This window comes from Ammodytes marinus, assembly GCF_949987685.1.
Source record: "Ammodytes marinus genome assembly, chromosome: 24".
Classification (NCBI taxonomy): Eukaryota; Metazoa; Chordata; class Actinopteri; order Uranoscopiformes; family Ammodytidae; genus Ammodytes; species Ammodytes marinus.
The window spans coordinates 6028704-6314903 of record NC_137228.1 but is presented as its reverse complement, the minus strand read 5'-3'; the positions used below and the strand labels follow the sequence as shown (position 1 = coordinate 6314903).

Sequence of the window (286200 nt, the reverse complement as noted above, 5' to 3'; positions counted from 1 at the left end):
ACTTGTGAATAAAAACTTCCCACACGAGGCGAAAAATTGTAGGTTAAAAATGGATTTTACTTGTTTGTTAATAATACAGTTGATTCTCCCATTGTCCTCCACATGAAATCTAAATCGCTTTGTCAGCACGAGGACTTAAGCTTCACCACACCCAACACATCTGTCGTTAAGATGCTCGCGCCACACATTAGCATGTTCAACACATGCAGATCCATGCTAATGTATGCTAATTGGACACTGATTATCATTACACCTAATGGTCTTCCAAGATACTGTCCCCCACTGCGGCAATCACTCAATTTTAAAGCTCTGTTAATGCAGAAGCAAAAGTCAGTTCAAACTGTAGATACACTTGAGGCGCTCCCTCCCCCCCACCCCCCACCAGTCATAATGGACTATTCCAGGTCTGTTGTCTTAGTCCAGTCCATTGGCCCAGTCTATGTCCTTGAAAGGGTCGTTGTTGGCTTTGCTGCCATCAGGGAACCAATCAGTAGTTGTTAACTCTGTCTTAATTGGTGTCATTGTGTCTGAAGTCCTTTGAACATAAGTAACTGACTGGCTGACGAGTGAAAATCTGAGTTATTTTACCACAGATGAAATGGTTTGAGCTTGAAAGCAATAGTTGAACATTTTGGTTGGATACGCTTATTGTCTTATTGTAAGATGAGTAAATCAAGACAACTCTAATGGCTACTTGTGCTGTTTGTTCATTATGTAGCTGGAGCTAGCATAGCATTTATACATATAAAACAAAGTCCACTGCATTTTTCTTAGTGTGGATCTTTAATGGTTCATGGTGTAGTAGGTTGGCACCAATTTATCCCTACTGCAATCATTTTGAGATATTAGATGACTTACGGTAAAAAAAAAAAAAAGTCCACATAGAGCAAACAAACCCCACTGGACTTCATTGTTTCACATGTTTTTTTAAACAAAAGCCTGATATTAAACATCAGTATAAAAAATATATATGGACGAAAACAAATACTGCTAAAAATAAATGTAGTTGGTTTAACACTGAAAGCCCTCTATGTGAAGGGAGGCGTAGGATGATTCCAAGAAACAAAGAGAAACTAATTCAGAAGAGAGAAGACAAGTAATGAGTTAAAAAAGGGGGAGAGTGGAGGAGTGAGAGGTAAAGGGTGGATGTGAGATCCTGCTGAGAAGCTTCTGCTGCCACGCTGGTTAACACCCGCCCACCTATCTAACATGATACATTACAGGCTTTCTACTATCTAGCAGAGGAAGTCACACTCATTTCACCTTCTTCAAGCTTTTTTTGTGATATTAAACCAAAAAAAAAACATTTCCTTGGTCAGTTATAACAATCCCATTTTTCATAATTTAAAAAAAATTCTATCCTATAATTGTCTTAGTTAATATAGGCCTCTAAAAACTGTTTACATACAAGGGACAAATCAATCATCAAAGCACAGAAATGTTGCACATTGTGACATAAAATGGGGAGGACAGACGTATTAAATAAAAAAAAATTGAAACAAATCGCAGTAATACCTTGTGTATGTGAGCTCCAATGACACTACCCCCATGTAAACCCTGTAACAAAGCTTCTCAAATCAAATCTTTTCTTTAGTCTTATCACAAAACCCTTGGATATAAATTCAATCAGTCCAGAATCAATTGAAAAATATATACTAGATGTTATATAGGGGGGAGCAGGGTCCATAAAGTCCCAGTGTGAATTGATGGTGGTAGCGGGCGCCATTATAACCTAACCTGAAGGCACAGAGAGCAGGTGGGCTCTTGTCCTTTTTCTATCTATTTTTTTTTTCTTTTTCTTGGGCACCAGTGATTTTGCCCACCAGCCAATGACATGTGAGGCCGCTTGTCTTCCCCAGCGAGAGACGCTCTGTTCCAGCAAGGCCATTCAAGGTCGACACCAGTTATGCAGACTACACACGTCTTGCACTTCTCCAAATGAATTGCATTATAATTATACTATAATTAAGCCTGGAACATTGGTTCACAATCTTTCCCACCCAATTAAATCACTTCAGTCCAGTCATGTCCAAACCTTTTTCAGTGGCCAAAAAAATTCACATTAAAGTAGCAATTTTTTTTGCCCGAGACAGAATAACTTATACACAAGCATTGGTTACTAACAACTCATACTAAGAGTGCCACTGTGCTTACTTTCTTGGTCATGATTACCTCTATTTGTTTTTTCCTTTAGTAAAGTTGGTGGTATCAATCACTCCCTCTCTTATAAGTGAAAGCTTCAGGATGCTTTAGCAACAGTTGTACAACATATTTATTCCACAGTCCTGCTTAAGATGCCCCATCTAAATATTAGAATTTAAAAGTGGAGTCCGTGATCCGGGAGAACGCTTGTTGTCAAATCCCTTTTTTGTCAGAATCAGTGGATATCGTCTCACGATCCACTACCTGTGTCATTAATCTGGTGTTAATACACAGCCTAAGCTCTGTAAACAAAGGGTATGCAAACAAAGGGGGCCAACCGTAGCTAGCAACATGCCTGTTCACAGAGCCTAGGCTGTGTATTAACACTACATGTTCTTTTAGTGGGCATACAGTATGGACAGGTAGCGGATCGTGAGGAGATATTCACAGATTTCACTGACGCCACCTTTTAAAGGCAGTTGCAGCCTTTGTTAAACTTCACTTTTGAGTTTGTTAATTGGGGGACACCTACCGAGTCTGAAAAAGGCAAAAGAAAAGCACTTACCCAGACAGAACAGAGGGGGGGGGGGGGGGGGAAGGGGAGGGGTTCAGCATGTGGTTTGATGTGCTGGCTATCCCATTCCCAGGAGAACAATGTCTGTATCATTAAGAGGACATCCTCCCCGCACCCTCACCCACAGAATGTAAATCAAGCCCCGGTCAACGGGAAAAATTTATATTCCAAAGTAATCCTTATCATTTATTTATGTGTGCTTTTCATGCGTGCAGGAGTGTGTGTGTCTCTTTAATGTTTTAAGTGTGTGTGTGTGTGTGTGTGTGTGTGTGTGTGTGTGTGTGTGTGTGTGTGTGTGCCAGGCGGACGTGTGTCGAGCAGATTGCGTATTGTCATGTTAATGCGGAGGTACAAATTAAACCCAGACCTCTCAGGGTTTATTGAATTTAATGGATTCTGCTCACAGCTATGTTGTTTGATTGTGTATTCTGTGTGGAGGGTTATTGGTGGCACATAAACATGCAGCCATACTTATTGGCTGAATTCTGATTAATCTGCTCTTTTATTGCATTTTATTTTATCATCAGTAGGAGTGTGTAGTGTGGTTTTAAATATGGTTTGGAGTGAAAATTGGAAAGAGCTAATTTTTTTGGAACCTGGCTGTCTTTCATCAACATCGCAGCAGGTGGTGTGTTTGTGTGTGTGTGCGTGCGTTGATGTGTGTGTGTGTATCTGTGCGTGTGTGTCTGTGTGTGTCTGTGCGCGCCAAAAATAAATGACTGGAAGAGCGTAGCGGTGCTGCGGCACTATCGACACTTTCCGGAGACTCCTTCCTATTTCTCTCTCTTAGCAGCACACACACACACACACACACACACACACACACACACACACACACACACACACACACACACACACACACACACACACACACACACACACACACACACACACACACACACACACACACACACACACACACACACACACACACACACACACACACACACACACACACACACACACACACACAGTCTCTCTCTCTCTCTGTCACATCACTTTTGCTTGCATTCCGTTATGCGCTCTCTCTCCTTTTCCCTCCATCTCTCCCTGTGCGTTTTCCAAGGAGACTGGTCTCCATGGGAACGCGGCACACAGGCATTTTTTCATGACTATGATATATGTGCTCCTCAGTGTGTGACGTGCACATCTCCTCATCGGCTAGATTACATCAACGTAGTGTTTCCTTTTATACTGATGTTATCAAAGCACTGTTGTTGTCTGTTTAAGCAATATAACAATAATAATAAGTGTATGTGTTAGAATGTCCCTCCAAAAATGGGTAAAACATAATAAGCCTATAAATGAAGATGTAATGAACCTTGCATTAGCTATATCATAGCTCATGACAAACTTCTATTAGGATAATATCAGAAATCAAGGAAAAAAATCCTTAAAACGTCTTGAAAATTCAATTCGTCATGTCGCGCTACAGATTTTACGAGCTTGTCACACAGCTGTGTGTGTGTGTGTGTGTGTGTGTGTGTGTGTGTGTGTGTGTGTGTGTGTGTGTGTGTGTGTGTGTGTGTGTGTGTGTGTGTGTGTGTGTGTGTGTGTGTGTGTGTGTGTGTGTGTTTATGTGTGTACTTGTCAGCCCACATGGATTTATGCTGCCTAACAGGGTGGAGCAAATCACCTCAGGGTTAGAGGAAGCCATAAGCAATCTAAGGCTTTCAGTCTGAGTGGTCTCTCGTGGCAGCTTGTCTGTGTAAAGGAGATTCTACGCCTTTGAAAAACCTGTCTGTGTGGAGGTGGAGAGACAGACAGACACAAAGTGGGGTTACTCCCACAGTCACAGGGGCAGTGTGTGTGTGTGTACTCACCGCTCTATGGATGAGAGGCGACACAAGGGAGTGTGAGGAAATGAAAATTTCATGGTTGGTTGATGGTTGCATTAGTGAGACAGGTGCTACACAAGTTGGCTTGTTTTTCGTGCATTTGTTGAAATTGATAGGATTTATTTCATTCCAAATGTCACTATAAATGTTTACGGATTTTTCTTCTTAGCTGGTGCTGCTACATGGTATTTTGTCAGCAGCACACATTGTATAAAGAAATACAGTGAACTACACAGGAATGCATTATATTCAAATTAAATGGTCTCCAAAAACTGATAAATAAAAATGAGCCTGGTTAAAGTAAGGCTTGCAAAGGACGATATAAGAAAAGGATATTTTTGGTTACTTGATACTTTCCAGACCAATTAAAAAGTGTTATTTTAAAATGAATGCATAGAAGTGGACGAAGCAGGCAGCTATATTAAAATAGCTTTGTTGATTCTAAACACATTTAAATCTATATTTTCCTCTCTGTCTCAGGGTTCATTTCCAGGGAACTTAAACTTGGTGCTGGTGTTGCGTCCCACTACTCTGCTCCAGCGCACTCTGTCAGACTTCCTGTTCAAGTTCAACAAGGATGAGTTCAAAATGAAGGTGTGTATAAGACGCGTATGTGTGTGTATGCGACTGTGTGTGTGCATGTGTCTGTCCCATATATACTGAATATACTGAATGAATATTTGCTGAGTCTGAGCTGTGTGTGTGTGTGTGTGTGTGTGTGTGTGTGTGTGTGTGTGTGTGTGTGTGTGTGTGTGTGTGTGTGTGTGTGTGTGTGTGTGTGTCATGTCAGGTGGTGATGCTGAGTTCGGTGACTGAGCTCCACGCCTATATTGACCCGGTACAACTGACCACGGAGCTGGGGGGCACGCAGGAGTACTGCCATGACAGCTGGATCTCACACCGCACGGTATGTACACACAGGCGCGCGCACACACACACACACACACACACACACACACACACACACACACACACACACACACACACACACACACACACACACACACACACACACTATATACTATACACTACACTATAATACATTTTAAAACTGGAAGATAGACAGACAGACGGATAGACAGATAAAAAGTAAAGTCAAATAAATCAAATCAAATGAGAGAATCAGATCAAATAGAATTGAATTAGTAGTGTGTGTGTTTACTGGCGTGTACATATTTCAGCATCATTTCACCTGTGTTCTATCCCCTTCTTGTATTGCCTGGTAACGTGTCTCTTTCTCTAGGCGATCGAAGCGTTTGCCCTCATGGTAAAGACCACGGCTCAGACCCTTCAGGCCTTTGGCACGGAGCTGGCAGAGACAGAGCTCCCCAACGACGCTGAGGCCACCACCAACCTGCTCCACACACACACTCTCAACAAGGACAGAATGAAGGTCAGATATGCTCTGCTTTCTTATTCCAATCTGTATAATATATCACCCCCTTTTTCATCACATAGGTATTTTGCGAAAAGGCAGGTTTATGGTTATTTGGGGGTGATCAGACTTTCCAGAGACTCACAGCTGCTTTTGTAGTGTGTGGTATGAAATAATGTCTTTGGGGCACCGGTAGAGCATGTACTATTTTATGAAAAGGTCCTTGTTCGCAGCAGACAGTGTTGGACTTTCAGCCCGGGCTGTTTATTACATGTCTTCACCCTCTCTCTACCCATTTCAACTCTCAGCTAAAATCTATCCGATAGGGGTGCGCTCGTGGCAGTAGACCACGGGTTTCGAATCTGGCCCGGGCCGTTCTCTGCATGTCATTCCCCTCTCTGCCCCATTTCAACTCTGACTTTCCAACCTCTCTTATAAAGCATAAAAATGCAGCAAAACATCTTTAAAAAATAAATAAAAAAATCTATCCAATAAAGGTGAAAACACCCCAAAAATGTATTTAAAAAACATAAATGATTGTGTGTTTTGATTTCCAGGAGGACCTGCAGGTGGCGCTGTCTCAAGGTGGACGTCTGCTGGAGTGCATCAACGAGCCTCTACAGACAGACCTGGAGTACAGCATGACCTATGATGAACTGGAGAACCTAGCTACTGTACAGAGGTAGATAAACAAGGCTGTATGAGTAAATTAGGAGGTTTTCACCTGAGTGCACACATCCAACTCTTCACACTCCCTTTCCCCTCAGACTCCTGGGTCAGCTGGACGAGACGGAGACGGCGTTTGACGACTTCTGGGAGCGCCACCGCACCAAGCTGGAGCAGTGTCTGCAGTACCGCCATTTTGAGCAGTGCTTCCGTGAAGTGGGTGGAGTTTCAGATATGAACAGCCATAGATGTTCCTCTAAATAGACTAGAAGTTACCTTATTGTATCATGGAAGTGTACAAAAGTAATACTAGTGTGTTCACAAGAACTTTTATTTTGGTAATTTGTTTTTTTCGTAAGCATTAAGTCTCCAATATTTCCACAGCATATATCATAGCTACTGTGTGTGCTTACCATCTTTACACAAATGATATAAATCTAGAAAATTACACATTACAATAAAACATTTTAAATTAAAGTTGCTCCCCCTTTGGACAAAAGCGGTGGTGTTTTTACTATGCCAGCTGTTGTTCCTAGGTGAGTGTATTCATGACAAAAAAGGCAATAAGAAAAATGATATAGAAATAGAATTATTTGCACTGATGGTCTTGTTTGCTGTTAAATGTCATTCATGATTATCAGAGGAAAAATTTGACTGTTTCAGAAATATTTAAAAGTCGCTCGTAGCACCTTTTTAATTATCAAATTAGACTAAATTAACCTTTTTGGACTGTTGAAAATGATGAACTGAATGTCAGGTAACGTGTTGACAATATAAGACAATGTGTGTCTTTAGGTGCGCGCCCATCTCGATGTGATATCAGAGCGGTTATCAGGTTTCTCTGAGGTCAGCGTCAGCCCCGCCCACGCCGAACACGTCCTCCGAGAGCTCAGCGGCCACGAGGACAAGGCCTGTGTAAGACACACACACACACACACACACACACACACACACACACACACACACACACACACACACACACACACACACACACACGCACACACACACAATCCTGATTCCCCCTGCAGCACACGTTTTACAGGAAAGCACATACTCAACACTTTCACCTTAATACATCCTTGAAGCAAGATGGCTGACCATACCATCAATCCCATACCTTATTCTATCCCTCACTCTTTGGTTATAAGTAATCATTGCCCCTTAGTTTAAACTTTAAATGTTGAAATACTGATGTCTTTAAACTCCAAAGAGGTTGACTCATTTGTACAAAGCAGGTGACCCACTCCAACAATAGAGGAGTATGAGAGAGGTTTGATTTCTTGTCAGCCTTTGATTGATGATGTGTCCACTGCATTTTGAGCTGACACAGCCAGTTTCCTAAAAGTGTATCCCATCATTACGAAGAGACATCCACCATTGTTTTTTCCTTCTCCTTCTATAGGATGTCCTGGACCGTGCCCTGTCCCTGGCAGGAGAAGGGGACCGGCTGATAGTGAGTTCCCACTATGCAGAGGACTCCATCAGGCCCAAATGTGGAGAGCTGAGGGCCGTGTGTGAGGAAATAGGCTCCTCACTCAGGACCAAGAAGAGCTTCCTACTGCGGGCCATGGAGCTGCACCATGCTCTGGAGAAGGTAGGGGATGGATGGATGGATGGGTGGATGGGTAGATGGATAGATAGGGACTTTGATTTAATTTATTGCAGCAACAAATAAAAAAAAAACAATGCCTTCATACCTTACTCATTAGTCTGTTAACCTGCCAAACACTACTTTTCGATTGTGTTAAACAACTATATTGTATTAACATTCAAGTCATTTCAATTGCAGACATTCTACATCACTGTCATTGTTTCTATTTTCAAAATGGTTTTTATTAATTCATTTATTTTGATTGTTTAGGGCTTTTTGTAAATAATTTAATGTTATTTATGTCTTTGTATCATTTATGTAATGTTTTAAATGATCTAGCTCTTGTTGTGGGACTGCTTTTACATTCCTTTTTAATGAGGGTCACTCCACAATGATCTCTCAAGTATAAATTAAGTTTGATTGATTGATTGATTGATTGATTGATTGATTGATCTGATTTGGGTCAACCCCTTCAGGCATCTCGGTGGTGTGAGGAGGGCATCTTCCTATTGGCCAGCCAGCCGGTGGACCGCTGTCAATCACAGGACGGAGCTGAGGCCGCACTGCAAGAACTAGAGCGCTACCTGGACACAGCCACACTACACACACTCACAGACCGCAGCGCCATCTGCTGCCAGTACGAGGCAGTGCTCACCACTCAACTCAGGGTCAGTCAGTGGCAAGGGGGATTTAACCCATTGATAGATATAGAGACTTCCTGACAATTTAATAAATTTTTCAAGGCAAAACACTGCATGTGAATAGGGTAACGTTTTTAACCTATAAATATCATCATGACACTTTGACTGTTGATTACTGACATTACAACAATTAGTGTTTGTGTTAAAAAATAATCTGAAATGTTTGACTAAATATGCAAATTTTGCCAATATCTAACTTATTATGCTGACATCTCTTTGAAAAGCAAACATCTAGATGTTGGATGAAGCCAGATGTATCCTTAATTCATTTTTACTACATATATTGGGTGTCCACAGTTTTTACAGAACAGATTTTGGATAAAAAAAAATGTGTTGGTAATTTATAAATGAAATAATATTATGTACAGGTCTTTAAAAATACATTTTCTGCATTTTTTTTTTAGGTCTAAAATGTCTCCTAAATATCTGTGCTTGTGTTGACTCTTCCTCAGGAGCAGGTAGACAGAGTGTTCCAGAAGCAGAGCTCGGTGCAGGAGATGTTTGAGAAGAGACGCGTCAGTCTGAAGAAACTAGCCGCCAAGCAGACCAGACCGGTCCAACCTGTAGCACCCAGACCTGAAGTCAAGTCTCCCCTCAACTCTCCCAGTAAGACACCACCAATACACAGATATGAGGAATTTTTATTTTTATTAACAATGTGTTTATTGAGTTTTATTTTACAAAGGAACTGATAAAAAAAGGTTTAAAAGGAAAGAAAATAATTACTTATAAATAGTAAAAGAAGTTTGTATATATATTTATAAATTCCCAATATTGATTTTATATTATATTATAACATTATTATATTATATTATAATATAATATTTATTATTTTGTGGTATACCTATACATACATAGCATCATTTATATATAGGCCTACACTGATTTAATAAAATTTAAAAATATGTATGGTTTGTTTGTGTTAAAACAGGATAAAGACATTGTTTTTCTCTCTGTGTCCTTTAGATATACTGAGAAAAGAGAGAAGATACTCAGCGGATAATGTCATCTGCAAAAAGGTAAATGCAAAATTACCGATTTCATATTATATTGTCAAATGCTGCACATATTCACAAAACCCAAAAATCATCACTTTCTTTAGTTTTTAATGTATCGATGATACTAATAAATACAAGGTAATTATTATAAAAGTTTTGTCAAAGCGAAGGGATCTGTATATAAAAAGGAAAATGAGTGTATTCATACTACAGTATGTATGAATATTAATGAGTGTGTGTGTGTGTGTGTGTGTGTGTGTGTGTGTGTGTGTGTCCAGGTGGAGTCTCCTGTACATAACTGTGTCACCAGACATGCGTCCCTGTCAGAGGAAGAGGAGAACCTGGCAGTACTGCGACGGTAAGGGCTCAAAGTCTTCACTAGCTTAATGGATATACTCAATCACCACTTGACACTACAGAGACTCAGTGTGTGTTTCGTTTCTCTGTGTTCCAGACACGTAATGAACGAACTGTTAGAGACGGAGCGAGCGTACGTGGAGGAGCTACTGTGTGTGCTCGAGGTGAGCCATTGTCACGTCTAAATATGGGACAAAAAATGAAGAATGGCAAATTAAAACCATTTAACAATCGCCTGGTTTGTGTTGTTAATTCAGAAAATGCACGTCTTCTCTACACCGTATACATATTTCTATATATGATCACGTTTGTTAAATTATTCTTACTATTGTTAATCTCCAGGGCTATGCGTCAGAGATGGACAACCCATCCATGGTTCCCCTCATCCCCAGTGCTCTGCTCTGCAAGAAAGATGTCCTCTTCGGCAACATGACGGAGATCTACCAGTTTCACAAGAGGTAAGAGAAGCTTCTATTCAACAGGGTTTGCTCAGCCTGGCAAGGATTGGCAATCAGACAATTTCATTTTTAGACTGTTGGTTATGTCTTTCAGTGTTTTCAAATGTGTTTTTCTGCATTAAAATGTCAAACGCAGATTATTGTGCTTTCCATAAGTGAATACACAAGTCTTATATTATACACAGACACATCAATTCCTCGATTACTTTTCATTAATGATGGTATTAAAGTCCTTCTATGTTTTAATGAAAGAAACTGTAGAGTCTCTGAATACAAAGAGTTCTGTCTCTTTTCACTGCTTTATGTTAGACTGGGTTGTCTTTTTAGGGAAATTATCTGTAAATGAAACCAGCTTGGGGTATTAAAAAAAATAAGTAAATAGAGAGCTGGGTAGTTTTTTAGCTCTAAGATGTGTTCTTCTTCCATATATATTTTTGGAAAGTTGAATGTTTTTTTTGATCAGTGTGATAATTCACTCACACACACATTTACATACATTGTCTGATATTATGCAAGATTGTTTTTTTTTACCAGCTCTTTACATGTTGCGTCGTTTGTCAACAGGACGTTTCTAAAGGAACTTGAAGCGTACACAGACTGCCCTGAGCTAGTGGGTCGCTGCTTTCTAGAGAGGGTAAGCTTTTATACTTCCTACATTACTTCTGGTCTGGACATACAGTAACTCGAAAAATTTTAATATCGTGCAAAAGTTAATTTATTTCAGTAATTCAACTTAAAAGGTGAAAATAATATATTATATAGACTCATAACATGCAAAGTGAGATATTTCAAGCCTTTATTTGTTATACTTTTGATTAATATGGTTTACAGCTTATGAAAACCCCAAATTCAAAATCTCAGAACATTTGAATATTTCATGAAATAAATAAAAAAGGGATTTTAAATACAGAAATGTCTGCCCTTTATAAAGTACAATAATGCATATGTACTCAGTACTGGGTTTGGGCCCGTTTTGCATGAATTCTTGCCTCAATTCCAATACATTTTCTATGATATTCTGATAATATGAGTATCACCTGTATGTATAATAAAAAAAACTCTAATATCTCACTCATCTGTTGTTTATTCAGATGAAGGACCTCCAGATCTACGAGGCTTACTGCCAGAACAAACCTCGCTCCGAGAGCCTATGGAGACAGTGCTCCGACTGTGCCTTCTTCCAGGTTAACCTCTCAGTCTCATCAACAGTCCCTTACTGTTTAACATGACTTATAATAGGACGACAAACTAACTCAAGTATCTTCATTTTTTTTTTGCTTGAACCAGGAGTGCCAGAAGAAGCTGGAACACAAACTGGGTCTGGACTCCTACCTCCTCAAGCCCGTCCAGAGAATCACCAAGTACCAACTTCTGCTTAAGGTCAGACACCGCACGCAAAAAAAAAATCAAAAGCACTGGTGAATTGTTTCCTTGTTGAGATTTTTGTCTATTTTGCTTCCATACCATGTCTTACTCATACTAGTATAAATCATAAGTCCGAAACGTACATTTATTTAGGTTTTTTTTAAAAAAGAGATGCAGATGTACCCATAATTAGTTGGATAATGCCAAATTTGCTAAAGTAATCAACTGGCAAACTTTCATGACGTTTATAAGTTAGGAATCTCACTCTTTTCACCTGTAGTCTCAGATACTTTGTCTAGTGTATATCCTGTGTGCTTTTCATTTCATACAGAGAAGACTCATGTGTTCTCCACTTGTTTTCTGCAGGAGTTGTTGAAGTACAGTAAGGGCTGTGACGGGTGTGAGGACCTACAGGAGGCGCTCTCATCCATCCTGGGCATCCTGAAAGCTGTCAACGACTCCATGCACCTCATCGCAATCACAGGATACGAGGTCAGAGAAATAGATCCGTTTCATTTTTACCTTTTAGAGAGACTCACTCTGGAAAAATAAAAACCATAGTCCTGTTTTTCAAGATCTCTGGTTAATTTCTTGAAAAAAAAATCGTCTCCAGAGGTCATCAATCATCCTTATATATTTGTTATTATTATTAGTATTATTTTCAATGTATCAGTGAATACAGTATGTGTTATACTGTATATGATTGTATGCACTGTATGTATGCATGGGATATGACACGGTGTAGCCTACTGTTCTAATGGTGATTGCTGATTAGTAAACTATCTCCCTTATTAAAAAAAAAGATGATGGACAAAAAGTAAAAAAATATATTCTCTCAGTAGAAGCTTTAGAGCATTGCATTGTATATATTGTGTGGGTGTGTGTGTGTGTGTAGGTGTCTTCTGTGTGTCTGTTTGTGTGTTTGTTATTTGTACCAATATTTTCAAACTTTCAAATTTGTAATGTATATTTTCTCCCTTCCTTAGGGTAACCTGTCTGAGCTGGGTCGGTTGATGATGCAGGGCTCGTTCAGTGTGTGGACGGAGCACAAGAAGGGCCACGCCAAGGTCAAGGACCTGGCGCGCTTCAAGCCCATGCAGAGGCACCTCTTCCTGCACCAGAAGGCTCTGCTCTTCTGCAAGCGCCGCGAGGAGAGCGGGGAGGGCTACGAGAAAGCTCCCTCATACAGCTTCAAGCACTCGCTAAGTGTAAGCTCAAAAGACCATTCAGATATTGATTGATTGATTACATTTATTTCAAACATATTAAAATACAAAACCAAATGAAAAGCACGAAAATACAAAAAATAAAAATAATAATAATAATATGTTCAAATTATTTCACAAATAGATGCACACAGTTGATATTTTTATTAAAGGTGCAGTTAGCGATTCTGGTGAACGCTCGTTGTCACTCAGTGAATATCTCACTCAAGATCCTGTCCATACTGTTTGTGCGCAGGGAAAAAAAATCTTGTGTTCATAATAAACAGCTTATGCTCTGTAAACGGGCATGTTACTAGCTACAATGGGCCCCTTTTGTTTACGTTGTTAACATAGCCTTTTGCAGAGTCTAGGGCTGTTTATTAACACTGGATTCTTTTTTAGCACACACACGGTACGGACAGGTAGTGGATCTTGAGGAGATATTCACAGATTTTGAGGAGAAGGGATTTTCACATCAAGTATTCTCCAGAATCACTGACTACACCTTTAAGGCCTGACTGTGTTTGAACATGTTTTTCTCTCTCTCATTCAGATGAGTGCGGTGGGCATCACGGAGAGCGCTAAAGGCGACAACAAGAAGTTTGAGATTTGGTGCAACTCCCGAGACGAGGTCTTTATAGTGCAGGTAAAGGTCACTCCAGCCAGGTCTCCATCTAGATGTGAAGGGAACCTTTGGATGGTTTGCAAAGAAAATCAAACCAAGTGGTTAAAGCTGATAGACTCCACTAGTTTGGTCGGAAGATGGCGCTATTGGGCAACGCACCGTAACATGGCTGTATGTGACAGGAATTAGTATCAGTTAGTATTGTCCATTTTTATGCTATCCGGAGACTAAGACATTATGTAGACATTATAATGCAATACAGCAAAGTTGAAACAGCTGTTCAGAGTGTCCAATGTTCACTCGACATAACCTCTATGACAAATTTGTTTTCAACTTCTGTTTTGAGCATTAAGGTTTTTTTCGCACAAGTCAAAAACCACCAGCAGCGAATTTAAAAACGTATTTTTTTTCAAATTAGAGGATTATAAAAAATGTATTCTGGCTTTTCCATCAATGCTATTGTCTCATTGTCTACATTCAGGCTCCAACCCCAGAGATCAAAACGTCCTGGGTGAACGAGATCCGCAAAGTTCTGACCCAGCAGCTCAAAGCCTGCAGAGGTACGCTGGTACACACACTCCTCTTTACTCTGGTCCGTTGCACTACATTCCTGCTTTTGACTATGGTTAACTTGTGTGTATGTTTTCAGATGCAATTCAGCAGAAGAGCTCCGACTCTATGTCCCCGAGTCCTACCAGCAACAACACCTCCATCTGCCTCAGGTTAGCGTCCAGACATTTGTTTATTTGTTTGTGTATTATTTATTTTATTTGATGTATTAAATAATTTTTATTTTTATTTTAAAGGTGCTACAGGGAACTTTAAAATGTTTCTGAAACAGTCAAATTTTTCCCTCTGATGATCAAAAATGACATGTAACAGCAAACGATCATCGCAAGAATGCCTTTGTCATGGGTAGGCTCACCCAGCCAGGAACAACAGCTGGCTGGCTGAAAGTTCCTCAGAGCACCTTTAAACTGTCCCTATCCCATATTTATTTATTTATTTATATTAATCAGGGAGGTCAAAACATCACATGGACAATGATTTGAAATACAGTTTCCAGACACTTACAACCCCAGATGTAACTTATTGTAATGCTACGTGTTTTCCTCCAGTCCATTTCGTAGCAACGGCCAGAAAAGCCAGAAGAAGGAGGAGAAGAAAGCCGAGTCCAGCACAATCTGTGAGGGCAACTCGTGTTCGTCGCCCAAACACAAAGGTGAATGTCTGATCAATGAGAATTTGTCAAGTGCATAGGGAGAATGTTTCAGGTGACTGTGGCTGGCCTGGGTGACTCAAACAGTTCAATATCCCTGGCCCCCACGCAGTGTCAACACTCACTGATCTGGAATCTGCTTTTCCTCATCACTTTCATCTTCATGGCTCCTCTTTCTCTATATTTAAATGGACTCTATCTATCTATCTATCTATCTATCTATCTATCTATCTATCTATCTATCTATCTATCTATCTATCTATCTATCTATCTATCTATCTATCTATCTATCTATCTATCTATCTATCTATCTATCTATCTATCTATCTATCTATCTATCTATCTATCTATCTATCTATCTATCTATCTATCTATCTATCTATCTATATTCCCTCCTTCTATTTCCCACATCAAACCATTGCTTCCAGATGAGCCGGTGACCAGTCCCACCACTGACAGGTCGTCGGTGGCTAAAAAGCGTTTTACTTTGCAGGGCTTCAGCAATCTCAAGAGTCCCAAAGGTAACGTTAGCACACCCGAGGAGGTTTTTGAAACTGGAATATTTAATCATTTGCAATTTTAAATGAGTAAAGTTACAAAGGGAAAGACCAGCAAGGAAATGACCATTAAAGGAACCCAGTGCCTGTTTGGGGCCAGTTTGCATAACATTAAAACAATACATAATACTAACTAACTCAACCTGCATTATAGCTTATTTAATTGAAGACACTCTGCCCCCTGGTGGTAATAGTGGAGCATCGCAATTGCTGTCGTTTTTTCTTCTTCCCTTAACCTTTTATAGCGTATCAACAGAAAAAAGTCTTATAAAGGCTTTGTCTGGTTACGCAGTACAAAACTAATATAGAAAATTGTAGATGGCGGTGTTATATCTAAGGCTGTACTCTTTCTTACTTCTCTCTCCTCCTCCTCCTTCTTCTTCTTCTTCTTCTTCTTCTTCTTCTATTTATTCTGTCTCTTCCGTGTTTGCCAGGCTCGCCCCTGAGCCCCGAGCACAGCAACAAGCGCCACTTGGTGAAGAGCGACCCCACACCGTTTGGGTTCAAAGGTATACTGTCCTTCCCCACTAATATAGTATAGTGGGCGGGGGCCGTCTAATTCCAGAGTTCACCATCAATCACCTTCCATCTCTCACCACTAGAGTGTGCTACGGTCTTGTGCGTTTTTCATTGTGTAGATTTTCACCTGTGTCACCAAACTGGATATGATGTCGTGCTAGACATTAATCCAGCACTAGGAGTATGTTTTCATCATACTACATCACCCTACGTTACTTAAATGGGTTGTGCTCTCACAGACCATCTGCAGGTCAATTACATAAAGAGCTTAAAAATGGTCACCAAATGTAAGATTGTTTTTTTATATTTGCTAATCCAGAAGTCAGAAAAGTCTCCTAAAGTAGTGTGTGTACTTTCTGAATCATGCAGATGCTCTGTGATGTAGGCTACATATGTTTTTATTTTTTTGTTCCACTGATCACTGCAGTTTCAAATGTGCATGACAACATTTTCCCTACAGGTCATAATCACATTTTCTCTTTTAAAGGAATAGTTCATCATTTTGGTAAATATTCTCTTACGTCTAGCTGAGAGTTGACTTAGCTTAGCATAAAGACTGGAAACGGAGGGGAACAGCTAGCCTAGCTTTCCCCTAAAGGTATAGATGGAAAGGCAGATTTTTGTTTCCCCGGTAGCCAATTTCTTTGGGGACGACAGACAGAAACACAAAAATGAATGCCGCAGTCTGATTCCTGCGCTCACATGGGGACAATTAACACATCTCTAACACCTGACACATGTCAATGTGTGAATGATGTGTTTACTAACTGAATTGTGTGATTGCTTTACTAACCATTTCAAAGTGAAGAATCCCAATGGCATCTACAGTTTAAGGATAAAAACCTGGTACAGCCTCTATGGACACCTCAATTTTCTAACCCAGCTAATCAGTCCTTTTTGCTGGCTGTTTGTCCCTCCCTCCCTCCCTCCCTCCCATCCAGAGCCCCATGTCGCTCTGAGCAGAGTCAAATGGATGAGTACCTCTAGTCTGCTACAGAGCAAGAGGCGAGGTACAGAGCCGCTCTGAGCATTTCACTTTGCTGTGGTGTGCGCTGGGCATTGTTAATATATTTCTTTTTTACAAGAGGTAAATGGTAGCATAAATATCCTTTTATATCCTTTCATTTGGCCTCGCATTGAGTCTTATTGTCTAATATGATCTACTATTGACATTGAGTATAGAAGAAAAAAATTATCGTAAAGTTATCTATTTTTATTTTTTCTTGTAAATTTAAGATTTTAAGGCTCAATTCTTGGCTAAATGTCAGTGGTCTTTTTTTGGGAAGGTACCAACTCTACCCCAAATCAGTCTTTCCCTCTATTTCTTCTTTTGCTTTTTTTTTTTTTTTTTTTTGGGGTGACCTGGAGAATAATGAGGAAAAAGCTCTGGCAGTTTTCTAATGGCGGATCCTGCGATTTGCTTTGGTTTGATTCCTTGATCTGTTTTTTTTTCTTCACTGGGATCTGTCTGTCTCCATTGATCTGGGCTGGGATTGTGACCTTGTGTGTGTGTGTGTGTGTGTGTGTGTGTGTGTGTGTGTGTGTGTGTGTGTGTGTGTGTGTGTGTGTGTGTGTGTGTGTGTGTGTGTGTGTTGCTTGGGATTCATGTGTGGCTTGGACTCTTTTTCCAAGTGGCATTTAGGGCCTCCTGCGACTACATCACATTCACCAACATATCACTTATTTGCACGCTGTATAATGACATCATCTAAAAACATCTTGGCACAACTATATCCTCTTTGTGAAGAAAGACTTTTTTCTTAGCCCCAATTAATGACCCAGGTAGCTTTTTAATGCCACGTGGACTGGGAGTGTGTGTGTGTGTGTGTGTGTGTGACACAGATTTAAGTACATTTCCTTGGGTCCCTTCCCATGTCTGTCCTCTCCTCTCACCCCCCTCTCTTGTGTCCTCCAGGCTTTAACAAGGCGTCTCTTTCGGTGGATGCGTCTGAGGAGAATGACGGTTACTCCAGCAGTGAGGATCCTATGAACTCTGACCCAGAGGACGAAGTGGGCAAGAAGCTGGTAAGACTAAGAGTTAACCATTCTTCCCTGTCTATTGTCCCCACTCAATTTTTAATTTTCTTGTGCCCAACTGTCAATGGCTGTATTCGAAAAGCCCTACTAACATCGCATTCATACTCATTTTGACCTCAATTTGAGTATGTTGAGGTTGTGTATGCGAGTTTGTGTAGGCGAGAAATGCCCCGGATGAGAACTTACTTCCAGGAAGATTTTGTGTATGGATCTATAGGTTACTTTTCCTACTCAACCGCCCCACAATGCATTGCGTCTTTTCAAACGACTCTGAAGTTTAAAAAAAAAATCCTTTATTGCTTCTGTATTCCTTCAGTGTAAACGGTCTGATGAACCTCGCATACACAATCGATCGATAAGAAGACAGTATGTAGTATTTACATGTTGAGTATGTAGGAGGGAGGATGTTAGTAGCCTGTTTCGAACACAGCCAATGAGTGAACTGTGGTGACCCTTCTTGACCTCTCCAGGCTCCAGGGAAATACACGGTGGTGGCAGACTGTGAGAAGGCGGGACCTCAGGAGCTGTCAGTCAAGAGCGGGGATGTGGTGCAGCTGATCAGAGAAGGGGAGGACGGACAGTGGTAATGATAAATGCTTATCTTTTTTTTTCTTTCATATTCTGTTCAATATTGTCCATGGAGGAAGCTTTCTTAATAGATAGTTACATTGTTGTCTGTTTGATCCACTGTAGGTTTGTGAAGAACCTCCGCAGCAGTAAGGAAGGCTGGGTGGCTGCAGCCAACCTCCTCAGCCTCATCACAGAGTCCAAGTCATCCCAGTCACTGTGCAGCTCAGGTATTCTTTCTCTTTACACATTTACACGTACTATATTGTGTTTATTGTCCAACACTTTTCACTGGTTCACTGATTTAAGAGCCAGTGAGAGTTTGATTTATTGACCCTTAAAACTAGTGAAAGCACATGTTTTAAAGATAGCTGACGCGCTGTGTGTGTGTGTGTGTGTGTGTGTGTGTGTGTGTGTGTGTGTGTGTGTGTGTCCTGTAGATGGCAGCGTCTCTGGGAACCTCAGCACTTCGTCCAGCTGCAGTGAGACTTACACCAGCTACTCCGACATCAAGCCCTGACCCACAGTAACACTCTCCATTGGCTCCCATCACATCTACATAGACAAGACAAAAAACTAACTCTATATTCCCAGGTGGAATGAAGCAGACTTGATCCAGACAGGAGGAGTTTATTTTCGTCCACCTCACAGTTGGTTTGAAATTCATCGACCAAGAAAAACCAAAGCTATCCTGTCCGTCTTTTTGCAAACGATCAAATGACTATTTCCCTCTTCGGCAGTATTATATTTTAATTTTTAAATGATTTCTGAGGTCATTCCAGTTGGATTGAAATATCGGCACAAAATGGTTCCTCGACAAAAAATGTTACTCTCATCACTTCTTGTCAGGCCGTCTTCTCAATAATTACCATCTCTGTTAATACAGAGGAATAGCTCAATGTATTCAGTCTAATAACCGACCTGTATTCAACCCTCCTGATTATGTAGCAATGGATTTTTTGGGAAGAGCATCTGCACTAAATGTGAGCTGGCAGCGGCTCAAAATCTCGAACCCCCCCCCCCCCCCCTCCACAACAGTCCACAACATAAAACCCATCTGCCGGTCCAGATAAGGCTGCGAGACTATTCCGACTTCACACGACGCGTGGGCTTCAGTGTCACACATTAATCGTACACTGTGAAAACTGTCGGCTGACTGCGATGAGGACAAATTGCTTTCAGGTCCAAAGTTCAGGGCATGTTACGGCGAGTCTCGTCACCTTTTTCTACTTGGGACAGGAAGTGTGTTGAGTCCCTGTCAAAGTCTGATTTTATTTTTATTTTTTTGCCTTAATTCAAGAATGCTGTTATGTTAAAGCTGGGGTGGAGGATTTGGGAAAAAATGGCAGTCGGGATAGAGATTTGAATCCAAATACCTCAACTGCATCACTTGTGGTCCCTCCCCTATGGTCCCTCCCTGACACGCTAGACACCAACAACGTCGTGCCAAGGTGAATGGACAGTCCCAACAGCCAATAAGAACAGAGAATCGGAGCCTCGGAGTTAACATGAGCTGTACACTTTGGGTATGTGATCAGAAATCACATACCCCAGCTTTAATAGAAGCTTCCCCTCAACATTGGTGTGAACTACAAATGAGACAATGGTATCACTTAAGTGAATGTCATCAACAGTGCTGCCTGCTGGTCAGACCATAGCTTGCACTTCTCCAACCACAACTAAGTAATAGTCACTTAATACAGAGAGCACCAGCTTGGAACAACTTCTCAACCTCTTTTTTCTTTCTTTCTTTTTTTCTTTCTTTAAAAGAGTGATTGTTTTAAGGCGCGTCGTGAACTGCTCTGGAATCAGCTCTCAGGAAGCTAAAGTAGTCTGTGTGCTGGGCAGCAGGGCGGGCAGGTGTGACTGCATACCTGTTCGTGTTGACTAGAAATGTCTTTTGTGTGTTTGCACTCTTGTGTGTGTGTGTGTGTGTGTGTGTGTGTGTGTGTGTGTGTGTGTGTGTGTGTGTGTGCGTGTGTGTGTGTCTGTGCGCTTCAGAAAAAATCCAGCAAAGTGATGTCACAAAACCCCTCAGACAGAAAGCAGTTGGATCAGTGTGATCCATTTTGGGATGTTTCATTCATATTACAGAACTGGTCAAAATGCATTGGGTTAAGATAAGGGAAAAAATGAAGATAAAAACATTAACCTGCAGGATTTAATGGCAGTCAGAAATGTATTGATAGAGTTTGACCTGAGAAGTCCCTATGTGTTCCCAGCCCCACTCAGGCATGCCACATATCTCCCTCATGTGTTCTGTGCCACCATAGCTATCTGTTTAACTTGACACCGCCATGTAGCTGAGTTATCATCATAATGATAAATAGAAAGAACTACTTTTGGTGTGAGGTGACACAGAAGGGCCGGTTGAGTAAGCCGAGCCCTAGTGTGGCCATGTTTAGTGCCCCGAGGTGGAAATAAGGATGTTTATATGATCGCACAACTCGCTGCTGCCACACACACACACCGCACACACAGACACACACACCGCACACACTCTCTCTTTAGGAACCTGTGCTACTCTTAGCACTCTTTCTGACACCTTTTTCTTACTTTTTTTGTATCCACAAACAATCTCTTATTTTGTTACATCTTTAAAGTTGAATGTGTGACTGTTATGAAACAGAAAAGTACCAAGTGCAACCTGCTATTACACTTAAACTAAAGCCCCATCTGTAGATCACTTAGAATGGGCGCTGTATTTGTCCACTATCTGTGTGTTTTTTCAATCGGGCCCTGACTATAAATTCCGCTAGTGATTATTTTTCTCCGGCTGCAGTTGTTTTTTTTTACAAGCATTTAATGAAAAATCTTAAATCACATAACCCCCTGTGTCCTCCCCCCCACCGAAAATCTGGTCTGATGTTACGTGTCGATTTGTGTCAGTTCTGCAAGATTTTTTTTGGGGGGGCGGGGGGGATGTTTGTTCCACTTATATGTACAGATATGTCACCTATGCCTCGAGAGCATGCGTGTTGTGAAAAGGATCAGATAATTTTTTAATTTTTTTCGTGAGTCCTTGTTCTCTATGTGAATTATCTTCGTGGCATGTTGTTCGCGGCCCCAATTTAAAAAGCTCAAAGTATTCAATTTTATTTATTTTTTACCAGGCACTGTTGTATTTCAGTGAGAGTTTATTTTCTGCCCTCCTATGAAAGCTGAGACTGGCACTAAAGTTGTCAGTGTTTTGTCGTCAGTATATCACACAATAAAAACGTATTGAATTATTGTTTCTCTTGACTCGGAAGCCGGAGAAGTGGGTTATTATATTTTAAATTTTTTTTTTGTTATTTTTATGCAGCACATTGCAGCAACCACTGTCTTTATTTTCCTATTGTATATCTACTGAGTATGGTGTTGATATAAAGAAATTATAATGAGACATATCGGTGTATATTTTGTAAATATGTAATTCTGACATATGTAAAATTAAAAAGCAGCTTTAATAAAGTCTGAGATGGTTTCCTCTATTGTGGGTTTTTTGTCTTGTATCTTACTTCATTTTAATTATTGTTATTTTTTAAAACCAGTTAAAATAATTGCCAATGTGCTCAATTATATATTTTGATCCGGAAGAGCAATTGTAACCATGTGTCCAATCATCTTTTTCCTTTTCCAGTTTAGAATGTCATGATGATTTGGCCCGGGGTCAGTTCCAGGCAGTACCTTTAACTATCCGACCTTCAGCCTCTTTACTCCTTTTATTTTTTCCTTCTCGGTGGAGACAGGTAGGCCTAAACACACAGGGTAAACACATATGCCAGTAAACAGTGTCAAAAGTACCTCAAATAGGCTACATATAGCCTAAGCCACGATACATTTAAATGCAGTGAATAAATTGTACTTAAGCACGCTTGAGTGTCAAATAATGTAGGAACACGCGATGGAAAAGGCCGACAGGGACTTGACGTCTCACGTGAGAAGCCGTGAACGAGATTCAGCCGCGGCTGGAAAGATACAGATGTGTCAAGTTGGCAGGAGACTACTGCTACCGGAAGTGACGCTCTTCACTTAAAAAAAAAAATGTGTCCATCCCTTTCACCGATAAATAATAATATTTATTTTTAAAGAAAGATTTACAATAAATGTAGGCCTATTTTTTAAGCTTCGTTGAAGTGGTTATGTATCCTATTGATGGATATTCCTACAGTATAATTTTGTTTTCATCACTCAGCCGGCTTCATTAGGAAAAAAAAACATGGTTGAACTCAGAAAATAAATGCTGTATTTTGATTAATAGTATCTATTTCTATCGAGTATAAATAAAGGTTAAATTAAATTAAATTAAAATGTCAGTTTACACTTCAACCCGACTTCAATATATTGAAACGGATACGTATCAGTAGGAGGTTTATCATGAAAATACACACCGGAAATACTTCAGTTCATACACGCTAGCCTGACATACAACTGGAAAGCGACCAGATGGAATTCTGTGCTACCTTCTTAACAGATTCCACACATTTAAAATCGTATCGCTCACATATTTAGCCGACTTTTCTTGCTAACCAACAGCCGTGGCGTTACCCGGGAGGCTGCACCGGGGACACAAGCTTTCGGGACGTTTAAGGATACCCCAACCAGACACATCTCCCCACTAAAGGTACCGTCTCGAGCCCATACTGTCGGACCAGCAATAGCCTGTAGTTATCCTAATGGGGAAATGTTATTGCCCTTGACAGCCAATATAACTCAAGTCTGTGTTGAAATGTTGAAACGTGTGTTATGGCGAGATATTAGACTTTCCTTATGTGCTTTTTTAGCTGTTGTTGTTGTAATGATGTGGACACAGTGATTAGCTTGGGGAATCTGTCAAACAAAAAGGGAGTTTAGCCTGAGGCGCGAGGGGTGTAGCCTGGTCAAATAACATTGTCTGGGACTGTTTATGAGGCCCTTGCGTGTTATTTACTGCCGTCTGCGTGACGTTAACTCTTATTTTTCTAAACACTGTCATTAGTGGGACCTTTAAGTTCCTCAACAGCACGAATACACTGTGTTTGTGTGTATTTTTTGTTAAGTTTTTTCTCCTTCCTTGCTGTGTTAAGCTACTTTAGACGAGCAGCATCAGGCTAACCAGAATGAAAACAATGAAGCTTCCTGTCATACATTTCAAAATAAAACCCGCCTAACGATGTACCTGTGCCTAAACTATTAGTTTATAACTGGCTTCTGTTGGAGTTTCTTGCCATCGGTTTTGATCATTGATAATCAAGACAGGAGCTACTGAGTACATTCCAGCGTCTGAGATGCGAATTGCTGCGTTGTGACGAGGCATATGAAGTCAATCAATTAAAATGTAGTATAGCTAGCCCAAATTCACAAGAACATGGCTCAAAGGTCTGGACAACAACATACCAATATCATTATAAACCTTATACAAACAATAGAAATTACTTTATATAAAGTGTTATTGAACATGAAAGTTGCAACCCTGTTGTCATTTTTTTTTCAAAGATATTTTTTGGGCATTTTTATGCTTTATTGATAGTGCAGAGAGACCCCCCTGTTGTCATTATTGATGCAAAACGGTGTATTAGTTTTGTGATGAGTAATGTGTCAGTGTTTGCAATGTAGGCCTAGATGCTACTAATACAGTCACTGTATTACAGTGTACCAATGCTAGGGGCATACTTCAATTGGTGATTCACATGACTGGATGTATACCTAGTTGTTTATAGACGTTTTTCTGTTAAGAAAGCATTAATTGGGAGGAAAATTGATATTTCAGAAGAGCTGAATCTAGTTCTACATCTATTTCTACCATTCTCAATAGCTGGGAAGTAGCCTAATGGCATTGGAACACAGCCTGATGGAGTGTTTGAGGGTTAAACAATCCTCCTTGCTCCTCCTCAACAACTTAAGATTCCACTTGTGTTACGGTGAACATTCCAGACAGCCCAAAAGAAGAAGAAGAAGAAGTGCTGTCAGATTAGACATGGCCGACCTTATTCAATACCTTTATGGCTTTAGTGCTGCAACACATTTTGCAACATTGAGTCATGGAATGTCGAGCATTTTCCCCTGTCATTTCCTATGTCGGATGCTCTAGCTGAAGAGTTCAGACTGGATAATGTGAACCTTGGTGGCACACATAGGCCTAGGTCAGTCCAGTGTGAAAGCTCCTTTTTAGCACCGGCCCACTATCCGTACTCACAACCACCGCTGTCAGAATGTCATGCAGGTGTGACGCATAATTGAGGAGGAATTGACTTTTGATTAGTCATCGAAGGCGCCCGTTATCTGACGCTGCAAAAAGGGGGCAGCCGTGTCATTGGATGAGATCATGGGAGATGATGAGTAATAGTAATATGAATATATAACCGTATTGGCCATTCATTCATATGTGGCAAGTTGATGTGATGCTACACTATTATTAGATTTTACATTCTGAGGGAAAGACTTGAAGCTGAAATAATAATGACATCATTCAGGTTCCGACGTGTGTGTGTGTGTGTGTGTGTGTGTGTGTGTGTGTGTGTGTGTGTTTGTGTGTGTGTTTGTTTGTGTGTGTGTGTGTGTGTGTGTGTGTGAGTGAGATTAATGCCCATTACATTAGGTCAACCTTAAGGAGGCTCCAAGTGAGAACCAAGGCTCCACACAGTAACCTAGATTATGCTTTCCTTGGACTTAAATACATTTTATTAATTGATGACAAATGGCCCCTTTGAATAATTGACAACAAGGCTGGGGCGACTGGGTGGAAATATAACACGTGTACGCGCTTTATTTTATTATCTTGACACAGTGCTGCTTCCCTGTATGATAAGACTTAAAGAGGAGAAGCACGGCTCCCCTATTTGAATCCCTACTTCCTCATTGGCTGCTTATCCTTCCACAAATATTGACACATTGTGTGACTGTGAAGTTATGCGGGCGTGACGCAATGTGTTGATAAAGTGAAACAACAGTTGCCTTGTTGTGTGTTTTTCTACTTTACCTTTAATTTGCATTTGCAACAAAGCGGAAAAAATTTCCGTAAGAAAACAACAGGAATGCCTCATAAGTAAGAGACTAAAGGGTCTGTCTTCAGTAGCTTGAAGTTCCACTTAAGGTGTGACACTGCAGGTGAATAGGGTAACATTTTTAACTTTGCCAGTGGATTACTTATATTAAAAACAATTCTTTTTTTGCTTTATAATTTTTTTCTGAATTTTTGGAAATATATTGATTTTTGCCAATATCGAACTAAATAGGTGTATATTTTTGCATGTCTTAAAAAAAAAAAATAATCTAGAAGTTGGATAAAGCCAGAGTTAAAATCTTTATTACATTTTTTATTGGTGTCCAAAGTTTGAACAGAACAGCGTTTTGGATACAGCCCCTTTTTATTTTATTTTTTATAAATCAACAAAATGCTATTGTGCAGGTCTTAAAAAATGCATTTGGAACATGTTTTTAAGATGAAAATGTATCTAATAAATCAGACAATGAAGCAACACATGACCAAATCCTTCTGTAATAACCTTCAGAGCTTGTGTACAAACAATTTTTTATTATTAAGTTCCCCCGGCTTAATGTTCCATGTGATTTCACTTTATTTGAACATGAATCAGCTCTCTGCCCTTGTTTGAGCAGACTCCATTGTCAATAGATATAATATAATAATTATATAATTGCAGCATTTTTAAGGACATGACCTGGGTGTCTTCTTACAACAGAGGCGAGGGGGAATAATCACGGACACCTTTTTTGTAAATCAAACTCTTTGTGCCGTAAAATGAAAAGGCGGAACACGAGTGTAGAGGGAAACAGCTGACATTTAGTCTTTGTCAGGCGAATACCCTGTGATTCCAATTAGGCAGTGTTTTTTTGTTGTTGTTGTTTTGGGCATTAAAAATGAGATATTAACCCTTTTTAATACTATGAAAATATCCTTCCTGAGATGTTTACTTGCTCTTTGCTGGAAGCAGGCCTCTTTATGACAACATTATGAAATGTCAAGTTGCTCATATTTGGGGCAGCACATTCACACAATTACATTTTTTCAAAGGGAGTAAAATCCAATGTAATAACTCCATTGTACAGCTCTGAGTTATGCCGTTTTCCTTTTAAGTATTGTCTGGGGAAATTAATCTCCTCACCAGACTGAAAGCCATTTTTACTGTCGCAGTTATTGTGAGGAACTATTTGCTCCCCTTCCCCCTACCATTCTCACCATACCTGTACCAAGATCAAAGTGTTAAGCTTGGGTTAGCCACAGACACAAACTACATTTGAAGCAAGTATTTGACCTTAGGAAGCTATTTTGGCCTGATGATGGCACTACATAGAAAAGTCAGGGGAAGTCTAACAATCATAGAAGGTAGATGACCTAATCATTGTAGATATAAAAGCAGAAGCACCTGTCCTAGCAGCTCTAGTGCCCCCTTGTGGACAATTTAGTGTATGACCTTATTATTTAGGCTTTTAGGAAGTGTGTGCTCAATGTGTGTGTAGAGTGAGAGCTTGTGTACAGCTGGAGTGTGTGGTTCAGTTAGGTGTGTGTGCAGGACTTAGTGACAAAGAGAGGCTGGAGAGAGAAGTGATGGAAAAAAATAAGTTTAGAAGGGGGGGGGGGGGGGGGGGCGTAAAGGCATTTTTTACATTCCCACATGAGGATTAGCAAGTCACAAGTTCTCTGCCCGCGTCCTGACCTGACCTGGCTGAGTTGGGTTATAAAGCCAACTGCTTCCTCCTCCTCATGTCATAATTAAAGTGGAACAAAGTTAGCGGCAAAAAATCAGTTGAAACCATTTTTAACTTTGAACTTTTAACCGAGTGATCGCAGAGTAGAACAGTTTGCAATACACTGCCTGATCCATATCCTGTGTTTTTATATGTCTTGTGACATTGTGTGTGTGTGTGTGTGTGTGTGTGTTTGTTTTCCCCAGGCCTCCCTTGTGTCGCCAACATGCCGCTGTTTGGTAAATCCCACAAGAATCCGGCGGAAATCGTCAGGACGCTGAAGGAATACATGGCAATACTGGTCAAACAGGATAAGAAGACGGACAAGGTAGAGGAGTGTGTGTGTGTGTGTGTGTGGAGGGGGGGGGGGGCTGGTATTACGCGTGTTGTGGGGACATTATATTTTTTGGGACTTACCTACCTTTTGGGGACAAAATGAAAGTCCCTATAATGTAATAATGACATTTTAGGGGGAAGGCTTGCTTTAAAGTAAGGGTAGGTTTAGTTTAGGGTTAGGGTAATGATAAGGCAAGCTGTGGTTATGGTTAGGGCAAGTCTCAAGGAAATTAATGTGTGTGTCTGTGTGTGTGTGTGTGTGTTAATTCCTTGGTGAAGAGGGGCTCAAGGCTGACAGCACTCTGTGAAAATAGAAGCATGGCTACATCATCTCCTGACACGTCTCTATCAAGACAGTTTAGTCACATAGACAGACACATACACAGACACACATAATTAGCCACATGAGTCAAGTTCAGGTTTAGCGTTTTAACCTGATGACTTGTGTATGTGGGCCACTGGGCTATGTATATGTGTGTGTTACATTATGTTTATTTGTGACAAAAGACTGTTAATGTGTTTGTTTCAGGTCCATATTTGCTTTTATTACACTGATCTGATTGGTCAACGACAGCATTATACTGTCCATTATTTTCTCTAAAGTGATTGCTGTAGTGTAAAGGATAACCCCCCTGTTGCTATGAGTAACAGATTTTTGTGTGTGATTTGTTTCCCATTGTCCCTGAAGGCATCTGAGGAGGTGTCCAAGTGTCTGGTGTCCATGAAGGAGATTCTGTATGGCAGTAATGATAAGGAGCCTCACACAGAGACGGTGGCCCAGCTGGCCCAGGAGCTCTACAACAGTGGGCTGCTGCTGTCGCTGGTAGAAAACCTGCAGGTCATAGAGTTTGAGGTAAAGGACATATATCTAAGTATGTGAGAGCCAGTGTTAATATTAGTGGCTTTTTTTTTAACATCTAGTGTCAGCCTAAATCTGAAAATGCTGATCTCAAAACAGTTTTGTGTCAGTTGTAGTTGCTGAAAAGTCATACCATAAATATTTAGTCCTTACATTTTTCCCCTAATTAAATTAAAGATTTTTTTTTTATTGCATCCACTTCATAATGGACGTTACATTCATTATATAATAGATCATTTTACACTTCCAATCTCTTCAGTTTCCTGCATATTGCACAGATTGTAAATGATGTTCTTCATATTGCACATTTCAATTTATTTACTTTTTTGGTTTTCCCCTTACCTTTTGCACTATTTAGAATTCATTTATTGTATATATTTATTATCTAATTGTATCCCTTTGTTCTTACTGCACTGTGGGTGTATGTCTGGCACATATTGAAGAAATCGACGATAAATCAACTTTGACTTTGATTGAATTCACATCATATTCATTGCAGCAAATGGAGAAATCTGACATTCTGTGTGTGTGTGTGTGTGTGTGTGTGTGTGTGTGTGTGTGTGTGTGTGTGTGTGTGTGTGTGTGTGTGTGTGTGTGTGTGTGTGTGTGTGTGTGTGTGTGTGTGTGTGTGTGTGTGTGTGTGTGTGTGTGTGTGTGTGTGTGTGTGTGTGTGTGTGTGTGTGTGTGTTTTCAGGGGAAGAAAGACGTGTGTCAGATCTTTAATAACATCCTGAGGAGGCAGATTGGGACCAGAAGCCCCACTGTGGAATACTTCTGCTCCCACCAAGAGGTCCTCTTCATTCTGCTGAAAGGGTGAGACACACGCACGCAGCCACGCACACACACACACACACACACACAAACACACACGGCCCTTACCCTAAACTTAACCTAAACCTAAGTCTACGCTTTCCTTAAAGCAAGTATTCCCCCTAAAATGAGGACTTCCATGTTGTCCCCTAAAGGATAGTACGTCCCCACAATATCACCGTGCTAACAGAAAAATGTCCCCACATAATGAGTAATACCAGCACACACACACACACACACACAGGCTGTATCTTGATTCAGGGTTTGCGGTCTACGTAGGCTGCATTTGAAGACCGATTGCGTCATAGCGGCGCGCAAAGGCTGTCCCGTTTGCAAGGCTCCTTGCAAGGCTCCTCATATCATGGACCTAAATGCAGCCTTCGTTTCACGGTTTTGAAGGCTGCATCAGATGTATCCTTCGCAGCCCAACATATCCCATGATTCATTGCGTTTTTTCAGAGATGGCATAAAATAAAATAAAAAATAACAAAACAGCAACGTGTTGCTCCATCTTCTTAACTTTTATCTTCCTTTCTTTTTTTCTTGTACTTTTTTTTCTTTTCGTCTGGTAGACAACTTCTTTTTATTTTTTCCTCCGTTGACAGGACTGTTTCCGTTGGCAGCAATCAGGGTTGCTAGGCAGCACAGGAGCGGCGAGTCGTCACGCAAGGCAACGGCTTGTTACGCAAACCGGAAATGCCTGTAAACGGAGACCTGCGGAGACTGTCCCATTTAACAAGGCTCGTCGGCCTTAAAATCGGCCTTCATAGGCTATAGCCTTCATAGACCGCGAGACTGCGTCCTACCAAGTGCGTGGTCTCTGTAATGGGATACAGCCACAGACACACACACACTGTACAGTCTAATGGCTGACACGAGTGCTTTTCTTTCTACTACTGTTTTGAAGGTACGAGACGCCCCAGGTGGCTCTGAACTGTGGCATCATGTTGAGGGAGTGCATCCGCCACGAGCCGCTGGCCAAGATAGTCCTGCTCTCTGAACAATTCCACAACTTCTTCAACTACGTGGAGATGTCCACCTTCGACATCGCCTCCGATGCCTTCGCCACCTTCAAGGTAACTGGGAAAAGACAGCGTTTTTTTTTTTGCCCTGTAAAATAAAGTCCAATTGTCAATTTTTTTTGTTAACCCGAAAGAGGCGTCACATATTTACAGTAATGATGAAATCGGGAAAAATATTCTAAGGTATATAGTGTAAGCACTTTTTGTTTTTTTGCTGTGTTGATGATGTAATAGACTTGATTTCATGTTAGATTTTTTTCGTCTTTATTCACAGGATCTTCTGACGAGACACAAAGTGCTTGTGGCTGAATTCCTCGAAAAGAACTATGATGCCGTGAGTAATACACACACATGCATTCAATACACACACACACACACGCACACACACACACACACACACACACACACACACACAGGAAGTAGGAAATAAAGTTTTGATTGGTATGCTCACAATTTCCAGGTAAAGTGGATGAGTGTGAAACCCGTTAGTATCACAGCTTGTCTTGGTACAAAGCTCTGCTCTACGCACAACACTTTTACCCTGGGCAGAGGGGTTCTTTCATTGGTGCCCCCCCCCCCCCCCTACATAACTGACCTTTCACCTGTATGTTGATGTAACACAGGAGCCAGAGCCCAAATACAGCACTTTGTTTTAATTTTGTAGGGGGGCCTCCCAAGTAATTTTTATTTTATTTTTTGAATGTGTTTAGTATGTCCATGATTTACTAAAAGCAAAAGGTCTTAGATTCAGGAATAGTGTTCATTTAAGCTTGGTGTCAGTTTTTTTTGTTTTTGAAAAACTGAATATAGTCTCCCAATTTACCCACTTCCTTTTTGTTATAAATTAGTTTTTTGATTTGTTTGAATGCCCAAATCCAGCTAGCTCTGATCATTTTGAGGTGGATGGACATAACAGCTAGACAGGCTAAACATCCCAGACTGCATATAATAATGTAGAATTACTTTGTGTTTTACTTCTGTATCGGCAGGTGTTTGCAGAGTACGAGAAGCTGCTGCATTCTGAGAACTACGTCACCAAGAGGCAGTCACTAAAGGTTGGAATTCCACTTATAAATATTGATATTGAAATTTGCTTTGTGAACCAACAAATGTTGCAAGAAAATGTATTCAAATCTACTTTTTGCCTTTTAAATAAAAATGACTTATAAGTAATCCCAGCTGGCAAAGAGAAAAACAACACTGTCCCCCCCTTACCCATCATTGCTAGACAGAACATTTGGTGTAACTTATTGTACCTTTTAAAAGACACTTACTGTACTCAAGAATCATGAATCAAATGGACTTCTCTAATGCATCATGTCTTTGTCCCGCCCCCCCCAGCTCCTAGGTGAGCTCCTATTGGACAGACACAACTTCACGGTGATGACGCGCTACATCAGCAAACCAGAGAACCTCAAGCTGATGATGAACCTGCTACGAGACAAGAGTCCCAACATCCAGTTTGAGGCCTTCCACGTCTTCAAGGTATGAAAACAAAACAGAAAAAAAAAATCTTTACATCATTATAACAACGTCTATAGGTCATAAAAGTTGAAAAAGCATAATAGGTGCTCTTTAAGCAACGTTATATGTATTTTTCTGCCTCCAGGTTTTTGTAGCGAACCCGAACAAGACGCAGCCCATCGTGGACATCCTGCTGAAGAACCAGACCAAGCTCATCGACTTCCTGAGCAACTTCCAGAAGGATCGCACGGACGACGAGCAGTTCAACGACGAAAAGACCTACCTAGTCAAACAGATCAGGGATCTGAAGAAACCCGCCTCGTAGACACAGGCTCCCACCTCCCCCATATATCCTACTTTACCCCTAACTTTTTATCCATAGGAAGACAATACAGTAGACTAAAAAAAAAACACACCATTAACAATTATGGTTAACAGAAAAAAAAAACAATCTCCGAGACGTTACTTGTCTGTTTACTCTATGTTGGTTCATTTCGAAATCGAGTGCAAGCGTAGTTCTCCGTCACTGATCTTTCTTTTGTACATTTTTTTCAAATTGTTTTTATTTTTTTCATATGTAAAAAGCGTGTAGTGCCACGACTCTGGTGTTTTTGGAGGCATCTGATTTGCTCTGTTTAAAGGAGAACCGGCGATAATTAAAAAAATAAAAACAAGCTTCAGCCAAAACGCTCTGACGAATTTGAGACTCGACCGTTGCAGGTGCTCTGTTAGTCGAGTTAATTTCTGACCGGTCAAAGGAAGAAGCTGCTAATCAAAAATAATAATACAAATAAGAATCCCAGCTTGTTTTTGGGCGGGTTGTGTCAAAATGGGCTTTGCCAGACAAACATACACTTTCCAGTGAGGAAAGAATGACCTGTCAAACACATCTTCAAGTCATTGCTAAAATGGCAATGCTAATCCTTGTAGCTGTGTGCTAGTCCTTTTACTTCTTCTGCTGTCAAAGCCAATGATTGCTCAAGTTTCCATTCTTTAAAACTAGAAAAAAAAGCATACGTAGCATCTTGGAGTTGCACTAAAATGGAACAAGTCTAGTCTTAATCGCTATTTATCGATGGCTAACGTTTAGGCTAATTGGTGATGCTAAACACAACATCTGATTTGGTAATTTCTGTCGTGAAATAAACTTTTTTTTTTAATAGCATTTTTATTTCATGAGACAATCTTGAATATAGGAATGTATTCCACCATATGTAAAGGACGGCTGAGTTTCAAAATCTCTCTGAGACAGTGTAACCTGCAAATGTTATGAAGAATAAAAAAATGTGTCCCTGGCTTTAGAAGCATCGACCAGTGCCGTTCTAAGGGAGCGTAAAAGCTTAAGTAAAAACTGAGAATAGAGGAGTAATGATAGAGCTGGTTTGAGTCAACATTGACCTAAAACAAATCAAAAATTAGAACTTGCAATCTTTGAAGAAATCTTTGAAATGAAGGGCCTTTTAAATGTAATGGTGACATTGGGCTGCTATCGGTACAGTTGGCTTCAATCACTTTTCTCACTGGTTCTCTCTGCCTCTGTATGATAAAAATAATATGATGATTCTTATGTTTTTTTTCTGAAGCTGATCACTGTTTTCCCACTGCTTGATGGTCATTTCTTTTTATATAAATATATACATAGTTTCATTTCTTGTCATGTATTGTGTATGGTTTGTACACCTGAGCTGAGTGCCATTGTGAGTGTGTTGAGAGTGTTTTGTTTAACTCCTCTTTTCTGTTCTGTTCTGTTCTGTAACAAACTGATTTGGTTGTGATGTAAAATTGAGGCGATTCAGAGGTGCCTTTTTGATTTTGTGGATTTTCCCTTCCATATTTTACTCCTCAACATTTTTTGTAACTTTCTTAGGGGAGCTTAATTGTTATTTTAAAGAAAATATGCTCCGGTTCGAACATATTTGTCCTGATTAAGCAATGAACCTCTTCACTCACAATATTTTCAGTTTCTCTGTCAGAGAAATATTTTCAACTCTTATTTTGTTGCCATATTGTGTGGATGAAGGGGGTTTGAATTTTGAGTTTGTCGCCAAAGTTTCGCTGGGCCACATTCTTATTTGGGAAAACATGACTTATAACAGGATTCAATGGTGAACTGTAACTGTGAAAAAAAAATAATCCACAAAGCAAAATATGTGCAAAATGATGCGCTTTTATTTTTTTTGGTGTTGGTTTTTATGATCCTGATTTCATTTTGCGGATCTGTTTTATGTTTTATGGATTCATGACCAATAAAAAGACAAGTCTGTTCCACTCTTAACGGTCTCAAGGCTTCTGTTAAGCTGTCACCATCAGACATTCTGTTTTTCTTTTCATCTGGCCCAAAAATAATGGGATTTTATGTGTAAAATCACAAAAATACCAGCTGTTTTTTGATGTTCTAAGCTGTGACAGTATTATACTATTTTCAGACTTGTCACTTAAACCTGCAGTGTTTTGCAAAATGTGTTCATACTTCTATATATGGTGTGTGTGTTTATTTGTGTCTCAGGTGTAGTGAATTAGTCTTGATTAGAAACCTGTATTTGTCCCTGCTCAATAAACTTCTAAATAAGATTTCTCAGAGATGTCCAGAAGATGGCGCCAGTACCTCCGTAGCCACTAAAATACTTTTTCTGTCCTAAAAAGAGTGGAACTATATATTAATAAAAGCCTCCCACCCCACTCACTTCAACCTATTTAATTAAGATACAATTTTAATTTATTTTTTATTAATTTCAACTTATTTTATATTCTTATTATTTTATGACAAGTTGGTTCTTAGTTCATTGTATTTATCGAGTATGTGAAGATACATAGCCTACCTACACTGTACAGTTTAATATAAATGCGTTTCTTTTCGTATTTGGAAAACTTTGTTTAAAAAAAAATTAAAAAGTGCAGAGCCTGTTTTATCCACAAAAGGAAATACGTCACAGTATTCGGATGAGGTGCGTGAGGCAGGTGGCTGTTTGAATTTTGTCCAGAAAGTTTGTGGAAAGAAACCACGGAATAACGTCGAGCTTTTTCTTTAAGTGTGTTAAAGAATTTTTAAATGTAGCAGTGGACGTGTGTTTAACGTGAGGGCAAACCGTTGAAAAGTTGATGATTTGGCGACGACCTGACCAACGGCTGATTGAATGCTGAACAGGTGAGGCCGTTTGAGCATTAAAGGCCTACTTCACCGGTTTGAATATGAAGGTGTATTGAATTCTGAGATCCTATGTAGTATAAATGTGCAAAACAAATTAAAATCGGTTCATCCTAGCCTGAGAAAAGGCAGAAAGAGTGTTTTTTTTAACCCTATATTTCTCTTTCTCGTGACATCACAGAAAGAGAAATATAGGGTTAAAAAAAACGTACTTTGTAAATATTACTGTGATGTCACAGTAAAAGACATCACAGTCTTCAATACACCTTCATATTCAAACCGGTGAAGTAGGCCTCTAACTTAAGTATTTATTTTGTCAATCACACACACTTACCTAACACACGTGCAAGGTGAGTCACACACATGGCAATCCAAATTACATTTAGCTCACCCCTCCTACACTTCCAACACATGTTGAGCTGTTGCTGCATTGATTCCTCCTGACAGAACCAACAACAACAAAGTAAACAGGAACTCCAGTCAGCCTCCCAATGTCGTGCTGCCACCCTGTGGCATTAATGGGTATAACACCCAGAAGCACAAGTTCATAGAAGACTGAATAAAAGTTGTTTAAAACCTTAAATAAATCAACAAGTGCTGGGTTACATGATATTACAATCACTGATTAAATGAATAGGTAAAAAACAAATTGTCATTCTAAACAAGATCCCAGACCTACCCTGCGTCCCAATCCCCATACTTGCCTACTATTTAGTATGCCAGAAAAAGATTTAGGATGTCTCAATACGCACTGAAAATACATAAATGCCCCACTAACTCCAATAGCATTTAAGTATTTGTCTTTATTCTTGACCATATCTAATTTTTTTCTCTCTCCTGTCTGTGGCCCTAAAACTATTCTATACTTTAGTATGTAGTGTAGTAAAAAGGAAGAGTATGTGATTTGGAACACAGGGCAAGTACTGAGTGGGTAAATGAACATACTTTTCAAAAGGTTGACATTTATGTATTACAATTCATTTGGAATATTCAAATATTTTGAGATGCTGCAATTCTTCAAGAGCTGTACTTTACCAAATTAAACAAAAAAGAGTGCCTGACATATCACTATATGTCTAATGAATATAGAATATATGGGAATTTCACATTTTGAGGGAAAAATTATAAATGAGATTGACAATAGTCATCACAAGCCAAACACAGAACATCTACCCACCCACTCACTCACTCACTCACTCACACACACACACACACACACGCACGCACGCACGCACGCACGCACGCACGCACGCACGCACGCACGCACGCACGCACGCACGCACGCACGCACGCACACACACACACACACAGTACAGCTTGAAGGTATGTGAACATTTTCAGCTTTTTTCCAGTTGTATTTAGTGTAACCAATCCATTATTAAACAATTCCAAATACTTTTTATTTCTCTGGAAATCAATTTTCTAGTCCAAAGAATAAATTAAACAACCTATTTGCCAAGTTTTCCATCCACCGTGAGGCAAATCATTTACAAATGGAGAGTTTAAATTAAGAGGGACTGAACATCTGCCTTGTAGACTATCTTCAAACATATCCACAACAGCCACCGAAAAGTGATTATTCAGAGAAAAGCCAACCCAAACCTTACATATGGACATTTGCAGCATCTGGGACAGATGTGTATGGTTCCACAATAGGAAGAAAACTCAGTCGACATGGGAGGGTTGCTGAAGAAGCCTCTGCTCTTAAAAAAACTACAAAACTTCCAGTCACAACTTTGCCAGAGAGCACCTGGAGATACCTCAAGTCTTGTGGAAGTCTATTTTGTTGACAGATTAATCCACAAATTAAACTGTTTGGTCATAACGTTAACATGGACAATATCAATCTGACCATTTTCGCATCATGTACAGTTGTGTTCAAAATAATAGCAATGTGTTTAAAAAATTTAGTAAAGATCAAACTCCTTATCATAGATTTTATTTCCAAACACGCAAATGCATTGGGGATACTGCACATTCTATTCCAAATCCAAATATGAAGAAACATTCGTCAAATGTTTCTTCATCTTTACAGAAAGTGAAGAAAAAGGAATATTAGACTGTTATGTTCAAAAAAATAGCAGTGGCTGCATTTTTCTTTACAACTCTCAGTTGATTTACTGTATCAACTGAAATGCATGAAGATTTCCTATGAATCACTCAACTAATATTTAGTTGTATAACCTCTGTTTCTGAGAACTGCTTCACATCTGTGTTGCATGGAGTCGACCAACTTATGGCACCTGTGAACAGGTGTTTCAGCCCAGGACGATTGGACTACATTCCACAATTCCTCTGCATTTCTTGGTTTTGCCTCAAAAGCAGCATTTTTGATGTCACCACATACGTTAAATACATCTATCTGTGTCTCTCAAGGCCCAACCATGCATACAATCTCCCATTTAAAACAAAGTAAAAAAAAATATATATATTAAAAAAATCTCCACTGATATACAGATTTCATATAAACAGGCGTATTGGGGGTGGGATATAAGTGGAGTAACTTTTTGTTTGTGTTCCTTCAGACTCTGACCTCAAAGAAAAGCCTACCTCACACTGCCCCCTGCAGGCTACTCTGACCCACTGCAGACAAACTGACTACTGTCAAATACCAATAGGAAAGTAAATCAGGCTGCATTTGTATTATTTTATTCCTAAAAAGTCCTGGAAAATAACAACGTAGATTGAAAGATCGTCTCAAGCATTGCAGTCTCAAGCATGCAAAATCTGGGATCAACAATATATATGTTTTAAAACTAGTACGATTTTCAGTAGACGTGTTTCCAAAACATGCCGAACATTAATGTTTTATCAATTTAAACAAGTATATCCTGAAACTCCAAAGCAAGTGAGCTGCCCTATCCAAACATTTTGGTTGCTCCCAACAAAGCTAACAAGTCATAAAATAGAATAGGCTACTGCAGATTCAGACCCTATTGTATAATAACATAATTCAAATAATCATAATGCAAGGTGTCATTTTAAATAGGCTAACCAATTTAATACTTTCATATAGCCTACATCTGTCAGAAGTTGATAACCCGTTAGGCTATCAGCCAGTCCTCTATTCGGAAAATAATTCTGCACAGCCGTCCATTTATCACACTTATAGGTCGCAGATGTCAAAAAGATTTCAATTTGGGCAATTTAGAGAAGACGTGTAGGATTTATTTTAATCTGTTATCGTGACTGAATGATCAACCCACTTTCATCAGAACGGCTCAAATTGTGTCTTCCACTGCCAGCGAGAGACCGAGGTTGTCCAGCAGGTGACAGCGTTCCCCTTTGAATTTCCCAAGGAGGCCGGTTCTTCTCCCTGTTTCTTTTTTAATTGAAGGACAGAAACGTGGTCACTGCTCAAATTCAACGTAGCTCTGTTTTATTGGGTTATAATAGGTTAATATGATTTCACTTGACATTTTTTGATTCGTTAAATTTAGACATGAAAACAGCAGGGAAGTTTGATTAGTCGGCTGCAGCCACTGTCAAATCAATATCCAGCCTCACCACACAGAAATCGATACTGTTGTAAAATAATAAATAAATGGTCTAAAGATGGAGCAGCTTGGTAAGTGATCAGTGATCCATGACTTGCATCTACCACTCTCTCTCTCTCTCACACTCACACACACACACACACGCACACACACACACACACACACACACACACACACACACACACACACACACACACACACACACACACACACACACACACACACACACACACACACACACACACACACACACACACACACACACACACACACACACACACACACACACACACACACACACACACACACAGGCAATCATGCCGAACTGAACCATGGTGAGTTCAGAATGACTCCAAAACTGGGTTAACATCTGCCCGCATACACTCTCCGAATGGTTTCAGCTCTCCCACGCACGCACGCACGCACGCACACACACAGACACAGACACAGACACAGACACACACACACACACACACACACACACACACCCACCGCCACCTATCCATGCACAGACAATTGGCGTGGTTCTTGGAGTGGAAGACATGTCACAGAGGGCATAGAGCACAGTGAGTTCAGAGCTCCAAGTAACAAGGCCCTGTGGGACATGGAGGGCCAATGTTAACCTGCCACAGTGAGTAATACTCTTCACCAGTGAGTGTGTGTGTGTGTGTGTGTGTGTGTGTGTGTGTGTGTGTGTGAGTGTGGGCAGAGAGAGAAACAAAACATCTGCACGTGTGCTCGTGGCCCGATCTGCTCCCACTGCAGCAAATGTCTTTGAACCCCCATCCCCCGTCACAAGCTTTAGTTCAGGGAGCTTATAACGCGGTCACACTATAATGAAGTGAAAATGATTTCATTTGTGTGTTTGTGTGTGTGTGTGTGTGTGTGTGTGTGGGGTGGGTGACGAAGCCTAGGAACTCTCCCTTCTCACTCACACACACACACACACACACACACACACACACACACACACACACACACACACACACACACACACACACACACACACACACACACACACACACACACACACACACACACACACACACAAACACCATATGGCAACATGTCGGGTCTGATGGAAACAGCTGGCGGATTCTTACGTTCTCACACGGCCACAGATGATTAGAATGTGGCTTCATGTTATAGCCATGATGGCAGCAAAACCAAGTGGCTGTAGTGAACATAAGGCTCCCTCTCTAGATCAGTACAAGGCATACAAGGACGTGGCACAGCATGATGCAGCTGCTCGACTCCATACCGGATTAACTGCAGTCTGACTCATCCACAATAACCCAGACAGTAATTGCAGTTACCGTCATTTTTGGGGGATTGACGCGGTGTGATACATGAACTGCACTGGATATAATGGACAATTCTTATGGCACAATATTGAACTTTTACTTAAAAGGTTACGTAAAGTGATAAAGGGTCAAGCTGTGCTTTTAAAAGGGGACAACGTGCCAGTCTATTTCTCAGCTCTGCATAGCCAACAAAGTCAATTTGCCAGGCCAAGAGATATGCGAGTTGTGAAGTGTGACATGGTCAACAAGAATCATGGTCTAAAACTTAATGTAAAGTGAATGGTCGTATATATATTTCTTACAGCGGGAATAAAATGATATCCACAAATTTGTCTGGATAATTGAAATAAGTCCTTCAAGCCACAGAATTTATATGGGAGTTTACAAATTATTCAATTATGCAGACTTTTACTGGCAATAGCTGCAAACAACTCTCAGCTAGAGTACTCATCAGTGACATTTATAGACTGGAGTGCTTGATTTGTAGTGAAGCCAAACATCCATTCAGAGATCACTTCTGCACATGCTCATTCCTGCATGTTATAAGCCACGGAATAAGAACTATTGCTGTTTTCTCACTCGGCTGATAGCGAAACGTGACCAACTTTCACATCATTAAAGAACAGTGTTTTGAAGATAATCAACACTGTCTGGCTGTATTTTTAAGATGCTCCCTCTATAGGCCTTTGTTTGTTCTTTTTCTCTCCAATTCTGTTTGCTTTGATCCCACTAATAAAAGTGAAGTTAATACACCATGGGAAGCATCAGAATGCTCTTGAGGCAGGAGGAACAAAAGAAAGAAAAAAAGAATAGTTTAAATGCCTCCAAGCACGCTGGTAGAAAAGGCCTCCTGTTTTTTTAGAGACATTAGATTTGACAGTTTAACTGATCAAACTTGCTTGTAGTTTCTCAACGCACTAACTCCCCGTGAAAAAAGGGGGGACTCCCTACATTTTCAGCTGTATTCTAGAAACACGTTGACAGTTTAAAGTGTTCACACTATATCTGAAGATTTAGTAGGCTTTGACCATGTAAAAAAAAAAAAGCAATACTTCAATATATTTGTAATTAGCTTGATACACTTTAAAGCAAATGCATGTCCTTCCTTTGGGAGTCCATCAGTGCCAGCTGTTTGTGTGATTGCATGCCAAAAGTGCACTAAGGTCAAACAACAATCAGGACATGGCTTTTTTTTTCTTTGTGTAAAGTGTTTCTCGATGCATCGACTCTCCTGATTTAGTCTTATTCTAAAATGAGGCCGGGCTGATTCAGTCTTTGAGTTGAATAAGGAGACGTATTGATTGTTGTTTCAAGGTTTTTACGGGAGACGGTAGAGTTATGGCGGCCGGGGCTCCACGCCAGGAATAAAGATCCGGCCATCGTCAGCAATCTGTGCCACTGCTCCATAAACAAAGTGAGAGCCGGGTGGTGTTTTCTGCAAACCAAATGCACTCTCCCCCCCCACACACACACACACACACACACACACACACACACACACACACACACACACACACACACACACACACACACACACACACACACACACACACACACACACACACACACACACACACACACACACACACACACACACACACACACACACACACACACACACACACACACACACACACACACACGACTGAGAAATCACGTTACCGTAAATGTGTTTTTTATTAATAATAACAGTATCTCTTTTTAATGAACATTGCAGATACATAATAGAAAATAAATCAGAAACAGGAGAGACGTCGTCTCAAGAGTCGTGAAAGTGCCTGGAATAAATCTGTGCTATATATTGTCATTGTTATTCATCATCATCATCATCATCATCATCATCATCATCATCATCATCATCATCATCATCATCATCATTATCCTCAAAGCAAAGTCGCCGGAAATGTTCTATTCATTCATGAAACAAAAATGTGTATCGCCCCATTCGGGGGAATGCAAACATTTGCCTCTCAAAGCAAGCCCAAAAGCACGAGCCCTGACGCCAAACTCCTGTCAAAATCTCATCGATTCTACTGCATTCACCTCAAAGTCAGGATTAGTATTTCTACTTTGAGAGGCATTTTGAGTATTGACCATTGGTTTCATGAACATGGCTCGATTGTCTTCATCTTAATCGCGTTATTGTCTTGGATTATATTTACACTATGCCATGTCACAGAGCACGATAAACCCCTCTGTTCAGACATGGTGCTCTTCCAACGTAATCCATAGGCTATTACTTTCCGAAAGGTCTGATTGAGACGGTTAAAAAACAGGCCTGGCTTTAATAATCTATTGGTTGATTGAAAGATCTCGCATGGAGAGGGCCGTTTACTCCGAAATGAACACCAGTTGAAACCTTAAACATTTTCCAAAAAATGCCAGGGCTGATCTGAAATATTCTGTAACAAGTCAAATCAAAAAGATTGCAAGAATGAAAATGTCGGAGGGGAAAAACATCCTTTCATTTATTGTTTACGCATTCCAACACTTTGCATATTTTACGGCACTAAATGAAACGCCGCAGGTATTTTAGTATGAGGTTAGTTTTGGCACAGCTGCAGGAGGAGTAAGCACCCAGGCCGCCTTCACTAGGTCTGAGCGGAGATGTGATAGCTCTAGTTTCACATGATTTGATGACATCGTACCGATAGCGGTGGAAGCTTCCCTCAAGAAAAAAAAGACTGGTTCCCTGTAGCTTGCTTTGGTCTAACTTTGCTCTAAGTAGCATATCTATTGTATAGTAACATATACAAATACTTTCTTATTTGGAAGGGTTTCATTCTAAAAGGCTATTTGTCAGAAATATAACTGATTACACCCTCAAAATTTTAACTTTTTTTAATACTAATAACTAAACATTAATTACATTTCAAGTTCATCATCAAGTCAGCGACTGTTTAGAGGGGGTTTAAATGTTCATTTAGGAATGAAACTCTTCAGAATGATGGTCGTGATATTCGTCGTTTCTCTTTGCCATGGGGCCGACTTGGAGGTGAGATTTGAGAGAGCGCTGTTTTATTTCCGTTGGCAAAGCGGGATGGAAAAGAAATAACAGAGCTGTCATTGAAGAGGAAATGAATGACGGAGATAATGGTTTAGCCCTGGACAGCCTTGATTGGTCAGACGGAGGAAAACCAGGTACAGTGAATGCGTTGTTGCGATGGCGTTAAATCAACCAATGTATAAAGAGCCTGCTGATGTTTTTGAAATGTCAAAACTTTTTTTTCAAACAATGAACAACACAAACTAACTTATTTTTTTCTCTCTCTTGCAAATATAAGGGTAAGACATTTAGTGAATGACCTATCGATTTTCGTGAGCTGTGCAGTTCCACATAACAAAACATTTTTATTTTTTTAAATATTATGTTTCCCCCAATTCCTTCTATCACAAACTTTATAGGTATAACTTCTCTAAGCAAATATCCCTTCGGTTACAAAAATAGACTTTTTCTTTTTCCATAAAATAATACACATCATTAATTTTTCGGTGATATATTCATCTGTTAAGGTAAATAGCAAGGCTGTTTTTTTTTAAGTAAATGTGAGAGAAACAGAGAGATGTGAAGCCTAGAACCATATTCTTTATATCCTCCTTCACAGATATGACTTATCTGAAAAGCATTGGCGTATGATCCTTTTGGGAAAGCCATCTTCCCCGGCTGTCTGGACTCCATATTTTGCATATTGTGGTTGGGTCCAGATGGTCAACCCTTTACAGTTTAGAGCTTTGGCTCCCCGGGAATCCAAACCAAATCGTTCTCATCTCCCGAAGGTGGAGACTTTCAACACCCCTGAAAAATCCCAAAAGCCTTTTAAACTACACCAGCCAACAAATCAAGAGAAAGGTATCAACGGTTAATCGAAACATCGTCACAGGCCATTGCTTCACTTTTTCACAAACTCTAACAAAATAAACTAAACTAAAAAAAGAAAAAGAGTCCAAACTGATGTTAAAAACATAAACAAGAAACAAGTCCCAAACACTGATGCTACAAAGAATTAGAAAAACTTATGTACAGGACCCTGTATTCTTCCACATTTCTGGGTAAATGATCATAGGTGTTGGCTTGTGTTAAGCGAGTGTGTATACAGGCATACAAAAAGTTCTCCTTGCTTCATTTTTTGTTCAGTTTCAATAAAAGCTCTTTTTGGACCAAAAAACTAAACAAAAATGTTTCACCAGCTCCATCCACTAATGTGTCTGGTGTGACCCCTCCCTCCCCCCCACATCTGCGGTGTGTCCTGGTGCAAATTCGAGCGGCAAATAGCTTAGTGGCATTCAGCTCCAACTGGATCTGGCTGCGGTGCATTCAAGGTCCAAGTGCCAGTGGTGAGTCCCTCCCTTTGACGGACATCATATAGATCTATTAGTCTAGTCAACGGTCTATCCCCATCCCGCCCGGCACCGTCTCTGTCACCAGATGACGCTGGATATACTGGTCTCCCTGGGCAACAGCGGCAGCATGGCGTTGTTGCCATGGGCCTCTTCCATGCTCTGTTGCCGAGGCGACTTGGACTGCGGCCGCTGTCCGTTGATGAGCGTTGTCATGGGGATGTTGCAGTAGGTGTGCTGGTTGCCCAGGGTGGCGAGCGGCGGGAGCGTGCCGCCGGGCGGGAGCTCGTAGTCATAGCTACGGTAATAGTGTTTCTGCCTCATCTGGGTGTGGCAGGAGTTGTGGAAGGTGGAGCGCAGGTCGGGGTGCGCCGTGGCCATGGCGGTGGAGGTGGCCGCCGCCATGGAGATGGCAGAGACGGTCTGCAGCTGGCTGAAGGGGCCCTGCTCGCTGACATCCAGCACCTGCTCGTGGGAGATGCTGAGGGGCTCCGTGTGCTTGAAGGGCATCTCGTAGAGCAGCTGCTTCCAGAACTTGGAGTTGAGCTTGTTGCTGGAGGGCCCGCGCCACTTGATGACCGTCAGCGTCTTGATGGTGTGTTTGAGGGCCTCCACCTCCTGGTAGTTCATGATGCCGCGCAGCTCAGCACACTCGATCAGAATGACCTTGATCTCGCCCGTCATCAGCATGTTGCGCAGCCGCGTCTCCAGCTCAAAGATACTCCAGCCCCTCCGCACCACGTAGCTGGGCGTCATCACGATGATGAGACGCTTGCTCTGGTCCACACAGCGCGCCACATCCTCGATGTACGCTGTATGGACGGACAGAGATAGAGGGTATATAGATAACATAAGCAAAACAAATGTCTATATTATAATATGTTCTGTCTGTATGACCTATTTGCTTCAATACTTGTGTACGCTTTTATTTATTTCCCAGATAACTTTAATTATGCATGAAAGTACAGGGAGCTAATGGGTGATGAAAGTATCAAAGAAAATACATCATAACAGCTTTTTGAAGAACTCTCTTGGCCTCATAGCGACTGCTTACCAAACTGCTTCCTTTCATCAAAGTTTCCAACAACCAAATCCAATTGGGTTCATACAAAGTCATGTGAATTAGATTTTTTCTTTTTTTAACTTGGCTGATTTAATATTGTATGAATTCTAAAATCTACAGTTTCTATATATTCAAGCACGATATCTGTGTGGATCTACTCTGATAACCTGAAGATAAAATAAGTGTGAGTTTGCGGTTATAACAGTTCTTGTCTATAACCAGTAGCTCAGCAGTGTGTACTTTTGTGATGAAGTGAGAGGGTGTGTGTGTGTGTTTGTGTGTGTGTGTGTGTGTGTGTGTGTGTGTGCAGCTGATACCTGCTTTAAACCTTTCTTGGCAGAGACAAAGACAGAGTGGCAACTAGACGGCATTTACCGGGCTTCACTTTCCAATCAAAGACCCTTTTGTCTGTGTATGTGTGTGTGTGTTTCTATATTCCTTCCTCCCTCTCTTTAAGTGAAGAGATTGCGAGATACTGAGTGTGTGTGTGTGTGTGTGTGTGTGTGTGTGTGTGTGAGAGAGCAAATAATATCTTGCTGGTATTCAAATGCCACATCTCCTGTCCATCCAGAATACACCTCGTCTTTTATGTCACGCTATGCCCGAGGCCACACAATGAGGGACCGGATAAACTTGGATTTAAAAGTTGCGTCCTCACTTCAACATGACAAGTCTAACTTTTTCCTGTTTGGTAATTGGTCCTGCTCATGCCATAATTGGCCACAATACCTGTAGGGTTTGAGCCTGTTAGGTCTAGGTCAAACCAATCAGGCAAAAAAATAAAGAATTCTTATGGTGAATAAAACAAACAGGAATGGATGAATGGATACCATACAATTAGTGAGTCGTAGTTTCATTTCACGTTCTGAATTGACAAAGCTGTAAGTGAATCTGAGTCTCTAGGGGTGCTGCCTTGGTAACACTTTATAGCTTTATAGATTAACATTCATTCCTTTCAGAGACCTCACAAGCGTCACACTCAAAGTTCAGAAATCAACGCTAAATTACATGAGGCAAAAAAATCACCGTTACCACGCTCTCAAAAATCTGTTCGGGTAAGAGCCCATTGGGACAACTAATCAAATCAAGTGAGATGAAAGTTTGAATTCCATGACATAGCTAAGTCATTTTCCTAAAGTGGACATTGATTGGTTTGTGGATGGCTGTGCGTCTGATGTTGGCATGCTGCCAGTTGGGTGGGTAGCCTTCATCAGTTTAAATCAATGAATGAACAGATTCATTTCATTGCCATTATAGAAATATTATTAGGGCATTACTACTAGCAGCACCAACTTCAAGCACGCTACTCAAGATTATCTTCAAATGCAACACATTTTTCCAGTTTTCTTTTTAACAACGTTGTCTGACCGTATTTACAATTCTGAATTAATAATATAATAATAATAGAAGTCATTTTAATTGATCGATTCATTTCATTTTGGTTAGGAGCCACAGAAAAGTCAGAAAATCCAGACCGAACGAGGTAGGTGTGAAAGCAGCCTAGGAAGGTCAGTGATGGCAAGGAAGTACCCTAAGGAAAGAAGTTGACTAAAGCTATTTGCTATATTACACAATGTTACTTTACTATTCAGCAATGTCATGTAATAGATATCAAACATACAAACAAAGAACAACGAAAAACATGAGCATAAAACCATTTTCAGGGAGCTTGTGATATCAAATTTAGTGGCTGGCACTATCAGTAAGCAGTTACATTTGAGTACGGACTCTTCTTAAACCACTGCATAACAGACTTCAACAATTTACTTTGTTTCCCCAACCCGACTCACAACTCATGCCTCTCTTATCCCGATTGTGTCTTGATAAGATTTTTTATAGGTTGTGCTTACACCGGATTCCAGAATTTTATGTCTCGGAGGAAAGTAGTTAAAGAAGGAAATGTCTGGTTCTCTGGGTCTATGTGTACCTATAAAGTTTAGACACAATAATACATTTGGAATAGATTTGGGTCTGGGAATAGTTTTGAAGCAGTAACCGCCATGCAGCTAATTCCGTGCACCAAAAAAACTTTACAAAAGGTTAATAAATATTTCATTAATGCAGTAATAGGACCCTTACAAAGTTGAACTTTTAAAAAAATTATACCAACATCATTTTCTGATTACTGATTAGATCAGACAATCTGCAGTTACAAATCTACATTAGTAGGAAAAAAAAGTACCTCTAAGTAGTCTTGTGTCATCCTGGAAATGATCATTGGTGAAACCTAAACATAGATATTTACATTCAAAAAGGTTGATCAAACGATTTGCAGAGAAGCATCTCAAAAAACAGTTGTGTCAATGTGGGGACGTGGCCCAGGCATAAACTGTGTTTCACCACTCTTTGTCCTCGATTGTGAGACAATAATGGCGCTGAGCAGTTTATTCCAGTTTAATATGGGACATGTAGCATAAAAAAGCAAAAAGCCTTTTTCTTTTGGTGGAAGGAGTTGTGCTTTTGCTGCCATATACCGTATCAGAATATACTGAATGTACACTTAATATAGAAGAACTATAAAGTGTTGAGATGTTACAAATAATCCAGCATACTGTGGGAGAAGGCAACCCCAAGCGGCCAAAGTGTGTCTATCTACAGCTGTGGATTACTATATCGACTGTTGTCCCAATGGGAACTAATGTTTATACATCCACACAATAAAGCCGTGAAGCTGTGCCACCAAGCCAGGAAACAGGGAGACAGATTTTTTGATTCTTCTCAATCCTTGCCTTTTTATGCCATCTTCCTCATATTACATCAGTGCGCATCGAGCACATAATTACAGCAGGGGATTCCATTTATAACCTTGGCAAAATGCCACTGGAGTGGAACATAATTAGTAATGGCGGCATGTGCGGGTAGACAGGCAGATGCAGGGATTCAAATGGAGGCTAATAACATAATGACATTATCAAACTCATCTGTGTGATGTGTTAATCAAAGATAAGCACAGGGCATGGTGAGACGCTCCATTAGAAATATACTGTGGCAAAACATGCATTAATAAACATGCATGAAGAGCTTTTTCAGTGTACGGCTGACATCAGAACGCAGCAGCATGCAAAGGCGCAGTGTGTATGGAGCTGGATCAGGACCATAGACTGTAATAATAGGGCTGGCCTCTTACCGCCAATTATGCTGCATATGTAATATAGGCTGTTAGTTCTCCCACAAGCTTTACATAGTCGGTTCTTTATGTGCTCAAGTGTTTAAAGTGCATTGTCGACACTAGCCAGAGTTTTTTTTTAAGCGAGGGAGTATAATTTATTGGTAGGCTACCGGCTGCAGGTAGTTAGCACAGTTAGAGGTAGAGCAGATATTACATTCTTTACTTCTGGGTTATTTCATTTAGAAGAATGCCTGCATGGTAACTTGTGGCCATAATTATCAAATACATGTGGTTTACAAGGTGTTCCGATATCCCTGCTAAAATGTAGTGCAGTAGCAGTATAACTTAGGATAAAGGAAAAACCTCCAGAGTACAGGACTTATTTATTTTCTACCTCAGGTAAGGCTGTTAGCAATTCAGTTATTTTCAATCACGTATGATTTATCGATTAATCTTTTCCAATTGTACAGCCTAAAAATGACAATTTCCACTTGGTGTTTTAGTGTACTTTAATGCGTTATCGGCCACAAATTCCTCAGATGAATGGAGCTTTCAGATACTGTGTCGTCCTCAAAAAACCCTACTGCAGGGGGAGACCATTAAATAACAAACTCAACTCGAGGGCTTCTTCAGAGGTGCTGCTAAGAACACCGAGATACTTCAAAGAGCCAAAAAGATTCTTATTATGACCTAAAGGTGAATAGTCACATGAATGGCAGGTTTTCTGGAAGTCGAAACATTGTTAGAATGTGCTGTGAGCATTGGTTTTTCAACTTTTTGTCAGACACACCCTCTCCATCAGACAAACTAGTCGAATTGCTAAACTCATCTTGTGGATGCTCGTGCAATATTTTTAATGTTTTTTGTTCCATTTATCCACTCCAAACGCTTTTCCAATAACCGTTCTTTACAATTAGCTATCTAATTAAAATATTTTCCCATTACTTTTAGGCTATATGCTAACATTTAAGTTAACAAGTGTTGTTCTCTGTTCTTCTCTGCTGCCTTGCTAACTAGTCTTCACACAATCTCAATCTGAACACATGGTGTTTAGGTGATACAGCTGCCTCAATATTTAGCTGTATTATTATTGAAATCAAATATGCATTCAATTTTCCCCCTTACAGAACTACACCCTGCAATACCAATGCCTGGTTGTCAATCTCTGTGAAAAGTCTGTGTTTGTAATGGAATATGGTTACCTTAGTCATTTAGTGCTATTTCTCACAAACATTAAACTGGAGAACCTCTAGATGCCACCTTTAAGCAAACTGATCCGCTTGAGTTCAACGCGGTGATTAGAAGAATGATGGTCTTACGTGTCTAGTTATGCCACAACACAAATGCATCACAGCAGAAACCACAAACAAGGCAACAGCACCACTGCACTGACGACAACGGGCAACACGAGCAACACCAAAGCGACAAGACATTGGAAACACAACGAGACAATCGCCGTGAGAGAGAGAGCTTACTTCCTGTGGGGATCAAGTCCCTGTCTGGAATGAAGAGTTTATACCCATAATGCTTCTCCAGCACGTCGGGGAGAATCTCCAGGGCAAAGCGCTCCTCCTCCCGGGTCTCCTGGCTCCACTGGTCTGGGTCCACTTTGGTGTAGGACAGGTACGCGTCATAGTCCTTGTTATCTGCAGGTAGAGGGGAGATGGGTCAAATATCATCTCCTGTTAAGCACCAGGCAATGTGTGTTAGCCATCTTTGTAGTCCTCATATCCTTCAAACCATTTATTTGACACTTTTTTTATTAGTTATAGCCGCCCTTTCTTAACACTGTCACAAAGTGTTACGACAGGAAGACAAGGCCTAAGCCCAGAAACGGTATAATATCATAAAAAATCAGAGGACATAAAACCACAGGTCAAACTTTTCTAAACGCTTAGCAAAATAAAAAAAGTTTTGAGAAGCGATTTAAAAAATAGTAATGAATTTAGTCTGGCATAGAGTTCCTAAGTGTCTGGGCTCTAACATAAAAAAACCAGACCCTTGAGTTTAGTTTGATAATCCTTTCTATCCAGCAGGTGCAGAGAGAAAGAGAGAGGGAAAATAAAACCTTCCTCTCAGCAAGTCTTGTTCCATTGAACACTTGCGTTACTTCATAAAAAGCTCCCAAAACCACTTTGCTTCAATTAAATACGTACATCTTTTATGATTTGAACATTACATTTCCTGCTATCGTCAGCAAAGTTCTGCACTGCTATACCCCCTGATACTCACAACCATGGTGTACAGAGAGCTATTCATTCACTGGGAGACTTCATTGAGACATGACGTCTCTATTACACTGACCTCTGGGCACCTCGGCCCATCTGAGTGCTTTTCATTACAGCACCACGAATAATGTTACCTTGATAGCTACTTTGCCCCACTGCAGGCAAAACAAATTAGACTCCAGCCTGAGCTAAATGCCCCATACTGCCTGCTGGGTAAGACACATGGCATGGCTGCTTCACCCACATGAAAGCTCTGATTGATGACAGATTTAAAAAGGACTGAGTGGAGAGGCGGAGAGTGGGGAGTGAGGGAAGACTTTAATATTTCTTCTGGAGCTTCGGCACTTCAGTGTAGTGACTCAAAGGGGATGGAAATGGAATACATTGAAGAGATATCACACATACTCTGACTACAACAGGAATGGAGGTTCAGAGAACTTTTGGTCCCCGGCAGTAATAGCCCCAACTCCAATATAGTGCTCGAAGCTGACTGACAACCAAGCCCTTTCACCAGTTCCAGTGAATTGTCCTTGACTGTCCAGGGTTAATACACAGCCTAGGCTCTGTAAAATAGTATGTAAAGAAAGGGTATGGTACAAAGGGTAGCTCAGTAGCTGTCAACATGCCCCTTTACAAAGCCTAGGCTGATGTGTATTGTTGACTCCACCTTTAAAGGGTCAATTTAATATGTTTCCACTTTTTCCCAGTTTGGTGTGGAAGTACTTGAATAAAAAGTTTGCCTCCATCCCAGATCGATCGATCGATCAATAGACATATCTATAGATATTTCACTCATCCCTGAAGATACATTTAATTGTTTCATTGGCAAATGATAACAAAGATCAAAAATCAATAGTTCGGAAAGAATAAGGATTAGAGGGTCGTTTTGGTCATCTTACCCTTTAAAATCATAACGCTTGAAATCTGCTAGTTATGACTACAGTTATTATGGTACAAATCAGATAGTGACCCACTGCAGGCAAAACCAATGAGACTCCAGCCAGGTCAAATGCTAAGCTAAACCATGGGAGAAGCAGGCAGCCGACGATGGGACGAGGAAGTTGGTTCAAGAGGAGGGGTATTGGGATCAATTCTCAGTTCCCTTTTCCCTTTTCTCTCTCTCTCTCTCTCTCTCTCTCTCTGGTATATGAGACTGTCAGAACAAGATCGACTCACTTCCCAGTGGGTATATCTCGATATCTGGCAAATGCTCACCACTCTTACATGACACCATGTAATGAATCCAACTCGTTTTTTTATAACGTGCAATTCACTTTACAACACCAGGGACATGTAAAAAATAATTGAAATGTAACCTCATAATCACTTACTATGGTTAACTCTGAGGCTTATACTCTACTTCACAGTGGAATAAATCTCCCTCTGTTTTTCTCTTGCAGCTTTTTAAGTGTACACTGTGTAGGCAGATCAAGGGCTATTTTAGAGGAGCTGTTTCACTCGTCTGCAGTGAGAGAGAGAGAGAGAGTTGGGGAGAGAAAGAAGGTAAATCTGGAAGGCGGAATGACCCTTCTATTGCACCTTGAGGAGTCACTCCCGGTGACTGGTATGTGTGTGTGTGTGTGTGTGTGTGTGTGTGTGTGTGTGTGTACAGTTAGATTGTAAACTCTTGAACCTGGAGTTGAGAGCGGCATGAAGAGAGTTGTAGGCGTAATCTCTGGGATATCTCTGGGCTCCATTACATTTAATGGGGAGTAGATTGGAACGTAACACCTATTATCTGTGACGCTACAAAAGCCCACATGAAGACGACTGCTAATTAGTAGCTGAGCCCTTTTTTAAATACATTTTCTTTATACACATATCATTTTGTTTTACATAATTTAATATAGCCAGAAGAATATTGCTTTGCCTCAGACGGTACAAAGTAGACAGCGCTTGGTGGGATGCACTGTTTCAATGTAGTTTTAAAAAAGGTTTCGTTTTCGGCTTTTTACTTTGCTTGCATACATATGGTTCTCTGTGCTTTGTGGTCATCATATTTAAAAATGTTCTCACATACACTTAGTGATAATGTGTACTAGTCAAAATAAACACTAAAATAAAATACACACAATACATCAGTATCACAAACTACAGCCCAAAAATAACCGTAATTCCTGGTCTGTATTTTCCTAACAAATTCCAAGATTTTTTTCTAGAAAGAACTACATGTCCTTTGGCACCAATTACTATTAGTGTAATTTTGTGTCTGACAAAATCACTGTCGACAATCAACACACCACTGGATGTGCTATTTCATCAGGTATACCTATACATTTTTCATCTGCAAACGGTATGCGTTACACTTGCTGTGCGATGGGAAAACTATTCATCCTCGGTATCACCAAACTACACTGCACACAGACGGAGCCTCATAATTCCACGCTGGCGCTGACAACACTGCCATTGGTATTTATGGCGTGAGTGTTGATGAGTTCCCTCCCTCCTCGACAAGCTTGCTCGGCTGTTGTCATCGTGAAGCCTATTATTGATTCCACTGACACCCACACAATGTGACAACTGAGTGGTCTTTAACTAAATTGCACTGCTGACAAATAGCTGACAGTCCCTCCTATTGTTACATAGAGCTTATACACTTTTACATCTGGCAGGAGAGGGAGGCAGGCGCTCAATTAGTTCTTCAAGTGGCCACAATGAAACACAAGCCCTCTCTTGGCAGTGTGTGCAGAAAAAAATCCGGGTGCATCTGAGACACTGACTTAAGGGCTTTATTAATGAAGAATGTGTGTGTGCGACTATGTCTAACATGCAGCTATACTCCCTCCCTGCCAGGCTACCATAGATGGGTCTGGCAAATGTTTTGTTGCCACTCAACTGGAAACCCTTTCCACTTTTGCTTGTATTAAAGCCTCTGTAAACCCAAATCCACACAATCTTTCTAACTAGTTTATTATGGGAGTTATTTGATAGTTAGCGTCTGAAAAAAGTTGGGCATATTTATCAATCGGAATGAAATATATTGTCATTTAAGTTTGATAAACTTCACAGAAATGAGGCGGTTTCTTATGACTAGAAGTAAGTATTTTGAACCAATCACGGCAGTTCTCTGCCCAAACGTTATATAAAAACAATGACTGTTGCCATGGAGTCCTGTCAAACGGACAGTAAACAAACTTATTTTTTTTTAAACTGGGTTTTATAATATTTAGGAACATTTATTTTCAATAAGATTTTTGTAAAAGCTTAGTATGACACCAAACGTTAATATAATTTATTGATAGTTACTATTTCATTTAAATGCCTTATCCTTCGCTAGCCACTGTTGTTAGAAGTCAGATATGACTTCTGAGGTGCAGGTGTGAGTGTGTGCGTGCCCACAGCCATGGCAGTGAAGTGATCTAATCGACTGTGGCGTAGAGGAAAGTATCAGCGGTCTCTCGAGAGCTCCGGAGGCAGCGTGCGGTGTCTTATTGAACCTGATCCCCTTTTACTGGTGAACAAATTGAAAAACTGTTTCTCTCTTCAAGCACTCACCCGGGTGACACAATTAAAGGAGACCATGTTGGTGGCAGTGTGGCATTCAGTTCAAGGCCCCAACCTGTTTTCATTCTTCTTCCCTTATTCTACACAACTGCCTCTGGGCCATCCATTAGGGCAAAGCGCCCCACACAGACAGAGGCAATGACTTCTGATTGAAATGTCAGATGTATCAGCCATCACAGTTTAGCAGAGCTGGAGGAGGATGAGGAGAGGAGCAGTTTACGGAATGTTTTTTTTTTTTTTTTTTTTTTTTTTTTTACCTTAAAAGGCTCAGAACTCTCTCTCGCTGTGTACAGTCCCCTCTCAGCCTCTCCAAACTAATCTCATTCCCCCTGAATTCACTGCTGCGCTGGTACTTGGGAGACTCATTACAGGGAAATCAAATTAAAACTTGCTCCGTGTCTCAGTTTGATGCATTCCCAAGCCAAGACTCATCCACCAGGCCCAATCAGAGGATCTTTTTTTTTCTTCTCTTACTTTGGCTGATGGGGCCTCAGAGTTATTGTTTTTGTCTGGCACAGGTACTGAGTTTTGATTTGCTTTATAGAGTGCTCAACAGATTATATTATCCTTGAACTATTGCACAGTTGTCATGCAGACACGTAGAGAACCGTCAACAATAGACACATACTGTATGTACACGTGCTGAATCACAAGGCCACCTCTACTAACTTAAAGTTGGAGTCAGCAACTTTGGAGAATGCTTGTTGTCAAAATCACTTTGTCAACATCAGTGAATATCTCCTCATGATCCACTACCTATCCATACTGTGTGTGTGCTGTAAAAATATACAGTGTTAAAACACAGCCTAGACTCTGTAAAGGGGCATGTTGCTAGCTATGGTAGGGTCCTTTTACATTTACATTTGCATGCCAGTTTACAGAGCCTAGGCTGTTTATTAACACCAGTTTTGTTTCCAGTTCCCACACTACGTTCATCCTGCCTCCTCATCCATTCACTGATGCCTGTAGCAAGATGCTCACAATAATTAAAACAGGTAGCTTGTTCGGGTGGAATACGCAGAGCCAAGGCATTTGCCAACTGGAAAGTCTATTTCACTTTGTACAAGAATGCAAACAGTGTGACAAAATGCGATCAACAGAGCGGCGCGTTTTCAGAAGAACAGTACAGCATTCACACATACGCATATTAGGGCTTGACAAAGACTGCCAGGTGGAATGTGTTCACATTGCTCTTTGCCTGGTTAACCTCTGGAATAATTCACAAGAGGAAAAAGTTACATTGAAACACAAAGTACTTCACCAGCAACTACTTTATTCACAGTTTTTAAGTGATCAGGGGGGGGGCGCATATTCTTATAAAGTTAAATTCGGAAACACTGCCTATAGGGGGTTCTGAAACACAGCCAGAGGTAACCTGAAATGTAGTCATGCATTGTGATTTCAGGAGACAGCAACCAGCATGAAATTTTTTTCTTTTTTACAGGGCTGGCTTTTGATTCGTTTTTAGAGGGATTCAAATATGACAAGAAAAGGAACCACATCAAAGATTGGCGAGGGGTTTTCCTGCTGGTTTAGGGGACAGTTTATAGAATATTTTGCATACACTTTGGAAATAGAGAAGCTGAGAAGACGCCTCTGATATTGACAACAGAATTTCTGAGTCAGGAACGATGGGATCCTATTTTCTGTGTCATTTGTACTGATAAAAACAGATGCATATTTATTTACATAAAATAATACCAGATGTGAGAAAATAGCCCAGGTGCTTTTTGAATAACTTTACATATGCATGAAGAGCAGAGCAGCACTGTTACGGCTCAGGTTTGGGATTTGATTCGGGCTGAGGAAAGAGAAGATGCATTCACAGCAGTGGAAGGCGCTTTCAGAAACCATCCTCTAAACAGCAAACACTGGGCCTGTCAAAGATTGTGTTGGGACTATTATATAGCGGCGTCAAGTGAAGTATGTCTTGCGCCTTATCTAATCTTACCTCCATCTATATCCTCGCTGCCAAAGTGGTTCCTGTAGCAGAGCATGAGCTGGATCCTGTAGCACTTGTATAGTGTCACAAGACAGATGAGCAGCAGCAGGATGGCTCCCAGACCTCCAGCCAGCTCCACCGTATACATCAGCTCCGCTAATATGGCAAAGAAAGAAAGAGGAGAGATTTGAATGACTTGTTGAGGAGAAACTAAGAAATCAAACTGAATCGTTAAAGCTATAGTGTGTAACTTGTATCCCCCCCATGAGGAATTCTGAGTAATAACAACAACAACAACACTGTTGGACCATCTACTCGAGGTAAGCCTTTGGTGATCGCGCATGGATCTTATTCCTTCTGCTGTACGTCCAGGTTATTTCTTAGCAGTAGCTGCGCCAATGTCAGGGGGGTGACACCGGTTTGTAAAAATTACGCACTCTAACTTTAAAGGGGCACAAGATGATTTACCCATCCCATAAAGTTAGCTTTTAGGATGTACAATTCTCCTGTCCCAAAAGCTCTAGGTGGAACTCTAAATGCCTGCCAGTCTTATGTCTCACCATTGATTGTAAGAGTAGATGTCCCTGGAATTTGCAAGATAGGTGCTTCTCATTTGCCTTAGTTTATGTCTCTCCACTTGTTGGGTGAGCCAGAGATTGATCAGTGCATTGGTTAACAATCAATTCCCTTTTTTTATTGGGAAAGTCTGGTATCAGCACAACCCTGTAGTTTTATCACGTCGTGACAGACCTCTCTCCAGTCATCCATTATCCATGTACACTGCAGAATGTCAGATGTTCATTATTCATGATGATCTATTTCTAGTTTTTTTGTTGTTGAGAATTTCAGAAAAGGCCAGCCCTTAAAAATCATTACATGTATTGGCACTTAAGTTTGGTTAAATAGTGTGAAAGATGGCCCTTTTCTAATGTCACATTTACCATCTGAATGTGCTTTTTCTAGTCTTAGTACAGACTTTTGATGTCTGGAGACTTTTTATTCTCTTCTCGGATTCTAAAGTTCTTGCGACTTATTTCTGTTGCTTCTACCTATATTCGAGTCGAACCTCAATCCACAGGGGCCGAAACATCAGAGTACACCTTGGGCAAAATCTAACCGCAGCATATAAATACGTGTGAAACAATTCATGATGGGTTAGAAAAGTTGCACTAGTTAAGGTTAAAACTTTGAAACAACTTTTACCTGCATATTTGTCTGTATAAGGCTCTTATCCTGCGGCTGTGTTCACTCAGTCTGTGTTTGTATAATGTTTCCACTGCTTTTCCTCTCCAATCTCCATCGTTTCATATTGCTTATATTTTCAGTGTGACTGGATTACATCCAGATGACACATAACTCTTAACTGGAATGAAAGCGCAACCACTTCTCTACCTGTCACTTACTGCTTCCCGACTTGATTGGGTAATAAAAAAAAATCACATTGGAGGCAACCGGTGCGACAATAGCATGTGACAGATCGGACCGGCACGCTTATGAAGACGGGTTACATGGGTGTGCAGTTGCAGAGGCGAGGAAAAGGCGCCTGGCTGTTAGCTGAAGCGCGTGTTTGTCGACAGATCGAAACGGTCCACTCTCCACGCCATCCGTCACCACTGTAGCTTGACGTTAACCCACGAAAAGCATCACTGCTAACCTCAACCAACTGCAGGACTTCACTCTTGATATTTCAGTTTTAACACAACGCATTTTTCTAAATTGTGTTACTTGTAGTGTTTTAGGAAAGGTCCAGAAAGGTCAGACATAGCCAGATGAGGCCGGGCTAGTGGAGTAGCCTAATTCAGGGGGATGAAAGGTGATATTTTACAATGGACTCCAAACATTACGCTACCACGGTCTAGTAACTTGCCTTGAAGAACCAAGACGTTTGCTTTGTCTTTTTTTTCTCTTCCCCCCCCAGTCGGATGTCACTCCATCTTTTGCAGTTCAACATTTCCTCTAGGCTGCACCTCAGAAAATCGGGATGGTCAGCCCTCATTGGCTGACAAATGGACAACAGTAAAAGGGTCACACACACACACACACACACACACACACACACACACACACACACACACGCAAACACGCACGCACACACACACACACACACGGAGAGACAGGACTCGCGTGCATCACCATCCATCACAGTTGCACGTTTAACCTCGGCGGAGTGTGCACTGCCCATTCCAGTGCGGTGGCCATCAGGCAGACAGCTCCCATGATGAGGGATGATGTTTCCGGAGGAGCCAACGAGCGTGGCCCGTGCCGCTTCATCGCGCCTGTCTGTGTGCACGACCTTCACTTCAGCCCAACTTACAAACGGACGGACAAGCACATCCGCAAACAAAAGGGCAAACAAACTCAGGGCACTGTGAACACAGGTTTACATACCTCTTCTCGTTTCTTGGACTACAGAATTCCAAAATGCAAAACCATTTCTGATAAGCTGTCCTTCTCTTTTGTAGCCATAAAAAAATGGAACAGTCTCCCAACAGAGCTAATAACCATTAATGATTTTCAAACTTTCTGGCGTCTGACAAAACATTGGCAACTCACACAGCAAACCGGCACACACTAATACAATGTTGTAGCTTGAGTTGGATAAGGATATTTTGGCAATCTTTTTTATGTTTGACCCTGTGTATATATATCATTGCATGTTGTAATCTTTTTAATGTTTAATCCTATGATTTTATATCATTGTAGCACATTGCTAAAACCTTGAACAATTAAATCTCTCCTTGCCTTAAACAAGGTTAATGTTGATTTTGTGCATTGTCACTGTTAAAAGTGACATTACATTAACTAGTTTACTTTTCTGAGAGAGGTGTTGCGCTCTGATAAGCACTGCGAGTAAGCTGGATCCTCCCCACCTCCGCTCGGCCCTCTTGCCTCAGTGAGCAGACTGCTTCTGTCCTTAGATAGCTGGACAGTATATTAAGAGCCAGCTGCTCCTCAATGCAGCAGCAGAGATTACAGCGGAGGAGGCCAATTCTTCTCCGGCCTGGCATCCATATTGTAGCGGCACTGCAGTGGGACGGATTAAGACAAATTAGCTCCCGACCCGACGACTCGAAAGGCTGGTTTTGATGGAGCCACGCGGCATCAGGGCAATTCATCACCCACTTTCTCGCTCTCTTTCTCTCTCTCTTTCTCTCTCTCTCTCTCTTTCTTCCATGTCAAGGGAGGAAAAAAATATAATATCCTAGCTGCTGCCGCTGTTTGAAAAAAAAAAAATAATAATCCAAGGATTTGTTTGCTACTGATATACAGGTTTTTTTTGCCATAAAGACCAGGAGAAGTTGTACAAAAAGTGGAAATAAGTATACGCACCTCCATGTGAACTTTACAAACAAGTGAAGACATATCCTGATGGATGCTGCCACTGAGACGAACAAACTCAGGTGTTGTGACGTTTTCAAAGCTTAAAAAGAATACTTGAGTGGCCCTCGCAATGCATCACACCACGGATGCAGCAAAATAAAAAAAAACACCGGTCCATTTCAAGTAGACGTGGAATCCTGCGAGGACTGAGCTAATCTTCTCCGGTTTATTCTGAGATTCCACTGTTGCTGCTCCATAAACCCTTTTAATATAGCAAATGGAGGGGAAAAACTGGGCTGCCATCAAAGCTGGATCCAAAGCTGCGAGCTTAAAAGAGAGTCAAAATATCTTACTATGTAAATGTATTCAACAACTGACAACTTTGAGGACGCAGAGACCCCCTTAGCATCCTCAAGAGATATCTCACTTATATAACCACACTGTAAAGAGTGCATCTCTGTTTGAATCATCACGGGACCAGATTACAAAAAATCTGAGGAAAATTTGAAAAGATAATTGAATGATGAGGAAATGTCTGAGTGTTAGGTCAGCGATCAAAGGAGGATTTGTGTGTGTGTGATGGAAGAGGTCAGTGCTAGACATTCAAACAGCCTATCTGGCATCATAACGGCGAAATACTGCCTACTCTTCTCCCCAAAAGCGCTTTTTCTTCCCTTTTTGAAAGCTGATTCTTCCCCAGGCTAAGGTGGATGAATAGGCCTCATGCACCATCTACAATTCTGTCCCATTTTTGTTTTAGTCCCCGAGGCAGGAGACAACTGGTCAATTTCCCAGAATCCCGTTTGGTTGTTCATCTTTGCACTCGGTTAAATTGCTACAAAAAGAGATTCACTCCATTGTCAGAGCGAAGGCCTGTGGTATTACATGGTGTTTTTCACCATTATTAAATACCAAGGCTTCTGTATCAACCATCTAGATTGATGGAATAACTGGATTTCTTTTTCATTGAACAATAGAAGTTATTGTGTGTGTGTGTGTGTGTGTGTGTGTGTGTGTGTGTGTGTGTGTGCTGGCCTCACCTTTCTTAATGAGCTGGATGTTGGCTTGTCGCCGCCCGTTGCCATTCTCCACGTAGCAAGAGTAGTTGCCCAGGTCGTTCTCTTCCAGGGAGTCGATGGTCAGAGAGATGGAAACTTCCTGCTCCCCTAGGTGTTCCCGGATTGTCCTACAGGGGACAGCAGAGAGCACAACAGAAAGGATGGATCGCAAATGAAACACTAGCACAGGCAGAGCTAGGGCTGAGGGCTGGATAGACAAGTTTTAATACGTCATGCAATTCATGACCTGTAACTTGTCTGAGGACCTGACACATTTTTGGTAAAATTGGTAACGAAAAGTTAGATCAAGGTGGTGGTGTCAGCAACTCTGCACAACATTCAGAAATCACTTTTTTTTTCAATATCAGGGAATATCTCACTGTCTGCTACCTGTCCATACTGTTTGTGCGCCTAAAGAAATGTTGTGTTAATACACAACCTAGGCTCTGTAAACTGGTATAAACAAAGGGGTTCCACTGTAGCTGGCATCATGCCCCTGTAGAGTTTGTCTATTGTACAAAAAGTCTAGTTGATGACATTTTTGAGGAAATTTAAGTTAACATGGGCAAAACCTGCACAACAGACAAAAGGTACACTCTAAATATTTTGGAAATTGTAAAGGTGTCACTCCTAACGAGGAAGCCAAAGCGAATCATGACGTTCCTCCCTCAGCATTATTCAGCTCATTGTTTTTGTTTTATGGTTCACAGGTTCTTACTGCTCTCATTAAATGTGTTCTCGGCTGCAGCAGGCAGCTGCTTCCAGTGAAAAAGCTCTGATAAACCCACAATATACTGTATGTTACTGTCCCAGATCCCAATAACAGACAGACACAGTTGGCAGCGAGCTAGTGAGTATATTGGAGCATTCTGCAGAGGACACAGATATCGTGTTGAGCAGTGGGTGGAGACCAAAACTAAATTGAGGACTAACAACTGTCGAGAAACATGTCTCAAAATGAATGTTCATTATGATCTGTGTCTGCTGGCTGTTTGCTAACACATTATCCATATTCCCTTCAAAAGGTGATTGTATATCAATGTTGTGTTCACAGCTTGCTGTGCTGCCCCCTATATGGCAACATATATATAATAAATACATTTTTGCAGCTGTAAACCAGTGGAACAAGCTGAAAACACAACATTGAATGACACTGAACAGAACAGCAGAGTCGAATGAAGTTGATTTATCACAACAAACAGAACATTTCACACAACATGTCATCATTTGATCCATTGTGAATATATGAATACTGAATGTTGTCAAAATGCAATTATTAAAATGAGAGAAACCAAAGACACCAGTGATAAATGTGGTTACCTGTTTGAACAGGATGCAGAGTATAGCTTTAGGAGAGGCAGTTTGCAAAGTAGATAAATCAAAGGCAGACATATTGTCTGATTCTTACTGTTCACTAGCTTTGCTCATATTCTCACAGAGGGTGAAATAGTTAAGCATAATCACCTGCTCCTTTCATTCCTTTAAAGAAATACATTCTGAAAGTGTTTGCCTGGTGTGACAAAGTAGATAATGTACTTTCAGTGCAATTTTTTTCCCTCAAAATAATGTGTCTATGCTGTTTGATTTAGACAGATAAAAGGCCTGGACTTCATCAATTAGGAAAGAACGTCTGATGTATAACTGTCTGTCTTAAAGCTTTTAAAAGTTTGTGAATCTTGGCCGGTAAAACAGAACCAACTTACAAGCTGTTTGGTCAAATTTGTACAGCAACCTGACTTCAAAACATTTGCCAAAACGGGAAGTCTGACCGCCACATTACTGACAGTGAGGGAAACTTCAAAGTAGCTTCTGACAGTCTGAAGTCGTAGAAAAATAAATAAATAGGGGGGCGCCCTTAGCTCAGTTGGTAAGGCGTCCCCCCCCATGGGCCTCGGCCAGCAGCGGACCCGGGTTCGATTCCAGCCCGCGGTCGTTCTCTGCATGTCACTCCCCTCTCTGCCCCATTTCAACTCTGTCTCTACACTATCAATAAAACATAACAAAAAAATGCCCATAAAATATCTTTAAAAAAAAATAAAAAATAAATAAGAAAAAAATCATCAGAGAACATGCAGACCTAAAGTGTTTTTTATTAAATCCGTAGTCCCAATGTATGCAGGTACAGTATGCTTTGTGACTACCAAATAACAGTGTCAGATCAAATTTTTTGAATCTGTGCAAAAACAAATTACCAACAACAACACAATATAGAAATACATACACTATGGAAAAGAATAACCACATGCAGTCAAAAAGTCATACATATAGTATTGACTCTTTCATAAAATATAGATTTCTCTTAAAAATAAAACTGTTATGCCTCAAGGAGATTTGAATTGTGTCTACAGTATGCATTGGAAAATCAATAAATCATGACCTTGGAATTATTAGATTCTATCAGGGGAGGTGGGGGGGGGGGGGGGGGGTTTAGCTCCTGTGCCAGTGTCATGGGGTAACACCAGTTTGTATACGCTGCCATACTGAGACGGAGAGATTTTTGGTGAGAGCCGAAAAAGGTACGCACTATATAGCTTTAATTACAAGATCAATAATCTGCTGATAACATTTCAGTAAATAATAATATTTATTAAGGACTCAGATGGTCCACTCACATCCAACATACACACACACACACATAGAACACATTAAAATACATTACTCAATAAAATACTGTACTAAAATAGGCGCAAGCTATCATGCCAATGCTTTTAAATGCAGGAGGTGACAGCCCATGACTGACAAGAGAGCAGCAACATATGAGTCATGGCAGATTTTGCCCATGAAAGATAGTCCTTTGTTGACCGGCTGAGGCTATTGGTTGTGACATGTTGGTAAGGGGATAATAGTGTGACTGTCATGATACACTGCAGCTCCACAGTATTTCACAACATTTTGCCATTACGGTGAGTGATAGGGGGAAAAAAACCCTCTTTCGATGTTTTTGCTGCATATAATTCAGTCTTTGTCCAGAAATCTTTTCACACTACATACAGCAGTCAGACAGTATGGCTATTGATACAGGTGTGCTTTAGCGAAGCTTTTTAAATTGGAGATATAACAGTAAAAGTTGGAAGCATCTGAACGCAACACTGAACAACATTCATTTTGCTGATTGAGGTTGAGATGTGGAACATGCTAACATGTTTTCAATGACAACGCTAAAATGATTGATGTGCAGCAGGTATCCATATTTAAAATGTTCACTATGTTCATTTATCCTGTTAGCATGATAATGTTAACTAATGACCACTGAATACAAAGTAGTGCTGAGGCTGACGGGATCAGTATTGGTTAAGTCACTTGAAGATGTAATCAATTACTTATGGAAAATGACTCAATGACTACTGTCATGGTCTGTCTTGTCCTGTCTTGTTTTTTGTGGTTTCCTGTTTTATTTTGGTTTGTCGTGTGGTGTCTTCTGAGTCTTGTTCTCCTGTGTTGCCCGTGTCTCTACGTCTCTGCCTTTTTGCCATTCCGGAGTTTTTGTATTGATGCCTGTTTCTGAGCAGAAATAAATGTTCTTTTGCTGTACGTCTGCATTTGGGTCCTGCTTGCCTGCCACACACCGTAACAACTACATACTATATTGACAAATGAAAGCACATTTTGGAGCTTGTCTGTTATCACCAATAATGTGTTTGTCCTGCTTATTTATAGTGTGATTAGCTTCAACTAGCTAAGATTCTTAAAAGAAAGAATCGATCATGGCTATCTAGGTGGGGAAATCATTTTATGCACGGAAGGAAATTATTCTAACATGAATATTTCTAAAGGATGTAGAAGCACAGCAGCCTTTTTCACGCTCCCCTAATGCTAGAAATCCAAGAAAAAATAACTGCGACAAATTTTCTGCCTCGCAAAATGCAGTCATTGAGGCTTAACTGACGGCTAAAAGAGCTGAACCTCTGTGGGTTGCTGTGCACTATCAGGGCCGATCATCTTGTTTTAAGGTTACACAAATTGCAGCTATTTCAAAAGCCCTGTTTAATTATACATGGGACTAATAGCACCAAAAAGGTACAAGTGCCACTTGAGCATTCATCCGTTGCCTGCTGTGGGGCATTTGAATATGAAGAACATGAATATGAAAATCTAATTCTTGCTGATCAATGAACAGAGTGAACAAAGCTGATATCGGAGTGCCGCGGAGATGAAGACAAACTACCATACAACCACCACTCCTGCGTTGGCAATAGCTCACCAGTACCTTTACAGAGTGCTGCTAATAACTGGTACCCCGCATAGAAAATCTCACACTTGCTGGGAGATTTCTTTTATTAACCATGCAGAATAAAGGTCAATTAGAAGTAATCATTGTGTAGATGTATGGACCACCTGCTTCATAAAAACTAATTATGAGTTTGTACTTTTTTTTTTAAAGGTACTCTGCAGGTAAGGTTACTTTCTGGGTTTAGGCATGTGTGAATATTTATGTGACAAGGAACGTAACCAAGCCTTTTTCTCTTTATTCCTGCGAGCTTTTCCAACACTCATCCTTCTCCATTGCGTGGCCAGTCAGGCAGAGACACGCCGCTCTACAAGGTTGAGGATATAGATCCACGCTGATGGCTTTTTAAAGAGGTGGCACTTATGTGTGACGCAACATAGACCGAGTTGAAACACTGTAGGTGTTGGCAAAGAATAAAAAAAAATCAATCTCTCTTTGCAAAAAAAAAAAGCCTCGTATCCGTCATATTTCTTAGTGAAAGTTTTGAAGCTGGAGAAAGTGTGTGTTCCTGGAAAAGAGCGTGAACACACCCCCACACACATCTGGCGGGGGGTGTGCAAAAAGGTCGAGAGCAGCGGTAAACGGTTGCCATGTAAGCTGGATGGAGATGTAAGTGTAAGTGCATGCTGTACACAGTGAAGAAGCCACACAATGACTCACTGAGTTGCTCGATTCAAACACAGTGTTTGAACTTGCAACCGCAGGACCATGTCTGGCCAAAATTGAAATGATAAATAGCTAATTATTACAGCTGAATAAAGTTTAATTACATACAGGTTTTCAAAGACTCAGGCCACGTGTCTCACTTTAAAAGTCCAGGCTGCCCTAAATTCAAAGTGTTCCCGGCTTTCCTGACACTTTTATCTTCTGACCTTTTAATTAAAGTTTCTGATACAGTAGGCTATATAGTGACATGTATATCTGTTACAGATGACCTGCTGGAAGCCAAGTCCTGAGGGGATCTATTAGCTATGGTGTGCTGAGAGGGCCACAGAAATGTTACCTCCAAACATTGGTAGTACTATACCAGCTTGTTAGCCTGGTCAAATTGATCTTTTTCAAGCCCTCGAAGTGCTGGACAAAGTTGGTTCGGAACAGCTATGCTAATGCTCTGTAGCACACTGAGCCTGAATCACAAGGAAATGGATAAATGGAATAATGGGTGTGCAGAGAATTCCTTGTGTTGCCCAAAGTAAAAATCAGATGGTAGGTGTAAGAAGTTAATAGGTACACTGGCAAAACAGTGGGGTAAGAGAGGCTAGGTAACTGTTTGTCAACTTGTACGACATTTTTATTTTTTATTTCAGTCTGTCTTTTAAAATATGGATGCAAGAGGCTATTCTAAATGTTTTGTTTTAAAAGAATAGTCCTGCACTTTTGGAAATATGCTTTTTCTATTCTTACCAATACCACATTGTGTTATTATTATTGGCTTATTTTAGGAAAACAGCTAGCCTGGCTATGTCTATTTGTTCAAAGGTTTTTTTTTTATTCATCAAAAAAAAATTTGCAAAGCAAATACAATACAATGATTGATTAATTTTTTTTCCCTTTTTTCCCCCTCCGAACACACCCCTCCCACATCTCACCCCCACTCACAACCAATCCTGCAGCACACAAAGAAGAAAAACAAAAAAACAAACAATACACAATGTTAGAAAATTACATAGACAAAATACACACTACAAAAAACAAAAATAAACAATCGATGAAAAAATTAAATAAATAAATAAATATAAAAAAAGAGGGGAGGGGGTAGCTACTCCTGTATTATTGTAGTTGGTTTATCAAAATAATTTATGAAGGTGCGCCAAATTTTGTCAAATTTAATCTCGGATCCCTGGGTAGTATAAAGTATTTTCTCTAAATTCATACATGACATAATGTCTTTAATCCAGTGTGAGTGGGAAGGAGGAGCAGGATCTTTCCACTTGAGTAATATAGCCCTACGAGCAAGTAGCGAGGTGAAGGCCAGTACCTTCAGCTTCACTTTAGGCAAGCCCGGATTTGGAGCAATGCCAAAAATTGCAGCAAAAGGATTCGGCTCTATTTGATACTGCAGTACTTCAGAAATTGTTTGAAAAACTGATGTCCAGAACTCAGTCAAGGTGGGACACAACCAGTGCATGTGAAAGAGTGATGCCGGTGCGTTCTTACAGCTATCACAGGTCGGGTCTACATCGGGGAACATACGAGCTAATTTAGTTTTAGACATGTGGATACGATGTACTACTTTAAATTGCACAAGAGCATGTCGGGCGCACATGGAGGTAGAATGTATCTGATCCAGGACTGAATCCCACATGTGATCTGTGAAGGCAGAATCAAGGTCCTGCTCCCACAGAGTTCTTATAGCTGCTAATGAGGGGCTATGCAACTTCGAAATAAGGTTGAAAAACACAGAAATTTAGCCTTTTAATGTGGGGTTTACAGAAAAAAACAAATCGACATGATTGGCTGGCGGTTTGTGAGGGAATTGGGGAATTAACTTCTGCGTAAAATTCCTGATTTGCAGATATCGGAAAAAATGAGTCTTTTCTATACCAAAATTTTTTGTCAATTGAGAAAAACTAACAAATAGATCATAGCCTGGCTATGTCTAAAGGCCACAAACCTGCTTTCAAGCACCTCTTAAGCTCACTAATTGAAACCTTTTGTGTCTGCCTTGTTTAATCCTTACAAAACCCATAGCGTAAAATGGAACATTACATGCGCACTTTGGACAAAGCTGTTTCCCCCTGTTTCAAGACTTTATTTTACACTAAGCTAACCAGCAACTGCCACCACATCTTCAAATCTAACTCTTCAAGAAATGTCTAACTTCAGTGATGTTATGCAGATTAACAGGCATTGTCACTTTGCTATCAGTATAGAAAAGCAAAAATCCCAAACATTTAGCAAAATATCATCCTCCACCCATGTAAAGAGTATCTCCATAGAACCCTCAAATCACTAATTCAAAAATGTTTGTATATTATTGTATGTCTATCATTGTTGCATCAATATCGGACTGTAAAAGGCCAAGAATAACTTGGTTTGGAAAAGGCAGTGGAAACAATGCTGGAGTCTGTGAATACCCTGATTTCCCATGAATATATCTGTTGTACAATCAATTACAGTTACAAAATGACATTTTTCACTTGAACTGCTGCTCAAAACGGTGCTGCGCACACACGCGCTAGGGACCCAGACTTGTTCATGTAAACTTCAGCAGGCCTTTATATGTCTCCAGTCAACCCTGTAACTTCACCTCTGAGATCCACAAAGTCTTGTTCTGCAGCCGACAACATTTTTATATCAACCCGGAATCTGAGTGGTGAAACATTGTGCCAAAAGCTCCATTTCATGTATTACAGGCAGCCCTTCAGGGAATACTCCGGTGTGATTAATTTCCATTTCAAAGCTAAAAGCTCATGGAATGATGTCAGGGAGTGGGTTTGAAGTGGTGCACATTCAAATGGGAACAACATATTAAATAAATAAACACACTCACACGCACACACACACACACACACACAGGGAGACAGTACCATGCCGTGGCACACAACAAAAAATATGCACTTGAAAAACCTGAATGTTGCACACTGAGAGCTGAGGGCACCCAGTATGCAAACAAGCCTTCTCTGCCTGTGCACACATAATCACACACACACACACACACACACACACACACACACACACACACACACACACACACACACACACACACACACACACACACACACACACACACACACACACAGACACACACACACACACACACACACACACACACACACACACACACACACACACACACACACACACACACACACGCACGCACGCTCTCTCTCACTCTTTCAAAGTAGCTCAGGGTCATGGTTTTGATCTCTTGGCTTGTTAGCTCATTTGACTATCACACGAGAGCAGAGTTTCCAACAGCATTTGAAGCACTCCTGCTTTATCCTTCCCTCTCATCTTTATAACACCACCTACCATGTCAGCATGCCGCCACCTGCCACCCAAGCCTAAATCCTGTAGGCTCTAATTGGCCCCCGTGTCCTTCACAACAAGAGAAGCTGGACTGAGCGCGCTATAGGGCTAATAGAGACATCTCCAAATGCCAGGTCACTGACTGGGCCGCTAACTCTCCTCCCAGCCTTGTCATACTGCTTACAGTTAACCTTTTCATTAGGCGGCATTTGTCGACAAGGGGGAGTTTCCATTTCTAGACATACTGTATGTGGGGTCCAGGAGTACAGTCACTGAGGCAGGACACAGACACACACACCGACACACCCACACACACACACACACACACACCGACACACCGACACACACACCGACACACACACACACACACACACACACACACACACACACACACACACACACACACACACACACACACTTTGATTTTCTAATCACAATAATTATTTTCATCAAAGCAATTCTATTTATGGCTAGATTTAGTTTTGTACAGCAATAGCTAGATTAATCAATTCATTCACATTCAGTAATTACCTTTAAAATAATTGTATTGTTCTGTCTTTCATCTCTGTGCTCAATGAAAAAGTGTAGGAATGCAATCAGGCATTACTGTTTTTCACCACTGATATCAGTACGCTCTCGCTCTTTACAGTAACTGTGATAGCAGAGCTGTTAGCAGAGCTGTTTTAAGTTACTGCTAATGCGGCCGAATATTTCCTAATGCTTCACATTAAAGCATCCAACTGGCAAAACGCTGGCTGGCTTTTATTGTGTAGCAAGTGAACATGCAAATGATTTGCACTTGAAACATACATTAGTTTCTGTTCTGATTTATTCCTGAGAAAGTAGCCGCCCAAGGAGTGTTTGCTGCACAAAAATCCATCTACTTGGAAATGTATTGTTTTTATCAACTACTCTTCTCTTCAAGGGTTGTTTCATTCAAATGACAAAACAACGCATTTAGCCGTAGTGGTTTCTAGTCATTAGCAACAATAAATTGCTTTTGAGACACCCTGTGCCTGTATCTCTGGATAATACACACACCTTACTGGGAATAGTTGGACCTACTTTACTTTCTAGCAAAACAATAGAGAAAGTCCTGATGAAAAGTGTTGTGAGTGATGTCTGTGAAAATCCACGGTAACCAGGATATTTTTCTCTGGGAAAAAAATGTTTGCTGTAAGAAAAAACAAGAAATTTCATACAATGCAGCTGTAATCTCAAAACCTGAACAAATACAACCCACAGTATTTGCATGGCTTGCTACCAATAAACAGATTGTGTGTCCTTAGTTAACACATTATTGAGGATCAAGAATTCCTGCTTCACTGCTTAAGCTCAATGAAATATCATTTGCGGCTCATATTTTTAGACATATGGGAACAACACTGTAACCACACCACTGCACAAATACTTGGCATTCAGTTACTCATTTTGAAGGATCACCTTTCCCAATTGGACGACTGTCAAGATGTATATTCTGTTGATTTGAATTCATTTTTGTTGCTATAATCAAATCCTCTTTTCGTCTCGAGTTTGCGTCCATCCAACTATATGCTCATTATAAGCCTTTCTGTGTGACTGAAAGTGAAATCTTGTGAATAAAAGTGCTTGTATCAGCTCATCAATTGGTTTGTATCAGCCCGATAGTTATATTCTGATATGAGCAGTAAAGGGATATGTTAAGAGATGGCACTGAACTATCTCATCATCTACTCTACAAGAGGGTCACCCCTCAATTGATCTTTCCAGGTTAAATAAAGGAAAATGGAAAATTAAAAAATAAATAAAAAGGACTCAATGACCACTAAGTTCAAAAGTGTTGTTTCATATGTAATTCTACTTGTTGGTGAGTTTGATAAGCTGGACATCCCCTGTTCTGTATACAGCCTGAAACCTAAAGAGAGCATTTTCATAATATAAGCCAACATCGTTTTTTTCCCCATATAACTTGAAGCAAAAGAAGCCCTTGTTTCCAGTGATGGGTGCAAGCCAAAAAGATTGAGGTCACCCAAACGGAAAAGGAAGCTAACACAGATATTCATTGGTATTGCCATCCGCTGTGCAGCCCCAACTCATATTTAAGTGCAAAGTAATCGCTAATCATTGATGGAGCAGTGCCTGACCTGTGCATATATATTGTACATGATAAAGAATGCATAGCTCTCTGCATTATTAAAACAGCCACATAAAGGATTCATGAATATCATTGAAATGATAGCTCGGTAGTGAAGAGTTCCTTTTATTGTTCCGTGTGCTGATGCGCGGTCACACAATTATGGTGACTGGGTTTAAATAGGTGTTTACCAGTTCAGCCCCAGGGTACTTTGCTGCTTTTGAAGAGATTAGAAGTATCTCATGAATTTGTTATGTGTTGTTCAAGCGCTGTTGTAATATTAAAAGAGTTGGAAAATACTTTTAATGATTTTTCTTTTTCTATTTTGTTAATTCATATGTAGATGATACATGTTTAGTGTCTTAAATCCTAATATCCATTCCTAATTAAAATTGTAATTAGGAATGGATATTAGGAATGACTGAGTAAAAGTCTGCTGAGTTAAAGTCTTACTTGATGTCAGTCTCCTGAACCTGCTCCTCATCCAGGTCTTCAATGAACTTCTCGCCCTTCATCCAGTAGATCAGTGGACTCACGTCTCCGCTGTATCCAAAGAAGGCTCTGCACGTCAGGTTGACAGGAGTCCCTGTTGGGAGACAAGAGCCAGGATGTGAGGCAAAAAAACTGACATTTCTATCACATTTTCTCTCTTGCGTTTGCGATTCCTTGAATATTACAATCCGTATCCATTGTTCAGTCGTGTGTGCTACAGGCGAAAAACTGAGCGTTAAATGACGCAATGTTGTGACATAATGGATAGGTGTGTAGCATCTCAATCTCTTTTACTCTAGAGTGATGTTGCGCCATTTATTCCCCCCCAAACTATTCCAGAAACGTGGAAAAGGCATTTATTTGACGACTGGTAGAAGTTGAATCTTACCTGGCCTGCACATGGCCAGCAGCTGAACACAAAAATAAGAAAATAAAAGAACATCTATACTTTTTCTCTGTGGCTAACTGGTCATATCTGCCACTAGATTAATGAGTCCTGAACCCCTTGAACAAAGATGCTCTTCCTACTGTTCTCTTCAGACACTTTAAGAACTCCATTAAAGCGTCCTTGTATCAAACAATTCATAAAAAAGTCTCCAAAGGTGTCATTTTAAACCATACCAGACCATTTCTATTCCCTGCTGGCCTTTTAAACTTTAAAACACTCTCTTGAAACCTATTTCAGGACAACTTCACAGCCCTACTGTAACTTCAAAAGCTCTTAGTGTTAGTTTTCAGCAGCTCCCTTCTCGGTCTGACCCAACTTTTTTTAATTTGAATCACTGTATACTGTAGGAAGTGCATCTGTTACATTTTAAACAGAAAAGTACAGCACGGCTATTAAGCACAGGGCTTTAATGAGTTCCAATAGGCTATGTAAAACAAAGCTCATACTGGTTCATTTGCACAGCACAATTATACTTGTATAACCTTGATCGTATTCCTGATGAGAGGATGCTGTTTGCCCTTGTGGGTGCATTGCGCTGGAATGGGATTGAGTCAACCTTCATTCCAAAAGACTACACAGATGCAACTTCTAACAACTAACTTCCAGTGATTAGAAAATAAAGGGTGTTCATGCACATCCAGCATAGGTCACTGCTATGGCACTGTGGCTTGATTGAATTAAAACGGATAAAAAAAAGGTGAGACCGGAGCAAAACATTACAGTCGCAAGCCGTAAAATCTAAAGAACCTGAAAGATGCCAGAATGCTCCTTCGCTGAGGGGGACGGCAGGAGTGATAAGAATTCTCTATGGGAACAGCACTGCCGTAGAACATACCACCTTTTTCCTTTACACATAGTTGTTTAATACAGTGCAGCTTACATCCACATACTTTGCTCTTAAGTATTGAGAATAAGGTAATTATGTGTGCTTACTTCTGCGACACTTGAAACACCTTTAATTTCCTAAAAATGGAAGCATTTCCAATGTATTTGTGTGGCTGTAATATCTGAAATTGAGGCAGTTGAAACACAACCACTAATGGACATTCCAGTTAGCGAATACACGAGTGGAAGTGGATTGAGAGACAGATAGTTAGCCGTCAAGACATCTGAGGTCATGTTTTTCTACTACTAGCAGGCGGTTTGAAGTACAGACGGGCTTCCTGGGATGATGAAGACCATGAGAACAGAGGGGCTCAGAAAGTGCACAGAGAGAATGCATATCAACAGACAAACCCTCCCGCCTTCACATCAGCGGGGGGTTCTTCTCTTAGCTCGCCTCCGTTTGAAACACACGTCCTGTGTGACTCGAGAAAGATAAACCCCCTTTTAAACCCGTTTTTCTCACTCTCTCACTCGGATTAGAGACCTCTCATTCTTATCACACACACATGCTTTAAGCCGACGGCACATCCATGAGTGTGTGGCCTGTGTGTGTGTGTGTGTGTGTGTGCCACGACCGGCTCCCAAGGGCGGGGGTGGGAAAAAAAAAGAACCACATCATTAAAGCCTGGGAATGACTCTGATGCATTAAAAAAAAAAACTGCCGATGATCAAGGAGGCTCCACCATTTGTGCGTCCGGCAAGGCAAAAAGGTGATTCAGCATCTCTTCATTAGCACTCCTTGCTCATTGGCCCCGTGGCCAGGACTCAGAAGTCTGTGAGATGGGGGGGAGATAACTGTGGCGTATAATTGGGTACTTGCTAGTTCAAAGATAATAGGGATTTTTTATTTTACCAAGGCCTGCTCTAATTTGGCCCCTCTAGTGCAGTCTGGCGCGCTCAGATGATAGTTAAAAGCGTTAACAGGGAAAATCTGGTTTGGAGATTTCAGAAAGAATTGCCCCAAGTTGGATGGCTGTTTTGCATTTTGTCCCGTGGCCCGACAAAGCTATTGTCCACAGCTGACTGAGAGACGAGGGCTGTGTGAGTGTGTGAGAGAGCTGAAGAGGGAATGTTTTCACACACACACACGCACGCACGCACACGCACACACACACACACACACACACACACACACACACACACGCTGCTACACTTCCCGGGTCCACCAGGGGTCTCTGTGGTGCCACAAAGCAAGGGGGCCAGTGTGAGGGAAGAGTACATTAAAAAACAACAACAAAAAAACCCACCATTTTGACAGGTGCAGACAACAGTAAAAGGCAACCGGGATCTTTTTTGTCTGGCACCTTTTGATGTCAAGAAGGCTTCACCCATGGATCCAAACAGCGTGTTGTGTTGTAGCATTGACAGCTCCACTGCTGTGCAGACAACAGTCTCCACGACTTTATTCCAAAAGGGCTCCTGACGCATATGGCTGCATGTTGTTCCCCTAATGCTAATTTTGGACCGGCTTTACTGTGAGCAGCTAAGCCGGGCCTGCATGGGGAAGCGGTTGTGTGTGCTCAAGTTTGGGGAGATGATGCACCACTAACAGCCATACAGGGATTTAAGTGCACAGATTCAAACATTTAAATCCCAACCTCTGGTCTTGGTCAGGGGGGTAAAGTGGGTCTTAATGCGATTGTCTCCTCTGTCTTATCTGCGTTTGCCTCTAGAGCATATCTCTCCTTGTGCACTGGCTCTGCAGGGCGGAGACGTCAGCAAAGATTCCCGTGGCTAAGCGGACGGACTGGAAACTATGACACCATGAAACACCACTGAGTATGGTGGCACGACTCTCGCATGTTAATCACAATTTTTTCCTCTCTCCATAAAAATGTATATCACAAATTCTCTCATAGAGTTTTTGTTCTTTCAACTAGAAACATTTACGGACACTAAGACACCATTAAAACATAGAAAGTAAAGTAGAATAGCTTTATAATACATAATACATAAAACCTAGCACCCAGTCCTTTTCATCCAACATCCAACCACTCTATTTAAAGCTTCTTGGTTAAAAACAGTATCAACATTTCGGGGCTTGAAGGAGTAACACTAGCAAGTCACAACATCTATCGAGTTGTTTGCGTGAGTGATACAGAGACCATGAAATTCTGCCTATTTGAATTTCAGCCTAGCATGAGTGCATACTGTATGTGTATGTCAGTGTGGACATGAGCGAGAAAACAAAAGACGGAGGAATCACACATATGGAATATAACGAATAATTCTTCATAGAAAAAATTTAAAGGCTTCCCACACAGAGCGAGTAGAGCATCCTATGGCCCTTGCTGAAGATTACATAGATTACAGAGATCAGTACATCGGCATGCAGTGAGCGCACCATCCATGTTGAGGTAATCTACCAGCGTTTCCCATTCAAATCCAAACAATCCAGCTCCAGTAGCAAAGCCTTTCTTTTTAGTTGCCTTGAACAGCCTTGAATAAATTAAGCACTGGAGCTAGCGGGAAAAATACTTCAGAGAGGGACAACACTAAGCTTTTCAAAGTTTTCTTTTTTGGAAAGGGCATTTGCAATCTCAACAGCAATGACAGAAACAGCTTCTTGTTTAATGTTTTTTGTAAGATGAAGAGATATTAAGGTGTTGGCATAATGACTAATCATAATTCATATGAGGGAATATATTTTTGAAAAATGGAGTTCTCTCAACATTAGAATTCAACTATCTTCTATGTGCCAAGGAACGGTGAAGCATTCATGGAGGCTCATGCACTGTATTTGTGGCGTTCATTTATTTTATTCCTGATTTAATCAAGGTGGATTGGAAAAGATACTTCTTTAGTTGTAAAGGGCCTAAGCCATTTTGGCATTAGTGGGAAACTGCTCTTTCCGTTTGTCCAGCCGAAACGACATTCACTTTACTCTGTAATGAGTCTTCCCTTTAATGGAACAGTCTGGGCTCGACATAAAAGGACTTGAAGATTGCCCTGCAGCTTGTGATCAGCGAGCGACATACCTGGACTGAGAAGAAGCCCAAGCATCAAATCAGTGGATAATACAGTATGATTGTCCATGGCGAAAGGGGCTTTCCCAGCAATTCCTGAACATTGTTACAATCTCAAAATGGGAGCGACTATTTATCTTTCATCCAGGCAGTGAAGGGTTAAGAACAGTGATGGAGCTCAGTAAAATAGCCATTCACATCACCGTTGCAAGATGTGTTTAATTGTCTCTTTATTCAGCATTCACTTCTGTTGTGTTTATTAAAGCCCAAACCTCTCAAGTCCCACATTTTAAAAGGCAGCCACTGACTGCTGTGTTCAGTATTCATTTAGCTACATCCCCTCGTGTATGGTCAATCTCACATTCTCCATACTTGCCATTGCACCTCATTATCGCTAAACTGGCAAACTCCTGCTGCCAATCCCTTTAATTAATGAAGGTAAAGCAGAGATCAAAGAGACACTATGCAATTTTTAAGATTTTTATAAACGTGTTAACATGGTAATCATAACAGCAGATGCTCAATGATGGTGTGAAATTACAATTTTCCCCGCTCTCTGTCACATTTGCCAAGGTAGTACTGCTGAATATTACAGAGTCAAAAATACAAGGACGGTTGGGCGCGCATATAACAAGTCCAATTCGAGCCGTGTGGAACAAAGCATGACATTTGCAAAGATCAACACCCACTCCTCGCGTCGATGTTCTCACAATACACTATTCTTTAAAACAAAAGCAGCAACTAGTATTACCACCACAATCCAGCGAAGAAACATAGCCAATGGTAAACCTTCTGTGTTGTGTCACAGTTGAATTCTCCACATGAAAAGCTAATTAGACATTAATGAAACACTTAAAGGGTACGTCACAAAACATTAGACAAATGCCACATTATTTGGAGGAAGCAAGGCTATAGCACAAGAAAGAAAAATCACCAGATGATAGCAATGGCGATGTCAAACTTTGACGCCCATTCTATTTCTGCTAGTGAGGCATTGTGAAATCTTCATCTGCTGTGGTTGTTGTTGTAGTTATGCATCAGTTATTTCTGTAATTTCCCAAACAATCATTCCCCGTCAGGTCCCATCCATTTGGTAACTAATCCAAATACACGTCCTCGGACACATATAAATGTTTCCTTTCCTTTTTCAAAGGGGGCCTGTCACTTCATACAATGGTGCAGCCAAAAGAGTCAGGTAGAGAAACTTTGTTGAAATTCCTTGTCTCCTTGCCTAACCTGATTCTTTATAGTCTGAAATGCTGATGCTGCTGTTGGATGGTAATTTAAAACCAGCTTCCCTGACAGTGAGAAAGGCAGGGATTGTATACAAACAGGACCTTAATGCTTACTGGGCTGTGGTGCATAACTATGCAGGCACAGAGGAAGGAAGGACTCCTGGCGGGCTAAGTGCCAAATGACAAAAAACATCTAGAGAATCCCTATGTGGCACCATGTAGTTAAGCTACTGACGGGGGGAACAAAAGAGCCGGGGAAAAAGGAAAATGTGGTAGGATAGCAAGTAAAACAGACAGATACACAACGGGAGAAAGACACAGACTGATGGCAGTAAATAGCAGGTTACTAGAGGCCTTGCTGGGTCACCTTTGAAGCATGCTCACACTCCCAACAGTCTCCTTTGCTGGCTGAAGCTCCCCGTGGTTAGGTGCTCAGCGTGGGTCTACTTTAGCAATGCTTTCAATGAATTATTCTCTTAACTATAGTTCAAGGGATCTCAAGCATTCTTTACAGCCACACAGCACACACAGCCTTCATGCACTTGCTAAACGACCGCAGACTATATCTACTATATCTACTATATCCCGGTCTTGTTTATTTGCTTGTTAATGACGAAACGTTGTGACTCATGGCAGTTGCATGGCTGACTTTCAGGAGCTGCTGAAACTATCAAATGCTATTTATATCCCCAGACTGGCTCTTTCGTGACAAATTACAGCAGAGTTGATTTGTGTTACTCACACGCCGAAACAGGTCAATGCTCTCCCACTGAAGGGAGTCACTTGATGCACATGAACCCAACAATCTCATTGTACATTTCAGATGCTGCAGAGGCAAACATTCTGAATATGAAGTTCCCCTTAAAAGGTGCAGTGTGTGGTATTGGTATATTTAGTGGCATCAAGTCGGGAAAGTTCTACATTGCAACAATCCATTGGTAACCCCTCACTTTCAAATAATTATAGAAGCTACAGTGGCCTTCAAGTCTTTCCACAAGTGATGATAAGATAAATTTATTTAGTTTATCCATTATTTATTATCCATTATTTAGACTATCCATTATCATCCCAGTCCTGTAAAATCTTTCGCAGCAAAAAAAAGTGGCTTTTAGCAAGGGGGCACACAGTTCAGGCTATACGTTGTACATCAATGTACCAATATGTCACTCTGGCCTTCATCCCTTAAGAGTGTATGTTCATGTGTTCAGACATTCGCCAACGCATCGATTGGCTGTTCCCTATTGCAGCAGAGTGGCCCTTGTCTCCTAAGCCATCGCTGGGAAGAATCTAGTCCCTAAATGGTCTAGTGGAGCAAACGCACCAGCCAAGATCAAGACAGCTTACTGTGCTCAGTGAGCGAAGGGGGGGAGAGAGAGAGAGCGCGAGAGAGAGAGAGAGAGAGGGAGAGAGAGAGAGAGAGAGCGCGAGAGAGAGAGAGAGAGAGAGAGAGAGAGAGAGAGAGAGAGAGAGCCAGGGAGCGCTGCCACATCCATACTCTCTCCCGGGGAGCCCATGTAATGAAAACAGGACACGGCAGAGCGGTTGGGACTGTAGGTGCTTTTGCTAGCGTTGTTGGATATTTTCAGCGTGTGTGTGTGTGTGTGTGTGTGTGTGTGTGTGTGTGTGTGTGTGTGTGTGTGTGTGTGTGTGTGTGTGTGCTGAATGAGCAAAGAAGTCAGTGGCAGTGACGTGAAGTGAATGAGTGGAACAGGTTTGAAAGAGCAGGAGGAAAAGCTGCTGTAACTTATCACCTCAAATCTAGCCGCAGAATGAGGGATGGAGAGCGAGAGAGAGAGGGAGGGAGGGGGCTGGTGTAAGTGCGTTTGGAAATCATTGCATCACATTTCTCCAGGGAAAGGACAGAAAAGTGGAGACACCGGCTACACATGGTGTGACTGTGGCCATTGAGTGGTGGCAATACTAGAATGTTCTTTCCAAAACACACGCGGAGATGAGATATCGATGACTTTCATGAGATTCTTTCACCTGTTCATGACACAAAGGAAAATATGTTTTCTCTTTAAATCCGTTGAAAGAAAGCTTGAGACTTTCTAAATTGTGCTACTATAGTATATACACATGGATTTGAGGTAATCAGTATGCAGCTTCAAATTCGCTTGTGATGTTTTCACGTCTGAAAATGTGTGTGAATTGAACTCGATAAAACTCACTCAAAGTCAAACGTATAGTGAGCTAAAGATCTAAATATAAGCGAATACGGAACTTTTTGCAAACGTAGACTATTTGAAGTATAAAGCGTAATTTACAGGTTAAGGATGCATAAGCTAATTGGCCCACTACATTGTCAAACAGTAATAACAGTGTATACGCACAGTCATAAGAACCCCACTGATCTGTGTCTATTCTCATTGTTCATGCTTCTTTACTATCTCTAGCCTTGCTATTCATATCGTCTCCTTTGTTCTCTCCCCCCACCTGTATTCTGTTTGTCTTGGGAGAGATGTGTGCCTAAACAGGTCTTGTATAATGAGCAGCAGATTTAGAAACAGGGACAGACAATAGGACTGTGTGACAGAGGGGCCAGAGGGAGAGAGAGAGAGAGAGAGAGAGAGAGAGAGAGAGAGAGAGAGAGAGAGAGAGAGAGAGAGGGAGAGAGAGACTCTGCAGGAAGGAGGGAGAGAAAGGTTACAGCTCAGGCATCATCTACACAGCGTCCTGCTGCTTCCTCGCTGTCCGTCATGTTCACAGGAAAACACAGTGTGAGATTTATGCCTTTCTGTGTGTGTGTGTGTGTGTGTGTGTGTGTTTCCATCTGAGCTACTATGTGGTGTTCTGCTAGATAGGCAGGATAATTGAGAGTGATTTGTATTTCCTATGCTTCTGTCCTTCCAATTTTGCATGAACATATAGCGGAAAAATAAAATCTAATGTTCTAAGAGGACATGGCTTTGAATTTTTGGGCCATTTTCTGGATACAAATGTCACCCTCCAACCTCTGGAAAAACAATGTAAAAAAAAAGCTGGATACATTACCATAATATTGACACAAGTGTCTTGGGACGGACAAAATGTCACCATGATAAGAAATATCTGCCGTGGAAAAAGGCGACGAGAATTCTCATTGGGGTTTGGTCGACATGACTGGTTGAATGGTGCATCGGCTAAGTAAAGGATTTTAATGTTGTAAGGTCAGGAGGGTCGCGTGGCAGTGATTGCCATCGGAATGAAATCAGAGTCTTGTGAGACGGCTACCTAGTGCAAACAACCTTTGAGGCTAACTCTCCGCTAGCCTGATATATGGGTAGATTTATATTTTACGCCAGTCATACAGAATAAACCCCCTCGGAGTCCATAGCTCACCCTCTGGTTATTCAGACATACATCTCAGCTTGGACTGTGGATAATCGAATTGATTTGCTCGCTCCCACACACGACTCCGTGGCTTGCTGCAGTATATTTTCCTTATTAAGCACTCTGGCGGTCTGGCCAAAACCCATACAAGGTTTACGCTGCAAGGAGTGGACTACATACACCGATAGTGGAGTTAAGCAATTACATGTAACATGAATTTATCCTATCATTTCTTGTAATCTTGTTTCATAAAACATTATGTGTGGAAATAAGGTTTGGCTTTTTTACTGAAGAGAGCAGTGCTGCACCGATCCCGCTGTGACTTCATTTAATTTAAAGTTCTACTTTATCAGGGCAAGCATCTCTGTAATCCAAGGCTGCTTTCCTCTCTGATCCTCTATGCCAGACTGAGAATACACAAGCCAGGCTGCTGGAGCTGCGAATCTGTGCTGTCCTGATGACTGTGTAAGTTTGTATGTTCATTACTGCCAAGCCGTTGCATTATCACCCCTACTCTTCTTTTCTAAAGGTGACATTTGTCTGACTGTCCTTCCCTTTACCATGCAGTGCTGCAGTTTGGGACCGATTCAGCTTTATAGTCCTTCTTTACTGTATAGGTGTGCGCTGAATTTAGAATTCAGATAAGAAATGGCACGTCTTGGAACTGCAGGGCACTTAAACCCGCTTGCCATCCATTTAATTAAAAACAATACAATAAATTACAAGCAATGCTATCAGGAGGTAAGGAAGGAGGGAGGGAGGGAGAAGAGGAAGTAACCGGAGGCAAAGTAAATTATGACCTTATGCCGGAAAACATTTGAAAGGGGGGGATATCATGGTGTGTGCATAAATTTATGAGCACAAGTGCTGACCTGTCAATCATGCGCTGTTCCCTAAACGCAACAGTGGGGGACTGAGAATCAGTATGCATTCATATTTCATGGTATATTTCAAGCTGTGAAGACCACAAGACTGCAAATTTGTGCATGTATGATGGATGAAAAAAGCTCTGGCGGAGTGGAATAATACAATACCCCAAACAACAAAAAACATTGATTTTTTTTTCTCTTCATTTCACAGAGTGACGGGCTCAATCTCATCACAATAAAAAGGACTTTATCACTGTTTGCAGCCGGCACATTTCACCACCTAAACAGACTGACAGACATCTGTTATAATCTGTAAAGCAGCAGGCACATTAGGAGCTTTTGGGCTTATTCGCTTCATCCACTGTTCCACTAGTAGCCTATCTACTAGGGCCCGACCGATATGGAATTTTGGGTACCGATGCCGATTATTTTCAGAGAAAAATTACGATAACGGTTAAATCGGCCGATTATTCTTTTTTTAAATCCCATAAATAGCCTATATAAATTTTACTTTTTTGAACCCTAAAATATATATAAATACTTGTTACTGTCGATGGTTGTACAGGAACTTTTTATTTATTTAAATTTGCATAATCTAAAAAAAAATAAAGTGTTACAAATATGTCTAAAGTGACATAGAGACATTGCATGAAATAGGCCACGCCCATCGTGGGGGAAAACATTGAACACCGTTACATTCACTTTGTATTGAAGGAGACCATGTCTTCTGCAAACAAACTTTATTAAAACGTATTCAAACATCAATTTAACAGAAACACTTTACTTTCTTTAAAGCCACGACTCTTGTCTGTCCATACGAGCTGTTTTTGTGAAAAATTATTGAGTAATTTTCAATATTGAGGTGTTTTTTCCCGTCTGACCTGGCGAGGATGGAGTATACGTGAGGGTAAGTCTACAGCAGAACGCTAACATTAGCCTAGCATACAGCATACATTAGTTAAAGGAGCTGTAAGCGGAATGGTTCTTTTAGCTAACTTCCTGTCAGTTACTGCAGTTAGCAGTCCCCTCGCTCGTCCCTACGTCACCACATTAATGCACTGCGGTCTTCGAGCAGCAAGTTATCTAGCATCATCTCAGATCCATAAGTGTGATAAAACATGATAAAAACCATCAAAACAGACATTGGGAAGGATTTTTACCTGCTCCGCCATTGTAGGCGCATAAACATTCACCCATGTATCGCTCTGGCGTGCACCGGCAGTGAGACCATGAGTGAGGCGGGTGCGGACAGGTGTCGGTTTGTAGCGTTCTCTCTTGTGATTGGATAAAATTTCGGGATACTACATAAAGTTTAATTGCTTATTACATGCAGAGCAGCTGACTAAGAGATTGGCTTTATGAAACACGCACATCGTGTAAGTGATTACTATATGAATAAAGAGCGATTTAACACTTATATTAATATAAATAAACCGCTTATTTGAAAATTACTCAATCATTTTTCACAAAAACAGCTCGTATAGACCGACAAGAGTCGTGGCTTTAAAGAAAGTAACGTGTATTTGTGAAAGGCATGTTTTATTGAGTTTTTATTAGTTTGTTTGCAGAATACGGGTGTCATTCAATATAAAGTGAATGGAGCGCTGTGAATTGTTTTCCCCCACGATGGGCGTGGCCTCCGATTATGACGCGTTCCGCACTGTCTCTATGACACATTTTTATACTCAGACATTAAGGATTTTATGTAACTGCACCCAACCCTCTGGACCTCCCTCCCTCCAAACATCAGCATCTCAGACTAAATAAACTCATTCAAAAGTCAACTCAAAACTCACCTCTTTAAGAAAGCATAATTGGACCTGACTCCACTCCAAACCTTATCTTTAATTTGTCTGTATTTTGTTTTATTTTTCTATAAGTATGTTTTTCTATATTTTTGATGTGAAGTGTCTTTGAATGATCTCCAATAAAGCACTATATAAATTATGTATAATAACTATAGTAATATCAACTACTATTAACAGACAAGAGTTGACCAATGACTTTGCTATTGGTGTCAGGGGGAACTGTCAAGTGTGAATTAATCCAATGTATTACAACACACCTGCTGCTGCTGTTAATAGGCTATAAGGCTACCTCCGGGGCAGCAATGCATCTCACTCAACATGATTGCTGAAAAATAATAATAATAAAAAAATCTGCAAAAAATCGGTGGCCATTGAGTTTTCGGAGATGTGCTATAATCGGCCGGTCGATATATCAGTCGGGCCCTACTATCTACTGTAGAGACTTTAAGCGGATGATTTCCAATAAAAAACAGATCAAATCTGCTCCGCTCAAGCCCACATTATCAGTTCAGAAGAGGGTTTGAGGAAAAAATAAATAGGTTGGAAATGTTTTGGAAGTATACCCACAGTTTTTTGCAAGTGTGACTGAATGCAAGAATTGTTCATAAACTAAAACAATTGTATAATATCTTCTGTGACTCTGGAGGCTCAGCCTGGTGTTTGAGACTGCATATTATTCACAAAAAGCCTGCAATCCAAGTTTAAAAGAAATGGGTGTCTACCTGGTTCTATCAAAAGATGTTCATATGTTGCAAGATGGGAATTGAAAGAAGGAAATATAATACTTAACTGAAATACCCCTTTAGCAAAACAAACTGGATATTCTCTTGACAATGTTTTCAAAAAAGTAGCACTGGGTATCATTGATGGTGCCAATGCAATTCCCCAAGTCCTAGTACAAAAACAATACTTTTTGGCTGCCTTCGTTCTAACTTTTCTTTTGTACCAAAACTGGTGAATATGTTATGTAAAGAGCTTTGGCAAAATACACCACAGTTGTGAAAATAAGTTTCATGATTCCCTGAAGTAAACAAACTTAATGCGCCAACCAAGCATTTCATGCCGACTGCTGCTGCTCGATGCTGCAGACACATTTAGCTCCACACGAATAATTATTGAGGTTCAATACTCCTAGGCCTAAAAATGAAGTGAAAAGCAAGTAGACATATGAGTCTGGGAATGACTGCGGGGTCAGTGTTCATGAGTATTATGTCAAAAGTGTGTGTTTGTGTGTGTGTGTGTGTGTGTGTTTGTTTATGGACTGGAAATGCTGAACCTGTGGGACAATGAGAGTGATGGAGTGTTTACATGATTACATTAGTCTGTTATTTGTCTCTCCTGCCATCCCCGTGCAACTTATGTGTGTGCGTCTGTGGGCATAGCACAGAAGGGTGGGGGCGTACATGAGCAGCATACTGATGAGTTCCCAGCATGCACCGTTCAAATTACGCAACTCCCTTTTTCCTTTTTCGCTGGCTTGTCTTTCCGTCAATCTTGCCTGTTGTCTTGCCCCTCTTCCCCCCCCCCACCACCCCTCTCGGCATGGAATCAACTCAGTCAATCCACAGAGTGATGCTTCTGACCGCCAGCTGCCACAGTCTTTGAATTCCTGATTACCTGAGAGCCTTGTCTTGTTTATGGGAGAGCTATCAGATGCACTTTTATTTAAGCTCCTATGTACTCTGCATATATTTGATACTCCAAGCCAGACAATTATATCTCCATGTAATTTTGCTTTATGTTTCCTAAAACTTACATTTTAATTAATCCACATACTAATTCATTTTGCATTGCTGAGCCCCTGCAGAAGTACATACTGTATACCCCTGCAAGCGGCTGCAGTGGTATATACTTGAGAACCGTGCCGCAAGTGCAACTGGCACACCTCACTCACATCACTTAGACAAATTGACTAGGGGGTAATATAAATCAAAGCTTTGAAAAAGGGGAGATAAAACACAACTAAAAAAAGTCTACAGAAATGCAACTGTAGCAGCTCTGTGAGGCTGTACTTTAGGCACAGCGGCGCTATAAGCTAAACGCTAATGTCAGCACACTCACATGCTCACAATGACAGCTGGTATTTGTAGAGTGTATGATGTTTGCCATATCAATCGTTTCAGTTCAGTTGATTCAATACGTTGCTTATTTGCATTAAACACAAAGGTATTATGATTTATAATTTGGGAACCAACAATGCAATACATTTTCTTCCGATCCATCTCGATCCGTCTGTGTTGAGGTATATCACTGGAATAACACAGACATTTCCCTGCTTGTGGCCCATAATGAGAAGTCACGGGAATAGTAAAAGGCACCAGACTTAATTCTCTGGACACCGAATATCTGTACAAAATGTCATGGCAATCTATTGAACAGTTTTGGGTATTTTTTTTTTAGACTGAGCCAAAGCTGTGGAACAACCGACCGATATTGCAGTCCTTACAGCCAGTCTACCGAATAAAAAAAAGTTTGTATTCTCTGAGTGAAAGGAGGGATATGACAAGAGAGAGTGAGGGGTGGAGGGAGAAAGAGTTGAAGCAATAGATCGATGGAGGTACAGAGATAGAGACGCAACCATAAAACACAGATTAGGCCTCCTAGTACAGAATCTCTAATATCAGCTGCACACAGAATGAAGGCCTTATAGTATTGGAATCCTAGTGAGTCTTTGCACTAGAAGCTGGGATATCTAGAGCTTAGTTTGGAATTGGTGCTAGTGGGCACAAAAGAGACGAGATGTGGTTCTGAATGCTGATTGCCTCGGAGCACGGCTGGACACCGAGGTCTAAGTCAAACACTTTCGGAGGTGAGGAAGTAGCAGGGACGGTTGACCCAAAGGTTACGGGAGTTGAGTGGAGACAGACATGAGGTGAAGTGTGAGCACATGAAGAAAAGTACAGCTCTTCTAAAGGTTGTAGCTGTGGGGGAGTCCATGAGTCATATCTCAGGGGTTGATTGCATTCAGGGCTTCGATTTATGATAATTGCATATCATCATTCAATCTGTTGATTGGATTATTGTTCCGTTGTTCACTTAAATGCTTTACCAACAGTTCAAAACTAAAAAAAAATATTCATGCAATAGTACAAGGAGAAAAGCACACACTCTAATTGACTCTAAACATGTAATTATCAAACTGTTGATTAATTTTCTATCGATGGACTAACTGATTATTCCACAAATAGTTTCCGCACTAATTGCAAGTAAAGTGTGCAATTGTCTTGTTCAAATTGGTATAACAAAGCAAATAATTAGAAACATTATTCAATATTAGACTACTATAGAATATTAACGCCCCAATGCTTAAAATGTAGTTTAGCACATTCTAAATTGATAATGATGATACAAACAAAAACACATCTGCAGTAATGGTTCTGGTACAACATCTATGTTACAATAATGATGCTGGAACGCACAATGCTACTAGTTAATAAATTGCATTTGAAAAGAAGAGGCAGCTGTGAAGACATGAAAAGGACAATGTACGAGCGTTGGAGTCGAGAGGCTAAACTAGCATGGTGAAGCCCTGAGCTTAATCTGAGGCTGGGTAGTGAGGCAGTAATGCCACAGCTCATGGGGAATTACTGGGGGAGATTTGGAGGAAATCTGCTGGCAGCAATTTCCCTGTTCTTTTATTAGCCAAGATGTGCAATTTGCTGCTGGCTGTTTTAATATGACAGGCCAGGGTACAGCTTGCTTGTGTTTTTTTTATAAACCCTCCCCCCCCCCCCCCCCACACACACACATACACACACACACACACACAAGCTTAGTGGTGATTCAAGGAGGAAAAGAAAAATGTGTCACAGTATGTTTGTTATGTAATACAATCTAGAACTGTACTTCCCCGTAAGGCAGTTGCTCATACGTTAGCCATCTTTAAAACAAGTACAACTGTTCAAGACAAGTTATTTCCTACATTACATTCAACTGACGATTTTATCTAAAGAGTTTGCATTTAACCATGAAGGTACGCCAAAATACAAATTGCCACATGCATGTGCTACCTGTAGGTGTGACATGTAAGCACAAGATTTTATTTGATTTTTTTATCTTTTTGTATAACCACATTGTATAACTTCTTACTCAGGCAGGGTGCATTTTTTAAACTTAGTTTTTGTATGGTAAAAGCACAGTCTCTCTGCTTTATTTCTGGGCCACACTGCTGCAACACAACACAACCAGTTTGTGTGTGTGTGTGTGTGTGTGTGTGTGTGTGTGTGTGTTCATTTGTGTGTGAAGTGACACTGTATCTGTACCAACCCATATCCCCCCTTGGGATACACACACATCAAAACATCCCCCAGCAACATGGTATACATGCACCACAGCACATATGGTCTATCTTCCTCTCACACTCACATACATACAGCCTCCATCCAGGCCCGCAGGCTCTCTGCTGTTTAGTATGGGAGGGATGAAGAGGTGACCCACGCTGAATAAGAATAGGAGAGTGCTGACATTCCAACTAATTGTAAAGCCTTATGGTCAAAATGGAGGTTAAAAAAAGCAGCAGATAGGCATTAAAGTAACCAAGTGTGATTGTTTTTCAAATAACATTTAGGACCCGCTGACTTGCTTGAACATTATGTGGCAGGGACAAAGTCAATATTTTCAGATAGAAAAAGCATGCTGGAGCTTAATTACAGCTTATTGTAACTTGCTGGGCCCTTGAAAAGAAGTTGTTTTTTTCCAATCAAAGCAAAGTAAATCAAACACTGTGCAGTGAATGATTAGCTACAGGCAAAAGATGTGAGACGCACAGAGAGGCTACGGAGTTCTGATTGCTGTTTCCGATGCTGAAGATAGGCAGCGATCCAAAACCTCCTCATGTCTCATTAGAACAGGAGATAAACAACAGGGTTTCATTTTCTCCAAAAGCCCCCCCCCAAAAAAACAACTATTGCTATTACAAAGGAAAGCACTGTATAGTAGTGTCGGCGAGGAGGGGAGAGACTCCACAAAAACTGCAGCAATAATGTGCAGGAGCTGTGCCAAGACCAGTGGGAGTGAAGGTGGGAGGAAGAGGAGCCGGAGCTTAGAGCATCGCTGCATTTCAATCAACAGCGGCTTTGGGTTTCTGATCCTGAGTTGGAGTCAGTATATGAGTAAGTGAAGATAGAAAAACACTGGGAAAAGTAATAGACTGTACACATGGCTGTTTTAGGTCGGATCATGTATTTGTATTGAGTATACAAAGATGTTCCAAAACGACAAACTTTTTATTAAAATAAATAGATGTCATCAGATTACAAAACTGTATTTTCGTTTACATTTGAGTTATAATCAGACCAAATCCTCTTGTTATGAATTAAACTTTCCAAATGTCAATATCATCACATCATTGCTGCAATATCATATTGCATTGAGAGAAGGCATAAAGATCCAGTTTCACACTGTGTTCAGGCACTAATTGAATTTTCTGAAAAATCTTTGGGGGAATAATGAGTGTCATTGCTGCTGCCACTCATATGTTTTAACTCGACTACATACATCTTGATTTATTGAAGCTATTTACTAGCCCAGGATGGCAGTGGATACTGGAGCCAAAATACTACTGTTGTTGAAGGCATGAGTGTGCAAGTCTGTGCAAGTGTGGCTCTGCGATAGAGTAAAACTGGCATGCCAAAAAAGCATAAGCAGCCCTCCCAGCATCAGGCCCACAGCAACAGTATACAGGCCTCATTCCAACAGCTCTGGACTGACTTCATACAAGGTCCCTTCCAACATCTCAGATGATGTGTGTGTGTGTGTGTGTGTGTGTGTGTGTGTGTGTGTGTGTGTGGTTGTATTCATATTTATGACTTTCTATCACTCTGCAGGGTGCTTTTTGGTGCAATAACACATCTTTGCCCATCCTTGACTATGGTGATACAATCTATAAAATGGCTTCAAAAACAGCGCTACACAAACTGGACGTTCTTCACCATTCAGCTATCCGCTTTGCCACCAATGATCCCTTTCATACACACCACTGTGAACTATTCAAACTGGTGGACTAGCCCTCCCTCCAAACCCGCCGACTCCGACATTGGCTCCAGTTTATTTACAAGACATTCCTGGGCAAGACCCCGTCTTACCTTTCCTCCCTTCTCCATCACTCCAGAAGCTCTTACCGCACAAGATCATCTAACCCACTCACAGGACTACCTTCAGCCCAAACTCCTTTCATTTTGAAGGCAGCTTTTGAATGGAACCACATCCAAGACACCCTCAAACTTACAGCCTTTACTTCACAGTCTGCCTTCAAGCAGAAACTTCACACTGTTTTAGTAGACCCCCCCTGCTCCTGTTGATTCCACCATTTCTCACTTGCATACACACTTCATACACAATATATTATTGACACATCTTAATTTTTCCACCCAGACACACGCATCTGCTCGCTTACACACACGCCTCTTGGACCAGATCAATATTGTAAATAAGAAACTGTTCTTAATGTTTTATCTGGAAAAATAAAGGTTAAATAAAAAAATAATAATTTGGCATTACAATAATCGGATAAGGAAATTGGAGTGAACCAATTAGGAGAGCAATGGGTGGTAAACTCAATCAAAGGCAACATGTTGGCCGTCTAAACCAATTTCAAGGCACACTGTAGCTGGAAACATAAGCCATTCTAAAATATATATTTTTTTTGTTTATTTTGTCCATAAACAGAAAATAAAACTGTTTTGATCATACTGGGGAAAGCACCCAACTGGATTCAAATGAGGAGCGGTTGGCAAGAGGATGCCTCCTGCTGTTAGGACTCTCTGCTATTTTGTGTAGATTTCATAAGGCGCAGACGTTTGCCGCTGTGAAAATAAGAGGAGACAAGCTCGACTCCAGTGGACCCAAATATACACAACTGTGTCTGTAATTCTCACTTTGACTCAATGTCTTTTTCGCATTGCATCTCTCCCTGTCTGTGGACAAGGTCAACTGTAAACTTATACTTTAGTTTTCAATACTAGGTGTCTAACTTGTGTATGTGTTTCAATAAGAGATTAATAAAATAAATTATAGTTTTTTTTTTTTGCATTTGAGTTTTTCCGCTTTCTCAGCCAAGCACATCCAGTTGCTCTCTCTTTCCCCTATGGGAGGTATTTTGCTATTCTGAGGTAAAGCCCCTGAGGGCCACTGCATATGGAAACTGCCAGTCTGGGACTTTTTGGTCAAAGTCTCAGAAAATGTGGTAGGGAGAAAAAGGAAGAGAAATACACAAAGGTGCCATACCTTGAGGGACATAACTAATGAAGCATGTAATGAATGAACCTCCTTCCTAAAACATCGGCAAGCACAGCTGGAGCATAATGGACTGCACATACAAAGTCACTTATCAGCCAGATTTTGTCTCGCTCACCTAGTTGTCGGCGTAAATACCAGAAGCAATTACTGCCCAACTCATTATAAATAAAAAACAAATAACTATTTGAAGATAACTATATGGGTTTAAACCCTTTTTTATTAAGATAAATTATATATTTTTTATATAGAACATTTCAAATTTTGCAGGAATGTTCTTAGTAACAGTGACTGAATCAAAATCCTTCTGATCTAGAACTGAAGCAGTTCGACTTGGGACCTAAATAGGTTTCCGAGACGGGTTGTTTTCCAGGGAGTCATTCTGTTTCAAATGATTTTACAACAAATATTAGGGATATGGTGAGAGAGGTGGCTAGCTAGCTGGCTAACCCTGACAACATCTCTAAGACAATACTAGGGTTATTTTCTTCTCAGTGTTCTTCCCAAGATGACAACACTGTATACTGTACGTAGGCATACTAGCATGCACTGTATGTATCTGAAAGGAATGTCTGCAGTCTGAAGTCCCAAAGCAAAGGAACCTGATAGATTTATCAGGGGTGAAATGGAGTGGCAGGTTAACTCCCTATTGGCCTGGTCCTGTTGTCCCGCTGCCCCCGTCCCGGCCCGTTCTGGCTAACCCGCCTGCCCCCCTATTGGCCCCTGTTACACCCCATCAGGCCAGGGAGTCCAGACCTCAACCCCCCTTGCCTGATTGATGTGTGTGTGTGTGTGTGTGTGTGTGTGTGTGTGTGTGTGTGTGTGTGTGTGTGTGTGACTGTGGACCTTGAGGGTGTGTTTCCGCCTCTATCAACACAGCCCCCGCTGAGGGTGACACCTGCGAGTAACAGTTTAATAGCTGAGTAATGTCTCTGGCCTCCCCCCCAGCTGTGCCGGGCTAGCCTGGTGGGGCATGAGGCAATTGAAAAAGCCTTTTCTCTCTCCAGTGTGTATACACACAGACATGTCAATACACACATGTGTACATACACTGTATATATTTTTATGAACGTATGGCAACACATTGATGTGAGCTGATAAAACAGTCAGGAGGCTGTAAAAGCTGGGCCACGAGTGCAAGCAGCCGAGCGACAAATGGGACCATACATCATATATCTTCATACTACACCTGCTCCTGATGCTAATGTGTTTCCTTCCATAGCAGGTATGTGTGTCTGCTGGGGGAATGATATCGTATACAGTACTGTGCATTCGCAGGCGGTGCAATCTCTGCAAACCAAACCGCTTTATTGTAGCGCGAACATCCTGTTTTTCTTCTTACAAATTGCATCCATACATTTAGCAGAATAGGAAAATGACAGAGAAATGCTCCTGCCTGCTGTGAATATTCATTCACCAATCGGAGGAAATATAACGATTCATAGAGATAGCTGATTATCAAACAAGCCTAAGTCAACTGTAAACACATTCAAGAGATGCTGGAGAGGGTCAATGTTTAAAAGTAGGAAATCAAAGAGTTTCAATTGGCCACAGAGAAACGGAAGGATGAGCAGAAGCAGGTTTGTTTCTGTTCAGTTTGTGTTTGTGTGCATGGCTGCATCTGTGTCTCTAACCACTTCCAATGTAGCCATATTCATAAGTAAGCATTTTATCTCCAGACCTGCACACGCAGCAGATATTTTATCGTTGAGTACACAAAGTTTAAACTACCCTTTTACGTTCGCATTTGAAAACTTTCACTGGGGACTTTTTCCACTGTGTCCTGACAGGGCAAAAACTAAAAACAGGTATCTAGAACACAAAACACTCCTTGGAGAAAAACAAGATTCGTGAAGATGTTACAAATAACTGAAGGCAAGTAATGAAAGCCATTACCAAGTTATGAAATATATATACAAGAACACCAGTAGCTGTAATAAGAAGAGGACATTTTAGAGACAGTTCTACATGCCTGAAATGAGAAATAAGTAGAAAAAAATAATGCCCATGTACTATTTCCCGAGAAACCTATTTATATATTCTTGAGGCGAAAATCTTGCTTTCACTGCCCAACACTTTCTCCTACTAAACAAAGACTGAGTTTCTTTAGGATTGTACAAGGCAAGCGATCAATTCCTATTGGGTTCTCAACTGTATTAAAGAGAGTCAGCGAGTCAGAAATATGGGTTGTATTATTCATTTTTTATCAACCCTCAACTTAACTCTCAAAATCCAATCATTTATTTATGCCTTAACAGAAACTTCTTGCTCGGGCTGACTATGAAAGATTCATACGATTACTGTAATGTCCTCTCCACTTACTTGGCTTCCCAGAAAGGGTGAAGGAGGGCCACAGCTCAAGATGCTGCTACCAAACGGATTTTAGTTTCTCAATTTTTTTTATGAAAGTGTATAAAAGTGTCTTGGAAGTATGATTGATTGATAGGACAGGAAATCTGAGCATATCACCACTATAAGGCACAGGTCGACTATACTCACAACAATTTGAATCAGCAAATACATTGGGACAATAATTCCTTATTGCAGGCTTTCACTGTATAAGTATCTAATGCATGTATGGCTTTGCTGTATTCTGTGCAGGTGATTGCAAGGCTTATCACACCAAACCCTTTTAGTACGATCCAAATGTACTCTCCTGTATTTGCCTGTTTGAGTAAGTTTGAGAGGAAGTCCACTGATTGTACACATCATAGTCTGTTTACCGGTTTTTTGAGCTGTACTACTGCATGCATATGTGAGAAGAAGCCGTATATGAAAACCTTTCCGATCAAAGTGTGGGCGGTGAAGATGCATTACGTCTGCGCCGGGTTTTGATAAGAGAGACGAATGCATGGAAATAAAAAAAAAGCATCTGTAGTTCTGGTGCATCAATTTTAATACTTTAAAAAAAAAAACTGTCAGAAGTGATTGAGCACTCTTTTAAGGCTGATGGGAAAGCAGCCATTGAAGAGGTGGATTACTATGGAGACGGAGTTGCAGATAAATAGGGTCCAGTTACATAATCTACTGATAATGCTCACATCATATCACATCATATTTTCTTATCCTGTCCTATGGTATCTCAGCAAAATGCCCGTTTACAGAGACTAGGCTGTGTATGAACACTGTTTTTGTTGTTGTTGCGCAAACACAGTAAGTACAGGTAGCAGATATGTAAGGAGATTTTGACTGATTTTGACATAAAGTGATTTTGACCACACCATCATTCTCCAGAACTGCACCTTTTCTAAATATTATTTTTTGGCATTTTCAAGCTTTATTAGAAAGTACAGAGTTGAAATGGGGAGACAGAGAGAGAGGGGGGATGACCTGCAGTACAGGTCCACTGGACGAATTTGAACCTGCGACCACTGCAACGAAGGCCGGAGCCAATATGGTACGCACTCTATCCACTACGCCACCGGAGCGCCCCAACTGACTGCACCTTTAACAAAAATACTTAACACTCTGTGGGGTGTGAGGAATGACATGAACAGCCTGACCTAATAGAGCATATCTCCTTGCCTAACACTATGACGTATGAGGATCTATCACTGGATTCCAAGCTTGGTGACGAGGATTCACTTGAATTAAAAATAACAAGAGTGTGACTCATCTTGACTGCACACAGGATAATGGTGCTCTCTGGAATGTTCCTGAATCATTTCCGCTTCCTCGTGCAGTCAAAACAGACATCGTCACGTAGGCCAAAAGGGACAGAATGTCCGGGTTCACCCATCCAACGGCCTAATCACTACTGACAGATGGATGGCAGGGTCACAGCAGATGCACCCACTTAGTACTGAAACCACCACCTCACCAATTGATCTTGATGTTCTTGTAATGTTAAAACCATACGAGGACTGGGATGAGAACGGCAGCAGTGAATAATGGCGGTGGGGGGGAGAGGAGGGGAGGGGAGAGCAGATAACGTTCTGACAGAGCAGACTAATTATCGAGGAGAGAATGACTAAACTGGAAGCTAAGATGAGGAATGAAATGGCTTTGATGGCAAATCACAAAATCTTGTGATTTGCAGTAAATGATAATTGCGGTCTGTAATTGTTTTTTCCAAGCTGCATGTTCCTTCCAAACAACCTCGGAGATAGAAAAATAAAAAAATAAATGTCAGGGAAAAAAGACAGACAGAGAACTTCTTTACATATGTGACTGTCAGGCTTAGGGAGCTGAGTGGCATTGTGCTTCCACCAGGGCCCAGTCAGTAAATCACAGTCTCTCTCTCTCTCTTTTTTTTTTTGGCCGTTCCTGCCTTCTGCTGAGGTCAGCGCAGAGTGCTCCAGACGTAACGCGGAGGCATCCATCACCGCTTTATACGTCTAAAGCCTCGGCCCCGCTTAATGCAGCACGAGATGGAGCAAGAAGACAATCCAATCAGCCAGCTGAGATCCAAGCCTGCCACATACATACCTGTGATTTCCCGCTATGTTCAGGAAAATGCAGAGGCTTGCAGAAAGGGGACTTTCGGAAAAAAAAAAAATATAAATATAAATACAGAGACGAAATACAGAGACGACAGAGACCGTAGCTGACTCGATACATTTTGGACAGATGCAGGTGAGTATGGGCAAGTATAAACATAAGGTTTTGTTGAGAGGGAAATAATTTCCCAGGGGATTGTTCTTCTTGAAGGGGCTGTGATTCCACATAAACACAAAATTGATGAGCGCTCTCATCATGTCATGGTAGAGAATTGTCCTCCTGGAGCAAGATAAATTTGGAGCCATTTTCGGGAAACAGCCTCTTGAGACTAATAAGAGGTTCTCAGAAAGAGAATGAATGTCCGCTTCATTGTTCCCCTCATTCTTCATCGCTTCAGATGTGTGTACAATGTCAAAACGGGGGGGGGGGGGGGGGGGGGGGGGGGGGGAGACAAGAGTCAGTGTAAACCGATTATACCTACGAGAGACAATGACCCACGGTAGAGCCGACATTACGCCCCAGTTCTGAAAAAGAACCTATTTACCTTAGCTTGGTTAGGCTGATCAAAGAAATAAAGACAAGGGTTGGGATGATAAACTGTTCCAGGATCTGCTGTTACAATATAGCACACCCAAACCTCTCCTATAAATGCTGCCTGTATTACCTGACCATTAAGTTGTTGCCAAGGTTTTATACATGCTATAAAGGTTGTTGCCAAGACAACCTTACAGAGGATGAGTAATGCCAGTGGCGCATCACGCCAGCAGGTGTTTCCATGGCTATCAAACTAATCATGTCTTCAAATTCAATGCAAATGAAATTGGTGTCCAGTCTGTGCAGTCTGTTAATGCAATAAAGTGCTGTAATATATGTTTATATTTATTTTTAAACCAGTCAAGTTTACATTTCGTAACCGAGTATCTATATCAATAATAAAAGGCTCAACGAATAAGACAATGGTAATCAAAAATCATTTTCCGAATATTTTTTATGTTCTTTATTCAAGGTGGACTGAGAGCACACACGCAGAGTTTGCCCGCATGCACTTGTTTGGATCCTGCCGCAAGGACGTATTAAGATTCAAATCAGGTCCGCCTCCCATCTTGATAAATGGAAAGAGTCTGCAAAAACTTCCCTAAATGGCCCTCTGGCATGGCTGGGGAATAAATTGAGCTAATCAAGGGTGGCCTCACAATCACTGCATCCACAAAGTAATCAAAGAGTTGAAAAAGGGAACACACTGTGCATGTCAATGGAGGAGTGTGAGTGGATGTGAGTCAGAGTCAGTTTCAAGATATCTCCTCATCTGGGCACTAAAAGCCACTTTGGAGCATTGTGGCCATAATTGGTGCTTTTCCTCCATTCATCGTACGTGTGTAGTCACGCCTAAGTAAAAAAGCCTTTCTGTCACAGCTGTATAGTTGCAGTCAGTACACGGGCAAGTGTCTACATTAATAACCACCTCATTCAGTTGACAAACTTCCAGGGCGACTTTGGAGAAATTTAGATGGATACAGCCAAAACAATGATGCATGGTAAACTAAATGTTGACTTTCAATAAAGAATGAGCTCTACTGCTCAAATGGTTTCTTTACGTCAGGATCCAAATCTCAGTGGACGGCCGCAAACAGATGAATGAAAGGGGTATGGCTGCAAAAACCGTTAGTTTAACCCTCTCCTATGGTTTTATTCTGTTCAAAATGAGGCCAAATGAGAATGTATTCCTCTGGGCCTTATGACCGTGGAAAAATCTTGGGATTTGGGCCCAACAGCGCACTTGCTTTCTCTATCTAATGGACATGCTTGCACTACCTCTAAAAGTGTTTCCTGCAGCCAATTTAGTGAGTGGCGAGGATATTCGCAGAGGTGGCAATCGTAGCAAACAAATAGTAAATGTGTGGTGTGTTTCTTTGACTGCTTCCCCCTGTGGAGATAGACTGAAGCGTGATGGATAACCACTCAGCCAAGCTGCTGTTCTTTTGCTACAAGCTTGGTCCAGTCCCAGGGGTTGTTGCTGCATAAAACTAGGCTGAAAAGGCAAATTCTACACACATTCAACTTGATCCTCTATGTCGTTTTACACTCAAAGCTCTGAATGGCACTTTTGCTCTGAATGCAGTGGACTTTATCTGCAGGCACATGCTAATCTATAACATTGTGTCAGCTTCTGCTGGTGTTAAAATGCCACATATTAACCTTTTATATTTGTCTATGCAAATATTTGTTAATTATGCTTATTTCCTTCGAATACGTTTTTATCCCCTAACAAGCACAACGAGCAACCGCCTAAAGCTTAAACGCTCAAATATTAAAACTGCAAACAGACATTGCACATAACCGGAGGCAAGTCCATCAGTATTCAAAGGTTAGGGCGCTCTTAGGTGCGAGCATATGCCAGCATTACAATTTTGCCCAGTCACTCCGACAAATGTTCAATGTTAAGCATCAACTAAATATGTAAGTCACCTTCTCAACTGTCATCAAAAAACAATCAGTTCCACCAATCCAACATGGCAGTGCACAGCTTGCCGCATAATGAAAAAGTGACATTGAAGTCCGATGGGGGAAAAGTCACTGAAAAGCTGAATGAAATCATATAGTGTATAAGAAGGACAAATGCAAATATGTCATTTGTAATGGAAAGTACATTTCACCTCCACAACCTCCACAGAGTCTGAGTTTCTCTCAGGGAACCACTGCAAATGTTTAACAGCTTAATCTTAACCATTCTTTGTCAAATACTTTTACAGTTTTTTTTCGATTGCTAGCCCACAGTGGGCACAACTGTAGCTCAATGTGCAAAACTCTAACTACAGTCTGCACTACCAACATTCACTGGAGCTGAACAGTTCACTTCACCTGCAAAACAGGCTCAGTGCAGCAAACACTATGAGCCAGCCTCATTGAGATAACACACACTGTCACTCAGAACATGCTCAGAGTACCAACACTAGCATCAAACCCCAATACACAAATTACAAACTTTTAATCTTTACAGTTTAAATAATTTGAGTTATTTCACACACATTACGTAATATTTTCTTTGATGAAAGGGTTAAATTCTTTCACATTAAATTGTTTATTTTATAACATACCAGTTTTTTTAGGAAAACAAAAAGAAATTAAAATCTGAATTTTGCTTCAATAGATACACATCTTGTATATTTTATTGAAAACATTTCCAAATGTAGAAGCTATTTATCTGTGTAAATATTCTATAATACAGAAATCCATTCCTGTAATGTTGTCATTTACTATAAGGATGCAACTCTAAGCTGTTTGTTTGCTGGAAACTCCGTATTACAGATGCAACTTTTTGCAGATTGGGTTGCACTCTCAACCCTGCCTCTCTCAATGAGAGACCATGATTCACAACAGGGTCTATCAGTGTAGCCCTTACTGTATTTCATCAGACATTACAGCTCTATGTCTTCTAGGTCTTCCTCCACACATCCACACTCTCACTGCCACTCTTCTACCTCCAACAACCTGTCTTCCTTGGTCCATTTCCAAAAAAATAATATTTTTGAGCTTTCCCTTTATACTGTATGTTCACTAACAAGTCTAAAACAAGACATCTTACTGTAGTGTTTCAGTTGAAATTGCAATCTGCAGTGTTTGAAATGCACTAGGCATTCATTCTGTTTTGAATGTGTGGTTTACAGTTGTGGCAGCAGTGTGTTAGCATTTGAAAAAAGTGCTGGAAATCCACAGTGTTGTGCAGGCTGTGGTTAAGCCATGAGATAGGCGTGTTGAGTTCTGAAAATTGTGTTTAAGCAATGAAAAACGAGATACAGTTTGGTCCGAATGAACCGCTGCTCTGCATACTGTTGTTAGAGTTTTGCACTTGTCGCTCCAGTTGTGCCCACTGTGGTTTAGCAATCGAAAAAAACTGTAAAATACCACTGGGAGACCGTGTAGCTTGTGATTCTGTGCTACCAAAGGGCGCAGATTGAACAAGTCAAGTTAACATCCTATGAAAGTCAAGGACACAAGTCTCTGCCGGTAGCACAAAAACCTGCCTTTCTCGTTGTCTCCTTGACTGGCCTAAGTGCTCAGTCAGTCTGTTGAAACAGATCCTGGAAAGCAGTGCATTGGTGTAATAGCTTGATGATGGGGACATTACTGAGGGGACAGAGAGAGAGAGGGCTTGTTCAAAAGGCAATGGTCCATAATCCCTGTGTTTGCAACAACAAGAGGCTATATCAAGAATACGTCAGGCCTGTAACAACTCACCCATCCCTCTCCCTCTTGTGAAGAGCTCTTGTAAGAGGGCCTGCTGAACCGAGGGGAGCCAAGCGAGGGACATACTCTTGCATTTGAAAAGGAATTGCAGAGATATCCTTCTGGATATCCACTGCTCTGAGGGAAACCAAGTCTATGCCGGGATTAAACCCGACGTACCTTCACAAATCTGCTTTGAAAGTAGCAAGGATTCAGATATAATCTTTTTTTTTCCAGGGGCGGTTTAGAGTGTGCATGTTCAGGATGTTATTTATTGCGTTTTGATATCAGGGTGCAATCATGGATGGTCAGTTAGTGACCAACCTCGGGAAATACAATTTCCTGTCTGTTTGCATGACTCAGATCAGGAAAATGAATGCAGCATTAGCGGTCTTTGATTTACAATGAAAACAGACAGAGACAGTCATCTGCATTGTGTGCAAACACACACACACACACCTGCGACTCACTGACCACTTTTTGATTATTCGCATCCCTCGCCTCTGCCCCCTTTTACAGACACTCGGTGGCGGTGCATCTTTATCTATGAGGACCCATGCCTCCCTCGCTAACACACACACACACACACACACACACACACACACACACACACACACACACACACACACACACACACACACACACACACACACACACACACACACACACACACACACACACACACACACACACACACACACACACACACACACCTCTCCTGTTAAGAAGGTGGGCCGGCTGTGAGTGAACAGGCCCGTCCCCTGCACGGCGCTGATAAAAGCCTTAATCTGGAGACTGATGCTCGGGAAGACGCTGATTAAATGGGGGCCGACGAGAAAGAGCCGGAGCCTTATCATGGCGTGAAAGCATCTCAACTCTGTGGGCTAATTGGCCGGGGAGCGAGTGGCCAGCTGCTGGGCCGAGATTGGGTCATCTGATGGCTCTCCAGTCCCTTCACACTGTTGCTGGCTGTAGGTTTTTACGCACTCTCTCCCTGGAGTACTTTGCTAGCCGTTTAATGAACTCAGCCCTGTGACCCACAGAGATCACTGTTGAACACGTGCTGATTGCGCTCCAGCAAAACCTCCTATCCCCACACTCAAAGCATGGGGATAGCATAGCAGTCTCCGAGCTAGAAACACTAGGTAAAAGGATTAATTGAGGTAAACAATGGGGGCCAGAGAATCACACGCGGGATCAGTGACACAAATGCCTTTGTTTACACAGCAACATTTCCTCATGACACCCCCTTGATATTTGCACAAAATTGCTGGATAATTTGCCCGCTAAAACGTTTCCAGACCTTTAGGCCCTCGTGACAGCGGGTTTAGACAAGAGGCTATGGCAAGAAATTAATTACTTTTTTTCTTTTTTTTCGTCTGTAAGCTGTGCTGTCTCCGGAGCAAGACCTCTATGCAGCAGCAACAACTCAGAACAAAGACAAATAATGCATCACAAATGTTCACCGTGATGCAGTATGAGAGAGATCAGAATGCAAGAATGTAACTCTTTGTTTTTATAAATACATGTTCTTAAAGATATATAATGTATTGTCCATTACATGTCTTTTCACATGTCTGTCACTTAATTTGTCATAGTTCAGTTTGGCTCCGGCGGATAGATTTGCACACAACTACTGTTTAAATAAAATGTAACCTGACTTGACTAATAGGCAATGTAAATGGGTATATATATATATATTGTAAATGGCCTCTTTCTTTATTCCTTAGACAATCTGTACATTTCACTGACTTATGGGAAGTACATTCATTACAGTCTCTGCAGCCATTGTTACTTTACATTGTTTTATTTCTGGCAGCCCATGTATAATTAGGCCTTTAAGAGGAGCGTTTTGGACATAAAATGCAAGAGCCTAAACCTCAAATGAGGCGAGGAGCTCTGTTCTACATGCTACCAAGCTGTCTGTTGGATGAGTCCTGGTCCCTTGTCATCACCCCTCTCCAAACTGCCTGCATTAGCATAAAACTCCTGACAGCGGGCAAGATTCAGCGGAAGTGCAAGTTATAAAGAGAAGGCTTAAAAAAAAATGAAAAGGAAGAGTACTTAACTAGGGAGGGGGGACTCATTTTCCCAACTCAGATCTGCATCACAAGCAGATCGAATGCAAAGCCCCTTTTAAACGTGCCATGTTCAAGCCCATTTCAATACTCTCTCTTCAGCAAATATAATACCTGTGGCATTATAACAAAGCTGCTTTCGCCGGATTTGTGCTCCAGCTTCCTTGATAAGATCAACAGGGCAAGGCAACACTTGAATACTGACAACGAAAAATTGGCTGCGAGTGCATTTCAAAAAGCCACATGAAAGTTCCGACCAGATACTCAGTTCCCCCGCTGTACACGCAATTTTACCACATAAAATCATTGCTAATGTCTTGAACGGAGAACCTATTACTAAGATTTTGTGTGAGGTGAATTACAAGCGTTTGTCAGCCGCTCAACAAACCAGTAAGTTGGGGGAATATGATGATAAATGTATGAGTTGACTTTATCAAGGCTCGTGACTGGCATATGAAAATCTCCAAGTTTCCAAGTTACTAAGTCAAATGTGCTGTATCCAGTAAGGGTTAGATCGCTGTATTACAGAGCCTTACAGTGATTGGAGTGTGTCAAGGATACCATTTTTTTTTAATGTATAACATTTGACCTGATGATGTATTTTTACTAGTTAGCCTACTAGTTTTATAGCATCTTTCATACGGACCCCGGCAATTCCCTGAAGTCCAAGTTGTGTAGTGCAAATCGGCAGGAAAATCCGCAAGCAGATATGAAAGATGAAACTGTGAAATGTTTGATTTAACAAGTACACTGCTCCATGTAGCCTCTCGCTACACCTGAGTGATAGCCGGGGAAAATAAATCATGAGAGACAGAGTTTTATATGTCCTTTCTGCATTTCACAGAGGCACTCAGTGTTCACAAGGTGGCTCTTCCTACTCATTCCTTCCCCATCCATCTTAGATAGAACAGTGTATTTCTACTCACTATGTCAGCCTGCAGACTTTCTTTTATGGCGAAGATAATTGAGTCTATAAAGAGGAATGCATCACCTGAAAAGCAGCGCAACAATTCATTATCCGCTATGTGCTTTTTCCATCCATTTCACACATACACATGTTTGTTTTTTACCCTAGAGTGTGTTGTTGAATCATGGCTACTGAAACACTTTATACTGCCGTGTTTTGATAATGACCCTGGGCTTCCTCTCTATATTACAGTTAGTGTAACAAACCTTCAATTATTTCAAATGAACATAATCAAAAATAACTCTGCTTTAATTAAAGAGAACCGATAATGTTGGATCTTTAAAGCCCCGGAGCGTAAATTAAGGTGACTGAGAAATGTCTCATTGAACTTGGGTGTTTAACGTTTACAGTTATTTTCTAGCCTGAGGTAACCCTGATCATTATACTGTGGAGGCTCACACTGTCTGCCAACGCAGGTGAAAAGTTTGCGGTTGGATTAAAACCGATTATCTTCTAAATGTCAACTGTCTAAGGATTTATGAGAAGAAACACTGACACCAAAACTGCCACCAAAGTAGAGACGGAATAACATGACTGGCTTTACCAAGTTTCAATGGGCCGCTACAAATACTGAGTGCCAAAAAAAGAGAGGGACTACTGGTGTTAAACTAAAGTACATCTCGCACCTGCAGCTAAAAGCAAGCAACTGCCGATATTTAAAAATGTTCGTTTTCTTAGGGAGCATTTATGTTTTGGTGTTGACACTGCAAAAAGCTACTAAATACACATTTTGATATACGTGTGTCTGTGAGTTTTTGATTACCCTCCAAGGTTGGATTTTGAAATGATCAAGGTAACCAAGGCTGGAGAATCTTAGCAGCACATGGATGCAGCACACCCGTAGACATGTCATGCTCACAAATTTGGCAGTATTGAAGAACAACATGTACCATTGATGTCCTGTGTGCATATGGGTGCCTACACATGTACCACTTGAAGGCTAAAGGTAGCTTGCTTGCAAAATCCGGCCAATCATGATCATCCAACAAGAGACATCCAGACATCCTTCAGGATACTGTTAGCTCAAATATTCACTGTATTTCTTCCCGGAAGAAAGAAAAGATGTCATACGAGAACCTAGCAACGTAACCAATCACACCGGCTGACTTTTAAAATATGACATTGGCAAGTTGGCCTGCTGATCCGCCATGACATTAAATGATAGTTTATGTAACAGAGAATGCATTGACCCTGGTCAAACGTGCATGTTTTGTGTTTTGTGAGACAAGGAAAGACAAGCGGCAAAACATTACAGGGGTGAGAGAGAGAGAGAGAGAGAGAGAGAGAGAGGGAGAGAGAGGTTTTTGCATGGTGTAAATCACTGGGCCTGAAGCCTGGTACCCGGCCTGCCATGCAGCTGTTTGGTATGCAGTGAGTAAAGCCTGTTCTCTATCGGAGCTGACATCCTGGGCAGAGGAATTATGATGAGAGATGATTGTATCATGACTGTAATTGTAAATGTAAATCCTGCAGCCGCACGGCCACCCTCTTTTTTTGTGCATAACGATGAGTTGCCCAAAACAAAATTTACATTCCACTTCATATCGTGCGGCGACTGCATTACTTTGACAAACAATAACCATTGACAAATGAACAACATAAAAGGAGATGATTAACTCCAGAAAAGCAATCTGGGCAGATCATTTACGCGGGGGGCTCACGTGCCGAAGCTTCCCAAGGCGCCACTTGCTTTTCTTTTTCTTCTGTGTTGGGCTTTAGCAGCAGAGATTTATATTGTGCGTGGTTAGTGTGCACACATTCACTTGTCTCTGTCGTTATAAGCACTTTGTGTTGCAGGGCTTATTAAAAAAAAAAGATTCTACTGTGGCTGGAAAACTTCAAAATAAAATAAAATGCAAAAAGCTTCACAATAAAATGCACTGCGCGTGCGATTGAAACAGCTGCCGATTCCTCTCATTAGCCCAAAAAACATCAAATATGTGCTACGGTAATTAGAGGAGTGTAATCACTGGTCTATGATGATTATAAACACACACATACACAGCCAGCAATATAAGGATTGGTCTATCGCCGCCTTCTATACATCCAACCCAGTCTCCAGAGGAAAACGTTCTCAGAATACTCTTCCGCAAACCCACGATTACGTAGGTCAAACAACGTTTCGACGTTCTGAATCAACGTCCCATTGTAAACAGTGGACACTGCGCCCGCACCACGTGACTTTCAAGTTTTCACTTTCAGCACAGAAGAAAGATGGCGGCAGGCCGTCTAAAAAGCTGAATTTTACGGCCGTTTTTGTATCTTAAGGTTTTTTGATAACACTTTTAGCGAGAAATGTGTACTTTATGTTCACAATCTTGATTCAGCGAATGCATATTAGCTTTAGTTTAGATGTTACGCGGATAGCTCGGTCCTGCCAGCAAAATGTTCTGAATCGACGTCATACAATGTTGTGAACCGACGTTTCACCGTAATGCCCACGCGTTGCCATGGTGACACAAATGTGTCATATATTAGCCTACGTAGGCTATCTGATACACACATAAAAGACGATTTTTTTTCATGCTTCCCAACCCATTTTTATTACCACAGCAGCATGGGGACGTAGCCTAGATAATACATTGTGATTTGGGTGTTAAATCTATCTAGGCTACTTTTTTAAATACTCATTTTACGACCTTTTCAAACCCGGAAGTACACAACGATATAGGCTTACTGACGCTCGGATGAGTTACTGTTTTGTTGTTGTTTTTAGATATTTGTATAGGCCTATGTAAAATATGTGCTTCTAATTATTTTTTACATTATATAATTATATGCTATCTCCTTAATGTGCCTTGATGAAAAACGAGGGGTTGTGATCGAGTTGTGTGACATTTTAATGACCAGATTACTTCTACTTTTGAATTTATTATTGATGCCTAACTTCTGCATTCTTGTTATTCTTGGGACTTTTTAATTTAATGTCTTGCAAAAAATAAAAACGCTCAGATGAAGCTTAATCACCTTAATAAAGTATTTCACTTATTTAAATGTGAAAGCCGAGGGCACGCGTTGCCATAACGACGCGGGTGCATGACGTCACCACAAGTAAGCGGCGGACAGGTTTGACAGTGACACAGCTGACACGAGACACTGGATTTCAACAAGACACCTTTGTTTGACACTATTCTTAATTTTTATTCATGTTCTTGCAAAGGAAATAGTCAAACCCGAAGCCTCCCAAGTTACAATCATTCACATATTAAACTTACCCATATACCTGATGGTCATAGCCTGGCGCCAGACTAAACAGCGCCTCCACGAGTGCCGCCGAGGTAATGACACCCAAGGTGTGAGGTGGACCTCAATGAGATTTGTTTTGACAATGAAATGTACATTTCTATTCATAAGTGACCATAAAATAATAAACAAGATGAATCGCTCATTTAATAAGATGCAATGTGCAGTAGACTAGATTTAACGAAGGATCCGTGGGGATGAGGAATGGATCAGGTTTATGCTTTCTGTTACTCTATTTCTTAACATATTGGTATATCAACTGTATGTTATGATATTGACTGACGCTAAAGGATGTAGGCCTACACTTGCAAACCTTCTGGAAAATAAGGTTGAGGTGGAATACACAATCTTCAGCAATACATTGGGTTTATGAGTAAAGATATCAAGAATTCTAGGATGAAAAAAAGATTCAATTCATTATTGGTACAATGATTTATTTAAATTAACTGGCAATGATTCATGAACAATGAAAAAAAATCTTTATTTTAGTCCCAGGACGGACCGTGGCTCCCAGGTTGGACTCCATTCTTTTTTGCTGTTGAACAGAGGAGAGAAATTATGGTATAGCAGTATTTACAGGTGGGATTCATCATGAAATTGCCATACATTAGATTCTTGATTTTGCCATTTACTTGTTCTCCTTATCCTGTAATTTATGTTTTCCTCTTTATAAAATAGCCTGTATGTTTTATAAAGAGGAAAACTACTCAAATGAAAAACATCTTATCAGTTTAAAATAAGCAGCTGGATTTTCTCTCAAAGGCTAACATATGGCGCTTTTACACTGCGTGGTATCAGCTCAACTTTGCTTTTTTGGTATCGCCTCGCTTTAGGTTCCAAGCGAGCTGAGCCGATGCTAAAGGTAACGTCCGCAGACTGCCGGTCACTGATTGGCCAGAGACTACCGGCTTCATTCAGTTGTATATTCTCCCAAACTCTCCGGGACTTTGAGTGTATTTTGTCTCGCGTGCAGCCTTCTCTGGCTATGTTTCATTTGATTTGCATCACAGATCCTAAAAAAACTTAATGAAATGTCCATATATTTGCTAAGCTCACCCAGTTGTGTTGGTTGTTGGGGATGTTGCTTTAAACATACTGTACACGACACGAGAGGTGAGACATGTAGGGCAGCTTGCAGCTATATACCCTAAAGTAGCCAGCTGGGACAGAAATGATAGCGACCGATTACATTACAAGACTCGGACTGCACTGATTACCTCAATAAAATATTCAGGTTGAGACATGGCTTGCATTTGCAAACACGTATCCTGAAACAAGCACTTAACAGTCAACTTTATGATGCCCGTGTTTACGTGCATACGGATGTACGTGACACATCCCTACAGCTGGCTGAGTGGCAGTCACATATCGGGACACCATTCTCCCTTTCAATGGCCCGTCGCAATATTCTTCTACTTCTTTTAGCAAACAGATACAAGGGGGGTATTTCTTAAACATTTTCCATCCGTATTGTTGGCGGTTGGTTCAGTTAATAGTGCAACAACTGCTTGTAATTTCTGCTTTGCTACTTGGCTCCGGAGTTGGCTTTCAGCCCCTTTGTATGACGACCCCGCCCACGTTCAGGAGGTACTATCTATTTGTAGTGGAAAATGACCCGTGCTGCTACCAAAACCAAGTTGAGCTGAGTCGAGCTACAGGTGCGGTGGAAAAGCGCGAATAGTGTACTGGAGGCAACAGAGACGAGACCATAAGTTAATTTTTCCCAAAAGAGGCAGTGAATATCATTCACTTGGTTAACCTGTTTATATATTTGGAGATCCAAATGTGTCATATTATTTACCCTTAAATGGGCTTGCTTGAGGCAGCTTAAATTATTAGCATTCTGTAAGAGAACCATTTTGTGAAGGAATAATAGATATTGCTATGAAAGTGGTAATGAATAATGCTTTCTTAGAATGGGATCTTGGTTATCATGTTTTTACAACAATCTATTAGGTATTTTTTTAAAGTTCAGAGCTCTCTAAACCTAGAAGTGGACAAGTTCTATTTAAAGGCACCAATAAAACAATAAAGTAGGAACCTTCTCAGCCCGAAGTACATTATTCCACCACCATTTTAATAATTGACATCCTAAGACATTTCTATTAAGAAACTATTGGAAAGAACATACCATGTCCCACATGGTTGCCACTCCACACGGACCTGGAATAAAAAAAGAAAGAAAAAAGGAAATTACTAATTTTGTTTTCAGAGTAAAAGAGATTCAGCCATTCTGTAGTGTGCTTAAACCTTAACCAGTTACAGCTCTGATCATTCCTCTCACACTGGAATGGCTACATACAGAACATAGCCACTTAGTTACATATTGGTGTATCAAAGGTGTATTGAAACCAGAGCTCTCAAATTACAAATAGCCTTTTTTACTGCTGTCAGACTACAGAGCAAGGTCATTAGTGAAATGTCTCAAAGTTTGACAAATCCATTCATAAAAAAAGGGCTCGGACATTACCTTTTCCTCCCCACTAAATATTATTTCATCAAAACAGGTCCAAAGACGCATCCTAAATTGTTTAGCTCATTAGTTATCAACAATTAAATGCCATGTTGTCACACCTAGAAACGAAAGACACCAACGCCAGAATCCTCTTAATCGATTTCAGCTCAGCATTTAATAAAATCATTCCACTACAGCTGGTGGAATTGCTGAGACTGCTTGAGGTGGACACTGGCACCTGCAACTGGGTCCTGGACTTCCTGACACAGCAGCAGACATTGTAAAGTTGGGCAGCCAAACATCACAAACAATAGCAGTAAGCACAGGATCACCCCAATGATGAAGTCTGAAGCCCCCTGTTCTTCAGCCTGCTCGCCCACAACTGCACAGCCAGATTCAGCACCAACCATGTCATCAAGTTTGCAGACAACACAATAGTGGTGGGTCTTGTCAGGCACAACCATGAGTCTGTATACAGGACAGAGGTGGAGCAGCTCACAAGGTTTTGCAGGTCCCACAACCTCAAACTCAATGTGGAGAAAACCAAAGAGATGGGGGCTCGACTTCAGGGGGCTGGAAAACCACATCATACACCGCTGAGCATATCCTGACCTACAGCCTTACTTCCTAAACAGGATAGTGAAGATGACCAGCAGGATTATTGGTGCCCTTCTCCCTTTGCTGATGGTGGCCAACCAGCAACGCTGCACCTGCAGAGCTACCGCCACCATTAAAGACCCTCACCACCCCTCTCATAGCCTGTTCTCCCTCCTGCCATCAGGGAGGAGATACAGGAGCATCCACTGCAGATCTAGCTGGGATGATGAACAGCTTCTTTCCACAGGCTGTAAGGATCCTTAATGCACTATGCCCCCCCCCCTATTTACATGGTTACAGTCTGACAGCCAGAAAACTGCTTTTTTTAACTCTGTATGCGCTGGTGAGAAACTGCGTTTTATTAAATTTTTGTATGAAAGTACGTCTGAAATGACAATAAATTAAATCTTAAATCTATCATGATTAAACAGACATTTCCGGCAGGGCATACATTTACTTACTCTCTTATTTTTCCTCTGCAAAATTTTTTTGAAGGGGAAAAGTCCTTCCTCTGCTCTCTTCTTGCAGCAGGGGCCATGGATGAGGCGGCAGAGGCGATGGCGGCGGGGGCTATGGCGGGGGGGGTTATGGCGGCGGGGGCAATGGCGGCGGGGGCTGTGGCGGCGGGGGGGGCTGTGGCGGGGGGGGCTGTGGCGGCGGGGGGGGCTGTGGCGGAGGCAGCGGGGGCGGCGGTGATGGCTGAGGTGCAGGAGCTGCCACCCTCCCTTGAGCAACTGGCAGAGCTGCCAACTTTGTGCTTTTTCACATAAACTGGGACAAAGAAAATAATAAAATATATTAAAACAAGTATCTTTGTGGTCTGTTTTAGAAACAAAAATATTTTTCAAATGTTGCATCAAAAGACAACGGTGCCCAATTGTGTGCCCTTATGAGAAGAATTTTCTAATAAAACACAAAACATCAAAAATATTCCTTGAACAAATACGTAATTACAAATTTCATACATCTGTAATAAAAGTATTAAACAGTAGCCCTTCATGTATTGGATAATTTTGGGCAAAACTTTGTTGTGTATCAGTAATAAATAAATAAAACTTTGAATAGTAGCAGAGTAATACTTACTTCTTAAAATGGTCTCAACGGCGTCTTTGAGACTGTGCTCAAGGGAGGGTGGCAGCTGAAAATCAAGGCTGTACTTAATGTCAGCCACCACCGTCGCCCCAACCTCCTTCTGTTACGGTTAAGTTCTGGACCCAAGAGCAGAGGCAGTTGTGGATATAATAAAAAAAGGTTTATTTCAACGAGGTGGGGAAGCAGGTGGTGAGTGGGGAAGCCCGGGCGGAGAAGCAGGTAGGTAAGCTGGAGGTTGTGGTCCGGGTAACACTGTAGTGCATGGTCCGAACTGGCAACGACAGCAGGGAAGCCAGAGGTGATATAGTCGCGATGATTGCTGATGCAGACCAGGTGTGCCACAGAACAGAGGGAGTGGGAGTGGCAAAAGGAGGAGGAGCGCACTGCAGCCAGCTGTGATCACCACACCTTCCCCAAAATGAGAATTGGGAGGTAGCCCAAGCCAGCTAAACGGTCCAACTGAAAAAACATTAAAAAAACTTTATTAAAATTAAAATCCATTATCTACTGAGTTTTGGTGAGCAAATAGTTAGCAATGACAGGCAGGCAGTTAGGACACAAATGCAGACAGTTTCAGGTAAAGGATAATTTATTCTCTTCAAAAATTACAAAAAATGCCATAAGGCAAAAAGGCAAGGAATACATAGACACAGGACTATATATACACTAGACAGGGTACGAAACGAGGTACTCAGTTATCATTAAAAGTCTCTTCATCGATAAAAATCAATTTGTGATAGTATATATGATACCTATTAGAGATCTTTTTATTAATATTCACTTCAGTAGGCCAAGTCGGTCAGGGTTATATCAGTTAATTTGTTTTTTTCATTAAAACCAACATAGAAAAAAACTAAATAAAAAAAACAGAGCTATATACAGTATAAACAATTTAAATATAAGTGAAGAGTAAAAAAAACATTTATTTGATGATTATGAGACCCGTGGTAGTCCGGGACCCAAGGCAATTGCCTACCTTTGCATAATGGCTAAGTTCACCTCTGCGCACGCACACACAGACACACAAACACACGCATACAAACGCCCCCCCCCCCCCCCACCCCACACACACACACACACACACACACACGCACGCACTTCTTATCGGAGGTAACTTTGGCACGGCACTGGAAGCTCGGCCACTAAATTGCAACATGTAGGCTATTTTTAAAAATCATCATTTAGGCCATTATTCTGATATTTGATATCCGGCTCATGAATTGTGATTAAAAATAGAGACAAAATATGTGTATCTTCCGTTCAATCCATATGAAAAATACATGTTTCAATTTAGTGGTCGAGGTCCCGGTGTCATGCGACAGTTACCTCCGATAAGAAGTGCGTGAGTGCGTGCGCGCAATCCTAGAGGCAAACTAAGACATTACGCAAAGGTAGACAATTGCCTTGGGTCTCATAATCATCTAATAAATGTTTGTTTTACTCTTCATTCATTAATCACCGATTACGTGCGGACGTCAGCATCGCACTGGGAACTGAAGGACACATCCTAAATTATTGATAATGTTATTGATACTCACATGATCAGCTGAGGCATGAGCCCCAGTGCAGACAGCTGCATATGAAAGCATATTTATTGGTCCACAAAAGAAAATTGCATCTATCGTCGTCTCTGTCTCCCTTTTTTCCTTTTTTTGTCTTAACTTCACTTGCTGAGTCAAAGTGGGGCACTTTAAAAAGCCCCTTTTGAGTGTTTGCGTGTGCATAGGCTACGTGTGTGTGTGTGTGTGTGTCTTGTCTAGGCTAGGCCTATATTATTTCCACGTTTATTAATTATCTGAATTGAGCTTTTGTAAAATAAGGCTGTTGATGGTAGCCTATGACAGACAGTGACATAGCAGCCTTTGGCAGCCAGACAAAATATGTTTCCCCTTTCTATAAAGATGCTAAATGTTTGGTGGTTTGTCCCGTTTTGATCTGGATCAACAGCTGTTTGTCTGTCACTGTTTAGATCATGCCTTGATCTAAACAGTGACAGACAAACAGCTGTTCACTCGTGGACCTAACCAATAAATATGCTTTCATATGCAGCTGTCTGCACTGGGGCTCATGCCTCAGCTGATCATGTGAGTATCAATAACATTGATAATGTTATTGATCAATAACATTATCAATAATGTAGGATGTGTCCCTCGGTGATTAATGAATGGAGAGTAAAACAAACATGTATTAGATGACCATGAGACCCAAGGCAATTGCCTACCTTGGCGTACTGGCTAAATTCGCCTCTGGGCGCGCGCGCATACACGCATACACACACACACACACACACACTCACTCACACACACACACACACACACACACACACACACACACACACACACACACACACACACACACACACACACACACACACTTTCGCACGACACCGGAGCCTCGACCACTAAATTGAAACATGTATTTTTCAAAATCAACATTTAGGACATTATTCTCACATTTGATAACCTGGTCATTAATTGAGATTAAAAATAGAGAAAAACGTGTTTTTAGTATAAATAATGTAGATGAGAGGATGAGTAGCCTATTTAAAAAAACAGTTAACTTTTCGTTTATCGTGTTTTGATTTCCAAACGGATATGGATTGAACGGAAGATACACGGATTATACACGGATTCATTAGGCCTATACATTTATGAAAGACAGAGAATATCATTACAATTTATTATCATTGCATTCTACTTACCATCTTGTGGGCCTGATCATGTTGTTTGCTCCCGTTGTTCCACTTCTTTTTTTTTTCCTTCCAGGCCTCCTTTTCCGCCTGGAACTTTTGTCGAGCTTCAGTCAGCCGCTGTTTATGTGGTTGAAGGCACGAACAGGTCGGGCACTTCTTCCGTGCCACCCCAATTTTGGCGTGACCAACACAGTCTTTGTGGACGCTACCGGGCATATCTAAAAAACAGTAACACATTATTATTAATATAGGCTACAGAGAGCCAGCACGAGATACCTGATTAATTTATTAATTAATTGGTATAGGCTACTGTGTAAAGCCTACAACCAGAGCAGTAGCCTAATGAATATGTAGGAATGGTATCCTCCATGTTAAATCAATCATGCACGACTAAAATTAAATATTTCTTAATACATTATTCAATAGGCATATTTATCATACTCACTTTCTCCTTGCGGCTTTCCAGTCGATGGTCAACTTCCAATGGGCTTCGCGCGATTTGTTTATATGTCCATGGATTTAGGCGCGCGCAAAGAAATGGAAAACACCCCTTCAAAATAAAAGGTTTATTCCATAATAATTTCCATTTATCAAAATGTTTGTTTCAAACTAGTTAGTTATGATGAACAGCATAATTTAGGTTTTAAGTGGATATAAAATAATAGGCTATACGATACACCTATGATTTGGCACATTTCATAGTTACAATACTTTCAGTGAGGCCTTATCCTCTGTTCTCTTGTTTGGGGACATGTTAACACAAATCAGTCAATCTTGTCACACTGCCTGTCCTCAGCACACATTCTCTGCAATCTCTGTTAGTCTACCAGGCTTACAGGCTCCAAGCATATCAGTGTTTAGCATCTGAGCCGAGTTAACAATAACTTAATGTCCAGGGAGACGGTTGGGAGATGAGATCTGTTTTGTATAGGCTAGTTGACCTCAGTGTCTAGAAATGTTTCTGAACTTTGTTTAAGAGGTAGAGACATAAAACAGGCAATAGGTGTAATGGTATTATTAATATTAATTGGAAGGAAAGAATGAAAAATCATGTATACAACCAAAGCAGTTTCGGCATGCAATATCTTTCTTTTGAGGCAAGCTTCCGGCCATAATGCCCTGAATGTTGCCCATTTCGGTCACATCTTCAAACTGACCTACTGTATGCTATTCATTAAGTTGACAATCTTTCAACACTTGTTTAGTTCTATTCTGATTGTATGGTGGTGACATACAGGCAAGTCTGAGGCCTTTCAAGTTCAAACTGTTTTTTCTGTTGGTTCTCTTGGTCTGTTTGAAAACAAAGTCATCATGTTTGAATACTTGAAAAACAAAGTTGTTATTTCAGCGTACTTGGAAGCTCATTTTCCTAATGAAATGCAAGGGCTTTTGTGTCCGACCGAACCACAAGCACATGGTAATAATGACCTGGATGGTCAGAGGGATTGCAATACGTAAAAGTGACTTATTTTGGTCGCTATTTCCACAAAAACAAACGAACCAGAACAAAGAAGAGTGAAACCATCATCCAGGAGCAGTTAGAGCTGTAGATTTGAATAGGCCAAAATCTTTCCGCAATTATGGAGGGGGTGTTATTGAAGTGGAATCAGGTAGTGGCCGAGACGGCCTTTTTGATTCCATCATCATCTATAACTAAAGGAGACACGTGCAGAGAGAGACTCGGGAAGATAGTGGTTCTGGTCTCATCAGGTTTCTTTATTGAAGTTTGCCATCAGTCTCAAGTTACAAGTGAGCAGACACAGCTCCTAATACCAATACAGATGTTTAACCTATACATTACAAAAGATAGGCTACCTCTCAGATCTTTAACCATAATTCTAGTCTAGCCTTAACCTCGGTGAAGTGGAGCCGAACCCAAAAGCCATACCTCGGGCCTCTGGAAAACAGGCAGCAGGACTGCCTGTAGAGCGCTTCCTTTCAGTGAAAAGCCATTGGCCTTTTATGCAGATCATCCTGTGTCTGTGTGTGTGTGTGGGTGCACGCCTGTGTGTGTGTCTGTGTCTGTGTGTGCATGTGTGTGTATGCGTGTACGAGTCTCTCCAATACCTGACCATATTAGCAACTGGCTGCTTCTAATAGGCTAGATTATAGTAGTTCTATTTGTTGCAGAGATGTTGTAATATTGTTCCTGTTTTCTACTGTGTTTGCAACACCTGCTGTTGTTGCAATCTGTAAGGTCATTATGACCTGTGACTTTCTGCTTGACTCACAAATTCTGTAACTCCTTTCAAATGTGGCATGTTGAAATAATCCTACATTATTTTATGTTGGTGGTGGCAGGGAATTAATTAGGCAATGTTTTCATGAATCACTATTTTTTATAGGCCCTAGGCCTACACTCAAATATCCATTTATGTCAATTGTAGCCTATTTGTTGTGTTTGAAGCACATTGAACAGACTGTTTGAAATGTGACATGCCATTTTACATTTTTCTTCACTTAAACCGCTTGATTTTGAACAGAATATTTCTCATACTCTTGATAATCTATCAAATCTGATTACATGAATGTGTAAAGCATCACACGAAACACCTCACAGTAGGCTACTATCACTTTTTAATTTTCTACTTTTAATTTTTAAAACTAGGCCTACAACCTAAACAACATGGCTGCCCCGTTTCCCGCGACTGAGAAGGGGCGTGTCGTATTGTGTTTATATGACAATGCGTCTGCGTCAGTCAGTTGTAACTGTCATACACGATCTGAGGAGCCTGCACGATATGAGGTGCGCGTGCGCAAAATGGCCGCCATCATTGACAGCCCGCTTAGCTCAAAGTGTTTTGGAGAGCCACAGACTGCACTAAAAACAGACTGTAACTCGCTCAATTCTGAACCAATTTGCATGACATTTAGTTTGTTATGAAGATAGAACAGTTAATCATGCTACTGATTACGTGTTGGAATTAAATTCAGTTACGGGGCGGCTAAGCCACGGACTTTGTGTGTGTGTGCGTGCTTGTGCTCACGGAGAACTTTATGAGGGGGCGGGGGTGAGGACGCTGACGTGCGTTGCCTAGGCGACTGCGGGCTTTCCAAGATGGCGGCCGTTCTGCGCATGCGGTCCTCATCATCGTGCAGGCTCCTCAGAGATCGTGTAGTGACAGTAACCACAAGGTAAAGTAGAGCGAATGTTCTTTCAAATGTACCTGTATGTTTTTATTTATGTAATGTTATATGTAGTATTGATATTAGACTTTCCGACAACCCACCTAATTTTAATTAAAACACACGCTAGTTACTTTATATTATAGACCGATGTTGTCTGCATTTAATCTTTCACTGCAGTTGCTTAGACATGTCATTTGAATAAATTAGTAACTCTTGTGAAACTAGCAAGACACGTTTTTAAAGTACAGTGCCACAATACTATTTTCTAAATATTTTTCATATATGCAATTTTGTTTAGCACTGTAATGTCTCCTCAGATAGCAACTGTAACCTAACACTACTAAATGTTTCAATTATGTTTTCATTTTAGAGGAAAGAATCAGGTGAGCAGGGGAAAAAGTCAAAAAATAAAATAAAACACACTGAGAAGGATGTGCGCTTATTGGCTGAGAAACAGACATCTTATGGAGGTTAGTGTGACTTCTCCTGATTCAATGAGTCTGTGCATCCGTCTGAGGTTCATAAAGTCTCCAGTTCTCTCAAATTGATGGCTAATGATATTTAAATTCCTTTTCTAAGTGTTACTGTAGTTCCTTACATTACAATATCACACCACATTAAAGTTGAAATGGTAACTAGATTCATGTAAAAGAGGCTTTGGCTGTTTTTAATGGCCATTGAAAGGTAGAGATACCAATTTAATCATTGCCTGATCATAAGATTTATTTTATGACAGGATCCCGGCCATCCTCTCACTTAAAGCCAAAGGATACCCATCAAGATGATGCCACCACTTCAACAGAAAGTAAACAAAGTTATTTACATCATCTGGTAAATGTTGTATTAAAAATGGCAGTATATAAATAGAATTGAACAACCATGCAACTTATAATTTATGTTAGTAATTTGTTTTTGTTCTGTCCTTGTCTTTTTGTCATATTTAAGCTACTGCATTAGAAGTGGAAGAGGCGCAGCAGACAATTGGTAGGTTTTAAGCTCTATGAACATGTCTTGATATCATAGTTTATTGGAAATTTCCATTTGATATCATTAGTTTGGCTTTCTTATTTCAAATTGGTTTGTTTATCATTTACATGTCGGCATTCAGACATTATTGTCTACAAGCAGCTAGAGCTGCAAAGATTAATCGACGAATCGATTATTAAAATAATCGCCAACTATTTTGATAATCGAGTAATCGTTTCAAGTAATTTAATAAAAAATGTCCAAATTCTCTGATTTCAGCGTCTCAAATGTGAATATTTTCTGGTTTCTTCAATCCTATTATGACAGTAAACTGAAATATCTTTGTGTTTTGGACATAAAAATACATTTGAGGAAGTCAACATGGGCTTTGGAAAATTGATCAACATGTTTCACCATTTTCTGACATTTTACGGGCCAAAACACTAATCGATTATAATCGAGAAAATAATCAACAGATTAATCAATTATCAAAATAATCGTTAGCTGCAGCCCTACAAGCAGCCCAAAATCAAGAGTGAGTTTACCTTTTGAAGATAGTAATTTCATGCTCTGCTCCTAGACTTAAAGCTGCAGTTGCTGAAGGAAAGCTTGATGGAAGATCCATTGGATTGTTCACTAGAAGCTTTGACGGTTCCTAGGACCTGGCAGATGCGGCAGACACTGTCCGTTGAGAAATGGGAGACTGCAAGGCCGCATCTATTGGATCTGATGCTCTCAGCAGAGAAACCTTTGCTTGAGCTTTGTGACCACTGCAACATAGAACAGGCTGTAATAAGATGTCGCGACTGCCTGCCAAAGCACGACTGTGACGTGTTCCATCATCAGAGCTGGGTTTTACACAATAGGGACTCTCTGGTTGAGGGTTTTTATACAGCTATTCCACCTACATGCTATGCATTGCTAAATGATGATGGGACACATACAATATCTGAACAAGGTATGTATGTATGAAAAGTTTTAAAATTATTTTAGATTATAAAATATTGTTTTGGAGATGTACTCCTTATTTCTTTGCTTTGTATTTCATTATAGCACGTCTGTTACCAGTTGCTCGGCCCAGCAACATATGCAGTTGTGATGCTGCAGACATCACTGTTTGTACTGGTAAGCATACCATCATTGAAGCATTGGGCTATGATTCTGCAACGACTACACACAGTATATTGAGAGAACCGAATTGAATTGGTGTAAAAATTTAGGACATATTATATTCCCTTGTTTCCACAGGACGATATGATCTGTCCTTGCCTACAAGTACCTGCAGGTCCTGCTTAACGTCATGGACTCCTGGACTGAAAGACCTACAGGCCAGTGGTTACTGGCCTGGTAATGTGGTTTTTCAGACATTGTACGCTATTGATGTCTTTAAGACATTCGAAGAGCTGAAAGTCACTGCACCAGGTTTATCCCGACAAGCATTTGTTAAAATGCTTGAGCAACGTTCTAGCACCTTTGGGCGCGTAAGTCATAGCATTTTCTTCAGAGAATGTAGTCACCTACACTGGCTGTGCTATTAATTGTTCACATAATTGAATGTTATCTCCTTTTCAATAATAGGCAGGGAGTATTTATGGTGACAGTCTACAGCGTAGCTTCTTGGAGTGGACATACTGTCGCGATGATAAAGACAAACTACTCCACAAAAAACCTTTCTCATGCCCAGCCTGCGCTGAGGATGTTGCAGCAATCTCGCTTGACGGAAACCGGAAGATGTATCGATTCAGCAGGACCAAAGGGTACTGCTGCTTATTAAATTACATTAATTTAAGTATAATGTATCATTGTATTTGGAAATTCCTTAGGCATGGAATCTGAATGTCTCCTTTGCAAATGTTTAGAGTGGGTGAAAATGCATTCTTCGACGGTGCATTTTTTGCAAAGGACAAGGATGTGGCAGACTTTGTGCAGCTTATCCGGAATCGAGTCCAACCTGTGAGTTGTATGTTTATTATAATCACAAAAATGTGGCTAACACAGTTGCACTTAAATTATATTTGATCATACATTGTAGAAAATTACGCTTCCAGGTTAAATATGTGCTTGTTAAAACACAAAGCTGAAAAGTACCATTTTCAGAGAAGCAAAAACATGCTGTATATTTCTTATTTGAGTTCGGTAAATTAGATGTTAAGCTTTATTTTCAAACCGTTTATGTTACATGTTTTCAAAGGTATCTGGGAAAGGTGTCTGTGGGAAGTCACAATGGACAGCTGCACGAGAGACTGCCAACAAGTCTGGGTCCAAAGTGGATGAAGAGGGTGTGGAGGTGGCTGTCTGTCGTCATGGCATTCTTTTTAAAGCCTTGAACATGTTTAGGGGAGAGATATTTGCATATCCTCTTTTCCTACAGAAGGAGCTTGCCATGGCCTATAAAATACAGTTCATTTGCACAGACATCATGTGCAAATACTATCCATACCTCCAGAAAGTGTGCGAGTCCTTTCCAGAACTTGTTCCACTCTTGCAAAATAGGCCATTCCTGTCCGTGATGCACGCCAAGGGTCACTCTGGTAAATGTGAGGTAATGTATCTATTCTAGATTACCTCCTACACTGTATATTGCTTGTGTTATGAATGTTGTTGGGGAAAGTTAATCTAATCAATCGCAATATGTAAACGATCACTTAAAAAGTATATTAACAAAGCAATTTTGGAGGTGATGTGGAAAATTCAAATTATGATCTTATTCCACCACAGGTGCAGTGGGGTGGACGCAATCAGGAAGGAGCAGGTTAGTTGTCCAGCATGCAGCTGAGATTGACTATAACTAAAGATTAAGCAAACCCTACCCGTAAAACATTTAAACATTTGAAAAGGCATCAAAGAGGTTTTACTGTGAAAATTTAAATCACACATGCTGTTACATCTCAGTGTTTTTTTTTATCATGTCTTCCAATGGCAGGTATGACAGTTGGCGAGGAGGTTGAGCAGGTGAATTCTTTTTTGTCACGTGTTGCACTGACGACAAAGTACATGACCAAATCCAGTAAGTAAATTAATGTTTCCTTCAACATGTAGTACATGATTTGTATGCCATTTCTACCATCATCTTTACATAATCTTGCTCAAATCAAGCTTTACAATTTTGAAGAATGAACGAAAGTCAAAATATTGAAGTTGAAAATCATCTACTACAACAGTTGTATTAGTAACCTTTTCTCCCCTGCACTGATAGCACGGACTGATATGATAACCATTCAAGCACGAGGCTGGAATGAAAGAAAGAAGAAAGACCTACACAAATACCTCTCTCAACGATATGTCAAGGTATCTTTTCTCTTTGGCATTTTGCATTCACTAACATTCCGTTACAGTACCATTCTTTGGAAAGCAGCTTACCCCTAAAGTGCATGAAGCTCTATTATGATGGCCAAAAAAAAAGAGTTAATTCTTGCATGCACGACGCAGGAGGAGCGGCATTAGTCGTGACCTGTGTCCGCCTGTGCAGGCACTTATTTCTGACACTTTTTCCTTGAAGCCTCGGATGGAGAACCAGGCTGACAGCCGCGCAACCTTAACACTTTACTGTCAAATACAGGGGTAGCAGTTAAAGTTATTGGGGGACGAGATCAGCAAATAAAGATGGTCAAATAACTAAAGGAAGTCCCCCGCTCGGAATATTGAATTAACTTTTTTAAACTAAATAATCACTAACGCGTTTGCGGAAATAATATTAATCTCATGGCCGGTCCGGCGGACCCGTGTGGGCTGTACGGGCCGCCCCTCCGGGGGTTTCGGCTGTGGTTGCTCCTCGTGGCAGCGGTGCATTTGGCTATTTCCCTATTCTATACTCTATTCTCTATCTACGGCCCCGGTCCTCCTCGGGACTAGTGCCGCACTGGGGCGTGCTCTCTGGGGGCGGGGTGCTGGGGGGCAGCTGGGGGCCAAGCCCCGGAGGCCGCCGCGACCGCCTGTCCGGAGGCAAGGCAAGGTCCCACCCCCCAGCAGCGGTGCCCACGGTCAGACGCCAATTTGCCCCAGCTCGAGCGGCCAGGGCAGCCCACCGGAACAGCCCAAAACCGGTACCTACCCCAGAGCAAACTCCCCCCCAGCAGAGGCCAGAGAACCGACCCCAGACAGGGTGACCCGCCACCGACCCCGCGCCAGCAGAGAGGTGGATGAGCGCTAACCAAAGGTTAATTCAAAGAGATAAGTCTTAAGTTTAGACTTGAACACCTCGATAGACTCAGATTGCCCGATCTCTATTGGGAGTGTGTTCCATAACGAAGGAGCTCGATACGAGAAAGCCCTGCTGCCGGCAGCTTTCTTAACTCTGGGGACAGACAGGAGCTCTGCAGTCGTAGACCGTAGTGCCCGTGATGGGGCATATCGCGCAACTAGGTCAGACAAATATGAATTGTTCACCATTGTTATAGCGTTATTATTAACAGCCTGAGGAGCTGCCTCGGTCTCGGTTTGTCTGGGCCTGAGTACCGGTTGTCCTCCCACTGAAAAATTGTCCTGCCGACGCTAATTGCATAACTGATACCATTTCTCTGACATTTGTTCTCCTCTGTCTATCTTCCATGATTGGCTGAGCGTTGCCCCGGGGGTTGTCTCCCTCTGTCTACCAAGCACTCTCCATACTACTCGACTGACTCTGAGTTCTGTGCGGAATCAGCTGTCCTAGGAACGGATGCTCCCCGCCTGCTATTGCCTCACATCAGCCTTGATTCACCGTCCATCAGGATAGTACTCTTTCTACTCGCTTGCTTGTTCAATCTTTAAATTCATTTTTGCTTTGCTCACTGGTTACCTGTCTCTCCTCTTCCAGTTTTCCCTGGTGGTGACGAGACGGTGTGGATCTGGTCCCCCCCCCGGTAACATCTGAGAATGGACCATCAACGCGAAAGATGTTGCAGTGGTTAAGGACGCCACCTGGAGACGTGGGATGTAATCCCGGCGATGGAAACCTTAGTTTTCCCTGTTGGAGACGAGACGGTGTGGATCCTCTGGCAGCATCTGAAGTCTTCCTGCATCCACACTATTCGCACTTTACTTAGTATTACCATGTAATCACCTGGTCAATGATCAAATTCCTTCGTGATTTTCTCTACTTATCTATTGCAGCATGTCCGTCCTGGGAGAGGGATCCCTTACTCTGTCGACTCTCCCTGAGATTTCTTCAATTTTTTTTTTATTCCCGTTAAAGGGTTTTTACTGGGAGTTTTTTCTCAGCCGAGCTAAGGGTGTAAGGGCAGGGTATCATATATCATATTGTATGAAATGTAAAGCCCACTGAGACAAATGTGTTTGTGTTTTTGGGCTATACAAATAAAACTGATTTGATTTGACGCTTCCAACATGGATTCCTCCATAAGACTTACCCTCTCAATGTACAAAATGTAATATTAATATTTGTAATTCTCCGCTCAGGAGGATAATTCAGATTATTGGCAGAGGTGATTTTATACCAATGAGGACATATTTATGAATGAGGATATTGATTTTAGCTAATAAATTACTTAAAACGTTACAGTGTCCCCTTAACCCTGTTGGGAACAACAAAGTATTTCTCACAGACTCGCATAAATATTGTTGTTTCAATAAATCATTGTACAAATAATCAATTGAATCTTTTTTCCTCCTACCATTTTTTTCATCCTAGCATTCTTGATATCTTTACTCGTAAACCCAATGTATTGCTGAAGATTGTGTATTCCACCTCGACCTTATTTTCCAGAAGGTTTGCAAGTGTAGGCCTACATCCTTTAGCGTCAGTCAATATCATAACATACAGTTGATATACCAATATGTTAAGAAATAGAGTAACAGAAAGCATAAACCTGATCCATTCCTCATCCCCACGGATCCTTCGTTAAATCTAGTCTACTGCACATTGCATCTTATTAAATGAGCGATTCATCTTGTTGTTTATTTTATGGTCACTTGTGAATAAAAATGTACATTTCATTGTCAAAACAAATCTCATTGAGGTCCACCTCACACCTTGGGTGTCATTACCTCGGCGGCACTCGTGGAGGCGCTGTTTAGTCTGGCGCCAGGCTATGATATATATATTGGTAAGTTTGTGAATGATTGTAACTTGGGAGGCTTCGGGTTTGACTATTTCCTTTGCAAGAACAAGAATAAAAATTAAGAATAGTGTCAAAATAGTGTCTTGTTGAAATCCAGTGTCTCGTGTCAGCTGTGTACCTGTCAAACCTTACTTGTGGTGACGTCATGTGCCAGCGTCGTTATGGCAACGCGTGCCGTCGGCTTTCACAGTTAAATAAGTGAAATACTTTAGCGAACTCTTAAGGTGATTAAGCTTCATCTGAGCGTTTTTATTTTTTGCAAGACATTGGTTTACAAAGTCCCAAGAATGCAGAAGTTAGGCATCAATAATAAAGTCAAAAGTAAAAGTAATCTGGTCATTAAAATGTCACACAACTCGATCACAACCACTCGTTTTTCATCAAGGCACATTAAGGAGATAGCATATAATTATATAATGTAAAAAATAATTAGAAGCACATATTTTACATAGGCCTATACAAATGTCTAAAAACAACAACAAAACAGTAACTCATCCGAGCGTCAGTAAGCCTATATCGTTGTGTACTTCCGGGTTTGAAAAGGTCGTAAAATGAGTATTTAAAAAGTAGCCTAGATAGATTTAACACCCAAATCACAATGTATTATCTAGGCTACGTCCCCATGCTGCTGTGGTAATAAAAATGGGTTGGGAAGCATGAAAAAGTCGTCTTTTATGTGTGTATCAGATAGCCTACGTAGGCTAATATATGACACATTTGTGTCACCATGGCAACGCGTGGGCATTACGGTGAAACGTCGGTTCACAACATTGTATGACGTCGATTCAGAACATTTTGCTGGCAGGACCGAGCTATCCGCGTAACATCTAAACTAAAGCTAATATGCATTCGCTGAATCAAGATTGTGAACATAAAGTACACATTTCTCGCTAAAAGTGTTATCAAAAAACCTTAAGATACAGAAACGGCCGTAAAATTCAGCTTTTTACACGGCCTGCCGCCATCTTTCTTCTGTGCTGAAATTGAAAACTTGAAAGTCACGTGGTGCGGGCGCAGTGTCCACTTTTTACAATGGAACGTCGATTCAGAACGTCGAAACGTTGTCTGACCTACGTAAATCGTGGTTTGCGGAAGAGTACTCTGCGGACGTTTTCCTCTGGATACTGGGTTGATACATCACTCCAGAAGCATCCATCTCACGCAGGCAGTGTACGGAGACCCAAAGCTGCATTACTACAACAACCGTAATTAGCATACGCAAATAGCTCTGTGCTACTGCTCATTTTTCATCAGTCAAAGAGGTAAATGAGCGAACAAAGTTGGCTTAGATTAGTCTAATTAAAGAAGCTAATTGATCATTCTCCCTTTGCATTGGTCTTCCTGTCCATGGAGGATAACATACGCTGCTTCACACAACTGTAAAAACTTGCTAGTATTCAAGGCCTGTGTTTCGGAATCCCTCTTTGAGTTGCTTAGCTTAACTTCAAAAAGAAAAAGAAAGGATTTTCACAATAACTTAAATATGTCTAGTAAATGGAGGTAGTTTCTGTTTTATCTGATTTATATCTTGAGATATATGCTTGATGACAACTTCCTACAACAACCCAATAATGTATTTCATGCTAGGGTTAGGGTTATCAATTGGACCTTACCTTTTCATTTTGGGTGAAGTTGTGCATTTCAAACAACAAAAAACACCAACCAGCAGCAGCTATTCTCAGCCGTTGTTAAGAATCTAACATCCCCGGTCTGGTCATCAAGGACTGTGCTGCTATGCCTCTTGAAAGCCTGCTACCTATCACTATCAGACACCACAGCCCATACAAAAAGGAGACCCCTTCCATTTCTCCACTTTACTTTCTGTCCGTTTCCCCCTCTCAATGAAGTGATTGGCAGCTCTGGTTAAATCTGCGACCAGAGTTCCAATTACATGGAGGGAGGGGGTGAAGTATATGAGTCCGATTACGGGGCCCATCTTGCCAGAAATAAAGACTGTGTCACCTGGGAGCTCGGGGCCTCACAGAGGCAGCCGAGCCTAGCCACGAGACCAGAGTGGGTATTCTCTCCTCTGTCACTTCTCATTGCTGTGAAGCAGCTGCTCCGCATGCGAAGCAAAGTAACCTGCAAACAGGACGCGTAGTAGAAAATGCTAAGACATGCAGCCTGGTGTTTATATTTATCACAGCACAGGAGCACAAGCACGCACACACACACAATAAATACACAAACAGAAATATGAGCGCACGCACAGGCGCACACACACACACGCACGCATTACGCAACCTATTTTTTAAAACGTTAATACACCCAAATCCAGAGGAGCTCTGTCTCCCATCCCCAAAACACAACATCAAGTGCAACACTAACATTAATAATGCAGATCCCATCACAGCGGTTAGTCTTATCTACTTAAAGAAAATGAAGCCCATAGCATACTGCACCAAGAATACTAAAAAGCAATTATTGCTCTCAGCTGTGGTGAGGCCCAAATTAATGAGGCAAGAGTGAGACAGTGGAGGTTTGGGTAAAAAAAAATCTGCAGGATAATTTGTTTAGAAGGTTAGGCGGAAAAAATAAAAAGTTCTAAGAGTCTAGTTAATTGTGCTCTTCCGGTGAAGTTGGGAAAGTGCAAAGGTAAGAGTGCCCCTGGTAGAAAGACTCAAATATAAATGTATGCAGCTCTTTTTAGGACCACAGAGGCATGTATTCCCCTTATAATTTGCATGCTAATGATATTGTTGCAGTCAATTACACAAGCAAGTTCTTGTCTCTTACAGCAATGAAGCAGAAAAATGTTAGCCTGTAAAACCAGACCCATATCTTGAACAATAGAGGGTCTGGCACACGATCAATAGACCTTCCCAACTGAAGGGGAGGCACCTACAAGTGCATTTCAAATGCCACTGCACGCAATTGGATAGCACTACAACCAATCAAAGCAATGAACAAGGTGACATAGGCTATTAAGCCCCGTTCGTTTAGCGAACAGCGCGATTAACTGTTAAATTAAACTTTTGCCGTGGTCGGTCGGCAAAACAGAACATTACTCTTACTTTCTAATGAAAGAATGAGTGCCGTCTTCCAAATCGTTACGTGTCGAGGCGAAAGCCGCATTTCAAACTCAAACAACATATCAGCAGCCAGTGCCACCATTGTTTATTATCACGGCTTTTGCGGCGCATGCACAGCACTGTCGTCATCCGGTTACGTCCGCCTCAGAGCACCATACATGGAAACGTAGCTCAGGATATTCTGTCATATTTTGTTGTGTTGTGACCATGCCGTACGTCAGGGCTATTCAATTAGTTTTGAATGGGGGCCGGTTGGTGGAAATGATCCAAAATGAGGGGCCACAAAAAAATGCCTAAAATTGATGAGCATCACATCAGTAGCTACATATACTGTAAAACGACATAGGAGTGCACCAGCTTCATAGAGTTCACCACCTTATCAAAAAAATCCCTATTTGATTAACATAGGCTGCCTGTTGTTTAAGTGTTTAACAATCTTATCAGTTCAGGAAAACAAAATAGGTTAACTCTTCAACAGCTTATCAAAATACATAGAAATAAATGTACTCTAAGTGCAACAGTTTGTCAAAATACATAGAAATAAATGTACTCTAAGTGCAACAGCTTATCAAAATACAGGTAGGCCTAGGTTTACTAAGAGTGCAACAGCTTAACAAAAAACATAGAAATAAATGTAGGCTACTCTAAGTGCAACACCTTACAGTGTCCCCCCCAAAAATGTGTTTGTCAAGGGGTCACTGTCCAGGGTCATGGGAGGCGCCGCGGCGAAAACGTTGGCTGTATTTTGCTCAAAGATGCCAATGCACAGTACAGAAATAAACAACTGCTTATTTGAATACAAAAAAACTACAGACACTGACTTTACAGTTGTGCTATTTTGTTTGCTATGTGAAGGTACACATTTTGTGCAAACATGCAAAGTTCTACTGGTGCAATATTATGCAGACACACTAAATACAAATAATGGACCATACACTGACACTGCGGTACAATTGCGCCCGCAAAGCTGCATACACAGAGCAGCTGATAGAGAAACGCTTGGAGACACATGTGCACATTTATTTACTGCAGATCGCGGCCTTTCGCGCAGTTATGACCATGCAAAAGCACACATCGCACGTGCTAGTACATTAATTGTGCACCACAAAAAACCACGGTCGGTAGTCAAGGCGGGGGCCAGTAAATATTCCTTTGCGGGCCGCCTATTGAATAGGTTTTGTTTTGTTATAATTGTATTGTTTGTGCACCATACCATGATAATATGGTCATAAAAAATAAATAAATAATATGGACAGAATATGATTCTGGACTAAATATGACAGCAAAGGCAAGTGTACGTGTTCCGCTGCAGTGTTTGAGAACATTTTTCCCCCCTGCATGACGAAAAAGAAACGATTGCTCACCCCTTCTTGCTGACACACGAGTCGACCTCTCCACAGTGTGAGAGTAACTCCCGTACTGGTTCCATTGGGGCCAGAGGAGGCTGACTTTCAAGTGGAGGCACAGAGTCAGGGCTAAAGCCTTCTCCGAGTCCCCTGGCTCCAAAGCGTATAGGCTTGCACACACACACACACACACACAAACACACACACACACACACACACACACACACACATCACCGCGCACGTGTGAGTGAGTGTGTATGTGGGAGGAGTGTGCATTGAAAGGTCAAGAATCAGCCTACATCCTCCTTCAGAGGGAGGAGAGGAGAACAGAGGAGAGCTGGGTGCTGCCGGTTGTGGGTGGGTAACTGTATAAATACAGGATAAAGCAGTATGCCTGCCCCGCTGTGCTCTCAAATACTTCTTCTGTTATTGCACTAAACATGCATATAATGTCAGCGTGTCTGTATTAGTTTTCAGATGGTTGAAAATAAACTGACATTTGACATTTGTTGTTGTATAAGCAAGTAACGGAAACCCGCGTCCTCCCACTATGAAAAAGATATATTGTGTTCTAATGAATGCCACAAGGTTTCTATTACAGAACAGGTAAGTAATTGTTTACACTAATTTGTGATGCGGAAATATCACCTCTGATAATAAATATACTCAAGGCACAGGATATTGCCTATTCAGGAGCTTCTAACCACATAGTCTCAGTGGCTGGAGATGGTAGGAGAATCTCCATGACAACAGAGCAAACTCCATCCAATCCAGTGATGAAGACTGTGATCTGTGGTTGCAGTATTGAAAACTACTCTTTCCAATGTCAAAGCCAACATCATGGAGATGGATGGAAAGTAGCTTGTGGTGTTCCAAAAATTGGAAGTCGTATGTAAATGATCTGAATAAAACACACATACTGTTTCCAGAATGTCAAAGAGCCATTGAGGTCTTCATTTCTCAAAGCAATAAGCGCCATACAGTATATATATATATAGAAAAAAATCCAATAATCTCTATTGAATTGTGGTGATAGAAGTTGTCTCAATGGGGGATATCTTAGAATCTGCATAGCTAAAACATATATCAAGGACACATGTAAAATATGTTATGTTTGTGAGTTTTTTTAAAAACAGATCACATGTCCACCTTTGTTCAAACAAGGCAACCTCCATCAACGCGTATACATCTTACAAATAAAGGACTGTACAGACCTGCTGCCTTGCTTTGCCTCACAGCAAACGTTGTCATTACAATAATCGACTTTTTATACGAGCAACTTTGTTTTCTCGACTGCGCTGTAATCTGTGCAAACCAGACCCCTATATCAATGCCACCCTGCATTACCCCTGACACTCAACGGCGCACTGGTAAAACATGAAATATGGTCTCATAAAGGTCTTATCAGCCAGACAAGTGGACCTGAGAGTTCCAGACGAGTGCGCTTAAAGGCTGCTGGCGAGTTTTAAAGGATTTAATGATGTCTGGACTTAGAATCATTTCGGCTTGATGTTCACTACAAGACTCTTTGGTAAGCAATTAAACATGTGCACTCTAGTACAGCTGGCAAGTAACTTTAACTAATAAATGTGACCCTAATGCAAAATATGAGTAACAGGATTTCTCCACTCTTTACTATATTTATGCTGGACGGGATAATTCGGCGCAGCGTAATGTGGGCGCAGCGTACTTGTTATATGCCATATATTTAAATCCAAAAAGCCTCAGCTGTCGTCTCACTTAGCATATGGGACAGCTTTCAGTAGCAGACTTTAGGCTCATCAAACAACAGTCGACGCAAACTCCGCTCCTGCTGTCCAACTGTTTACCTGTCCTCTCAATCAACGTTGATTCATGTGGATAAGTCCAATAATCGCTAATGCTTGTTTATCCTCCGCCTTACCTCCCGCTGCTCGGCCCACTAGGCACTATTCAATCAATTTACCATGAGGCAAATTAATAGCAAAAACACAATTACTTCCCCCCAAGGCTGATGTTTTGTTCTGTTTATGTTGTATCTGCTTATGAATGCTACAGCATAAAGTCGTAGAGGTATGGGGAATTTAGTTTTCTCAAGCTAAATATCTGCACTATATTTCTTACTGAGCTCCACAGAAGCCTAAGCACCGGCAATGACGTTACAGTTACAAGTTCATACCAGTCTTTGTATCCTCTTTTTTAAAAAGAAAAGTAGTTCTGACATCAACTGTGTGACAAAAAGTATTCACGCTGGTAAGCAGGTTGAGAATCCTTGGTACTACAAAGCATCATTACATGAGACCTTGGTCAGTTTTTAATGTTACTGAAAACAGACAAGGTGTTCTTCTATGAGAAAATGATGGACCAGGTTGATGGTAGGAATACGTTGGTAATGGAATATTATATTTATTTTCATCACCCACGAGCCTGTTGCTTTGCAGAACTCGTTATTATAGATTGGGAGGGACCACAGATGGTAAAACTTTCTTGTGAAGTGTTGAAATGTGGTCATCAACACAACACAAGTAGTAGAGAGCCATTGACTCAGTGAATCTGATCAGTAATGTCTGTTACAGAGCAACAGTTATCTGCACTTTAATAACACTAGCATTCATCTACTAAGAACATTACCTCAAAACAATATTTCCAAGTACACTGGTGAATGTTGAAGTTCATATTTTAGTAGCACATGAGTTGACTAAATACATTCACATTAGGACCTCTTCAAACATGTCAGGTGTGCTCCAAAAATGAGCTTTGGGGGACTTTTGACTAGTAGAAGGCAAAGTGTTGTTAGCAATACAACATTTAACAAATGGACTAGTGGATGCAATGCAGACTTAATAGTATTGATTTAATAAATAACAGTTATAGAAGTGTGTACTGCATTAAAGTTAAATTGCACTGCAGTCAAGCCATTCGATAAGTGTCAGTTAGATCTCAACTGCTACAGTAGAGCTTTTAAATGGCATTGTGGAAAACTTTGCTTGTAAAAGTCAGTTCCCAGGTGTGAAAGTGCATAACTGTGAATATGAGGCAGAATGTTCCCCAGGAAAAAAACACAGTTGAACTCGAAGATTGCCTCAAGAATCGATGACACACTCACAAGAAATACACACACAGTACAAGAAATAAAATGGGCTTGAGGAAAACCTTTGAAACTATAGCTGTTGTGGTGTAACACATTTGTCAAATCCGAAAAACTTAAGAAATGAGTGTTGGTGAACATTCATGAAGTAGAAATCCCGCTCGTCTATCCTGCTATAGTTTGATAATAGTACACATCATAACCTACTGGATCATATACTGTAACTTGTGAGGTTATGGATGCAAAATGTGATGAATATTATTTTAATTATAACAACCCTGTACTATTATTTATCAAGAAATAAAAGAAATAAATACATACGTATATAAAAGAGCCAAGAGCATAAGGTCAAATTACTTATGCTTGTTATAGTTGGCAGACCAACCTCAGGCACTAAGGCAAACTTATCATTATGAATAACTGTTACACCCCTATGCAACTGTGAAGTGTGGACTGTATTAGAAGGGCAGGCCATGAATGAGCCAGTCCCCCTTTTATAACACTGCTGGAATGATCAGAGTTTTCTGTCCTTGGAGGTACTCGATAAAAAAGTCCTTCAAATTCTGTCTCTGCCTGTGGCTATAGATAAGTCAACAGAATTGTCACAGCCTATAATTTTTCGCCATTGAACCACACAGCGACATCTGTGTGTGTAATATTAATGTTTGGCAGGGTAGAAGAAAGTTACACTTTCCCTGTTCAATGTTAGCTTCCTATCAGACTGGCAGAGAGAAACAAAAATAGAACAAATGATGACGGAAGGTTAGAGGAAAGAAATTGGACAGTTAAGATACGTTCCAAAACAACGTTAGCAGCAAATGAGTGTTTAGCTGCTCAAGCCCCACACATTGTATTCAAAAGTTGCTAGGCACTGAAATATAGTGTGAATTGAATTATGGAATGAAGGCCATGGTTTATTTAAATAGCTCCATAAACACTTGAGCCTTAACAAATTCATGAGACAAAGAGTTGCATTTTCTCACTATACCATTTTTAAAACTAAAGGTCATGGTGCTTTTGCAGCTGTTGCTCCTCAGGGAAAAAACATTCTACAAAGCCAAATGGGGGCATATATTTTAAAAGGATGGTAAAAAATTTTAATTTGGTAACTTAATATGTTGGAAATTGTGGACCTGCTTCATATCTATATTCGTTGTCTCTTCTGTGGGTGTTTGCTTTGCTAAATCACTGCATAAGTAAGGCTTGTGCTCAAAGCAGTAGTAGTACAGGGCTGTGTGTTTGTTGACTGTCCTACTTGTGTATTTATGCTTTGTATATTACGGTTGTTGAGTTATGACCTTGGTCCATCGCTGGTGAACTGTGGACTGAACTCCCTTTGCCCAGAGCGTGCGGCTGACCTGGATGCTAAACGGAGCACTAAATCTGAAAGCATGTACAGTGAACAAGGTAACGAATCAAGAGGACAATGACAAAAGAACTGGCATGACAACTTACGTGAAAAAAAATTCCTCTCTCGTCAGTTAAATGTCAGTTAGAGCTATTCTTTGGTCGATTTAGCGGGCATTCCCACAAGTGACAACTGCAATCCTGATCGTACAAGACTGCAACGTGTCCCAGGAGGTTTGTGAGTATCATAACGTCAATGATGGATCCCGATCAATAACCATAATGAGCCTCTTTAAGGTCCTCTCATTTGCCTATATTCATCTTTGACATGATTACCCATACTTGCAAGTTGCCTAGTACCACTGCTTGATTAATGCCTGGCTCCCCCCCACCCTACATCCCTCTGTAAATCAGTTGCTATTGTGTCCTGTGACGCACGCACCCACCCCGGACACCTTGAAATCGATAACCTTGGCTGTGTTTTAGCCTAAGTCATGGGGGGCTGTAATGATTCTTAACAGCCCATTAAGGTGATGGAGAGTATGGTGTGGCTGACATGCCAGGGACAAGCTGTGGCTCACATGAGGCGGGTCATGTTCAAAGACTCAAAATGTACTTTACAGGTTACATAAGTACATCAATATATTCAAGGCAGCCCCACTGCTTTCACACTAGATTTCCACACTTGGTTCTGTATAACGGTATTAAAAAAACAGGGAAAGATGGTGTCTTTCTCAGATAATTGTGCTTAATTGCAACCCAGCGTACAACAAGCACAATATGGTTAGAAATGCATATTTATCAACGAAAGCTATGGGTTTCCGTGACCACAGTGCCAAAGAACTACTGGCTAAGTTTCTTTTTATCGTCACTCTATTGTTTCATGACCTTAGTTGTATAAGAGGGTTGTTCTCCTTTGTTTGCCTCCACTGTGAAATTGATTAACATTCGCCCATAATTGCAGCAAAGATTTGGGGACAAACATTGTGGGCACTATTATCTTCCACTCTGCGGGACAAAGTGGAGCTATAATTTCTACCCACCATTTCAGAAAACATCACGGGTACATCAATTGGAAGTGCAGTCCATTAAGTTGTACGCGCATTTGCACTTGCATGTGTAATTGATGATTAGCCTTCACTGATCAAAAGGGACTTAATGTTGCTGCAGGTGGCAATAACAAAGGAGGGAGAAAGATGGGAGAGTGTGTATAAAGGCTGTATGTAAGAGCCAGAGTGGGAGGCACACGAGTAACAGTGAAAGGTTAAGTGCAAGCAAAGTTCATGTGAATATTCATGCATTTAAAATGGTGCATTTGTTACCTCAGTGCGAATGAAGCTTGTTATTAAAGGGAGGCAAATCCCTTGGCTGTCAGCAGACTCTGTTAATATCCACTGACATAACAATTCTGTTTGAGTCATTTAGCAGAAATTCACAAGATACCAAAATCCTACTTTGTGTGATGGATGATTTTTTTGTGTAGTAACCATAATCTGCACTCTTAACAATATCACTGCAGTTTAGAATACACTAATGCATGCATCCCCTTGGGCGTGCATATACATACATAGAAAACTCAACACACAAGTACATATACAACAGTATGCATTTATATACACAACACACACACACACTATATGAGATTACACAAAGTGACACTCAACTAATCCAATATGACAAGAATGCATTTGGCTGAAAGGCAGATTTAACACTACAGCACACAAACCTTGGAGTTATAACAGCAAAGTTATATGTACAGTATGTGAATGTACAGTACAGTGTACTGTATGTATCTATGTAAATAGCGACCAATTATTTCCAGTCAACGGACTGTGTGGGTCAAGACTCTATAGTTCATACCAGACATTACACAACCGGATGTGGACTGATAACTAAGAGAGGTGAGTGGGAATTGTGTGCAGAAATGTCACACAAGCGTGCAAGCATTTCTGCACACAAACAGACACACACACATTTAAGCAACGACAAAGACGCTCCACTGTGCCGCTCGTTGCCTTTATGCAGGTTGACACACTCGTTTTTCTGCTTCAGGCGCTGACCGCATTTCACTACTGGGGGAACAAAAAAATGCATCGCCATGGCAACAGCTTCCGCAGTTTGTAGTAACGCATGTGATGACATAATCCATACATCACCCAACAACATGGAGGAACAAAGATACCTGCTGATGCGTATCCCCTCACAATCAAGCCGAACCGCATATGATATAATAATCTTTATTAAGGACTCAGATGGTCCACTCACATCCAACATACACACACACATAGAACACATTAAAATACATTACTCAATAAAATACTGTACTAAAATAGGTGCAAGCTATCGTGCCAATGCTTTCGAAGCCTAGATGTGAACCTATAGCCCATCATAGGGTTGGTTAAGGCTATAATGATGCTATTTTCTGATAAATCCAATCGACACATGCAATTGAACATTAACTTTCGTAACAGTGCCTGACAAGTAGGTACATTAGAGGACACAAATAACTGGCTAGCACTGTGCCACCTAGGAACACGGAGCAACAACCTCATGGCATCATTATATGACAGTCTAAGCCTCTGCATACTTCTCACTCTGTAAGAGGACCACAGATGAGCTGTATACAGTGGCGTGACATAAGCCCTAAACAGAGCACACTTAACATCTGTGGAACACATGGAAAATTTCCTCATCATCATGTTGGCCATGTGCATATATTTTACACCATTGACGACGAATGTCACTGTCATCCATGAGATCATCTGAGAAGACATGTCCTAGATATTTTAATTCCCTGGATATTTCTAAGACACCATCTGAGAGGTGGAAAGCAGGAAAAGAGGATTTTTTTGTCCTCTCTAGATCTCACAACAACGACCTTACTCTTTTTGGCATTATAGTTGATGTCAAATTCTCTTCCATATTGTGTGCATATCCTCAACAGCTCTTGTCACCCAGCAGAATATGGACAAAGTAAAACCAGGTCATCAGCATACATGAGATGATTCACAACTTGATCTCCCACAATACATCCTGTTGTACATTCATTTAGCTGTCTTGAAAGATCATCAATATATACATTAAGAAGAATAGGAGATAAGATTCCTCCTTGACGGACCCCATTCGCCGCATGAAATATGCCCTCAGAGAGAAGAAAAAAGGAATTCCGTAGCAAAAAGAGATAGCTGCCTTCTCAAACCATTTACAACTCATTAACATCATGATTAATACAATAAATCATCTAGGATTTCAGATGTTAAATAATCTCGGTTTATTCTATTTTTCATAGAATGATGCTGCAAAACCAGCATTCATTTGCAGTCATGTTTGTCGCCACCTGAAACATTGAAGTTCAGTATTCACTCTTCTCTTAACACCGTCTTGATTTCCCTACGGCCCTTTCAGTTGCTTTAGATCAAAGTTTACATTTAAGTGAATAAATGTTTGCGTAAGTAAATTTGTCTGCGTTTTTTTTCTCCCACATTCCCTGTGAACTACACGTGAATAAATGAGGTGTACAGGATGTTTCAAGGTGTAGGAGCAGCATCCAACAGGTGCAGTTATTCAGTCCATCAACCGAGCATTCAATAGCAACAACGAGATAAATCACATTACAGGAACACATGGTGTGTAGGGGCCATGTTCACACTAGATGCAACAAACTGCCACTCTGCAACTGCCTTGCTGAACTGCTGTCCCTCACAAACTCTTTCACACTGCATGCGTCAAGCCCTATCTCCATTGATTTTGCATTGGCCATGGATATTAAAAACTATATGAAAACGATAGAAATGTTGATGGCAAATCTGTAGCAGAGCAAGTGCTTGTATAAAGGCCTGTGAAAAAGGAGCAACAAAGGCTGTTAATGGGTTGATACCAACATGGGTAAGGCAGCAAAAGGCAAGCTAAACAAGAGGGGAGCAGGGATGAAATGTAGAGAAGAGGAGAGAAACATGGAAGAGAGTTAAGCCAGATAGAGAGATGCCACAAGCTTGAACAGATGGCTGAGGAGGGAGTCTGCAAGAGAGTGTGAGAGAGTAGAACGATAGGCACACAGAGAGAGAGACAGAGAGAGAGACAGAGTGAGGGAGAAAAAATCTGGATCAGGCTGAAAAAGGCCTCAAGTTCACTTTGGGGAATGCAGTAAGTAGGACAGGCAAAACTTAAAATCCCCCCAAAATGAGACCCAAAAATAACCCACAGGAGAACAAACTACAGGAGCCTGCAGTAAGCTAGATGGTCAGTTAAAACAGAGCTGGCTCTCCCCTGCTTTGAAGAACTACCCTCTCTTAAGGATTCATTATCTACCTTAGGGACGAGCACAAAAGAGGGATGAAATCTTAATGGTAATCTATGCAAATTCAGATATGAGGAAAAAAATGATAAACAGGGACTGTGCTGATGTCAAATTAAGTCTCCTAAAGGAAGCTGATTCATCCATATGCATGTTAAAGGTGGAGCTATATCATCTATTGTATATCATTCAAGATTAGAGAGAGTAAGTGGAATGAGGAGGAGAACTTCTCCAGAGTTGGGGTTGGCCTTCAAGCTGTACTTAAAAGCCTTTTCTAAGCAAACCAGTGCTATACCCTTGTCTACTCTACACTAGTAAAGAAGCAGTTCTTATTCTTTCCCTCATGCTTAAACCTGCAGTGTGTAGAATTTGGGGTTTTATTTCCTAGCAGATTTTGTAGAAAGTAATTATAATATCCATAAGTACATTTAATTTAGTGCATAATAGCTGAAAAAAATGTTTTTATTTGTTTTCCCCCTTAGAAAGGGTCTCATATATGTCCATATTTCTGCATATTTTGGACCAAGGCCTAGTGCCGCCATCTTGAAAGTGTCATAGTTGGAATGTCATCAGGTGCACTGTTTAAAATTTAGAATTGTTCTTGTCCTTGAAGGCCACTGTAGCTTCTGTTATTATTCGAAAGGGTTGGGGTTACCCAGGGAGCGTTGCATTCTAGAACTTTGTAGAACTTTCTTGATGATGTCATATTACACACTGCACCTTTAAGGCTATGGCAATATTTTATCATTTATTTCCTGCAAACCCCAAGAAAAGATGTGACTCATTATGTGGGTTGAACCAATACCATTATATAGTAATATGAAACCAACCCCCATGGCCAATAAAAAACGTACCTGTGGCGCTCCTCTATACAATCTCTCCACTCAACTCGTCCTCTCGTTTCATATCTCTTCTGTGTGTGCTCCACTAACCCAGTGATCTTACTCAGGTGCACGCACACACGCACACGCACGCACACACACACACACACACACACACACACACACACACACACACACACACACACACACACACACACACACACACACACACACACACACACACACACACACACACACACACACACACACACACACACACACACACACACACACACACACACACACACACACACACACACACACACACACACACACACACACACACACACACACACACACACACACACACACACACACACACACACACACACACACACACACACACACACACACACACACACACACACACACACACACACAGCACCCCAGAAGGTAGCATGCATTGGTATTCTCCACAAGACACGGCATGAACGTAGAGGAGGTGGAAAGATTGACAGCTCAAAAAAACCCGCTTTCTCCTTGACATCAATTTAGAGAAATGAAGAAGCTTCTGTGAACCTATGCACCGGTTTCATCTACAGTGGAAACCCCGCAAACATGTACGCACTCGATCGGCACGATCCAATTTGAATGAATGTTTACTGTTCGTGCCTTTGGCGATGCGTTGATTCCGCCTTCCACCTGATGAGTCACCCACTTCTATGGATAAAATAAGAAAAATGACGTTGTTTTTGAGTGTACTGTGATATAAGGCCTCGATTTGTATGCCCTCCAGAGAAGATAGGCTTGTTTCAAGATGGGTTTCTGTGTTCACTACCTGAAGGCTTCTCTTGATTATTATTATTATTTTTTGTTTTACTTTTATTTGAGTGGTTTTACAGCTTTTTACATACGGACAAAAAAAAAAACAGAATAAGTAAACATACATACAATACATACACAACCCCCACCCCCCTCTCCCCTCTCCCCTCCCCCTCCCTCTGCCCCTCCCCCCTCCCTCACATAAACAGACAAGAAATACAAAAAAAAGTGAAATAAATAACTAAGACACAATGATTAAGAAAATAAGCTACAAATACACAAGAAACTAAACAAAGCTAAAACAAAACTTCTCTTGAGTATCTTTGGTTCTTGATCAATGTCTGGCTCCAAATAAAACTTCAGATCACTGTAGACAAATTTGGATATATAAAGGGACTTAGATTATAATGGAAAATGACTTGAGCTTAGCCCCAAGTCCACCTTAAAACAAAATCTATTCAGTCAGTATTCATGAATGGGAATCGCTCCTATCTAAGGCCAAACACTGGGTATTCAAACCTCTAGCCTTCGTCAAATGTATTTGTGGCTGCTATGCTGCTATCAGACTGCAGAAGATATGATTTTTGACAAGTATACAGAAAGTTTATGGTCTAAACAACAGACATGTATTCTGACAGGGGAAAAACAATAGAGTTAAAGCCATAACCTATTTTCAGATGCAGGTAAATTCTGTGAAAAGTGGCCTTCTACTCTGTGTGTGTGATATTTTACCTCTCAATCAGCTGATAATATATGAAATCTCAACTAAATGGACCGAGAGCTGAATGCCACGGGGCTCAAAAAATGTATGAACACAGACCAATGCAAAGGACATAGTATCAGACAAAATGTTATAGGAATATTGTAGGAAACCAAACCATAAATAGGAAACCTGTGGTGCAGGTTGTACAAGCAATTACATACTTTATTAGCTTAATATATCTCAAGCATTGTGCCGCTGTATCACATAATAAAAAAAACAAATACATAATAAAATAGATCAGACTTGGCCTGCTTGGGGCCCTATGCCCAGTAGTCCTTGTTCAATAATTCATCCAACTGTATACATGGCGTTTTATTGTCTAGCTGCACAGCCCATCAATTCAGGTTGGCACACGCATTATGTGCTGCTATCGCATAGTGTGGAAAGTAGCACATACTACCTGTTTCTAAAAACTTCAACCAATAAAGCCATCACATATCTTACCAGTCTCGACCATTATATCAAAGTGGTTATCTATTCAAATCCAGCTGATTTGGGTTAGGGCATTCATGCCTCGTAATGCTATGTCCTACGCCAATATGCTTTATCATGGACGACAACCTAAGAGGGCTACTTTCTCATTGGGTCAACAACCAATGCTGAAAGTGATTAGCTAGTTTACAAATATGAATAAATAGCCACGTAGCATTACTCTACTATTCTGTATTCTAGGCTGCCTTGAACTATTCCAATGTGCAGACTGTTTTATACTTAAGGGACTTTTCTTTAGGACACTAATACTACTGTAAATCCTATGTAATGGTGACCAGTGAACTATAAGCTTCAACTGAACAAAAAGAGTGGGAATGAACATAAATGATTGACTCTATTAGCGCTGTAGCATCCATGCATGAAGCATCAACATAGAAACATAAAACGTTATGAGCATAAACATCAGCTGGCAAATCCACAGCTGCTCAAAACAATGTACAGCAAACTGTAGCGCTCAGAAAGAAAGGCCACAAAGCTGACAGCACAATGAGGATGACTAAGGACATGCCCACCCACAACCACAATGTCGACAATATACCTGTGACAAAGGAGATGAGTGGATGCAACATTTTTAAGTATTTATCTGAATGCATTTTTTTGTATTAACTATTGGTGAAGGAAGCAACAGAAGAACTGGGTATGTGTAGGCGTGTGTGTGTGTGTGTGTGTGTGTGAGTGTGTGTGTGTACAAGGCCACCAGGTACAGCAGTGAAAGCATTGACACAATTGTCCCCATGGCTCCCATCTACATTGGCTGTGCTCCTTTCTCCCCCTGTTACACATTGAAATATGAGTAAACCCACACAAACACACACGTCAAAGCTGAAATAATAGAGCACCACAGTCAAATCCACACACACACACACACACACACACACACACACACACACACACACACACACACACACACACACACACACACACACACACACACACACACACACACACACACACACACACACACACACACACACACACACACACACACACACACACACACACACACGGATGACTTGGCAGCAACCCCTTCTACAGTCTGGGGACTCTGAGGCTGCCTGGTGTTGATAGGTTAGTGCTGTTTTTCTTTCACAAATGCAAAAAACTGAGTGTGTTAAATATCAGTGCCACCTGCTTCATCCATGCAATGGGCTAATTAAGTTTGTCCTGTGAAACCCATACTTATCCACTCTACTATTGGCTGTAGACAGGTTATTGATTGTACGAAAAATTGCACATGTCGATATTAGAAGGTGGATCCAATATTTAGGCGTGAATGTCATGGAAAAATACATTTCCCCAGTGGCATCGATACAATTCAATTTCTGCATTGGTGATGCCTTTCATCTAGGATTGATTTACTATGTACTTATACATTGATGGAACTTGGAATTCATAATCTGTGTATCTGCACAAAGGCAAAAGCATAGAAAGGCAGCTTGGCCCAGTTCTACTTCCGCTTGCCAAGACGCTTGTCGGTGTAACTTTTGAGAGTAAGCACTGGCTTCAATGCTTTTGGCTAAAGCTGCACTGGGCACCTTTGCACTTTGACAGCCACAAGTGGTATCGAGAGATAACTGTTAGAATGTATGAAAGTTGGACGGACTCACAAGCTTTACATTTATTTATTTACCTGCTAGCAGGGGATGAAAATGATGGAGCCACTGGCAGCACATTAAACCTTTATTCTGGTTAGCTGGGTTTCTCTCTTTATGTGCTCTTTGACGACTGGATGGGATTTGTCTAAATATTATGTGCGTCAGCGAATGGGACGTGAAGAAGTAGGGACAGTAAAAGTGATAGACAAGCAAATGAAGAAGTAACAGAGAGTTGTTAGAGAGACTATCCATCTGTCTGCTTCTATGTGTCTGCATTGCCAGTCTGTGTGTAAGGAAGTAAAACCCAGCACAGTCATAAGAAAACAAACTAAATCACGTCCCCAAAGTGTGGCAGATGGATGCAAAGAACGTTAACTGATCTCTGGGACATCAGCAATGCAACCATGTGACTAACCATGACAACAACCTTTTGCCCAATAAAGTGTTCTTTGTTATTTGCCTATACACTTAACTGTACTGTTTATGTCATTTAAATGCTTGAACAATTTACAGAAGGTTTCTTAGGTGCAGGCTAAACACAAACAACAAAAAAGCTCAGTCTATTCATGTCGGGAGCAAATCATAAGAATAATAAAAAATAAAAATAAATCAGAAAAATCGAGTAACAAATTAGGGACTCACCCATGCACACATCCTCTAATAAACCCTATTTGTCTTAACCATTTGTCCCCCATATTTGAAATCAATGCTCTGTCACTGAATGGAAGGATGCTCAACATTTTCTGTCTGTGACTAGTGATTAGACCAGTGTGTGTACCAACAGGGAGACTTCCATGTTATGTTTTGGTCTGAGTCTCAAAGACAGCTGGCATAGTTGCTATGATTTCTCTTACTCGAAACCAGGACAAAGACTGTCACACAGAATGCTCGGGGAGGAACTGCCTACTCTATATTCTATGTTCCAACCACACACTACTGCATGCACTGAATCAGTGGGAGTATACCTTACAATTTCACCAGCATGCAGAGTAAACTGTCTCCACAGTAAGTGAACCAGTGTGTTCCTCCCACAATGCAACATAAGATAATAAAAAAATTAACAAAAGTATGTATTCCAATGATGTTCAGGCTCACTATATACCAAACAGTGATATAATACTGTATATACTATGGAAATGGGACACAGTTGTTATATGGTAGTGAATATAAAATAAATGTGTTAGCCCATAGGGGACAATAAACACATTTATATGTATCATATGTACAGCATATAACAAACATTTTTGAGTGTATTGTATTTGCTAGGGTTTGATTTCTAGTGCAACTGTTTTTAACTGACCCTGTTCTCTCAAATTTGGTGGAAGTGCTCCGTTTAACATCTGATCCTGGCTTCAACAAAGGAATTATTGATTTACACACCAATATCAAAAAAAAATATTGAGTTTTCTAGCTGCACATCATTACTCTTTAGCTAACCCTTCAATATATAGAGACGGCAATTTTTTCATTGTTGCCGTCTCACTCCTTTGATTAATCACACAGAAGACTTTCTGAATAATGATTTCGGAGCAGAAACAATAAAGGGGAGGCTGGAAATATATTTGTATTAAGACAAGTTTAAACTTTTAACCCCCAGGTACATTTTTTGGGAGAAAGACATTAGCAAGATTCTTTGCTTCTCTATAGTTTCTCTTTTACCAATTTGTATTTTTGACATGCATAGCTACACAATAGAATACATGCAGTGGTTAGAATTATAGTATGTAAATGGAGTGATATACTAGCTCAATGAATCCATGACAGAGGTTAGAACAAATAATTGCTAATTACACGTATCGGTGCTAGAAATGTCATCATGTTGCATGACATAGTAATCTTTTTTTTTCAAATTTTTCTTGCTTTATTTTATTCTATTCTGCTGGGTAGAGAGATCAGGGCTTATTTTAGTGTGTCATAATCCCTCCCACTGGTTAGGAAAAAAAATATTCTTGCTATTCTAGACGCGAGGTATGAAAACAAGGTGCTGCCGGACTCACAGCAGCCGCGAGACAAATATCCGCAACATTTCATCCGACACATTGGTATTCCCAGTTGCTTGGCTGCCCACAGAGCCAACAGTGGACGACAACAATGGACCAACACAAAGTGGCCTGTGTGGAGAGTGTGGCCACACCAGATTTGCTTAAGCACACACAAATCCCAAGAGGGGACAGTGTTAGGTGTTAAAAGCTGTATTAGACCTGTGTGTGTGTGTGTGTGTGTGTGTTCAGCAGCTGTATGATGACATCATAGATCTGTGTGTGTCTCACATGTGTTCTTCTTCATGTGTCACTTGCCAAAGTGTGCTGCCACTGTCATCTCCCTCCCTCTTCCTTCCTGACTGTGATCCTGGCCCCTCAAGCTCTCTGGCTAGACATCAGAGGGCCGCTCTATCTCTATCTCTCTCTCTCTCTGTCTCACACACACACACACACACACACACACACACACACACACACACACACACACACACACACACACACACACACACACACACACACACACACACACACACACACACACACACACACACACACACACACACACACACACACAATCAGAAGTTGGCTAAAAGGACCAGTGTGAGACCAAAGAACCAAGGTCATGCTCCGGGCGTAGACGGGGGGGGGACGCTGTCATCTCTTTCCAACCTGGATGCAAAGTCACATAAAAACAGCCAGAAGGAAACCAATATGGCCACCTGTTTGGCTGCAAATACAGCAAGGGCAATTAGTTCAACCAGGCAACACACATGGGTGGCCAAGGGAATGATGATGAGGGGAACGTTTGCAGGTTTTTGCGAATTTGGCTGTGGGTTTTGCTGCAGGAAGGGCTTTAAAGGACAGGGTGATGAATTCTTAAAAAAATATAAAAGAAAAAGCAAGCTACGAGCCGAGGCTTCATTTAGCATTCAGGGCGAACATCTCAACAAAGGGGGATGAAATAGAACTGAACAGAGAAAAAAAGTGAATTAAACCACCTAAGAAATTAGAATGAAGAGATTTTTCTTTGAGCAAATGAAGCCTCCCCTGCTAGCAGCAATTGGGACGTTTTTATTTTAAATAGTGGCTCACAAAGGAGCAAGGTCACACCTCTGCGTCGAGGTTAAACTGAGAGGCTAATCTACAGTAGGGGCTGTAAAAATGGCTGCGCTTAACTGCAACACTAAAAGGTGCCTTAATTATAAAGCAGGTGGCTCTTGAGGTAGCAAGCTGTCACACAGCGGTGAATAAGTCGCCTAGCGGTTCTTCCTGCTGTCTGTATAATCCATGCGTTGATGCTTGAATGGCGATGGCAATCAGGTGGGCTGTATCGCACGCTACAGTGCAGAAACTACTGACACATGGCAGTACTGGAAGGAGCATATGAATATAGAATTTGGGTGAGTGTGTGCGTTGAGGAAAAATGCGATTTTTAATTTCAAAAAGACTAACTCCGATTTGAAGTACACAGCGGTTGATAGAGCAACAGCTGTCAATGGCTTTAACAGTCCCAATAGCTTTAGTCCACAGCTCTCAAATCATAAACTGTGGTAAACTGTAACGTATAGTGGAATCCAAAGAAACAGGGTGCAAGTCAAAAATGCCACCATGAATCCATGTCCTGAGAAGACCTCTGCAAGATACAGTTACCCATAATACCCTTCTCTGTACAGGAGTTGTTTATGTGTGTCTTCATATAGCCTATTTCTGATTAATAGATCTACGCACAGATGGGAAGAATGGCTGGCACAGACAAGAGTCAGTATATCCTAATGCTCAAGGGCTGTGGCCAGTTCTTGAAGCTATTTTCTGCTATGGGATGAAAAGCTAGATTTTGGGGCCAATCACCATCCAAAGAGCGACCATGGTTTCAGCACTGTAGTAACGCTCTGGTGAATTTCCTACTTTTGCAAAATTAGCCACCTTTGCACCAGCGGGCGAATCAGGTCTCTTCCCCTCATTACCTTATGTAAAAACACTAATGGCGGCGTTCCTTTGCCAAGAATCCCTTCCAATCACTAGCAGCAACCCCTCCCTCTACCATGACACTCAGGATTTATGCTTCCAAGCAGCAGGGCATATTAACCATTTGGGACAGTGTGCTGTCTTGTATCCACTTTCATCTCTCATAACTCAACGTAGGACACCATCATATTTCAGCCCCCTCAGTGAATCTTCAATTATCTCGCTCACTCCCCCCCCCCGAAACTCCCTCTATACTTTAATATTTCCCTCATTCTCTTTCCTCCTCTTTCTTCATCTTTATCTCACCCTGTCTTTCTCTCCCTCCAGGGCCGTGACTCATCCGGAGACTTGGCTTGAATGCAGAGGATAGCATTGCTCGCAGAAGTACAATAACTTGAGGGGAATAAATATGGCCTAATTGAGAAAATTATGTAATATTGATCCTAAGGCCTCCAAAGCTTTGGCTTTCGTTGGGGCCTGGGACATTCAGTGCGTTGGCTGTATGTGAGAGTGACTGTGTGTGATGTTTGGGATATACTGTAGGTGTTGCTGAGGCTGGCTATGTTGTGTGAGACACTCTAGAGGAACTGAAAATGTGTCCCGTGGTGGTGTGACGAGAACTTCCTCAGTTCAAAAGCACAAGACTACCTGAGTTTGAGCTAGCTGGGCGAGGATGTTTCAGAATGTACCGTATTTAACCCTGCAGAGCAGTGATGCTTTGAAGACGCCTTTAATTTAAAACTGGAGTAGGGGAAATGTCCCTTTGTGCTGTCTGTACCAGTGCCAGAAAGGCTGGTGACAGTGTTAGTAAATTCTTCACACATCAAGTTGTGTGGGGTTTGGGTTCAAATGTTACATTTTTTAATTCTTAAGTTATTTAGAATGATATCCTTGTCTTGTCTTCAGCTACATATGTATACACACACACACACACACACACACACACACACACACACACACACACACACACACACACACACACACACACACACACACACACACACACACACACACACACACACACACACACACACACACACACACACACACACACACACACACACACACACACACACACACACACCTAGGTGTCATCTGAAGACAGTACATGATACAAGTGAGAGATACATCGTTTCTCCCAGGCCTTTGGTATTTACTTTGAACATAATCTATCACATGTATATCTACCTATCTGTGGCATTCATCACATAGCTTGTTGTCAGCAGAACATTCAGGAGACCAGTATCGATCATTAAATATTGAAGAAAAAAAACGCCTGGATCAATGCTAGAAGTATTGATATCACATGCAGCTACAAGAAAAAAATCACTTCCAGGATAATGGGATGATCATCATTCACAGATTGATGAATTCAAGCAAAGGTTATACATTTCCAAACCATCTGTTGGACTGAGGTTGAACCCACATTTTAACAGTGTGGAGAAAGGTGACATTTTGTGTGCTGTCTAAGTGCACTTCGTCATTCCTTCCAAATGGTGGACCTGCACCAGAGCAACAGTGCATTGATGTGGCTAACCTCATCGTTACCAAAAGACTACACATTCTATTTTGATATTTGCTTCCAACTCCCAAGTCAATTACGGATAACGATGGTTTTGTTCGGAGGTCTCGTCTATTTATAGCATTAGAACATGTAGCTCCCTGTGATGAGGTACTGAAAACCAATTTCAAGTGTACACTGTTATTCACCAACCAACAATTAGGAGGCTCAACCTCAGAGAGAAGTGCAGATAGTCAGATGTTTTATAGGAGCCTATGTAGAACAAAGGGATGCTCACAATTCGGAGAGGAAGCGATACAGATATTCAAACTATGCAATTAAGGTCAAATAATGCGTTTGTATTATGTAACAGTGTTTTAGAAATTAATGTTAAATCTTATTCAGACATATCTTTCAGCATGTGTATCCTATATAACATTAAACAGTTAAAATCACCACTAATTTATCTTTCATTTGGACACCCTAACATTACATCCATGTGACATCCATGTATCTAATTTCAAGACCATCTGCATTAATATGCTGCTCAGCCTCAAGCCATCTGGGAAGACTTTCCAAAAGATTTGGAACCTGGCTGCGGGGAATTGTCCCATTCAGACACAACTACATTAGCAAGGTCGCTACTGATGTCGGGTGATAAGGCCTGCATTCAAATGGATCCCAAAGATATTAAATGGGGTTGAGGTCAAGTCTCCGTGCAAGCCCTGCCAAGTTCTTCCACACCAAACTGAGCAGTAAATGTGAGATCAGACAGAATGTGAAGCAACCACTATGTTTAAATGATGCAAGATGGTGTGAACTGACACAAATTCCTCGCAGGCTACATACAAAATATGTGGATAAGGATGTCCACATGACATTTTGTTATTTGGTGTATTTCTTTAATAAATTAGTTGACAAAACTTAGCTGTTGGAAATATATCTAGCACTTAATAGAACATCTAAAATCAAAAAATGCCCAATCATACAAAAGTAGAATAGTTTTTTGCCAACTATTATTGTTACTTCTAAATTACAGAAAGGTGCACCAAAGCATTCAAGTGATAGCTTCAAAATGAACTACGGAGGAATATAGCAAAGAGACTCAAGACACCACCAACTAGTTTGTTCTGTGCTGCAATTTCAATTCAAAACTGTCTGTGCGGTGTCGTAGTGTCATAGTGTCAGGGGAAGAAGTGTGATATCCCGAGGAAGGAGGCAGTTGAAACGGCTTGGAGTTATAACAGCCAATCAAGCTCACAGGGGAACTTTGTGGCTATTCCCAGAATGAACATCGCAAACAGAGTGCCACAATGGCCATGAGTTCAATCTAACCCAAAATGAAGTGTCAGGAAAAGTAGTCAGGTAAGACCGCAGGACATGTCAGCTATGCATAGAAAACAGCACAATAATAAATCAAATCTGGCAAAGGCTATTTTTCTCAAAGTTCGTTTGAATCCCTGGATGGATTGAGCTCGATAAATTATTATTATTTTTCCACAGGGAAGACACAAACATGTTTATGCGTTAAAGAATTAATGGACCCTTCGTCAAAGAGTTTAATGTTTACAAATTGTCCACATTAGCAATCTGCTAGAAATGGACTTACACTGCGGTTGGTCTGTTTTGGCTAGACTGCATTCAATTATTCTAAATTGGCGCAAGAAGTGAAAGCACTTGAACTATTAGACCAATTTACAGACCCAAATAGTATGTGAGAAGGCAGTGGAAAGACGTGGCCACTAAGGGCAGAGAAGAACATTGAAGCTATGGTGCTTATATTTTTCATATAAATGAATGTCGGTCAAATTGAAGACATTTCCAAACGACTTGACACAAAGTTTTCCCTGGGACAACAGAAGTTATGCACTATAGCTTTAATACAACGTGTTGTAATCAAGCATTTCAAAAGTGATCAATAATAAAAGAGGAACCACATCCATTAGGAGACAAAGAAGGAAGTGAGCCACACACCAAGTTAAGTGCGCGCTGATTAAATGGGGCCGCCCATGTGTTCTCTGCGCTCATCCCTTGAGTTCCACAACAAGAGCTTGAAAAGTGTCTCTTCACGGTCGCCTTTTCCTGCACTACTCTGCTTTCTCCCTCTCACCTGCCTAATTAACTGTCAGTTGGAGCCATTTATGCTCCTATATTTCATGGGAGAACGCATATTAAAATTCCACCAGAACTGCCACAAACCCTGAGAGCACACCCATGCGTTTGAATGGGCCTCTCTGCGGTTGACAAGAGCACGCTAGCCGGCAACACAGAGAGGGAAGTGATAGGGGCTTGTACAGCTCCAGAATCAAATAGGTGTTCATATATTATGTACACAGTGCTGCTGACTGTGTGTAGAATATCAATGAGGTGGAAGGAGGAGCATTCACTAAACTACTAATCCTCATCCAGTTAAAATGAAAATGAAAATCAATATTCAATTGGATACAGATAGCTAAGGGGATGAAAGTCTATTGATAACAAAAAGGAAAGACCCTGAGAATAAGAAATACAGTAAAAGGTGCACCGTGCCTAAGGTACTCTAAATCAACCACAATAAGCAGTACATTTATTTCTCTTTGGAACACTGTCCTCTTAGCAACCAGGTAATGGATTTTGAAAATCCCCATCATCCACTATGAAACACTTAATTAGAGGGGGGAAAAAGCCATTTAGGCTTTTATCCATTATCAAATTAAAGCTGCAATGATTTGTGCCTATTTTCTGATTGCCACCTTTTACCTCTGCAAGCCAGTTGTGTTCATCGTCCATGACAAATTTACTTCAAAGGAAGCCTTCATCATGACCCATTTTCCGTTCTACCAACAGCTGAGCTCTCGGCCAATGAGGTACAAGAGCAGGAATTTTCCCATGAGCTCCTGTTCATCAAAAGATGGCAGGGCAAACAAAACGCTATGGTTCTGAGGCAGCCGAATGAGGGAGAATTGCTTTATCATAGACAAACATTACTTCAAGGTAAGATCGATTACACATGGACATCTGAAACAAATGAAATATATAGGAAGGCATTGGTGATCAATGCTGCAACAAAATATAGCAACATAGCAACAGTGAATTCTCCTTCACAGCAGGCATTATCGAGAAATAACCAACCGTAGGGTACAGCATTAATCAGCGTTGTGTATTAAAAATAAATAATTTACGGTAGGAACTAGAAAAAACATTATGAGTATGAGTACCATTTGACCCCAGTATTTCCACCATACATGCACAGCTAGAAAAGGAATTGACGCCTATCGCTCAGAACAAAGCCAGTTGAGTAGAACGGGACCTACTTCCAGGGCTTTGATCAACTTATCTTGCAATATGAAGCGACGTCATTGTGACGAGCAGGCTTATACCACGGCAAGTAAACACGTTTCCTTACCTATTGCCATCTCTATGACGCTCATTTGGCTCTCTGAAGGGAACAGGATTTTCGGCGGCTTGTCCGTCAGGGGAGCTGTGAAAAGACAAACACAGAGAAAGAGCACATTTCACATTGAATTCATCATCTTTCTTCCCAATGGACAGTGGGAGTATGATTTATTCAGCAGAGACCACAATAAAGGCTGAACAAATACATGGAAATATAATATCTAAAGGGTTGAACAGAGAGAAAAAATTACTATGACTCAGAATTCAAAGCATCAAGGTACATGCTTGTAAAGCGGCAGCTGCTTCAATGCTAATGCTATACATCCCTTGTAAAAAAAACAAGCGTGTAAGTGATGGTGGGGCTTAGGACTGCAATACAGACTGTACTGCAATGTAGTGTATGTAGTAGTAAACTAGTAAACCATTTCCGAATCTATAGTGTACCCCGAGGTAAAAATAATTCACTGCTGCTTTGGATAAGAGTAGCCGAAGGTGATGCAGTATTGCCAGCTGTGTGTGATATGACTGGATAATTTGCGTCTTGAAATGTAAGCGTTTAGGACTGTCTATTAGAATGTCAATAATAAAAAGAAAAAGAAAGCTCCCGCACGGGGGATTTGTGGTACATTTTGGCAGCAACACGCAGGCAGCTGATTTGAAAGTCTATCACAGAACATCCTCCGTCCCATCTCCCCTCGAAAAAATACCCCAACTCCAATTAGACAGTTTCTGAGTAACAATAGACGTGCACTTAGAGGCTCCTCGTTATTATGATTCCCTAATTGGTTCCAGTCTTCAAAGTGGGATCAGAGAGGGGTTTTTTCTATCTCTGCACTACTGGCAATACTCGAAGAGATGGGGCTTGTTTCAGTAGAAATGACTTGTGGTTTGACTGTGATCGCTGAGCTGAACCTGGGGACATTTTTCAGAGTTTTCGTGAGGGATGCGACACTATCCAAGTTTTCACTGAACGGGTTCCTCCACACTTCAGTTTTCTGGAGATCACTGCAGAATGTTAGCATGTTGATATTGACTGCTTTACAAAAAAAAAATGAATTCTGGCTAGTTTCATCCCAACAACCGCAAATTAACAGAGCACATTTTTCTGAAATGTCCTTTTCCTTGTTGCACGTTATTCAGTGGTTCATTGTGAACATTCGCAACTCCATTTTCCCTCCATAAGTTTTGTGATGCAACTGCAAGAACCTTACAATGAACTTTTAAATGACGCTGTCTTGAAAAGGCCAGTTAAATACACCCAAAAAGTCTTAACTCATCTATTTTGGCCACAATTGCATTTTATTCCAAGGATCCCTTGAATATTAGGAAGGCTCTTGGGGTTTTTGTAAGGACTACAAGCACATTTATATTTGTATTTGAACGGCAAATCCTCCAAACTAGATGAGAAAATATGTCATTGTCACAGTATTCCAAAACAACAATTTTGTTTTTAATTTTAATTTTTTTCTGCCAACATTTATGGCTAAGGTTTGGTTAAGTTTAGGCAACTTGATGTTCTTGGTTTGAAATTAAAGAAAGGAAAGATCACAGTCATGCTTAAAATACACCAGAATTAAGGGGATGTGAATGACGGACGGATATAATGCACATAATCTGCATTGCTGCTTTTTTTAAGATTATTTTTTGGCATTTTCAAGCTTTTTTTATTCGACGGTACAGAGTTGAAATGGGGAGACAGAGAGAGAGAGGGGGGATGACATGCAGTAAAGGTCCACGGGTCGGATTCGAACCCGTGACCACTGCAACGAGGCCTGAGCCAATATGGTTAGCAGCACTCTAGACATTCTTAACAGAAAATCAAACAGATTCCATTTCAAGCATTTACTTGCAATAAATAAGCAAAAACGACTTGATTGGCTTGACTTGTTTTCAAACTCTAATAAGTAATCAGTGGAAGATTGAAATACTTTAAGCGTTGCAGAGAAACAAACCATTTTTAAGGAGCATCATCTTAGAGAGAAAAACAGACAATAAATGATACATGTCTGCAGACTTTTGAGCGGACATGTCTATTGATGAAATATATATTTTTTTTGGCATTTTCAAGCTTTATTAGTACAGAGTCGAAATGGGGAGACAGAGAGAGAGAAAGGGGGGATGACCTGCAGTAAAGGTCCACGGGTCGGATTTGAACCCGCGACCACTGCAACGAAGGCCTGAGCCAATATGGTACGCGCTCTATCCACTACGCAACCGGAGAACCCCGTTTGATGAAATATTAAAAAAAAAGCACCATATACAGAGAGGGGTGGCTTTCCTTTAGTGCTGCTCACTCAATGTTGATAATGAAAGAAAACTCCCATTGTTCTGACAAGACAATACCATGACTTGGTCTAAAATAAAGGATCATGCAATTTTGTTAAGAGGAGTGGGCTGAGAGCACGGACAGAAATGCCAATGGAGGCTCATTCATTACATATTCAAAAAGGAGCCGTATAGCGTATTATGCCTTTCCCTGTGCCTGCAATCAATGTTTCAATCCAGTTTTTTTGTTTGTTGATGAAATATGCTTTAATGATTATTTTGTTTCATTATGGTTTGGAAAGAAAAAAAATTGTTTTTCCACTCTGGCGGTCGGTTTTACACAAGACAATGCTGAATTTGAAGAGAGCAAACGGTGCTCGAGCAGAGATGTAGAGCTGAATGTATTTATAGAAACATGAAGAGAGAGCTCAGCTGGGGATACAAACATCAAACATGGAGGCACGGTTAGTCATTTTGGAACGTTATACATTAAATATTTGCAATCATGATTAAACAAGCAGAACACAGAAAAAAAGGAATAACCATTTTGATACTTCAATATATAAAGTAGGATAATTGGATATAGAAATAGGATAACTTTTCAAGCTCTTACTTATCGACCAAGTGTTATACATTATAGAAAGGCACTCCGAGCAACTGCCTCCAGTAGCACCCGGAAGGTATAGCGCGAGAGTGTGTTTGAAGTTACACAATCGACTGCCAGGCCCAGGATTGTTAAAAAGGAAAATAGAAAAATGTGGTACCAGTTGAAAATAACCTGAACGCTTTAATGCTGCTCCTTGCAACGCTTCCCAGATTACCCACAAATCTAGTCACGTTCCAATAAAAACAACCCAACCGCACACGCCATGCACATGTAACAGGTCTCTGATACTTCAAGTTGCGTAGGAAAACTAGGCATGTCAAATATCTAAGATGAATGACATAATTTGGGTTTATATTGAGGCCCCTAGCTACACAGCAGGACTTTCTGAATGAAGTCGGAATCATCCCGTGTCCTGCAAATAAGACTATTGTAATGAAAATATTTGCATCCATAGATTATGGATTTTTTTGTAATTCCCATGTCAAAGTTTAATAACAGGACACTCCCAATTTGATCTGAAAATATGAAAAATGAATTCATAGTCACATGCACTGTGTTGAATACACTCAGCACGAGTTTATGATACAGTATTGACTCATATAATTAGAATTCCTTTATAATATTATTTGGACTTTTTGTATTATCCTTTATGAAGACTCTCCAGGCACAACAGCCAGTTTCTATGACGACCAGAGGGAATACACAACGATCGGCTCTCTCTGCCACTCTGCTCCCTTGAAACTTGGGCCTTCATCTCCTTTGTCCTTTGCATGTGACAATTCCCAACTCTTGAATTTAATCTGAGCAAACAGGATTCATCTATTCAAATTCTCAATTAAAAAGGGCATGACCCCACTGTTCACTGTGGTAACCTCACTTTGCAAATTAATCTTAGAAGACGGATGCATTTCGATTTTCTTTTTTCTTCTAAAAGTCATGTAAAGAGAATAGAGGCCCCCCTCTCTCTCTCTTTTATTCAAATGTGAATTCTCGTTTTGATTTGCATGTTGCACTGAGCCAGTTGAGGGTGAAATCGCAAACGTGGAAGGTAATCAGAGTCCTGGAGAATGGCGTTTTACTCTAGTAGGGATACTGTCCTTCATGAAAACCAAGGGCACGGTGCTGATATGCTGTTCCGTCGTTTGGCTCTCTCGGTGCAGGAGGGCATAGAAAACAGACGCATTCACACAGACACTCACGTTTTCGAGGTGCATTAGTGGCTGTTCTTCAACTACAAAACTCTAATTCTGTTGTGGGTTATTTTGAGTGGGAGTGGGCGGGCTCGTTTGCTGAAGGGCTATAAACACATCCAGCATGACCTGCTTCCCTGCCACACACACAGTATAAGCACATCACACACACACACACACACACACACACACACACACACACACACACACACACACACACACACACACACACACACACACACACACACACACACACACACACACACACACACACACACACACACACACACACACACACACACACACACACACACATTCCTGCAAACATGACAAAACCTTGACGTTGATACCAGCTTGGAGGGAAAATCTTTAAAGTGTCCCTCGCAGGCCCTGTGATCTACTCTCAGTGTGATCACATGATGATGGATGGGCGAGTGGAGTAATGAAATAGAAAGAAAAAGACCTTGTTCTCCCCCATTAACTCTACCGTCGCCTTCCCGCTCTCCAGCAACATCCGTCTGTCCCTCGCTCTACGTCTTTGCCGCTATGTCTGTCTGTGTCTCTCGCTCTCAAGGGATAGAGAGAGCGGGAAGATGAAAAAGGAGGGAGGGAGAGGGTTGTGGTCCTCTGTTCACACCTCATTAGAGACCACTTCAGCATACATAGATTAAGAGGAGTAGTGAGCAAGTGTGTGTGTGTGTGTGTGTGTGTGTGTGTGTGTGTGTGTGTGTGTGTGTGTGTGTGTGTGTGTGTGTGTGTGTGTGTGTGTGATGTGTGTGTTATGTGTGTGTTGGTGAGCATGAGATTGTTAAAGGATGCAGTGCAAGTTCCTCGCGAGAATACAAAAAAAAAAAGTTCTCAAGCACATTGAGAGGCAAACCTTTCTAGTCATACACACACATGCAAAAGATCTTCCCTTTTTTTCTACATCATAATTGAATTTAACAGCTGGACGAAAAGTATGGCTCGGACTGGACTTTAGCAGAGTGGGTAATGGACCACCATTCCAGATAACTCACAAAATGTAACACACAAGGAGGTTAAATAACTATGAAAACACACTTAGGGAACAATACTTGAGTCCAATGCTGGGATTAAATCCCGGTAGGATTTAGCACATTATAACATTCTTGACTTAAATTGTTGTTTTTGGAAGTATGAATGCATTTTTTTGGGGGGGGGGGCTGTCATCGAGTACTGACATGCTTTTAGTGTGCACTTTCCCATTTAATGGCTAAATATACAGTTCAACAGAGTGGAAATATGCCATCGTAAATTATTAATGTGACCCCAGCTGAGGGGAAGAAGTGCTCTCATTACCACCACAACAGAACCGGTACAATTGTCCTTCGGCGACAAGCTCTCACACACATAGCAGTGATTACAAATAAAATGTGCAGACCAGTCAGATTTACAGAACAGTTAAGTGCTCCTGAGAACAGTGGTGCTGCCGGTTGCCGTTGATGGCTGCTGTGTGGGAGTTCAATTTTATAGTTCTGGCAAAAAAAATAAGTGTTATTTTAGCGGCAGGTGCCCTGGAACATCTGCTTGAGGGCATCCGCTGAAATGCAGCAGAGTCAGGATGGGTTCAGTCTCTTGATGGTCTCTATGATGGAGCAGACCGGATTTAACTACAACCAGAGGGAAGCTGGGAGTTATAAAGGACACTCTGTATTAGAGACCTGGACTTAAGATTCCTCTAGCTAACAGTGAACAATTTGAGAAATCTAGTATTTTCATTGACCCCCCCCCCAAATCAAGATGCTGCGACAACAGCATGCAAGTGGGACACATTGGGTATCCTTATTGGTCTTCAGCTATTACACATGCAACTCAAGAATCTTATGCACACTTTTCTATTTTGTTGAAAGCACTTATATGATTGTTTGCTACCTGGAAGGCTTATTTCAGGGCAGGAAGCTGCAGTCACTGAACTTGGCACACAACAATGCATCTGCTTTGTAGAATTTAATAAGATTTAATTGGCTCAACATGCAAGCATAACTGCATATTGCCAGCCAAGCAAAAGCTTCCAGTTTTACTTTTGTGTTTGGGAGTGTACAGTAACTGCATACATCCATTTTAACATGTTATCATATTCAAAAGAAACATATCTAGTTGGCATATTTTCTATTTGTTTGTAAGCTTCTATCACTACTGTCGATATGCTGTGGATGTGGGGTACTTGTACAGACTGGTAAAGACAAGTCACAGAATGCTTTAAAACATAAAAGTTACCTTTAAACTGCCATTTTACCTCATCCTCAAAACCCTCTGGCCAAACCCCCTGCCCTAAAGCTCTGCTGGCTTTATATCTGTAAACTGTGTAGGTTATAAGAGTCAATTGAATCCACTGTCATGTTCGCGGAGCCGTCCTGAGATAATGAGTGTTTGTGCGATGGTAGGTTACACTGGTGTAAGTATCCATTTACTGTGCCCACGGACATGGTGAGCAGCATTATGGGTAAGCTGTGGATTTCAAATAATGCCCGACTGGCTTTGAGGTGTCTTAGCACTGGCCCAGAAAAGTCTCTCCACGCCATCACATTTCCACCACAAGCTTGTAAACAAGTCGGAATGCTTCCGTGAATTCATGCTTTTTTACGCCAGCCTACAATTCACCGGTGAAGACACTATAGGGGTAGCCATTTCAGAGACGCAAAAAAAAACACATAGCATCGACAACTATACCATGTCGATCAAATTCCGTCTTTATGCCCATTCTAATGTGTAGTTCAATTGAAACTGAACAATGTGTGTGTGTTTGCCGAGTTGCAGCCAGTGGTTATGATGGATATGTCTGGGGTGCATTAGATAAATCTTCCATCTGGAGGAGGATGCTGCTTGTTAAAAATGAGCTGGATGCTCTCGGAGACTAGCGGAAAAAAAGCACCGACAAATTTACTATTGGAAAAAATTGAGCCCTGAAGAAATGACAACGCAACACTCTCTGAGGAGACTTGTTGAAAAATACCAATAAAGAATCCCAATAAGGGTGTATTTCCTTATTGAAAAAGGTGTTGTTTAAGCAGATCCATCAAAACAATTGAATATGAGAAGGCTCATAGAATGGGACAATACATCCAGGGGAAATCACATAAATCATATAACTGCAGGCACTGGGAATAGCTGGAGTGATTTTTCCCTCCTGTGTATGGCTTTGAAAAGGACAGGCAGTCCATATAATTACTCACAATGGTCATGATATAGTGCACTGAGGATTTTAATGTAATGATGCTTCTTTGATGTAAAAACATGGACACACTGTAAACATTTGCACAGTTGAACAAAACCGTCCACACAAAGATAATGTGATTCGAATCATGGCGTAATCATCGCATAGAGATAAATGGAAACAATTCAATAGGACACATGCATATTCTTAAAGGCAACTGTGTTTGTGTGTGTTAGGGGGGAGTTTGGTTCATGATGGAGGATGAAGTCTTCAAATGTTTCTATGCATCATGTCATAACCTCTAGCCTTGTATCTCAAGCTATTATTTGACCACAGGGCCAGTGAAGGTTCAGATATTGAATGAGGTGCTCAGTTGACTTTACTTATATTACCTTTTACATTGTGTATGTTTAGGGATGCAGATCAAAACAACATCTTCCCCGACATGAAATACTTTGCATTTAATTTCCTTGCACAAACAACTTGTTCGACTATTTTGAATGAATTTTGAACATAAAATAAAACTAAAATACATTTAAAACTCTTGTTTGGAAAGCCCTCTTCCTGTGTACAGGTTGGAGTTTGCACAGGACTTACTTTTTGCGTCTGTTAAGTGTTGTAACTTTGAAAAGGAGATGGTAGCTTGACACGCCATGGCAGGGATCATTAAAACAAGTTAATATCTATAAGGATATGGAAATGATGTAACAGAAAATTCATCAGAACCTAATGCAGGCAATTTCTATGAGGCAGGGTTGAGGAAAAATATACAATTGATTAATACACTTTCTGCCATATACTGCATTCTCAGCAAGCATTGCTTGCCGTTTGTCTTAGCTTTAAATTTCACTACTCGACAGGCAATACCTATGTACTTCCCTGTAATTAAAAAGTGAATTAATCTTGAGTGCTGGCTGTCATAAATTTCCCTATTTTTCCCTCAGCCTGCTTCCTGGTTCCCCTCGATAAATATATTCAGAGCAATCAATAGGGGTATTACTATATATATATATATATCACCGTGGGAATCAGCTTGGCAGGTTGCCCTTGGCTGTGCTACACATCCTGCGTTGCCCATTTTATCCTCCAAAATGTCCGTGTCTTGTTCTATATGAGGACTTGGCCGCTGTTGAGGGGACAGTGGGAGTAACGTGTGGGAGGCTTTGAGCAAAGGCCTCTCCTGTTTAGCTGGAATTTGCTTTAGAAATGTTCGAGGGAAAGTTGAAGAAACAACATGGCAGAAAATAGACTTTCAATGCTTGCCTGGGCAGGAACTCCCCGGAGAAAGGGAGGAGAGAGAGAGAGAAAGTAAACAGCGCTAATGTGACAAGTTCTGCTTACTTGAACATTTGAAATAAAGTGAAAGAAAGTTGCAATTAGGCAGATGTGTAAACCAAGGCGGTGTGCTGTAATTAATCATGATTGCGTTAATTACACTTTGTTTTTGCCATAACGAGCAGTAAAAAGAGATGAAGAGCAGGGGGAGAATGTAGAACATGAAGGATCTTATGCCAAACGACACTGCAGCCTCACAGTGGCTTTATTGAGATTTCATTGCTGTGGATATTAAAAAATGCCAATTCTCTCCCTGCGGCAAATAAGTTTCCTCTCATTCCGGCTACCCCAGCAGAGTGAATTATTTCTCTGCTCCGTCTGTAAAAACTTGTCTTTTAAGTCCATTATTGCTCTATTTTCCATAAGCAAAGCCATGTCTGATATCATCTTTTAATTAAGATTTTACAAGTTGCTTCCCCCAGCTCAAAAAACAAGATTTTTCTTTTTCGTGCTACAGCATACTTCCCAAGGACATATTACAGTTTCTTTGTTTAGTTTAGCAAATAACCCATTTTACATTCCACAACTGTGATGAGAAACAATAAAATGAGCATCCCTTTAAAGCCTCTAATAAAGATTATTGAGGATGAGGGTGCTTCAAATAGTTGCAGTCAGTGCAATCGTACATTCTAAATTTCATTACAGATACAAGGTTGGCCGAGCTCGATTTCGAAAGGAACCGTCTTTGTGACAACCAGTTTGGACTATAATAAGCAGTATTCCAACTATCTAAATGCTTGACTGGTAATGGTAAAGAAAACAATTATTTGAAGAAGAAAATTAATTTTTTTTTGGTTACTTATGAGATAGAGTCATCACTCCACTAGATAAGAAAACAGCCGAGAGAATTATGAATTGGTCACAAAAATGTATCATTTATGCAGCATGTAGCACACTTTTAAAAGATAGTAATGGGGCTCAGTGTACATGCTTATGACAATGCTATATTAACCACGAGTACTTTTCAACCAACAAGGTGATTTATCAAAGACTTATAATGCTTACTGTTTTCATTAGGCCTGGCTTTTCAGTTGCTATTTCAAATAGTATGGTAATTTCCCTATTTACGTGCAAAACAAAACGTGCACTGTGTGATTGTATGTATAGTTCAGATATCTTCCCACCATGTATTAAGAAGAAGTTGAACCTAAGCTTATCAGTATGTTACAGTCACCACTGTTCTGAGCCTAAAGGACAATTGCTAAAGAACTATTTCATGTGGCATAGATCTAAGAAACCAAACACATTTAAATACTGTCAAACATGGAACAACAGCATCCGTGTATTGTCTGGGCAGGTCAACGTTCTCAGCTAGAAACAACAACGTCCAACATCAAAGTCATTGGTACGCCCCCAAACTGTTTCCATAAAATAAAAAAGTTACGGGAATTTATGTTTTATTGTTACTCCGAGCAATGTTTAATGCAATGTTAATATTACCAATAATAACAAAAAGACCCCGGTTTTAATAAACCAGAATGATCCCCTACGATTTTTCCCACAAGTTCAGCCTCATAGCCTCAGTTGTAAATCTTAATTAGTGTTGGTGGAAATATCGACTGGGGTGTTTTTGTGCCCCCAGGGGAATCTAACTGTCGAAACATGGTGACCCTGTACTTCATTCATATAATGATAAGCCCTTCTTCATTGGGGCACTTTGTTTTCCCCCATTAATGGTAACAAGCCAATTAAATGAGTTACATTTCGTTTGGTCTGCCTTCAACACAACCAATTATATTTGAACATTTATAGGAAACCGTCCATCGCAAAAAAGCAAAAAAAGATCCCAATATTATTCAAAGCTTAACAACATCCCTCTCAGCATAGTTTAGACTTTGATTGCACCAATCTATCCACCACTTGTGTGTCAGTGACCACTGCATAAAATCCATACTACGCTCCAGGGCCTCCTTAACTGTGATGGCGATGCAATAGCTACTAGATTCAGATAAGTGTTATTGCTATAATAGTCTGTACCTCTGTAATACAATACAGTGTGTATAACTGTGGAACTGTTTCACTACAGTCCACTTGGGCAAATACAACCACACTGGACTTGAGTGAACATGTTTCCCTCCCAACGTTCCAGTCAATCTAACTGGGTTCATCCAATATTGGCATTTGACTTTAACCACAGCGAGCTTTGATTGCAGGTGCCTAAAATGATTTCAGCCAATGTATTTTGGCACTCGGCTCAGCACTCAAACATCCTTTGGAATGTTCAATGGGAATAGCACGAACCCTCCTGCATTATTCAAAGCGAGCTCCAACATACCTCCGGTAACAAAAACAAAAGCAGTTGGCCTAAGCACTTCCATAAACAAGGATATGATCGTCTTTAATAATAAAAAAGCTCTCAGCTGGATGTTACATAATCGAAAAATATATCGAAAAAGTGAGGTTGCTTGTTGCATTTCAGAAGTAGGCAATACAGCATGAAGCAACCAGGACCTGCCCGGTCCCTCAGTGGCTATCGTACAATGGTTACTGGACCAATATTACCTTCATTATTCCTCTTTTAAATACAACACTTAGAACTGTGCAGCAACATTTAACCTAACTACAAATGTGGCACACTGGCCCCCCTGAAATCAAATTTGAAAACCCTTGTGCAGTGTGACTAATAAACTTAACTGACTCCCTGTGATCAGTGCGTGCGACAGTTGAGCAGATAGCACTTCTGTGATGCTCTCTTTCATCAGTCTCTCAGCCCTTGTACCCATCCTCTACTGCAACCTTTCTTATCGCCCGATACACACGCCTGACCTTCCACACGTACACATACAGCCCCTCTGGCTGAGAAGCCACATGTGAACCTGGGCTGTCATTGACATTCTCTTGCATCAGCGGGGCCCAAGCTCCAAATGACACCGTGACCCGGCAGGCACACGATTGTGATCAAGTGACATCAAGGCAGGAGAGGCCATGACCGCCAGATAAAACGCTTGTGTCCCTCCTACTCACTCCATCACTGCCAGTGCACAATGGGCATTCTGAGTCACCCTGGTTACAAATAATACTACGTTTTCAATGTGGGTTGAATCCTGCATCGGCAAAGGTGTCTAGTTTGTGTCAATATGTCTGAAACAACTTGTATTTCAATTTTTTTGCATCATTGCTGCCAGTATTGGTGTTCTCTCTCTCTCTCTGTTTGGGTCTGTTTAGGTCAGGCTAATGTCAGTACTAATTATCCTTCTATCTACTTCATAGCAGGTCTTACTGTCCTTGGGTGACATTTTTCCTCTCATTTTCACAGGGCTGTTTTGGATCTATGTCCTGACAACCTCCACTACGGCAGCGGTTATTTGCTGCCAGAGAAAAATGCTGAAGACATTATAAAATACTGGTTTGTGGAATTTAGTGTATTGTACTGTATGACAGAGATGAGGGTACAATTCTACCCTTTAGTTGTTAGTTTGAATGTGTTCTGAGTCATCCTGGTCCATTGAGCGTAGTCAGTGAATAAAACATTATCTCTGCACTGCCATGATATGATTGATGAATATTGGGGCACAATGCTATCTCTAAGAAGAAGCCAATCCTCCTTGAGCTTCAAGCTAATACCAGAAATCTGACATTTCGGTCTGATGGTTAAGACGTCAAGCTCCATTGCAAATGCATTGGAAATATCTGGATGAGACATTTCCACACACCACAGACCCTCATCTGACAATCCAAGCTCAACCAGTAACCTCCCACACCCCTAACACACAGCCTGAACTCCTCCGAAACACATTCTATTTTCTTTTCCAGATGAAAACAAAACAGTTGACATAGGGGCTAGTCAACAATCTATTTATTATTTGTCCTCGTCATCCATTCATCGCACTGGCTAACTGGAATGACCCCTCCCCCCCTCTCCTAAACTGGCCAGCCCTGTGTCTATTTGACTTGAACTCTATTCCAACCTCCTCTTGTTGCCAGCGGCCTGTTTAATTCCTGCTTGGTGCCATTTCTGCACAGTGGCCCCCTATTGCCGAGCTAAGAATCCCTTGCCTCCCATTGCCCCTCTTCCTTCTCCCCTCCCCTCTCTTCCTTCCTCTCTCAACCCCTTTGCCAGTAGCCCTGCAAATCTCCGGAGGCGGGCAGTGCCAAGCGTTCCAGCTGTTTAAACAGGTCAGTGGTCGGTGCCGTGTGCCAGCAGAGGGTAGCTTTGCCATTGTGGTGCCCTACATCACCGCTTTGTTGTGCTAACACCCCCTGAATACTGTATGTTGTCCACAAGAGAGCCCAAACCATACTGGATTTACATGGATTTTATTGCAGCAGACCCCCTTAAATGTTGATGAAAAGATCAGAGCTGTGTAACAAATGAATGAATATAGATTAATTTAAGGTGGCGGTGTAAAACCACTGAGTGTGCACAATTTTAAGGCAGCCTGCATTTTCCAACAACCAGAATAATGCAGGGGAAAGCTGTTAACATGTATTGATTTCACCTTTCAGATCCACTACAGTCATTCTTTTGCAATGCCACATTATAAAGCTACCACAATATGCAGTCAGAACGCTGCAAGCTTGTGGAACTTCACCTGCTTTTATGACGCTTTCTGTTCCATTTAGTTAAAGGTGCTGTAAGCGGAATGGTTAATGCACTGCGGTCTTCAAACAGCGAGTTATCTAGCACCATCTCAGATAAGTAAGTGTGATAAAACATGATAAAAACCATCAAAACAGACATTGGGAAGGATTTTTACCTGCTCCGCCATTGTAGGCGCATAAACATTCACCCATGTGTCGCTCTGGCGTGCACCGGCAGTGAGACCATGAGTGAGACGGGTGTCGGTTTGGTGTCTCTCCTGTGATTGGATATTAATTTCGGGATCCCCGAAAAGTTTATTTGCCGATTACATTCAGAGCAGACATTATGTAAGTGATCACTGTATGAATAATGAGTGATTTCACACTTATATTAATATAAATAAACAGCTTACTTCACCATTTTATGGAAATATGGATAGAAATCTGTGATGAAACAAAAGGACAAACTTTGATGGTGCCTCGTAACTTAGGGAGTTAACAAATCCAGACACGAAAAATATGAAAAGAGCATTCCACCTCATGAAGGTCGAAGTTAAGGTCACTTTATAGATTTCAAATAGAAAGTCATAGGAGAGTATTTAAAAAAAATAAAATGGAGCAGTGGAGGTGATGTACTGCAGGCATATGCAATACAAGGCTTTAATCACGTGAACAATATCGAGACGAGTGTAACGTCGTTTTGATCAGGCTGGCAGACTGACTCGTTAACTGCTATGTAGGTGGATGGAAAGCAGAATGTTTGAATACATATAAGATCAGCCCATTGAGAAGTTATATGAGCGCGATCTCTCATTGTGTAGAGTAACAGTCGCTCATTAAAAGGAGACCCGATGCCCCGGAGGGCTTGACTTGTTTTTTTTGCGAATGCAGTTGTCGCACCGATGCAAATTTGAAAAACAAAGTAATTAAGGCTACATCGCTAAAAGATAGATAACACCATTCATACTAGGGGCATTTTTAGAAAAGTAACAGGATGGTAAATAAATATATATATATATACAGTATATATAGATGAACCCTTTTCTTTGCATTTTCTTGCCTAAACACGGCCTCTTAGGAAATGCATAAAAGGACAATACAGCATACATGTTTTCCAGTCGCATCAAGCAGCAGCCACTGCAGCTAATTAGTATAAAACACTATTGTACAAAAGAATATAAGAGCAATCTTTCCTTTACATTGTTACATGTTTTCCCATGCTACGAAAAAATGAAGATATACTGTATATTTTTTGCTATATCAAGATTATTTGCCATATGGGAACCGCTCAAGAGAATGATCTTCCACTTAACATAATCTAACATTGTTCTTGTTAATGTGTTATGGCCTATTTTATCTTCGATTATTATCTTGACTTTTTTCAGCCAATTTTGTAACTGATGTTTTTGGTGTGGTGTTTTTTTTCACATTTCTCATACTGTCTCATTAAGGATTGATTTCATAAATGGTAAATATGAAAAATGGCCGATTCAAGGCCACCAAACTAACACAAAGCCAAAAGCACTTTCTAATGTCACCTAGGGGGACACTTAGTGCTAAGGATGGGTCTGCCCCTGTATACATTGTAAGAGAGAGTTTATTAGAAGCACAATCTAGCTATATAAGCCCACACCACCATGTGAGGCCATATGGGGGTGGCTTCTCTCTATATATCTCTCTCTCACACACACACTCCTCCTCTGTCATGCTCTCTTTCACATCTCTGCGTGTGGCAAACACATTTTCTCGCCCACAGACGCAGCTGACCGGCCACCTCTAACCCCCTGGTGTGGATCTGAGCCACTCGCCCACCGACATTCCACATCAAAGTTAATTTCCGGACTCATTCAGATAATCAAGCGCCAGGCGAGTTAGGTCTTGGTCTCTGCTGACCCGCGTGATGATGCTTACAGCCGGACACTGAGACGGCCCGGCGTGGGCAATCAGCACACTGAGTGGGTATGTGTGCGCGTGTGTGGGTGTTGTAGGATTTGGCACAATATCTGACTTTGATACCTTCATCAGTGTTAAGCATGACAGCCTCACTCCTCCAGGGCCAAAGTGCTAGATCAGTTTTCACAATCTCAAATCACTACGCCGCCGCACCTGCATTCTGTCAGACCCACATATGTAGGTAAATAATGATCCCTATAGCGGTGGGTGTTGACAGCTCTCTCAATGAATTTTAATTGGCTGCATCATCTGTCGAAGGAGTGCAGGGACCTATTGTTTCGGCCAGACTGTCAAACTGTGAGCCTTAATTGGCCCCGGGATCAAACATGAGGGAAACACATTTGCTTGATGAGCACACGCATGAGCCATTTTAATTTGTTGCAGAGACATTGCAATCTGACATCAACTCAAAATGTCATTAAACTTTAAAATAAATAAGAAGCTGATTGTGTAATGAGGCTCTTAAGTACTCACCGCTAATCCCTGTATGTATTTTACTTGTAGAATAAGTCATTTTGTTTAACATATAGCAACTAAACCGATTAGGTAAAAGAAACAACAGCATGGCAGATGGAGTAAACCGCTTCAGCCCATGGCATAGAACAGTCATGTCTCCTCCAATAATACAAATACCAACGTCAGGAAGTCACAGGAATTGTCCCCTACCTGAATGCAACTTGTTGACATGAAATGACCTCACCTGGGGCCTCATTTATAAACGTGAGAAGAAGAGGGCGCACGCCAATTTCTACGCATTGAACATTAAACATTGGGATTTATAAAAACCAAACTTGAAGGGAAGATGTGCGGTCCTCCACGCAAACTCTGACCCATGCGTACGCACAGAAAGTGGAGAAAGGAGAAACGGCGACTCCGTCGGCACATGTATGAAGTGCGAGAACGAATGTGTTTGTGTAAAATGAATCCAGATAAGCCTATTATAAGCCATTGGGTCTATCATATATTGGGTGTTCCTTTGCAAAACGGATGAAGCCATTCTTACAACTAATAAAAAAATGCCTCCACGGATACTTCCATGGAGTGATACCAACAGAAACAAAACGAATTAGGATCTTAAATAGCCTAGAGTGCACATTTTTAAAAAAACAGCAACGTTTGAATAAGCTCTGCAGTTATTAAAGAATAACCTATCTGCATGTTATTGAATTCATTCTGATAATATTGAGGTGGAATGCAGCCTATTACTTTTACACTGACGCTGTTCTCGATGCCTCAGTCAGGCAGACAGGAGTGCACAGTTTCATACACCTACTGTACATCACATAGGCTATTGTGATAATTTTTCATGGCTTTTAGTCCGTTTTATCTAGGCCTATGTGTTTTTCTTTGTGTTTAAGCACGTCGCAACTGTGTTTTGAAAGGGACTGTGAAGTTTATTATTAACCCTCCGCCGCCTGTCACTGCCCCAGGATGAATTCTCCGAATCTGTATCTCATGGGGGGTCTCAGTGTCCCCCGCTCGTTGCACAAACACTGCTGTGTGAGGATATGCACTTGTTTGCGTCCACTTTTATGTCGGATCGCTTCTGTTTATTTAGGCCACAGCATTTACAGAGATCGCCACAGGCTGCACTAGGACACCTTTACGCTCACACTGTGCCACCAAACTAAATTTTCCCTGGTCGCCACTTCTCCAACGGGTACTTCGGCGTGACCGCAGTGATCCACACAGTGTGGAGTCTATTTTTCAATTTCCCTTTCAGTCGGCGATTGCCACTACCGCCTTCATGCACTCAGTAAATGATATTAATTTGGGAGTGTCAATGACTATGTATGGGTAAATATGGGCGGTACGTGAAGCCCGCAAAGGCTGCGCCACATTTAGAGTTGATTGTGATTTATAAAGGTAAACAGGCGTAGGACGTGAGTGCGCACTGTTTTATAAATCTGAATATTTTTGTTCGCACGTACATCCTACATTTCTTCCGTACGCCAGCTTCCACGTGAATCCCATGCAAAGCTTTATGAGGCCCCTGGTCATTTCCCTTGTTTTAAAATATTCATTTTCAACCTCTAGATGTAAACCTCTAAGTCAATAAAACCCGGAATCTATCCCAGCTCATATGTCACAACTTTTCCCGTGTGAGACCAATAAATAACCGATTCCATCTCCGCTGAAATTGTCCTTCCGCTCTGCTTGACAGGTTACTACTTGGATAAATGGCTATATAAGGTATAATGGCTTGTATGTACAACACTGAACCATCATGGAACTGCCACCCAAATGTAGGCCTACAGTGAAAAAGCACACATCTTTCTATGGTTATACATTTCGGGGTTCACTTCAACCACCGCAACTATTTTTCAGGTGGTTACTCTTAAGGCTGTCAGGGAAATGACCCTGAACTGTCACCTTGCATCACCCATCCAACCTACTCACTTTATTCTCAATCTCTCACTGTAAACTCGCCGTCTTTATTCATTTTTCCTCGTTGTGCAACCTCATAAATAAAGAAATAGCCTTGCACTGTTGCAAATGCGCCTCGAGTAACTGTTCTGCCCACGCCCCCCTCCTTTTAAAACTCAACATAAGCCGGATTTAGTGCCATTAAAATAACTTGTCATGACAGTGTAGCCTGGGAGCAGGGCAATCAATTTCCATTACATCAAGGCCCAACTGGGCATCGCCACTGAACTAAGCGGTGGTAAGCAATCTCCCTGACCGAGGGTTGGTGTGGTGGCGTGTTTGTGTGTGCTCGCAGTATTAAGGGTGTGTGTGTGTGTGTGTGTGTGTCAGCCAGTGAAGAGAGGATTTACTTGTGTTCTTGAGCGCATGCTTCCTTTGCCCTCTATAAGTTCCCTGCCTTACCAGTAGAGGGTCTAAAATCTTTTTCATTTCGACCATTGCGTTTTCGTAAAATATTTTGGTCACATTCCAAATGAGGAGATAAGCCTCATTTTCCATCATAACATCATGTTAAGTTATTACCCGCCGATCAATTCAGCGTTGTCTAGGTGCACTGAGTCTCTCCCTGAAGTGATTTAGAATGCACCTTTTGTAAATGCCCAATCTGCACTTAATTAACATCAGAGTAATTTATGCCACAAAATTGATTTTTGCTCTAAATTATGCAAGAGTCCCATCCGCCATCCCTTCTCACCTTCTTATCTCGCTGGTAGAATCCCTGGATTGACACGTGGCCGAAGTGTCCTTGATGGGGCATTTCTACCAACTGTCAGAGATAGGGGAGGCAGTAAAAGAGGGAGAGGATATCTTCAATGCTGCAGACCCATGTACTTGTGGCCTTGAGAGGAGCCATACATCTAAGTCACTTAGAATTGACCTAACAATACTAGGTAGGCACTTAAGCACAGCATTAAACATTACAAATAAAAAAAATTAACACAGATTGAGCAATTGAAAAATAGTTTTTTCAAGAATTCTTAAAGTGATGAGGAAATTTGTTTTCCCACGTCTCTTATCTCAATCCCTTGCTCGGTACCACTGAGGTGTGGAATCACATTAACATTAGTTAAACACTGAATTTCACGTCTCCAAAGCTGAGGCACTAAGTGGGCGCTAATTAGGGGAGCGAAGGCATTAATTATGTAACACGTCATCTTAATTAGCAATCCCAGATGTACGGAGTGTCAGAGGAGCATTTGTAAGCACAGTTTGCTAACTGATAGATATTTGACAAGATGTATGACAGCAGCCCACTGCAAAGGTGACAGTGTGTTGGGATCCTCAGCTGAAATAACACTGAACTTAGTGGGTGAATCCTTATAAGGTGGCCTCTATTTTGTCTACTTGCTAACATGCTTGCAATTCTTCTTCTATTTTTGTTGTAGAAAGTGAGGTCAATTACAGGACAGAGGTTATGTACCTTTATTTAAATTTCAAACTCTTTTCTGTGGTTCAGTTTAAAAAAAAATCCATCAAAAGCATCGTTAGACCTGTCAAACAGCCACCCACTGTTAGTAATTAGGGCCTGGAAGCTCTTGATCTCACATTCATGCGGGGGGATTATTGTCAGGGATTTAGTCTTCCTTCCTAAACGAAAAAAAGCCCAATCAATGTGCTGCAAGAACACAGGCACCAGACAACCTGACCTTTTTTGAATTCTTTGCACCATCTGTTCAAACCAGCATCACATCTGTTGCTTGGTTTCACCTGCCCCATTAAAGGTTCAGTAAGCGGAATGGTCAGTTTAACCACATTAATGCACTGCGGTTTTCAAGCAGCGAGTTATCTAGCATCATCTCAGATCCATAAATGTGATACAACGTGATAAAAACCATCAAAACAGACATTGGGAAGGATTTTTACCAGCTCCGCCATTGTAGGCGCATACACATTCACTTATCTGTCGCTCTGCACGTGCACCGGCACTGAGACGGTTGCCGGTTTGTAGCGTTCTCTCTTCTGATTGGTTGTCAGTAGTGGGATCCCCGAAAAGTTTATTTGCCGATTACAGGCAGAGCGAGTGACTGACAGATCAGCTTTATAAAACGTGCACACTATATAAGTGATCACTGTATGAATAAAGAGTGATTTAACACTTAAATTAACATAAATAAATTGCTTACTTCACCTTTAAGACCTGGGGCCTCATTTATAAAGCTTTGCGTGGGATTCACGTGGAAGCTGGCGTACGGAAGAAATGTAGGATGTACGTGCGAACAAAAATATTCGGATTTATAAAACAGTGCGCACTCACGTCCTACGCCTGTTTCCCTTTATAAATCACAATCAACTCTAAATGTGGCGCAGCTTTTGCGGGCTTCACGTACCGCCCATATTTACCCATACATAGTCATCGACACGCCCGTATTAATATCATTTACTGAGTGCATGAAGGCGGTATGGCAATCGCCGACTGAAAGGGAAATGGAAAAATAAACTCCACACGGTGTGGATCACTGCGGTCACGCCGAAGTACCCGTTGGAGAAGTGGCGAACAGGGAAAATATAGTTTGGTGGCACAGTGTGAGCGTAAAGGTGTCCTAGTGCAGCCTGTGGCGATCTCTGTAAATGCTGTGGCCTAAATAAAAAGAAGTGATCCGACATAAAAGTGGACGCAAACAAGTGCATATCCTCACTCACACAACAGTGTTTGTGCCACGAGCGGGGGGCACCATGAGATACAGATTCGGAGAATTCATCCCGGGGCAGTGACGGGCGGCGGAGGGTTAATAATAAACTTCACAGTCCCTTTCAAAACACAATTGCGACGTGCTTAAACACAAAGAAAAACACAATGATAAAACGGACTAAAAGCCGTGAAAAAAATCACAGTAGCCTATGTGATGTACAGTAGGCTTATCATTAGTGTATGAAAAGGTGCACTCCTGTCTGCCTGACTGAGGCATCGAGAACAGCGTCAGTGTAAAAGTAATAGGCTGTATTCCACCTCAATATTATCAGAATTAATTCCACAACATGCAGATAGGTTATTCTTTAATAACTGCAGAGCTTATTCGAACGTTGCTATTTTGTTTTTATTTGCACTCATATGTCTCCGTTTGTAGGCTATTTAAGATCCTAATTCGTTTTGTTTTTGTTGGTATCACTCCATGGAAAAATCCGTGGAGGCATTTGTTCATTAGTTGTAAGAATGGCTTCATCCGTTTTGCAAAGGAACTCCCAATATATGATAGACCTACATGGCTTATAATAGGCCTATCTGGATACATTTTACACAAACACATTCGTTCTCGCACTTCATACATGTGCCGACGGAGTCGCCTTTTCTCCTTTCTCCACTTTCTGTGCGTACGCATGGGTCAGAGTTTGCGTGGAGGACCGCACATCTCCCGTCAAGTTTGGTTTTTATAAATCCCAATATTTGCTTAGAAATTGGCGTGCGCCCTCTTCTGGGCGTACGCAACGTTTATAAATGAGGCCCCTGGTCTCTCAGGCAAAGAGGTTTTTGGTAAATATTCACTCAAAACAGAACTGTCTTCAAATCTCTCATAAACGCTGATTTAATCACTTATACATAAAGACAAGCACAGGCGAATTGACTAGGACCTTCCTTCTACATGGCGTGACACACTTAGTATGTGTTACACTTCACTTTCTAGGTCATCACATACAGGGCAAACGTCTTTTTACACTGCAAATGGACACTGCCATTGGACACAAACCATACACTACAGAATCTGCCAGAATTTCCAGGGATAGTGGGTGGCAAATGATGTGTTATGTATTCTACTGATGAAAAAAGATGGCATTCAGTTAGCTTGGCCTGCTTCCATAGTACATAGAACAGTATGATGCCACAATCGTTAAATCTTTACTGCAATTTACTTATTGTAATGAAACAGAGCTAAATTGATGTACATGAAAATCCTCCGGTTGAGTTGAGTTGTGGGATTGATTTAATAAACAACCTTATGGTTTAAATGTTAATTCATGGTTTCGTCTGGGTTTATTTAATGTTTACTGGCCGGTTAACGAGCCTGGTATGGCCGGCCGTAACACACACAACTCTAAGTGACCAGATACTAAGCTTACTGAAAATAATTGAATCGCCGTTCCACCCTTGCTATCCCTATGTGCAAATCTTTCAACAAAATGCCAAGGGAGATAATCCCTTGTTTGCTTAAAACAGCACTTGTGCCCAGAAAAGAGCCAGCTCATCAAACAAGGAGAGACTGATCAAAGTCATCTCACCTTGTGGAAAGCTGGCCAAGTCAAACTAACTCCTGAAGCTCTTCCTCTGCAGCCTATGAGGCGGCTCATACCGTCCGGGATCAAGACAAGTGCTGCTGATTACCTGTCATTGTTTCACGGTAGCTAACAATACCACACAAACACTGTATATGACTTTGGAATAAAGAGGGATATACAGTAGGACCTTTCTCAAAGCTCTGTATCTATGATTGTTCTTAGGGCTCATAACCAAATCAATGTTGAAACCTCAACCTCAACAAGTTCAGCTGATTGACACACACATTTCAGTAAAAACTACTACAGCTGCTCCTCCATTCTGAGAACCACATGCTATGGTGCTCAGATACTCTCTCTCCTTATTGGCCTTTTCCCTCCTCTACTGTAAGCTCTGCAATCACCTCTCCAGTGTGCTGCTCCTTTTGTTGGCACCAGCAGGTGGAAACCCACCGGGATGCTGAGTGTGCACTACAGTGTACACACACACTGCTGCTGGATTGATCAGAGCACAGGGCTGAGTTGACTGGGTTGGGTTGGGTAGGGTAGCGATGGCAGGGGAGCGCATAACAAACAGCCCGCCAAATCACTGGGGGGGAGGGCAATGCTGAAAACATGGGAGTTATGGTAAAAGGCTGGACACAGTGGAGGAATACAGCACTGTTGGGGGAATTATAATATATCAAATGGAAAATCTATAGGGTAAAGATGGGTCTATTTTTTTCAAGCTAAAACAAACACTTTAAAATGTATACATTTATTAAGCAAAATGCTAATTGTTATCTGGTCCCAGCTTCTAAAATATGAGCCGTTTTTGTTGTGTTTAATACATCCACAAAATGTATATTTATCGGTGGATTATAGGAAATGTCACAGGCATTGTTTTGGTAAACATTCAAAGATAACGTGACCAATGAATAAAGAGATGTCGATATTTTCTATACTAGAAGATATCAGCAGAATGTTTTGGGGAGATAAAGCAATATTTCACCGATCATCATCAAAGCGGTTTTGGATAAGATTTTCCCGGCTGATGTAAATTAGAGCAATGCAAGAAAAAGGGCTTATCTAAAAATACACCTGCCTCATCAACCTCAATCACAAATAAAAGCTGCAGCAGTGAAGACTGCTCACACGCCATCGTAAATGAGACCCAATTATGTCATAAACCCAAATTAAATTCCGATATGTGGTCAGTGGTGGGGAATCCTCACTGGAGCTCAGCCAGTAATGAATTGAAGCTGAGCAAAACACAAATCTTCCTAGTTAACAGTTGTACATTGGCTATCGACTTTTTGGTTAGTTATTAATACCAACAGAATGTCTCAAACATAACTGTTTAAAGATAAATATGTCAACTGCCGACAAGTACATGGCTTTCACTGTTTTCTTGCACTATTCTTAGTTGTGCAAATAAGGTAAACAGAATCAGAATCGATGCTATTCTAGCATATATATATATATATATATATATATATATATATATATATATATATATATATATATATAGGTATAAGGAAATTATAAGAATATAGAAATAAGAAAATATGTATGTAACAATATGTGCATTATTATGCAACATATGACAAAATAATAAGACAATTGTATTTTATATTGCAGATCTAGCTTTGATATTCTCTGTTTACTGTATGCAACAACATACAAACCCAAGGTACATTTCTAAAAGCTATAGTGCGTAACTGCTTCATAGTAATCAAAGGCACACTGACCCAATGTTAGATGCAGAATTAATATTTTTTCTTCGATCTTTATGTGGTTCAGTGCTGAAAACCAAATGAACTGGTTTTATTTTTACGCTTTTATCTTACTTGACCAATTCACATTCAAACAACTTTCTTCACTTTGAGTCCTGACATAGACCTCAGGTTGCAATATGTAATATTGATTTCCGTAGAGTGTTATCATTGCATTGTCATTTTGCAGCCTGGCCTTCAAATGTAACTGTTTTAATTAGGCTATATTGTACTTTCACTCATTTAATTTCATTTTAATTGCTGCCACTCTTCACCACTATGTAAATGTTTCAATAGTTTTTTTTTGTTTTTTTGTTTTTTCTTCTCTTCACCTGTTGTTGTGTATTTGATGTATTTGCATCGAATATTGTGTATGCATTGTTGTTTTTCCTTGGAATTTGTTTGAACTCGACGTCATTGAAAATGAGGGTCACCCCTCAATTGGTCTCTCGAGGATAAATAAAAGTTAAATGAAATGAAATTGTTTTGGCCATAGTTGTCTACACAATTTAGTCGGTGGCAATAGAAGCAGAGGACGAGGATGAAAAAGAAAAGCCTAGTTTGAGACTTTCCATTACTGGCTGTGAAGGCAAGCCTCTGGTTGTGCCTTTCACCTCTGATTGATATTTGGTCTTGGCTGGAGTATGAGAGTATGACAGAGGTAGGATGTAACACATAGCCAGACAGGGGCTGGGGCAGAAAAAGGAGGTGAAATAAAAGATGGTGTCATAAATCCTAAAATTCACTGTAATAACAGAAATGTGTTGCCATTTTAGATTTGGTATTTATATTTAGCATTATTTCTGCTGTTACTTTGGTGATCCAATAGATTAACACAGACAAGCCTATACAGGTTTACATTGGATGCCCCCTCCAATTCTTGGGAGAAGCATAATTAAGTTATTCATTTAGGAAAATAAGCAGCAGGGCTAATTAAAATAAATCCTTCCAGCATGCTTTAAGAGCTCCTCACTCAGCTTCAAGTGCATTTCCTTATAGTGTGCTACCTCCTCATTGCAGGGAATATACACGGTGACTGACAGTACACTGTCAAGCATGCGACCATTCTTCCTTCTTTGCGTTCGAGTTCCCCAGTTATTATTACACCAGTTCTCTTATATAAGATTATAATTTTTTTGTTTCTTAAAAAGGTAAATCAGAAGCATTGTTTAAAAAAAAGAAAGAATTATAGTCATGCAATGTCACGCATTACATGTTACTATGCCATGTGTGACTAAATCATTTACAATCCACTATACACTATATATCAAAAAGAAAAACAGTGTAAGGGTGTGAGGATCCTAATGCCTTGCCAGGGGTATGAAATAAGCAGCCACACAATCTGATTGACCAAAGTATTTTCTTGTATATTTCTTACAAGCACACATATAAATCCAACGGTTACATCACAAACACAAAAGAAGGCATTTAAGGACAGCGAATGACCCATTTATAACGAATCATCTCGTGCTGTTTGCCTTTCGACTCTGGTTTAGCAAGAATGAAAGTTTTCTTGCTAAACCAGAGTCGAAAGGCAAACAGCAAGAGACGAAGATCACAGCCGTCTCTCAGAATAACGACAGGCCTCAGTTCTTTAATAAAGTGACACAATATAAAAGATAATGACATAACAGAAGAATGCAAAAATTAATTAACCTCATCAGGCGCTGGCTGATTTGCAGGGTCTATCAAATTCACGGTGGAAAAAAAATTGGATATCTTTCTGAATACACTCCTCTCTCCTCCACCCGCACCTTGGCCAGATAAATGATCTTCCATCAATTAAAAAGGAGCAATTATATTCCAACCTCCTTCATATGCTAATGAATCAACTCAGGAATAGGAGAGGCAGTTGGTAATGGCCACGAAATGGTGCTGGCAGGAGATACAGTATACCTAGTAGAATAGACTATTGAGAGAAGAAGCAGTAATGTCATATTAAGGTGAAAGAGGTCAACTTTATTAACAAGGGTCCAGAGGACTTGGTTACATTTTTGTGTTAACCAAATGAGTTGTCCCTGTAAAAAGTAATACTAAATGGATAGTTTGAGTTATTGAAACACTCGGCAAAACTAAAGCCATTTAACTGTTCCAAGCAAGGAGAACAATAGACCAGTCTCAAGTATTAAGAATCAATATGTCTCTGATTTAACAGTATGCATCATGGTGACAGTATTGCATATATTATGGGTAGGATGTGCCAGGTCAGGATGCACAAAAACAAACAATGATTCCACAATTGAAAATAAAGCAAATAGAAGTTTACCCTTAAGCTCATAATGGAACTATTATTTTTGGTTTGTGAGAAGCTGGTTGGGTTTCTGAATGATGACTCAGCTGCCTAGTGCCTTGCTGCAAAGACTAGTATACATTCTAATTCAAAATTGTAGAATAGAAAGTAGCATTGGAAAAGACACAGGCCAGAACAGTAAGATTTAGCTATATCATGCTGGTAAGTAAATGGTGAATGGACTCCACTTATATAGCCATATCCCCTGGTTTTACACAGACCCAAAGAGCTTTACATTGTTTTGCACACATTCACCCAATATCACACACACACACACGTTCATACACCGATAGCAGCAGCTACCACACAGGGTGCAAGCCAACTATCCGGAGCAATTTATGGCTTGAAATAGGGTAGAGCGGTAATTTATTCAGCTCCATTTGAATTCGAAATAACTGTTTATATGTGTGAAAAAAGGGCGTTACTTATTCACACTAGGTATAGATATAATGTTATTGGATATATTATCTGGATAATTACGTTATAATAACGTTTCACATAGCTATCTGTCTAGTGAAATGATAGGCCAGTTTGTCATCTTTATTGCATTTAGCAAACAATTTGTTTTTGAGTGTGTCCTTACTTTGCTGTGTAACTTTAAAACCGAGTGTGAGAACCATGAATGGTGAATGCTCTCACATTTTATAGCACTTCCGTTATTCTTTATGGGCTACATTTGCAGGAAATTGCCTCTAGCATTACAAATACACAGCAGAAAGCCCACATCAAGGGGAAGGTTCTCATCATTCAAGAGCAGTGCTTGAGCTGAGGAAGCAAAATGGTTCCTTACATTTTCAAACCAGTCAAGTTGCTGTGAAATAATATTCAATAGTAAGCAAAGCACTGAAATAAACAAGTGTGATCGAGGAAGAGAACCCATTGTTCACTTGGAGAGAAATTGGTTTTGAAAGTGCTAGACTGAAAGACTGTCGAAACGAGCACTGTAACAAGCTACCTCAGTATCAAAGGACACAACAAAAATATCTGGTTAACGCATCTGTCAGTTTTAAGGAGGAAGGCAGGTTCATTTCCATGTGGAGAGGTGTTTCATCATTGTTTTCAACCTCTTCAAAAACAAATAGAATATCGATGACAAGCTAGTTTTCCTCTGTAATTAAAAAATAAGTGAAACTTTCATATAGATTGATTACACATAAAGTTGAAATAATCTAAAATAAACATATTTTTCAGAAAGTTGACTTTTCTGTATTATAAATCTTTTGCAAGACATAATCATCTAAATTAAAACAAAGTTTCACGTTTTGAACAGACTTTTCCCTGATATGGTCTAATCTCATTTTTTGCTGAAATGCCTTTTCTACATTCACATAGACAGCCTATTTGACACACCACAGTTGCTCCTCTGCTGTTTACCTATTTCATCACTTCTTCCCCTGTCTGGAGTTTAATCTAAGGCATTAAACAGTGTACCTTACAAATAAGTCATAAAATGCCCACATTTAATTTATAAATTAAAGTTGCTTCCAATTACCCAGCAAGGGAGCTCATTGTGATTTTAGCGGTTCTCATTATAATCAAATGGAATCTGACCTTTTGTCCCATTGCACAAAGGGCCTGTAGGCTGTTGTTAAAGAGAGGAGTGGTGGAGAATTGGAATTATCAGTGGGAGGTTGATGGTAATATTACATAAAGGTTCACGAATACTTATTCTAGATTCAAATAAATCCCCATGTGGAGTACTTAAAAGCCCTTTTCCACAGCAGGAATGTAATTAAATGGCGTGCTTAGCCATTATGCCTAGGTTTCCACTATTCTCCGCCTTCTTTGCGGAAAATTACATAGAGCTATACCTTTGTAATGCTAAGTATGTGATCCTAAATGCAAGTTCTGGGGTATTCAATGCTGCTTTTACATCAATTGCATCAATCATCTATTGCAATGCTGAATGTCTCCAAAGTAGATAAAGAGTGAATAAGACTATTCCCCCCAGGATGACTTTTTGTGGCCGTCACTGGAGTCTGTCTGTATTGTGAAAAGGAACTCAAACGGGTAATCAGGTAGCGGTTAACAGTAAACACTTGTCTGACCCTCACAGCCACAATGTGCGATCGCAACTGCAATGCAACTTAGCAGCCCCCTCTAACCATCCAAACCCTCTTCTCACCTCTCCGTATCATTTCAGTCTGCATCATTGTTTGTATTGTGCAGAAGTGATTCATTGTTGTTGACGTGGAGGAGCTGTTGACGTTTAAAACTCTCCGCAATATAGCTTTTCATCAAAAGAACGAGTGCTGCGCTTTTAAATGTACTTTATATAATGAATCAGATCTGAAATATACAGTATGATCATTTTAAATGTGTCAAATCACATGATTGGCCTTGGTGATATTACTATTTCTCTGATGATTCTCTATGTTCAAAGTTTGGTAAGGGAACACTTTAAAATACAACATAAAATAGCATTTATTTAGCTGTTTATTGATCATAAAGTTATGGATGCATATGGATATCACTCGGGACCTTGAACAAACTAATTACAATGTGATAACATTAAAGAAGTAAGTGCATAATATAGTTGAGTTGTACATTTTTGGGTTCTCCCTATCGACAGTGACTGCTGTGTCGCCCTTGGTGGTGACAGTGTGAGTGGCAGGCGATCTGTCAGCCACTTTAGGATGTCTTAAATATTTCAACAGCGTTGAGAAGAAGTGCTGAAGTGGCCCTGTGTGAATTCCACTACCAAGCAATTAAAACAGCCAGAGACAGACGCTATTGACAGCAACTTTTTGGCAGAAGGTGCCGGGATCAACTTTTGAAAAGACCAAGTTGAATGCATATTTCTCACTTTGCAAGATCGCAGTCTAAGAAACACAATCTGTAGAGAAAAATGACGAGAGAAGTAGAATTTGTCTTTACCTGTGACGGATAGCTCAGTCGTCCTCCGTACCACGAAGTTTCCAAACTGTAATTCACAGGTGTAATTCCCAATGTCATCTTCCCGTACTTCTTTGATGGACAGAACGTCCCTCCTCCTTTCTATGGTTTGTCTCCACTGCTTTGGCTTGCATTCCTTTATTGAAAAAATGAAAAAGAAAAGGGCCATGGGCTTAAAATCAGCAATAAACAATGAGAACTGGCTAATGGGAACTGGCTTAATCCACTCTCATAGAGAACTTTGCACACCATTATAGTAGCAAGACCTATCAATAGACAAACTTTCTCAAATTATGCCAGATTGCCGACATTAGTTTTAACAGCCTTGAGGACTGGGCACTTGCATATGTGATTCAGTCTTTGGCATAGATTTTTGCAAGTGGAAATATATTGTCAAATGTAATTTCATTTTGATCAATTGTCAATTCAAACATGTCAACCATTTCACATTGCACTTGTTCAACACACCTAGGAGCTCTCTTCTTTAGCTGGCTTCACTATCAACCATTAGTGGACTATTATCTACCTGGAGTTTCCCAATCTAGCTATAATTGGAAAAAATGCCTGACTGTTTGTGTGTAAATGGTCACTGCTAGACTAATCAGACTATGATTGCAATTGTTTATTCTATTATAATAATGTGCTGCTCAGATGAATTCTGATTCAGGTATTCTTAACCTTATTCCTTCAGCTGCAACCCTAGCAGTGCTGAGTTGGTAATCGAGAAAATGAAATACAAATATATATAAAAAAAACATAATTAATACTTCTAAGTATCCTTACCTACAAATCCTAGGAGGTCAAGTACAAGGCTTTAGTGCTTTAATCAGCCTGGAAGGGATTGCAGGGGGTAATATAATAATTACTGTGGGCGTCAGTAGTAAAACTTTGCTTTCTCTTCGGTTGTTGATGGGTACACAATTGATGTTGCTGCCACCACCCACTTGCACAGCACTGAACCATGAAGAGGTAACAGTGGAAGCAAACTGTCGCATACACTGGCATGCCATCTGCGTCTACTGATCAGCATACACATATCTCTACATAAGAAATAGGCTAAGATTGAACTTACCAACAGCAACTGTAAATGGCTAAAACATGTTATTTGTGTACATTTTAATAGGTTTCATTTTAAAATAAACACAATTCAACTTCCTTTTTAAAAAAGAAATAGTGTACTCAATGTCCTATAGGGGAAGGTGGGGTGATTTGTGCAACTTTTTACTCAAAGTGATTTTAAAGTGAGGCCTTGACAGTTATGTCTCCAACTCAAATATGTACATATATTTCAGGGTGTTGTGCATCCCTGGCAATAAAAACTTTGGATCTGGAATAAACTGTTTAAGAAATATAGCTTTCGGAAAAAAAGTTGTCTTGTCGCACAAATCACCCCACTACGTGGGGTGATTTGTGCGTCATTGTGTCACAATGAAAAAGTCACCATCATCATCTTTCTGGCCATCTGAACTCTCATAAGTGGTGTCGTTAAGTGGAATTGAGATGTCACTCTCTTCTGAGCTACTGTAGACAATCACTTTCTTTTGGTGACCAGCGTATACAGCCATGCCACTGGCACAACTCTCAGAAATGTGCTTTGCACTAGTTGCTCCGTGCTTGTGGAACCAACTGCCACCTGACAAATGTGATTCCCCCTACATTTCTGCCTTTAAATCAAGGCTCAAAACCCATATGTACACCCTGGTGTTTCCTCCCCATTAACCTCTGCACTACTTACTTACCTCTGCACTACTATCTGTGTTTATGTGGATGTATGGGCTTTACGTCTTTTATTTTGGTTATTGTTATTTTACCTTCATTGTTTACCTACTGAATGCACTATGTACAGCACTTTGGACAGTGCAAACTGTCATAAATGTGCTTTTATAAATACATTTTACTTACTTACTTACTTATAACTCACCCAGGCCCTTGCGCACAAATCACCCCATCCCCAGAATTTTGGATAATAGGCATGATGCAGCAATTTAGGGTTGACATTGTGCTAACTATATAGACTCAAAGTGTAGCATACCAAAGCACTAAAACATGTGTCAAATGTTTTCAAACGTGTCTATAATTGTTCAGACACAATAATCAAAAAACCTTGATCATGGAAATTTTACTTTGAAAGGCAAAACACAGTTTGTTTAGCTTAAATGTGCTTATATCTTATTCCTTGTGTCTCCCTTCTTTACAGGATGAGTCAAATGGATGGCTCTTCTTAAATATGTGGTCACATTTCCAATTTCTTCCACGGTTTTCTAGAAACAAGGGGTTTTGCAACTTCCAAAATGCACAAATCACCCCACCTTCCCCTATTATACATTTACCGAGTACACATGTCTTTTTCAATTAAGGCCATTAACCATAGATCTAAATGTAAACAGGTGAAGTTATTAAGCATTACATAGAAGTATGAAATTAAATATGGAATGAATTACAGCAACAAGCAGCCAAGGCCTTTCCGATTTTGGGCCACAAAAACTAGGACACTGTGGGTTTGGTTTGGAACTGTGGTCCAAGACAGGCATCCCATAATTCAATCAGCCCCTACGGACAAAGGGAGAGCCAGTAACTGGAGGGTGTGAAGCCCACAGTCATTATCTGCTATTTTAATTTGATTCTGCAGAAGAAATGTGGCCAACTAATCCAGTACACTTTAACATTTGATGTATTGGCCCCCCCGAGCTTCGACTTACAGCTCTGTCGAAGTGGCCTTTCGGGCATAGGACTGGGTCAGTTACATACAACTTCACAACTCTCCATTAGGAGCAGGAGAAACAATTTCAAAATAGTTTATAACCTAGGAAGATATTTATATAGATCGGAAATATATATGCTTTTACTTTCAGGAGTTTCTGAAACCATTGAGATATGAATATCAAATACACTTCCCGTGATTCAGCTTCTTGTTTATTTTATTGAAAAGTTCCATTTCTTATAATATGCATGGTTGCTTTTTCATTTTAAAATAAGTATACATCAGTGGCCCTTAAACTAAAAAAGTGTGTAGCTTACCTTGTACCACACAATCTCAGGCTCCACACCTGGTTGCATGTAATCCTCAATTCCCTGGCAGGTGATGTCTTTGCTTTTGCTTAGTTCTGCCTTCTCGAATAACCTCATTTTGGAGTTGAAGCAGAGGTCCGTGTCATTCTCCGCCACTGTTAGAGACATGGACACTTTCATACAGTATGTGGAGTTCCTGCGAAAATACAAAGAATAATTGAATCAGTCGGAGGAACAAATTAGTTGTGAGCACATTTTAGTCTTGCCAAATCAAAATCTACACAAGGCTCATTCATTAGATTATATGTAAATCACTTAATGCAGCAGAGATAGAAAAGAAAATTCCCCTTTGGAGGGCAATTATTCCTTATCACAACTTGTCTTTTATTATAGGAGAACACTTTCCTTAAATGCTGAATGTTCAATCACCACCTCCAACATTACCTTCCATCTGGACCTTTACAGGTTCCTGCAATGTTTTCTCCTCCGTTCAAGTGTTAATATTAGTAATGCACGATCAACCTAACCCTCTTAACTATTAACGTGAAACTCAAAGTGTGTGAATATGTATATATTTCAGTATACACGTGTGTGTGTGTACATGTGGCAGGGACAAAGGTGGTAATATGGAACGAAGGCTCTGAATGTCAAGAGTGCTTGAAGAGTGATTTAGCCTTTTGTTTTCTTGTGCTGAGCAGAGCTAGCAGAAAATGACTTGCACCAATTTGATGTACTGTAACTGCTCAGGTCATATATATACTGAAGGGAATTTATAATGCAAGGGAGAGGGGGCGTAAAATGCAAGATTACTTGTAATGTTGCAACAGGAGAGGACATGCTTGCTTTGCTCACAGGCACTGGTGAATATTCATCCATGATGGAATAAACATTTTCATTTCACTGCCTTGTATTGTAGTATACCCTCAGTGGAATTGGTGTGCCCTTCAATTGTTAACGCTTGCCTGGTTAATACTAAACCAATCTGGGTTGAGCCCTTTGTAGTGATTCCGATCAGTTCTACTCCTGCCAGGGACAGCTCCATGCGCCATTGCCACAGGAGCGGAAAAGCTGCAGCAGCGAAAGCATTTACAGCTATCCTGTTTGGATCATTAATGGAACAGCCATTTTGAGATTGGATCTGCTGCTTGAGTAATTCTTAACAGAACATGTCAATCGATGAAGACATTGATTCACTGTGAAAGGTGTGCTATTTTGAAAGAGGGAACAAAAGAAAGGGTCCTCGATGATCAATGAATCCAATAAGAGCACTTCTTCTTTACCAAACTGGCTAATAATAAGACTGTTACATCTGACAAGTACTCAGGCCCTGACTGCAGCAAATCCCTTCTGGTTAAAAGACCAAACAAATTGGCAGTGTTTAGGAAAATCTCATTGCTAATTTTCCAACTAAAGCTGGTTACACAAAATGAGCTGAATCAACAAACAATTACAAACATGTTAAATCCTTACATAATTGCGCAGCATTAACTGCCTCACGGATTAGTACACAACACACTGGTCTTCGTCACAGTGTGGGCAAACAATCCCTTAGCCCGTCGAACTGGCCAGTGCTGTGTGTGCTCCCTGCTTATACAGTAAGTGTACCAATTTTCACGAAGCCCTGATGCAAATGTGACATGATGTGGAGATTATCCTAGACAACTTCTAGCAGATGGACACCTGTGCAAATGAGATCCCATGGGTGCGCTCTCTTCTTCCCTGTTAAATATTCTGGGCAGCACTGATAAAACTCGCTCTCGCCGGAAGAGAGAGAGAGAGAGAGAGAGAGAGAGAGAGAGAGAGAGAGAAAGAGAGAGAACTGTGTCATCTGCTCTGCCTGAGTGATCGATGGTGTGGGCCAACACTTTGTCCTACGATGTCTTTCCAACATTTCACATCCATCACGATGCCTTTTGAGCTTGAAGAGCCAGGTGATCTCTTGATTACTCACTCAGCAGGTATACTATTCATGAAGCCTATCCAATGAACTAAGTAGGGAAATGATCCTACTGCTGTTCACTACTCCAGAGACTTGACTGTGCTCAACGCCGCACACTATTTTAACACTATCTGTGTGTACTGCAGATAGGGTGATAACAAGCTAGGTGATAGCATGGCATTAATGGGTGAGACTGTCAGTCACATGTGTCAACACCGAAGGGGGATATGCAATGTCGTGGCAATGATAGATAGCATACTGCATACGTCAACTGTGAGAAGTGTCAGGCTTGACAGTTACTGTATACAGCTGGAGGGCAGGCAGAGGACTTGAGCTGCAATATGCGGCAAATGCGGCGAAATGATGTGCAACAGTCAGTTAGGAGTTAAGGATAATGCCAATTTTGGAAACCGCAGTCTCTACTCACTGCAAGGCAATCATGGAATGTATAGATTCATGTATGCAGACATTACAGATTTTAGAGTTATATCTCACCTAACCAACCATCGACCAGCTAATACATATTTTCTGTTTATTTCTCAAACTGTCAATGAATCTACCCCTAGCAGAGGATCAAATCAGATGGAAACGTAACTCAGCAGCACTCACTCTCATATTAAATTATATGGGAGCAGAATTGATTTTGAATTCTCCGGAGGATCCTTGGCACCTGTGGGGAAATTAATGAACTAACATAATGAATATTTTAATTAAAATAACTCCTCTCTAATAGAAATTGGATGATGAAATAATTGCTGATTGCTTATAACAGCTTTCTTTTACCTGACAATAATGTACTCAGAGAAATGTCTCAGAGTAAAGCACACGAGGTCTAAAGGTTGATTGGAGGCTTCCTTTGGCATAATGTCATTACAGGGCTGGAATAGAACTACCACAGATGTTAACCCTTAAGAGACTCAATACATCATGTCCAACCAAGGTGTTACATCGACATCCATGTCTTGACTCAGCATGTCATTAGCATTTCTAAAGGGATCAATTTGGTTCATATTGATGCAGATGATATGCAATACAAATCATTCTTGAATAAATGATTCAAATGCTATGTGTTTTAAATGGTTTTAATTCTAGCTTTCTCATACTATCAATGGAAAACCACTTATAACTGCTTTTAAAAGTAATGTTTAATACGGCAATGCAAAACTTGAAAATGTGCATGAAAATATATACAGTCCTGTATGTCAGACTAATTTGAGTTGTCATGTTGTAATTTATTTGAGTATTACAATTTACTACCCCAATGTATGTGACTATATCCTCCTGTGTTCTAATGTGTGCCCTGTGAATACATAAGAGAAATGAATCATTTTGTACCAGAGTAACTTTGTTCCCGAGTGTAGCAATAGCTAAAGTGTCACACCGACAGAGACCCAAGCGACATCATATATGTGACTTACATTCCTCACACTATCCATCTCTTGTTGCCACTTGCGTCAGCATATACCCGAGATCGGATCTGAATGTCAACCAAGACTACATCAGGATGTGGAAGGCAGAAGTAAATACAGGAAAAGAGCTTTCCTGAGAGAGCGCATACACAGCAGTTAATGCAGCCTGGCATGATTGGATGTGCTACATCCCTTTAGAGACTGATGTAACAATGGCTTTAGACAGCCAGGAAAATGTCTGCTCAAAATCAAATAGTGGCTTGGACTGAGACAGGGCCAAGTCTGAACTGGCACAATACTAAGAAAAGTGGCCTGTTCTGAGATTTTACTGTAGTATTACAATTCTGTACACAAGTATATATATATAGCAAATATGTGCATTCAGTCCTGTATTACCTTCCAAGTCAAAAACCAAGCCACAATTAACCCAGACCAAGATAGGGCCGGGCCCAGTTATCCTAAATCAGTATTTTATGGTCCCTGAATTATTTATGGCTGGAGCGAAGGTCATAGTGAGCAGTGGGAAGACTGGGGCTACTACCTGTAGCGCCCCGCTCATAACTCACCTGTCAACTCTAGCACCGGGCCTGGGATGATTAAGCACCCCGGCTCCCCAAATCTGACTGTGGGCCAACTTGCTCCTACTTAGCCTCTGTCTAAGACTGTGGCACTTGTCTGCCATGCTGGAACAATAGACTCCTGGCTCAATTATAATCTATATCCCTCTCTCTTCTTGTCTTTGTCCCGGCCTCCACCCAACCAGAACCCCCTTTTCTCTAATGTCCATGTAGTACACAGTTTCCCAGGGAGGAACACACACACATCTGCGGGTAATTTAGCTTGGCCACGCTGTGAAAAACACACACCTGCACCTGTCCACATATTCGTACCCCACATATGCAAGCACAAACTTACACACAATAAGAATAGATATGTAGTATTAAGGAATTGTGTGATGCAGAAAACACCTTAAAACACCTGCACATTACTACATAACAACTTCATACACAGTAGAGCGCTAGAAGTTCAAAGGTGGAGGCTTGCCATCAAGATCACTTTGTCAAAAACAGTGAATATCTCCTCATGATCTGCTACTTTTGCGTACTGTGTGAATGCTGAACTCAGTTTACAGAGCCTAGGCTGTGTATTGACACCGGCTTTTATTTTTTCAGCACACACACACACACAGTACGGACAGGTAGCGGATCGTGAAGACATAGTCACTGATTTTGACAACAAGTGTTCTTCAGAATCGCTTACTCTGGAAGCTATAGGAAATCAAAGGACCGCACAGAGTCCCCAAACCCCACCTTTATAACTACTCTTCTACACAATTCAGTAAATGAACGTGCACAAAAGCAATCATCTCATCCCCATAAACCTACATTCATCCAAGACTTTCCTTGAGTTGTGAGCCCCAGAATGACAGCAGCACTTCTTGTGTGCAAATGCATTAGTCAGTCATCTCCACGTCCATGCCTTTAGGGAACTCATTTTCCATTCCACAACACCCTCCACTCATCGTTATGCTAGCGACCTGATTTCATAACAAGCTTACACAATTTGTCTCCATTTTATTCTCTTCTAACTCCGTCATGACCCTATTCATTGGTCCCTAGGCCATCTGGGTGTAATGTATGCGTAGCCATACTACTGTACTATGCATAAGGAATACAAACTGTCACATACTGCACTAGCAATACTAATGCTGGAAAGGCAATATTGGTGAAAAATGTCCACAAATTAAAAAGTCTGTGTTGCTCTGAGGCAGAATTTTTACTAATATTTCGGACAAACTAAGAAGTTTTTTTATGGGAGTTGTCAGCCAGTATTGTTCGCTGCAAAAAAAAAGTGTCAGATAGCTTTACGGCTCAGACACACTTGTATTATTGTTCGGTGTCAGTGTTTTCAAATGTTAAATTGAATAAATAAGGTATTCACAAATCTAGTAGGTACACATTCACACACTACATACAATAACACTGCACATCTACATCATCTACATGGCTTTCAGTTTTCATGAAAATATAATGAGGTCCCATGTCAGAGGCACTCTCCTATTATACTCCCACCATACGAGTTCTCTCCTATATCGTGATGTGAGTGATAGCTGGGGTATTGCAGACGCCTCAGTTCAAACTCAGCTATTCACAGTCCATGGGGGAAGCATGGAGAGGGGAGGAAAAGTTGGCGGTGGTGGTGGTGCCAAAGTGATTTGCGCTTGGGGAATGGTATTTTTGACATTTGTCTGACGGATAAAAACCACCATCAGATATGAGGAAGAGAAGGTCAGTGTCCCTTCTATCAAATAGGGATGGTTTGGCATCCTGTTTGATGACTTCCTCCGCTCACTGTGGTCCAGTGTGGAGAGCCAAGACACAAGATATATTGGAAGGCAGTGCGGGGGATGTGACTGAATAAACTTGGATGGGAATATATTTAACCTCAGTGTTATTTCGTTCCAATTGCTGTTAACTGAAATCAATAAAAAAAAAACAGTTGCATGTGAGTTGAGATTAACTGCAGATCTAAGAAAAGGTCATATACGACTTTATGCTCAATTGTCCCAGATAGACATGTTGATTGTGACAACAGAGTCATGAATCTCCCAAATATAAAACATCCACAGCCAGCCTTTGTCTAGATTGATGCCTTTTGAGTTCTGAAGGGCAGACCGTAATGCAGACACATGGCGGACAAAACTACAATTTCTACAAAGTTTACAGAACATACACCAACATTAGCATATGTAGGGATGGTAAGAAATCAGAAAGGCTGGAACTATTGAACATACACTTGTGTTCTAGTTCAATTCTAAATATGGTGTTCATCTAAGCTATCTCTTGGGCTTCAAGCTTTTGCAGCTTATTAAACATTTTTTTTAATAATGCAAACTCAGTGATTGTTAAGAAATACTAAAGCTGATTTGTCTGAAAATTTGAATAGGACAATTTTTTGTCTTCCTGACACTATCGCTACAACCAGGAACGGGCATCTGGTTTTCCTTAATATGCTTAACATCGCTTAGTGTAATAGAGCTGAATTGCTCCTCTACAAAGCATGCTAATTAAGTTTAGGTAAATGCTGAAATGTGCAAGTTAAGCACTATATGAGTGTAGACTAAGCATTCCATTTAAGAGTAACATACAGTATATATCCACACATCATATCATATTCTCATGTTATCAATAATTGGTTATACCTGTCAAGGCAAGGCAAGGCAAGTTTATTTATATAGCACAATTCAAACACAAGGCCATTCAAAGTGCTTTACAGGGGCAAGATTAAAATACATAAAACACATTAGAAGACATTTAAAAGCGAATGAAAAGAAGTAAAACATTTAAATAAAATAAAAAGTACAGGTTAAAATGACAGCAGCACAGCCCCTAATGGGTGGATGACCCTGAAGTATTACAATGCTTAAATGCACTCTGTTTTGTTGGGGTATTGAATAAATATCGGAAAACTACTCTCTTAAAAGTTTAAGAGACACATTTGCAGTATTTTGAATACATTTCTAATCCATGTGAGCTCAAAGAGTAAACATATATTACTATCCAGCACCTGTCTCCAAAATGGTTCCATGGTTACAAACCATTGTAATTTCAGACGTCCACAGTGAATATCTGGCCAAGTTCACTGCGCAACATCACATGGCTGTATAAAGCACGGTGCGAAAGATGGACCGAGCCCAAACAGCAGCTCATACATCATCAGACAATGGCTGCCGAAAATAAAAAGCGCCTCTATACTAAACCACATAGAGCCAACTGAATGGCTATCCAAACAGACAGAGCAGTCTCTCCACACAGGAACAAAGAATACCCAATATAGGGGAACCTCATCAATAACCCCAGGCTAGTGGATGAAGCAGCTTGGCAAATCTATATCACGCAATTATCTCCACCTGGGCATAACTACTGATTTGGCACCAACTCCAACCATACACTGTTACAGAAGCCATGTGGAAGATGCTCCCATCAGTCATTGCTGTGGTGCATATGTGCTGCGATACTTTGCTGATCAGCACAATAAGTGAGTGTAGCTTTTGTTTAGCCAGAATGGCCAATAATGCATCTCACATTACCTGTACATATCTTTTCCAGACAAACAGGAGGTGCAACCCAATATACACAAAACATTACTCAGTGGACTCTTTGCTGGGTTTGTGGTCAGGCTCTAGGAATGGTCATATTGGTATGGACACTAATGGAAATCCAATACTTACATGACTGAATAGATAGTAGTTATTATAACACGTTTGTTATGACTTTAAAATTCTAAGCTGGTTATCTGTAATTCAATACAACTAAACCAAAGTGCCTGGGAAGTTAACGTGTCAGGGGAATGTCATTTCCATGGCTTAATGCTTCAATAACTTCCCATCTGAGTGAACATGTTTGTAGCGTGATATATGTTACGGTGACGACAGGCAGACAGGCAAGCAGGACCCAAATGCAGAAAGTTTCAAGTGAGGGTAATTTATTGTCCAAAAAACACAAAAACTCCAGAAACGCAAAAAGGCACATGGAACACAGGAACATACAGGGACAGACTCACCAACAGGTACAATGCTCGGACAGGGAACAAAGAAACACTGGGAGTTATATACACACACACACACAAGACAGGGTAGACAACGAGGGACAGGTGAAACACATTAGGGAAGGGAGCAGTAATCAAACAAGAGGGAAGCTTGACAGGACATGGGGAGGAACAAGACAGACGTACCAAAATAAAACAGGAAACCCGGGTAACACCAAAACAAGACAAGACAAAGACAGACCATGACAATATAGCTGGCTCAAAACAATCACAACCACTGCACATGAGGAGACTCTTTGCTGTTTACATGACCTGGAGCTTTTTCAAAATCCAGATGATTTTTCTTTTTTTATAAGATTACTTGATAAAGTAACTTTTGATTTAATTGTGACTTCAAAACCTCCTCCATATTAGTTAGAATACAACTCTATTAACATCAATCAGGGCGCCATTGTTCTAGCTTTTCTCTGCAAAGCTATTCCACAGATTGTCTCTTGCCAGGTAGCTTATAACACAAACACCATCCTTACATTATACATTATCCATAAGCCCTGGCAGCACACTGTGTCCCTGCTGCTCCTTAGTCTAGCGTCTCTCATTGGCTTTGACAGCTGGGCTGGATCAATTGGACAGGCCCTGACTCGGGCTGAATGACAGAGTGTTCCAGACGGCCCATTCTGACTGTCACTTCCCTGAGAGATCGCCAGCCACTCCTGCCCACGAATACTAACACAGTCAACATGGCCACGGCCTGGGACGGGTTGGAAGTGTTTTTTTTTTAAACGCGTGTGTGTTCTGTGTGTGTGTGTGTGTGTGTGTGTGTGTGTGTGTGTGTGTGTATGCACAGGTGCCAGGTGAGGTGTGCTCACAGAGGTGATCCAGGCTTAAATAAGCAAATGGATAAGCACACTCACTCTTTTGTTATCTTCCCTACTCATTGTCCTTTGCTGGTGACAGCACAGGCATTGCAAGACACGCTTGAAACCTATTAATAAGCCTGGGACGGTGGCAGCATGCCAGCAGTGTTGAGCAGGGTCAAAGGTGAAACATTAGCTTCCTGCCAAGAAGTAGGATTCTCCCTGCACTGCTAAATCTGTCCTTAAACTGACACTGTAATCCCAGCACTTTCCACGGCGATCGATGCACAGTGGATGTGTGCGTCTGTTTTAGCACACTGTGTATGTCCATAACAACTCAGTATGTGATGGGTGCATATTTTTGCTAGAGATAGCACAGGGAATGTCTCTTCATATGTGGCTATATTATAAGACAACACTATTTAAGAGGCATTATGACCTTTAAGACCATTTAATACATGCATTGCAATTGCCTTATGAGAACAACATATGGCACATACAGCCAAATGGTACAAAATGTTCCCACAATGCAAAGTAAAACACAGCGAACAAGCAGTAAGGCACAGCGAACAGTCAATTATCAAACATCATGCATGGAGACCTTAATAGACTCTTGACGTTTTTGGAAACAGACAACAATGTTTTCCGCACATAATCGTATATATAATGAACTATCCATGAGATAACAATTAAAGATTTCACACAGTTAATGGAGCAGCAACTAACCTGAAAGACTACAGACCCCAGAAAGAGACCGAGACCAATGCAGAAACAGACATCCCTCAAATCGGTTGGCTCTGCTAATTTCAGCTGAGCATAAAAGGCAAAGAGAAAACTCTGCAGACAGCTGGCAGTGACTGAGCCTCATACTACCAAAGTGAACGTCAGGTAAGCTGTGGCACTGCTGTGAAAGCTAAATCATCTGGATTATGAATTAATACCCACTTACAGCATGCCTCACAATTTTAGTCAGTGATAGACACATTTTCCTAGTCTCGAAAATAAACATGAAAATACACACATCAATGTGATGTGGACTGTCCTGATTCCAATAGTAGGAATTAGCAACTTTTTCATGCTAATAGGCTTACAGAGACATTTGCAGAAGTGCTGGGGAGTCAGTGGTATCCTCCACGCACTAGGATAGCCTGTGTGTGTGTGTGTGTGTGTGTGTGTGTGTGTGTGTGTGTGTGTGTGTGTTTTCTGTCTTTCTACAGTGAGTGACACACTCCCACAATGCAGATGTTTTGGCTCTGCATGCAATAGAGCTCCTCGGGGAATATCATTTGAAACACCCGCATTTGACACACACAGTGCTGCTCATCTACTCCTTTCCACTGCCATACTGTATGTGGAGTCAGCGTTCCCTCATCATATGTTGCTAATGCATGCAGATGTGTGTGTGTGTGTGTGTGTGTGTGTGTGTGTGTGTGTGTGTGTGTGTGTGTGTGTGTGTGTGTGTGTGTGTGTGCGTGCATGAGAGAAAATGCAAGAAAGCAAAAGAGACAGGCTTACTCATGCTCAGAATGTTGAGCCTGTGCATGTGTTTGTGTGTGTGTGTCTGTATATATTGAAGTTGGCCAGCTTTGGAGGCACATTAAGTTTCCGTCAGCAGCAGCTAGTCACAGGGGATCAGAGAACTGACATGTCACATTTGTGTTGTTGTTGTTGTTGTTGTTGTGTGTGTGTGTGTGTGTGTGTGTGTGTGTGTGTGTGTGTGTGTGTGTGTGTGTGCGTGCGTGCGAGCATGCTAGCTATGACAATGCTCTCAGACACTCTTAAGTGAAGCTGAGCAAACACACAAAGATGTGACGAGCGCTGGCACATGGCGGTATGTGTATGTGTGTTTATGTTAAAGGTTCAGTAAGCGGAATGGTTCTTTTAGCTAACTTCCTGTCAGTTACTGCAGTTAGCAGTCCCCTCGCTCCTCCCTACGTCACCACATTAATGCACTGCGGTCTTCAAGCAGCGAGTTATCTAGCATCATCTCAGATCCATAAGTGTGATAAAACATGATAAAAACCATCAAAACAGACATTGGGAAGGATTTTTACCTGCTCCGCCATTGTAGTCGCATAAACATTCACCCATCTGTCGCTCTGGCGTGCAGCGGCAGTGAGACCGTGAGTGAGATGGGTTTCGGTTTGTAGCGTTCTCTCTTGTGATTGGATATTCATTTTGGGATCCCCCGAAAAGTTTATTTGCCGATTACATGCAGAGCAGCTGAGAGATCGGCTTTATGAAACGCGCACATTATGTAAGTGATCACTGTATGAATAAAGAGCGATTTAACACTTATATTAAAATATATTTTATATTAACATAAATAAACTTCACTTCACCTTTAACAGCAATTGGAACAAAATAACACTGAGGTTAAATATATTCCCATCCAAGTTTATTCAGTCACATCCCCCGCACTGCCTTCCAATATATCTTGTGTCTTGGCTCTCCACACTGGACCACAGCGAGCGGAGGAAGTCATCAAACAGGATGCCAAACCATCCCTATTTGATAGAAGGGACACTGACCTTCTCTTCCTCATATCTGATGGTGGTTTTTATCCGTCAGACAAATGTCAAAAATACCATTCCCCAAGCGCAAATCACTTTGGCACCACCACCAACACCGGCAGTGAGACCATGAGTGAGACGGGTGTCGGTTTGTAGCGTTCTCTCTTGTGATTGGATAAAAATTTCGGGATCCTCCAATAAGTTTGTTTGCCGATAACATGCAGAGAAGCTGACTGAGAGTTCGGCTTTATGAAACGCGCACATTATGTAAGTGATCACTGTATGAATAAAGAGCGATTTAACACTTATATTAACATAAATAAACCGCTTACTTCATCTTTAAGTGAAGTAGGAAGGCCCCTGGTCTAAAGTCACAGGGAATAACTTAAAGGAAACCAGGGCAAGAGAATATTTGTGCATCCATGTGACAGTGCATCTTAACAATTCATAGAAATAAACAATGTTATGAATGAAGAACCTAATGCAGAAAAATACTACACCTCTACAAGCAGTTTAATGTTAAGTCTTATACAATTAATACAATTCATATTTAGTCTTGAGTTTTCAATAAAAGCGCAGTGCTGTGAGGGGTTTGCGTCCTTTTTAAATACAAAAATAACAAATCTTCTTCCTGGTATCTTGAGAGCCTGTGGACATGACTCATGGACTGACAGTCCCTTTATGACCAATATCATATAAGAATCATACCAGAAATTCATATGATCAAAACAACAAAAACAAAGCTAAAAAAGATGAAGTTTGAGCATATGATTATACTTCTGATTACCAAAAACATGTAGGGAACATTTTTTACTGTTGGACTGACGATTAGAAATCCCTACAAAGTCACGTTAAGTCATACATCTGACCAAATATGTCGCTGAAGGGATATTGAGGAATTATAATACAGGGGTTGATATAATAAAGAGATCAGGAGCAGACACAGTAGGTCAACTTTTCCCAAATTTTTACGAGTGATAGCAATTTTGATAGCAATTTTTTACCGCAGTCACATTCAATCAGATCTCCGTTTAACACATTCCCATCTTAATCAATCATTTTTTCATATATATATTTTTTTTACATCTTTCTGAGTTTTCGCTTGTTAATTCTGACATTCACACCACTGAAGTAAAACCATATTTCTTTGATCCTTTTTTCGACGATTATTACCACCTGTTTTTTTTTTACTTCAAATTAATAATGGAATTCCAACCATCTTTTTCATGTTCATCCTAAGTCTTTTTTCATGTGAAGCACTCAGTGAATGTAATGTTATTGTTTATTCTTTTTGGCATTTATAATTAAAGCATTTTTTCGGGGACAAAAGAGTTGATTTCTTTTTCATTGACGGATGTCGCCTAGTTTGACAAACGAATCAATCCTCATAATGTGGGTTTTTATTTTCCATCTTATGTTATTCTTCATTAGTTTTACCATTCTATCCACGTTTCCATCTCCATTTTATATCTACTTTTCATTTGGACCACTAAATGCAATCCATTTCATTCTAATAAAGCACTCTAAGCTGCACTTCTTGTATTAGAGGAGGAATGGAGTTTAGTATTATCATTTCACATGCATCTCTATGAAAATGGATGAATGAAAATAAACTGTTTAGGAGATGCCCTTTAATTTTTTTCATGATTTCCATATGTGAATGTATAATATGTTAATCCTTACTATACCAGAATAGAACTAGAGAAATGGTAAATGATGGAAATCTCACAAAGACAATACAACGATCCATTTTAGATGTTGACTAGGGGCAACGACGTCATGCGTAACATTCTTGTTCACACGAGTCCATATCAATATTTGCTTTGAGACAATAACATCATAGGGGCACAGAGTAACTGGGATTGGATTGTTATGACACATTAAGTATGAGATGTTTCCACTGAGAAAGGATTTCTTGTTGTGCTGTGATTCATGCGTTCTCCCGCTGACTGTTCTAATTCCCTGGGTCCCTTCATGCATCAAAGGGGTTGAGGATCCTCAAGTGAAAACCCTGCCAAGAGCCTAATCCAAAAGTGATATGTTAACATATGCAAGCACTGTTCATCTATAGGACCCAAGCTGCTAAGACAAAAGACTAGAGCAATCCTGTGATTTGGCTGCGGCGACTGGAAATTGAAATTGAGTCACTTCGACATAACAGCACGTCGAGCTGTTAATGTGTTTATTACGTAGGATAGGAAGGATCCATTCCTGCAAGTTGTTGACACATTATCAACACTATCTGGTTGCAAACGGCATACAAGAGCCATTTAAAGTTGGAGTCAGTGACTTTGGAGAATGTTTGTTGTCAAAATCACTTTTTTTCAAATTCACTGAATATGTCCTCCGCTGACTGTACCATGCTGTGTGTAAAAACATATCTGTTGTTAACACACAACCTAGACCCTGTTAACTGGTATTCAAACAAAAGGTATGTAATGTACACAAAGGGGGCCACCGTAGCTAGCAACATGCCCATTTACAAAGCCTAGGCTGTGTGTTAACACTGGATTTCTCCAGAATCGCTGACTCCACCTTTAAAGAGTAGTAGCTTTATATATTGTATGTTGCAAAAGTACTCTCTTTATCATCTGCCACTGAATAACATCTGACATCTGGACTCATTTTCAGAGATGTTCTATTAAATATACATTTAGTTTTATATTGGGTATGATAAAGCAATTTAATGTATGTTTTGCTGAACCATTGCTCTGTCACTCATCTGGAATGAGCCTCTGCCTTTTTTTATTGTGGCGCCACTCAACAGAACTCAACAGTATATGCTAATGCAGGACTATAAATCACTGTAATTTGATGGTCCCATGTGGTCAAATCTGATGCAGTGCTATGCACTTCAGAACGCTGCATTAAACTAAACATATGACCTCCCCCCACCACACACACAGTATCCAATAACCTAAGCCTCCCAAGCCTTTGAAGCAGACCCTTCCCCCTTTCAAAAGCCACCATACGTCGCTGCATAGAGCTGGCTAATGAGCCAATCAAGAGGAAATGCCCTTTACCTGCAAGGTTAATAAGTTATTACTATATAATAAAGCATGTGCAACTCGGCACATTATGAAGCCTATTTCTTCAACTCAACTGTTTTTTTTTGCTTTTCCCATCACCATTTTGTCATCTTGTTTGACCATATAATACAGCAGGTGGATTTCACATTATGGAAATCCAAAGTATATTTTATATGAACACGGTGGCTTTACAATAAAACCCCATCATTCGTCTATATACATATCACATTTAGGGAATATTCACATAGCAACACGCTCTCTCTGAAAATCAATGGAGCAGATTGTAGCATCAATGCTGCCATTGTAAATAAAAAGGTCAGACATTCTATTTTAGTCTCAAATATTCAACAATCCTTGTCCTGTTTTTACAATGCAAAAAAAAACAAAGTTAAAACCTGCAGAAAAGCAACTGTGGGCTACAATTGTCCAAGAAATGCCAGCAGAGAAATGTTGTGCGGTGGAAAAGTGCTCTGTATTCAGCACTATTGTCATTTCTCTCCGTGATGGGCAAATAAGTGTTGCCCCTTAATTTGGTTCTGAATGGTGGAGACTGGCGACAAAGCAACAACTTGTCCAAATCAAATCTCATGGCTCCGCTTTCTGCGTGATTACACAATAAACTCTGAGCTGACTGATTGTATAGCTTCAGAAAATGCTGCCAATGTGCCCTGAATAGAGTCATGCGAATTGTTGGACTGGCGCTGCCCGTTTCCCATTCCGGGCGGCCGCCACCGTAAAGGGGGAAAGAGTGTTAATGCTGATGAATAGCAATGCCCAAGACCTTTAAGTATTGAGCCTTTGAAAGACAAGAAAATCCATTCTGAATGCAATGGCTCAAGAGGACATTATTCAACAGTTTTTTTTGTCAGTGTAAGAAATGTCCTGAATCGTTTATGTTTAAGTTGCGATATGGACAGCTCTCTAAAAAACCTTTTCACTCATATCTTTGAGGGAGATGTCTTTCAAAGTTCACAGGAAAAAGGAGACAGCGGCTTTTCAAAACTGCTAATGAAAACCTCGGCCCAATACGAGCTAGAAACCTCAAATCTGACTACATTATAGAAAATCAGAAATCAAACAATCGTCTTCCACCACCATCATGCGAGCGGAAAAGGGAGATAGAATCAATCCTCAGCGTTTTTTCTCCCCCTTTATCTTCGCTGGGCCATCTTCCTTTGGTCAATCTTCCTGTGCTGAATTACTGTCCATTCTCTTTCATCTCACTTCTCACCCATTCACGTTTCAGACAGAAGGACTCGTGAAGGCCAAAGAGTTATGGATTCACCAGTTGGACTTAAATACTCTCCCCCATAGGAGAATAAAGAAATCATTTATAATGAAAGAGGCCTCATACTGTTAGACAATGCTCTGTGGACAGGGACTACAGTATGAGTATATAGAGTATACAGTATGTCTCCAGGTAATTCAAAAACTATTGTACTTACCTTAATACGCAGGAATAGTACCCCACATCGTCCAACTCTGCTGGGCGAAACCATATGGCATCCTCCTCCTTGCTCATCCTTGTGCCGTCAAAACTGATGGGTTCCTCAAAGTCCCCGTGTCCTGCACTTTTGTACCACATGAGGCTAAGTCCTGCACTCTGCGCATGGGTGTAGTTGGCCCGGATATATCCATAGAATAGAGCGCACTTAATCCGTACGGGTTCCCCAAGAAGCACCTTATATTTCAGGTAGTCCACTGACCAATCCGTACAGCCCTCCACTGAAAGACAGAAAAGCAGAATTCGGAAGGATTTATTATTAAAAAAAAAAAAAAAAAAAAAAACTTTGTAGAGAAGATTAGTGTTAATGACATTGCTGTGTGGCAACCAGGACGAGAGCAATTTCAGTGGTGACATCAGTCTGTGTGTTCATATGCTTTGCCAGCACTCCTCGTATCACACTCAATCAAGATACTCTTTCCCCCCATTACAAATGTGTTTCACATAAATACACTTCTAACATAGAGCTTCCTAATTGTGTCTAAACTAAGTCACAGCAAATGTCATAGACGGCAAGCAAGCACAAGCAGGTCCGCTGAGTAAATGTGTAAATGTGTTGGCGAAGTCTTTCATTGCCACAATATCCGTTGGAGTGTTTAACTGAACTCCCAACATATCAATTGTTGCATTCAATCATTGTTCCCTTTCTGCCCCTGCCTTCGCCTACACAAATTATTCATATTTGATTCCCACTGGCACACTGTGTATAAGCTACCCTCAATATACATTACATGTTAATGAAACTCATTTGCATTTCACCTGAGTAAAAATAACAAGCTGCTGTAAGTCTGAAATCATTTCCTAAGGCTAGCAGCCTTTCATCAGATTTCAAATACTCTTTTCAGTGATATAAATGGAAATAAGTTGCTATTTCTAGATGGTGCCGCTGTACATGGTGAGATAGGGGTCTCCCTGTTCAAACATCTAATAAAGCCCACCAACTATCAATCAAAGAATTGACAAAGATTGCATTATAACTGCATTATTCATACCCAGCAGGCAAAGGGAACATTTATATTCAAGTAGGCCTACTTTTTTCATCTTTGGGTGGATACGAAATCCATAAGAAAAAATATAATATTACAATGACACCTTACCATGAATCCTCACCAAGTTCTCGCACACCAGTGAAACAAACACCGATAAAAGCAACTTTTGAAATGCTGATTTTCACACACAGTGAGTTGTGTTAAAACATAGGTACCATAATAATAATAATAATAATAATAATAATAATAATAATAATAATAATAATAATAATAATAATAATAATAATAATAATAAAAAAATAATAATAATAATAATTAATTATATTTATGGGCACCTTTCATTACATCCAAGGACACCTTGCAAGTAAAAAAAAAACACGATTACAGTTCATACAGGCAAATATGTTAATATCAAGCCAGAAACATTTAGTTTTAATAATGGGGTACAACCAGAGATGGGAAGAAAATAACTTTTAGTTAAGCCTGTGGCCTTCATCATGAGGCAAGATTAGCAAACTCAGGCCTTCCGCAAGCCTGGCACAATTAAATCATTATGGAAACATATTCTGCACAGCTAACGTTGCTGCTGAGCAGGTTTAGTTCTGATCGATTCTATTCTTTTCCCTTGTTTGGTTTTCAGTAGGAATTACAGCTTTAATAATAAGGTTTCCAATAGAATACCAACTCTATAGTTATAGTGCTCCATAACAACAGCCTTGTGATTATAGCTGTATACTTGTGTTTCAATATATCCTGAAAATGATTCCTCAGTGCATATTGCTCTTTTATGTTCCTTTCACACCACTGCTGGTCCATTGATTATTATTTCCTCTTTATCAAAATGTAATGTTTTCTTCTTTTAAGTCACAAACAAACAATTTTTTTTTAAATTTGAAAACAGAAGTTGATCCAGACTGTATGTACAGTATATATAAATGCAAAATGTGTTTCTGCTTGCTCTTTTCCGTCCTCATCCATTTTTCCCCCTTGCTTCTCCTCACTGCTTCACTCCGCCTTTTAAAAACAGCTGGCAAGCACAGCTGCTGCAGACTCAACAGGCTTCTCTAATTGAGCCTCTATAAATGTTTTATTTACCAACAAAGCAACTAGCCACCAATCAGCTAGGTGCGGCGCATGCGGCAGTCATAAGGCATAACGGGAAGGAGTCTTTTATGTCGGGGGGGAGGGGAGGGTGGGGGAATAGATGTAACCGTGCAGATTTATGTTATTTGTGTTGTCTTGTGTGGCACTGTGAGGATCATGCTGCGAGCTTCCTCAACAACAATGGCTGGTGATTTAGGAATGGTAGAAAAGAAGAAGAAAAAGGAAAATTGTCCTCTAAATCACTTGAACAGTGAAGTTGTGGACCACATAATGTCACATTGAGACACTTCCAGGTGACACATTGTTGCAGAATAAGCAAACATTGGTTGTGTCTTGTAAAAGATACAAATGCCGGTGAAGTCCTAGCAAGCTATGCAACACCACAGCGCCACTTTCATTTGCGATTAAGTCTTAACTGTTTCTATGGCAACACAGGGTCTACTCGCGCTTATCAAGAACTTGCTAATTAGTTTGTGGGTGATAATAACTCTTGGGCTTAAGGTAAGACAATCATATAAGCTACAAGATGGTTTCACTTCCAATCATATGCCCTAATTGAGACTCGAAAGTGTTTTACTCACACAACTTATAAAAACTGCCAGAGGACAGAAAAGCAGGCAGTGGCTCAAAGAGAGATCAGTTTGGCAATAGTGCGAATGAAGTAATGGCTCCACTCTCTTGCAAACAGAACACACACATGGAAGACTCTTAAGACTGCCGTACCAATGCAGGGACTAAAAATAAATGCAGCTCGCCAGGCGCCGCAGAAAACAACTTTGTGATTCACCAGCTTGACTAGTGATGGTGCAATCAGACACTTGATATTAACTGACTAGCCCCGTTTGAGTTTGAAGGGGAAACAATACTTACAATAACCACTTTAAACTTGGAACAGCATTAGATTATGTAATAAAGTGCATGGTCATAGAATAACGTTTAAAAATAAAAAGCCAAAATATTTCTAATTAAGTATTATAATATTTATTTTCAATCAAATTTTTTGTAAAAGCTTATTGAGACACCCACTCTGACATCCTATATTGATTTTTGACTATTTTAGACTATTCTAGAGGCTTTAAGGGTGAACTCAAGCCAAAATATTTCAGGGGCTTTCTATATTTATCTCTAATACTCCCACGAGGAGCCTGCCAGCACACATATCTGTTATCTTCCACAACTGCCCATGTCTGCCTTTTGACAGTGGGGTTATCGTTCATTTCGGTAAGGGAGGGTGTTGATTCTGCATAATCTGTTGGCAGGGAACAAACATGGTACAAGGCTTAATTGAACTCCATTAGCATTTCCCTGCTCGCCAGATTTCCATTTTGCTGGATCACAATTGGTAAGGGAATTGGCCAATCTGCTGAGTGATAATAACAACTGCGGCAGCTCTTCAGCTAGACTGGGACATTCACGCATTAGCAGTGTTTTGCGGCTGCGCTACAGATGACCCATCAGTGTGGGTAATTCCTCACACGCCATTGCCCGAGTCTGTCCGAGCTTCAACAATTCTGTTTGTCAGCTGTTAAAAAACAGTAACTGATAACTGTCAGCTGTCATGTTTTGCCCAAATGACCACGGAACAAATTGCTTGCATGTCACCCCGCATGGAAATCAGGATTTAATAGATCCACATTCACACTGGCACTACACTGAAATGGGGTCTTCTAGCCATATCCCAGATTTAACCACTCCATTAAACAAAGACAAGGCCATTTGTCAGGCCTGCCTTGTTTTTATGTTTGTCATGTTTGTCTCATTTAGTAGAAGACTGGCAGCCTTTCTTATCCTCGTGTTTTATGCTCGGAAACCGGAAAAAAACCAAGAATGGGATTTATATGAAGAATAAAGAAGGGAAGATGGTTGTGATGCCAAAGGTAATTGGATGCATAGATGCAATTATGTTAAATCTTTGTAAACCTCATAACCCAAGGCTGTACTCCACATATAGACCGGTATGCATTCAAATCAAGGTCAAGTCAAAGAAGACTTTAACAAAGGTCATTTCAGTCTTACAGCTAATAATACTTCCAAACTATAAATATACATACCATTATTTAAGCATTTCCTCTCACTAAAACACAACTTCTTAACCCTCAATCGTTAAAGGATAACACTGGACATAAGCGCCAAGGCATTTCCCACCCATCTTCTGAAGTTGTTTTAATGAATTTTAAAATGCATTAAAATGTATAGCTTTATAGAACCTTGCTTGCTTATGATAGTGGAGCTTCCTTATTTTGCATATAGAGGCCAAGGTATATTTGAATTATACAAATAAAAATAATCTTCTGTGCGACTGCCTGATGAAAGGACGTGACACAGATGCGGCCAAGATGCTAGTAAACAAGTATGCAAGTATGATACATGCCTGGTTAAAAGGGCAGCCCAATAAAGCTAAACAAATGTTATGTCACCGTGTTCCAGTTACATTTTACTGTCGCTAGAGAAGGAGCCTGTGCCCCTTCTGGAGAGTAGGTGATCAGCTCATAAATTGGGTTACAGGTCTGCTGAGGGGTAATAGTATGCAGATTGAGTCAGGTCACCACCGAGACTCCAACAAAGTGTCTGTTCTCTCATAAGCACTCAAAGAGATGGTTCACTACCATTTTCCTCCATAAAAGCTTCAGTGTAATTCAATCAGAAAGGTGTGCATTGATTAAGCCTAGGCTGATAGGAGGAACAAACATGCATTCGTACACACACACACACAGACAGACACTGTGATGCAACATCAACCTTTTCTTCATGGAGCGTAGTGTCTTAGCTTGAACAACATGTCGCCTACTCTTGACCTGTCATTTTCCACCTTAGGAGAACGCTGTCACAGCAGAGTGGATCTAAATTACACACACACACACACACACACACACACACACACACACACACACACACACACACACACACACACACACACACACACACACACACACACACACACACACACACACACACACACACACACACACACACACACACACACACACACACACAATAAACCATAGGCTTCTTTAACAATCAATAAGAAAGCCTGAGCCCTTGCATTAAAAACAGAAAATAATCAATGTCCAACAATGTGGGAAATTAAGGGCTGTAATGTAAGGCTGTAGTAAAACGGCACTGCAACAATAAGGAACTGCAAATGCTAAAATTACAAAAAAGTTATGGGCCATATGGTGACCAACATAAAGGAGAATCTACAACAACCTGGGTGTGAGCAGTGGCCAATAAACACACAGAGGCAATGCAGAGGAGGGAGAATGTTCAAAGAATAGCTCAACATTTTGGGAGTAGGAAAAGAAGATGTTTGCACGTTATCTACTAAGCGGGCGTAAGCACACGTTTAGCCTATAGCATAAAAGCAGGAGAAAGGGACAAACCGCTAGCCTCACTCTGTCGAAAGTGATGAAGTGTGCCTAGAAACTCCCCTAAAGCTGACTCATTAACTAACGTAAACTATAACCCAAACACTGTGGTTTGAGGAGCAGCAGAGAAGGGAAAAACTGCTCAGCACAAAATGGCCCCAGCACACAACTAAACCTAAAATCATAACTTTCGCCCCAATGGGCTAATTTGTAGCGATGCTCCTGCCTTTCAAGTACTCAGCAATTACCGCTGGCCAGTACAATGTTATCATAGCCTATTGGATCAATGACCTGGGCCACATGAAAGTTGAAATAAGCAATAGTTTCCATTTTAACCCACTGATATGGATGTGACTTCTCATTTCACCCTTAAACGAGTGAATAAGTATAGTGCTCACAATATTAAACTATTTTTCAAATCAAAGGAAATAATCTCGGATTAGCATCATTTTGTCTTGTTGTTAGAATAACAAAAAAGTGAATGATTTCGTGTGGAAGATTGATATTTTTGCAGGCTGACTCCAGCTGCCCGGCTTATTTCATGATAGCGGTGACATTTACCTCCCATCTTCCTACCCGTTCCCCAAGCAGATAAAACAGCTCTATCTCGCCCCGTCTGCCTGCACTTTACTCTCATGACACTTCATCTTCATTTGTCTCTCTGTCTCTCTCTCTCTCGCCCCAAACCCCTCTCTGCCTTGACAGCCACCAGCCTGTCATTTATATGCAAATACTAATATGTGATCGAAAAAATAAATAAAAAAATGTTTCCTTTCCATTCGCAAAATAAACATAGCCCACAATCTCTCTCCCCCCCCCGGATCAGATTGGGCGGCCCTGATTGGACTAGGCTTCCAGAGAGAGAGGCGCCTGCTGTCTCCAATCACAGGTTAAATGCTGACGGGGCCGGGGAGCACGGAGAGGTGGCTGATGGGAAAGGAGGACAAGGCTGCCAGGATGGACCCGTGCAGGGAAGAGAATAGGGAAGGAAGCGCAGGACACACACACACACACACACACACACACACACACACACACACACACACACACACACACACACACACACACACACACACACACACACACACACACACACACACACACACACACACACACACACACACACACAGGAAGGTAAGACTTTCTTGGCAGAAATTGTTCAGGTAGAGTAGAAATTGTTCCTTACTTTCACACTATATGAATTCAGCAGACGTCTACAGCCATGCACCAACAACAGATAGACATCATCCACATGCTGAATTGATCTGACGAACAATCTATTCCAGTGTATCATAAAGATTTTCTGATCTGCCTTTTAAACGCTTGAACGCTTTTTTTACATATACTTTTTTCATTTAAGTGTTTTTTGTTGTTGTTCAGATTGTAAATCAGTCTGTTTGACTCTACAGAGGTGATTAAGCCTGTTTTCCCAGTCATGCTCAATAGAAAATAGCAATCATATTACATTTTGTCATCCAACAGTCAATGTGGATCTGACAAAATGCCTTATCATTTCATCGAAATAACCTCAGCGTGAAACTCGTTGATGGCTTCTACTCTGAATTTAAAAGGGGTGATTATGTCCCCAAACAGAATTTAGAATTTTATGGGCGATAAAAGTATGAGAAATGACTTGTATCCATATGTTTACTCCCGGTTTCTTGCCTATGTGAGGGGGTAACGTTTGACAACATAGCAGATGCAAAAGTGATCCTATTATAGCTGGGGTGTCCTCCAGAGAGATCACTATATAATCGGAAAATCATCCCTCTGTTCCCCCGTGGTGCCAGTAATCCTCTCGTCTAAGAAACAGCCTTCAGCAGCGTCGGGACACAAAACACAATACTGACGCCTGAAAAAAAAAAAAAATACCCAGAGTGCTGCATTGCAGACATGACTGCACACATAGGACCAGAGTGTGGATAAGACACATTTTTTTCCAAACACTCTCACCCGCCTACACACGTTGAAAATACAACACACACACACACACACACACACACACACACACACACACACACACACACACACACACACACACACACACACACACACACACACACACACACACACACACACACACACACACACACACACACACACACACACACACACACAGAACGGGTCACGCTGCCTCCGCTGGCAGCCCCGTCAGCCTGTTATTCCGTGCTGTATCATGACGGTGTGGGTGCGTTAAGCCGGTGACTCACACACCCTCGCCGGTCCACTACAGACACCGACACACCATTTGGCCGTTGTGCTCCGGTGCCCCAGCGAAATGAGCGTTGGTGAAAATAGAGCGTGCCCAGATGGATAGAGAAGCTCTGTCACATCAGCCCCTGCCTGCGCCTAGCCGTCTGTGAAATGATAAGACGGCGAGAATATGTAACAAAGCAAGCAGCGGGCACTGTCCTGACGGGCGCCCGTGTCAGCTCTCATATACGTCAACTCTGACCTTGTTTTTTTTGTCTCTCATTTTTTCCCACACTGTTAACTACCAGAGCATCACCCCTTTCTGTTTTTTTCTTTAGTACTTCTTTCATTCTCTCTCTCTCTCTCCCTTTCTCTATCTCCAAGCTACTCAATTCCTGTACAGAAGAGTGTGTGTGTGTGTGTGTGTCTCTCTCTCTTCTTCAAAGAGAATGGAAGAAAATGATGATAAGGAAATGAATCAAAGCTGCGGATCACAAGGACAGTAAGGTCCCCGGAAGTCACACAAGTGAGGGCATCCGCACTGTAAATCATTTCGCCGCTGGCAATATCCAATAATTCAACAAGAGTGCACGGTGACTCAATTTCTTCATAGATTTGTCTTCAAGGTCAAGTCATTTTAAAAAAGGATTTCAGGAATATTGAAAGGAATGCAAAGGGGAGGGCGGGGGAGCTGCACACACAAATTAACCATATCTGCCAGGCGCACACAACCTGCATATTTGCAGACAAGTACAAAACACCAACATCCCCACATACCGACATACTAAGTGAACAAACAACGGACACACACACACACACACTGACACACACACACACACACTGACACACACACACACACACACACACACACACACACACACACACACACACACACACACACACACACACACACACACACACACACACACACACACTACAGTCACACTCTGACTCAGCCAGGGATCCAGGAAAACCTAGTGGCCTGGAACAAGAGAAGCGCCAGAGCTTCCCATTAGAGGACATTACTGTCAAACACTGGAACGAAAACTACCTGCTGTACACTGATTACCAACCTACCTCCAGCTACAATTCAATTACAAACTATAATATGATGCACTGCGCTCATTGTCTGTGACAGTGTTCCGCCAGTGACATGGGGAAGTGAGGAAAGCTGGCTGAGATGTTTCCAGAAAATGCTAACGATGTTTCCTTTAAAATTCTGGTAATAGTATTATTTTGTTTAGCCTTTGCCAACATGTCCATTGCCTTTATTGATTTTTTTTTTAAGGTTTGGTACAACACCAACTCACACCCTGAGAGGGTGAGGGGCATAATGTCCACCTCAAGGATATCGCAGCTTAAATAGCTACAGTGGACAAAGACATGCGCAGTCGTTTCCAATATTTTCTTCAGACTGAAGAATAGTCTTAAACAAGACTTTAGGAGGAGAAACTCAAGCCATTACACGTCCAATTATAGTGCCGACTGTGGAAGATCTCCAATCACACATTAACTTATTCATACTGTAAATCTAGAAAGGCAAGTGTGTCATTAATTGTACCAGTCAAGCTGCCAGCCTTCCAAGAATCAAATATTAAGTTGGTCTGAAATTAAACTGTTCAAAAAAAACTCTCAAAAAAGGTCTTAGAGTAACCAATCCGAAACAAGTACAAGAGAATGCAAAAAAACAGAATAAGAAGACTAAATTAATCATATTAAAAGACTGCACACAGGGAGTACTTGTATATAGGTCAGAAACACTTTCAACCATGAAACTAATTAAATACAAGATGGTCATTTTGAGCTACATTTTAGTTATATAACTATGCAGTCATACTTTAAGCCACACACACACACAAACACAGTTACAAATTCCACTCAACACACACACATAAAACAACTCCCTCGACACACAAACTGCAATTCCCTTATCCCTCAGCCAACCGACTGATAACAAGCAGTTCATTTTCCTGATTCGAAATAAGCCATCCTATTCTGCTCCAATTAGAAGCTCAGCAAGAATTCCATTAGCAGGTGCTGGGCCCTTCTCCATCCAGAATGCACCCGCATTAAGGCATGGGTAGTGAGGGGTAGGGGGTGGGCAGTTGTTGATGCTGAGATGCGTAACAGTTAAACAAAAAATAATTATTCCTGCACAGTGTCAGCAAATTATAAACCTAACGCAAATTGAATTTACAATAAATCCACCTGGAGCTGCCACAGACGAAGAAGAAAAAAAAAAGGAAGGATGAGGCATAGAAGGGGGGAAAAAAGCAGAGAAAATTAAAATGGAGATCCTGGCACTATGAGCACACATTTGCATACACATAATTAATTAAACCGGGGTTCACTGCTTTAGATGGATGGCCATCTAAGGGGAGACCGGGAAGCTTGTGAAAGTAGAACAGTAATAAAAAGGTTAAAGAAAAGGTGATTCTATTTCAGGGAAGAGAAAAGTCACCCAGTTTCCACTCCCTGACTCATCAATGAATGCTTGTGTTTAAACATGCATATGGGTATTATACGTAACATATGTGTGTACGACAAAAAATAATCAACAACCCTCCAGTGAGGGACTGTTGGGGGATTGTTAGTTGAATTGCAGGTTCGAGTGAGGTAACAATGGAGTAAACCAATACAAACAAACGTTCTGCAGAGCCGGTGGAGTATACACTCAATCAATGCAATTGTTCTTCGGCTGTTCAGTCTCGCTCTCTCATTTTGTAAGTGCTGCCACTGCAGCTGCTGAATGTGGGTATGCAGAGAAGTGAGGCCTTTGTTAACAAATTAACAACAGGATGTGGTTGAAAAGGATTGTTTTTCCTATTTCTATTTTTATTATATATTTTTTTTTACATCCTATACATTTTTGCTCATAGCTGCAGGAAAAGGTTGTGTGCACTTTGGGTACCCTGACCCTGCTGTTGCATAGATAGTAAATAATATGGATGTAGCATCCGGGCTGACCTCAGTTATTCACACGGCATCCAATAATCCTGGTTTGTGCGCGTCGCCATTTTGTGGGATTTTTACTCCGCCTCACGTCGGGGGGAGGGAGATAGCTGACGTATACCTCCGAGGCAAAGTGAGGGACAACGGGCGGAGAGCTGTCACTCAAGAGATCGCGCCAATACATTTTAACCTCCGATAAAATAAAAACTAGCGTGGTCCAAAGAAATTCACCCCCCTCAGTGTTGTCATGGAGATATGACCTAAACATACAGACTAAAATGGTTTTGTGGACCAGGCTGTAAATAGGTTTAATAAGACTTTGAAAACGGCCTGTCTAACAAGTGAGTAAAAGAAAAATTGCTAAGTCTTGGTACCACCCCCAGTGGCACTTCAGGGTTACTACAGTTGTGCTCACTTCCTTATTGGATGCTGGTAAAAATCACTGAGGTTTGGGCTTGTGCTGTAGGCTGATGCTAAATATGGCTGTAACAATATGGGAATCGAAACCAAAATTGCAAAACACAGAGCCACGATCCTGTATCGCGGTGTGAGAAGGCAGTCGCAATTTTAAATTTTTTTCTCGTTTTTTGACTGTTGTCTTAAATCAACCAATCAGGTTTGGTGAAGGAAGCTGTTTGCTTATATTGTTCTTTGTGTTCAAATCGGTTCAGGACGGTTATTTGTTATTAAATGTTACATTACGTAAAATGATATTATAAATGTTATTCAATTAAAATGCTTTTCAAATTAAAAAATCATTTTATGTATCGAATAATGGGTCAAAAATTGTTGTGTTTCGTTACAGTCCTAATGCTAAATGCAATTTCCTTTAGTTCCTAATAAAGTACTCATTGTAAAGACAGAACATTTGAAGTGTAGCTTGTTGAATTTGAAGAACTTCCTGTTTATGTCCCAGTCTACTTAACCAAATGACTCTGAACAGGGCTGAAGGTCAGAGTAAAACACAACTCCAACTAGAGTATATCTGTGCATTAGCTGCGCTGGATAAAAAGCAAGGGCTCTGATATTGATCAATTGCTAAAACCAGTGTTCCAGTGTGTCAATCACACCAAACCAGCTCTGCTGATAAGCCATCAATAGTAAAGTATGACTAACTGGATTGCAATTCCAACACATTTTAGTCCTTTTGATATCTGTGCCAATATGAGTCTTTTTTCCCCTTCTTTTATAATCTGCTTCTGTCTCATTCATCCTAACATGGCTGTCCCTGTGCCAGTTATCAAGGAAAATCAAGGAGGCAGAGCCCTTGGTTGGACTTTAGACAAAAAACATGATGGAGGCTTTAGGATGTATGAGAGCTATGAAAAAAATCATAATTCCCCTGCTGAGATGAAGTGGATGTCATTAAGAAATTGAATTAGGTTTTGCTTGCCGTTAAAAAGGCTAAAGAGGTCTGGCGTGATGAAAAAAAGTCAGTCATTGTCGGGCTGTGACAAAGCAGCAGGCTAGTACCCGTTCGAAGATTTGACTGAAAAACTAATTATTTCACAACGTGATACATTAAAAAGCATGATATTTGATCTATTCTGCATCTGAAAACAAACAAATAAATACACTTTCACAAATGCAACCGTTATATTTTACTGATTCATATTATCAGGAACATTTTATTTTTTTTTTATTTTTTTAAGATTTTTTTTTGGCATTTTTATGCTTTATTGATAGTGTAGAGACATAGTTGAAATGGGGCAGAGAGGGGAGTGACATGCAGAGAACGACCGCGGGCTGGAATCGAACCCGGGTCCGCTGCTGGCCGAGGCCCATGGGGGGGGGGGGACGCCTTACCAACTGACCTAAAGGCGCCCCTATTTGAGTTTTAAGTCAACGCAAATGAAATGAGGTAACCGAGTTGTCATCTGCCTTTTCCCTCTGCAGAGAAAAACATTACAATATGAAATGCAGCGTCAGTATTTTAAGGGGGAGACTGTCTTCATCTTTTCCCCTGCTATACCAGAAAGTTGCAGTATGCAAACCACTGTCACATTTCTGTGAAAGCCACTCTCAATAGAGTAGGGGGACCAGTACTTTGGAATACTAAAGAAAAAGACTGTTTTGAATCCAAATGATTCTTAGTTCCAGTCTTCGTTACTGCTTTTGTGTCCTTGAAAAAGACACAGGGCTGATGTTGTAATTTAGCCTGACCTCTGACCTCTCTTTGTAGGAAGTAAGCAAATTAAGGACATCCCTGAAATGGTGTATGAGACTGCAACGCATAGGCAATAAGGTGAAACAGACAAAACAAATATCAAAGTTTGTTATTGGACCAAAGGCCCCGCTGTCATTTGTCATCCCTCTTCTCCTTCCATCTCTCTCTGTCTCTGCCGTCTTGTTCAGCCGCACGTTATCTAATAAAGTAGAAATGCCATAAAAATAACCTTAAAAACCTTTCAGCCTGCCAAATTCTGACACCGGCCCAATTGAGATGCCATCATAAATTCTGAAGTCTGTGATTCTTTTATAGACAGTATGGGAAGAGGTGGGCTAAATGGATGAGAGAGACGGTTACCAGTAATGTATAAAAAGGGGGGTGGAGGGGAGAGAAGACACAAGAGAGAGAGAGAGAGGGGGAGGACAGAGTGCGAGTGTGTGTACAGGGGGATGTACAGAGACAGACGAAAATGGTCTCGAAGAAAAGACTGAGAGCCCATCTCCGAAACTGCGTGCATATTAATGCGGCACTGCGGATATCCAGGCAGCAGCCAAGGTCACCAGAGATTACCAGGACCATGACTAAACAGGCCGGCCAAACGATTACAGAGTGCGCCCTTACACTCCTCTTCCCCAGTCAGCCTATCCATCCGGGGCCCTTTCTCCCCGCCAATTTCTCTCACAACCGCGTCTGTCTGAGTCCGGGGCTCAATCTGATGGCTGAACGCTAATAAACTAACAAGTCGCCTCTTTCTCAGTGATCCGTGAGTGGGAGGGCGGGCTGAATACATGCATTCTGATCAGGGTGCACATAATACCAGAGGTTGTGATGATGTAACAAGACAGAGTTTCTTGCCTCTCTCCTGCTCCCTCCCTCCCTCCTGCCTGCCTGCCTTCCTCTTCCCAGCAGTGTGGGTGGGGATGACAGGCAGGAAGGAGGGACCGAGGCACAGAGCGCTGGTGCTGTTCGGGGTTGTAACGATTGATTACTTAAGCCACCAATCGCCTCCCTCCCCCCCTTGCCATTAAAACAAGCGCTATCATTATTGTGCTATTTTAGGCCATCTTGTCCCATTACCTCTTGTCGAGCCCACTCATCTGAACGAAAAGGTTAAGATGATACACACATATATGTCGCAAAGCATTGTGGGTTAGCACTAATGGCAACAGACGGTGATTACACGCCGCATGTGGGCTTTCAGAGAGGATCTGGGATTGAATGCACACACACACTACGCTACAGATGAGACACACACACACACACACACACACACACACACACACACACACACACACACACACACACACACACACACACACACACACACACACACACACACACACACACACACACACACACACACACACACACACACACACACACACACACACACACACACACACACACACACACACACACACACACACACACACACACACACACACACACACACACTTCCAGAGTCTCTTTAGGCATCCTGGCGAACATTTTCCTTTCGATAAACAACCAAAGTTCCCTGCAGAGTCTGGGTATATGGCTCCTTGCTGAGGAACTACTTCATAATCGATTCCACACTCTGATGATCTTCTAATGAAAGCAGTAAACATGCAGATTAGAGACTGTCCATGGCCTTTCTAAATGTCTTTCCTCCGCCCACTTTATCTAATAACCGTGAACCATCGAGAATGATAGAGCCTAAGATAGATAGTATAGAACCATTTGTTAAAAGTAGCAGAATATTTTTTTTTATGATAATTATTAAATAGTATACTATTATTTTTCTGTTAATATTATGCTGGAAACTTAATAAAAGTCTGCCAAAATGAATGTTGATTTTGAATGTATGCCCGTTGACTTCTGCTGGCCACATTACTTCTCCTATGAATGTGCAACTTATAATAGATAAATTGAATTGATTTTGGTTCCATACTTCTAAACCTTGCACTTATCTGTTTTTATTTTCCAATCAAAATGTACATGTTGTGGTAAGAATACATCATTTAGCCAACAATCAAAAATGGCACGATATCAGACTGAATGAATGTGTGAAATTAAAGGAACAGTTTAGCAATGGAGGAAGTACAGTTTTGAGTTATTTTAACTTAAAGGAACACAATTACCATTCCATTCCATTTAGATGATGGATTAAGAGGGAAAAAAAATACATTTGACAAGATAAGGTTGACCTTTGTGTACCTCCAACCTGAAAGGATTAATTTGTTGCTTGTGAACTACAATCGGAAAGCTTGCGATACAGTAGCAGCACCATTATCTTGCACTGTGTAACCCAATGGCCAAGTGTCACATTTATAAGGTCAAAAAAAAAGCCAGTTTCTCTTATGGGAGGACTTTTAGTGAGTTAGAGGACAGTTTTATTGAATTTAAATTTAGCCACATACCATTTTCTTGGCAAATGAGTTTCCCCACTATGGTATGATAAGTGTAATGAGGTCCCGCAGTACATTTATATTTCGGTTCTTATCCTGTGAACCTTGTAAACAGCTTTTAAGATCAACACATTGACAAGCAGAGCAGGCGGTAATGACTTGTTTTTTTTTTATAGGGATTAATCTCGATTCGCAGAATGTTTCGAAGAGATAATTAACTGGCGCTTTCGTCTTCATTTTAAACTGGCGTGTCCATTATCGTATTTGCCGGTTATCTGGTAAGAAAAGAGACCCAATGTTTCTGTTAATGAAAATAAACAAATAAAAACTTGGCACCAAAAGGCAATCACGTCGAAGGAAGATTTTGGCAGGGGGACAGATATCAAGGCACACAGAGCCGGCTTCATTAGCATGCAATCATGTAAGACTCATGCAGGCGGCACAGATGTAATGATCATGATAATATCAGCTGTCAAATAATAAAATAAACAGGTCCCTAAGGCCAAGCTATCACCACGGTATCAAATACTGCCTTTATTACTTCCTGTACATGTTGACGTGGAATGATAATCATAAAGTAATGAATTTGAACAGTATTATTTCCAGTGGCTAATGCATTGACACTGTGTAGTTCACATTAAATATTGTTTGCCCTAAACCCAATATTGGGTAATGGAGCCCAGCTGTCAAAGATGCTTAATCTTTTTCCAAAGGTTTTTTTATTAAATGTTAGTAACAAAGAAATTGTAGCACAACGAGTACAAATTTTTTCCCCTTTTTTTCCCGAACATACCCCACCCACATCCCACCCTCACACCCAACAACACGAAATATACACTACAAGAAACAAAAATAATCAATCAATATGAAAAAACAAAAAACAAAAAAAAACAAAACACAAAGAAATAAAATTGAATCAAATAAAAAGGGGGGGGGGGGGGGAGTAGCTACTCTTCAATTAATGTGGTCGGTTTCTTAAAATAGTCTAGGAAGGGGCGCCATATTTTATGAAATTTAGTCTCAGATCCCTGGGTAGTGCAACGAATTTTTTCCAGATTCATACATGACATAATGTCTCTAATCCAATGTGAGTGGGAAGGAGGAGCAGGATCTTTCCACTTGAGAAGGATAGTCCTGCGAGCAAGTAGTGAGGTGAAGGCCAGTACTCTCAGCTTCACTTTGGATAAGCCCGAAATTTGGTGCAATGCCAAAAATTGCAGTGAGAGGGTTTGGCTTATTCTGATGTAATTTGATGCTGAAGTACTTCAGAAATCGTTTGAAAAACTGATGTCCAGAACTCAGTCAAGGTGGGACACAACCAGTACATGTGAAAGAGTGATGCCGGTGCGTTCTTACAGCTATCACAGGTCGGGTCTACATCGGGGAACATACGAGCTAATTTGGTTTTAGATATGTGGATACGATGACCTACTTTAAATTGCACAAGAGCATGTCGGGCGCACATGGAGGTAGAGTGTATCCGATCCAGGACTGAATCCCACATGTGATCTGTGAAGGCAGAACCTAGGTCCTGCTCCCACAGGGTTCTTATAGCTGCTATTGAAAAACACAGAAATTGAGCCTTTTAATGTGGGGTTACCTTTTAATGTGGGGTTGGTAGCTACTCTTCTATAGTTATTGTTGGTTTTTTTAAATAATTTAGGAAGGGGCGCCAAATTCTGTCAAATTCATTCTCGGATCCCTGGGTAGTGTAACGTAAAAAAGTAGGGGGAAAAAAAAAAGATGCTTAATCTTTCTGTCAAGAAGGCAGATATATTCTAAGAAGGGAGAACATAATTTTCCCATCTATTCCCTGAGTAGCTTCTACATCTATGCCTAGGCAGTCAGAATGCTATCTGAAATATCATATTAAAATAATAAGGATGGTTAGATAGCCAGATAGAGGGGTACCATTTTGAAGACCAGCAGCAATCGAATACAAGATGGATAAGACTCATCGTTTACATTTTATTTTATGATTTAAAGCTGTAGTGTGTAACTTCTGCCACCCCCATGAGGAATTCTGTGTAATTACAACAACAGTGTGATCTACATGAGGTAATACTTCCATGGATCGCACATGGATTGTATTACTTCTGCTGTACGTACAGGTTTTTTAAAAGCAAAATCAACAAAAAATAAAAACAGCAAAGGGCTCAGGAACTTCTAAATCCAACTGGGCACTGCTTTTAGATTTAAACAAACATTACTCATAAGAATAAACTATGCCTTTGTTAGGGACTATTTTCGTCTGCGGATTAAATTTGGCGTTCCAGTTAGTATTTACAGCAGCAAGACTCAAAATAAACCACGGTGCCCATGTTCATCGTAATGCGGGGACTTCTCACCCAGTGGAACAGGGCGGCTCACTGATGCGTTTTTAATGGGTTTTTTTTTGGACAACAATGGAGGTCTATTGCACGGAGGAGTAAGCTATATCGGGCTTTGGAAAGACAGGTGGCAACGACAACACCACCAGTAGCATTTTTTTCCTGAAAAGGATTTCGGATTTTCTAATGGAAACCGATGTAAGCACTTAGGAGGACACAGCTGACCAAATAGAGTTGCGGTTATATACAGTATGTATGAGGAAATCCCTCATGAACTGAATGCCTTGTCTAAATATACAACCTATATGTGCTACAATATGCAGGTCTTACTTGAAACATTTACAGCAGGAACTATTACACATCACTCTGACTGTGTATACAATCAGCGCTACATCACACTCAGCCTTTGCATACTACTCTACTAAACCTGCATACAGTGTTCAAATAATACTGGGTAGGTTATCGGTTGTAGGTTGATATAGTATTTTCATAGAATGGATTTCTACTAGTTACCGCCTCACTCCCCCTCCAAATCCTTCTCCTCTTTTGACTCCCTTTGCGTCCCTCCCTCCTCTCCTCTGCTCTCTATGGCTGTATACAGTATTTGTATATCAGTCGCTGAGGAGCTGTTTCTCTGGTGGCAGCGGTTGTCGCCCTGGAGTATTCTTGTCTGGCATCACAACACAACTCAAGAGATCAGAGAGCCAAGCGCAATGTGCCTCTTAATGGGAAGATCTCCCCCCACAGGCTCCTCTACCGCATGCACTCTCTCTCTCTCTCTCCCTCTCCTGCTTTCCTTTAATCCTCTCTCCTCGCCTTCTGCTCTTATTTTTCCACCCTTCCTTCCGTTCTACCCTTCTACAATCCTCTCTGTGTCTATCCTCTTCTTCTTTTTCTTCTTCAGTTCTCTCCATCTCTCTGAAACCGCTGGTAACTTTTATCCCCCCCACACACAGACACACGTGCAGGCACGCACTCACGCAGGCGCACATGCAGGCGTGCACACACACACACACACACACACACACACACACACACACACACACACACACACACACACACACACACACACACACACACACACACACACACACACACACACACACACACACACACACACACACACACACACACACACACACACACACACACACACACACACACACACACACACACACACTTCTTCTGCTCTCTTCCTCTCTTGTGCTTGTTTTGAACACACCAAAACCAGGACATGGGTCTCTTGGGGTGCCAAGGCTTCTTATATAACATTATAAAAAATTCACGCATTCCATGTTCCTTATTACGGAGAGAAGAAGAGGGAAAAGGGTGGAAGGGAGGGAGGGAGGGAGGTGAAATGTGGTTGGTGGGGAGTGTGGGGTGGGGGCTTCAACCACAAATTAAAAATAACTTAAGAGTTCAGAGGGGTACAAATACAAAACAGTCTTCAGTGCCATATTGGAAGCTAAAATATGTCTGATTCTGTCACCACACATGATCAAAAAAACAAGCTAGCCAGCTAATACACCGCCACTGATACAGTATGGGAGATAAGAAATGCTGCAGATTGCCTTTTCATAGACCCCACCACATCTACATAATGCGTACTGTGTTGCACGGCGCAAAACCATTTCTTCCCAATATTACTTCTCCGATGCAGGTTTCTTCAGGGGCAAAAAAAATACAATTACCAATAAATTGATGCCTGTCACGCCACAGTGTTATTCCTGCATGATCAATCTTCAAAGGGGAGTTATTGTGGAAGCAGCAAAGGATTCTGGTGCCTAATGGTGCAACACTTCCCCCATTATCAAAAGATATGAAAGGCATTCTGAACAAATATAACAAAGTCGGCTTCCCATGCACGACGCTACCACAACAAGTTAAATTGAAATTGCACCAACAATGGCGTCATTGGTCATTTTCTTTCTCATGCAGGCTTGTAATGTAGCTGATTTAAATGCCATAAAAGCCTGTTTACCACTGCTATTCACAGATCATCTGCAGAGCATGAATTATTAATCGAGCACGTGTCTCTTTCTCCCTTCTCCCTCTTGCTTTTCACGCTGTTTAAAACGCTATTCCACAATGTCATGCAGAGGCAAGAGTCATTACTCAACGACCTGTTTTGGGAGTGGAGGAATCTGCATAGGAGTGTGCAAGCTGAACCGATGTCTCCGAATCATTTTATGAAGGTCAAATCAGATGGAAAAAGAAAATATATAATACAGAGATATGTTCAATTCTCTCTTCACAGTATCTTTCTTTCATACACATCAAATCATCTTCCTCTATCATTCTTCATGTTTCTCAGATTTAGTCAATCTCCCCCTCTTTTTTTTTGTCTCTTGGGTAGAGTTAATGCTCAGCGTTGCTCTACACGTGGCCTAGCTTGGTTGTTGCTCAGCAATGGAGCCCTTATGTCTGCAATGTTAATGAGGAATTATCAGAAATTAATTAAGATTAAAAAAGGTCCCAAGGTGAAGGACTTGCTTATGTAAATCGTCTATAATCCGCTAGCACAAGAGCTAGCCAAACACTGCGAAATCCGTGAAAATGCGCTGCAAGACTGCATCATTCACTTCAACACGTTCTCATATGTACTGCCCATGCAAACCCATTCAGCCCATATCCAGTAAGCCAGCACAGTACAATTGTGTGCACAATAGAATACCGCATAGACTGTATATATGTACTGCTCAAATAAGCCTAAAGGAGAGAGAGCTATGGGACAATGAGAAAAACTCGTCTTTTTCAAAATGGTGAGGGAACAGGTGAGGGAAAACAGCACCAGCTGGATTACACTGTGTCATGCAGGGCCACAAATCCTGCCTGAGTGATGCAACCTGTGCTGTGTGCTGATGTGTTGGCTGCCATGTTGAGATGAGACACATTTTCCAGTCGCCTCCCTTGCCTGTATCATTTGCTGCTTCCGGCACTGCTAGTTTCACCAAGCCAAAAAGGGGTCACAGCATAACAGTAAGACTGACAACCTTTTGCTTGTTCTTTCTAACTACACAGAATCACGCTGGGCCTTGTGTCGGCGGCTTTCTGTCTAAGTTGTGTTTATCATTATTCAAAAGGTGCAGAAACCTGCTGTGTTGCCACAACGGACGGCAGCTCAAGGTTAATCAGAGCATGAGGAAAAATAATGTCCATTGCATGTAATAAGTGCTATGCTTGTTTCTTCGCGACTGGTGGCGCATTATGTGGTAAGACACCAGCAGAGGCCTGTGACAGTTTACATTCAACATCTCTGTCTCACCCATCATGCATCTCTGGGGTTCGGGCCAAGTCCTTGTTGAGATCTGGAAGCCGGGCTCCGATCACACAACAGAGTCATCTCTCAAAGACACATACACACACTGACACAGCAGTATTCTCCGTAAAATAAATACGAAATGGAAGCATGAAGCGCTCGTTGGCTGGCCTCTAAAAAAGTTCAGCATCAAAGTTAACTGCTTGGGGCTTTTTTTACATGGTTCTCTCCTTGCTTTCTTCCATCTGGATTTTGATTTGTTCCAAGGGGAGGTAGACGTAATATTGATGCTGACAACATGCAGCAGTGTGCCAGCAGGAAGATGAAGGAATTTAATATCCAAAGTATGTCTAGTGGTGTGGACCTGCAGTGTTCTAATGTGGATGACAAGGTTTCTGACATTGTCCCAAAACCATTTCAGTACATACTATAAGTCATTATCACCAATTATACTAAGATAAAGGGCCCATGTCTTGCATTAAATGTTGCCATTCAAACCCACTCTCCCATACATCTAAATGGTGTGCCTGATGTTTCACTACAGTTGAGCTAATACAAAGATTCCTACAGTGTTTGTGATAGGTGCAACTAGCAAGAAGCAAATGTCAAAATCGCCTACATTCCACGGGTTTACTGTTTTCGCCTACAAACTATTTGACCTTGTTTGGTGTTCTTATTTTGTGAGACTGGATGTGCCACATAACAAAGCAATGATATGGAAGTGCAACAAACAGGATGTTGTGTAACTTCATCGCAGTGCAGCCTGGGACGAATGGCAAATTGTACAGATTTTCCACATACTAACCCGGCTGCTCTGACACCCAAAGCCAATAAGGCTTCCATTATGAAGGGGAAGCATTCTGTGTAACTGGGTAATGCCAGAGCAAGGCATGCTAAGCCTGTTTCTAAAATGGCTGAAAGAAACGGTTTCTTTTTTTCCTACCCCTCCCTCAGTCCTGTTTTAGGAAGCAATCTTGCATTTGGAAATTTGCATTTCTTTGCAGGAGAGACTCATTAATTCGGAATGATTGTGGAAACTGTGCGATTTGTTCCACTCTTGTGACTTTTAATGCACCAGAGAAACAGGGTTGTTACACAGGGGAATGATACGCTGAAGCCACATTGTAATTCTCTAGTTCTAACAACAAATGCAAGTTGCTTTACAATTGCTGATGTGGACGTATGCATGCATAGCTGATCATTGATACATTTACAATGTCAACTTCCTAATTATTGTGCAAATGTCAGTGATCTTCGGTAAGCCCTGTTAGAAAATGGTTTGATTTAATTAAGGAAACAATGTATATGTTTACTTTGTATTTGCAAAACTCTATTACAATACATTGATCATTTAATAGGCAGAAAATCATATTAAACAAAACCTAATCAACCAGTTCTAATGGAAACTAATGTGATTGTGATTTAATGACATTAACTGTGCTCGAACTTGAAGAACAGGTTGGTCGAGGCAGTAAAAAAATAAAAAATAAAAATATATGGTAAATGCTAGGCCTGTGCTTAAGCCATTTTACATTTGATTCTGGCTTATTTTTTGGTTCAGTGTGGTCTTCAACACTGTAACACTCCATCAGTTGGACTGAGGTCTGATTACTGGAAACAATGATATCAGTGTCCTTGTACTTTTTGCTTGGATTGCAGCTTACACTATCTGTGTCTTGTGGCACCGGAAGACAAATTGAAGAACTTTGGCTGAAATCAGTGGGTTGTGATATATACAGCAGGTATGCACACCGTATAGTCTCAAACTGCAGAGCTTTGAATTTCAGCCAACAGTAACCATTTCATCTTAGGTGTCATCAAAGCAGAGCAAGGAACTAAAGAGGCCACACAGCATCTGTATCCAACCAATTACCCACAATGCTAGCTGAGCTGAAAATAACCAAGGGAAAGCACATTTTGCTGCTTAACTAAACAAAATAGAATATTCAACATATCAGTTTGTGATAGGTGGCAAGTTATCAAATTACTCTGCCAGCCGCACTGGACTTTAAGTTCTTAAATATGATACAGCAAGGAAAAATTAATAATGGGTCCGTTTAAATTCAACTCAAGGAAAGCTAAAGCAATCTATTCACACAGCATAAAGGCAACCACAACTCTTTGAATACAGTTTTATATATGGACAAGGGTCCTTTGGACTTTCTTTGAAAGCTGAACAAATCTGACTTTCCCTTACAATTGCTGTACTAGGCAAGGCATTTGAGAAGTCTATGACAACTTAATGTATTGAAAATACAGGCACTCTAACCTGGGACTTTAATGTGCTGAAAAACACAAAGAATAGAGCTATTTTGCTTTCATATATATCCTAACCAATAGGATTCCAATCTTGGCCCTGATCCATCATTTAACTAAGAGCTGATTCACAGCAAAACTTAAGAACTCTATTTAAGCTTTTATTCTTGGAGCCCGGAATAAGAGGATGTTTTATTAATTTGAAAATACTGAATGAAGTTTTGCTTAGGACATTACAATTCTGTTTTGTGGAGTCAACTAAATGTTTAGCACTGAAGAACTTTTTGCCAGTCAATGTACAAAGGTAAAAGAAAGGAGTCTGTGTGTGACAGTTAAGAATATATATATATACTGGCAAAAATGTCCCCAAACCAAACTGAAGCCTTAACAGGACGCATTCAAAACAGTAAACAAACATTTGCACAATCTTGGGATAAAAATGCTGATTCAATGCAACCCTTTTGGATTGTTTTCTGCCAACTCTGCAGGTGTGTGAATGACTCTCATTTTTTCCCTGGGCCATTTAAATGAATCAGTGTCATGCATGGCTGGCACCATCAAAACTCGATGAATACTTTTGCACATGAAAAGCGAAGGTGGGAAGAGGCGGCGGTAAATCCATTAGCCTTGCTATGTTTCACTGACTCCATTGTTTTATTCTGTTTCTTGGCAGCGTAGGGTTCACCTCCGTGATGCTGCCTGCCGCACACAGAAGAGTGGCGGCGATGAAAAGCCCGGGCCACACACATAGATCCCAACGAGAGAGCAAGCAACGCGGCAAGGAATTGAGTGTTAGCTGTAGTTATGTCAGTGGGTGTGCATGTGTGGTGAGAGGGTTTAGGATGGCATGTACTTTCATTTGAAATTCACCACTGGGGATTTAGCTCATTCTGACCCAAGACCAAGCATAAAAGCCAAAAAAATAACCTTACTATAAAGTATGAAGGGAAATTCCTGAATATCAACTTCTGACAAAAAAAATGTAATACAATGTAACCTCTCATTTGATCCATTATGCCCCCTTAGCCATCATATCGTTTACCAACCTCTGTTATAGAGGTTTATGAAATGGGGAAATAATAATGATGTTGATTGCTAAGTAACCCTCTACTTAAACTATATACATATTCAATGACTGTGCAGGAAATAATTTAAGGCAAGTGTAAACTTTCTATGCATAAAATCTAAATTTTGTAGAATTTAACAATATCAACCTTGTTTACAGAGGATACAGTGGTGTTTGGGTGTGACCGACGGCAAGTACAAAAAGTAATCCCTTAGTAATCCACTTTCTGCATTCGACTGTCAACGAGGACATTCTTCTTGATGCGATATGAAACTGCCTCGCAGGTTTCAACGGGCCGCTAATCTGCAAGAGTAGGGCATACCTGAATGAATTGGTCTAACTACACATTTAGATCTTGCCCTCCAACTTTGATTGCGGCCATTAACAGGAAAATTGCTAAGAAAACTGCAGATTGGTCCAGCGATTAGCTCTGTTAGCATCCACCGTGCTGAGCTTTGAGCGGCGCTCTTGACATTTATATTCAGCTGAAATACTGATTGCAAATGATTACATTAATAAAACCACATGCAAATTGGAGGTGGGCAAAGTTGATGACAGCAATGTGAAATAGTGTGTGTTAGTTGAACAGTTAGGACTTCAATAGGTTGAGGTTATCCGACAAGAAAGAGGACGGTTGAAAAATATCAGATACAATTCAGAGACGAGGAGAACTATTCAAATGATTCTACTTTTCACAAAACTGACACAAGTAAGGGGTCATGTGATTATGAAAGGCCATCGAAGCCATTCATTATTAAAGGCATTTGATTCAATTGATATTTCTGCCACGAGCTGTACAAAGACTGAAGGTATTCTGTAGTTCTTCATTTGAGTGACGTCCTCTTGCACCGTGCTCGCTAATCTATTCGGCCATTTGCAAGTTGACAGATGTGACAAAATGAACGCCTGATGAGAATGAACAGAGGAGGAGTGTGGCTTGTGAAGCAAGGGAAAGGTCAGCCAAAGTGATGAACTCCTCAGGTCAGGTTGCATCAAATTGAACATTGATCACCCTCCTGTATGGATCCGTGTAATCAGGGTGGCGTCTTTGCTTAATACACCTATTTGTCTACACAACACTGCTTTAGTCTATAAAAAGGCAGGAAGTAATAAGCATCTCTGTAATGCTCTGTGCACACACACAAACACACACACACACACACACTCACTCATTCTCACTGTCTCTCATACACACACACACACACACACACACACACACACACACACACACACACACACACACACGCCAGCCATTGTCCAACCTCAAATGAGCCCTGCAATACGACACACTGGGCTTTACTGCCGAATACTGCAGCTACAGGATGGGTGTCGCAGTCCTAAATGAGTCCAAGTGCCCAAACGGGAAAACTGTGGATCCTAAATGAGGCATTACTAAAAGAATTTGGATTCCTCCCACTGCACACAGAGAGGCTGGAAAATAATATTTTATTTAGAGTTTAATTGCAGCTTGTGGCCCCGAGCGCCCCATCAGACAAACTATAATGGAATCTAATATGATCGTAATGGTTACTGTCGCTTCTCTGTTTGATTCTGGAGCATATGGCACCACGAGCATGTGTCCCCTTCGCTTGCATGGCAGTGAGTTGAACACTAACAGCACAGATGCATTGTTTAGTCTTTTAGATGAGCTCAAGTCTCATACCCAAAGCAGCAGACAAGTAGAACACTGGTTTATGTAACCGATAAAGCTACCAATGCTAAGTGTACTGTTAAGGGTTCAAGTGCCGTAACCACAGCAGAACGTTCATAAAAAATTTAAAATGTTATGGGAATGCAATTATAAAACAAGTCAATGAGCATTTAACACTGTATTAACACAATTAAAATGGGCCGTTTTACTCTGCAGTGGAGTTTAAGGTCATGGTTTCTTTGTTTGTGAAAAACACAGGCCTATGTTAGTAGATTAGAATTTGTGCCTATCATCTTTTATCTCTTTAGGGGAGTGCATGCACTAAAATAATAGTAAACAGTAAATTGTCAGGGAAAAAAACATGCTAGATAATTTACTCAAAATAAAATGACTGTTTGTAACTGCATTGGTATGACTAGGTTATTTGCTACATTGCTATTGACTGGCTGTTGGAACCATGTATCAACGGTCAAGTCTACTGCTGCAAATAAATGTCCCAAATTGTTCCAGAACCGATCTTTGTTCCTTTTTCAGCTCATTATAACATGTCTGACTGTGAAGCCCTCAAGTTTCACTCACAGCTGGATCTGTCATGGGGCTGGAGTCCACTTGCTTCACTTCCCAGCTACAGTTGTGGAGAATACATCACAAGAGCAGCCTTTGAGTCCACCCTTTGTTAGCGTGAACAGAGTTTGGATAAAAGTAGAAAAGGGCAAGCAGTGCACACCCGGTATCCCGAAGGCGTATAGGCAGGATTTCGACAAACGGATTCGCAATCCTATCAAAGGGTCAAAAGCTACAAAAGTGACATGGAAAAAATAATTGTTTTGATTTTTCACTCTAGAGCGCTGCAATTAATTGAATTTTAATCCAAATTACAAATTCAACTATCATGAAAATAAGATAAATCGACTATTACAAGATTCTGTTTTTAAGTGAGGCCAGGCATTTAAATCAGGACATATTTTTATTTTACAGTTGAGCTATATTTAAATTCTGTTCATTCAATACATTTAAAAAAAACTGTGATGTTTCCAGTCAATTGTAGTAGTGTGCTACATAAATAGTCTTGATCTGGATGATATCACTCAAAATAATCGTGATCATGCTTTTTGCTGGAGCAGCCATTACTCTTTTTTTTACTCATCCATTTTAATCATAACGGGAGAAGATAACAATGCAGAGAGACACGACCGCCCGAGAAGTGATTGTCAAGAGGAGGGAGGCATGCAGCAAACGACATGACACATTTTCAAAAGGCCCGCTGGCGGAGACAACAAATCCACCCACATCTTTATCTGTGATCAAAGGAAAGATTTATGATTCTCTGCATTTGTAGTCCATCCTCCAACCCCCCCCCTATCTCAATGGCTCATCGCACATTATCTCTTTTACTTAAGGCTAGCAGAACAAATTTGCCAGACAAACATTTTATTTGACCCTCCACCAACGACCGGTTTGAAATTTCCCCAGAGTGACACTTTCATCAGGCCACTCACTGTCTTGACCTTCTGCGCATTAGCCCCAGAAGGTCGGGGGCTAGCTAACGATGCGTGAAAACACAGGGCATATGCTGGAGGCACAGTTTTTCTCGCTCTCTTCTCTAGACTGACAGTGGCTGAGACAGTGATGGGTTCACTAGGTTGGGGGATACTCCAAGGAACAGCTGCGTTGAGCATTTTAAGGTAACTGACATCCCTGCTTGGTCTGAGTTCCCTGATCTCAGTAATGGATACGGGGTTTGCCCCTAGAGTCTGTGGATGACCTGGTATCGCTAAAGCCACAAGCAGCGTCACAGTTTCAATGTCTACACATTTGTGTGACACATAACCTCTTATACAATACAATGACTACATTGACTATGATTACAGAGTAGTTAACAGTTCAGTGTGGCGTTGATCTTTTCAAGCTGCATATCTGCCTTAAATTATTCTGTATTTTACAGGAAAATCTGAACATGAGAGCAGGTTTTCTGCTAGATTGAACATCAGTCTCATCATGAGGCCCCTTGAGAGTTCCCCTAATGACGGACATGCAGTATACAACACAACATCATACCTAAATTATAAACTAGGTTGTAAGTGCCTTCAAAAAGACATTATCTCCCTATTGGAAAATGTGTTTTTGACTCAAACCTTTTCATTCATTATATTGCATGCAGTCATTCATATATTCTTACAGCATAATGTCTGCCCAGTGTTGACCATGTTAGATATTTTAGATAAATAAACCTTTAATATTGAGGTTACAACTAGACTTGTTCTGATGCTGGACATAGTACCTTCCTCTTTATTTAATAGAGGACAAACCCGATTCATCAATTACAGAGGTCGCAATCCATTGCCCATTTAAACACTCGATTAAACATCAAAGCAATTGTTTTTCTGTCAATGGTGGTATTGGTACATACAATGGGCTTGATTATGTCTGCATAATGTTTATATTAATGGAATACAGTATGTACGCAGACAAAGAAGAGAAAAAAGAAGCACGCAGGCTAGAAAAAAGCATATTCACAAGCAGGACATTTTTATTATCTGAGCTTTTTTAAACCACTTAACAGAATCCTCTCACTAAATGCAAAGAAAATGATCATTGTTTTTTGAGAGCGGCCCTTTTCCCCTTCCGCCCGAATAGCTTATCAGCAAGAAACACAGCTTACAAACTACTTGACTATAAGAAGACACTCCACTGCCACTGTCTAAACCTAATTTCAACAGGCAGGTAGGACAACAAAACACTTTCATACATAGCGACAGCCTGGCAGAGTTCCTGGAATGTGTTAAATGCCTTGCTCAAGAGCAGTTTGGAGGTATACTTCTCCAAGATATGGAGGAAACGTGCAGTCTGAGTTTCTTTCAATTCTTGCATGCAGAATTGTTACTTCTCCTTTGGAGATTTGAAAAGCTACTCTTTTAACCACAAATACACTTTCCTTTCCATTAGGCTATCACTGGCCAAAAAAAAACCTCATATTGGTTTTTCTAGCAGACTGGAACCAATCTGCACGATAGGAAGTCTTCCCCAAAAGCTAATGCCAGACTATATCTGTCTCACAAACAGCTCAACAGGCCTCTATGTGTGCCTCCGTTCTATTCCGCTGTTGCAATTGCATGCTGTAGTGAGCAGGCTCTGCATGATGTATTGTCATCTAGAAATATATCATTTATAATCTGCATATATTATAGGAAAATGCATGTGATTGTACAAAAAAAAGAGCATACATTTTTGAACATTATATACCAGTAAGTGGGCAGAACATGCCTTACAATTCCACGAGATTAGCATTTAACACTGTTATACCAGCTTTTTACCACTGTTTATTGTAGCTATTTATTTGTTTAGTTTTTAAGTATGGTATGTGTAAGAAAAGAAGACCAGACAGAATGTCTGAGCGAAAAAAATATCGCACATATCTCACATTAAAAACAAACATGTGGTGCTGGTACAGGGTATGATCAAATAGAAGACGAAAAATACATATAAAGATTGAATTTTTGTGTACATAGGTTGTAAGTTATTGCTGATGTTGCTTCACAGGGGAAATGTATTGCTTTTGTTGGCTTTTCCCCAGCTGATATTTTACTGCACACAAGTCGTAGAGGAGTACGAGTGAGTACTTGTAAATCTTTGATATGTTGGAGTTTGAGCTATTCATTTCTCTGTAGGATGAAAGGATCTGTTTTAGTCAAAACCTTGCTGAGAAAATGAAGCACAAACCGAGCCAACTGGCCAACACAAAAGTTCAATAAAAGGACAGGTAAATTGCCTATATCTACATGTTTGGGATTTGTTTGACATTATGCTGCTCTGATACAAAAAGAGTCAAGCTACAGTCATCTCATAGTAAACTCTTGTCTGCATCAGTGTAACTCAGATTGTGTTAAGTGTGTGACTGTCAGAGCAAAGTAAATATGTGACTGTCATTTGGACAGCTAAGACCCGGAGCATCCTGATGTTTGCACAGACGCCCACTCCAATATGTCTGCAGAGCCGCGTGAAAGCTGCTCAAAACGCAGAGTAAAAATATACAAGGAAAGTGTCTTCCATGGGGAATGATGGCCTGCCTGTTAAGTAGCTCAGAAGCTTAGAGAGACACAATCCAATTAATCTACAAATATATACTTGTTCAAGGGCACATAAAACGTACAAATAGATATTAGCACACAAAAACAGCAATTGAAAAAGTTTAGAGTCCACTAGCTTCAACACACCCAAGCAAACAACTACAACCACATATTGAATGGAGTTTCCTGCCACAATATAATACCACTATCAAACCTTTTTGCAACTGAAACATTACAAATGCATTCACACACGCAACATACAGTTATGTTTTGCCACTAACAGACAGGCGAGTCATGGAATCAGAGAGAAAACTGTGTGTTGTAATACAAGTGGATGTGATTGAGACAACTCCACATGTATGCTCATTGTTTTGGTGCAGCCCACAAGTTTACTGTTTTGGTTCAGACTCACCACTTTTACTCATTCACTGTATGCTAGGTGCCCATGACATCTTGGTAATTAGCTGATCATTTAGTAGCTTAAGAAGAAGATTCCCTTGGGAGTTAGAGGAGACCAAAAAACAGCTGCAAGGTGAGTGACAATTTAATTTACATATACAAGGTGGCCAAGAGCAGGACTTCAGTTTGCAATTTTAAAGCCGATAGTATGCCATGTTTTGTTCAGAACTGGTTTCAGCTGCCCCTGAGCGGCAAACACAATGATTTATTTCAGGTTTAAGGAAAGTGAAAGTTTCCAAAGCATTTACACAATGTCCATTGCTGGCACTTACTTGTAAGGGCACAAAATGAACAATGTTTGCCTTCGCAGGGCTGTCAACAACACTCCTTTGCTGTCACATTAAGTACACATTCACAGTGAGTTTAAACCTCATCCACAGTGGCCTTGGAATACCACTCAAGAAATATTTCCATTACCAGAGAAGGCAGCTGGGCACATTTGGGGGGAATTGCAGGAGCAGCAATGTATATTGAATCAATAGAGGTCTGCACAGTGCAGTGAGGACAAACATACAGTAGAGCTCTGCAGGGTATGTGACGGGCAGCAAGCACATAACCACAGTGGCCTCTGATGTTTAACCGAGGGATGCAGTGAGATGGAAAGGAGTGGGTGTACTGACAGGGGTCACAGAGAAGGCCAGATGGCACAAGACAAGATGCATATGTGTATGGACAGGGAACACACATAGACAAAGATATACAGCAAAGAGAGTAAGCATGGGAGGCTTAGGGTGAAGCCTAGCTGTGATTGGATGAGAGAGGAACAAGTGTGTGCCCTGTCCCTGGGAGCTGGGTGGCTTTAGTAGCACAAGACTCGATGCTATCAGTGGCATATGAAGTAGCAGGGGATAGGGTGTTAAACTATGCCCACATATACAGCTCTATGTGCGGGAAAGGCCTATTTATCACCACGCCAAAAGGCTGAGCACAGGAGTTGAGCTTTGAATGTACACACTTACAATAGCCCACAGAATAAATTGCTAGAGCTTTGAAAATGGACATAGAAAAGCAGTTTCCCTGTACATAGTAATTATTTTCCGGGCAGCTGTCAAACGTGCTACGAGATATTACCCTCCATTGTCAGACTCTTTTATGGGAAAATGTCAAATCTTATCTTTCACACTAGAGATTGCAATAAGTCAGGTCCAAGCACAATTATAACATAATGTAGGTTATTCAAGTAAACCTGTCTGTAGACTTGACCTGTGTGCTACACAGGCTTAGATATTAAGGTTTTGGTAGACTTGACAATTCTTACTATTTTTTCAGAAAACCCTCAGGCATTAAGGACATGCATCCTAGATTGCCATAGTCATCAATGGGTTAAGGTAATGATTTCTTACATATTTGACAACCCCACCATTTAGCTTCAATCTCTTGTGTTCAGCTGTGGGTTTGATGAGTGGTCGGATAGAGCAGCAGCAATAGCAAAAGTGGAAGAAGGAAAAGTGGTTCTCTGCTCAAGGAGAAGGTGGGGGGTGGTTACATTGCATTTTGGGCTTTTGGGTCTATTGTAGGTACACAGACTGGTATCTATGCCACCTGCACCAAGGTTTCCTCCCTGAATGATGACTGAATGTTGGTGCAAAATGAAAGAAAGAAGCCTCTGCACTTCGGATTCTGGTCTGAAAATGTTTGAGCTGTCTCTTGCTATTGTAGCTCTACTGGGAAGCTCCATGGACACAATGTGATGTTTCCTGTTTGGACCATGACATAGAAAAATACACAGATGCCAAAAAGATACAACACACATCTACATGTGCTATTTTTGTAACAGAAACAGCGGCCATTTTTCTTGAAGCACTACTGATCTACAACTTTGCTGGGATGTGACTGGATTAAAAAAAGACTTCAGCAAAACTTTGAAATACAAAAATTACCCATAAATCTTCCTCAATTTATTTTTTGGAGACAATCCAGACTCTTTTTACCACTCATAATTGCACATCTTATGGCCAAAACCCCCCCACAATGCGATTATTAATCTTGAAGAGGAGGGTAATTTATTTTCTCTGGCATGTAAAGATAATTAAGTAGGGGGGCGGACAGGATTTTAAGCAAGCTCACTTGTTGCTGCCTCCCATGTCTTGGCATCATTCCCAACACTTTGAGTTGATCTCAAAATACAGTTACTCACCCGATAAGCCACCTTCTGTTACCGTGGGAAGCACTAATCTGCATTTTGAAATATCACAGTTAGGTCGCAATTGAATGAGCACGGTATTTGTGTATATTTGATAAGCTATCAGGCATCTTGTAAGGGCATACTATTGGCTAATAGTAGACATCACTATCTTTCTAATTTTAATATCGCCTTTGGGAGTCAGTACTTGAGAATCATGCTTACACCTTGCCAAAAGTTAGCTTTTTTTATATAAAGTGCCTCAATCTCACTTTTTACCTGGAAGTTTTTGACTCATGAGTTGAAGAAGTTTCATACATACTGGCGCCAATTTTAGCCACAGAGTGACGATTCTCATGACCAAACGGGTTCATTTTGATCTCAATAAAGACAGTGAGCGCGGTGCAGCACAGTTCAATCTGATCTGATTACAGTGCCTGCTGATACAACACAGCAAACAGATCATTCACAACAGCTTTTTAAGGTTTCGTTTGTGCCTTTTTTTCCCATACTTAGGTATCATAGGATTCCCATCACTGTCAGTTGTCATGCTGGCAGTATGTCGGGTGCACTGTGGCCTGCCTGGGGGGACACAGTCTTTCCTACAGCCGTTCCCTGTCACAGTAGTATAATTGGCCCCCTGCTTCACACCAGAGACTGTGTGTTGTGTGTATGTGCTGGTGTGCGCACGTGTGGGCGCCTGCACGCTCGCCTGTCAAACTCTCGGATGACGCACAGATCCACGGGCGCCGAGGAGCCCTGAACTGCTATGAAGACATTCTGTCAGCTTAGAGATGCTGAGAACTGCTGAGATAGTTCAATCTGCAAGCTTTTTTCACAAGGTTAAAGTTGGGGATATTTTCGGAAAGGAGGTGCCATATCTGATCGCAGTGGAATAGTGCAGAGATATTAGATGTATGCTGTGGAATGCACTGCAGGGAGTGAGATTTGGCCAGAACAGTAGGCATGTGATACAGAGGAACAATTCTTTCTTATCAGTTGGAAATGCAGGCTGTGATGCTGAATGAAGCTGTACGTATGCAAGTCGTGACTTTAATTTGAGGCAGATTTCAGAGTGGAATATAGTGGGGATATGTAGGGCAGGACCTTGCTTCCATGTAAACAGGGTTGTATGAAAGCCTGTATCAACCAGCGGTGATAAGAAGGCATAGCAAGCACAATTCAGGCTGGATCGCTTTCTTTGCAGGAAACACAAACAGCCCATTAAGCTACGACCAAGGAACACACTCTGACACATATTCTCAAAAGGGGCTGAGAAGCTCTGCAATAAATCCACACAAGCCTGGTACACAACAACTGCCACGGGAAATGACTTGAACACAACTATGTTCAGCCTTCAGCACAGGCGTGGTAAACAGAGGGAAACTCACCAGATGATATTGTTACCCGATTTAACAATGGCCTTGTGACAAATGGTGATTCTGCAATTCTACACACAATTGTGTATTCATTATGACTTTTCAGCCCTTCAAAATACATTTGGTAAACTAAGTACCACTTATAGTTACCGGCAACCTTTGGCAAGAGATTGCTAACCAACTTCCAAACTTCGCCTCTTAAAATGTAAAAAAAAAAAAGACTTACTTCATCCATTGTGCTACACCTCAACCAAATATAATAAATGTCTGCCCTTAGAGCCGCTATGATACGCTTCTAAGGCAGAGATACACATCTTTGTAATTAGTTTTAACAAAGTCAGTGTGTACTGCAAGGGGTTGACAGCTAAAACCCTGTTGCATATCACATTCTAAGCAATGCTGTTTATCTACGCACACTACTAATGAAGAGACAGTAAAACTAAATACCAAAACCATGATCCAATTTGAGACTTGTGTATTTTCTCCTACTATTCCAGGTGTATCTACATGAATCCGTAAGATCCTTCTCCCGTCTCATGCATTGGAGGTGTCGCTCTTGTTGACAAGTAAGCCCTGGGGGAGATGATGGCCTGTGATGTGTACATCCTCTGGAGAGGCTGGACTGACAGTGAGAAGACCTATAAGCGGCAGTGCTGTCAGATTATGCAGTAGGCCCGGAGGCACGGTGCAAGAGTGTAGTTGTACATGTTCATTGACAGTTGAAAAGCTGCCATATATGTAGGACTACTTAAATCAATGTGATTGTAGGGGGGATTTAAGGGCTTGTAAGGCATATATGGTATCAAAGTCACATTTTTAAAAATTTTACTGGAGACATAAAAGGTCACATCTAGACACCTCTGTCCATATGTGTGTATATAGTGTGAGGAGCCAGTTAACAATCTCAGAGAATGTAGGCCAGAGACAGAAGCAAGACGGAAAGACATTAATTGATCACAACACTTGAATTTTGAAGTACTTCAATGTGTGCATCAAGTAATCATTTCAAGTTTACGTTTCAGTTAAGTGAGGTCTTTATACAAAGTTTAATTAAGCACAACTCCGCTCCGTTTGGTGTCAAAGGGCTGCAAAATGGGAATTGTAATCTTTCTCGATAGCAAAGATTAACATTATGATGATATTCGCTGCAGCACAAGAGGGACACAAGCTTGTTTACTTCATTTTCAAGTTGTGAGCAAGAAACCATAAAACAATCTTTGGAGCTGTTGTGCATGACTCTACATTATAATTTAAATAATACTAACGAACCAAGAGGAACAATTACTCGCTCCCATTTCATTTGTTTGTGTTTCTTTAACACGTTGTGCATTTATTGTTCTCTCTGCCTTGATAAGTACTCACATTTAATCAACCATCAAATCGATCATTATAAAAAAGTCACTCCATCGCCTAAGATAGGACAGTATGTTTACTTCTGATGAATGAGAAATTCACTGGATGTCATTAAATCTGCTAATAACTATCTCACAGTGTGACAAGGAAAACAGCCACAACAAAACATTAAGAGGGTTGAACGCGGAGGAAATTACAATGGAAACAAAAACAAATTCCAAAACGAAATCATCAAAAATTAACGGAATGTCACTATCACATCAGGCATTCCCATTGTAGAATTCACAGTTTCTGGATCCTGCTGCTGACCTTATTCAACGTTTTGTACAGCCAATGTCTGCAACAGTAAAAAAAAAACAGCTATTAAGCTCCTTAAAGGAATACTTCACCCATACGGAACCATTGTTCTATCATTATAAAATCACTATTATGATATAATTAATGAGGTTTTTCTTTCCTCAGTATAGCAGCAGTCTTCCCTTGGCCCAGCTGTCCTGCAATCCTGACCCTTACTGTGATGTCACAAGAAGGAAAATGTAGGGTTAGACAGTGAGACCATAGAACACTCTTTCTGCCTTTTCTCAGGCTAGGATGATCCGATTTAAAAAAAAATTGCACATTTATACTACATAGGATCTCTGAGTTCAATACACCTTCATATTCCAACCGGTGAAGTAGGTCTTTAAGGTTAGGGCAGGCTAATCTCTCTTACCCAAAAGTGCCGTTGCAAAGGCAAACCTGCCACTGAGCACTCCTACGACTCAACCACTGTAGACCAAATGTTCTAAAGAGGTGAAACCCATATGAATTACAATAAAATATTCAATTTGTATAAGTATTGTTTTATTAATTCCATACATATTTTTAATTAAAAATAAATGTTGCTTTAGGGAAGGTCAGCCCACTTGGGCACCCTGGGACAAATATTGTAATTTTCTGATATTAGACATTAACTAATTTTCACAAACAGTGCTTTTGATTTAAAAGAAAATAGAAATACATTTGATTACCGACTGGATTCCATGGCTAAGCTACCCTTTTTACATCTGCCTGACTGCAAGAACCGAATAAGAACCACAGCTAATTAACTAATGCAGGTTAAGAGGAATGATTTACATTATGTTTAATGCACTGTCAATCAACAGTGATAGTGTTAGGAGTGAGCAGGAGACAGGCAGAGATGTACGAGATGGAAGTGGGGAGTAGGCGTACGGAAGGGACAAGAGCAATTCTGAAATTGACATACTGAAGGAGGGATGTGTAAAAAGAAGATGAGAAAAGTGTGGAAGGTAAAGGAGAGAAACATGTAGATGGAGACACTAAGAAGCAAAACTAACCCTGCATTTCAAATCACATACTTTGTCTTGTTACTATACTACATACTAAATCATTTCTGGTTTCCAGAATTGGATGTATTAGGGCATCCGGGTGATTTTGGCATACTGCATTTGACATGGATGTATTGGGACATTCTAAATAGTATGGAGGTATGGAGATTGGAACGCAGGGTAAAAGTGGAGAGATGGTGCAGGGGTACATGAGAAAAAAAATATTTGGGGGGAGTGGGGGGGTGGGCACAGCAGAGCCACAGCAAAGATTACTGATTCTCACGCAACCAACTCTTTTCAGCTGACACAGGAGAAAAGCCAGACCGTAGATTCGCATAACGAGACCACTGGACCATCGTTAAAATCCAGAGGCGGCAAGACAAAACCAAGCCCCACCTGGCTGTTGGCTGTTGTTACCCCCCAGAGAAACGCGCCTAGTTGATCCTGCTCCTCTTCTGTCAGCACATTCATACATTATTCACGAGGACTCTGGGGCAAGATACCCATAGAGTAGTGTACAGTACTTCTCCCCTGTCTGTTCTGTGTATTATTGTATTGCCCCGTATTTGCACCACACACACACACACACACACACAAAAAAGATGCACTCATTTACATAGTCGGAAGAGGCCACAGAGTGCAGGTCATCAGAACTGTCCATTCAGAGGAAATTTAAAATCGCTTTGTGTTGAAGCGACACAGATTTTGGTCCATGCAGCAGAAAAAAGTTGAAGACATAGTTTGTTTTCAATGGTGTGTGAAAAACAAAGGCAACCTCCTTTTAACAGTTTTTTTAGAGCAGAAATACTTCATAAAAGCAACTCTATAATAAAAGAAAGAGCAGAATAAAGAGTAGGGGGTGTATTTTGGAATACTCAAGCGTCCTCCCAATCATTCTCTCCATCTAAAGCTTCGTCACAGGTTGCACAGAGGGCTCTGATCATCTACATAATCAGCCAGTAGCACTGGCATCAGACACTTGTTAAAGTGACATGGAAGCAGTCACGACAACCGCTGCTGCATCCAGAAGTGCTCAAGAGGAGCCTTGTTGAATGAGAGAAAAAGAAGCTATGGATACTAACAATGGCAACATGTAATGTATGCTTAAATACACATTTGTATTCTTTTCATACTTTCTTATTTTACATTTTGAAAAATTGATCACACAAACAATTAAGGGCATCAAAGGAATAAAGATATATTCAGATTTCAGAGAGTGATTTTAAAAAAAAGTTATTCAAGGGCCATGAAGATTAGACGTGATCCTGATTTAATCAATGAAACACTTATCAAAACCATTGTTAGTTTCTCTTCCTGTCTGACAATCCCTTCGGATTTATTTTATTACTAGCAAAGAAACCAGTCAATAATGCTTGTTTAGATGCCATGCCAGTATGATTAAAATACTTTTTTTTAATTATCTTCATACTAATACTAGCAGCCACATGTGCTTCTTTGCATCCGAGTGAATGATGCGCAACTGGATTTGAAAAGTTCTTACAGCTGAAACGAGCTACACTCATCCTGTTTTAATATACCTGCAATATATAATGCAGGACAGATATCTTGGGAGAACCAAACACACTGAATCTCTCAGTGTAAATTGGTGCCTACTGACAAACAAATAGTAGCGTTCTCACCCGTTAAATCTGACACATATCTGTTTACCTGCAAATCCACAGAGAATTTAAAAGGTGGAACCTAAATGGGCCTAAAGATAGACTGAATGTCCGTCTACATACATATATTATTTCATCTCATTCCGGCCCTTTAGAATAACTTGTAAGTGATTTAAGAGAGTATTGAAAGGGAACAAATAACAACATGCACTCAAGAGGTTTACACATTCAACAGTGAATGTGCACTTTCATAGCAAATGCATTAGAGTTGAATGCTGGTTTTATAAAAAAAATAAAAAATAAGCATTTATAAGCCAGACAGGAGTAAACGAAATAACTATGATCGAGGTTTGTCAAGCATCACATAGAAAATTGTGTCTTGCACCTCATGTGACACACCACATATTACTAAAGCATGCAGAGATTGACAACCCTGTTATTGTGACATTACACTATGTGACCAGAAAGGCTTTCAGAGAACGAAATGGAATCTTACCGCTAGGTATCAGCATCTTTAATGTTATTCCTCAGCATGGATGTGTTTTTTTTATTTGCGTTAATGTCGGGGGTGAATTCATAAATATGCATGATACACACACACACAAACACGCACACGCACACACACACACACACACAGGAACAAAACACTACACCACCACTCTATTTAGGATTCTTACAACCAGTTTACCATGCACATGTTAGACACTTAAATATTTCAGCCATACATGTCAGTTTTAGTTGTATCATGGACCAATCTGCTCTGTGAGAAGTGGGTCAGCAGGAGCCAGAATGGCTTTATCAGATGGGGAAGTTAGTGAACCGTCCTTCCTCACTGTCCTTTCTCCCTCGGGATGCATCCCTCAGCCTCAGCAAACATCCCTCAATCTCTCCTCCTCACTGGAACACCCATTACCATCACTCTAATGTCTTTTCTTCTCTTTCACTCCATCGCCCAGACATGCCTTTGACTGATTGGAGCTTATAGCCTCTTGGACTATAGCCTGTAATAGGGACAGATATCTAATCACATTTTGATTGTGTGCCATTTGAATATTTGAAAGTCAGTAAACCACTTTGTTTAGTAAATCAAAAATTCGGACAAATTTGACCCAGTGTCAATTGAAATGTGGCGCTCAGTTTGTATGTATTGTCTGGTGTTGTTGTTTGTTTGTTTGATTATTGTTACAAAAAAAAGCAAAATAAAAAGAATTATACAAAAAAAGAAATGTGGCGCTCAGTAGACAATCTTAGTCCATGATCTAATATGTTATGAAACAATATAATGAAGACATATGCAGATGTCCGATAGGGTTTAGATCAGGGCTTTGTGCAGGCCAGTCAAGTAAGTCCACAAAATAGTGGAACAAAAACATTCCCTATACCTTTCAAAAAGTGTTGCCGCAAAAATCCACATTTCTAAAATATCATTGTATGCTCTGTAGCAAGACTTCACTTGATTAGAACTAGGAGATCTAGCTCAAAGCATGACACACCTGTTTTGTATGTATTATTTTATGTACTTCCGAGACCAGAAGGGCATAAAATAATGTGTACTTTCGTGACCTTCAGTGTCACAACATCTGACAGAAGTAGTTTTCGGTGTTAAAACAGAAACCGCGACTCTTCAAGTGCTTCACAAATCACCACACCACACATTTAAAGGTGAAGCAAGCGATTTATTTATGTTAATATAAGTGTTAAATCGCTCTTTATTCATACAGTAATCACTTACACGATGTGCACGTTTCATAAAGCCGATCTCTTAGTCAGCTGCTCTGCATGTAATAAGCAATTAAACTTTATGTAGTATCCCGAAATGTTATGCAATCACAAGAGAGAACGCTACAAACCGACACCTGTCCGCACCCGTCTCACTCATGGTCTCACTGCCGGTGCACGCCAGAGCGACACATGGGTGAATGTTTAGGCGCCTACAATGACGGAGCAGGTAAAAATCCTTCCCAATGTCTGTTTTGATGGTTTTTATCATGTTTTATCACACTTATGGATCTGAGATGATGCTACTTGATAACTTGCTGCTCGAAGACCGCAGTGCATTAATGTGGTGACGTAGGGACGAGCGAGGGGACTGCTAACTGCAGTGACTGACAGGAAGTTAGCTAAAAGAACCATTCCGCTTACAGCTCCTTTAATGTTAGAAAAGACAAGTGGATCATGGCAAATTTTTCTTGGAACAACAGAAGGTCTATTAGGCCTATTGTAAAGACTTGGCTAATTTAATCACAGCATATGATGCAGTGAAAAACCATTTAAGACAAAGGAGATGGAAATGAGCTGAGCATTTACATCTCCTTCAGTTTGAGAATCAAATGTATCAACTCATTTGATACGGCTTCATCCATTAGAAAAAAAAAACGGAATAAAAATATCAGTGTAATCATACAACTGCTTATTCCTAGTTATGAGAAACTTGATTTGTGTGTTTCTGTAAATACTAAGAGTGAGGTGCACTGTGATCTGAACGAGCTGAAATTAGCATCTTTCCTCAGTAGCTCTCTTTGATAATCGTTAATCAAACTGATGAATGGTTGTCATAGTGTGCGTCGTTTGTATAGGCGCTCCGCAGAACGCCTGACTGAAACAGATGCTTTACAGCGGCGACAGTTCAATGAGACGTAGGGGGTAAAACCAAGCCTTATTGGTGACTGATAGGTAATTAGTATCTTGGTGCTCTGTGTATTACAAGGGAGGAATATGTTTCAGCTGCTAACGAAGACTGCCGAACTGAAAGGAGACATGATGCCTTTGCGGGGCTGTTAATAGGCAGCAACAATAGGGGAATATTAAAGGAGTTTACAGTGTCAGACCACCGGTGCTTCTGCCAACATTCACACCCGAGAGGAGGAGTAATTCAAGAGCTAACTATACTAACAAGGTCAACGCGCAGATACACAGCACAGCTCCCTCTACCAGCTTTTATCACAGTTAATCCATTGAGACAACTATAGCCTCGTTTCTCCAATATGAGCTCATACATCCCCGCACTGGGAGCCATTGAAGTTTACCATGGTTGAATTGCTTCAAAAGACGCACACAGTGTCCTCTCTCATCAGCGTTTCATAGTACATTATCATAGTACAGTATCACCCATTACAGAGGTCAGAGGTCAGCAGAGACGCCATACTAGGCAGTGGAAAAACAGCACAAACAGCAACTGGGATTAGGTCTGATTTCATGGTACAGCAAGGGTGACTGACAACGTGTATACGATTCCTTCCCAGCGCATGCTAATAGAGGCTTGGAATATGGCGAAGGAATCAGTTGGGTCTCACAGGGCTCAGGCTTCTGGGTAATTTTCTTTGAACTGTTCTTAAAAGAAAATCCCTAAAGTCATGCTGTGAATAGTTGCTGTGCCATCAATGGTCTTACTCAAGTGCACTCAAAGTGTGTTTACACATGCCTGTTTTGATGTGCCTTTTGAATTGGCAAGGAAAGGGAAATGCCTGGATGTTATACCTTCCAATTGAGTTGGTAGACTTTTAAGCAAACATAACTGAAAAGTCCCAGGAGTAAAAGTATGCCAAAACAGGTATTATTTCCAGTGTGAACTATTTGTGCACACCCTGTTATAAATATACACATAATGGAGACACATTCTGGTCGACATTTCATTACTAACCCTATTACCCTATGTGGGCTATACCATTTCAACACTGGACATTATGACATCATTCCAAGTCAGCAAGTCCTTTTGCTCAGAAAACATTGTTAGGTGCCTTAATAGAAAAAAAACATCCAGTGCCTTAAATAGTATTAGTTCAGTAAGAGAGAGAGAGAGAGAGAGAGAGAGAGAGAGAGAGAGAGAGAGAGAGAGAAAACTACTCCAGGGCAGTTTCAAACTTTCTGGACAACAGGACTGGTTTTTGCCCAAGGGGCGGGAAACTCCTTCAGGTAAATCTCTGATCCTCCTTATCTCTCCCCTTAGCCTCTCCAACCAGGTCTTATCGCCTCCTGGACAGTAATTAACAGGAATTACACAGAGCTCCTATCGGCTGAGCCCACATCGTTACAGCAAAGAGCCATTTCCCATTTAAGGCCTGTCTGCTGGGAGATTACTGGAGAAGGGCTCCTCCATCACCACACAACTGTTGTGCCTTTTTGCAGGAGTGGACCACAGCTTCACTCCCTTGTTAAGGAAGGCCATGTAGGTTAAGAGGGTGAATTCCAGTAATGTCTACGGATTTCTACCCATAAGAAAGAGTGATATTTTCTTTCGACAAAACTTATTATCTTATCTATTTCTCAGTCTGAACAATATTCTTATTTTAAGCAGTTATTAAGACCAATATAATTCAAATTCTTCTTGAAATGCACTCTGCTTTAGATATTAAAAAGACATCGGTAAGGAAATCCAACTGTACCGTAAAGTGTATGCCATAAGGTCATTTAGAGGTTTGTGAGATGTATAATTTTATCACTTCCACCTGTTACTGTGTTGCTTGGTCAATAATAACGGAAGCTTTACAATTATACCCCATAGGATTTCCATCTAGTTAACTGTCTGTTAAGTTCCTATCCATCAAATAGTGAGTTAAAACAATGGAGATTGAGCACATGACCCACTGATGAAAGTGCCTGTATGTACTGAGTGCTGAGTTATGACCTGAAGTTCCCAATTTTTGGCTTACTTAAAACTACTGATTAGATACAGGCAATAATGTTGGGTTTTGAAAGAAACTCTGGTCCATTAGCGCCTGCAATTACATTTATGGCCACTAGAAAAAACGTAACTCAAATATGGCAGATTACAGCTTCATCATGCAAACGTGTGCTCTATAAAGGATAGCGCTTACATTGAAATGAAGGACAACCTATCAGTCTCAGTTGTGACAGTATAACATACACACACTTAAATACATACACATTGTGGAAATATTTTTGAATAGATAGACAGAGTCTCTCTCTCTCTCTCTCTCTCTCTCTCTCTCTCTCTCTCTCTCTCTCTCTCTCTCTCTCTCTCTCTCTCTCTCTCTCTCTCTCTCTCTCTCTCTCTCTCTCTCTCTCTCTCTCTCTCTCTCTCTCTCTCTCTCTCTCTCTCTCTCTCTCTCTCTCTCTCCCAGCACTAAATGTTTATCCTTGAGAAAAAGCCTCTCTACTTCTGTTTCCGTGGCAACTGGCATGCCATGGAATTGATGACATCTCCTGATCGCCCACTTACTTTGCACTAAAAAAAAAAATGCTCTATGCCAGTGAACTTCCCAATGCCAACCCCCCCCCCCCCCCCCACCACCCAAAGTACAGGGCAGACAAAGGCTTTCCATTATGACACACATGACTAACACTCTCATGCTGTCCATCTGTTAGCACTGGCAAGGTTGAGCGGAGACATTATTTCAGAAGAGCACCAGTGACTAGTTCTTCAAATGATGTGGAAAGACAATTTAGGGAACGCGACCGGCCATTTTTCTACCTTTAAAGAGTTCCACCTGACAAGTCTTACAGGGCCTCAATAAGTCATGATCTGCTGAGTGCCTGTGGTGAGTGTATACCTCTCCTACACTCCCTCTCAAAAACGACCAACTCGTCCGAGAGTGAAACTTATTCCGACCAGCTAGTCCAATGTTTTAGTCTAACAGTGTCCCCCCCATACTTCACACTTTCATTTCTCTCCGTTAATTAACATAGACGGGCAGCCAGACAGCTCCGGGGGCCAGCCAGAACCCGTAGAAAGACCGCTCACTGTCACCTTGTTACCAACGTAATGGGTTCAGACGAGGTCCCCTTGACACACGAGAGAGGGGAAATGAATTCATGAAGCCCGGCCTTGCGTACTTTACATCAAGCCATTCTTTTCTCTTTGCCCTTCATTTCGTTCCAATACCTCCCCTCTACCTAAAAAGACCTTGTTTAAACGGTTGGCACCACAACAGCAGAGAGAACATATTCGCCATAATCACACAGAATGCAACAGCAACCCGTGGCACAATTCATTCGACTTCATTAAAACCACACACACACACACACACACACACACACACACACACACACACACACACACACACACACACACACACACACACACACACACACACACACACACACACACACACACACACACACACACACACACACACACACACACACACACACACACACACAGCAAATTAACAAACACATTCCTAGAGTGTCCATTAAAATCTATTCATTAACTTTGAGCCACATTTCATCCGCTGTTGGTTTTGTTTTTAAGTGTTTACAACTCAACAATAAAAATGCAAATACTTTCAAAAAAAAAAAGTGTTTGGGAAGTCAACAGTGTTGAGGTGTCTCTGATCGCCTGTTTAAACATTCCCTCAAGTGCTACTAGCTGTGACAGCCAAACCTCTGTCAAAGAGCTGTATGTCATACATGTGAGCAAGAGGCAAGACACTGCACTGTCAACCCAATTAGGCTGCCCAGGCGCACACTGACTCCATTCTGTAGGCCTGAAAGAGGTCAAGCAACGTGTAAAACAGAGCCCTTTCCCAGGCTAGCCAAGGCTGAAAGGCAATTATGTCCTTTATGCTTAAAGGTGAAGTAAGCGATTTATTTTATGTAAATATAAGTGTTAAATCACTCTTTATTCATACAGTGATCACTTACATAATGTGCGCTTTTCATAAAGCCGATCTCTCAGTCACCTGCATGCATGTAATCGGCAAATAAACTTTTCGGGGATCCTAAAACTGATATCCAATCACAAGAGAGAACGCTACAAACCGGCACCCGTCTCACTGCCATTGTACGCAAAGAGTGACACATGGGTGAATGTTTATGTGCCTACAATGACGAAGCAGGTAAAACTCCTTCCCAATATCTGCTTTGATGGTTTTTATCATGTTTTATCACACTTACTTATCTGAGATGATGCTAGATAACTCGCTGTTTGAAAACCGCAGTGCATTAATGTGGTGATGTGGGGACGAGGGAGGGGACTGCTAACTGCAGTCAATGACAGGAAGTTAGCTAAACTGTTGATGATTTAAAACGTGGGATTTAGCTAGTCTTTCAGTAGCATGAACAGTCCACAAAGACAGTGTTCCTTGTGTGTTACTGTTTTGATTATATATACAGCTCTGGAAAAAAATTAAGAGACCACTCCAAATGTTCAGTGTCTCTCGTTTTACTATTTATAGGCATATGTTTAAGTAGAATGAACATTTTGGTTTCATTCTACAAACTACTGACACAATTTCTACCAAATTCCAATAAATAGTTTTTTTTTGTCATTAAGAGCATTTCCATTAAGTTATGTAGAGATGAAGATTTAAGAAAAATCCAGACTGGTCTCTTCATTTTGTCCGGAGCTCTATACACTCATTTGTTTTTTTAAATCCAATTATGTAGTAACTCTATTCTGCAGATTTCTCCATATCCTTTATCTAACAGTCAATAATTCTCAACCCCCCCTTTGAGCCAGTTAGAGAAGTCATGGTTGTGCACTTGGTTGTCAGCCCCGAGCAAACATACTCGGATCAATTCTACACGGTCAGCATGGATGTTTGATTGGATGATCTGCTTCTCATGGTGTCTTATGTCTTGTGTGTGCGTGTGTGCATTTGTGTGTATGCAGAGAGAATCAATGTTCAAACCAACATAGGTGTATGTAGCGTGAATGTTGATTTAATAAGTGTGGTGAGCTCTCAATCTAAATTCAATTTACTTTGGATTCAGAATAAACAAAAAGATGACTTGAAAGACTGTGTTTTGCAAAAGTGATGTGTGTGTGTATTAGCAGGCTTCTATCAATGTGTTGGACAGTGCATAGAGTGGTGGGCCCTTGATCTTCTGTTGTCTTTGCATTCTATGGCTCTAATTCTGTTTGCCCATTGGGTGGTTAATATGCAATTATTTCCCATCAACAAATCAGATATAGCTAGATGAAGGATTTACAGTACTTTTACAAGGACATTGACTTTAACAATGTCTGCACCTGCAAAGACAAGATAATGGAAATCCTTGGTTACCCATTGGGAATCATTAAGCTGAAGAATGTCCTTGGGACCTTGATCTTATTTGTCTGTCCAGATTCAATGAAAACACATCCGGCAAAACAGCTGGTAATAGGATAACACATTTTTTTGATTTGATTTGATTTAGTTTATTTCAGACATCCACACATACAAAACAAAATGAAAAGCATGGAAATAAAAATGAAAAGTTCAGAGTAAAAACCATTTAGATTTTTGACAAGTCATCTGTCCAAGTTCCAGCCCTGAAACACCCCACTTGTATAAATGTATCCAAGCCCAGTTCCAACACCTTTCATTTGCTCTGCATTGAAATTCAAATATGCACTGATTATAATGTTTAATGTGCATGCCACCCTCCACGATTAAAAATCGCGTGAGATAGGCATTTGAAAGGGCCTCCTTTTGCCATTTGCAACGCTCTCTAAAGCTCTCTGTCGCTTTTTCTGTGCACAAAGTGCCTGGTCCTGAAACAACACAAGGACAGCTAAGGATTAAGGTTCTGTATGTGTCTTTCATTCCCTTTAATATGCAAATGGAGGATTAGCTTTGAAAAGAAACTGTTTGGCATGGGAGTTATTTCTACTATGAGGGGATGCCAACCATTCACACCTTGTTTCCCTTCTCAAGACCAGATTTATCCATTTCATTTAGGGAGCTTTGCAGGACAATCAGGAATTGCATATACTATAATGTCCATATAAGAGACTCTCGGCTCTCATTAAAAGCACTGTCATGTAGCCTCTGACAAAACAAGTTAAAGAGGACCTGTTATACTTTTTCGACTTTTATGACCTATAAACGTTGTTATAATGATTTATAGTCATGTTTAACCATACTAGCGTATCAAATAATTACGTATATGCATTTAGACGTATTCCCTGCTGACCGTCTGGGGTGGCTGTGCAGAGCACTAAACACTAGGGCAGCCGGTCGCGATTCACTTGTTCAAATCGGTTCAAATTTCCTGCAATCGTGTCGTCACGTTCCCGGATTTTTCCATGCATGGTAATGCTGCAACATGCCCCCACCTTCCTGCTCAAATCTGCCCGTGTGCTGCTGAAAGTGTTCCGGAAGGAAGGTTACCAATCACAACGGAGTGGGGTAGGCAGGGGGAGGGGGGGCGGAGAAGCACAAAGCCGAGTGTGGACAGAGACTGTTGAGCGCGCACAGACGAGAGGAAGAGTTTAACAAAAATCTACATGATTTTTTGTGCTGTGATTCGAGTCAGGTTGCTCCATAGGAGTCATAACTGAGAAATTAAGACCAGAAAAGTAGTATAATAGGAGATCTTTCATAAATAAGAGCTACTAGATGCAGGCAAAATACATAAGGTTTTGGTAGCATGACTCAGTATTATTAATTTAAGTCAAAGGCATGTGTCAGTACTTCATTTGAAGGACATGGAACAAATGCAAATGAGCCTCCTAACGGCAGAGACACATCAAACAAAATAAGAAAACTACATCTCTGCAAAAAGCCAAATGCAGCCGCCAGCCAAGTAAATGACTTTGGTATTACACTGTCAGAAAAGCATTTTAAATGTGCCATGGGAAGCAATTCTAGCATTCCTTTTGATCTCCAGTGAGGAGGGGAAGAAGGAGGGATTTGGAAATGTATATTATCATGGACTGTGAACCCAGAATTAGAGCTATACAATGCACATGCAATGTCAAAATCTATAATGGAGTGATTTAAATGACCTCATTGTTGTGGGTATAGCTGCATCAGAACTTTTAACCCTCTTAACATGCGCTTCAGTGTAGCAAATGGTGGATCCAAGGACCCATGTAGAATATCATATAGAGGTTACTGTGTCTCAACCTCCTCTGGGCATATTATGTGAATGGAAAAAATATATATACATCTTTTGTCAACTAGTCAGCTAGTTCACAGTTAAGCTATAAGCCGCATTGCACACACTCAGATGCTAGCACTTCAAGAATCAAACCTAACTGGGTGCCTGAACATTGCATTTTTACACCGCAATTTATTTGAAGCGATTTTCATGTCAGATGAAATACAGGGAAAACTTCCGTAAGAGCTTAATTACCCTCTGGCAAGATCACACACACACACAAGCCCAGGCAAAGGTTGAGCGTTTGAAATCCTGTTTGGTAGGGTGAGATTGTGTGAGAGGGGATGTGCTGAGATCGCAGAAACACTTTGGATTGTGAGGTTGCAGTGTGCCGTGTTGCTTGGCTACTGGCAGGATACAGAGATGCAACGCCTACTAACATCCCGCTCCTTTCAGTTAGCAGGAGATGCTAATTGAGACTTGAAGCTCCCTTAGATGCTGTAGCCTCTGTACTCTCACTATGGAGGCAGAATCTAGAGAGGCTCCACTTCCACCAACCACAAGTCTTGTGTTGTTGTTTTTTTAAATGTTTTGTGAGTTGAAATTGCATCGTCAGGACAGAAATATTTCATGCTCTTAAATATCCTTCCATTTTACATGTTAAAATAATCATTTTTTTTTAGAAAGTAACCAGGGACATTTTACAACTATCTCTGCTGAGACATTTTCATATTTTTAAAGAGCTGCAACCACTATATATGTCATATAAAAGAAGTAAATGAAAGACACCTCTTGTAAATTACAGATAATGAGGCCACTCTGTCTCCCTGCATTACTGAGAAACACACACTGGTAATGCAGCACCTCTGCACATGTTTGTTTCATGAATGCATTGGATTGGTGGGGGAGGCTGTGTGCAACGTCAGAGACCAACTAGGTTTATCCCATGGGTGAGGCCTTGGCGATGACAGTGAAACCTAATTGATATGTAGAATTTATTGATCATTGCACTGCAGGGAAATCAACTGTCATCTTCTACCATTTTTTTGGGGCCCTGGAGGATCATAAATAAGAGGTCTTAAATACTTCAACTCCATGCGCCAAATCAAACACAAGCAATAAACATGACAGGGAAATATGTGACGGAACTTCGCTGTAAATCACGCCAAATGAAATTAAAAGGCATGCTTATGGGGAATAGTTGAGCAGAATTTTTAGCAGAGAAATGCAAATTGTGTGCCTCTTAATTAAAGTAACATTCTTCTCCCCAAACAAAAGGCACTTTGGCTTTTGGATAAAATGACATTCTTTCCTATGGGGGGAATAACAGGTAATTCCCTGCTAATTATAATAAAAATGCTCCGCATTACAATTTGAATGGGGCCTGGTTTTATCTTCAGAAGAATGGTGAAAAAGGCAGCCAGGGCCTGAAGAATAGTCAACCTGGGTTGTTTCCAAAACTCCTGCAGTGCGTCAGTCTACTGCAACCAACAAAAGGCGTACTCCTCGGCAAGCAAGCTTTCTCCCTCGCAAGAAAAAACTAAAAAAGCCCCAAACTTGGCAGGACTCTCTTGAGACCTGGAAGGATTGGCTGTGCCTCTGTTTTGCTGCAGAAATAGGTTGATTGTGCTCTGACCAATCCCAGTTAGTCTAAAAAAAGAATGGGAAAAAAACGAAAGGAAAGAAAGAGTACAAGAGGGTAGTGTTTTTTTGTTCTTAGCTGTCTTTGAGCGACAGGCAGACTGAACAGGGGAATGAGAGAGGATGTGTTCAAACTTTGCAATAAAGGAGCATTGAAAAAGGCCACATGCTGAGTGCCTGGCTGATGTGAGAGAGCTTGACAGCCTCCTCAAATGCTACGTTGTTGGGAGACTTCCTGCATTCACAAAACTTCACCTCTCCTGGGACCAGCAGTGGCCTCATTGTGCAGGGACGGCTAATTAAAAATGGCAATTCATGCACTTTCTTTCACAACCGGAGCGCTGAAGGCATGAAAAGGCCGCAAACTTCCCATCCAGCGACATTATCAGTCATCTGAATGTTTCTTGTGCAGGCCTAACAAGCAAATTATTACTTTACAAGGTCAAATGGAGGAAGAGAAAATTAGCATCCCCATGGTACAGTTTCCTTGCCTTTTTTGACTGCCAACATATGTGACCCTGGTGTTTCTGTATAATTATTTCTGAACACAGTATTAATAAGAATAACAGTGTCTTGTGGCTGCCCAGGGGACGCCTATTAATCTTAAATTGTGTAACAGTGAATGGACGTTAGTATTGAGGATCCTTCTTATTCGTGTCAACACTTTGTAAGTGATATTTCTAGCAAGGAAACGCTAACAGTCCATTCAATCCAAGTCATGTTCACTTAAAAGGGTAATTCCACTCCCCCTCTCGTTTGGTGAAAAAAACAAACCACTTTACTGCATTGAACAAGTCCGTATATGTGTCTCTGCACTATAATTTTCTTTCAATTCATTCACTCATCTTCCCATCCATCGCCTTAACAAATACAACACACACACACACACACACACACACCTCTCCAATCATCCCTGCACATAAACAAAAACGTCCCCAAACTGATATATATATATATTTATACAATATATAACCTGTATGTCAACAACACAACAAAACACTCCAGATTATCTAAACATGTGTGTAGAAGTGACTGTCGTGTTGAAAGAAGATGAATCTTTTGTCCCAAGCCATGTATCAAGAGAAATCAACCCAAATCTTTGGTTATACAATGCATTTTGTTTAAGACAGGTGGCGAAATAAAAAGTAATGCATGCAAAATGGAGGAAAAAATACATTTGACGTGTGATATAAAAGTATATGTTTGTTTTAGGGGGTGGAGGGGGGGGGGTGTATTCATCTCAATTGTAATTCTACATTCATTATATTATATTATAGATTGTGTTTGGTTGTGTTGTTTTAAAACCTGTACTATGTATAATCTGTACATTTGGAAAAACAAGAATGTATGAGGCTAATTCAAAGCCACTCAAGTTGGAAAATGACAAGGGACAGTGTTGCCGTGCAAATCAATGAATCAATCCCCCCTCAGAAATCAAACTTAACCGAGTTGTGTAAGCCCCAAAACAAAGTTAGCGCTCCAATCAATAGAAAAGCAATGTACTCTAAGAGTCGCAACACTGGAGAAAAAAGAAGATTTGAATGTCTCAGAGATTGCAAAGGCTGAGACAAGTGGAAATCAAATTACCAGTTGTCCGATGTCTACAAATGACAGCGGTAAAAAAAACTCAATACTTGTCTTTTTTTAACAGGAGGAGGGTTTGCTCTTGCTTCTCAAAATAGACCTTTTATTGAGCGGGGATGTGATCTATCATTTAGCCCAATCTAACTCCACTCAAACAGATACTGCAGGTGTGTAATTCCAAAGGCAAAGCATAGAATGTGTCTAAATATCAGCAGTGGTGCTATTTTCATTGATGGTGATGGGATCAAGAATCAGCCTTTTGCTTTAATTATTCTCGGAGATATTTATCTAATGGTTTTAGCCTCCAGGAGAAAGTCACCAGTCAATAGAAGCAATACTCATCTATTTCTATGCACATGTTGTGAGAGGAAAGGTATACGGTTAAATGTAAAGACGGGCAACGGCAGAGAGATCATAAAGGATAGCGCTTACATTGAAATGAAGGACAACCTATCAGTCTCAGTTGTGACAGCATAACATACACACACTTAAATACATACACATTGTGGAAAGATTTTTGAATAGATAGACAGTCTCTCTCTCTCCTATTAGAGTGCAGCCTCTCATCTCTCTCTCTCTCTCTCTCTCTCTCTCTCTCTCTCTCTCTCTCTCTCTCTCTCTCTCTCTCTCTCTCTCTCTCTCTCTCTCTCTCTCTCTCTCTCTCTCTCTCTCTCTCTCTCTCTCTCTCTCTCTCTCTCTCTCTCCAGAGGTCTATTTCCCCCCCAAAGTTCTCTACCTTAAACCTGGGGAGCCAGAATTCTTTTTAAATGAAGCAGTGGCCAGCCTTCTCCATGTTTAAATCCTCTTTCGGACTAAAGCTCTTTATCATTCACACTTATAATCTCTCAAATTGCTACCAAATGCCCCAGCTGTTAAAGTGGGCGGCATAATTGGCTAAGGGAGCCGAAATGGACGTATTATATTTCTGAGAGAAATATTAAAGGTGGAGATAAGGCAATATTTTGTATTTAATGTTGGATGCCTGCGGACTGTTGAGTGCCCAAGACAAAGAACTGATAGAGGACAGCATAACACATGAAGATGGGGAGAAAATTTAAGTATTTTCTTTTAATGGCTTAAGAAAAACTTGAGTGAAAGTTTAAATATGCAGTCTAGATTGACTTACTGTTCTTATAACAATAATACAAAATCCTTTTGGCAATGAACAAAGTATTTATTTATCCATCTATTAACTACTACTACTACTAGGAGTAAATAAATCATAACTCCTAAAAGGGGGCAAATGAAATGTCCATTTTTGGAAGCTGTCCAAAATGTTACTTAGTGCTGTTCGAAAAAACACCCCATCAAAATATCAGAGTGACAGACAATTCTGAGTGAGCAATATTGTGTGTTTTGTTGCATCCATATCTGAAGTAGAAGCTTTTCTCAGTGGTGCCAGATGGAGAGCAGGAAAGCAATGTTCACATGGTTGATGATAGTGCAACATCAATAGAAACTTGCTAGGATAGTGTATTTACATGCAAGTTAATATGAAATGATGCCAGTTCTGGTAACAGTGAATTGCTACAGCTGTTCATTGCCCTTTTCCAAAGAATATTGAGTGTTGCTAAGAAATACATCTGTGTTCAATTTGCTCTACAGATGCAGTTCCCCTGTTTGCCACTCAATGCAGGTCTCACTGATGTATTTGGCCTGATGTCTACTATGATTTTAAAGCATATTGCCTCACAACAGATTAACTAAATATACATTCATGTCAGGGCACGTCTACTTGATTGACAGGTGTCTGATGCTATTAGTTCCACCCACACTCCCAGCCTATTTCCCAAATCTGGATTTCAGTAAAGCCAAATCCAATCATCCCATAAGGCTTCGTATGCCTTTGGGTGATATTTTCCTACAGTCGATGCCACACACCCGAATGCATCAAATACATTTTCAACCCACAAACAGAAGCACCTACTGAGCCCTTTAGCTTTAAACACCTCTACCTACAGCTATACACATGGAATCCTCACTGAGTTGCAGCCCTCTACACCCTGGCCTTTTTCTCAATGGCTATGATGGTGTTACATTATTAAAGGTCAGCAAACAGTCCACAGTCAGACGAGTCTGGTCATAAATCAGGTGATTGATCGCCATCCATCTCACGCGGAGGCATGTATCCCATAACACATATCCCTTGCAACCGCAGTTGTCAAGAGGCTTATATCTGGCACACTTGTTGAGTTGCATATCTCTCTCTCTCTCTTGCTCGCTCTCTCTCTCTCTCTCCGAACAGGGGTGGGAGGGAAAACAACTCCATGTGGCAAGCCATCTCATTTCTAATATCATGTGTGTGATCAATCTCCCCTGCAATGAACGGGCAGTGCAGTGGAGGCAATCATTCAATATTTGTGGCAGATATGTGGTATTGACCGAGGAAAGATGAACAGGGGGTATGCACAGATATGTGCATCTGCACGTGTGTGACACAGAAAGAGAGTGAGAGAGGTTAAATAGTACTTTCAGCATTTAATCAAGCCTGTACACCCCTGACAACCTCAAGTTGTGTATAATCGATCCGATGGCACTTCTACAGTACATTAAGATTAATGTAATTTTGTGTTACTTTTTCAAGAATGATCTGACATTCAGTAGTTTTCATGCTTAAAAAACGGACCCAGTGGAAAGGGTCTGAACAGCTCTGCCCATTTCTACCTCAAAGTCCTCGCTGACAGCTTCCTGACATATTATACGTCCTTTAATATCTCGTACAAAGTCAAGTGGATTGCCATAATTGAATTTGTGCTGTGCACTAACGTCCCCTGTTAGAAATCACTGTCTTGTCCAATTAAAAGGAGCCTTAGTATTGGCCAAAATGTGAGTAGCCCCATTACTATATTTGTATGCACGTGTGTGTGTGTGTGTGTGTGGGCATGTATGTAAGGGGAGGGGGGAGGGAGGGGGTTCCAATCCTTAACTGATGTATTAATGTTGCCATCCACCCAGAGTTGTGCGTTGAGATGGGTGTGAATGCGCCCATCTCAACACATATAAATTTCACTGACTGTCGGGATGTCCTTGATTTTTCCTCCTGCGAGAGCAGAAAGAGGAAGTGGACAAAGAGAGGGGGAAATATATGTCGTGGACCGGCTCTAGCGGCAGCAGATAAATACAGAGAGAGAAAGAGAGAGAGAGAGAGAGAGAGAGAGAGAGAGAGAGAGAGAGAGAGAGAACGGATGATGAGAGGCTGCACTCTAATAGGAACCAAGGTCTTGTTGCGGTGGCGTATTTTATTTACAGCTACTCTTCATCAGAGTGACACACCGGGCCCTCAGACCATCTTTACTAGAAACTAGAAGCAGGGAAGGGATTCTGTATTACATTTCCAAATGGGAACGGCGCATGTATGAGACCCGCTTTTTACATATGCATGAATATAACCGAATGATGCATTGACTGTGAGTAAGTGTTATGGGTAATATATTGCTGGTATTATTGGAAGACTGTGGGGCAAGGTAAGCATCATTTGTCTGGGGACTCATCAATGTCTTGTGAAGAAATGGGGACTAATGGCGGTACAGCAGAGGGGAGAAGAGAGGCTGAATTTGTCTCAATCAATGTCAAAGAATGTGATTGTGAATCTACAACTGTCATCCATTTTCACTGGGGGAGGGACATGTGTTAACAGTATTATTAAGGGGATGACTTTTAGTAAATATAACACAATAATATTTCCTGCACTACAGCAAGCTAACTTTCCAAGCCAAGGCAAGCAATGTGACTAAAAACTAAGATGCCTGTTTTATGGCTTATCAGTGTACATGGGGTAAATGGTTGATGGCTGACAGTGACACTGTCCCCGTTTGCTCATTACAAATCCACCATAAACGATAACAAATCTCGACAACCTATTTTTAAGAATGGTTTCCTAAGTGCTGTGTTGAATTGGGACATAGATCAGAATGTTTTAGTTTCCTTACAAATCAGATGAATAGAAATTCCAGTCACTTATGCGATACGTGTGTATCCCCTTTTGATTCTATTCTTTCTTCAGATCTACCAAAAGTCATCCTCAGTGGTATCCTCCCAAAGCATTTCTCACTCTGATTATAATCCATGCTCAGAGGTGAGAAAAAGAATAAATGCGTAGTTATTACTTCAGAGATTCCAAAGCGAGACCTTAAATGAATGCTCCCTTTGTCTATTTCCTATTTAATAAAAGGCAGCTATGTACTATAATGAACAAATAGTCTACTGTTTTCTGTAACCAAAAAGGCACGTTAAGGGATTTGGATTGACCAAAAGCTGCCACATAATAATCTCCTAATAGGTTTTTCTAAAAGTCCTTTCAACTTTTTTCATCAATTGCTACATGGACCATAGGTTCAATCAACCAAAATGCACTGCAGCCACAATGTGCTTTCTGTCCAACAAATGGAAGGCAAACACAACATAACTCCTGGAATGAACACAGTTGACTGATAGTATACAACAATGTATAGGCATCCAAGAGAGGGGGTTTTATTCATCTGACTCAATTTGCTGTATTAAGCAAAAAAAATGCACAACATTATTCTGTTTGCCCAAGCATTCAGGCCATATCAGCATTCTAACAAAGAGAAACCACAGCAGAGGACAAATGGATACAGTCTCCTACTTATGCATGATGGGGATTAGTAGTATGGTAGCGATGCATTGTATGTTTAGGACTGTTCCACCTGGAGTACAAATGCAGACAAAGCATTACTCAAAGACGGCTGTTTTCAATTTAATCATCTACAGATAATAGCGCTGTGCGGGGATTTCTGGAGTTTGTGTGTATAAGTGTGTGTGTGCAACCTGAAATGGAAAGCAAGTAAGATAGTGGATTCATTTTACCCTGGGGGAGTCAATCAAGTCAATTTATTCCCTTAATGGGCTGACACTTACAGGTTTGATTGTCTACGGCAAATTTCTTTGAGCAAAGGTATAAACAAAAAACACTGCTGTGTTACAGAGTTTAGAACTGCTCGGTTCGTCTTAATCAAGATTAAAAAAGTCATTAGGAAGATCTCCATATTTCTTTGTTTTTATGTGGAAAATACCAATATTACAAGTACAACCTTTACAGCTGCATGACCCCACCAAGACTTGAATGGTCACATATTGCTAGACTCCTGCATGCCAGGTGAGAGACAGCCATACTGCAGGTAAAGTTAAACATTTTTAAATGAGATTATGAGCCTGATCTTATCCAATCTGCCATTAAAAGATATGATCAAACGAACCACAGAGGTATCTCATAAAGATTAATGAGGATCCCTTTACACAAGGAACATTCCTTTAACAATATACCTGCTACGACAGCAGAATACTCACCTTCCCGCCCCCACAGTTTCTTTCCATTCTATAAAAATGAAAGCAATGCAAGTTGAAACTGGCTTTCATTGCCCAGACTCATGTTTACAATGTTGCTCTAACTTGCAACCAGCATGTCTTCTAATAAAGCTAAAAAAAGAAGGAACAAAGAACGGAGGTCTGGCTCAGATGGGGGGTTCATTTATCATGGGACACGTTTCAAATCCTTGCCCCAGGCAATGGCTTGTAAAGCATCAGAGGAGATAGCCCGTAGGGACTTCTGCTGGAAAGCAGAAAACTCTGTGATGAGCCTTGGGCCATCCCTACACCTTTGTCTAATATGCATGGGTACGCAAGCCACCTCTGGATAGTAAAACAATGTCTTTATGTCTCATGTTAGCCAATAAGGATTGTTTCTCTAACTTGCATATATTTCCATGTAGGAGGTAATAGTTTGAGTGAGGAGAGGCTTGCATTCAGCATTTACAACCACATACATTATTGGATGTTCCTATGAAAGGCCACAGTGGCATCAACTGATGCACAGTGCGTAATAGATCCGATAAGTAACTGATTCTTATACTCATTTCATTCATTCACTCACTCACTGTTGCCCTGTTATTCTTCCGCATAGGGGGGACACTTTGAAGCGTAGTAGTGTTTATACATGTCACAGAACCAAGAGCATTGGCTCGCTGCATTGCTCTGTCTTACGATTGAACTGTAAAGAGTTGATTGCATCTACTGGCTATGTTTGGTAAACAGTGCCAAACACCAGAGTCTAAATCAATTCATTCAGCATCGTTTAAAAGGAGATTTAAGCTAAAGGAATAATAAGGGAGAGCAGCTCCACACACAACAGACGCTCAGAGTTTGTGCATCATATCTGAAAAGCATAAAGTTTATGTGATCAAGAGTTTTTGTTTTAGAAAATCCTCTGTGAATGAACACGTCTGTATCTTCTTGTCTCACACTGCTAAATACAGAACAAGTTGAAGCAATTGATCTGCAAAGACCAACAACATATTTCATCATCAATCACAGGACATCAATTTGAAAAAATAGACAATATTGGTGGACTTAAAAATCAAGCTGGAAACAGACAGAACAGGCCTGTATTTCAACATGGCTGGCTGGCGCCTCCAATAGTACAACGCCATGTGATCCTCCCTGCTGTTGAAGAAACGTGCTTTGTGCTTTCCAAAAAAAATAAAAATAAATACATTTTGGAAGGTTCCAAAAAATAAAAATTCTGCACCAATTAAATGTGGCATTTAACAAAAAAGGTTTTACAATGACCAAGAGTGCCTTTAATGATAGCTGTTAATGTATGTGATACAGATTTTTATTGAGCATTTTCCCCAAAGTGGATTTCCTAGAACTGTCTAGCACAAGCACAATGATTTTGATTTGATAATTACGGTAAAGCCACCACTTACCTGAGCCTCTCTTCGACACCACTTTCAGGCAATGGACCACAATGGCATGAAGCAAGATCAGAAGAGGAATGGGAGCTTTCATTTTTTACCAGTCCTGCAAGGGAACACAAGCTTGAGTTATTAGTATGTACTAAGACAGGCTGTGACTACACGGAATCCTTCCAAAACATCAAAAAAAAGAGAAGAGATAATGATCGCTCGCAGGAGATGCTTGATCAAAGCTAAAATACAAAAAAGGAAAGAAAAAAATGCTCTCAGCAAGGAAATAAGAACAACTTTTTCAAGACCTAAGGTTGGCTGAAAGAAACCCAAAACTCCTATGTGCAAATAGTGTTCTCCCAGGTGTTAGTCTGCCTCTGCTTTATTTATACCAGTGACTCCTCAGGGACTTATTGTATAATCAGGGGGAGGCTGTGGATGATACAAATGTCAAGACACATCTCTATCAAGGCGAACCTGGCTTTGCAGCTACGTCAACGACCTTCAACACTAATCCAACTTCTCTCCCAACCAACATGGCATAATCAGATGCCCACTTAGATCAAAGTATCGCTCTATTAACATGCAGCTTTTCATACACGTCTTGATTTATATGCATGCTGAAATATTGAACCCGAAAAACACAGGATCACTGCAGGATTTTTTTGAAATAGATTTTGTATACAATATATTGATCAATATTAGTTATTGACTCATTATTGTTATCGGCTTATAAGATGGCTGATAATAAGAAACTGTAAGACAGAAATGACGAAGACAAAGGTTATTATCCAGTCCAGTCCAGTTTTGGTATCTCTGCCTTCAAAGCTTTAAGTTAATCCGTGTCATGCCGTGTAGTTGTTATATCATGGAGTACTTCTACGTCTAGCCAGTCAAAACTGGGGATACACATTGAGAAAAATAAAGCTAATTGGAAACTAACTTCATCAAAACACTCCACACGTGACAGTGTAAGAGCTGTTGGCAAAAGTGCCATCTCCACTCTTGGCTTAACAAGATGTCCATGTAGGCTACAAGGGCGATTCCATTGACATTTCACTCACAACAAAGATGCTTCACATAGATTCCACAAAGCTGCATCAGAAAGCAATTCAGAGGGGGGAAAGCCCTGAGAAGCCAGAATAACGCTTGAGACACTCACAAAAGGCATGCGAAACTGGCCAGCAGCCAAAGATGGCGACATTGCCATGTACCACTCGTGAAAGGCCTATTGTCGTAAAAACCCCCTTGCTTCCTGCAACCAATGCCACCACAGAAAAGCTACAGGCCACCCCACAAAAATCTTATCTTTTTAATTAGTTTTCCGTGTTGTGTGCAAGTCTGTAACATTATCACATTAGCACAAAGGCCGTTGTGTCTTTCTTTGGTTTTAACACAGAGGGAATAACTGAATCACCATTTCTTCTCGGTCTCTTCTCCAGCTCACAGTGATACACTGGACTGTCAGACATCAAAACAAACCCGTATTATCAATGAAAAGGTTATAAATGTGCTTATGCAATGCAGGGTAATTCATTTGTTGTTAACACTGTCTGAGTAACATACAGTAAGTTATCTTATGCTGGGTTAATTCATCATACACTATACCTCCATGTGGCTAGAGAGCAAACATGTTGTATTAGGGAATTCAATATATTTTAAAAAACACCCACGGAAACATGAAAAAGTTATTTGCTACAAGTTTGGGTGCACCCGTTGAGAGGAAACTGGCTCCAAAAGTGAGTTTTCACAAAGCCATTTCCGAAGACTCTGATCTCACAGTTTTTTTTTTCTTCAATCAAAGATTAATTTGTTGTCATTTCTTTCGTTTTCGTGGAAAAGTATAAGGTGTTATAGTATAGATTTTTAATATTAAGAGTACCATGTATTTCAGCCCGAGAATGCCCTTAGCGGGGATCTTCAACATGTCACATACACAAGGGCCAGGTCATCTGAGGAAAGGGGGAGGCTGCTTCAATGGCATGGCTCTGTTGAGAAGATCAAAGCAGGCATAAAAGATGTAACACTAATCTAGCGGCACCGCACGTATTGATGCGGGCATTCTTGCTCTTGAAATACATGATTGCTCGCCACGTCTATGCGGTTGCTATTTGCGTTGAAGGAGCTTATCAAGGCTCCACTTTTTCGCTTTGTGTCCACGATGGCTATATTCGTCTCGTTCCTATGGTGTTGTACACTTCTGCCAACTCAGTTAAAGGAGCTACATAAAGTATCACGGTTCATTTTTGAGTATTTGCTTTATCTTTGATGTCAAACTTCTGATGCTGATGCAGTTTAAAAGACATGCACCAGCTGTTTAAGCTACTCAGGGGCATTGTCAAGGTCAATGGCTTCATTTGTTATAGTAATCATGGAGATGGTATCAATGTATTATTAATGCTATCATCTTATTTTTTTGGCACACGGACAAACTATTGAAAGGTGAAAGATTCAGTGCAGCTGTCAAACCATCAGAGATATGATCATGAACACACAGCAACACAAGTTATCCCTTTTCAACAAATGAAGAGATACTGGACGTCCAAAAAAAAAAGGAAATATGAATTAAATTCCCCTTATAAAATCCCACAAAGAGAAGCTCATCCAGAAGGTGCCGTCACCTGCCTCTCATTCTTTGATAGTTTTTTTGCACAAGCATCCACTTTCTCCCCTCTCTTGACAGTGTTTCCTTCTAGCCAGATTCATCCAAAATTCAATTACTTTTCGAGGAGGGTTCAGCAAGAGAAATGGGGCACTTTCGTAACATTCTCGGGGGCTCGGTGTTGGCCCCCAATAATGGCATCTCCCTTTCACATTTGCACACTGAGGCATTACTACAGCCTGCAAGGTGGATATTGAAACAGTGATTTATATGGATCTCTCATTTCAAGTCCCTCTTGCTCACAAATCTTTAGCTGTTGTAAAAGGCCCTCATGCTCAATTCTGAACCACTGCTCATATCTGTTTCTGGATGACTTGTTTAAATCTTCATAGGATGTTACCCATATCAGACACCAATTGGAACTGACAGCAAGAACTTGTTTATAGAAACACTTCAGTTCTGCGCTGTGGAGTTGTGATGGCATTGAGGTGTCAAACTTGGACTTTTTTTTTTATTCTTTTGGTTGGGCGATGGGTGTCACAGTTATCAGACTATTCCGTTTTATGTGGAGTGTTGTTTTTTTCCTTTAAATATGGCCTATTTATCTTATTTCTATGTGTTGATAATGTATTGATTGTAATATTGTTTTTTTTTAAGAGATAGAAGAGCCAGTTTATTTTGAAAGCCCAGAATATCCATAGTAACATCCATGACTGACCAACTTCTAAGACATTAAATGTAAACAGCTTTATGGGTCAGATGTATTGAAAATTAGAACCTCAATTAAGAATAAGAACTCAGATCCTCTCAGTTGCAGTATAAATGTAAACCCACTGTGTATTTAGCCCCCAAACCCCTCTCAACCATGTCAGCCCTCTGCTCTCTTCCTCAAGATAGAACAATGACATGTACTCTCCTTGAAGAGTTATTAACATTTCCATTTGTGAAGAACCCTTTTCAAGCCCTTGCAACCTTGACTGACGCATACACACACACCCACACAAGTATGTGCTCTCCTTACTGAATTATTCCATTTCAGATCACCCAACAAGCACAAGCCTCCATGTTCTTGACATGCACTCACAAATGTATCACTAACCATAATGTCTTCAAGTACATTTATTTCTTCTTCATTAGTGTAAACATGTGCACATTGTCCCATTTCCTCCCTGGCAATAGGGCAAGAAAAAAATGCTTAAATGTTTAATCTCCCTACAAAATGGTCTAAATGCTGATTCAAAGCCTTCAACATAATGGAAGGAGTTTAACTCTGGTGGAGAGATAACAAATAACTTAAACTTGTTTTTTGAAGCTAATGGGAATATCTTAGAATTGAACTCATATGAAATACAATAGATACAGTATAGTACTGGATTTTTCTTAATCTAATCCATTCTATGGAAGGAGAGAAACACACACATATACAAAATGGCTTTGCAGTCACGTCAGAGAAGCTAATAACCGGGAATTTATCGGGTAACTGTAGATTCTTATGCTAACTATCCAGATGTTAATCTTATAACACATTGGACAATTATTGGGGTTGTCAAAAAGTTGTTTGTTCACTCACAGCTGCGATGGGCACTTAGCTGCTCTTCAAACTGTCTACACGTTTTAAATAAACTCTGTTGGATATGGATTTATAGAGCAACATAGCACAGTAATGATTCACATGCTGCTAACTGTACAGAAGATGCTGCCCTATTGCAGATGATTAAGCAGCAAAAAGATGCTATCAGCCCTTTCTTGTAAGTATGTTATAGGCAATCAATTTCCATCATGCAGTACACATAGGACAGTATTGAGATGTTTTCACATATTCAAGCAAAAGGGCTCCCTCTATCAGAACAGCCTTAAAGTTGAGGTATCTGTCTGAGAAAATAATTCAGATTCTAATTCAAAAGTTACTCGAGGAAGCCATTATAAACTCAAGAGCATTTCTTTATTCCTGTATGCTTGATCTGTGCTGCCGGTGTCAATCAAACAAGATGAGAGCATACTGAGCATGCTACAGTAGCTTCTGAATGACAGGTATGCAAAACCTTTTGCTGCAGTGTTATGTGAAGTCTAACATTAGCCAACTATTAGCAGTGCAGGGTGTTCTGAACAGAAACATTCCCAATGCCTGATAAAAATGTAAATCCATCCAGAGATTGAGATTTCCAAAAGCAAACCGAAAAATATATTGACGGGCTAAAACTATTCTCTCTTTATCCCTTACACACACAACCTCTAACACACTTTCTTCTTTTTATTCAACATCTCAATTTAAATCTGTGACAGTGAGACTGATCTGCCGCTGTACAAATAAATCCCTAGCTAACTCTAGAGTATGTTACGGCTATTCATTGGAGAACATCAAAGTCCGAGACTTTAAGAAAAAAAAAAGTATAAAAGTAGGAGAAGATTTCAACGGATATTTCTTCTTTTTTTTTTGCTTAGCCTTTAAAGAAAGCAGGATGGTGTGAGTCCCCCTGGCACTACAGAGAAGTGTGTTGTAGATTACAGGGACACACACAAAGGCACAGCGAGAATATTTCGGACAAATGTTCTTATAAAATGTAGAACGTTGAGACTTACAGAAGTTAGAAATAATGGCCCTGGCAGTAGTTTGCCAAATCACTTCAGCGTATGGTTTTGTCTACGCATCAGAACCGTTGGATGATTGAAGGGGGAATGGAAGAGGATTGTCAGGGTATTACAACAAGTTAATACACCCCCTATACCCTACAGCAACCATAATCATTAAGGCTGCTAAACATTTGTCTTGCTGGTTTTTTTTCCCTTATCAAATCAACCACTAGGAAGAATTAACTTGAGCTAAAAGCAGCGATATAGTACAATTTAGCCAACGGCAACAAAGCAAACAAAGCCTTGGAAAGAATAATCAAAGTGTGCGCTTGAAGTTGTACAGTCAATGTATCTGACTGTGTGTTGACTTGAGGTTGTACCCAGCTTGAAAGTAATTCCTCCTTCAGCATTGATGGTTGATGGATGTGCAGCATGTGGTCTTTAAATCATTTGATTGACATGTAATATTGTGTTGTGGTAGGCAGTTTGGTTTTATGGAGACATTTTAAACCAAAACCAAGTGAAGCATACATCTCCTTGTGCACAAAAAGCACTTGGAAAATAACAGTTTAAATGTAATATATATATTCAAGAAGGGGCCATAACTACATTGCAAAAGTACACACACACACACACACACACACACACACACACACACACACACACACACACACACACACACACACACACACACACACACACACACACACACACACACACACACACACACACACACACACACACACACACACACACACACACACACACGTCGGTGTGAAAGCTATTTGTCTTCACTGCACCTTTTCTCTGATAATGCCCCCTTTCATGTCTTAACCAAACAGCCCTGCAAGCAAAAATAAACTCAAGTGCCAAGGTGAGCAGACATGCTGTAGTTACCACTGAGAGCTTAACAGCGCAATGCAAATAAGCTTTCACACAATAACAGACGACCCACATCTCCATGCCAGGCAGCCCAGATTCAATATCGTAGGACAAGGAGTGCAGCGTCCCCAGGCCCTTCTTTTAAAGTGGCCCATAAATCAAGAACCCTGTTGAGAGCCAGTCTCTGTGGGTCTGGTCCAGCAGGGGGGAAATAGAGCCACACTCTGGCTGGGAAATAGCCACACCAGTAACCCCCTCAGCTATAATGCAAAGGATGTCTCAGCAACATCAAATTATTACCATCATTAGCCAAACTGGGGGTTTGATTTTTACTGGAATTGCTATAGTGAATGTATACAGTAGATGCTGCTAAGGCTCAGGGTGTTGTTGTTGCCATGCTTGTAACTGACCTGGGCCAAACAGTATGAACTTATTAATGTCAGGTGTTATAGGTCAAAGCTCTCCTAGTGTAGTAAGGGGTGCTACAAAAGGGGGGCAATCATAAGAAGGGATTTTAAAGTCAGATGAATACATTGTATGACATAATAAAAACTCAATCCTTTATTAAAAAGATTAAGAACTACACTGTGTGATTTTAACAAAGGTGGTGTATGTGATCATTGGGACCACTACACTATACAGTGCATGCATTTTACACATTTTACACTGTGTCTGATGTACACCACCAAAACAATCTTGTTCTAGAGGCAGGTTAGAATATATGTAAACAGTGAGCTGCTAATGAAGCGCTACCTGATTTTTTGCACTATTAATCCATAGTGGGGTTGTTCTGTTTAAGGTCTTGCCTCATCGAAGTGGACATTTGAGCTAAAACACTGTCAGGTTTCTCTTCTCTTATGCAGTAAGCTTGGAAATGGATTAGCTTGCACAATAACGTAGTCCGGGTCTCCTTTTTACCCCCCCCCGCCCCGTGTTTGTGACTTTATTTTCCTTTTCTATAGCAGCACCGACGTATGGAATGTCACAACAGCCTTCATGAATGAGTAAGCACAGATCTGATGCAGAGAGGAGGGGAAATGGAAGGAAAATTGCTCATTTTGCTTCCCCTAGCTAGCAATTTCCATCTTCTGTCCGCATCTCTCAAAAAGCCATCTAAAAACACATCGACTTCATCTTTGTAGGCTGAATGGGCCTCAGAGGATCACCCCCAAGACATGGCCCCTTGACAATAAGACAGGGAAGAAAGGATGAAAATTATAATTTTCCCCTCTTGCTTATAGCAATGGGCTTCTCATTGTACCTACCGCTGATTAAAAAGGTGAAAAGATAATTTCAAACGTCACTTGCCCTTGGCAAAGAAAAATACTGTGTATTGAGGTAATTGATAATGCCTCAGAAGGACGTTTCTTCACAAGAAGTGCAACACAAGTATTTTATTACCCATTTGGTCATTATAGCTGTGTTACAATTGACCAGCACAACGTAAGCTTCGGGGCATGTTACACTGTGGCTTACCCAGAATGCCTTTATTTTCTGCTGTAATAAAGGGGGAAATAAAGCACTTTTAAATTGCATTTGATTCTAGTCAACTTTAGAGCAATGTAAAAGACAATCAGAAATGATGCCATTACTATCCTTTTATTGTGATAATACACATGGTTCTGTTAGGAAAGCCATTTCATGCAGAAAGTAAATAAAGCTAGCAGAGCAGCGGCAGACTATAGACTGTATTTTTCCATACAGCCGTCTCTCATCAGCTGTGAAAAAAATGGAGAAAAAAAATGGAGAAAAAGAAGCGGGTCAAGCGTAAAATATGGCAAGCAAAGTTCAGCTAACATAGCACTACTAGTACAGTACAAACATATGCTATTCAATCATAAAGAAATGTTAGGCAGTGTGTCAGCTGTTTTCTTCACTGCAAGATGCAGCTGTGGCCCGGGCAATGGAGAGAATATCACCAAACTAGCACTGACGATGGCTAAAGAGATGTTGCCCCTGACTATGAGGTTATTCAGTTGACTGCACTGGTTCCAGAGTAATGAACCACGGACTGAGCATTAGGCTATGTGAGCTTAATTAGACCTATTTCTGGTAAATTGGTGAGTGTATTACTATTATGTTTGAATTTATTATTATTATATTATTTATTATAAGTAATTCTTCTTATATAATTGATTATTATAATATTTTATAGGCCTACACCTTCTGTTTAATGTGAAATAAATTGTGACCGGCCTATTTAACAACTTCTTTCTTATTTTATTGAAATCACACATGTCTATTTTGGGTGATTCAGGAAACAGAATGTCAAAAGTGAAGTGATACAGCAATTTCTCTCATTGATCCAAATATATGACAATGCCATAAATCAGTCCTGCTTATTGATTTGCAACATTAGCCACAATGGTCTAGGAAACCCACACATATTGAAGGGAAAGCTACCATGGTCTAAACTCTGGCAAAATGTAAGAACCTAAAGAAATGTGTATTGCCTAGCAGTATACAATATATCATAACTAACCGTAGCATTATAATTGAAAATGGTCCGAATGAATTTACTACCGGACTTGTGACAAGGGACATGATCCAAAAAATATATATATACTGACTCAATTCACTGCCATTTAGACTAAGACAAATCCACACAAATGGGATGGGAGGTCCCAAGTAGGCACAGCTTCTTTTTAAATGGTTCTTAAGCCAAAGATGCAGCAAGCTACTGCTTTAAAGAAATGCAGTAAACTGAAAACACTTCTTCACCTGAAAATGCATAGATTAATGGAAGTTTTGCCATTCTTAGTAGTCAAGATTTTACTTTGTATGGGTGAGGTGATTCCCCGACATATTGTAATCTGCCTGATCTACCATACTTGTCAATTCATGACATGTTGGCTTCAACAAAAATAAATAGCTTTGAATCAGATCAATGCCAATAGACTGCAATAGAAAATGGAACAAGGCATGGGGAAAGGGGAATCTCATCTTCACGGGAATTGGATTTTCAAAAGATTTAACTGAGTGTGTCTGCTATGCATGTAGACCACAGCTTCTAATACTCAGATTTCACAACAGTCAATAAGTCTGAACAGCAGTGCAAAGCTGGAATAGAAGGAGCTGGAGCTAACAATGTTTCTGCACATACAAATGGTCCCACACACATAACACACAAGCTGGATAACCTTTCAGTATTTCCATTACCCTTTGAGGCTTGTTAATGTATTGTAATTGCAACTATTGAGGTGACCCCCTCTCAACTTCCCCTACAATAATCTTCCTCACAAATCCTCATCAATTGCTCCAATCACTCCTCACACCGAGCCAATATTCCAGAGCGAGACAACCTTATTTCCTACCGTATTAATGAACTCTTTCATTACCAAGCCCTTGACAAGCCGTCCCTTGATCGCAAAGCCAAGGCCAATAGGCCTTGGTGATAGCTCCTTGAAAATTAAAAGAATCAATCAAGAAAGGGAGAAAAAAGCTAGTAATGTCCTCAGATCCATCTGTCTAGAATATAAAGCTTACAGTAAAGATGAACAGAGTCAACGCTAGAAAAAATGCCTGTCATAATTATTTTTATTTTTTAGCAGCATATGCACAAGATGAGTGAGCTACGCCTCACTCAGGTAATAGGAAAATACAATTATGATGAAAACACCACAAACAACAAGTAACTTTTAGTACTGAGGTGCAAATATTGTAAAGTGATCTCTTAAGCTTTGTTCATCTTAAATGTACTGTGGTAAAGAATTCAAAATGATTTCAATCATTTGGAATAATCTGCCAATGAAACTAAACGTTTATTGGTGCATTTACCTGCGCTTTAATCCTCAACCTAGTTCATGAGGGAGTAGAGGAGGAATTCAATGCCCCTGGGTAAACTTGACCAGGATAAAAAAGCGCCAATGCTGGATGACATAATCTCTGTCTAAATCAATTTCTGTGTGAGAGCACTGGAATCAGCTCAATATGTAGCTCCAGGGCTTCTGTTAAGTGGCCACTGCCACTTACCTATTCATTCATGTGCTGCTGGTTGCTCCTGTGGCAAGCTTGACCCAAGATGTTGGAAATGAATCCATATGTTATAAAGGTTACATCATAACCCAGGAAGATACCACCTAAAGCAGAACGTGTCAAGACCAAATTAGAGTGGAAAGATTTAGAGCCAAGCATGATGGAAGTATATTGGATGAGTTGAGATAGGGAGCAAATGTTAATGTTGACAAAATTAGAAGATCATACGGGATTGATGAGCTGCTGCTGAATGTAAGATGGCAGTGCTTGTAGGCCTAGGTCTTAGAGGAGGTGATGGTTTGAAATAGATTTAGAAAAATATGAGAAAATGTTATCAAGCAGTCACTGCTCGATACAATGTTGATATGCAACTTGCGAGGCTACAGTGCCTTTTATAACTAATCTGTTTTAGTTTTTAAGCCAGCATGTTTCTTAACTTAAATCCATTCCTCATTCCTGAATATGTTTAACTTGCAAAACACTGTCTGGTTAGAGCAAGAGTGAAGCTCTAACATCCATCTGGACAATCATAGACCATCAACCATCAAAGCAGGGGAGAGGAGAGGAAATACTAGCAAATGCTGAGGAGAGTCACAGAGAGCTGACTCGCCAAGCAATCACTCAGCAGAAATAATTTGAAATAACTAAGCCCGGCTCATCGCTTCCCCAATCTCATGCACGCGCGCGCACACACGTGCACACATTCGCATGCACTCACCCACACACGCACGCAATCACACATGCACAAGCGCACATACACGAACACACACACACACACATACTGCTGGCACACTGGGACAACAAACAAATGCGCACAGGTAACGTCGAGAAAACAATGCGTAAAATGAACAGTTCGTATTCCCACTGCTTGGATAATTAGGTTCTAATAGAGAAGACTTCAGCAGTCACTGTCGTACTGCAGCCATGAATACTTCCACTGAGGGGGCTCCGTCCGCAACTACAGCAAAAAAAGAGCAACTGGAATTTATGCATAAAAAAAAACACGTTCGTTCCAAATGCGCATCTAAGTGCCGCATATTAGGAGATCATGTATCCATTTCTAAAAGCGCGTGGATAAGTGATGCAAATCCGCGCACACGAATTGTCAGCGTAATCCAAATAAAGCGTTGGTGTCCTAAAACTGGTTTAAAAATACAAACCAAGGGCAGCATGAACATTTAAACAACTTTGGAAACGTTGAGATGAAAAGATAAATGCAACTTACCCACAAGCAGTTTCCAAATGATAGCGTACACTCTGCTCTCAGTTCTGATAGCCCCACACCATAACGGTGTATCAGAATCTGTTCTTGCCTACAGACTAAAGCAGTAACGTAAAGAAAAAGGAATCCCAGCTGTGAAATAGTCCACTTCTCCAGAAACGCAACGGCTTTCCCAAAATTACATATTGCCAGCGATGACTCGCGCAAATCAGAGCACAAAAACACCCAGAGCCGGTCACTTTGAAACAGCAGGAGAAGAGAAAACCAAGAAAATCATGACAGTAATTAGAGGAATGGTCGACAGAATCGATAAAGGGCTATATCATAGGAGGCAATTAGTCTGATTATCCTATTAAATCAGTTGATAGGTCGCCCACAGCCACACAGTCCCGCGTTAAACAGGACTACACGAGCGCACATTTCCAAAGTGATGTGCAGAAAAAGACACATCGAATACCGACTCTCTCTCTCTCTCTCTCTCTCTCTCTCTCTCTCTCTCTCTCTCTCTCTCTCTCTCTCTCTCTCTCTCTCTCTCTCTCTCTCTCTCTCTCTCTCTCTCTCTCTCTCTCTCTCTCTCTCTCTCTCTCTCTGTCTCTGTCGCGCGCGCGCCGTTTCAAAGCGAGAAGCGTTAAGTGCACATAAATGGACCAATACAATACCGGATATAAGTGGATTTGCCATCAAAATACATGCATACAGTTGTCCTCAAATCTTAATATACATTTAACAGACAGCCTATCTTGATCCTATATGGTTACAACTTCACATCTGCGTACATCGGTGTATTTTCCTGCCAAATCTGTTCATATATCCGATTATTTGTTGAGTTTTTGTAAATAGGGCTATTCTGAATACAAACGAATTTTTCTGGGCATCTTTTATTTTGAAAAACACACGAAAGGCCGTGTTGCCTTATTCTGTCTGCCTTGACTCAAGTACCAGTACACTCCTTGTAAGACGTGCGTTCCTCTGGAGTCTCCATCCTCTACATAGCACTCTAACTGAACCCGTATACAACAAACGCAGATGAGAAAATCATCTTCCCTGTGCGCGGGTTTCGAGAAATAAATTCGCAATGTCGATATAAGGCTACTTCAGGCTAAAATAGAGCGCTGAACAGAGTAAGCTATGCGGGCAGACATGCAGTGCAGGGGAAGTTTGTTTGAGGACAGAGGCACTGCCGCCCAATGGAAATAAAATAAAAGGTCTGAAATGAGCGAAATACTCTCAACAAGCTTAACATGTCGCTTTAGTCAAAGCATATTATCAAATTATATATAACTGCATACATGTGACTTACGAAAACAGAATTATATAGTTATGTTGTGATCATGAATCAAACATATTTCTCCAAATCTTCTTATGTCCAGCCCAATACATAAGTAATAATCATACAACATGCATAATGACACATTTGCCTCTTTGGCATTACAGACATCAGTTTGTCAGTTGACCCAATTTTTCATTTTCAAAGTTAAATAAATCCCTCCTTTGTTTGATAGGAATTTAGTGTCACAAGTATATGATACATTTTGGGAAAAATATGACGGTAATAAAATAAGGCAGGCCAACCAAATCTCATTTAATAGCATACAAAAACGTTTAGACCTGCACGAAGCTGGTCCCAATCAATGGTCTAGTTAGTACTTCAGAATTATATATTTTAAGATCAATTAATAAAAACATGGACTCTCAAATTACACCGACAAATAAGTAAACTTTATTTTATTTATTTTTTAAGAGGAGTAACAATTGGCTTAGTTTTCCTTACTTTGGGGTATATCCACACATGTACTCATTCCATTGTAACAACATTAATCACCATATTTCTCCCCCTGTTCTACACATTAAGATCATAAGTGACCAGTTCACTGACAAGCCTACTAGTATTTATGAGTAACCAAGGACTGCAGCCAACAGGCAAAAGACACAACCCTGAAGATGATGAATGGACAGTAAGGCTGCCTTCCTTTCTCCGTGAACAGGAAAGGTGTGATACAGATTAAGGAATGGTAGGTAGGCGGCCCTCTCTGTCAGCCGGCCAGGCCGTAAAAAAAGGGACTCATTTGATTTCCTTCTCACTGGACTTGCCCTTTCAAGACTTTGGCCTCTGGCACAGCGCTCTGTGAGGCGAATTTCGATGAGGGGAGGGCTTTGAGAGGCAGAAAAACCACCCTCCTCGGACTGAAAATGTGCACTTGTGAGCTTCCTTTGTCGTATACGGACCCTGATGTGAATAGAGACTCCTTAATGAGCAAAGACATGGACAAACAGGCATTGATTCCCCCCTTCTATCTGAGGTTGTGGTTCGCAAATGGCCTCAACTCAACCAAGCAGTTAGTGTGCAACTTTGGGGACAACTGTAGTGAGGGTGGATTGTTTGCTGCCTTTTTCCTGCTCGTTTGGGTGTGAGCCTTGAAGAACAGTAGCATGAAGAATATTCCACTTATGAGATTTCACATACACAAAATGGTTGACATATTTTTCATCTTTCATGTGCTGTTATGAAATAAAATTCTCTACTTCCTCAATAGCTTATTTTGTTTTTTTCAGTTAAGCTTCCTTAACTAAAAAATACATCAGCTCAAGGCTGGTTTCTAACATTCTTTAAAGCTGATCATTTAGGAATACATTTCAATGGTATGAAGCCTTATACTGTTTTAATAAAAATGCCACATTTAGTGATGTAATGTGTGGAAAAGATGTCATGTATTCTAACATATATTCTGTATTCACATTTAAGGTTATTTATTAATTAATTAATTTATTAGTATTCTTCCGGACAATTACACACAATACACAATTTTCTCTTTGCATATTCACACATATTACTTTGTGTTATCGTCCGAAGGGTGGCAGGAGAAGCCGAAGGCTTATCAGGTCCCGCCCCCACTGCCATAAGATTCAGATACACAGCTACTGATACAGATAAAACATTTTTTTTTTTTTTTTTTTTAAGAAGATGCATTCCAATATACAGACAATTTTAGGTCTCCTTATTCATTGCCAGTGTACAACAGACATGCTTTCCATTTTCCAGGTTCAACTTGGTCTGTGAAAATAGCTCTAATACACTTAGGGGAATCTTTGAAAGATACATTTGAACCATTCATTTACTGTCAAGTTTTTCTTGGGATGAATTTTTGAATAAAACCACTCAAGTTTTGGTTAAAAAAAAAAGTAGATCCTCAACTTTACTTAAAGTCAAACCTTTGGAATAAATACAATTCAACTGTATCTGCAACAACAACAAAGCTGTGAAGCTCAGTCAGATCTTGAAGCAGAATATCTTAAAAGGACAAACAGCAGCTGCCAGTTACATAAATGTCTTCAAATTGTGTGTGACGGTGTTCTTCCAGGACTGACAGAAAGATGAGAAGTGTCCTGAAAGCATCTTTGATGACTCAATCGAATACTTAACCACAGGCTGGGCTTTTCAAAACAACTGGAAGATGAAGGTTGATTGCACTGAAAGAAATTGCCATCTGCAAAAGTCATGGACACCAGCCAATCCCAGGTCCTTATAATTTAGGTACCGTGGCTTCTAACTGATATATATTGTATATACTGCGTGAATTGTGAATTATTCAACTCAAAACTGTTTGAATTTGTCGAGTGCAGTGGGACAAAGAGGCTAAGTGAAAAGGATATAATATGCATAGGGAGTTAACAAGCCAATACGTTGAACCTTAGAGCAGCTTGTGGAGGACTTCACAATGCACAAGACGTATAGCATGACATCCAAATAGTGTGTACAACAACCCACTCACCACTGTGGAGTTTCTATTGTTTATTATACTAGTAGCTGAGTTGTCACACTTGATAATGTCAGCTGTTAATTATAGAGGAAGTGTCAAGCTATTTAATTTATGTTGCTTAAGAATTTGTGTTGCATCTGCCACAGCGTTAATGGACTAATTATTTATAGTTTAATTATTAAATCATTATCTTTTTGCATAATTGCATGAGATTTGTCTTTCTGGTTAATTCTAGGAATGAAGTTGTACCCACAGGCTGCAATATGATGTCTGTAAAAATATAATTTATTGTTGGTTTGAAAATCAGGGCTCCATAGGGTGATGATGTTCCACTGGTCTATATCTTGACATTTAATGAAATTTGGTTTTAGCCTAAAGATGTTCTTTTATTTAACAGCAATAGCATATACCATCATTTAACCCAGTGCTTCTCAAATGGTGGGGCGTGAGTTGTCAGTTGTTTTTTTTAATTCCTAGCAAGCTGATGTGTGCTTGTGTATGGTCATATCCGCGCGAAAGGCCGCGATTTGCAGTAAATAAATGTCCACGTGTCTCCAAGTGTCTCTTTAGGCTATTTAAAAAGAAATCAAGCAAGTAGACTAATAATAACATTAATGAATTATTGGTTATCGCATCACAGAAGGCCTATTGGCATATAATAATAAAAAAAACACCACCTTAACTATGTTTACAGTTTAAAAATGTTTTGAATGAAATGCAAACCTCAGTGAATCATTTGCTCTTGTTTCTCTGTCCTGAGATTCACACAGACTGAGCAGTCTTGTTTAAATGTTACAAATTGAGCTAATAAACTATTAATACTACTAATATTAGCAGGTTCTCAATAGTATTTAAATTTAGGGGGGGGGGGAGCGCGAAACAATTTCTGTCCCCTAGGGGGGGCATGACAGAAAATAATTGAGAACCACTGATTTAACCTTTTCACTTTTGAAACACGCTTAAGTTTACGAGTATATTTGAAATAACCACATTTGAACAAAGTTATTTTTATAATATATAATATATATTTTCATTGGTCAGTTAGCAACAACATGGCTGTTTTTCAAGATATTTAAATCACAACCTAGATAATGGTTTAACTGGTTTTCAGAGACCAAATGTAGGGTTAATGAATCACTTGAGGAAACATTGTAGCCCATCTCCAATTACTGCCTACCAAACAAAGAGGACCAGGCAGAAAACAGCTCAACATTGGTAGGGCGTCCCCCCCATGGGCCTCGGCCAGCAGCGGACCCGGGTTCGATTCCAGCCCGCGATCGTTCTCTGCATGTCACTCCCCTCTCTGCCCCATTTTCAACTCTGTCTCTCCAATATCAATAAAGCATAAAAATGCCAAAAAAATATCTTAAAAAAATAAAAAATAAAAACTCAACATGACAAAGTAATTACTGTGTACCACCCGGCATGACCCTTCCTATTAAACCAATAATGCATCTTTTAATATGTTCCTATGCTTAAATAATGGTACACACAGTGGGAAGAAAAACAAGTGTTATTTTAATCTGCAGCTGGCTTTATTCATTTAGTCCACTTCAAGTGATGTTAGGCATTTAGCCACAGTAAAGATACATTTCATGACAACCCAGTAAATATAAGGGATTTTTTCTTTTTATTATCACTCACGAATGTTCTTAGATCTGACAGCAGTCCAGTTCACTTACAGCCTGTTGCTCAGAGATCATTTTGGATAGACAGTCTAGGCACCGAGTGGCGACCATATTATTTAATCTTTCTGTTAGCATGTGAGGGAAAGTAACACATTGAGTGTTGCAAAGTCACTATGAGCCCCTGCTGCGGTAAACAAAGAGACCGGACCATTTGTACATGATGGATGTTGATTCCTTTGACTGTAGACATCTCTGTGTCATATCGGCTGCGGGAGTCCATTCATTCAATACTGCATGGCACATTCGGCTCGAGAGTGAGGCACTCAAACATTTTCTTGTTTTGCTCCGGCTTTTGTGGCGCCTGCTGACAATCAAAAAAAAAATGTTGTTTGGTTTGCCTTTGTTATTGTGGCCGTCTTGTAAGCAAACAACTTAACAATTGAAATAAAAGAAAATTGAGTGGTCTACATTAAAATCCCACCAAGACCTTTTATCTACTCCAACAACATTATTTGTGACGAGTACCTGCTCCCCTAAAATAAACAGTTTCAACAGAATGCTCTGGTAGAGGTAAGTCTGGAGGCAGACATTTTTATAGCCCTCCTGGCCTACATCTGACAGTGCAAGACATTTTTCTCTTCCTTGTCTGAATGGCCTTGTCTCACCTGACCAAACAAACTGAGAAAAGACTGTTTGAACTGAAGAAAACAAACTGTAGCATTTGACAGACACTAGCCAGACCCTTCGACACTATGGGTGTATTCACACATGGAAAGTCCGTTAGTTCACTTGCTTTGGTCCAGACCAAATAGAATTTGGATTTTTTTGTTTGGTGTGGTCCACTTTCATATTGCCCCTTTTGCAAGTGAACCAGCATTACGAAGCAAAACCACACGTGATCTAAGGTCATTCATTCATTGGACAGACATTCTGGGGTGGAGAGAAGCAGGAAGAACGAAGTAAAAACTGCGAATTTATCATTGATATAATATGGAGTTAAAAATAATAAAAATGCCTACATCTAGCCTATAAATAAAGAAGAAAAAAATCTAATTATTGTTGTTTCATATGTTTATAATATGTAGCCCTATGACAATGCCACGTGATGTGGCTTCTAGCCTACGATGTGAAACATAATTTTTACTGTATTTTTGCTGCTGGACGCGCGACTCGCGTGAAGAATAGGCTCAAACTGAAACACAGCTGATTAAGCTGTGTATCAGCTGGGTGTCAGTTCGGCGCAGTTCAGCACCAAACTGACACGGGGACAGTATTGACGGTCCCGTTGGGAAGAACAATAAAAACACACACTTCATGCAAAGCGCAGCGTGAACCTGTTGGCACTGTAGGCTACGGGAGACGCTCCTCTCCATCTGATCGCTGATCCGCACGCATCATTATCAAATGTAATATTTTCGCTCGGGGCTCCCGGTCAAACCACAACTAATCTTCCTAACAATGGCGACAACAACACTTTCCCATAATGTGAAGCTGATGGCGATTTATTAAAAAAGAAAAGAAAGAAAAGGCGCAGTGCTTCCTGCAATTGGGTCGGATCGAGTCCGGCCAAATTCACACCACAAACGAACTGCAGCAGAGTGCGTTTTGAAGCGCATCGAGACTACCTCTTCAGCTGGGTCTCGGAGCGTTTGTTTGGTCCGCCCCCGAGTGCGATTGCTGTATTCACACCTGTCTGAAAGATGCGCACCGAAGGTGGAAGTGCACCTGAGTTCGTTTCAACCGAACTAAACACAGCATGTGTGAATACACCCTATGTCTCACCCACCTTAACTTTCATGCATGGGACATGAAAGCTCTCAAACTAGTCGAGAGAAAGCTCCTGTGCCCGACTGGGAAATGACGTTTGATGCTCACACTACAATTTTTTAAACTTTCAATGAAAGCATACAAGCTTAAGAGTTAAGGGATGAAGTAAAGAGTGCAAGAAGCATAAGCCACTGTAGAGAATTTCAACATATGACCATTTTGTAGTTTAACACATAGACTACTGTATGTACAGAACAAAGTCACAAGACGATTGCTAAGACTTGACCTTTTATTCCTGCATCTAAAGGCAGCAACACCTGTTGCATATTAATAACATAGGCTATTAAGAGCAGGTTATCGGAGTAATAAGAGAAGTAAGATTGACACATCACCAACGCACACAAAGACATCCACACACAGACACACACACCCAGGCACACACACATACTCGACACACACACATGAACACATACACAGATATAAACTCACACACACACACACATGAACACACACACACATGAACACACACACACACACACACACACACACACACACACACACACACACACACACACACACACACACACACACACACATTGTAACTTCTGGCAACTGATGACTGAAGGCTGCGTGAGTAAAAAAACCTTCTGTCTATCTGCTCAGTCTCCTTCAGATGGTATTGTCATCGGAATTCATAGGAGTTTTCTGTCTGTCGTCATATTTTGATGATGAAGAAAATTAGGCCCTTCATAAATATATGCACTGGGGAGGGACGAATGCGGGGCTGAGGCAAGTGGAGATATGTGCTTAACATCCTTATCCAAGGAGTACGTCAACTTCATATGTTTTTTTTAATCCTGCACAGATGTAGGAAGGAGCGCAGCACTGATGTATATGCCCTATGCAAATTCAGTCTCTGTTGGGTTCTTAAATTCTACATACACATGAGACATACATAGATTAACTACATTATAATGGCCAATCAAAGCAGTTACAACTTACTTCAAAGTCAAAATCAGGTTGTCAACATGTTGTATATTACGTAAGCTTGAAATTATATAGTTGAGTGTTACTTAGAACTCATTTTAAAAAGTATATTATCGTTCCAGTGGCACTTTTGTCATGTGGACTGCATTCCAATTTCGGCTCAACAAGCACAGTCACAAGGTATTCAAGTCAGGGGATCTTGATCAGACTCACTGTAACCGCTTTCTTAAAATAATTCAAAGTGCTCGAGAAGTACACAAAATATGCAATTCTTAAACTAAAAGAGGCTAAATGGACTTGATGAAGGACAGGCTATATATTATTTATTTATTTGACCATATAGGGCAACACTTCAAAGCTAACCTTTTCAGGTATTAGTGTGTTCAACGTAATGTGAATGCACCAGGTCTGATCTATTCTTAATGTCCTGTATGTTTCCCTGAAATGTTGTTTGGGGGTAATTGAGTGATATGAATAACAAGTCATTCCCCGTGAGCACGGTTTGGCTTTGTAGTGGTAACCAGGCTATCCAGGCCTTGCACTTTGATTTATGAATGATGCATCGGGGGGATCTGATAAAGATATTCAGCACGCTAAAACATAAAGGCTCTGTGCCGTCATATGGACGTCACACTTCACTTAATGAATAGAGAGATAGACCAAGGTAGTCGACATGTGCTTGATATCAAACCTTAGATCGTATATCAAATGCACACCTAAAGATGAGACAGGAAGAAGTCATTAACACTGAAGAGGGCGCAATGGGCGCAAAGTGGTAATAATCTAAGTCAATTGTGGGGCATTATAGAAGATGGGCAATGTTAACAGCGACAAACACACTCTGATATAGAATTAAAATGATCGCCATCTCAAATTACTAATAAATGGCAATTCAACTGCTGTCTCCTACAAGGCATAATGATCTTACGATACATCTCACTACTGCTCATTGAGACTCAATATGCAGGAGTGCCATGCCAACAACTAAGTGTCTAAGGTATAGGATTATCAAAACTAAATTTATTACCTCGGTCGGACTGTAAAAGATGAGCAAGATACACAGTTTTTTTTTGTTGGCATACGAGCGGAGAGGTTTGTATATAACTCCATTTTCAATGCCTCAGTGTAAAATTATTATTTCCTTAAATGGGATCCATAACATTAAATGCTCTTGTCTTCAGAGCCAAACACTGTTTAAGTGGGTGGGGGAAAAGTTGGTTTAGATTTCCAAATACATTTGATGGATGGCTATCTGGACTTGATAAACAGAGAGAAAGAGGCCAGCCTTTGCCAAGAGTTTGATAATTGGATGACTGGGATTGTTACTGGTACTCTTATTGGTAAGCCTTGAATTGAGGTGTCTTTAGGCTTTAAATATCTTTGATTTACTAATGATCCTCCTGTATACTTATCTATGTATGTCATCACACCAACTGCTCAGTCCAACAGAGTAATGCATTGAAATCCACTGAAGAAAATGTCTGTCTGACTGACTGACTGACTGACTGACTGACTGACTGACTGACTGACTGACTGAAATTATTACCATTGGTCGATTTTGCAACATCTATAGTTCTGGTTGTAACAGTATAGATGGTATTTGTTTGCAATGCTGAAAAACTATTTAAAAAAGATTATGAAGGACTCTGTCAATAGTTGACCTTTTTCTATATGCTATTAGCACATCCCTTGGCACTTCCCAATTCACTCTAGCGCTCATGTTAGCAAGGAGCAGGCAGGCAGGCAGCACCATTTATTAAACAGTCACAAAGCTCTCCTATACTCAACAATAAGTACACCCACAACCTGTGCCTCGTCTCCATTAATTATAGCTTGCACAATGTTGCGCATGATAAAACATTATTCTTAAATCAGTCTGCAAGGTTGAGCACAAAACACCATCCTCTGCATTACATGGTCGAGTTTTGTGTTGTATTAGTTAATGGTGTCTCTGCATTTGGACATAAAGCTCATATATTTCTAATGGGAGCTTTTTATGTTGCTATACACTTGCAATATCTCGAATAAAAAGAAGTGTATGTACACCACCAAAAGCTTTTGAGCTCTGTCTTACCATAAATCATTGACATGAATGAATAAACATCACACAAGAAATATTTTTTTCTCAGATTGAGTCAAGAAATATATAAAAACAAAAAAGGTATTTGGAAGAATCCTTTCCAACATTACACTATTGTTTCAGCCAGCTGCCCTTGGAATACACAGATCGAGCCTTCAACAGTAGAACAAAGCTTTTTACCGCAATTCCCAGGGCTATGATTACGGATAAGACTTCCCTCGGGCAATTCCGAGTGAAGGGCAGATGAGGAATAGAAACCTAGCATGTGGTCTAAGTACGGGGCCAACTAATTGGTTTCAAAGCCAAGTCCAAAGGGATTATTTCTTTGTATATACATATGGTAAGCTATATTCATAGACAAATACACAAAAAGATTGACAGATAGTTTGCAATGCTTGTGCCTATTCTGCATCGTGAGAATGACTCTATTCATCACTTTGTGGCAGCTCTTGGCAGGGAATGGCGATCAGTCTCTGATGGCATGTAACGTTGCTTTGGAGAGCCATCACGCTAAAGGCCAGGTTTGTTTGAAGTTCGCTTTGCAATGCATCAGTGGGGATGACCTAGATTTCCTATCTCGCGTTCCTCCAAGTGTGCAAAGAGAGACAGCCTCGTTTCAACCATCTCCTAACTATGTCAGCTCGCCTGTAAACATTTGGCACAGTGTCACATCAGTGCGTCTCTACGTTTCCCCACAGAAGACTCCCCTTTCCTGGTGTCATCTCCCAATGTGTTGATGCCCTAGGATGGATGAGGAGCAGAATGTTTTAAGATGATATAAAACAAATATATAAAACAACAAATACATATTTTTCACTCCCGCATTTGAGTATTTTTTGGAAAAAAATATTGGGATCAGATAATAATAATAATACACGTACAGGCATGTCTGTTTTTCAAGATGGTGTAAAATAAATAATACAGAAGATATTTTGGTCATGGCGTTCCTGTTGATGGCAACACAGTATCATCCTTAAACTTCCTGCTGTGACACACCATGCACGTTCTGACCCATGAAACACAACACAGGTTAAACCCCAGGTGCACCCTGGGCTCAGCAATATGGCCTGTCTGCTTGCCTGTCAGCATGTCTTCCTCTCCATAATCCATCAGATGTGTTGGCGTGTTTAATACAAAGCCTGACAGCAAAAAAACAAAAAAGAACAAATAAGAATAATTTAAAAAATAAAAGTCAAGTCTATAGAGGTCTGGCCTTGTGCCTCTAAGGTACAATGTTTATGTCTATTGGATCTAAACGCGGACACTAAAAAAGAAAGCAGGCATTAGCCAAGAATGTCTCACTCCTTTTCTTGCATCCCTTCTCCTCCCCACTCCTTCCCACACACCCACAGGGGACAAGTCGTCAGTGCAGATGCAGAGCACACTAGAGTGCAGGCACCCGAACAACATTAAAACTGCTTCAGCTCAACAACAGACTCAACAAGCCAAAAACAGTGTGTGCCACATTTTTTAATTATGCATGCTGCGCAGCATTTGCGCCCTCTTCGCTATTTCTGCTAGAGTCTTTTGTTGGTTTCCTAGGTGACCATGTAATCTGAGATCATCAGTATGGTAGCCGGAGTTGAAGGTGCCTCGTTCCAAATTATTCACCCCTACTCCTGCCTCACCCTGTCACACCAACTGCTACCCCTCACTGTTTGGTCATATTTATCAGAATCCCACTCTGTCCGACTTCAGGATGCCAGTAAAAAAAAAACAGAGTCTCAGGAGTGGAGCCAATTAATGCTCTTTCATGCAAAATCTACGGCACAATACTGCCTTGTGTGTGGGTTTGAATTTTGGCTTGGATCCTGGCTATGTTCGCTCGTTCGACTCGATCCTCTGTGTGCAATAGCAGGTGCAAAATATAAAAAGAACACAGAACATGATGGATTGCACAGCTTCCTCACAGCAAATGAAGAAGCACCGATCAAAACGAAATCTATAAAGCAATAAAGTCTGACTCACAGTTTGTACGGAGTCTTTACACTAAGCGCACAGAAGACAACATCGACTAGAAATAGATAACAACAATGTGACATGTACTGTATATGAAATGAATAGTTTGATACTAGGTTCAGTGCACTTAAGAAGTAACACATTCACTTAAATATATATATGGTAAATGGACTTGACTTATATAGCGCTTTTCTAGACGATTTTCTCAGCCCCAAAGCGCTTTACATATCTTACCACATTCACCCATTCATACACACTCATACACCGAACCATTGGGAGCAATTTGGGGTTCAGTGTCTTGCCCAGGGACACTTCGACATGTGGCGGGTAGGCGGGGAATCGAACCTCCGACCCTGCACTCCAGAGGCAATCTTCCTACCCACTTCGCCACTGTCGCCCATATATAATTGTATCTGTTGAATCAATCTAGGTATGTCAGACTAAAAGAATCATCAATCAGCTGACCAATGTCTGTCCACAGGTGTCTCACAAGGGTTATGCTGGGCCTATTGATATTTACATGATATGCTATGTATCACATATTTCCCATCTGTACGTCCAGACACTAACATCTATGGTAATTTATGCACATAGAGCAGTATGACACAAGCTGCTTATACACTCACAAACTCAACAGTTCTTATAACATCATGGTTAAAGCAATGCGGTTTGCAACGCCGGCATCTGTTTAAAACATCCTTGACAAGAATTCAGTACATTTTCATTACTGCCAGATATTAGATGAATAGAACTTGCTGAGTTGGGGAAAACTAATTAAATATGTAGACATCTGTCTCATGTACAATATGATATATGGCTTGACTTCATTGGAACAAACATGCAATATCCCACTGAGAAAAAGTGATTTTTGTCCATCTGCAAACTATCTTAAAGCTGAAGAGAACATGAATATACTAACTCCAGCAACTATTAGAACACAATTAGTTTATTTAGAGCTTATTTAAAGTAATGTTCAATTAGCACTCTATCAGCACTAAAACCTAAGTGCATTTTATTTTCCCTCAGTCTGTCTGTGCTGTGAACCTCCCTTGCTGTCTGCTGTTGATTGTCCCTATCTTGCTATTGTCTGTCCTCATGTACATGCAGATGTGTCTATTATTGTGGGTTCTCTTCCACTGCATCAGACTGACTTACGTATTTTAAATATTGTCCATGTTTTAGTTAGCATCTAATAATTGAGCAAAATGTTTCTTCATCTGTTTTCTGATTAAGCAGACTACAATGCATTTAAAAATACAGTCCCCTCCATAAGTATCGGAACAGTGAGGCCAATTCCTTTATTTTTGCTGTAGACTGGAAGCATTTGGGTTTGACACCAAAATATGAATATGAGACAATAGATCAACATTTCAGCTTTCATTTTCAGGTATTCACATCTGGATCTGATACACAACTGAGAAGATAGGGTTATTTGTAAAGGAACACCACATTTGTAGGTGAGCAAAAGTATTGGAACAGATAGACTTAAAATAAATTAAAGTGAATAAGACTTAATATTTTGTTGCAAAGCCTTCACTTGCAACAACTGCATCAAGCTTGTGACCCATTGACATCACAAAACTTTTGAATCCTCCTTTTTGATGCTTTTCCAGGCTTTCACTGCAGCCTCTTTCAGTTGCTGTTTGTTTACTCTCTTCAGTCTCCTCTTTGGCAGGTAAAATGCTTGCTCTATAGCAATTAAGTCTGGAGATTGACTTGACCAGTCTAAAACCTTCCATTTCTTGACCCTGATTAACTCCTTTGTTGTTTTTGCAGTGTGTTTTGGGTCATTATCTTGCTGCATTATGAAGGATCTTCCAGCCAGTTTGGTTGCATCTTTCTTTAAATTGGCAGACAAAATGTTTGTGTAAACTTCTGAGTTCATTTAACTGTTGCCATCATGTGTTACATCATCAATGAAGATTAATAAGCCCATCCGAGAAGAAGCCATGCAAGCCCAAGCCATGACATTGCCTCCACCGTGTTTCACAGATGAGCCTGTATGCTTGGGGTCATGAGCAGATCCTTTCTTTCTCCAAACTTTAGCCTTTCCATCACTTTGGTAAAGGTTCATCTTGACAACAACACAGTAACACATGATGGCAGCAGCAAAATGAACTTAGAAGTCAACAGAAACATTCGGTCTGCCAATTTAAAGAAAGATGCAACCAAACTGATTGGAAGATCCTTCATCATGCAGCAAGGTAATGACCCAAAAAAAAACTGCAAAAACAACGAAGGAGTTCATCAGGAGCAAGACATGGAAAGTTTTAGACTGGCCAAGTCAATCTCCAGACTTAAACGCTATAGAGCATGTATTTTACCTGCCAAAGAGGAGACCGAAGGGAGTAACCCCCCAAAACAAACAGCAACTGAATGAGGCCTGGAAAAGCATCACAAAAGAAGAATGCAAAAGTTTTGTTATGTCAATGGGTCACAGGCTTGATGCAGTTATTGCAAGCGAATGATTTGCAACAAAATATTAATTCTTATTCACTTTAATGTACTTTAAGTCCATCTGTTCCAATACTTTTGCTCACCTAAAAATGTGGTGTTCCTTTACAAATAATGCTATCTCCTCAGTTGTGTATCAGATCCAGATGTAAATACCTGGAAATGAAAGCTTAAATGTTGATCTATTGTCTCATATTCATATTTTGGTGTCAAACCCAAATGCTTCCAGTCTACAGCAAAAATAAAGGAATTGGCCTCACTGTTCCGATACTTATGGAGGGAACTGTATATATCTATAAAATAACCTCACATTTCTGTGATACTGTGGAACACATAGTTTCATTATGTTCCGCCTTCAACACTTTAAATGTCTTTTTTTACACAAGCTTTGGTTGGTATAGTCCTAAAAGCTTCACGACCTTTTGCTTTCAAAGATGATTGCCAGGCTCATGGAGAGATGAAACAGTGCAAATGTTTTGAAGTGTTTCCTATGCTCATGCCTGGTTGGTGAAGCAGACTGTTACTAGAATTATTTCACCAAGTGTTTGAATAATTGAAACTGAGTCAGGCCTTCTTGAAAGCAGGTGTTTACTTGCAAACAGCAAATGCAAGGGTCAAACAACATGTATCACAAGTGGGCTTACATGATTGAATACATCGAATGAACAGTGTACAGAGATTATATGTCCGAGAAATGTGTAGGCGTATACACTCGGTTTGTGTGTCCAGCCCGTTTTGCTGGCGAAAGCAGAAACATTTTTAATTAGGCAGATAACAGGATATGGGAAATTTAGGGAGTCTTTTCTCCTCAACTATTGTGCACATGAATGCGTCATACCTCTGTATGTGCCAAAATCTTATTAGGCAGTTTCTTCTTCAAGGCTAAACAACAACTTGTAGCAAAACACTTTGGAGTTCTTTAAGTTTACTGGGACAAAGTTCAACAGCCAGAAAGCATGTATTGTGCATTAAAATATTATACAATAAAGCAAATTAAATTCTGTTAACACAGACCTTCAGTATATTTGCAAAAACAGCTTTGGATAAATCATATGGATGAAGAAGTGATGTTGAAAAATGTATTTTGGAATCATCTATCCAGTCGTAGTTCTTATAAAACACATTTCAACACACAGATTAGATTTAAATTTGCAATGACTTTAAACAAATATAATGCAATTATTCAATCTCAGGGCTCCAGACTAACTGTTTCATTGGTTGCACCGGTGCGCCTATTTTTTTTCATCTAGGTGCAACAGCATATATTTTGGGTGCAGCCAATATTACATGCAACAGCGAAAATATCTAGGCGCACGACACAGATACGTATTTAGGCCCAAAACAAGCACACTCATTTACTATGGCTATATTCGTAACATACGAGTCTGAGGACTATGGGCACAACTTTAAAAATATGCAAAAGTTTGTTCAAAGTTAGGCTACGTTTGTCAATTGTATACTCCGACAGTATTTATTATTGATGGGAACCATGGCTAGTTTATGTCACTTGTGATTATAAGTTTAACATTTCAAATTTAAAAAAAGATTACATAAGAGACCCAAACCAGGGCGAAGGCTCATGCAGGCCTTATAGTGTTGATGGGTATCAGATCTCACAGCTATCCTATAGAGGATCAGGGATAGGAATGACAGCCTGGGGCCTATCCGAAAAGTCCAATCTCCTAACCTATAAGCCTCCTTTCCTATGCCTTAACCCCTAAACGTCATCGGGGTTAAGGAGAGATGAAAGGTGCTTCCTATCGAACATAGGAAAGGACAGCGCTGTTTCAAATGAATTCGACTCCACTTTTCCTAACCGACGTCATTGCGCGACGACGAGTATTGCTGACGTGAGTCACTAGCGTGAAACTACACTATAGCCTATTCTCCGAAAATTGACCACAACAAGCGCTCGTTTGATCCATGCATTCTTTTCATATTGATTTTAATCAGGTTGTCGCCAACAGAGTGAGAATCACTCCCACATATCCCAATTCACATGTGGAATAAAAAGAGGCTACACTTGTGTTGATGTTGAAATGAACTGCCCCCAGTAACTTCATTAAATGTGAAGTTGGTATTTTATTTTCTTATGGTGTAAATTATGTGCTACGAAAATAACTATTATGATGTTGGTCTTTTATGAGTTCTTTATCATCTTTAGCCTGTGTGTGTGTGTGTGTGTGTGTGTGTGTGTGTGTGTGTGTGTGTGTGTGTGTGTGGGGGGGGGGTAATTTGTTTTAGCCGAGTTAAATCTTCCTCTCTTCTCCTCTCCTCTCTTCTGTTTTACCTCTCGTTCGTATTCGTGTAGAGTTGGTAAACTCCGGCGGTGGCCTGTTGCTTTAAATCTTGCCGCCGTAAAGGATTATGGGATACCACTATCTCCTTTCCTTTAGCATAGGTTGGTCAGGAGTAACCTATGCTAAAGGAGGGTTAAAGGATTAATCGAGGCTCCTTTCCTATGCCTTTCCTAAGCATTTGGAGAATTCGGATCACCTATCCGCCGAGTACTTCCGGTTCATCTCGATAGGAAAGGAAATTTCCTTTGCAAAAATGTTTTTCGGATAGGCCCCTGGACCGAATGATCATCATCTGACTGTAGACCTTTATGCACAAACTGGGATGAAATATTTAACTGGGTGTCTCTACAGAGTTCCCTTTCATGACTTAACCGGCTACATAACCACACACTGCAGTTTGATCTTGTTCCCTCAATACTTACTAGTTCAACAGAAACAATATCCAGGTTTTGACACAATTTCCAGCTTGCAATTCTATATAAGCATTATTTCTCTCTATATTGAGAATGATTTCTCCTTGGCAACCACAGACAGTGTGACAGTTGTGGGGTGTAACAGCAGGCCACAGTGTGCAGCTGCATTAGAGCCCGAGGCCTCTAGTGGACTCTCTGATATCAACTATCCTTTGAAACATAACAGCTATGGTGGATCAGTGCAGCAGTGCCAGTGAAAGAATTGTATTCCTGTCAACATAACAGTCCCTTCAATATATACTATCTTAAATCAGAATAACAGCTTTGGGTGATCTAAATGTATTTTATTTGATTGCATCTTTCGTCAATTCAGGTAACATAACTTAGTTTCACCCAATTTTTTTTAAATGTATTATTATTCTTTCGGAGAATTCCACACAATACACAATTATCTCTTTCACATCATACATCATACTTTGCGTCTGCTGGTCCTACTACATCACTTTTATATGTATTTAACCACAAGTGAAACTGTACATTTTGAGTTGCATTAATGCATTTAATCAGGGTAAAATGTGTGTTAACTTTAATGACCTAAACTTAATATGTTGTTGTATTTTTTATAACCAGAATGATTCATTCAAACTCAATAAAAGACCTAGAAGAAGAAACCTGTTGCTTTTAATGTCTTGTGACCTTTTATTTGGCACAACTAGCAAGTCAAACGTTGAATACTTCTATATACTAGCTTCTCTGTCATTTACTACGATTATTTTAAAAAGGTGTGCTATTGGCCGGACACTGCAGACTACTGGGTTCTCTCCAAACAAAAAGGGTCACCCCACATTATACAAATGCATAGCTTCATATTAATTTCTGATGTCATTTTATTTGTTTAATTGTACTTAAAAAAATATATTTCCAAAATAATTATAGTAGTAATCAATAGTAAGTACGGATTTGTATACCGATTACTGGAAAACAAAATGTAGCACTGTGGATACTTATAACACCTGTCACCTGATGTAGACAAATGTCTTTAAAGCCACAGTACCTCCAGCCACTCTTTTTAAACCTTTGAAAAAGCTTTTAGTTGGCTCCACTGCAATCCATCAAGTCATTTTTTATATTCCTAAAATAGAACACACATGCTTTTAAAATGTAGGATAATGTCTTAATGAACACTGAATATGTGCTGGTTGACCGACATGCAACAGGCAACAGTCAATGCTTCACTATGCTTACATCACATGACAGACCGGGTAAGCACTTTGTTTCAAAGGAGACCAGATCAATACTCCATGAGCAGAAACTGAATGCATTTCATACAGTAATTGGAACCAGCTTCAATATACTTTATTTGAACCCAGAAAACGCTGAGAATATTGATATCTAACTGTTTTCTGTCTGCTTTCCCATTACAACTGACATTTCTGCTTATGACATTGATGTTAAAAATCTACAGAAATGTTTTGGAACCTTCTGCCTGCAAGACTACTGTAACTACTTGTATAGCATGTTAGCAGTGGGCATTTAAGTGACAAAAAAGCTGCGTGAGAAAGTGGAAAATACAGTAGAAAAGAGCATCGATTCTTTGGCGCAGGCTACATGGGCAATTGGCCGCAGACTCAAAATAACTGTTTACATTACTAATTTGTTGACAGTTCAGTAATGTGATAAGCAAGACACTTTTAAGCTATTTACATGGCCTGCAATGAGCCATTTTTCTCCAAAGAGCATCTTAAATGTTATTACGTTCAATAAAGTACAAACTTTTCCACATTCCTTAGTACTCTTCAGCAGTATTGGGACGCGGCCAAGTTGGGCCTTTACCCCCTACTTTCAGCAGAATCTCAGGTAGAGCTTTCTGAAGTTTCTGTTATATTCATTGTCATTTTGCTGACACAATTCCCAGGTAGACAGATGTGGACCTGAATGTGTGGGCAGCTTACATTCTTTACAAAGCCATACCAGCCATAAGAGTTCACAAGGGGGCGGCTCTCTGATGATTAAGTACCGGACACTTTTTCAAAGTATGCTGAGGGAACTCAATTCCATTTTTAATTTAAACCAATAAACTTAATTTATCCCTGCAGGGTAATATGCATGACAGGCAAAACATATACAGTAAAACACAATCTAGCACATAAAAACACAGGGCTACAGGAAAAAAAACAACATTTTATAGAGAGCATTACTTTACTTTGAAGTAGCAATATGTTTGATCCTGAGTGTTTGAATGTCATCTTTTCCAGTTCTCATTAGCAAATGCAACTGAATGAATCTTAACGCAGAATATGGTCGAAAAAAAAAAACCCTATACATGCTGAGGAGGAGGACGTTTTTTAGAAGACCTGAAAGGCTGAAAGTCTGAGTGGTATGATGTAGTGGATAGTGCCATGGGTCTTTGAGCCGTATGATATATTAGACAATACTTGAATGCGCGGTTGTACTTCCAATAAGTCTTGCCTGAGATGAACCCTGGGATCAGTTGTAAGGCTTTTTTTTTTTAACAGAAACCTCGATGAAGAGTGAGCTCACAGTTAAGGTGCACTTTTTTCCATCACCTCTCCAAACCAAAATGGAAGATTGCTTTCACTCTGTTTCTGTGTTATTTGTTTGTCTTTTGTCGGTAAGTAAGATGTATATGAGAATTAACACAGATTCAGATGATATATATATATTTTCAAAGATAGAAGATTATGGTGGTTGAATAGATTTTGGCAATTCAGATGTGGGACTCCTGCCAAGTCTAAAGCAATTTCTTCACATACATTGAGTTGTTGGATAATTATATATGGAATGTAAGGAGGGAGAGAGTGTTGAGATTCTAACTCCAACAGGAGTCCACTAGTGCTTAATGACCCCTTAATAAGAGCTGTATGTTTGTTTTCTTTCTATGAAATAGTTGAGGTACATCATCGGTTGACTTATAGTAGGAAAGGGGCCCCAATTCTAGATGGTGTAATGTGTATACTTATTATGGCAAAGAGCCAAAATAGATTGCCATTCAATGCAAAAGCTCTTGGAGCAATAAAGTCTGCAGGCTAAAAATAAATTCCAGTTTGTTCTATCTTGTAAAGACAATGTATTAAAACCAAACTGTCAACAGTTTTCACTGGGACTATTTCATTGGGTAGAAAACAGTTTCAATGAAATCTGTTTACAGCAAGTTCAGAGAAACGTGGGCATTGTTTCTGTGGCTCTTAAGATGTGTTGTTTAATTTTTCAACACAAATAAATCTAAGATGAAACCAGAACTACCCTTATTGAAGTAATGTCCGTATGGTTGTTTAAAACACATACACTGTTGGTGGTTATAATCAGTTATCGACATTTCAGAAACCTTGATCCATAAACTGTGTCATATCTTAAGACATTTAACCAAAGTCAACATCTGATGTCCACCATGGTGCAAGATGAGAGCTAACATGGAAATAAAATAGGTTATATTCATTGAATATCAGGAGTGAACCTGCTGGGAACTCATAGTAACAAGATTCATTATTCCTTCAACTGAAGGACTGAAGTTTGGCTGTAGCTATGAAAAACTAAGAAACATTACAGTTATAATCTTACAGATAACCAATTAGATGTGGACTCAAGAAAAACAGATTAACCTTGTGATCCATGTAAAACCATAGTCTTAATGGCTTAAATGCTGTTTCATTTGCCCTCTTTAATATTCTAATCTGCAGAGTAATTGGAATCAGCAGTTTGACCCTGCTGATAACAGCTACTTCTTCGTGTTATCCATGAAAATTCTAAAACAAAAAAAAAACCTATGTGTGAGTCAAACTAGGCAGGTCGGATCGAGGGAAAATATCTGATCAATAATTCACTTTGAAGCGACGCGCTCCTGCTGATAGTCTAACTGGTGCAAGGTGGAAAATAGGAGAATACTATAAGAGCTTTGGCTTCAAGGGGGGGGGGGGGGAACAAACTGAGTGGGCGGGAAATCACATAAATGACTGTGGCTGCAATAGGAAAAAACTATAAAGGAGAACAAACTGATGCACACCACCTGGGATGTTATATCTCTTCTACATGCTTCATCAAAAGCA

The 286200-nt window shown here is 40.6% G+C and overlaps 4 protein-coding genes across 4 annotated transcripts in view; 3 read left to right on the top strand and 1 right to left on the bottom strand.

Moving 5' to 3' along the window:
- The window catches only part of mcf2la (mcf.2 cell line derived transforming sequence-like a), a gene marked incomplete at both ends in the record, with an annotated part of 37730 nt that extends 18416 nt beyond the window's left edge, over window positions 1-19314 (top strand). The window contains 29 exons of the mRNA XM_080052717.1: window positions 5035-5148; window positions 5345-5461; window positions 5798-5947; window positions 6487-6611; window positions 6697-6811; window positions 7391-7510; window positions 7998-8189; window positions 8663-8854; window positions 9340-9493; window positions 9854-9906; window positions 10164-10243; window positions 10340-10406; window positions 10585-10700; window positions 11265-11334; window positions 11792-11884; window positions 11988-12080; window positions 12432-12557; window positions 13052-13273; window positions 13824-13916; window positions 14377-14455; window positions 14545-14617; window positions 15014-15117; window positions 15543-15635; window positions 16106-16180; window positions 17132-17200; window positions 18106-18215; window positions 18698-18810; window positions 18921-19024; window positions 19235-19314. Of these exons, the coding sequence (XP_079908843.1) occupies window positions 5035-5148; window positions 5345-5461; window positions 5798-5947; window positions 6487-6611; window positions 6697-6811; window positions 7391-7510; window positions 7998-8189; window positions 8663-8854; window positions 9340-9493; window positions 9854-9906; window positions 10164-10243; window positions 10340-10406; window positions 10585-10700; window positions 11265-11334; window positions 11792-11884; window positions 11988-12080; window positions 12432-12557; window positions 13052-13273; window positions 13824-13916; window positions 14377-14455; window positions 14545-14617; window positions 15014-15117; window positions 15543-15635; window positions 16106-16180; window positions 17132-17200; window positions 18106-18215; window positions 18698-18810; window positions 18921-19024; window positions 19235-19314 (3192 nt within the window). The remainder of the gene's footprint in view (window positions 1-5034; window positions 5149-5344; window positions 5462-5797; window positions 5948-6486; window positions 6612-6696; window positions 6812-7390; window positions 7511-7997; window positions 8190-8662; window positions 8855-9339; window positions 9494-9853; window positions 9907-10163; window positions 10244-10339; window positions 10407-10584; window positions 10701-11264; window positions 11335-11791; window positions 11885-11987; window positions 12081-12431; window positions 12558-13051; window positions 13274-13823; window positions 13917-14376; window positions 14456-14544; window positions 14618-15013; window positions 15118-15542; window positions 15636-16105; window positions 16181-17131; window positions 17201-18105; window positions 18216-18697; window positions 18811-18920; window positions 19025-19234) is intronic.
- Window positions 19315-23203: 3889 nt separating this feature from the next.
- On the top strand, window positions 23204-34221 carry cab39l (calcium binding protein 39-like). Its single transcript, XM_080052683.1, has 9 exons — window positions 23204-23400; window positions 27668-27789; window positions 28486-28650; window positions 29351-29469; window positions 30374-30542; window positions 30763-30822; window positions 31478-31543; window positions 31830-31973; window positions 32098-34221. The coding sequence occupies exons 2-9, from the start codon at window positions 27688-27690 to the stop codon at window positions 32275-32277; spliced, it is 1005 nt and encodes a 334-aa protein (XP_079908809.1). The 5' UTR covers window positions 23204-23400; window positions 27668-27687; the 3' UTR covers window positions 32278-34221.
- A 10096-nt stretch (window positions 34222-44317) lies between these two features.
- On the bottom strand, window positions 44318-253641 carry LOC307270018 (interleukin-1 receptor accessory protein-like 1; the record flags this gene model as incomplete). Its single annotated transcript, XM_080053146.1, has 11 exons — window positions 44318-45048; window positions 47482-47526; window positions 49884-50054; window positions 56092-56238; window positions 60444-60589; window positions 71228-71360; window positions 148377-148451; window positions 176967-177120; window positions 180003-180189; window positions 195734-196013; window positions 253560-253641. The coding sequence occupies 11 exons, from the start codon at window positions 253639-253641 to the stop codon at window positions 44318-44320; spliced, it is 2151 nt and encodes a 716-aa protein (XP_079909272.1).
- On the top strand, window positions 114589-121320 carry LOC307270019 (uncharacterized protein). The gene is made up of 14 exons (XM_080053147.1): window positions 114589-114945; window positions 115310-115409; window positions 115676-115744; window positions 115885-115923; window positions 116486-116863; window positions 116959-117030; window positions 117154-117386; window positions 117484-117662; window positions 117765-117858; window positions 118097-118447; window positions 118624-118657; window positions 118829-118912; window positions 119102-119193; window positions 120502-121320. The coding sequence occupies exons 5-14, from the start codon at window positions 116518-116520 to the stop codon at window positions 120652-120654; spliced, it is 1638 nt and encodes a 545-aa protein (XP_079909273.1). The 5' UTR covers window positions 114589-114945; window positions 115310-115409; window positions 115676-115744; window positions 115885-115923; window positions 116486-116517; the 3' UTR covers window positions 120655-121320.
- Window positions 253642-286200: the final 32559 nt, after the last annotated feature.

Bases quoted from the DNA above. Each gene is read 5' to 3' on its own strand.
- cab39l (XM_080052683.1), top strand. From the start codon at position 27,688: ATGCCGCTGTTTGGTAAATCCCACAAGAATCCGGCGGAAATCGTCAGG. The intron at 29,470-30,373 runs GTGAGACACACG...ACTGTTTTGAAG, and splicing joins CTCTTCATTCTGCTGAAAGG to GTACGAGACGCCCCAGGTGG. The intron at 31,974-32,097 runs GTATGAAAACAA...TTCTGCCTCCAG, and splicing joins AGGCCTTCCACGTCTTCAAG to GTTTTTGTAGCGAACCCGAA.
- LOC307270019 (XM_080053147.1), top strand. From the start codon at position 116,518: ATGGAAGATCCATTGGATTGTTCACTAGAAGCTTTGACGGTTCCTAGG. The intron at 118,448-118,623 runs GTAATGTATCTA...ATTCCACCACAG, and splicing joins GTCACTCTGGTAAATGTGAG to GTGCAGTGGGGTGGACGCAA. The intron at 118,658-118,828 runs GTTAGTTGTCCA...TTCCAATGGCAG, and splicing joins ACGCAATCAGGAAGGAGCAG to GTATGACAGTTGGCGAGGAG.